Source organism: Panulirus ornatus, chromosome 11, assembly GCF_036320965.1.
Source record: "Panulirus ornatus isolate Po-2019 chromosome 11, ASM3632096v1, whole genome shotgun sequence".
NCBI classification, from domain to species: domain Eukaryota; kingdom Metazoa; phylum Arthropoda; class Malacostraca; order Decapoda; family Palinuridae; genus Panulirus; species Panulirus ornatus.
This window is the reverse complement of record NC_092234.1, coordinates 19,737,175-19,977,044: the sequence shown is the minus strand read 5'-3', so window position 1 is coordinate 19,977,044 and position 239,870 is coordinate 19,737,175. Positions and strand designations below refer to the sequence as shown.

At 41.3% G+C, this 239,870-nt stretch overlaps 2 protein-coding genes across 4 annotated transcripts; one reads left to right on the top strand and one right to left on the bottom strand.

Moving 5' to 3' along the window:
* Positions 1-17,495: 17,495 nt before the first annotated feature.
* Positions 17,496-133,402, bottom strand: Nelf-A (Negative elongation factor A). 2 transcript variants are annotated; one of them, XM_071666725.1, is made up of 10 exons: positions 133,187-133,402; positions 122,446-122,567; positions 116,585-116,729; positions 95,853-96,018; positions 85,294-85,457; positions 72,455-72,698; positions 71,788-72,089; positions 47,177-47,407; positions 43,914-44,013; positions 17,496-19,078 (listed from the first exon to the last, which is right to left on the bottom strand). In XM_071666725.1, exons 1-10 carry the CDS (start codon positions 133,394-133,396, stop codon positions 18,900-18,902), a joined length of 1,863 nt encoding a protein of 620 aa, XP_071522826.1. In that variant the 5' UTR covers positions 133,397-133,402; the 3' UTR covers positions 17,496-18,899. The 2 variants fall into 2 exon arrangements, with proteins under 2 accessions (XP_071522826.1, XP_071522827.1); XM_071666726.1 differs by lacking the exon at positions 133,187-133,402 and adding an exon at positions 133,026-133,159.
* Positions 133,403-138,709: 5,307 nt separating this feature from the next.
* wfs1 (wolframin ER transmembrane glycoprotein wfs1) lies at positions 138,710-219,975 on the top strand. 2 transcript variants are annotated; one of them, XM_071666723.1, is made up of 6 exons: positions 138,710-138,965; positions 157,881-157,982; positions 172,822-172,938; positions 180,631-180,727; positions 196,585-196,699; positions 216,012-219,975. In XM_071666723.1, exons 1-6 carry the CDS (start codon positions 138,866-138,868, stop codon positions 217,941-217,943), a joined length of 2,463 nt encoding a protein of 820 aa, XP_071522824.1. In that variant the 5' UTR covers positions 138,710-138,865; the 3' UTR covers positions 217,944-219,975. The 2 variants fall into 2 exon arrangements, with proteins under 2 accessions (XP_071522824.1, XP_071522825.1); XM_071666724.1 differs by lacking the exons at positions 138,710-138,965; positions 157,881-157,982; positions 172,822-172,938 and having other exon boundaries at positions 180,679-180,817.
* The last annotated feature ends 19,895 nt before the right edge of the window (positions 219,976-239,870 follow it).

Genomic DNA, 239,870 nt, shown 5'->3' with positions numbered 1-239,870 from the left:
GAGTTTCCCTTCTCCATTTGCTGTTGTCGCCCGTTACAGATGAGTCGACCATAAACAACGATAAACAAATGTTTATTGGCTTATAATGACTGTTATGTGGGGACTCCACGCTCAGCAGGCGAGCTTTAATCCCACTTCACATCAGATAACTTCTTTTTCCTGAAGTCAATTTCACGGTGTACACTAAAGAAAAGTTTGTCACAATAGATACACGGGTTGTGTGCGGTATTACATAAACCGTAGTGATGCATTACGAAATATCTATTTCCTGTAAACTGCAATAAACAAACCTCTTGTCAACCATTCATAGCCTCTCTTAAGGTGTGATCATATATTATTATGTGTGTAACGATTAAAGGAAATGACAAATCCATATTCTGAAACATACCTATACTAAACCTACAGAAGATACTTGAGGCATAAATCATAAGCACTCATGCATAGAATACATTTCTTGTTACAAAGCCAATATATATATATATATATATATATATATATATATATATATATATATATATATATATATATATATATAAATATATATATATATATATATATATATATATATATATATATATATATATATATATATATATATCTTTCTTTCTTTCAAACTATTCGCCATTTCCCTTTCCCGCATTAGCGAGGTAGCGTTAAGAACAGAGGACTGGGCCTTTGAGGGAATACCCTCACCTGGCGCAATTCTCTGTTCCCTCTTTTGGAAAATCAAAAAAAAAAAAACATATATATATATATATATATATATATATATATATATATATATATATATATATATATATATTTTTTTTTTTTTTTTTTTTATACTTTGTCGCTGTCTCCCGCGTTTGCGAGGTAGCGCAAGGAAACAGACGAAAGAAATGGCCCAACCCCCCCCATACACATGTACATACACACGTCCACACACACAAATATACATACCTACACAGCTTTCCATGGTTTACCCCGGACGCTTCACATGCCTTGATTCAATCCACTGACAGCACGTCAACCCCTGTATACCACATCGCTCCAATTCACTCTATTCCTTGCCCTCCTTTCACCCTCCTGCATGTTCAGGCCCCGATCACACAAAATCTTTTTCACTCCATCTTTCCACCTCCAATTTGGTCTCCCTCTTCTCCTCGTTCCCTCCACCTCCGACACATATATCCTCTTGGTCAATCTTTCCTCACTCATTCTCTCCATGTGCCCAAACCATTTTAAAACACCCTCTTCTGCTCTCTCAACCACGCTCTTTTTATTTCCACACATCTCTCTTACCCTTACGTTACTTACTCGATCAAACCACCTCACACCACACATTATCCTCAAACATCTCATTTCCAGCACATCCATCCTCCTGCGCACAACTCTATCCATAGCCCACGCCTCGCAACCATACAACATTGTTGGAACTACTATTCCTTCAAACATACCCATTTTTGCTTTCCGGGATAATGTTCTCGACTTCCACACATTTTTCAAGGCTCCCAAAATTTTCGCCCCCTCCCCCACCCTATGATCCACTTCCGCTTCCATGGTTCCATCCGCTGACAGATCCACTCCCAGATATCTAAAACACTTCACTTCCTCCAGTTTTTCACCATACAAACTCACCTCCCAATTGACTTGACCCTCAACCCTACTGTACCTAATAACCTTGCTCTTATTCACATTTACTCTTAACTTTCTTCTTCCACACACTTTACCAAACTCAGTCACCAGCTTCTGCAGTTTCTCACATGAATCCGCCACCAGCGCTGTATCATCAGCGAACAACAACTGACTCACTTCCCAAGATCTCTCATCCCCAACAGACTTCATACTTGCCCCTCTTTCCAAGACTCTTGCATTTACCTCCCTAACAACCCCATCCATAAACAAATTAAACAACCATGGAGACATCACACACCCCTGCCGCAAACCTACATTCACTGAGAACCAATCACTTTCCTCTCTTCCTACACGTACACATGCCTTACATCCTCGATAAAAACTTTTCACTGCTTCTAACAACTTGCCTCCCACACCATATATTCTTAATACCTTCCACAGAGCATCTCTATCAACTCTATCATATGCCTTCTCCAGATCCATAAATGCTACATACAAATCCATTTGCTTTTCTAAGTATTTCTCACATACATTCTTCAAAGCAAACACCTGATCCACACATCCTCTACCACTTCTGAAACCACACTGCTCTTCCCCAATCTGATGCTCTGTACATGCCTTCACCCTCTCAATCAATACCCTCCCATATAATTTACCAGGAATACTCAACAAACTTATACCTCTGTAATTTGAGCACTCACTCTTATCCCCTTTGCCTTTGTACAATATATATATATATATATATATATATATATATATATATATATATATATATATTTTTTTTTTCCCGCTGTCTCCGCGTTTGCGAGGTAGCGCAAGGAACCAGACGAAAGAAATGGCCCAACCCACCCCCATACACATGTATATACATACGTCCACACACGCAAATATACATACCTACACAGCTTTCCATGGTTTACCCAAGACGCTTCACATGCCCTGATTCAATCCACTGACAGCACGTCAACCTCGGTATACCACATCGATCCAATTCACTCTATTCCTTGCCCTCCTTTCACCCTCCTGCATGTTTAGGCCCCGATCACACAAAATCTTTTTCACTCCATCTTTCCACCTCCAATTTGGTCTCCCACTTCTCCTCGTTCCCTCCACCTCCGACACATATATCCTCTTGGTCAATCTTTCCTCACTCATTCTCTCCATGTGCCCAAACCATTTCAAAACACCCTCTTCTGCTCTCTCAACCACGCTCTTTTTATTTCCACACATCTCTCTTACCCTTCCGTTACTTACTCGATCAAACCACCTCAAACCACACATTGTCCTCAAACATCTCATTTCCAGCACATCCATCCTCCTGCGCACAACTCTATCCATAGCCCACGCCTCGCAACCATACAACATTGTTGGAACCACTATTCCTTCAAACATACCCATTTTTGCTTTCCGAGATAATGTTCTCGACTTCCACACATTCTTCAAGGCTCCCAGGATTTTTGCCCCCTCCCCTACCCTATGATCCACTTCCGCTTCCATGGTTCCATCCGCTGCCAGATCCACTCCCAGATATCTAAAACACTTCACTTCCTCCAGTATTTCTCCATTCAAACTTACCTCCCAATTGACTTGACCCTCAACCCTACTGTACCTAATAACCTTGCTCTTATTCACATTTACTCTTAACTTTCTTCTTTCACACACTTTACCAGACTCAGTCACCAGCTTCTGCAGTTTCTCACATGAATCAGCCACCAGCGCTGTATCATCAGCGAACAACAACTGACTCACTTCCCAAGATCTCTCATCCCCAACAGACTTCATACTTGCCCCTCTTTCCAAAACTCTTGCATTCACCTCCCTAACAATCCCATCCATAAACAAATTAAACAACCATGGAGACATCACACACCCCTGCCGCAAACCTACATTCACTGAGAACCAATCACTTTCCTCTCTTCCTACACGTACACATGCCTTACATCCTCGATAAAAACATTTCACTGCCTCTAACAACTTGCCTCCCACACCATATATTCTTAATACCTTCCACAGAGCATCTCTATCAACTCTATCATATGCCTTCTCCAGATCCATAAATGCTACACACAAATCCATTTGCTTTTGTAAGTATTTCTCACATACATTCTTCAAAGCAAACACCTGATCCACACATCCTTTACCACTTCTGAAACCACACTGCTCTTCCCCAATCTGATGCTCTGTACATGCCTTCACCCTCTCAATCAATCAATCAATATATATATATATATATATATATATATATATATATATATATATATATATATATATATATATATATATATATATATATATATATATATTTTTTTTTTTTTTTTTTTTTTTTTGCTTTGTCGCTGTCTCCCGCGTTTGCGAGGTAGCGCAAGGAAACAGACGAAAGAAATGGCCCAACCCACCCCCATACACATGTATATACATACGTCCACACACTCAAATATACATACCTACACAGCTTTCCATGGTTTACCCCACACGCTTCACATGCCCTGATTCAACCCACTGACAGCACGTCAACCCCGGTATACCACATCGATCCAATTCACTCTGTTCCTTGCCCTCCTTTCACCCTCCAGCATGTTCAGGCCCCGATCACACAAAATCTTTTTCACTCCATCTTTCCACCTCCAATTTGGTCTCCCACTTCTCCTCGTTCCCTCCACCTTCGACACATATATCCTCTTGGTCAATCTTTCCTCACTCATTCTCTCCATGTGCCCAAACCATTTCAAAACACCCTCTTCTGCTCTCTCAACCACGCTCTTTTTATTTCCACACATCTCTCTTACCCTTACGTTACTTACTCGATCAAACCACCTCACACCACACATTGTCCTCAAACACTTCATTTCCAGCACATCCATCCTCCTGCGCACAACTCTATCCGTAGCCCACGCCTCGCAACCATACAACATTGTTGGAACCACTATTCCTTCAAACATACCCATTTTTGCTTTCCGAGATAATGTTCTCGACTTCCACACATTCTTCAAGGCTCCCAGAATTTTCGCCCCCTCCCCCACCCTATGATCCACTTCCGCTTCCGTGGTACCATCCGCTGCCAGATCCACTCCCAGGTATCTAAAACACTTTATGTATGTATATATCAAGATGTGGCAAAAAAAAGTAATTCCCATAGCTTAGTGAGGCATTTACACCTTCCTCCCCACTATTTTTGTTTGTTTATTAAGTGTTAACTCTGTGTTTACAGTAAGGCAAGTGAGTGTTGCTGGACCACTGGTACATCTTATGACGGCTGGCTGGTTGGGCAGAATTGTGCCCCTGATTGATACAATATGAAAGGTGACCTCGGGAGAACTCAGCCCGCCCTAGTGCGTCCGGCTCTACTCTGGGATGCTTTTCGGTCTCATCAGCTGCCTCATTTTTTTTTTTTTTTATCTTTTACGAAAGTCGAGACCACTGAAAGATATTGCCAATTTTGCATAGGTTACGTTAAGATAGCTGTATGACCTTACATACCAAACCCTTTGCAATGTTTCAAATCCAAAAGTATGGCCATCTCGTTGTGGAAAGTGCGCCAGCGAGGACCACGATGCTGACTCTTTCACGACCAAGGTAGTACTTTGCATTAATTGTGGGGAAGGCAACCACCCAAGCTCGTACCGAGAATGTTCACGGTTCAAGTTTGAGAAGGAAGTCTGCACGGTTTAGGCAAAGGAGAACATTTCATGTGGTAAGGAAAGGAAGAGGGTGAAGGAGACTCACGACACTCCCAAACCCAATGTGTCCTATGCTATGGCAATGAAAAGTAAGCCTGTCATGGTCACAAGTGCCATGCAAACAACGCAAATTGCTGAACCACGACTCATGACGAATCCACGACCAATCAAACTGACGCTGACTCGTTGCACTCGTACTCCAGCGCCACCTGCTCTGTTTACTCCACAAAGGTGAAAGAGGACAAGATGATATGTACCAAAAGAAACTGTCACGCGTCATTCTTCCTGTGGCTCCAGGGAGGAAGGCCACCTCGACTAAGACTTCTCCAGTGGAATCTGTGGAATGAATGGACGATATGTATCCGTCGCCACAATCAGGAGCCGATCTCACAAGGATGATCTGCTAAATAAATCTTACACCAACGTATTCACTACCATTCTGTGGAATATTAGAAGTCTTAGGAATAAGAAAGCACATCCGGTATTTGCCTATAAGAGACCAATCTGATCAGCACGGTCGAAGATTGCGCTGTTTTAGATAACTATCACCCGTACAGAAGAGATGAAGATCATGGGGTAACCATCTATGTACACTAAAGCTTACCCCATACAGGAGTGACTTAAAGTTCTACTATAAAAGCCGTGGCATTTAGAATAAAATTTAGTAACACGTACCTGGCCATTTGTTTACTTTACTGTCCTGGTTTCAATTCACTTGATGATGATTTCACCTCACTTTTCAGTCATTTATCATATAGAAATTAATTCTTGGAAATTTCAACGCTCATCATCATCATCGGTGGGAAGTAAACGGGCAGACTCTCCTGGGAAACAAATGATAATTAAATAATCAATTCTAATCTCGTTCTTCTGAACGATGGTAGTGGAACACATGTAGATGATCGGACAGGAAACATCTCAGCCATCGACCTATCTTTGTCATCCACAGATATACTAGATTACATCTGACATACTTATGACGACTCCTTGGGAAGTGACCACGTCCCAGTCGACGACCCAGTTGACATAACCAACGTTATCGTCAGGAGATTCTCAGACTAAGTAGCTCGGCCATTTATGATCGTCGGTTTTACACCACAAACGTCAAGCCGAGCAAACAGTGATTGACTCTGATACAGAAGATAAAAATACACATTAACTTATTTAACTTTAAGAAATTACTTCTTGTCTTGAAATCTTGTAAAGGTTCCAAGTCCAGGACCCAGCAGGACAACCTACGAGATGATTCAGGCAGCTTAGTCAGGCTAAACTGACTAAGGTGTTAGCATTGTACAATATGATTAAGACGTCTAAAACGTTTCCAAACTCATGGCACTTTGTGCACACCATCCCCATCCCAATCTGGACGCTAAATATCAATTACAAAAAGATAGCTTCAACATATTGCATTGACGAGCTGCATTTGTAAGGCTATGTACAAACAATGGTTGATAAAAGGCTTATTTTCCATTAGAATTACAATATCACTAAATCATGAACAGTGGGCATTCTATACAAACAAATGCACAATGGATCATTTAACAGATTTTTTTTTTAATTTTCCAAAAGAAGGAGCAGAGAAGGGGGCTAGGTGAGGATATTCCCTCAAAGGTCCAGTCCTCTGTTCTCAACGCTACCCCGCTAACGCGGAAAATGGCGAATAGTATAAAAGAAAGAAAAGAAATATATATATATATATATATATATATATATATATATATATATATATATATATAAACAGAAAAGGTAGTAAAAGCTTTGCGGAAGATGAAAGCCGGCAAGGCAGCGGGTTTGGATGGCACTGCAGTGGAATTCATTAAAAAGGGGGTGACTGTATTTTTGACTGGTTGGTAAGATTATTTAATGTATGTATGACTCATGGTAAGGTGCCTGAGGATTGGCGGAATGCTTGCATACTGCCATTGTACAAAGGCAAAGGGGACAAAGGTGAGTGCTCAAATTACAGAGGTGTAAGTTTGTTGAGTATTCCTGGGAAATTATATGGGAGGGTACTGATTGAGAGGGTGAAGGCATGTACAGAGCATCAGATTGGGGAAGAGCAGTGTGGTTTCAGAAGTGATAGAGGATGTGTGGATCAGGTGTTTGCTTTGAAGAATGTATGTGAGAAATACTTAGAAAAACAAATGGATTTGTATCTAGCACTTATGGATCTGGAGAAGGCAATGATAGAGTTGATAGAGATGCTCTGTGGAAGGTATTAAGAATATATGGTGTGGGAGGCAAGTTGTTAGAAGCAGTGAAAAGTTTTTATCGAGGATGTAAGGCATGTGTACGTGTAGGAAGAGAGGAAAGTGATTGGTTCTCAGTGAATGTAGGTTTGCGGCAGGGGTGTGTGATGTCTCCATGGTTGTTTAATTTGTTTATGGATGGGGTTGTTAGGGAGGTGAATGCAAGAGTTTTGGAAAGAGGGGCAAGTATGCAGTCTGTTGTGGATGAGAGAGTTTGGGAAGTGAGTCAGTTGTTGTTCGCTGATGATACAGCGCTGGTGGCTGATTCATGTGAGAAACTGCAGAAGCTGGTGATTGAGTTTGGTAAAGTGTGTGAAATAGAAAGTTGAGAGTAAATGTGAATAAGAGCAAGGTTATTAGGTACAGTAGGGTTGAGGGTCAAGTCAACTGGGAGGTAAGTTTGAATGGAGAAAAACTGGAGGAAGTGAAGTGTTTTAGATATCTGGGAGTGGATTTGGCAGCAGATGGAACCATGGAAGTGGAAGTGAATCATAGGGTGAGGGGGGGGGGCGAAAATTCTGGGAGCCTTAAAGAATGTGTGGAAGTCGAGAACATTATCTCCGAAAGCAAAATGGGTACGTTTGAAGGAATAGTGGTTCCAACAATGTTGTATGGTTGCGAGGCGTGGGCTATGGATAGAGTTGGGCGCAGGAGGGTGGATGTGCTGGAAATGAGATGTTTGAGGACAATATGTGGTGTGAGGTGGTTTGATCGAGTAAGTAACGTAAGGGTAAGAGAGATGTGTGGTAATAAAAAGAGTGTAGTTGAGAGAGCAGAAGAGGGTATTTTGAAATGGTTTGGTCACATGGAGAGAATGAGTGAGGAAAGATTGACTAAGACGATATATGTGTCAGAGGTGGAGGGAACGAGGTGAAGTGGGAGACCTAATTGGAGGCGGAAAGATGGAGTGAAAAAGATTTTGAGTGATCGGGGCCTGAACATGCAGGAGGGTGAAAGGCATGCAAGGAATAGAGTGAATTGGAACGATGTGGTATACCGGGGTCGACGTGCTGTCAATGGATCGAACCAGGGCATGTGAAGCGTCTGGGGTAAACCATGGAAAGTTCTGTGGGGCCTGGATGTGGAAAGGGAGCTGTGGTTTCGGTGCATTATTACATGACAGATAGAGACTGAGTGTGAGCGAATGGGGCCTTTGTTGTCTTCCTAGTGCTACCTCGTGCACGGGAGGGGGGAGGGGGTTGTTATTCCATGTGTGGCGGGGTGGCGATGGGAATGAATAAAGGCAGACAGTATGAATTATGTACACAGCTTTCCATGGTTTACCCCAGACGCTTCACATGCCTTGATTCAATCCACTGACAGCACGTCAACCCCGGTATACCACATCGCTCCAATTCACTCTATTCCTTGCCCTCCTTTCACCCTCCTGCATGTTCAGGCCCCGATCACACAAAATCTTTTACACACCATCTTTCCACCTCCAATTTGGTCTCCCTCTTCTCCTCGTTCCCTCCACCTCCGACACATATATCCTCTTGGTCAATCTTTCCTCACTCATTCTCTCCATGTGCCCAAACCATTTCAAAACACCCTCTTCTGCTCTCTCAACCACGCTCTTTTTATTTCCACACATCTCTCTTACCCTTACGTTACTTACTCGATCAAACCACCTCACACCACACATTGTCCTCAAACATCTCATTTCCAGCACATCCATCCTCCTGCGCACAACTCTATCCATAGCCCACGCCTCGCAACCATACAACATTGTTGGAACCACTATTCCTTCAAACATACCCATTTTTGCTTTCCGAGATAATGTTCTCGACTTCCACACATTCTTCAAGGCTCCCAGAATTTTCGCCCCCTCCCCCACCCTATGATCCACTTCCGCTTCCATGGTTCCATCCGCTGCCAGATCCACTCCCAGATATCTAAAACACTTCACTTCCTCCAGTTTTTCTCCATTCAAACTCACCTCCCAATTGACTTGACCCTCATCCCTACTGTACCTAATAACTTTACTCTTATTCACATTTACTCTTAACTTTCTTCTTTCACACACTTTACCAAACTCAGTTACCAGCTTCTGCAGTTTCTCACATGAATCAGCCACCAGCGCTGTATCATCAGCGAACAGCAACTGACTCACTTCCCAAGCTCTCTCATCCCCAACAGAGTTCATACTTGCCCCTCTTTCCAAAACTCTTGCATTCACCTCCCTAACAACCCCATCCATAAACAAATTAAACAACCATGGAGACATCACACACCCCTGCCGCAAACCTACATTCACCGAGAACCAATCACTTTCCTCTCTTCCTACACGTACACATGCCTTACATCCTCGATAAAAACTTTTCACTGCTTCTAACAACTTGCCTCCCACACCATATATTCTTAATACCTTCCACAGAGCATCTCTGTCAACTCTATCATATGCCTTCTCCAGATCCATAAATGCTACATACAAATCCATTTGCTTTTCTAAGTATTTCTCACATACATTCTTCAAAGCAAACACCTGATCCACACATCCTCTACCACTTCTGAAACCACACTGCTCTTCCCCAATCTGATGCTCTGTACATGCCTTCACCCTCTCAATCAATACCCTCCCATATAATTTACCAGGAATACTCAACAAACTTATACCTCTGTAATTTGAGCACTCACTCTTATCCCCTTTGCCTTTGTACAATGGCACTATGCACGCATTCCGCCAATCCTCAGACACCTCACCATGAGTCATACATACATTAAATAACCTTACCAACCAGTCAACAATACAGTAACCCCCATTTTAATAAATTCCACTGCAATACCATCCAAACATGGGGTGTTCAGTGTTGTAAATGGAAATGGTGAAGAGCTTGTAGATTTATGTGCTGAAAAAAGACTGATGATTGGGAATACCTGGTTTAAAAATCGAGATATACATAAGTATACTTATGTAAGTAGGAGAGATGGCCAGAAAGCGTTATTGGATTACGTGTTAATTGACAGGCGCGCGAACGAGAGACTTTTGGATGTTAATGTGCTGAGAGGTGCAACTGGAGGGATGTCTGATCATTATCTTGTGGAGGCTAAGGTGAGGATTTGTATGGGTTTTCAGAAAAGAAGAGTGAATGTTGGGGTGAAGAGGGTGGTGAGAGTAAGTGAGCTTGGGAAGGAGACTTGTGTGAGGAAGTATCAGGAGAGACTGAGTACAGAATGGAAAAAGGTGAGAACAATGGAAGTAAGGGGAGTGGGGGAGGAATGGGATGTATTTAGGGAATCAGTGATGGATTGCGCAAAAGATGCTTGTGGCATGAGAAGAGTGGGAGGTGGGTTGATTAGAAAGGGTAGTGAGTGGTGGGATGAAGAAGTAAGAGTATTAGTGAAAGAGAAGAGAGGCATTTGGACGATTTTTGCAGGGAAAAAATGCAATTGAGTGGGAGACGTATAAAAGAAAGAGACAGGAGGTCAGAGAAAGGTGCAAGAGGTGAAAAAAAGGGCAAATGAGTGTTGGGGTGAGAGAGTATCATTAAATTTTAGGGAGAATAAAGAGATGTTCTGGAAGGAGGTAAATAAAGTGCGTAAGACAAGGGAGCAAATGGGAACTTCAGTGAAGGGCGCAAATGGGGAGGTGATAACAAGTAGCGGTGATGTGAGAAGGAGATGGAATGAGTATTTTGAAGGTTTGTTGAATGTGTTTGATGATAGAGTGGCAGATATAGGGTGCTTTGGTCGAGGTGGTGTGCAAAGTGAGAGGGTTAGGGAAAATGATTTGGTAAACAGAGAAGAGGTACTAAAAGCTTTGCGGAAGATATATATATATATATATATATATATATATATATATATATATATATATATATATATATATATATATATATATATAAAGACTTTGGAGTGTTCTTAGATATGGAAAAACCCTTTGACATGACATGGCGAATCGGGATCATAAGCGCACTTTATGGTGTTGGATTAAGAGGTTGTTTACCTATTTTCATTTATCTTTTTACATAACATAACATTGCTGTCAAGATGGCAGCATCTAACGTGATCTTGGACACATTTGTCGAAGAGAATGGGTGCCGCAAGACAATATTCTGAGCCCATCATTATATAATATCATGATTAATGATATTGTCTCCATCTTCTGTCCTTTGAAACCCTAACTGATTGTGCACTGCAATATGGCACAGTTTTCAGCTGAACAGGTTCACGTTGCACTTGTGACCATTCATCGTTGGGCATGACAGTGGGGGACATCAGTTTTCACCAGCTACAAGTGTCAGATATTTTTACCCGTATTTGCAGTTAAAAGCAGATAACAACCACATTCTCTTCTGCAGTAACGGTAGGTTTCTTGGATTAAACTTTAAAAAGATCAAACGAATAGCATAAAGATTATTTGAAAGGACACTGTACTAATAGGTTAAATATTCTTAAGTATCCCTCGGGTTCATTTCTGGGAGCCGACAGGAAATCTTGATTAAGTACAAGGCCATTAATAGAAGTACACTAGACTATGGCTCTCAGGTGTCTGGTTCTGCGAGCGACTGTACCTGCGTCGTGATGACTGAACGTTAAAGTGTGGTATTGTGATGACCAGGAGAAAGAAACACGACTGCCTGCAGCTTGGCACAACAATACGAGTAGTTCCTTACAGAGGCGTCAGGCCCCAGGCCCTCAGAATACACTTCCTGGGTGAGAATGCTGGTCTGGAAGTGCATGAAGTGGACATACTGGTTAGAAATAAAATACCTCCTGGGAAAGAATCCAAAATGAATATTAAGACCAACTGGCACCCTGTGAGGAAAAAGAGATTTCGTATTGTCATACGTCATTATAGATCGGTAATTCTTTGTCCATTTCTACACAGGTGAATGTGTGGGTGAAACTGTGGTCAAACGAATGTTCTCTTACGTACAAACTGCCCAACCACTGTTTTCTATGCGGAGTTATTTGTCTTTGATAAAGCCATAGATTCTCTAATTAATCAAATTTATATTAAACCAATAATTTTTTCCAATTCTTTATCAGCTCTTAAAGCTACTGACTTTGGTGGCACCGAGTCAAATGAAATTCAGGACATTGTTAAATTAAAGTAAACTCATGTAACAGAGATATCATTTTGATTTGGGTGGCTGTTCACTGCAGCATTTACGGCATTTTCTTTTTTCTTTTTTTTTTTTGAACAGGCAGACTGGTTGGCTGTCGACCTCAGAACAAGATGAAGTCGTCCTGATCCCTCGGGATCTTGGGTGCTGCCTTTCCGTGAGAAAGAAGACAGTATTTCTTGTGTGGTAGAGTCAGTGGACCAGCCTGACCATCACAAGAAAATAGAAGCCACAAGAAGCGAACTGGACAACCTCACCCAGGAAGAACAGAAGGAAGGAAGTCACGCTATTCCGTCTATGTCTCAGCTCCACATATGACACCTACCTACAGCCTTACATCAAAAGAATTTTCCACTAAGATACCAAGCATGTCAAAGAAGCCTAACAAAAGACCACCTCCTCTAATGTAATAGGTATAACAAAAAGTTTAGTGATTTATTTTAAGAAAAAGAGAATAAACTTCATATACAATCTCCTTGGTGATGACACAAATACATTTGACAAATTGATTATCTTTCTCAAAGAAACGGATATAATCAATTTGATATAAAGTGATTCGTCGGTTCAACTCTGTGCCAGAGCTGACTTCAGCGTGTGGCTGCTTCTGCTTTTGGTCTGGTTGTGTGGTGGGCAGGGATGGTTTTGTTTGGAGCTGGGTCCGTTATGGTGTCGAGCTAATGAATTGCTGATGTTAATATTTCATAACTTATATATGTACTGCATGCCAAGGTTAAGGCACATCTCTAAATCTGTCCTATCTTTTCGCAGTTCTGGTACTTGCTACAGTGGATGCTGTGCCAACTGGGTGGTGTTTGTTGCCACGTTAATATCCACATATCCACTTTTATTCCAATATCTGCTTTTGCCTTTTTTGTTGTCATTTATATTTACTTATCATTTTTCCCTGGTTTTGATAGTGCTTATAGGATCACTATGTATGTCCTTTATGCAGTCAAAGATCAAAAGGGTTGCAGGCCTAATGACCTTCCTCTTAGGTCAATAGCCGTTAAACCCAAAAGATGAATGAATGAATGCTACAAATCCAGACAATCTGAACTGTTTCTAAATTGCTCCGAGAAACATAGATCAGAACTCTTCCCAAAGGTTATGACACCAGGAAGGGTGTTTTTCATGGTGTCACTCCTTGGTTGATGCACCCTCAATACACTTGCTACCACATTTCACTCAAACATTTTCATTCCTTAGATGGTCATTCCACCACACACCACATACTATATTGTCCTCAAATATTTAATTTCCAATGCGTTCACGCTTTCCTTTAATTTTGCTTTCAAGACCATTTTCATGCGACACATTCATCACAACAATACTTTGGTACATACTCATCAGAAACTGACTTCCCCTTTCACATGCACCTTAATACATCCAAGGCCTCAGACCCCTCTCCCACCCAAGTGACTCATTTCAAATCCCGCAGATCCCCCTTGCTTCCAGGTAAAACAATGCACTCATTCTTCATCCTCTATGTTTCAACTTACATACATACCATCTTGACTCACTACCCTGCTGCACCTTATTATACTTGTTTAAACTCCATCCCTTCTTACCTGCACACTTGCCTTATTTTCCAAGGGAAAACTACACAAAGCTTTTAACATTTAATTTACACCATATCACTGACATCTCTATCATACACTTCAGATCCATAGGTGTCATATGCAATTCACTTTCCATTGATGATGGACTCTACCTGCTGCAAGTGAAGAATCACCTATGGCAAGGCTGTATAATTAGGTGTACAGTCTCATCAAAGGCCCTAGATAATACCAAACTCTCATAGAAACTGGTTCTGGGGTAATTATAAGTGAAAGGAAATAAGTTTACTTTCCTTTTGCCCTGTATTCTCGTGAGCTGCCTGCATGTCTTCACCCTAAAAGGTTTGGACCCATGATAAGTATAGAGGCTTCTGCTTCCAGAGGTTTTATGTGGAAATCAGCCTCTTGAGGATTCACTATGATACCTCCTCCTCCCTTCCCAAAGATACACTAAGGAATTCTCTTCCCTCTTCACATAAACTTTGAGTCAGGTCTACAAACACCTGCAGAGCCCTGGTCAGTTTTTACTTTTTGCCTTTAAAATTTTGTTTACCCAAGATTGCTTTGACTGGGGCATGTTTTACCCATGATATGTTGCTCTCTTACAAAACAAATCTTCAAATTCCTGGTCCATACACTCTCTACCTCTCAAGTACCTAAGTATACATGAGTGAGTGGGTTTAGGGGTCAACGGGAATTATTGGATTTGTAGATAATTGATAGGCAGGCAGAGTGGACTTAAATGTGAATATACTGGAATGGGCAGTTGGTGGGATGCATGGTCACTCTTGTTGGAGAAGAGTGCAGAGGTTTGTAAAAGCTTTACAAAAAAAGAGGAAAGAACATGGATGGGAAAAGGGAGGCAAAAATGAATGAGCTTTTTATCGAAGATGTTTGTGTGAGGAAACATGAAGCGAAACTGGGTGAAGAATGGCAAAAGGTGAGAGTAAATGAAACTTGGGAAAAGGAATGCAAGGTATTCAGGGAAGCAGAGCTTACACATGAGAGTGAAGTGTGCAAAGTAAGAATGTGAAGAAGGGTAGAGAGTGGTGGGATGGGGAAGTTAAGCTTCTTATGCAAGATGAGAGGTGTATGGGCAATATTTGCAAGGAGGGAGTGCATGTGCTTGAGACATGAACAAGGAAAAGTGGCAAGAGTTCAAGAGGAAGGTATGTGGGGCTGAAAAAGACATCAGAGATTGGGTGCAAGAGCACTGCAGGGAGAATAAGAAAAAGTTTTAGGAGGAGGACACAAGATCAAATGAGAGCAGTGAGAGGAATAGATGGGGTGGTGGTAAGCGGCAGCAAAAAAAAAAAAAAAAAAAAAAAAAAGTTTTGAAGACATCTTTAATGTGTTAGGGTATCAGATGTGGGGTATTTGGGAAATAGAGACTTGCTAAGTAAGAGTCATGGTGAATGGCTTGGAAAAAAGAATTAATGTAGATGCGAACTGCGAGATTGTTTAATCACACTAACCGTTCTCGTGTCCTCCCTCCAAAAATTTTCTTAATGCTCCCTGCAGTGCTCTCTCACCCCATCTCTGATATCTTTTTCAACCTCACATACCTTCCTTTTGAGCTCTTGCCACTTTCTCTTGTTCATGTCTCAATCACATGCACTCCCTTGTAGATATTACCCATACACTTCTCTTTTCTCTCTCATTAGCAACTTTAACTTCCCCATCCCACCACTCTCTACCCTTCTTCACATGCTCACTTTGCACACTTCACTCTCATGTGTAAGTTCTGCTCCCCAAGTTTCATTTACTCTTGCCTTTCCCCATTCTTCACCCAGTCTTTCTTGGTATTATTAGTTTAAATGGTGGACGAGTTTTGTATTCAAAAGTTAAATTCAACACAATTCTTATGCTATAAGGTATGAGTGCAGGATCAAGGTGTGCTAGTACAAGCAGTGTGACTGAAAAAGTTGTTTACGCTTTGTTGAAATGGTTTGGATAGATGAAGAGATGACCAAAGACAGACTGACTGAGTCAGTAGTAAACAAGAAGGGGAGATGGAAAATATTAAAGGATGGAATGAGTTTTGAGTTATCATGGCCTAAACATCCAAAAGTGAGAGGTATTTGAGAGACAAAGTAAATTGATGTAGTGTATAGGGAGCAATATGCTGTCACTGGACTGACCAACGACATGCAAGCCAGTCTGGGCAAACTATGGAATGGTATGTGGGGCTTGGCTGTGAATGGTGGGCTCTGGTTTCCAAGCATTATACAAGACAAAGTGGATTTGAGCAAGTGGGTCTGGTCGAGGAAGGCTAGGTGATAGTAGGAAAACTGAAGGTGAGAGTAGCTCTTGCAAAGGATAAAAAATGGAGGTAAAAAGAAAGATGGGGCGAGTTATAGATTTAAGTGTCATATGTGCAAGAAGCAGCTTGCATTAAACTCTTTCCCAACTCTGAAGTAAGGATATGAAATCCAGAAATAGACAATGATAAATGAAAATTAAAGAGCAGTAAATATGACCATTTGCATATTACGAATGAAATTAGTTGAATAGGTGAATGAAAATGCAAAAAGGATACCAGATATGACAAAGTCAATATAAATGCTCAAGAATGAATGTTTTTCAGAATAATATGGTTGTGTAGAAAATGTGGCAGAAATGTTGGTCAGGATGATGGTTTGAAGAGACTGCGAGGTAAACCACACATAAATGGTTGAATCCACTGCTTGAAACAAAGTAGAATTTCATCTCTGGTAAACAAATAGTCTAAACAAGTAGTTCTAGTCTAAACTTCACGAACACAAGGTAGTTCTGAACATTAATTTCACTGCCACACAAATGAGTTATCTTGCTTCAGCTTTGAGATCATTGGTATACAGTTACTTCCAACAAATGGGGTAACACACATGGTGACCTCCAGTGCCATTTTGTAGCTTTTAGTGGCTCACCCTTAACAGGCCACTGGCAAAAGGCAACTGTAGCACAATGCTTTTGGAGGCTCCTACTGACTACTACCTAATGTGTCTACCTTATTTTTTTTTTACATATTACATCTACCTAATAATCTCATCTAAATTCCTACCTACTACTTATATCTATTGCTTCTACCATTTTGCTAAAAGGCAGGGCTAGCCCGTAGTGCTCACTGCAGGAAAATCTGAAGTTACGATGAATGAGTTGTGCAATTCAAGAGCTTTTAAGTGTTATGTGTGACAAGGAGAGATTGTATGTTTATGGACAGAAAGCTAGCAGTTCACATGTGGGTGAGGCAGAAAGAAAAGACAGCTACCTGGGTCAGAAGAGTGCAACCTGCCAACCACTTAGGTGCTGGCGACCAACTAACTTTATTGGATTAAGGAATAAACTTAGTACATTCAAATATCTTTTACTTAGAGCCATACACCAAGAAATGCTTATTTACAAAAGAAAAATATATATATTTATATATATATTTTTTGCTATCACATTTGCTTCCAAGAAGCAATTAACTTAAACAAATCAATCTGACTTGAGTTCCACTAGGTAAAAGTTCCAGCAGTAAAAATAAATCTGTAATCTTGAAGAAACTAGCAAAAGAAAGAAAGAAAAAAAAAGACAAGTATACAGACATACATCACCAAATTTCCCTGTGAAAATTTCTGTAATCTCACAAAATAATATGAAACTCAGGCAATTCTGAAGTGTTTTATAATAAAACTGCTGGATTTAGCAGGGAATTGGTGGCAGGCAGAGGCTGGTCATGAGATCTCTCAAGGACAGTCACATGGCATGTGGCAGCTATGGCCACCTTGCATCCACTCCATACCTCACTGGACTAGAGGTTGACCTTTCAGCATTCCTTATCAAACTTGGCAAGAAGAATATATCTTATGTACAAGAAAGACAACAGAGAATCAGAAGAGGGTATATTAACATAAAACTAAACTAAGATATGCAGGTACAGCATTCTGAGGAAGACCACTATAAAGTGTCCCCCCCTCAGTGGCCTTGGCTGAAGGACTTTTCTTGTCTACCCAAGTAAACTTTCCCTCTGCTAAGAACTCAAACTGCTCATTCTAAATTCTATTAAAAAAATACATATAGCATGTGCTAAATAACATAAATACTCCAATATGAAGGAAAAATTACATTTTCTCTCATAATTATCTCAGAAATAATGGTCCAAGGAAACAATATGTGTGAGTGGTCACCTCCATTAAAGGAGATTTGCTTACTTAATCAACAGTAACAGCAAAAACTGACTATCACAGTAGCTCCAAATGTTGTTCACAGAAAATGGACTGTTTTCACACCATTCAGTATGCAATATATTTTTTTCAGCAACAAATCAGTTGATATATGCTTTACACATCATTCAAATCCTGGAGTTGGTCCAAGACATTAAACCAGTAGAAGCATTCATGATATGACTACAGTCTTGTTTTCTCATTTACAATGTGAGAAGTCACTGACACTGTTCTTCATCGTCCAAAGTACTGGAAATACACTCTGATACCTTTTCAATGTCACTTCCAGTGGCACCTGAGAACAGCACATGTACAGCATGTGCCAACAGTTTCAATCAACATATCACTATAGCTAGATAATGCACTTCATTCCATACTTGTCTAACTGGTGTCTCTCATGAGATACTACACTTGACCTAAAACCATACACTTGACCCTAACATCACCACATGAAGGCCAGATTCTTGGTGTGACATTACCGTGGTCCACGGCAGGACCACCGGACGGGTAGGTCTCCCAGGCTGACCTACAAGCACCTCTGCTGGATTTACTCTGTAGGTAGAGGTCTGTATTTCTTTATACGTTTCCATTCTCCTGTGTTGTAGTTCATCTGGAAGTGGGTCTCAGCCAGCATCGTGATAAAGGTCCCATCTGGCTGTGAAACAGTTTCCTCTCCTTCACTCAGTTTGATGGTGACAATATTACCCAGATGCGGACATGGATTTTCTGGAACAAAATATAGTTGACTTATTTTTGTCAATAAAGCCATTCCCTGTACAATATGTTATATACAATACCAATTCTTACAGCAAAACTGAAAATTTGGGAATACATTCACAATATATCCCCCAACACCTTGAAGTCAAAGATATGAAAATAATGTTTTTGATTTCAAATTTTTTAAGTACTTTTTTATTTAATAAATAACATATTTCTAGATGTTAAGTGTTTGAGGTAAGGAACCTGGATGTTTTGGCTCTGAGTGAAACGAAGCTCAAGGATAAAGGGGAAGAGTGGTTTGGGAATGTCTTGGGAGTTAAGTCAGGGGTTAGTGAGAGGACAAGAGCAAGGAAAGGAGTAGCACTACTCCTGAAACAGGAGTGGTGGGAGTATGTGATAGAGTGTAAGAAAGTAAATTCTAGATTGATATAGGTAAAACTGAAAGTTAATGGGGAGAGATGGGTGATTATTGGTGCATATGCACCTGGGCATGAGAAGAAAGATCATGAGAGGCAAGTGTTTTGGGAGCAGCTGAATGAGTGTGTTAGTGGTTTTGATGCACAAGACTGGGTTATAGTGATGGGTGATTTGAATGCAAAGGTGAGTAATGTGGCAGTTGAGGGAATAATTGGTATACATGGGGTGTTCAGTGTTGTAAATGGAAATGGTGAAGAGCTTGTAGATTTATGTGCTGAAAAAAGACTGGTGATTGGGAATACCTGGTTTAAAAAGAGAGGTATACATAAGTATACGTATGTAAGTAGGAGAGATGGCCAGAGAGCATTATTGGATTACGTGTTAATTGACAGGCGCACGAATGAGAGACTTTTGGATGTTAATGTGCTGAGAGGTGCAAATGGAGGGATGTCTGATCATTATCTTCTGGAGGCGAAGGTGAAGATTTGTAGGGGTTTTCAGAAAAGAAGAGAGGATGTTGGGGTGAAGAGAGTGGTGAGAGTACATGAGCTTGGGAAGGAGACGTGTGTGAGGAAGTACCAGGAGAGACTGAGTACAGAATGGAAAAAGGTGAGAACAAAGGAGGTAAGGGGAGTGCTTGTGGCATGAGAAGCATGGGAGGTGGGTTGATTAGAAAGGGTAGCGAGTGGTGGGATGAAGAAGTAAGATTATTAGTGAAAGAGAAGAGAGAGGCATTTGGACAATTTTAGCAGGGAAAAAATGCAAATGAGTGGGAGATGTATAAAAGAAAGAGGCAGGAGGTCGAGAGAAAGGTGCAAGAGGTGAAAAAGAGGGCAAATGAGAGTTGGGGTGAGAGAGTATCATTAAATCTTAGGGAGAATAAAAAGATGTTTTGGAAGGAGGTAAATAAAGTGCATAAGACAAGGGAGCAAATGGGAACTCCAGTGAAGGGGGCTAATGGGGAGGTGATAACAAGTAGTGGTGATGTGAGAAGGAGATGGAATAAGTATTTTGAAGGTTTGCTGAATGTGTTTGATGACAGAGTGGCAGATATGGGGCGTTTTGGTCGAGGTGGTGTGCAAAGTGAGAGGGTTAGGGAAAATGATTTGGTAAACAGAGAAGAGATAGTAAAAACTTTGCGGAAGATGAAAGCCGGCAAAGGCAGCAGGTTTGGATGGTATTGCAGTGGAATTTATCAAAAAAGGGGGTGACTGTATTGTTGACTGGTTGGCAAGGTTATTTAATGTATGCTCTGTGGAAGGTATTAAGAATATATGGTGTGGGTGGCAAATTGTTGGAAGCAGTGAAAAGTTTTAATCGAGGATGTAAGGCATGTGTACGTGTAGGAAGAGAGGAAAGTGATTGGTTCTCAGTGAATGTAGGTTTGCGGCAGGGGTGTGTGATGTCTCCATGGTTGTTTAATTTGTTTATGGATGGGGTTGTTAGGGAGGTGAATGCAAGAGTTTTGGAAAGAGGGGCAAGAATGAAGTCTGTTGTGGATGAGAGAGCTTGGGAAGTGAGTCAGTTGTTGTTCGCTGATGATACAGCGCTGGTGGCTGATTCATTTGAGAAACTGCAGAAGCTGGTGACTGAGTTTGGTTAAGTATGTGAAAGAAGAAGGTTAAGAGTAACTGTAAAAAGAGCAAGGTTATTAGGTACAGTAGGGTTGAGGGTCAAGTCAATTGGGAGGTAAGTTTGAATGGAGAAAAACTGGAGGAAGTAAAGTGTTTTAGATATCTGGGAGTTGATCTGGCAGCGGATGGAACCATGGAAGCGGAAGTGAATCATAGGGTGGGGGAGGGGGTGAAAATCCTGGGAGCCTTGATGAATGTGTGGAAGTTGAGAACATTATCTCGGAAAGCAAAAATGGGTATGTTTGAAGGAATAGTGGTTCCAACAATGTTGTATGGTTGCGAGGCGTGGGCTATGGATAGAGTTGGGCGCAGGAGGGTGGATGTGCTGGAAATGAGATGTCTGAGGACAATGTGTGGTGAGACGTGGTTTGATCGAGTAAGTAATGTAAGGGTAAGAGAGATGTGTGGAATTAAAAAGAGCGTGGTTGAGAGAGCAGAAGAGGGTGTTTTGAAATGGTTTGGGCACATGGAGAGAATGAGTGAGGAAAGATTGACCAAGAGGATATATGTGTCGGAGGTGGAGGGAAAGAGGAGAAGTGGGAGACCAAATTGGAGGTGGAAAGATGGAGTGAAAAAGATTTTGAGTGATCGGGGCCTGAACATGCAGGAGGGTGAAAGGAGGGCAAGGAATAGAGTGAATTGGATCGATGTAGTATACTGGGGTTGACGTGTTGTCAGTGGATTGAATCAGGGCATGTGAAGCGTCTGGGGTAAATCATGGAAAGCTGTGTAGGTATGTATATTTGCGTGTGTGGACGTGTATGTATATACATGTGTATGGGGGTGGGTTGGGCCATTTCTTTCATCTGTTTCCTTGCGCTACCTCGCACACGTGGGAGACAGCGAAAAAAAAAAAAAAAAAAAAGTATATTTCATGGTGAGGTGCCTGAGGATTGGCAAAATGCTTACATAGTGCCACTGTACAAAGGCAAAGGGGATAAGAGTGAGTGCTCAAACTACAGAGGTATAAGTTTGTTGAGTAATCCTGGTAAATTATATGGGAGAGTATTGATTAAGAGGGTGAAGGCATGTACAGAGCATCAGATTGGGGAAGAGCAGTGTGGTTTCAGAAGTGGTAGAGGATGTGTGGATCAGGTGTTTGCTTTGAAGAATATCTGTGAGAAATACTTAGAAAAGCAAATGGATTTGTATGTAGCATTTATGGATCTGGAGAAGGCATATGATAGAGTTGACAGAGATGCTCTGTGGAAGGTATTAAGAATATATGGTGTGGGAGGCAAGTTGTTAGAAGCAGTGAAAAGTTTTTATCGAGGATGTAAGGCATGTGTACGTATAGGAAGAGAGGAAAGTGATTGGTTCTCAGTGAATGTAGGTTTGCGGCAGGGGTGTGTGATGTCTCCATGGTTGTTTAATTTGTCTTTGTTGTTTAATTTGTCAAGTCAATTGGGAGGTAAGTTTGAATGGAGAAAAACTGGAGGAAGTAAAGTGTTTTAGATATCTGGGAGTGGATCTGGCAGCGGATGGAACCATGGAAGCAGAAGTGAGTCATAGGGGTGGGGGGGGGGGGGGGGGGGGGGGGGGGGGGGGGGGATTATTGGAGCCTTGAAGAATGTCTGGAAGTTGAGAACATTATCTCGAAAAGCAAAAATGGCTATGTTTGAAGGAACAGTGGTCCCAACAATGTTGTATGGTTGCAAGGCGTGGGCTATGGATAGAGTTGTGCGCAGGAGGGTGGATGTGCTGGAAATGAGATGTTTGAGGACAATATGTGGTGTGAGGTGGTTTGATCGAGTAAGTAATGTAAGGGTAAGAAAGACGTGTGGTAATAAGAAGAGTGTGGTTGAGAGAGCAGAAGAGGGTGTTTTGAAATGGTTTGGACACATAGAGAGAATGAGTGAGGAAAGATTGACAAAGAGGATATATGTGTCAGAGGTGGAGGGAATGAGAGAAGTGGGAGACCAAATTGGAGGTGGATAGATGGAGTGAAAAAGATTTTGAGTGATCGGGGCCTGAACATGCAGGAGGGTGAAAGGCATGCAAGGAACAGAGTGAATTGGAAACGATGTGGTATACCGGGGTCGACGTGCTGTCAATGGATTGAACCAGGGCATGTGAAGTGTCTGGGGTAAACCATGGAAAGTTCTGTGGGGCCTGGATGTGGAAAGGGAGCTGTGGTTTTGGTGCATTATTACATGACAGCTAGAGTGTGAACGAATGTGGCCTTTGTTGTCTTTTCCTAGCGCTACCTCGCACACATGAGGGGGGAGGGGGTTGTTATTCCATGTGTGGCGAGGTGGCGATGGGAATAAATAAAGGCAGACAGTATGAATTATGTACATGTGTATATATGTATATGTCTGTGTGTATATATATGTATACACTGAGATGTCTAGGTATGTATATTTGCGTGTGTGGACGTGTATGTATATACATGTGTATGTGGGTGGGTTGGGCCTTTCTTTCGTCTGTTTCCTTGCGGTACCTCGCTAACGCAGGAGACAGCGACAAAGCAAAATAAATAAATACATATTTCTAGATCTTTTCTACATTTTCTTTCACTCATCATCCACAATATTCTGCTATTCATATTCTACCTACTGGCAGTCAGCTTGTAAACACGATCAATGCTCTTACTCCCCGTGGTGTGTATGCCATTTCACCCATTTCTTCCTGCTTCCAAAGTCAGTAATAGCCTCATCAGTGTGTCTGCCAAGAATACTAAAAGTGCTCATGGGAGTACAGAGTGTAAGGGTACCACTTTCAATCTGAAATCAAAGGCACTCAGGGGGTTTGAGGAAGGCAAGAAACTTTTGGTATCGGCATAGCCTTGGGTCTCACTTGCTTAAATGTGGCCACTATTAAAGCGTCTGGGGTAAACCATGGAAAGTTCTGTGGGGCCTGGATGTGGAAAGGGAGCTGTGGTTTCAGTGCATTATTACATGACAGCTAGAGACTGAGTGTGAACGAATGGGGCCTTTGTTGTCTTTTCCTAGTGCTACCTCGCACACATGAGGGGGGAGAATGTTGTTATTCCATGTGTGGTGGGGTGGCGATGGGAATGAATAAAGGCAGACAGTATGGATTATGTACATGGGTATATTTTAATTATGTCTGTGTGTGTAATATATGTATAATTGGGGATGTAAGGTATGTTGGGGTGCGGGGGCCTTGGGACGTGTATGAAATATACATGTGTTTGGGTGATTTTTGGGCCCATTCTTTTCTTTTTCCCTTGTGCTACCTTGCTAACGTGGGAGACAGCAACAAAGCAAAATAAATAAATAAAAATTTTTTAAAAAAAAAACAAACCAATAAAAAAAAAAAATTAAAAATTCTTTCCCTAACCACTCCTTTAAATTTGGGGTTAGTTATATCTAGAAGGGGGCAAGGGTAAGGGAAAAAAGTTGGAAAACTCTTAAGTGTTTAAAGTGAAAAACAGAGTCAGAGGCACATAATAATTACAACACAAGAAACCCAATACCCCAAGTAAATTTTTACTGTATAATGTTTTCCCTAAGAAAAAACTAAGGGCAACTAAATGGGAAAAGGGCTTTTGGGGGAAAGTAATGGTGGGCCCAAAAGGGGTTTAAAAAGGAAATAAGGGTTTTCAAAAATAAAATTTTAACTTATCAAGCACCTAGTCCATCCCATCTAATTTGGGGAAAACATCCCTCTTTTCCACCCTGATGGGGGGGGGTCACCCCTTTGCCTTACAAAGGTATATTAAACCAGGTAATTCGGGGGGGCATTCACTTTTGTCCTCCTTGCCTTTATATAAACATAACAAAAATAAATTCTATCGGGTCCCCCCCATGAAAACCCAAACCCTTGGGGCCTAAAGAGTGAATAGCCTGTCTGAAAATTATCAAAAAAATACTGAAAATTATTTTCGAAATTTAAATTTCCCCCTACCCCCTGGGGATGGGGGGGAGAAAAATACTTTCACGGCATTCCCAGGGTGTGGGGTTGGAAGGGTGACTAAAGGGGGAGGGGGGGGGGGCGGGGGGCTAAAACCCTCCCCCCCCTTTGGAAATTTTAACTTTTAAAAAGGGGAAACAGAAGAAAGGAGTCAGCGGGGAAGGCTCACCCCCCCCGAAGGTGATTGGGGGGTCTAAATGTGTGTGGCTGAAACGTCCAAGATGAGAAAATAAGGAGAGAAAATGGTAGTTTTGGGAAGGTCGGGGGTAAACCAGGGAAAGCTGTGAGGTATGTATATTTGGGGTTAGGGGAAAGTAATTTTTAATACAGGGTGTGGGGGGGGGGGGGTTTGGGGCCATTTTTTTTCGCCCGTTTTCCCTTGGTCCCCTTTTCGCAAAGGGCGGGGGGGGGAACCCACAAAAAGTAAAATTAAAAAAAAAAATTTAGGTAGTTTTTTGTTTGGGAAAGGAAAACCTGGAGGGGTTTTGGCTCTCAGTGAAACGAAGCTTCAAGGGGTTAAAAAGGGGGAAGATTGGTTTGGGAATGTCTTGGGGAAAGGGTCGGGGGTTTGGGGAAAGGGAAAAGAGCAAGGAAGGGTAGCACTACCCTTTAAACGGGGAGTGGGGGGAGTAGGGGGATAGATTTGTAAGAAAGAAAACTCTAAAATTGATATGGGTAAAACTGAAATTTTATGGAGGGGATGGGGGTTTAAAATTGGTGCAAAACCCACCGGGGCATGGGGAAGAAAAAAAGTTAAAGGAGGCAAGTGTTTTTGGGAAAGGCCTTGAATGAAATTTTGGTTAAAGGGAATTTTTTGGGATAAAGAGAAAATTTTTTATAGTGAGGGTGGATTTGAAGGGCAAAGGGGGAGAAATGTGGCAGTTGAGGGAAAAATTGGTATACAGGGGGGGTTGTTCAGGGTTGAAAAGGAAATGGTAAAGGGAGCTTGTAATTTATGTGCTGAAAAAGGGGCGGGGTGAGGGGAAATACCGGGTTAAAAAGGAAGGGTTTAACCAATAAATATACGTATGAAAGGGTGGGGAGGGTCCCCGGAGAGCGTTTTTTGGGTTTTAGGTGTTAAGTAAAAAGGGCACGCGAGGGGGCTTTTGGATGTTAATGGGCTGAGGGGGTTGCAACGGGGAGGGTTGTTTGATCATTATCTTGTGGGGGCCCAAGGGGGGGAAGGGATTTTTTAGGGGTTTTTCAGAAAAAAAGGGGAGAATTTTGGGGGGAAGGGAAAGGGGGCGAAAAAAAAGGGGTGTTTGGGGGGAAGGGAGATTGGGTGGGGGAAAAGTACCTGGAGAGATGATTACGAAGAAAAAAGGTTTGGGGGAAAACAAAGGAGGGGTAAGGGGGGTGGGGGGTGGGAAAGGGGGGGATATTTTTAAAGGGAAGCAGTAAATTGGCTTCCCACAAAAGAGGGCTTTTTGGAAATGAAAAGTGGGGGGAAGGGGGGGCAGATTAGAAAGGGAAAGTGAAGGGTTGGGGGGAAAGGGAAGGGGAAAGGGAAAAGAGAGGTTTTTGGAGGGATTTTTGGGGGGGGGAAATTTAATGCAAATGAGTGGGGAGATGTATAAAAAAAAAGAGGCAGGAGGTCAAGGAAAGGAGGCAAGAGGGAAAAAAAAATTGGCAAAGGGGGGAGATTGGGGTGGAGGGGTATCATTAAATTTTGGGGGGGGGGTTTAAAAAAGATTTTTTGGGGAAGGAGGTAAAAAAAGGGGTGGGGGTTAAGAAAAAGGGAAAAAATTGGGAATTTCCCAGTGAAGGGGGCTAATGTGGGGGGTGATAACAAGTATTTGGGTGTGAGGGTGGGGGAGTTTTTGGGGAAGTGAATTAAGGGGGGTTTTTGGGAATTTCCCCGTTGGGGGGAATTTTTGTTTTTTAATTTTTAGATTTTTTTTTTCCCCCGGGGGATTTTTTAGGGTTGTTTTGGCGGGGTTTTTGGTTTTTTTTTGAAAACTGGGGGAGGGGTTCGGGGAAAAAATGATTTGGTAAACAGAAAAAGAGGTATTTAGAAAAAGCTTTGGGGAAGAGGGAAAGCCGGAAAGGGCCCGCGGGGTTGGAGGGGTTATTGAAAGGGGATATTTTCAAAAAAGGGGGGGATTTGTATTGTTGACGGGTTTGGGTAAGGTTTTATTTAATGATGTATAAATTTTTGGGTTTGATTTCCCTGGGACTGGCGAAGCTTGAAATATTGCCATTGTAAAAACGAAAAAGGGGGGCCAAAGGTGGTGCTAAAATTTACAGGGGGTATAATTTTGGGTTAAATTTTCCCTTTGGAAAATTTATATGGGAGGGAAAGGCATGTACGGCATCTTTTTGGGGAAGAGCAGTGGGGGTTTCGGGAAGTGGTAGAGGATGTGGGACGGGTGTTTGTTTTGGCGGAAGGGTTATGTGAAAAATTTACTTAAAAAAAGCAAATGGATTTTTTATGAAACCCTTTTTTTGGATCTGGAGAAAGGAAATTGAAAGAGTTGATGGGGATCGTCTGGGGGAAGGGGAATTAAGAATATATGGGGTGGGGGGCAAGGGGGGTTGGGGGCCCCCATTTGAAAAGTTTTTATCGGGGATTGGGGGAGGGTTACGTTTTAAAAAAGGAAAAGGGAAATATAAAATTGGTTCTCAGTAAAGAAAGGTTTCGGCAGGGGGGGGTGGGGGGGCTCCATGGTTGTTTATTTTTTTTTATGGGGGAGGGGGTTTTTTAGGGGGGGTTGAATGAAAGGGTTTTTGGAAAGGGGGGGCAAGAAATGCAGTTGTTTGGTGGGATGAGAGAGCCGGGGGGAGAGATATTGTTGTTCAGGATGATCAGCGGGGGTTTGGGCTTTTCGGGTGAAAAAAAAACTGAAAAAAGCTGGTAACGGAATTTTGGGTTTAAAGTGGGGGGAAAGGAAGAAAGTTTGAGAGAAATTGTGAAAAAGGAGCAAGGTTATTGGGTTACAGGGGGGTTTTGAGGGAAAAATTTAAATTTGGGGGGGGGGGTAAGTTTAAATAGAGAAAAACTGGAGGAAGGGGAAGTTTTTTTAGATATTGGGAGTGGATTTGGCAGGGGATGGAACCGGGAAAGAAGAAGTAAAATCTTAGGGTGGGGGGGGGGCCGAAAGTTTTGGGGGGTTTGAAAAATGTGTGGAATTCGAGAAGGTTATTTTGGGAAAGCAAAAATGGGGTTTTTAAAGGGGAAATAGGGGTTCCAAAAATGTTAGTGTTTTGCAAGGTAGGGGCCCTATAGACAGAGTTGGTAGAGGGGGGGTGGATGTGGGGGAAATGAGAAATTTTTTGTGGAGGAGGGGAGTTGGGGAAGTGATTTCAGTTTTTGTTCGCTGGAAAACGCGCTGGTGGGGGGATTCGGGTGAAACTGCAGAAGTGGGGGGACGGGGTTTTGGGAAAAAGGTGTGAAAAAAAGGGGGGGAGGGGGTAAAATGTGAATAAGAGCAAGGGTTATTAGGTACAGTAGGTTGAGGGTAAAGTCAATTTGGAGGTAAGTTTGAATCAAAAAAGAAAAAACTGAGGAAGTGAAATTTTTAGATTTTGGGGAAAGGGTTTTTTGGCGCGGAGGGGGCCAGGGAAAAGTGGAAGGAATCATAGGGGTGGGGGGGGGGGGCAAAAATTTTCTGGGAGCGTTGAAGATTGTGGGAAGTCGAGAACATTTCCCCGACAGTAAAAATGGGTTTTTGAAGGAAAAAGTGGTTCCAAAAATTTTTGGGTTGGGTTTGCGAGGGTGGGCTAGGGAAAAGGGATTTTTTGCGCGGGAAGGGTGGATTTTGCGGAAAGGGAAGATTTTGGGGACACAAATGGGGAAATGAGGTGGTTTTGATCGAGAAAGTAATAATAGGGTAAGAGAGATGGTGGTAAAAAAAATAGTGGGGTTTTGAGGAGGGGGAAAAAGGGGGGGGTTTTTTTTTAAAAATTTCCCTGGGGCACATGGGGGAATGAGTGAGGAAAGTTGACCAAGGGGTGTTATGTGTTAGAGGCAGAGGAAATGGGAAAAGTGGGAGCCAAATTGGAGAGGGAAAAGGGGGGGAGGGGAAAAAGATTTTGAGTGTTGGGGGCCCTGAACATCAGGGGGGGGTGAAGGCGTGAAAGGGAAAATAGAGTAAATTGGGAACGATGTGGTATACCGGGGGGGGACGTGTTTGTCAAGGGGAATTGAACCAGGGCATGTGAAGCTTTCGGGAAAACCATGATAAGTTCTGGGGGGCCCTTTATGGGGGAAGGGGGAGCTGGGGTTTTTCGGTGTATTATTAAAATGACAGTTTAGACGAGGGGGAACGAAGGGGGCCCTTTGATGTCTCTCTAGCACTACCTCGCCACATCAAGGGGGAGGGGGTTGTTTTACATTGTGGCGAGGGGGGCGATGAAATGAAAAAAGGGCAGACAGCATGAATTTTTTACATGTGTATACATGAAATTTATCTGTGTTGGTGTACATATATGTTTTTCGTTGAGATGCATAGGTATGCATTTTGCGTGGGGAAACGTGTATGTATAAACATGGGGTTATTTGGTTTGGCTTGGGCCAATTTCTTTTCGTCTTTTTCCTTGCACTACCTCAAAAACCCGGGGAGACAGCAAAAAAAGGCAAAAAAAAATAAAAAAATTAAATAAGAAAATTTTTTAAAAAAGGGGCTCAAGGGAAAAGGAATAGAAATTTTTTTGGGAAACGGTTGGGAGAAAAGGGTTAAAGGGGTAAATGAGAGGAAAACTGGTCAAGGAAGGATTTGGGGAAACCCCCTGATGCAGGAGTTTTTGTAGTAATAAAAGTTTTTTGGAAAGGGGAAATAAATTCCAATTGAGGCAATAAAACTAAAAGTGGAGGGTGGGGAAATGGTGATTTTTGGGGCTTTTGAAACCTGTTCATGAGAGAAAGATCATGAGAGGCAAGTGTTTTGGAGCCAGCTGAAATGAATGTGTTAGTAGTTTTGATCAACGAGACAAGATTAAAGTGAAGGGGATTTGAATGCAAAGGTGAGAATGTGCAGTTGAGGGAATATTGTTATACCTGGGGTGTTTCAGTGTTGTAAATGGAAATGGTGAAGAGGCTTGTAGATTTATGTGCTGAAAAAGGACTTGTGATGGGAATACCTGGTTTAAAAAGAGAGATATACATAAATATACTTAAGTAAAGATAAGGAGAGATAGCCAGAGATCGTTATTGGATTACGTGTTAAGTGACAGCACGCGAGAGAACTTTGGATGTAAAGTCTGAAGGTGCAACTGGAGGGATGTCCCTGATCATTATCTTGTGATGCGAAGGTGAAGAATGTAGAGGTTTTCAGAAAAGAAGGGAGAATGTTGGGGTGAAAGATAATGGCGCAGAAGTGAGCTTGGGAAGGAGACTTGTCGTGAGGAAGTACCTGGAGAGAGAGACTGAGACAGAATGAAAAAGGAGAGAACAAATGAGGTAAGGGGAGTGGGGAGGATGGGATATATGTAGGGAAGCAGTGATGGTTGCACAAAAGCTGCTTGTGGCATGACAATGTGGGAGGTGGGCAGATTAAAAGGGTAGTGAATGGTGGGGATGAAAGAAGTTAAAGAGAAGAGAGGGCCATTTGGATGATTTTTGCGGGGAAATAAATGCAAAAGAGTGGGAAGATGAATAAAAGAAAGAGCAGGAGGTCAAGAGAAAGGTGCAAGAGTGAAAAAGACTGGCAAATGATAGTTGGGTGCGAGTATCATGTAAATTTTAGGGGAAAAAAAAATGTTTAGGAAGGAGGTAAATAAAGTGGCGTAAGACAAGGGAACAAATGGGAACTTCAGTGAAGTGGGCTAATGTGGAGGTGATAACAGTAGTGGTGATGTGAGGAGATGGAGTGAGTATTTTGAAGGTTCGTTGAATGTTGTTTAAATTATAGAGTGGGCAGATTATAGGGTGTTTTTGGTCGGAGGTGTGTGAAAAACTGAGAGGGTTTGGGGAAAAATGATTGGTAAAACAGGAGAGCAGAGGTAGTTAGTAGTTGTAAACAGCTTTGCAGGAAGATGAAAAGCCGGTCAAGGCTGCGGGGGGGTTGGAGGGTATTGCGTCGGAATTTATCAAAAAAAGGGGGTGACTGTATTGTTGCTGGTTGGTAATGGTTATTTAATGTATGTATGACTTATGGTGAGTTTGCCTTGAGGACTTGGCGGAATGCTTGCATAGTGCCATCTGTACAAACGCAAATGGGGACAAAAGGTTACGTGCTGCTCAATTACAGAGGTATAAGTTTGTAGTATTCCTGGGAATTATTATGTGAGGGTAAAGGCATGTTACAGCAGCAATCAAAATTTGGGGGAAGGAGTGGGGGGTGGGGTGGGGCCAGGGGGAGTTTTGTTTGGGTGTTTCAGAAGGTGGTAGAGGATGTGTGGACTCAGGTGTTTGCTTTGCAGATTGCAGAATGTATGTGAGAAATACTTAGAAAAGCAAATGGATTTGTATGTACATTTATGGATCTGGAGAAGGCATAGGTTAGAGTTGATAGAGGGTATAGCTCTGTGGAAGGTATTAAGAATATTTGGTGTGGGAGGCAAGTGTTAGAAGCAGGTGAAAGTTTTTATCGGGATGTGAGGCATGTGTACGTGTAGGAAGAAAGGATTTAGATTGGTCTCATGTGAAAGTAGGTTTGCGGTAGGAGTGTGTGATTTCTCATTGGTTGTTTATTTGTTTATGGCTGGGGTGTTAGGGAGGTTGAATGCACGAAGTTTTGGAAAGAGGGGCAAGTATGCAGTCTGTTGTGATGAGAGAGCTTGGGAAGAGAGTCAGTTTGATGTTCATGATGATACAGCGCTGGTGGCTGATTAGGGTGAGAAACTTGCAAAAGTGGTGAACAGAGTTTGGTAAAGTGTGAGACAAGAAGAATAGCTGAGAGTAATTGTGGAAAAGAGCAAGTTATTAGGTACTGTAGGGTGAGGGATACAAAGTTAATTGGGGGGGGTAAGTTTGATAGAGAAAAACTGGAGGAAGTGAAGTTGTTTTAGATATCTGGGAGTGGATTTGGCAGCGGATGGAACCATGGAAGCAGAAGTGATCATTAGGGTGGGGGAGGTGGCGAAGTTCTGGGAGTGTGGAAAATGTGTGGAAGTCGAGTAATGTTATCTTGGAAAGCAAAAATGGGTATGTTTTGATGAATAGTGGTTCCAACAATGTTATGTGGGTTGCAGGTATGGGGGCGATAGACAAGAGTTGTGTAGAGGAGGGGGATTGTGCGGAAATGAGAAATTTGTTGTGGATGAGAGAGCTTGGAAGTGAAGGGCAGTTGTTTGTTCGCTGATGATACAGCGCTGGTGGCGATTCGGAGTGAGGAAACTGGCAGTAGCTGGTGGATGAGTTTTGGTAAAGTGTGTGAAAGAAGAAAGCTGAGAGTAATTGTGAATAAGAGCAGGTTAGTAGGTACAGTTGGTTGAGGGTCAAGTCAATTTGGAGGTAAGTTTGAATCGAGAAAAACTGTAGGAAGTGAAATGTATTTAGTTATCTGGGAGGTGGATTTGGCAGCGGATGGGACCATGAAGTGGAATGTGAATCATAGGGTGGGGGCTTTGGTTATGCGAATCGCCGGTGGAGGTTTGGGGCAAGGCAAAAATTCTGGGAGCGGTTGGAGCGTTGAAGAGTGTGTGTGAAGTCGACGAAACATTATCTCAGAACAGTAAAATATGGGTATGTTTGAAGGAATAGTGGTTCCAACAATGTTGTATGGTTTGCGAGGGTGGGCGTATGGATAGAGTTGTGCGCAGGAGGGTGGATGTGGCTGAAATTGAAGAGGATTTTGAGGGACACTTATTGAGGAGTGAGGTGGTTTGATTCGAGTAATTAATATATAGGGTAGAGAGAGTGTGGTAATAAAAATAGGAACTGTGGTTGAGAGAGCAGAGAGGGTGTTTTGAAATTCTCTGGGCACATGGAGAGAATATGGTGTGAGGAAAGATTGACAAGAGGTTTATATGAGTTAGAGGCAGAGGGAATGAGTGAGAAGTGGGAGACCAATTTGGAGTTGGAAAGAGGGATGTGAAAAGATTTTGAGTGATTGGGGCTCTTGAACATGCAGGAGGGTGAAAGGTGTGCAAGGACTGAGAGTGAATGGGATACGATGTGGTATACCTGGGGCGTACGTGCTGTCAATGATTGAACCAGGGCATTGTGAAGCGTCGGGGTAAACCTATGATAAGTTCTGTGGGGCCTGATGTGGAAAGGGAGCTGTGGTTTGGCTGTATTATTCATGACAGCTAGACAGAGTGTGAACGAATGGGGCCTTTGATGTCCTCTTTCATAGCACTACCTCGCACACATCAAGGGGGAGGGGGTTGGTATTTACATGTGTGGCGACTTGGTGGCGTGAGAATGAATAAAAGGCTGGACAGCATGAATTTATGTACATGAGTAGACATGTATATATCTGTGTGTGTGTGTACAATATGTATGGTGTGAGCATAGGTATGCATTATTTGCGTGTGTGGACGTGTATGTTAAACATGTGTATGTGGGTGGTTGGGCCATTCTTTCGTTGTTTCCTTGTCACATACCTCACAAACGCGGAGGACAGCAACAAAGCAAAATAAATAAATAAATTAAATAAGAAAATAGTTAATACAAAGCTCATGGTAAAGGAAATAGATATGTTTGGCAACGTCTGTTTGGAGTAAAGTCAGGGGTCTGTTGAGTGGATAACTGTATGGAAGGAGTAGCACTTAATCCTGGATGCAGGGAGTTGTCGTAGTATATAAAAGATTTCAAGGGAAATGAATTCCAGATTGATGCGAATAAAAATGAAAGTGGATGGTGAGTGATAGGTGATTATTGGTGCTTATGCACTGTTCATGGAGAAGAAAGATCGGAGAGGCAAATGCTTTGGGAGCAGCTAGTAAGTGTGTTCAGCAGTTTTGGTGCACAAGATGGGTAATATTGACGGATGATTTAATGTTACAGATGAGTAACATGGCAGTGGGGTATAATTGGTGCAATGGGGTATATCTATATTAGTGTTGTGAATGGAAATGTTGATAGAGTTGTGGATTTGTGAGACTGGAAAACGACTATGGTGATTTGGAATACCTGGGTTTAAGAAGACAGAATATACACAAGTATATGTTTGTGAGTGCACATGAGGTATTTAGTGTTTGGGTACGGAAATGTTGAAGAGCTTGTGGATTTGTGAGCTGATAAAATAACTGGTGATGAGATACCTGGTTTAAAAAGACAGATATTACACAAGTATATGTCTGTGAGTTTTATCCCTTGGGATAAGGGGAGAAATAATACTTCCGACGCATTCCTCACGTGTTGTAGAAGGCGACCCACAGTCACTCTAAAGGGTTCGTTCCAGGATGATGGGGCGAGAAGGATGGACAGCGGGGGGGCTAGAAACCCTCCCCTCCTTGTATTTTAACTTTCTAAATGGGGAAACAGAAGAAGGAGTTCACGCGGGGAAGTGCTCATCCTTCCTCGCTAGCTCAGACTGGGGAGTCTGTGTTGATGGAACAAGATGAGAAATAATGGAGAGGTAGGTAGTATGTTTGAGGGAGGATCCTAAGATGTTTTGGACTCTAAGTGGATACAAACCTCAAGGGTAAAGGGAAGAGTGGTTTGGGATTGTCTTGGAGAGTAAAGTAGGGGTTATTGATTGAGACAAAACAGCAAGGGAAGGAGTAGCACTACTCCTGAAAACAGAGTCGGTGGAGTATGTCGATAAAATGTAAGAAAGTATATCTAGATTGATATGGGTAAAACTGAAAGTTGATGGAGAGAGATGGGTGATTATTGGTGCATATGCACCTGGGCATGAGAAGAAAGATCATGAGAGGCAAGTGTTTTGGGAGCAGCTGAATGAATGTGTTAGTAGTTTTGATCAACGAGACAAGATTATAGTGAAGGGTGATTTGAATGCAAAGGTGAGTAATGTGGCAGTTGAGGGAATAATTGGTATACATGGGGTGTTCAGTGTTGTAAATGGAAATGGTGAAGAGCTTGTAGATTTATGTGCTGAAAAAGGACTGGTGATTGGGAATACCTGGTTTAAAAAGAGAGATATACATAAATATACGTATGTAAGTAGGAGAGATAGCCAGAGAGCGTTATTGGATTACGTGTTAAGTGACAGGCACGCGAGAGACTTTTGGATGTTAATGTGCTGAGAGGTGCAACTGGAGGGATGTCTGATCATTATCTTGTGGAGGCGAAGGTGAAGATTTGTAGAGGTTTTCAGAAAAGAAGGGAGAATGTTGGGGTGAAGAGAGTGGCGAGAGTAAGTGAGCTTGGGAAGGAGACTTGTGTGAGGAAGTACCTGGAGAGACTGAGTACAGAATGGAAAAAGGTGAGAACAAAGGAGGTAAGGGGAGTGGGGAGGAATGGGATATATTTAGGGAAGCAGTGATTGCTTGCACAAAAGATGCTTGTGGCATGAAAAGTGTGGGAGGTGGGCAGATTAGAAAGGGTAGTGAATGGTGGGATGAAGAAGTGAAAGAGAAGAGAGAGGCATTTGGATGATTTTTGCGGGGAAATAATGCAAATGAGTGGGAGATGTATAAAAGAAAGAGGCAGGAGGTCAAGAGAAAGGTGCAAGAGGTGAAAAAGATGGCAAATGAGAGTTGGGGTGAGAGTATCATTAAATTTTAGGGAGAATAAAAAGATGTTTTGGAAGGAGGTAAATAAAGTGCGTAAGACAAGGGAACAAATGGGAACTTCAGTGAAGGGGGCTAATGTGGAGGTGATAACAAGTAGTGGTGATGTGAGGAGATGGAGTGAGTATTTTGAAGGTTTGTTGAATGTGTTTAATTATAGAGTGGCAGATATAGGGTGTTTTGGTTGAGGTGGTGTGAAAACTGAGAGGGTTAGGGAAAATGATTTGGTAAACAGAGAAGAGGTAGTAGTAAAAGCTTTGCGGAAGATGAAAGCCGGCAAGGCTGCGGGGTTGGATGGTATTGCAGTGGAATTTATCAAAAAAGGGGGTGACTGTATTGTTGACTGGTTGGTAAGGTTATTTAATGTATGTATGACTTATGGTGAGTTGCCTGAGGACTGGCGGAATGCTTGCATAGTGCCATTGTACAAACGCAAAGGGGACAAAGGTGAGTGCTCAAATTACAGAGGTATAAGTTTGTTGAGTATTCCTGGGAAATTATATGGGAGGGTAAAGGCATGTACAGAGCATCAAATTTGGGAAGAGCAGTGTGGTTTCAGAAGTGGTAGAGGATGTGTGGATCAGGTGTTTGCTTTGCAGAATGTATGTGAGAAATACTTAGAAAAGCAAATGGATTTGTATGTAGCATTTATGGATCTGGAGAAGGCATATGATAGAGTTGATAGAGATGCTCTGTGGAAGGTATTAAGAATATATGGTGTGGGAGGCAAGTTGTTAGAAGCAGTGAAAAGTTTTTATCGGGGATGTGAGGCATGTGTACGTGTAGGAAGAAAGGATATAGATTGGTTCTCAGTGAAAGTAGGTTTGCGGCAGGAGTGTGTGATGTCTCCATGGTTGTTTATTTGTTTATGGATGGGGTTGTTAGGGAGGTGAATGCAAGAGTTTTGGAAAGAGGGGCAAGTATGCAGTCTGTTGTGGATGAGAGAGCTTGGGAAGAGAGTCAGTTGTTGTTCACTGATGATACAGCGCTGGTGGCTGATTCGGGTGAGAAACTGCAAAAGCTGGTGACAGAGTTTGGTAAAGTGTGAGAAAGAAGAAAGCTGAGAGTAATTGTGAATAAGAGCAAGGTTATTAGGTACAGTAGGGTTGAGGGACAAGTTAATTGGGGGGGGTAAGTTTGAATAGAGAAAAACTGGAGGAAGTGAAGTGTTTTAGATATCTGGGAGTGGATTTGGCAGCGGATGGAACCATGGAAGCAGAAGTGAATCATAGGGTGGGGGAGGGGGCGAAAGTTCTGGGAGTGTTGAAAAATGTGTGGAAGTCGAGAATGTTATCTTGGAAAGCAAAAATGGGTATGTTTGAAGGAATAGTGGTTCCAACAATGTTATGTGGTTGCAAGGTATGGGCTATAGACAGAGTTGTGTAGAGGAGGGTGGATGTGCTGGAAATGAGAAATTTGTTGTGGATGAGAGAGCTTGGGAAGTGAGTCAGTTGTTGTTCGCTGATGATACAGCGCTGGTGGCTGATTCGGGTGAGAAACTGCAGAAGCTGGTGACTGAGTTTGGTAAAGTGTGTGAAAGAAAGCTGAGAGTAAATGTGAATAAGAGCAAGGTTATTAGGTACAGTATGGTTGAGGGTCAAGTCAATTTGGAGGTAAGTTTGAATCGAGAAAAACTGTAGGAAGTGAAATGTTTTAGATATCTGGGAGTGGATTTGGCAGCGGATGGGACCATGGAAGTGGAAGTGAATCATAGGGTGGGGGAGGGGGGCAAAAATTCTGGGAGCGTTGAAGAGTGTGTGGAAGTCGAGAACATTATCTCAGACAGTAAAAATGGGTATGTTTGAAGGAATAGTGGTTCCAACAATGTTGTATGGTTGCGAGGAGTGGGCTATGGATAGAGTTGTGCGCAGGAGGGTGGATGTGCTGGAAATGAGATGTTTGAGGACACTATGAGGAGTGAGGTGGTTTGATCGAGTAAGTAATAATAGGGTAAGAGAGATGTGTGGTAATAAAAATAGTGTGGTTGAGAGAGCAGAAGAGGGTGTTTTGAAATTCTCTGGGCACATGGAGAGAATGAGTGAGGAAAGATTGACCAAGAGGATATATGTGTTAGAGGCAGAGGGAATGAGGAGAAGTGGGAGACCAAATTGGAGATGGAAAGATGGAGTGAAAAAGATTTTGAGTGATTGGGGCCTGAACATGCAGGAGGGTGAAAGGCGTGCAAGGAATAGAGTGAATAGGAACGATGTGGTATACCGGGGCCGACGTGCTGTCAATGGATTGAACCAGGGCATGTGAAGCGTCGGGGTAAACCATGATAAGTTCTGTGGGGCCTGGATGTGGAAAGGGAGCTGTGGTTTCGGTGTATTATTACATGACAGCTAGACAGAGTGTGAACGAATGGGGCCTTTGATGTCTCTCCTAGCACTACCTCGCACACATCAAGGGGGAGGGGGTTGTTATTACATGTGTGGCGAGGTGGCGATGAGAATGAATAAAGGCAGACAGCATGAATTATGTACATGTGTATACATGTATATATCTGTGTGTGTGTGTACATATATGTATACGTTGAGATGCATAGGTATGCATATTTGCGTGTGTGGACGTGTATGTATAAACATGTGTATGTGGGTGGCTTGGGCCATTCTTTCGTCTGTTTCCTTGCACTACCTCACAAACCCGGGAGACAGCAACAAAGCAAAATAAATAAATAAATTAAATAAGAAAATAGTTATACAAAGCTCAAGGGTAAAGGAAAAGATATGTTTGGAAACGTGTTAGGAGTAAAGTCAGGGGCTGATGAGAGGATAACTGTCAAGGAAGGAGTAGCACTACTCCTGATGCAGGAGTTGTCGTAGTATATAAAAGATTGCAAGGAAATGAATTCCAGATTGATGCGAATAAAACTGAAAGTGGATGGTGAGAGATAGGTGATTATTGGTGCTTATGCACCTGTTCATGAGAAGAAAGATCATGAGAGGCAAATGCTTTGGGAGCAGCTCAGTAAGTGTGTCAGCAGTTTTGGTGCACAAGACTGGGTAATATTGACGGATGATTTAAATGTACAGATGAGTAACATGGCAGTTGAGGGTATAATTGGTGCACATGGGGTATATAGTGTTGTGAATGGAAATGTTGAAGAGCTTGTGGATTTGTGAGCTGGAAAAAGACTGGTGATTGGGAATACCTGGTTTAAGAAGACAGATATACACAAGTATATGTTTGTGAGTGCACATGGGGTATATAGTGTTGGGAACGGAAATGTTGAAGAGCTTGTGGATTTGTGAGCTGATAAAATAACTGGTGATTGAGAATACCTGGTTTAAAAAGACAGATATACACAAGTATATGTCTGTGAGTTATCCCTGGGGATAAGGGAGAAATAATACTTCCGACGCATTCCTCACGTGTTGTAGAAGGCGACTAAAGGGGATGGGCAGCGGGGGGCTAGAAACCCTCCCCTCCTTGTATTTTAACTTTCTAAATGGGGAAACAGAAGAAGGAGTCACGCGGGGAGTGCTCATCCTCCTCGATAGCTCAGACTGGGGTGTCTGTGTGTGAATGGAACCAAGATGAGAAAAAAGGAGAGGTAGGTAGTATGTTTGAGGAAAGGAACCTAGATGTTTTGGCTCTAAGTGAAACAAACCTCAAGGGTAAAGGGGAAGAGTGGTTTGGGAATGTCTTGGGAGTAAAGTCAGGGGTTAGTGAGAGGACAAAAGCAAGGGAAGGAGTAGCACTACTCCTGAAACAGAAGTGGTGGGAGTATGTGATAAAATGTAAGAAAGTAAACTCTAGATTGATGTGGGTAAAACTGAAAGTGGATGGAGAGAGATGGGTGATTATTGGTGCATATGCACCTGGGCATGAGAAGAAAGATCATGAGAGGCAAGTGTTTTGGGAGCAGCTGAGCGAGTGAGTTAGTAGTTTTGATGCAAGAGACCGGGCTATAGTGATGGGTGATTTGAATGCAAAGGTGAGTAATGTGGCAGTTGAGGGAATAATTAGTGTACATGGGGAGTTCAGTGTTGTAAATGGTAATGGTGAAGAGCTTGTAGATTTATGTGCTGTAGATTTATGGTGATTTGGAATACCTGGTTTAAAAAGAGAGATATACATAAGTATACGTATGTAAGTAGGAGAGATGGCCAAAGAGCGTTATTGGATTACGTGTTAATTGATAGGCGCGCAAAAGGGAGACTTTTGAATGTTAATGTGCTAAGAGGTGCAACTGGAGGGATGTCTGATCATTATCTTGTGGAGATGAAGGTGAAGATTTGTAGAGGTTTTCAGAAAAGAATAGAGAATTTTGGGGTGAAGAGAGTGGTGAGAGTAAGTGAGCTTGGGAAGGAGACTTGTGTGAGGAAGTACCAGGAGAGACTGAGTACAGATTGGAAAAAGGTGAAAACAAAGGACGTAAGGGGAGGAATGGGATGTATTTAGGCAAGCAATGATGGCTTCTGCAAAAGATGCTTGTGGCATGAGAAGCGTGGGAGGTGGGCAGATTAGAAAGGGTAGCGAGTGGTGGGATGAAGAAGTAAGATTATTAGTGAAAGAGAAGAGAGAGGCATTTGGATGATTTTTGAAGGGAAATAATGCAAATGAATGTGAGATGCATAAAAGAAAGAGGCAGGAAGTCAAGAGAGAGGTGCAAGAGACAAAAAAGAGGGCAAATGAGAGTTGGGGTAAGAGAGTATCATTAAATTCTAGGGAGAATAAAAATATGTTTTGGAAGGAGGTAAATAAAGTGAGTAAAACAAGGAAACAAATGGGAACATCAGTGAAGGGGGCTAATGGGGAGGTGATAACAATAGTGGTGATGTGAGGAGATGGAGCGAGTATTTTGAAGGTTTATTGAATGTGTTTGATGATAGAGTGGCTGATATAGGGTGTTTTGGTTGAGGTGGTGTGCAAAGTGAGAGGGTTAGGGAAAATGATTTGGTAAACAGAGAAGAGGTAGTAGATGAAAGCCGGCAAGGCAGCGGGTTTGGATGGTATTGCAGTGGAATTTATTAAAAAAGGGGGTGACTGTATTGTTGACTGATTGGTAAGGTTATTTAATGTATGTATGACACATGGTGAGGTGCCTGAGGACTGGCGGAATGCTTGCATAGCGCCAGTGTACAAAGGGGATAAGAGTGAGTGCTCAAATTACAGAGGTATAAGTTTGTTGAGTATTCCTGGGAAATTATATGGGAAGGTATTGATTGAGAGGGTGAAGGCATGTACAGAGCATCAGATTGGGGAAGAGCAGTGTGGTTTCAGAAGTGGTAGAGGATGTGTGGATCAGGTGTTTGCTTTGAAAAATGTATGTGAGAAATACTAAGAAAAGCAAATGGACTTGTATGTAGCATTTATGGATCTGGAGAAGGCATATGATAGAGTTGATGGAGATGCTCTCTGGAAGGAATTAAGAATATATAGTGTAGGAGGCAAGTTGTTAGAAGCAGTGAAAAGTTTTTATCAAGGACGTACGGCATGTGTACGTGTAGGAAGAGAGGAAAGTGATTGGTTCTCAGTGAGTGTTGGCTTGCGGCAGGGGTGTGTGATGTCTCCATGGTTGTTTAAGATGTCTCCATGGTTGTTTAATCTGTTTATGGATGGGGTTGTTAGGGAGGTGAATGCAAGAGTTTTGGAAAGAGGGGCAAGTATGCAGTCTGTTGTGGATGAGAGAGCTTGGGAAGCGAGTCAGTTGTTGTTCATTGATGATACAGCGCTGGTGGCTGATTCCGGTGAGAAACTGCAGAAGCTGGTGACTGAGTTTGGTAAAGTGTGAGAAAGAAGAAAGCTGAGAGTAAATGTGAATAAGAGCAAGGTTATTAGGTACAGTAGGGTTGTGGGACAAGTCAATTGGGAGGTAAGTTTGAATGGAGAAAAACTGGAGGAAGTGAAGTGTTTTAGATATCTGGGAGTGGATTTAGCAGTGGATGGAACCATGGAAGTGAATCATAGGGTGGGGAGGGGGCATTGAAAAATGTGTGGAAGCCGAGAACGTTATCTTGGAAAGCAAAAATGGGTATGTTTGAAGGAATAGTGGTTCCAACAAGTTATATGGTTGCGAGGCATGAGCTATAGATAGAGTTGTGCGGAGGAGGGTGGATGTACTGGAAATGAGATGTTTGAGGACACTATGAGGTGTGACGTGCTTTGATCGAATAAGTAATAATAGGGTAAGAGAGATGTGTGGTAATAAAAATAGTGTGGTTGAGAGAACAGAAGAGGGTGTTTTGAAATGCTCTGGGCACATGGAGAGAATGAGTGAGGAAAGATTGACCAAGAGGATATATGTGTCAGAGGCGGAGGGAACGAGGAGAAGTGGGAGACCAAATTGGAGGTGGAAAGATGGAGTGAAAAAGATTTTGAGTGATCGGGGCCTGAACATGTAGGAGGGTGAAAGGCGTGCAAGGTATAGCGTGAAGTGGAATGATGGGGCATACCGGGGTCGACTTGCTGTCAATGGATTGAACCACAGCATGTGAAACGTCTGGGGTAAGCCATGGAAAGTTTTGTGGGGCCTGGATGTGGAAAGGGAGCTGTGGTTTTGGTGCATTATATATGACAGCTAGAGACTGAGTGTGAACGATTGTGGCCTTTGTTGTCCTTTCCTAAAGCTACCTCGCGCACATGTGAGGGGAGGGTGCTTTCATTTCATGTGTGGCTGGGCGGCAACAGGAATGAATAAGGGCAGACTATGAATTATGTACATGTGTATATATGTATATGTCTGTGTGTGTGTATATATGTTGAGATGTATAGGTATGTCTATTTGCATGTGTGGACGTGTATGTATATACATGTATATGTGGGCGGGTTGGGCCATTCTTTCATCTGTTTCCTTGTGCTACCTCGCTAACGCGGGAGAAAGCGACAAAGTATAATAAATATAAAATAAACGTTGAAATGTATAGGTATGTATATGTTTGTGTGTGGACGTGTATACCTGTGTATGTGGGTGGGTTGGGCCATTCCCCGCGCTACCTGAGGGGAGGGTGCTTTCATTTCATGTGTGGCTGGGCGGCGACAGGAATGAATAAGGGCAGACTATGAATTATGTACATGTGTATATATGTATATGTCTGTGTGTGTGTATATATGTTGAGATGTATAGGTATGTCTATTTGCATGTGTGGACGTGTATGTATATACATGTATATGTGGGCGGGTTGGGCCATTCTTTCATCTGTTTCCTTGTGCTACCTCACTAACGCGGGAGAAAGCGACAAAGTATAATAAATATAAAATAAACGTTGAAATGTATAGGTATGTATATGTTTGTGTGTGGACGTGTATGTATATACCTGTGTATGTGGGTGGGTTGGGCCATTCCCCGCGCTACCTGAGGGGAGGGTGCTTTCATTTCATGTGTGGCTGGGCGGCGACAGGAATGAATAAGGGCAGACTATGAATTATGTACATGTGTATATATGTATATGTCTGTGTGTGTGTATATATGTTGAGATGTATAGGTATGTCTATTTGCATGTGTGGACGTGTATGTATATACATGTATATGTGGGCGGGTTGGGCCATTCTTTCATCTGTTTCCTTGTGCTACCTCGCTAACGCGGGAGAAAGCGACAAAGTATAATACATATAAAATAAACGTTGAAATGTATAGGTATGTATATGTTTGTGTGTGGACGTGTATGTATATACATGTATATGTGGGCGGGTTGGGCCATTCTTTCATCTGTTTCCTTGTGCTACCTCGCTAACGCGGGAGAAAGCAACAAAGTATAATAAATATAAAATAAACGTTGAAATGTATAGGTATGTATATGTTTGTGTGTGGACGTGTATGTATACATACATACATATACATACATGTGTATGTGGGTGGGTTGGGCCATTCCCCGCGCTACCTCACTAACACAGGAGACAGCAACAAAGTATAATAATTAAGAAAATTAAGCCACAAAAATCTTGCGTATAAATACACAGGTCATCTCAACTACATAAGGTTATCTTTCACATCAACTATTAAGGTCATTAGCAGCTTAATACTGAAGAAATTTAGATGCTCTTGGGAGAATGCATATCTCATCAACGTAATCTCCTCCCTGTATACCTCACACATCATTAAAACTCTAGAGATTATATGGGGAAAAAACCCATAAATTATTCATATGTTATGAAATGATCTAAATAATTTATATCTTTATGATGCATCCATCACATACAGTTCCAAATGTTTGTGCGAGTGCAAGCACAAAGATGACTGCAAACATGCAACAAAACATTTTACATCCTCCAGTCAGTTTGAAGAACCTGGAGTGTACCAGTGTGTAAACTAAAGTAACAAAATGATTAAACTCAATCCCACAGAAAGAGGGCTGTGGAGAGGAACAAAAAGAAGGGTGGATACATACCTCTGGAACCAGCCATAAAACCAAGAATAAGGGCCTTCTCTGGTCTGGTAACTTTATTGCTAGTACGGAACATGTCCTGTGCCTCCAACATTTGCTCTTTCTGTAAATATTGAAACAAGTTATTATGTGAGTCTGTGGCATATGTTAATGTGTCCCATACGAATACATCTGGTTATATAAGATAAAAAGGAGGAAAAACACAAGGGAGATGGATCCCTGAGGAACAATTTTCATTTTCTATGTAGTAAAATCACTCGTAGGATGCAATTAGTTCCCTAATTTCTCTTTTTAGGTGCAACTTCTTATTACATCATCAAAAAAGCTGTTGCAAAGAGATTATCTCAAGCATACTTTGGCTATGTGGAGAATATTTCAGTTTTGTGTAATTCTGATTATCACAGACATACCTTTCTGCTAACTAAGAAGTTGTAGGGCATCTGAAGATGCTATAAGACAACTAACATGTGGACTACTGGCATTCTGTCCACAAACTTACAATCTCTCCTTGTCAACACTTAATACAGCTCATTCTTCATAAATCTAGATTTTTTTGCAGTGAGCACTCATCCATTCATTTTTCCTTTACATTCATTTATTTATTTATTATACTTTGTCGCTGTCTCCTGTGTTAGTGAGGTAGCGCAAGGAAACAGATGGAAGAATGGCCCAACCCACCCACATACACATGTATATACATACACGTCCAGACACGCACATATACATACCTATACATCTCAACGTATACATATATATATACACACATAGACATATACATATATAAACATGTACATAAGTCATACTGTCTGCCCTTTCTCATTCCCGTCGCCAACCCGCCACACTTGAAATGACAAACCCCTCCCTCCACATGTGCGCGAGGTAGTGCTAGAAAAAGACAACAAACGCCACATTCGTTCACACTCAGTCTCTAGTTGTGATGCATAATGCACCGAAACCACAGCTCCCTTTCCACATCCAGGCCACACAAAACTTTCCATGGTTTATCCCAGATGCTTCACATTCCTTGGTTCAATCCATTGACAGCCTGTCGACCCCGGTATACCACATCGTTCTAATTCACTCTATTCCTTGCACGCCTTTCACCCTCCTGCATGTTCAGGCCCCGATCACTCAAAATCTTTTTCACTCCATCTTTCCACCTCCAATTTGGTCTTCCACTTCTCGTTCCCTCCACCTCTGACACATATATCCTCTTGGTCAACCTTTCCTCACTTATTCCATGTGACCAAACCATTTCAAAACACCCTCTTCTGCTCTCTCAACCACACTCTTTTATTACCACACATCTCTCTTACCCTTTCATTTACTTACTCGATCAAACCACCTCACACCACATATTGTCCTCAAACATCTCATTGCCAACACATCCACCCTCCTCCGCCCAACTCTATCCATAGCCCATGCCTCACAACCATATAACATTGTTGGAACCACTATTCCTTCAAACATACCCATTTTTGCTTTCCAAGATAATTTTCTCGACTTCCACACATTTTTCAAGGCTCCCAGGACTTTTGCCCCCTCCCCCACCCAATGATTCACTTCCGCTTCCATGGTTCCATCCGCTGCTATACCTACTCCCAGATATATAAAACACTTCACTTCCTCCACTTTTTCTCCATTCAAACTTACCTCCCAATTGACTTGTCCTACAACCCTGCTGTACCTAATAACCTTGCTCTTATTCACATTTACTCTCAGCTTTCTTCTTTCACACACTTTACCAAACTCATTCACCAGCTTCTGCAGTTTCTCATCCAAATCAGCCACCAGCGCTGTATCATCAGCGAACAAAAACTGACTCGCTTCCCAAGCTCTCTCATCCACAACAGACTGCATACTTGCCCCTCTTTCCAAAACTCTTGCATTCTCCTCCCTAACAACCCCACCCATAAACAAATTAAACAACCATGGAGACATCACACACCACTGCCGCAAACCAACATTCACTGAAAACCAATCATTTTTCCTTTCTTCCTACACGTACACATGCCTTACATCCTCGATAAAAACTTTTCACTGCTTCTAACAACTTGCCTCCCACACCATATATTCTTAATACCTTCCACAGAGCATCTCTATCAACTCTATCATATGCCTTCTCCAGATCCATAAATGCTACATACAAATCCATTTGCTTTTCTAAATATTTCACACATACATTCTTCAAAGCAAACACTTGATCCATACATCCTCCACCACTTCTGAAACTACACTGCTCTTCCCCAATCTGATGCTCTGTACATGCCTTCACTCTCTCAATCAATACCCTCCCATACAACTTCCCAGGAATACTCAACAAACTTATATCTCTGTAATTTGAGCACTCACTTTTATCTCCTTTGCCTTTGTACAATGGCACTATGCAAGCATTCCCCCAATCCTCAGGCACCTCACCAAGAGTCATGCATACATTAAATAAATAACCTTACCAACCAGTCAACAATACAGTCACCCCCTTTTTTAATACATTCCACTGCAATACCATCCAAGTCTGCTGCCTTGCCTGTTTTCATCTTCCGCAAAGCTTTTACTACCTCTTCTCTGTTTATCAAATCATTCTCCCCAACCCTCTCACTTTGCACACCACCTCGACCAAAACACCCTACATCTGCCACTCTATCATCAAACACATTCAACAAACCTTCAAAATACTCACTCCATCTTCTCACATCACCACTACTTGTTATAGCCTCCCCATTAGCCCCCTTCACTGATGTTCCCATTTGTTCCCTTCTCTTACGCACTTTCTTTACCTCCTTCCAAAACATCTTTTTATTCTCCGATCACTCAAATTCTATTCCACTCCATCCTTCCTCCAATTTGGTCTCTCTGTTCTCCTTGTTTCCTCCATCTCTGACACTTACATCCTCTTTGTTAACATTTTCTTATTCATTCTCTCTATGTCTAAACCATTTCAGTACACCCTCTTTTGCTCTCTTAACCACTCCAACACATCTTCATCTAAATCCCATGCCTCACATCCATATAATAATGTTGGGATTAGCATTCCTTCAAACAGCCATATATTTACCCTAGCCAAAAACTGGTACCCAATTTATCAACCAGCTCCCTAGGGGAGGATGAACAATTGGGTTGACAGCAGACTGACTGCCATAACCAGGACTTGAACCTATGCAGGCTTGATCCTGGGTGGCCTATCTTAATAGAAATGCCACATAAGACTACAGTTCTGCTTAATCTATTACTACAGTTCTACAGTATATACAAAATTTAAAACTCACAGTAAGTGAGAGTCCTCGCTTTTGTTGGGACTGTTGTTGCTGCGTGGTAACAGTTGCCTGACTGATAGGAACTTGCTGTGTAGGTTGTGTCTCTGGCTGCGGTGCCACAGTGATGACCTGAGTTGTCTGTTGTGGCTGTGACTGTTGCTGTGGTGATGGTGTTGCCGCTGCTGCTGCCAGAGCTGCTGGGGTCAGGGCAGTGGTTGTATACACCAATTCAGGCTGGAGAGGCTAAAACAACAGAGAACTAAGTATCAATAACTGTACAGCACATATGGTTAAATCATATTCATTTATCATATATCATACTTGACCGCCGTCTCCCGCATTAGTGACTTACTGCAAGGAAATACACGAGCAATGATCCAACCCAACCACATACACATGTATATACATAAACGCCCACACATGCACATATACATACATATACATTTCAGTGTATACATACACAGACATATATATATATATATATATATATATATATATATATATATATATATATATATATATATATATATATATATAAGGCATGTGTACGTGTAGGAAGAGAGGAAAGTGATTGGTTCTCAGTGAATGTAGGTTTGCGGCAGGGGTGTGTGATGTCTCCATGGTTGTTTAATTTGTTTATGGATGGGGTTGTTAGGGAGGTGAATGCAAGACTTTTGGAAAGAGGGGCAAGTATGAAGTCTGTTGGGGATGAGAGAGCTTGGGAAGTGAGTCAGTTGTTGTTCGCTGATGATACAGCGCTGGTGGCTGATTCATGTGAGAAACTGCAGAAGCTGGTGACTGAGTTTGGTAAAGTGTGTGGAAGAAGAAAGTTAAGAGTAAATGTGAATAAGAGCAAGGTTATTAGGTACAGTAGGGTTGAGGGTCAAGTCAATTGGGAGGTGAGTTTGAATGGAGAAAAACTGGAGGAAGTGAAGTGTTTTAGATATCTGGGAGTGGATCTGGCAGCGGATGGAACCATGGAAGCGGAAGTGGATCATAGGGTGGGGGAGGGGGCGAAAATTTGGGAGCCTTGAAGAATGTGTGGAAGTCGAGAACATTATCTCGGAAAGCAAAAATGGGTATGTTTGAAGGAATAGTGGTTCCAACAATGTTGTATGGTTGCGAGGCGTGGGCTATGGATAGAGTTGTGCGCAGGAGGATGGATGTGCTGGAAATGAGATGTTTGAGGACAATGTGTGGTGTGAGGTGGTTTGATCGAGTAAGTAACGTAAGGGTAAGAGAGATGTGTGGAAATAAAAAGAGCGTGGTTGAGAGAGCAGAAGAGGGTGTTTTGAAATGGTTTGGTCACATGGAGAGAATGAGTGAGGAAAGATTGACCAAGAGGATATATGTGTCGGAGGTGGAGGGAACGAGGAGAAGAGGGAGACCAAATTGGAGGTGGAAAGATGGAGTGAAAAAGATTTTGTGTGATCGGGGCCTGAACATGCAGGAGGGTGAAAGGAGGGCAAAGAATAGAGTGAATTGGAGCGATGTGGTATACTGGGGTTGACGTGCTGTCAGTGGATTGAATCAAAGCATGTGTATGGGGATGGGTTGGGCCATTTCTTTCATCTGTTTCCTTGCGCTACCTCGCAAGCGCGGGAGACAGCGACAAAAAAAAAAAAAAAAAAAAAAAAAAAAAAAAAAAAAATATATATATATATATATATATATATATATATATATATATATATATATATATATATATATATATATATATATATATATATATTGTGGCATGAGAAGAGTGGGAGGTGGGTTGATTAGAAAGGGTAGTGAGTGGTGGGATGAAGAAGTAAGAGTATTAGTGAAAGAGAAGAAAGAGGCATTTGGACGATTTTTGCAGGGAAAAAATGAAATTGAGTGGGAGACGTATAAAAGAAAGAGACAGGAGGTCAAGAGAAAGGTGCAAGAGGTGAAAAAAAAGGCAAATGAGAGCTGGGGTGAGAGAGTATCATTAAATTTTAGGGAGAATAAAAAGATGTTCTGGAAGGAGGTAAATAAAGTGCGTAAGACAAGGGAGCAAATGGGAACTTCAGTGAAGGGCGCAAATGGGGAGGTGATAACAAGTAGCGGTGATGTGAGAAGGAGATGGAGTGAGTATTATGAAGGTTTGTTGAATGTGTTTGATGATAGAGTGGCAGATATAGGGTGTTTCGGTCGAGGTGGTGTGCAAAGTGCGAGGGTTAGGGAAAATGAGTTGGTAAACAGAGAAGAGGTAGTAAAAGCTTTGCGGAAGATGAAAGCCAGCAAGGCAGCAGGTTTGGATGGTACTGCAGTGGAATTTATCAAAAAAGGGAGTGACTGTATTGTTGACTGGTTGGTAAGGTTATTTAATGTATGTATGACTCATGGTGAGGTGCCTGAGGATTGGCGGAATGTGTGCATAGTGCCATTGTACAAAGGCAAATGGGATAAGAGTGAGTGCTCAAATTACAGAGGTATAAGTTTGTTGAGTATTCCTGGGAAATTATATGGGAGGGTATTGATTGAGAGGGTGAAGGCATGTACAGAGCATCAGATTGGGGAAGAGCAGTGTGGTTTCAGAAGTGGTAGAGGATGTGTGGATCAGGTGTTTGCTTTGAAGAATGTATGTGAGAAATACTTAGAAAAGCAAATGGATTTGTATGTAGCATTTATGGATCTGGAGAAGGCATATGATAGAGTTGACAGAGATGCTCTGTGGAAGGTATTAAGAATATATGGTGTGGGAGGCAAGTTGTTAGAAGCAGTGAAAAGTTTTTATCGAGGATGTAAGGCATGTGTACGTGTAGGAAGAGAGGAAAGTGATTGGTTCTCAGTGAATGTAGGTTTGCCGCAGGGGTGTGTGATGTCTCCATGGTTGTTTAATTAGTTTATGGATGGGGTTGTTAGGGAGGTGAATGCAAGAGTTTTGGAAAGATGGGCAAGTATGAAGTCTGTTGGGGATGAGAGAGCTTGGGAAGTGAGTCAGTTGTTCGCTGATGATACAGCGCTGGTGGCTGATTCATGTGAGAAACTGCAGAAGCTGGTGACTGAGTTTGGTAAAGTGTGTGAAAGAAGAAAGTTAAGAGTAAATGTGAATAAGAGCAAGGTTATTAGGTACAGTAGGGTTGAGGGTCAATTCAATTGGGAGGTGAGTTTGAATGGAGAAAAACTGGAGGAAGTGAAGTGTTTTAGATATCTGGGAGTGGATCTGGCAGCGGATGGAACCATGGAAGCAGAAGTGGATCATAGGGTGGGGGAGGGGGCGAAAATTCTGGGAGCCTTGAAGAATGTGTGGAAGTCGAGAACATTATCTCGGAAAGCAAAAATGGGTATGTTTGAAGGAATAGTGGTTCCAACAATGTTGTATGGTTGCGAGGCGTGGACTATGGATAGAGTTGTGCGCAGGAGGATGGATGTGCTGGAAATGAGATGTTTGAGGACAATGTGTGGTGTGAGGTGGTTTGATCGAGTAAGTAACGTAAGGGTAAGAGAGATGTGTGGAAATAAAAAGAGCGTGGTTGAGAGAGCAGAAGAGGGTGTTTTGAAATGGTTTGGTCACATGGAGAGAATGAGTGAGGAAAGATTGACCAAGAGGATATATGTGTCGGAGGTGGAGGGAACGAGGAGAAGAGGGAGACCAAATTGGAGGTGGAAAGATGGAGTGAAAAAGATTTTGTGTGATCGGGGCCTGAACATGCAGGAGGGTGAAAGGAGGGCAAAGAATAGAGTGAATTGGAGCGATGTGGTATACCGGGGTTGACGTGCTGTCAGTGGATTGAATCAAGGCATGTGTATGGGGGTGGGTTGGGCCATTTCTTTCATCTGTTTCCTTGCGCTACCTCGCAAACGCGGGAGACAGCGACAAAAAAAAAAAAAAGAAAAAAAAAAAAAATATATATATATATATATATATATGTATATATATATATATCACTCTTATCCCCTTTGCCTTTGTACAATGGCACTATGCACGCATTCCGCCAATCCTCAGGCACCTCACCATGAGTCATACATACATTAAATAACCTTACCAACCAGTCAACAATACAGTCACCCCCTTTTTTAATAAATTCCACTGCGATACCATCCAAACCTGCTGCCTTGCCGGCTTTCATCTTTCGCAAAGCTTTTACTACCTCTTCTCTGTTTACCAAATCATTTTCCCTAACCCTCTCACTTTGCACACCACCTCGACCAAAACACCCTATATCTGCCACTCTGTCATCAGACACATTCAACAAACCTTCAAAATACTCATTCCATCTCCTTCTCACATCACCACTACTTGTTTTCACCTCCCCATTTACGCCCTTCACTGAAGTTCCCATTTGCTCCCTTGTCTTACGCACCCTATTTACCTCCTTCCAGAACATCTTTTTATTCTCCCTAAAATTTACTGATAGTCTCTCACCCCAACTCTCATTTGCCCTTTTTTTCACCTCTTGCACCTTTCTCTTGACCTCCTGTCTCTTTCTTTTATACTTCTCCCACTCAATTGCATTTTTTCCCTGCAAAAATCGTCCAAATGCCTCTCTCTTCTCTTTCACTAATACTCTTACTTCTTCATCCCACCACTCACTACCCTTTCTAAACAGCCCACCTCCCGCTCTTCCTGGTAAATTATATGGGAGGGTATTGATTGAGAGGGTGAAGGCATGTACAGAGCATCAGATTGGGGAAGAGCAGTGCGGTTTCAGAAGTGGTAGAGGATGTGTGGATCAGGTGTTTGCTTTGAAGAATGTATGTGAGAAATACTTAGAAAAGCAAATGGATTTGTATGTAGCATTTATGGATCTGGAGAAGGCATATGATAGAGTTGATAGAGATGCTCTGTGGAAGGTATTAAGAATATATGGTGTGGGAGGCAAGTTGTTAGAAGCAGTGAAAAGTTTTTATCGAGGATGTAAGGCATGTGTACGTGTAGGAAGAGAGGAAAGTGATTGGTTCTCAGTGAATGTAGGTTTGCGGCAGGGGTGTGTGATGTCTCCATGGTTGTTTAATTTGTTTATGGATGGGGTTGTTAGGGAGGTAAATGCAAGAGTCCTGGAAAGAGGGGCAAGTATGAAGTCTGTTGGGGATGAGAGAGCTTGGGAAGTGAGTCAGTTGTTGTTCGCTGATGATACAGCGCTGGTGGCTGATTCATGTGAGAAACTGCAGAAGCTGGTGACTGAGTTTGGTAAAGTGTGTGGAAGAAGAAAGTTAAGAGTAAATGTGAATAAGAGCAAGGTTATTAGGTACAGTAGGGTTGAGGGTCAAGTCAATTGGGAGGTGAGTTTGAATGGAGAAAAACTGGAGGAAGTGAAGTGTTTTAGATATCTGGGAGTGGATCTGGCAGCGGATGGAACCATGGAAGCGGAAGTGGATCATAGGGTGGGGGAGGGGGCGAAAATTTTGGGAGCCTTGAAAAATGTGTGGAAGTCGAGAACATTATCTCGGAAAGCAAAAATGGGTATGTTTGAGGGAATGGTGGTTCCAACAATGTTGTATGGTTGCGAGGCGTGGGCTATGGATAGAGTTGTGCGCAGGAGGATGGATGTGCTGGAAATGAGATGTTTGAGGACAATGTGTGGTGTGAGGTGGTTTGATCGAGTAAGTAACGTAAGGGTAAGAGAGATGTGTGGAAATAAAAAAAGCGTGGTTGAGAGAGCAGAAGAGGGTGTTTTGAAATGGTTTGGGCACATGGAGAGAATGAGTGAGGAAAGATTGACCAAGAGGATATATGTGTCGGAGGTGGAGGGAACGAGGAGAAGAGGGAGACCAAATTGGAGGTGGAAAGATGGAGTGAAAAAGATTTTGTGTGATCGGGGCCTGAACATGCAGGAGGGTGAAAGGAGGGCAAGGAATAGAGTGAATTGGAGCGATGTGGTATACAGGGGTTGACGTGCTGTCAGTGGATTGAATCAAGGCATGTGAAGCGTCTGGGGTAAACCATGGAAAGCTGTGTAGGTATGTATATTTGCGTGTGTGGACGTGTGTATGTACATGTGTATGGGGGGGGTTGGGCCATTTCTTTCGTCTGTTTCCTTGCGCTACCTCGCAAACGCGGGAGACAGCGACAAAGTATAAAAAAAAAAAAAAAAAAAAAAATATATATATATATAGATATATATATATATATATATATATATATATATATATATATATATATATATATATATATATCACTTTCCTCTCTTCCTACACGTACACATGCCTTACATCCTCGATAAAAACTTTTCACTGCTTCTAACAACTTTCCTCCCACACCATATATTCTTAATACCTTCCACAGAGCATCTCTATCAACTCTATCATATGCCTTCTCCAGATCCATAAATGCTACATACAAATCCATTTGCTTTTCTATGTGAGAAATACTTAGAAAAGCAAATGGATTTTCTCTATTCCTTGCCCTACTTTCACCCTCCTGCATGTTCAGACCCCGATCACACAAAATCTTTTTCACTCCATCTTTCCACCTCCAATTTGGTCTCCCTCTTCTCCTTGCTCCCTCCACCTCCGACACATATATCCTCTTGGTCAATCTTTCCTCACTCATCCTCTCCATGTGCCCAAACCACTTCAAAACACCCTCTTCTGCTCTCTCAACCACGCTCTTTTTATTTCCACACATCTCTCTTACCCTTACATTACTCACTCGATCAAACCACCTCACACCACACATTGTCCTCAAACATCTCATTTCCAGCACATCCATCCTCCTGCGCACAACTCTATCCATAGCCCACGCCTCGCAACCATACAACATTGTTGGAACCACTATTCCTTCAAACATACCCATTTTTGCTTTCCGAGATAATGTTCTCGACTTCCACACATTCTTCAAGGCCCCCAGAATTATATATATATATATATATATATATATATATATATATATATATATATATACACATGTACATATCCATACTTGCTGCCTTCATCCATTCCCGTCGCTACCCCGCCACACACATAATAGCACACACACACACACCTTCCAGCGAGGCAGCACCAGGAAAAGACAAAAAGGCCACATTTGTTCACACTCAGTCTCTAGCTGTCGTATGTAATGCACTGAAACCATAGCTCCCTCTCCACACCCAGGCCCCACAGCTCATCCCATGGTGTACCCCAGACACATCACATGCCCTGATTCAATCCACTGACAGCACGTTGACCCCCGTGTACCACATCGTTCCAATTCACTCTATTCTTTCCACGCCTTTCACCCTCCAGTATGTTCAGGCCCTGATCACTCAAAATCTTTTTCCCTCCATCATTCCACCTCCAATTTGGTCTCCCACTTCTTCCCTCCACCTCTGACACATATATCCTCCTAGTCAATCTTTCCTCAATCATTCTCTCCATGTGTCCAAACCACTTCAACATACCCTCTTCTGCTCTCTCAACCACACTCTTTTTATTACCACACATCTCTCTTACCCTTCATTATTTACTCAATCAAACCACCTCACACCACATACTGTCCTTAAACATTTCATTTCCAACACATCCACCCTCCACACAACCCTATTTATAGCTCATGCCTTGCAACCATATACCACTGTTGGAACCACTATTCCTTCATACATACCCTTTTTCCTTTCTGAGATAACGATCTTGCCTTCCACACATTCTTCAACGCTCCACAACCTTTGCTCCCTCCCCCACCCTGTGATTCACTTCCACTTCCATGGTTTCATACACTGCTCAGTCCACTCCCAGATATCTAAAACACTTCACTTTCTCCAGTTTTTCTCCATTCAAACATATCTATATTTTTTATGCTTTGTCGCTGTCTCCCGCTTAGAGAGGTAGTGCAAGGAAAAAGACGGAAGAATGGCCAAACCCATCCACATACACATGTATATACATACACGTCTAATCACAGCACATATACATACCTATACATCTCAACGTATACATATATATACACAGACATATAAATATATACACATGTAGGCAAGTCATACTGTCTCTGCCCTTATTCATTCCCGTCGCCACCCCACCACACAAGAAATAAAAACCCCCTCCCCCAGCATGTGCATGAGGTAGCGCTAGGGAAAGACAACAAAGGCCACATTCATTCACACTCAGTCTCTAGCTGTCATGTGTAATGCACCGAAAACACAGCTCCCTTTCCATATCCAGGCCACACAAAACTTTCCATGGTTTACCCAGACGCTTTACATGCCCTGGTTCAATCCATTGACAGCACGTCGACCCCGGTATACCACATCGTTCCAATTCACTCTATTCCTTGCACGCCTTTCACCCTGCTGCATGTTCAGGCCCCGATCACTCAAAATCTTTTTCACTTCATCTTTCCACCTCCAATTTGGTCTCCCACCACTTCTCGTTACCTCCACCTCTGACACATATATCCTCTTTGCCAATCTTTCCTCACTCATTCTCTCCATGTGACCAAACCATTTCAAAACACCCTCTTCTGCTCTCTAACCACACATTTTATTACCACACATCTCTCTTACCAATTCATTACTTACTCGATCAAACCACCTTACACCACATATTGTCCTCAAACATCTCATTTCCAGCACATCCACCCTCCTCCGCACAACTCTATCTATACCCCAAACCTCGCAACCACATAACACTGTTGGAACCACTATTCCTTCAAACATACCCATTTTTGCTTTCTAAGATAACATTCTCAACTTCCACACATTTTTCAACACTTCCAGAACTTTTGCCCCCTCCCACACCCTATGATTCACTTCCACTTCCATGGTCCCCTCCGCTGCCAAATCCACTCCCAGATATCTAAAACACTTCACTTCCTCCACTTTTTCTCCACTCAAACTTACCTCCCAATTGATTTGTCCCTCAACCCTTCTGTACCTAATAACCTTGCTCTTATTCACATTTACTCTCAGCTTTCTTCTTTCACACACTTTACCAAACTCATTCACCAGCTTCTGCAGTTTCTCACCCGAATCAGCCACCAGCGCTGTATCATCAGCAAACAACAACTGACTCACTTCCCAAGCTCTCTCATCCACAACAGACTGCATACTTGCCCCTCTTTCCAATACTTTTGCATTCACCTCCCTAACAACCCCATCCATAAACAAATTAAACAACCATGGAGACATCACACACCCCTGCCGCAAACCAAAATTCACTGAAAACCAATCACTTTCCTCTCTTCCTAGACGTACACATACCTTCCATCCTCGATAAAAACTTTTCACTGCTTCTAACAACTTACCTCCCACACCATATATTCTTAATACCTTCCACAGAGCATCTCTATCAACTCTATCATATGTCTTCTCCAGATCCATAAATGCTACATACAAATCCATTTGCTTTTCTAAGTATTTCTCACATACATTCTTGAAAGCAAACACCTGATCCACACTTCTACCACTTCTGAAACACAGTGCTCTTCCCCAGTCTGAGGTTCGGTACATGCCTTCACCCTCTCAATCAATACCCTCCCATATAATTTACCAGGAATACTCAACAAACTTATACCTCTGTAATTTGAGCACTCACTTTTATCCCCTTTGCCTTTGTCCAATGGCACCATGCAAGCATTCCGCCACTCCTAAGGCAACTCACCATGAGTCATACATACATTAAATAACCTTACCAACCAGTCAACAATACAGTCACCCACCTTTTTAATAAATTCCACTGCAATACCATCCAAGTCCGCTGCCTTGCCGGCTTTCATCTTCCGCAAAGCTTTCACTACCTCTTCTCTGTTTACCAAATCATTCTCCCTAACCCTCTCAGTTTGCACACCACCTCGACCAAAACACCCTATATCTGCCACTCTATCATCAAACATATTCAACAAACCTTCAAAATACTCACTCCATCTCCTTCTCACATCACCACTACTTGTTATCACCTCCCCATTAGCCCCCTTCGCTGATGTTCCCATTTGTTCCCTGGTCTTACGCACTTTATCTATCTCCTTCCAAAACATCTTTTCATTCTCCCAAAAAGTGAATGATACTCTCTCACCCCAACTCTCATTTACCCTCTTTTTCACCTCTTGTGCCTTTCTCTTGACCTCCTGCCTCTTTCTTTTATACATCTCCTATTCATTTGCATTATTTCCCTGCAAAAATCGTCCAAATGCCTCTCTTTTCTCTTTCACTAATAATCTTACTTCTTCATCTCACCACTCACTACCCTTTCTAATCTGCCCAACTCCCACACTTCTCATGCCACAAGCATCTTTTACACAAGCTATCACTGCTTCCCTAAATACATCCCATTCCTCCCCCACTCCCCTTACGTCCTTTGTTCTCACCTTTTTCCATTCTGTACTCAGTCTCTCCTGGTACTTCCTCACACAAGTCTCCTTCCCAAGCTCACTTACTCTCACCACTCTCTTCACCCCAGCATTCTCTCTTGTACAAATCACCAATCAATTTGTCCCTCAACCCTTCTGAACCTAATGACCTCGCTCTTATTCACATTTACTCTTGACTTTCTTCTTTAACAAAATTTACCAAACTTAGTCACCAACTTATGCAGTTTCTCACCCGAATCAGCCACCAGCGCTGTATCATTGGCGAACAACAACTGACTCACTTCCCAAGCCCTCTCATCCACAACAGACTGCATACTCACCCCTCTCTCCAAAACATTTGCACTCCCCATCCTAACCACCCCATACATAAACAAATTAAAGAGCCATGGAGACATCACACACCCCTGTGACAAACTGACATTCACTGGGAACCAATCACTTTCCTCTCTTTCTACTCGTACACATGCCTTACATCCTTGGCAAAAATTTTCATCGCTTCTGGCAACTTGCCTCTCACACCATATACTCTTAAAACCTTTCATATAGCATCTCTATCCACCCTATCATATGCATTCTCCAGATCCATAAATGTTACATACAAATCCATCTGGTTTTCTAAGTATTTCTCACATACATTCTTTAAAGCAAATACCTGATCCGCACATCCTCTACCACTTCTGAAACCACAATGCTCTTCCCATATATGATGCTCTGTACATGCCTTTACCCTCTCAATCAATACCCTCCCATACAATTTCCCAGTAATACTCAACAAACTTATGCCTCTGTAATTCGAACACTCACCTTTATCCCCTTTGCCTTTGTACAATGGCACTATGCATGCATTCCACTAATCCTCAGGCACTTCACCAAGATCCATACATACAGTGAATATCCTTACCAACTAATCAACAACAAAGTCAACCCCTTTTTTTATGAATTCCACCGCAATACCATCCAAACCCACCGCCTTGCCGGCTTTCATCTTCTGCAAAACTTTCACTACCTCTTCTCTGTTCACCAAATCATTCTCCCTGACCCTCTCACTTCGCACACCACCCTGACCAAAACACCCTATATCTGCCACTCTAACATGAAACACATTCAACAAACCTTCAAAATATTAACTCCATCCCCTTCGCACTTCATCACTAGTTATAACCTTCCCATTTGCCCCCTTTACCAATGTTCCAATTTGTTCGCCTGTCTTATGCACATTAGTTACCTCCTTCCAAAGCATCTTTTTATCCTAACTATGATTTAATGATACTCTCACCACAACTCTCATTTGCCCTCTTTTTCACCTCTTGCACCTTTCTCTCGACCTCCTGCCACTTTCTTTTACACATCTCCCAGTCATCTGCACTACTTTCCTGAAAAAATCATCTAAATGCCTCTCTTCTTTTTTCCACTAACACTTACTTCATCCCACCATTCACTACCTTTTCTAATCTGCCCATCTCCCACCTTTCTCAAGCCACAAGCATCTTTTGTGCAAGCCATCAGTGCTTCTCTAAATACATGCCATTCCTTCCCCACTCCTCTTACATAATTTGCTCTCACCTTTTGCCATTCTGCACTCAATCTCTCCAAGTACTTCCTCACACAAGTCTCCTTTCCAAGCTCACTTACTCTCACCACTCTCTTCTCCCCAACATTCTCTCTTCTTTTCTGAAAACTTCCACAAATCTTCACCTTTGCCTCCACAAGACAGTGATCAGACATCCATCCAGCTGCCCCTCTCAGCACATAAACATCCAAAAGTCTCTCTTTTACACGCCTATCAATCAACACGTAATCCAGTAATGACTTCTGGCCATCTCTCCTACTCACATACATCTACGTATGTATATCTCTCTTTTTAAACCAGGTATTACCAATCACCAGTCCTTTTTCAACACACAAATCCACAAGCTCTTCACCATTTCCATTTACAACACTGAACACCCCATGTACACCAATTATTCCTTCAACTGCCACTTAACTCACATTTGCATTTAAATCATCAATCACTTTAACCTGGTCTCATGCATCAAAGCTGCTAACACACTCAGTCTGCTGCTCCCAAAACACTTGTCTCTCATGATCTTTCCTCTCATGACCAGTTGCATAGGCAACAATTATCACTCATCTCTCTCCATCCACTTTCAGTTTTACCCATAACAATCTAGAGTTTACTTTCTTACACTCTATCACATATTCACATGACCTATGCTTCAGGAGGAGTGCTTCTCCTTCCCTTGCTCTCGTCCTCTCACAAACCCAACTTTACTCCCAAGACATTCTCAAACCACTCTTCCCCTTTACGCTTGAGCTTTGTTTCACTCACAGCCAAATCATCCAGCTTCCTTTCCTCAAACATACAACCAGTCTCTCCTTTTTTCTCATCTTGGTTACATCCACACACATTTAGAAACCCAAATCTGAGCCTTCGAGGAGGATGAGCACTCCCCACATGACTCCTTCTTCTGTTTCCCCTTTTAGAAATTTAAATACAAGGATAAATCAAATGATATATTAATATCTTTTTTCTTATACTTGATCGCGATTTCCTGCATCAGTGAGGTAGCCCCAGGAAACAGATAAAAAATGGCCCATCCACTCATATACACATATATACCTAAATGACCATACACACACATATACATAACATATATGGTGGCTGATTCATGTGAGAAACTGGAGAAGCTGGTGACTGAGTTTGGTATAGTGTGTGAAAGAAGAAAGTTAAGAGTAAATGTGAATAAGAGCAAGGTTATTAGGTACAGTAGGGTTGAGGGTCAAGTCAATTGGGAGGTAAGTTTGAATGGAGAAAAACTGGAGGAAGTAAAGTGTTTTAGATATCTGGGAGTGGATGGAACCATGGAAGCGGAAGTGAATCATAGGGAGGGGGAGGGGGCGAAAATCCTGAAAGCATTGAAGAATGTGTGGAAGTCGAGAACATTATCTCGGAAAGCAAAAATGGGTATGTTTGAAGGAATAGTGGTTCCAACAATGTTGTATGGTTGTGAGGCGTGGGCTATGGATAGAGTTGTGCGCAGGAGGGTGGATGTGCTGGAAATGAGATGTTTGAGGACAATGTGTGGTGTGAGGTGGTTTGATCGAGTAAGTAATGTAAGGGTAAGAGAGATGTGTGGAAATAAAAAGAGCGTGGGTGAGAGAGCAGAAGAGGGTGTTTTGAAATGGTTTGGGCACATGGAGAGAATGAGTGAGGAAAGATTGACCAAGAGGATATAGGTGTCAGAGGTGGAGGGAACGAGGAGAAGTGGGAGACCAAATTGAAGGTGGAAAGATGGAGTGAAAAAGATTTTGAGTGATCGGGGCCTGAACATGCAAGAGGGTGAAAGGCGGGCAAGGAATAGAGTGAATTGGATCGATGTGGTATACCGGGGTTGATGTGCTGTCAGTGGATTGAATCAGGGCATGTGAAGCGTCTGGGGTAAACCACGGAAAGCTGTGTGGGGCCTGGATGTGGAAAGGGAGCTGTGGTTTCAGGCATTATTGCATGGCAGCTAGAGACTGAGTGTGAATGAATGAGGCCTTTGTTGTCTTTTCCTAGCGCTAACCCGCACACATGAGGGGGGAGGGGGATGGTATTCCATGTGTGGTGAGGTGGCGATGGGAATGAATAAAGGCAGACAGTGTGAATTGTGTGCATGGGTATATATGTATGTGTCTGTGTGTATATATACGTGTACATTGAGATGTATAGGTATGTATATTTGCGTGTGTGGACATGTGTGTATATACATGTGTATGAGGGTGGGTTGGGCCATTTCTTTCATCTGTTTCCTTGCGCTACCTCGCAAACGCAGGAGACAGCGACAAAGTAAAATAATGAAAAAAAATACACATATACAGATATACAAATTCTTATTGATTGAGTGGGTGATGAAAGGGTAAGAGAGATGCATGGAAATAAAAATAAGTGGTTGAGAGAGCAGAAGAGGGTGAGTTGAAATGGTTTGGACATATGGAGAGAATGAGTGAGGAAAGATTGACAAAGAGGATATGTGTATCAGAAGTAGAGAGAACAAGAAGTGAAAGACCAAATTGGAGCGGGAAGGATGGAGTGAAAAAGATTTTGAGTGATCGGGGCCTGAACATAAAGGGGGTGAAAGGCGTGCAAGGAATAGTGAGTTGGGATGATGTGGTATAATGGGGTCAACGTACTGTCAATGGATTGAACCAGGGCATGTAAAGCGTCTGGGGTAAACCATGGAAAGTTTTGTGGGGCCTGGATGTGGAAAGGAAGCTGTGGTTTTGGTGCATTACACATTACAGCAAGAGACTGAGTATGAACGAATGTGGCCTTTGTTGTCTTTTCCTAACCCTACCTTATGCGCGCGCAGTGGGAAGGGGTGCTGTTTCATGTGTGGCGGGGTGGCAATGGGAATGGATGAAGGCAGCAAGTATGAATATGTGCATGTGTATATATGTATATGTCTGTGTGTGTATATGTACGTATACGTTGAAATGTATAGGTATGTATATGTGCGTGTGTGGGCGTTTATGTATATGTATGTGTACGTGGGTGAGTTGGGCCATTCTTTCGTCTGTTTCCTTGCACCACCTCACTAACGCAGGAGACAGCGACTAAGTATATATATATAAAAAAAAAATAACATTCATACTAGCTTGCCTTTGTCCATACCTGATGCTACCCCATCCCAATGGAAACAGCACTGCTACTCCCTGCTTCAGTGAGGTGGCACCAGGAAAACAGACAAAAGAGGCCATAGTCATTCAAACTCAGGCTCCATCTGTAATGTGTAATGCATCGAAACTACAGCTCTCTATCCACATCTAGGCCCCACACCTTTCCATGGTTTACATCAGATGTTTTACATGCTCTGGTTCAGTCCACTGACAGCACGTCGACCCAGGTATACCACATTATTCCAATTCACTCTATTTCTTGCATGCATCTCAACCTCCTGTGTGTTCATGCCATGATCACTCAAAATCATTTTCACTCCATACTTCCACCTCCAATTTGGTCTCCCACTTCTCTTTGTTCCCTTCACCTCTTACACATATATCCTCTTTGTCAATCTTTCCTCACTCGTTCTCTACATATGTTTAAACCATTTCAAAACACCCTCTTCTGCTCTCTCAACCACACTTTTTATTTCTATGCATCTCTCTTTCCCTTTCATCATCCACTCAATCAAACTACCTCACACCACATAACGTCCCCAAACACCCCACATCCTACACATCCACCCTCCTCTGCACTACCCAATCACTGTATAGTATTGTATAATGTACCACATTGCATAGAATGATGTCTGCAGGTAGTTACATAACTGCTACAGCATAAAAACATTACTGAAAGGAAAAAAATAGCAATTCGAGGGTACATGAAGGGGTAAAATGAAAAAGCTTTCATCCTTTGGTCTTCAGAATATAGCTCACTTATTTTCACCACACTCTTCCCATCCACATCATTTCCTCTTTTCTGAAAGCCTCTAAAAACCTTCACTAGCTATCATGTATAATCTCACATCATGTATGATACACAGTCAAGCCCTACAGACCTCCAAAGTTTCCCTTTATCAATTCATAGGCCCTGATTCAGCCCTTTGGGCCCCCTACGAAACATTCCTCTAATTCACACTAACCCTTACAAGCCTCCTACCTTCCTGCAAATTCTGGCCCTGTACACTCAAAGCACTTTTCAATCAATCCTTCTGTCATCTTACTTTTCCCCGTTTCCTAGTTCCCTCCACTTCCAGTGTGTGTACCTTCTTAGCCATCCTTTCCAAATGTTCAAACCACTTTAGCCCACTCTCTTCAGCTCTCATACACGCCATATTCCTCTTATTACCTCACCTCTCTCTTACCATGTCATTCCTTAATCAACCTTATTACACCCCATGCTGTCCTCAAACTTTTAATTTCCAATACATTCACCTTCACTACGTTTTTATCAATAGGCCATGCCTTGCATTCATACAACATTGGAACTATTATTCCAATAAATATACAGTGAACTCATCTTTGTCAAGGCAGACAATCTTCCTTTCCCACACTCCTTAAAAATCTGGAGTTCAAAGCAAAATTTTAAGGCTTCAGAAGAAACCATAAATTTATCAAGCCTCACTGAACAATTGATGGCTGTAATCATCACTAATCACATATCTAACATACAGAAGTTAACTCTAAAATAGGGAAGGTTGCAGGTCTAGGATCATATGAAAAACAGGAAATAAAATGTGAATACAGCTCTCGAGGTAGTACTTAGTGAGCAGTAAGTAAGAAAGGAGCATTAGGTGCAAACAATAAGTAGAAGTTGTAGGTTGAAGCATTAACAAGGAGAATTAGGTAGAGGTAGTAGGTTGGAACATTGGGTAGATACATTAGGTAGGAGCCTCTGAAAACACTGCACCAAAGTTCCCCTCTACCAGTGGTCTGTTAAAGCTGTGGCACTGAAGGTTAAGAAGTGGCACTGAAGTTCAACAGTTACTGAAACACTTTTGTTGTGGCCACCCCCTTGAGGAAGTTCCCAAAGGGATAAGATGTCAGAGATAGATAGATATTGACAGATAGAAGAATAGATGAATCTTCATCAGCTGAAGTCAAAAATAAATAATACAGAACAAGACTGTGGAAGGTATTAAGAATATATGGTGTGGGAGGCAAGTTGTTAGAAGCAGTGAAAAGTTTTTATCGAGGATGTAAGGCATGTGTACGTGTAGGAAGAGGAAAGTGATTGGTTCTCAGTGAATGTAGGTTTGCGGCAGGGGTGTGTGATGTCTCCATGGTTGTTTAATTTGTTTATGGATGGGGTTGTTAGGGAGGTGAATGCAAGAGTTTTGGAAAGAGGGGCAAGTATGAAGTCTGTTGGGGATGAGAGAGCTTGGGAAGTGAGTCAGTTGTTGTTCGCTGATGATACAGCGCTAGTGGCTGATTCATGTGAGAAACTGCAGAAGCTGGTGACTGAGTTTGGTAAAGTGTGTGAAAGAAGAAAGTTAAGAGTAAATGTGAATAAGAGCAAGGTTATTAGGTACAGTAGGGTTGAGGGTCAAGTCAATTGGGATGCAAGTTTGAATGGAGAAAAACTAAAGGAAGTAAAGTGTTTTAGATATCTGGGAGTGGATCTGGCAGCGGATGGAACCATGGAAGCGGAAGTGGATAATAGGGTGGGGGAGGGGGCAAAAATTCTGGGAGCCTTGAAGAATGTGTGGAAGTCGAGAACATTATCTCCGAAAGCAAAAATGGGTATGTTTGAAGGAATAGTGGTTCCAACAATGTTGTACGGTTGCGAGGCGTGGGCTATGGATAGAGTTGTGCGCAGGAGGATGGATGTGCTGGAAATGAGATGTTTGAGGACAATGTGTGGTGTGAGGTGGTTTGATCGAGTAAGTAACGTAAGGGTAAGAGAGATGTGTGGAAATAAAAAGAGCGTGGTTGAGAGAGCAGAAGAGGGTGTTTTGAAATGGTTTGGGCACATGGAGAGAATGAGTGAGGAAAGATTGACCAAGAGGATATATGTGTCGGAGGTGGAGGGAACGAGGAGAAGTGGGAGACCAAATTGGAGGTGGAAAGATGGAGTGAAAAAGATTTTGTGTGATCAGGGCCTGAACATGCAGGAGGGTGAAAGGAGGGCAAGGAATAGAAAGAATTGGATCGATGTAGTATACCGGGGTTGATGTGCTGTCAGTGGATTGAATCAGGGCATGTGAAGCTTCTAGGGTAAACCATGGAAAGCTGTGTAGGTATGTATATTTGTGAGTGTGGACGTATGTATATACATGTGTATAGTGGTGGGTTGGGCCATTTCTTTCGTCTGTTTCCTTGCGCTACCTCGCAAACGCGGGAGACAGCGGCAAAAAAAAAAAAAAAAAGAACAAGACTAGCCCTATTTGCAGATAATATATCAACAAAGTGAAGTTCTTCCAAATGTATGGCGAGTCTTCATGTGAAATGTGCCAATCAACATGGCCCACCTGTAATGTCGCATACTGGGGCTGTCCAACAGTAGTAGTAACCTCTCCAGCTGTTGGAGTTACTGTAACTGCTGTGGCAGCCTGGACAACTTCTGCTGTGGTGAAAACTGGTGTATGTGTTACTGTTCTGTAAACGACTGTGGGGGATCCTGCAGCCTGCGTGCTTGGAGTGACAATGATGCGTTGCGGAGTTGCTGCACCAGATGGGGTTGTAGGGGTAGATGGAGTCACTCTTCCACCACTGTTTGTATTCTGCTGTAGTGTGGACCGTGCTGCTATAGTGCCAACTGCCACAGCATTTGCTGAAATAAAAAGGATGTTTAAATGCCCAATAGCATTTAAGAATTAATCCTACCCCTTATTTCTTGTACTTAATTCCCACTGGCCACTACTCACTAAATTCAGTAAGATAAAAGGTATGGAATTGACTGAGGTTTTATAAAAAAAAAAAAAATCTCCATGATGTTGTGAAAGACTTACTATTCTTTACTTCGGCTTCATTTGTAGTTTATATTTATGGTGTTCATAGTCATGCAAGCTATGGCTAAGAACATACTGGGGTAAGTAAACAGACAAGCACTGGAAAGAAGTGCAGGCTAATGATACTACATGAAAATAAAGCAGTGCTGGTCTATCTATATGCAGAAAGGTAGTAATATAACATACTGTGTAATGTGGATGCTCCCCCAGCAGAAGTAGAAAGCAGTGGAGCTGTGGGTGTTGGAGGCCCTGGTGTTGGAGGGTTGGAGGGAGTAAGGCCAGCAGCATAGTCTGGGGTTGCCTGCTGTTGCTGTGTTTGCTGCTGTTGTGCTGTCTGTTTCCCATCTGACTGCTGCTGCTCTCTTCGTTTCTCCTCTGCATCTGCAGCCTTGGCATCAGCTGTATCTTGTAGCTTTCTTCTTTTCTTGGCCTTAGAATGCAAGTAAATAAGTGAACATTAGGTAGGAGCCTCAGCAAACACGGCACAAGAGTTACCCTCTGCCAGTGGCCTGCTAAGGGTGAGGCACTAAATGATAAGAAGCAGCACTGGAGTTCACAAGTTATGGAGACTATTGCTGAGGCCATCCCTCTCAGGGAGTTCAAAGTGGAACAGGCATTAGACATATAGATAGATAAATAGTAAATAAATCAACCATTATCATTTCTATTATACTAGATTACTGTTTCCTGCATCAGCGATGTAGCACCTGCAAACAGACAAAGAAAGACCCAACCACTATTTAGCACACGGAAAGAGACAAGGAATGGCCCAACCCACCCACATACACATATATATACTTATACACACACACACACACACATATTCCCTGGGGATAGGGGAGAAAGAATACTTCCCACGTATTCCCTGCGTGTCGTAGAAGGCGACTAAAAGGGGAGGGAGCGGGGGGCTGGAAATCCTCCCCTCTCGTTTTTTTTTTAATTTTCCAAAAGAAGGAACAGAGAATTGGGCCAGGTGAGGGTATTCCCTCAAAGGCCCAGTCCTCTGTTCTTAACGCTACCTCGCTAATGCGGGAAATGGCGAATAGTTTGAAAGAAAAAAGATATATATATATATATAAATATATATATATTATCCCTGGGGATAGGGGATTAAGAATACTTTCCACGTATTCCCTGCGTGTAGTAGAAGGCGACTAAAAGGGGAGGGAGCAGGGGGCTGGAAATCCTCCCCTCTCGGTTTTTTTTTTTTTTTTCCAAAAGAAGGAACAGAGAATTGGGCCAGGTGAGGGTATTCCCTCAAAGGCCCAGTCCTCTGTTCTTAACGCTACCTCGCTAATGCGGGAAATGGCGAATAGTTTGAAAGAAAAGAAAAGATATATATATATATATATATATATATTTTTTTTTTTTTTTTTTTATACTTTGTCGCTGTCTCCCGCGTTTGCGAGGTAGCGCAAGGAAACAGACGAAAGAAATATATATATATATATATTTTTTTTCTTTCTTTTTTAATTTTCCAAAAGAAGGAACAGAGATGGGGGCCAGGTGAGGATATTCCCTCAAAGGCCCAGTCCTCTGTTCTTAACGCTACCTCGCTGTCGCAGGAAATGGCGAATAGTATGAAAAAAAAAAAATATATATATATATATATATATATCACTCAAAATCATTTTTACTCCATCTTTCCACCTCCAATTTGGTCTCCCACTTCTCCTCGTTCCATCCACCTCCGACACATATATCCTCTTGGTCAATCTTTCCTCACTCATTCTCTCCATGTGCCCAAACCATTTCAAACACCCTCTTCTGCTCTCTCAACCATGCTCTTTATATTTCCACACATCTCTCTTACCCTTACATTACTTACTCGATCAAACCACCTCACACCACACATTGTCCTCAAACATCTCATTTCCAGCACATCCACCCTCCTGCGCACAACTCTATCCATAGCCCACGCCTCGCAACCATACAACATATATATATATATATTTTCTTTTTTTTTTTTTTTTTTGCTTTGCCGCTGTCTCCCGCATTTGCGAGGTAGCGCAAGGAAACAGACAAAAGAAATGGCCCAACCCACCCCCATACACATGTACATACATACGTCCACACACGCAAATATACATACCTACACAGCTTTCCATGGTTTACCCCAGACGCTTCACATGCCTTGATTCACTCCACTGACAGCACGTCAACCCCGGTATACCACATCGCTCCAATTCACTCTATTCCTTGCCCTCCTTTCACCCTCCTGCATGCTCAGGCCCCGATCACACAAAATCTTTTTCACTCCATCTTTCCACCTCCAATTTGGTCTCCCTCTTCTCCTCGTTCCCTCCACCTCCGACACATATATTCTCTTGGTCAATCTTTCCTCACTCATTCTCTCCATGTGCTCGAACCATTTCAAAACACCCTCTTCTGCTCTCTCAACCACGCTCTTTTTATTTCCACACATCTCTCTTACCCTTACGTTACTTACTCGATCAAACCACCTCACACCACACATTGTCCTCAAACATCTCATTTCCAGCACATCCATCCTCCTGCGCACAACTCTATCCATAGCCCACACCTCGCAACCATACAACATTGTTGGAACCACTATTCCTTCAAACATACCCATTTTTGCTTTCGAGATAATGTTCTGACTTCCACACATTCTTCAAGGCTCCCAGAATTTTCGCCCCCTCCCCCACCCTATGATCCACTTCCGTTTCCAAGTTCCATCCGCTGCCAGATCCACTCCCAGATATCTAAAACACTTCACTTCCTCCAGTTTTTCTCCATTCAAACTCACCTCCCAATTGAATTGACCCTCAACCCTACTGTACCTAATAACCTTGCTCTTATTTACATTTACTCTTAACTTCCTTCTTTCACACACTTTACCAAACTCAGTCACCAGCTTCTGCAGTTTCTCACATGAATCAGCCACTAGCGCTGTATCATCAGCGAACAACAACTGACTCACTTCCCAAGCTCTCTCATCCCCAACAGACTTCATACTTGCCCCTCTTTCCAAAACTCTTGCATTCACCTCCCTAACAACCCCATCCATAAACAAATTAAACAACCATGGAGACATCACACACCCCTGCCGCAAACCTACATTCACTGAGAACCAATCACTTTCCTCTCTTCCTACACGTACACATGCCTTACATCCTCGATAAAAACTTTTCACTGCTTCTAACAACTTGCCTCCCACACCATATATTCTTAATATCTTCCACAGAGCATCTCTATCAACTCTATCATATGCTTTCTCCAGATCCATAAATGGTACATACAAATCCATTTGCTTTTCTAAGTATTTCTCACATACATTCTTCAAAGCAAACACCTGATCCACACATCCTCTACCACTTCTGAAACCACACTGTATATATATATACACATCCATAAATGCACATATGTGTGGATCAGGTGTTTGCTTTGAAGAATGTATGTGAGAAATACTCAGAAAAAAAAGATGGATTTGTATGTAGCATCTATGGATCTGGAGAAGGAATATGATGGGGTAGATAAAGATGATCTGTGGAAGGTTTTAAGAGTATATGGTGAGGGAGACAAGTTGCTGGAAGCAGTGAAAAGTTTTTACTAAGGATGTAAGGAATGTGTACGAGTAGAAAGGGAGGAAAGTGATTGGTTCCCAGTGAAAGTCAGTTTACAGCAGGGGTGCTTGATATCTCCATGGTTGTTTAATTTGTTTATGGATGGGGTTGTTAGGGAGAGGAATGCAAGAGTTTTGGAGAGAGAATGGGATGTATTCAAGGAAGCAGTGATGGCTTGCACAAAAGATGCTTGTGGCATGAGAAAGGTGGGTGTGCGAAGATTAGAAAGGGTAGTGAGTGGTGGGATGAAGAAGTAAGATTGTTTGTGAAAGGGAAGATACAAGCATTTGGACGATTTCTGCAAGGAAATAGTGCAAATGACTGGGAGATGTATAAAAGAAAGAGGCAAGAGGTTAAGAGAAAGGTGCAAGAGGTGAAAAAGAGGGCAAATGAGAGTTGGGGTGCGAGAGTATCATTAAATTCTAGGGAGAATAAAAAGATGTTTAGGAAGGAGGTAAATAAAGTGTGTAAGACAAGAGAACAAATGGAAACATTGGTGAAGGGGGGCTAATGAGGAGGTAATAACAAGTAGTGGTGAAGTGAGAGGGAGATGGAGTATTTTGAAGGTTTGTTGAATGAGTTTGATGACAGAGTGGCAGATATAGGGTATTTGGGTCGAGATGGTGTGTGAAGTGAGAGGGTCAAGTAGAATAATTTGGTAAACAGAGAAGAGGTAGTGAAAGCTTTGTGGAAGATGAAAGCTGGCAAGGCGGCGGGTTTGGATGATATTGCAGTGGAATTTATTAAAAAAGGGGGCACTGTGCTATTGATTGGTTGGTGAGGATATTCAATGTATGTATGGTTCATGGTGAAGTGCCTGAGGATGGCAAAAGGGATAAAGGTGAGTATTTAAATCACCGAGGTATAAGTTTGTTGAGTATTCCTGGGAAATTATATGGGAGGGTATTGATTGAGGGTCAAGGCATGTACAAAGCATCAGATTGGGGAAGAGCAGTGTGGTTTCAGAAGTGGTAGAGGATGTGTGGATCAGGTGTTTGCTTTGAAGAATGTACATGAGAAATACTTAGAAAAGCAGATGGATATGTATGTAGCATTTATGGATCTGGAGAAGGCATATGATAGTTGACAGAGATGCTCTGTGGAAGGTATTAAGAGTATATGGCATGGGAGGTAAGTTGCTAGTGAATGTCAGTTTGTGGCAGGGGTGCTGATGTCTCCATGGTTGTTTAATTTGTTTATGGATGGGGTTGTTAGGGAGGTGAATGAAAGAGTTTTTGGAAAGAGGGGCAAGTATGAAGTCTGTTGGGGATGAGAGAGCTTGGGAAGTGAGTCAGTTGTTGTTCGCTGATGATACAGCGCTAGTGGCTGATTCATGTGAGAAACTGCAGAAGCTGGTGACTGAGTTTGGTAAAGTGTGTGAAAGAAGAAAGTTAAGGGTAAATGTGAATAAGAGCAAGGTTATTAGGTACAGTAGGGTTGAGGGTCAAGTCAATTGGGATGCAAGTTTGAATGGAGAAAAACTAAAGGAAGTAAAGTGTTTTAGATATCTGGGAGTGGATCTGGCAGCGGATGGAACCATGGAAGCGGAAGTGGATCATAGGGTGGGGGAGGGGGCAAAAATTCTGGGAGCCTTGAAGAATGTGTGGAAGTCGAGAACATTATCTCCGAAAGCAAAAATGGGTATGTTTGAAGGAATAGTGGTTCCAACAATGTTGTACGGTTGCGAGGCGTGGGCTATGGATAGAGTTGTGCGCAGGAGGATGGATGTGCTGGAAATGAGATGTTTGAGGACAATGTGTGGTGTGAGGTGGTTTGATCGAGTAAGTAACGTAAGGGTAAGAGAGATGTGTGGAAATAAAAAGAGCGTGGTTGAGAGAGCAGAAGAGGGTGTTTTGAAATGGTTTGGGCACATGGAGAGAATGAGTGAGGAAAGATTGACCAAGAGGATATATGTGTCGGAGGTGGAGGGAACGAGGAGAAGTGGGAGACCAAATTGGAGGTGGAAAGATGGAGTGAAAAAGATTTTGTGTGATCAGGGCCTGAACATGCAGGAGGGTGAAAGGAGGGCAAGGAATAGAAAGAATTGGATCGATGTAGTATACCGGGGTTGATGTGCTGTCAGTGGATTGAATCAGGGCATGTGAAGCTTCTAGGGTAAACCATGGAAAGCTGTGTAGGTATGTATATTTGTGAGTGTGGACGTATGTATATACATGTGTATAGTGGTGGGTTGGGCCATTTCTTTCGTCTGTTTCCTTGCGCTACCTCGCAAACGCGGGAGACAGCGGCAAAAAAAAAAAAAAAAAAGAACAAGACTAGCCCTATTTGCAGATAATATATCAACAAAGTGAAGTTCTTCCAAATGTATGGCGAGTCTTCATGTGAAATGTGCCAATCAACATGGCCCACCTGTAATGTCGCATACTGGGGCTGTCCAACAGTAGTAGAAACCTCTCCAGTTGTTGGAGTTACTGTAACTGCTGTGGCAGCCTGGACAACTTCTGCTGTGGTGAAAACTGGTGTATGCGTTACTGTTCTGTAAACGACTGTGGGGGATCCTGCAGCCTGCGTGCTTGGAGTGACAATGATGCGTTGCGGAGTTGCTGCACCAGATGGGGTTGTAGGGGTAGATGGAGTCACTCTTCCACCACTGTTTGTATTCTGCTGTAGTGTGGACCGTGCTGCTATAGTGCCAACTGCCACAGCATTTGCTGAAATAAAAAGGATGTTTAAATGCCCAATAGCATTTAAGAATTAATCCTACCCCTTATTTCTTGTACTTTAATTCCCACTGGCCACTACTCACTAAATTCAGTAAGATAAAAGGTATGGAATTGACTGAGGTTTTATAAAAAAAAAAAAAATCTCCATGATGTTGTGAAAGACTTACTATTCTTTACTTTGGCTTCATTTGTAGTTTATATTTATGGTGTTCATAGTCATGCAAGCTATGGCTAAGAACATACTGGGGTAAGTAAACAGACAAGCACTGGAAAGAAGTGCAGGCTAATGATACTACATGAAAATAAAGCAGTGCTGGTCTATCTATATGCAGAAAGGTAGTAATATAACATACTGTGTAATGTGGATGCTCCCCCAGCAGAAGTAGAAAGCAGTGGAGCTGTGGGTGTTGGAGGCCCTGGTGTTGGAGGGTTGGAGGGAGTAAGGCCAGCAGCATAGTCTGGGGTTGCCTGCTGTTGCTGTGTTTGCTGCTGTTGTGCTGTCTGTTTCCCATCTGACTGCTGCTGCTCTCTTCGTTTCTCCTCTGCATCTGCAGCCTTGGCATCAGCTGTATCTTGTAGCTTTCTTCTTTTCTTGGCCTTAGAATGCAAGTAAATAAGTGAACATTAGGTAGGAGCCTCAGCAAACACGGCACAAGAGTTACCCTCTGCCAGTGGCCTGCTAAGGGTGAGGCACTAAATGATAAGAAGCAGCACTGGAGTTCACAAGTTATGGAGACTATTGCTGAGGCCATCCCTCTCAGGGAGTTCAAAGTGGAACAGGCATTAGACATATAGATAGATAAATAGTAAATAAATCAACCATTATCATTTCTATTATACTAGATTACTGTTTCCTGCATCAGCGATGTAGCACCTGCAAACAGACAAAGAAAGACCCAACCACTATTTAGCACACGGAAAGAGACAAGGAATGGCCCAACCCACCCACATACACATATATATACTTATACACACACACACACACACACATATTCCCTGGGGATAGGGGAGAAAGAATACTTCCCACGTATTCCCTGCGTGTCGTAGAAGGCGACTAAAAGGGGAGGGAGCGGGGGGCTGGAAATCCTCCCCTCTCGTTTTTTTTTTAATTTTCCAAAAGAAGGAACAGAGAATTGGGCCAGGTGAGGGTATTCCCTCAAAGGCCCAGTCCTCTGTTCTTAACGCTACCTCGCTAATGCGGGAAATGGCGAATAGTTTGAAAGAAAAAAGATATATATATATATATATATATATATATTATCCCTGGGGATAGGGGATTAAGAATACTTTCCACGTATTCCCTGCGTGTAGTAGAAGGCGACTAAAAGGGGAGGGAGCAGGGGGCTGGAAATCCTCCCCTCTCGGTTTTTTTTTTTTTTTTTCCAAAAGAAGGAACAGAGAATTGGGCCAGGTGAGGGTATTCCCTCAAAGGCCCAGTCCTCTGTTCTTAACGCTACCTCGCTAATGCGGGAAATGGCGAATAGTTTGAAAGAAAAGAAAAGATATATATATATATATATATATATATTTTTTTTTTTTTTTTTTATACTTTGTCGCTGTCTCCCGCGTTTGCGAGGTAGCGCAAGGAAACAGACGAAAGAAATATATATATATATATATTTTTTTTCTTTCTTTTTTAATTTTCCAAAAGAAGGAACAGAGATGGGGGCCAGGTGAGGATATTCCCTCAAAGGCCCAGTCCTCTGTTCTTAACGCTACCTCGCTGTCGCAGGAAATGGCGAATAGTATGAAAAAAAAAAAATATATATATATATATATATATATCACTCAAAATCATTTTTACTCCATCTTTCCACCTCCAATTTGGTCTCCCACTTCTCCTCGTTCCATCCACCTCCGACACATATATCCTCTTGGTCAATCTTTCCTCACTCATTCTCTCCATGTGCCCAAACCATTTCAAACACCCTCTTCTGCTCTCTCAACCATGCTCTTTATATTTCCACATATCTCTCTTACCCTTACATTACTTACTCGATCAAACCACCTCACACCACACATTGTCCTCAAACATCTCATTTCCAGCACATCCACCCTCCTGCGCACAACTCTATCCATAGCCCACGCCTCGCAACCATACAACATATATATATATATTTTCTTTTTTTTTTTTTTTCGCTTTGCCGCTGTCTCCCGCATTTGCGAGGTAGCGCAAGGAAACAGACAAAAGAAATGGCCCAACCCACCCCCATACACATGTACATACATACGTCCACACACGCAAATATACATACCTACACAGCTTTCCATGGTTTACCCCAGACGCTTCACATGCCTTGATTCACTCCACTGACAGCACGTCAACCCCGGTATACCACATCGCTCCAATTCACTCTATTCCTTGCCCTCCTTTCACCCTCCTGCATGCTCAGGCCCCGATCACACAAAATCTTTTTCACTCCATCTTTCCACCTCCAATTTGGTCTCCCTCTTCTCCTCGTTCCCTCCACCTCCGACACATATATTCTCTTGGTCAATCTTTCCTCACTCATTCTCTCCATGTGCTCGAACCATTTCAAAACACCCTCTTCTGCTCTCTCAACCACGCTCTTTTTATTTCCACACATCTCTCTTACCCTTACGTTACTTACTCGATCAAACCACCTCACACCACACATTGTCCTCAAACATCTCATTTCCAGCACATCCATCCTCCTGCGCACAACTCTATCCATAGCCCACACCTCGCAACCACATTGTTGGAACCACTATTCCTTCAAACATACCCATTTTTGCTTTCCGAGATAATGTTCTCGACTTCCACACATTCTTCAAGGCTCCCAGAATTTTCGCCCCCTCCCCCACCCTATGATCCACTTCCGTTTCCATGGTTCCATCCGCTGCCAGATCCACTCCCAGATATCTAAAACACTTCACTTCCTCCAGTTTTTCTCCATTCAAACTCACCTCCCAATTGAATTGACCCTCAACCCTACTGTACCTAATAACCTTGCTCTTATTTACATTTACTCTTAACTTCCTTCTTTCACACACTTTACCAAACTCAGTCACCAGCTTCTGCAGTTTCTCACATGAATCAGCCACTAGCGCTGTATCATCAGCGAACAACAACTGACTCACTTCCCAAGCTCTCTCATCCCCAACAGACTTCATACTTGCCCCTCTTTCCAAAACTCTTGCATTCACCTCCCTAACAACCCCATCCATAAACAAATTAAACAACCATGGAGACATCACACACCCCTGCCGCAAACCTACATTCACTGAGAACCAATCACTTTCCTCTCTTCCTACACGTACACATGCCTTACATCCTCGATAAAAACTTTTCACTGCTTCTAACAACTTGCCTCCCACACCATATATTCTTAGTACCTTCCACAGAGCATCTCTATCAACTCTATCATATGCTTTCTCCAGATCCATAAATGGTACATACAAATCCATTTGCTTTTCTAAGTATTTCTCACATACATTCTTCAAAGCAAACACCTGATCCACACATCCTCTACCACTTCTGAAACCACACTGTATATATATATATACACATCCATAAATGCACATATGTGTGGATCAGGTGTTTGCTTTGAAGAATGTATGTGAGAAATACTCAGAAAAAAAAGATGGATTTGTATGTAGCATCTATGGATCTGGAGAAGGAATATGATGGGGTAGATAAAGATGATCTGTGGAAGGTTTTAAGAGTATATGGTGAGGGAGACAAGTTGCTGGAAGCAGTGAAAAGTTTTTACTAAGGATGTAAGGAATGTGTACGAGTAGAAAGGGAGGAAAGTGATTGGTTCCCAGTGAAAGTCAGTTTACAGCAGGGGTGCTTGATATCTCCATGGTTGTTTAATTTGTTTATGGATGGGGTTGTTAGGGAGAGGAATGCAAGAGTTTTGGAGAGAGGAATGGGATGTATTCAAGGAAGCAGTGATGGCTTGCACAAAAGATGCTTGTGGCATGAGAAAGGTGGGCTGTGCGAAGATTAGAAAGGGTAGTGAGTGGTGGGATGAAGAAGTAAGATTGTTTGTGAAAGGGAAGATACAAGCATTTGGACGATTTCTGCAAGGAAATAGTGCAAATGACTGGGAGATGTATAAAAGAAAGAGGCAAGAGGTTAAGAGAAAGGTGCAAGAGGTGAAAAAGAGGGCAAATGAGAGTTGGGGTGCGAGAGTATCATTAAATTCTAGGGAGAATAAAAAGATGTTTAGGAAGGAGGTAAATAAAGTGTGTAAGACAAGAGAACAAATGGAAACATTGGTGAAGGGGGGCTAATGAGGAGGTAATAACAAGTAGTGGTGAAGTGAGAGGGAGATGGAGTATTTTGAAGGTTTGTTGAATGAGTTTGATGACAGAGTGGCAGATATAGGGTATTTGGGTCGAGATGGTGTGTGAAGTGAGAGGGTCAAGTAGAATAATTTGGTAAACAGAGAAGAGGTAGTGAAAGCTTTGTGGAAGATGAAAGCTGGCAAGGCGGCGGGTTTGGATGATATTGCAGTGGAATTTATTAAAAAAGGGGGCACTGTGCTATTGATTGGTTGGTGAGGATATTCAATGTATGTATGGTTCATGGTGAAGTGCCTGAGGATGGCAAAAGGGATAAAGGTGAGTATTTAAATCACCGAGGTATAAGTTTGTTGAGTATTCCTGGGAAATTATATGGGAGGGTATTGATTGAGGGTCAAGGCATGTACAAAGCATCAGATTGGGGAAGAGCAGTGTGGTTTCAGAAGTGGTAGAGGATGTGTGGATCAGGTGTTTGCTTTGAAGAATGTACATGAGAAATACTTAGAAAAGCAGATGGATATGTATGTAGCATTTATGGATCTGGAGAAGGCATATGATAGTTGACAGAGATGCTCTGTGGAAGGTATTAAGAGTATATGGCATGGGAGGTAAGTTGCTAGTGAATGTCAGTTTGTGGCAGGGGTGCGTGATGTCTCCATGGTTGTTTAATTTGTTTATGGATGGGGTTGTTAGGGAGGTGAATGTAGGAGTTTTGGAAAGAGGGGCAAGTATGCAGTCTGTTGTGGATGAGAGAGCTTGGGAAGTGAGTCAGTTGTTGTTCACTGATGATACAGGCCTGGTGGCTGATTCGGGTGAGAAACTGCAGAAGCTGGTGACTGTGTTTGGTAAAGTGTGTGAAAGAAGAAAGCTGAGAGTAAATGTGAATAAGAGCAAGGTTATTAGGTACAGTAGGGTTGAGGGACAAGTCAATTGGTAGGTAAGTTTGAATGGAGAAAAACTGGAGGAAGTGAAGTGTTTTAGATATCTGGGAGTGGATTTGGCAGCAGATGGAACTATGGAAGCGGAAGTGAATCATAGGGTGCAGGAGGGGGTGAAAGTTCTGGGAGCATTGAAAAATGTGTGAAAGTCGAGAACGTTATCTTGGAAAGCAAAAATGGGTATGTTTGAAGGAATAGTGGTTCCAACAATGTTACATGGTTGTGAGGCATGGGCTATAGACAAAGTTGTGCAGAGGAGGGTGAATGTGCTGGAAATGAGATGTGTGAGGTCAATATGTGGTGAGAGGTGGTTTGAGTAGGTAATGAAAGGGTAAGAGAGATGTGTGGTAATAAAAACAGTGTGGTTGAGAGAGCACAAGAGGGTGTTTTGAAATGGTTTGGTTACATGGAGAGAATGAGTGAGGAAAGATTGACAAAGAGGATATATGTGTCAGAGGTGGAGAGAAGAGGAAGTGGGAGACCAAATTGGAGGTGGAAAGATGGAGTGAAAAAGATTCTGAGTGATCAGGGCCTGAACATGCAGGAGGATGAAAGGCGTGTAAGGAATAAAGTGAATTGGAATGATGTGGTATACCGTGGTCGACGTGCTGTCAATGGATTGAACCAGGGTATGTGAAGTGTCTGGGGTAAACCATGGAAAGTTCTGTGGGGCCTGGATGTGGAAAGGGAGCTGTGGTTTCGGTGCATTATACATGACAGCTAGAGATTGAGTGTGAATGAATGTGGCCTTTGTTGCCTTTTCCTAGCACTACCTCGTGCACATGCGAGGGGAGGGGGGTTGTAATTTCATGTGTGGTGGGGTGGCAACGGGAATGAATAAGGGCAGAGAGTATGAATTATGTACATGTGTATATATGTATATGTCTGTGTGTCTATATATATGTATACGTTGAGATGTATAGGTATGTATATGTGTGTGTGTGGATGTGTATGTACATACATGTGTATGTGGGTGGGTTGGGACATTCTTTTATCTGTTTCCTTGCACCACCTCACTAATGCGGGAGACAGCGACAAAGTATAGTAAAAAAATATACTGTATTCATACTTGCTGCCTTCATCCATTCCCACTGCCACCCCACCACACATGAAACAGCATCCCCCTCACTGTGAGGAAGCACCAGGAAAAGACAAAAAAGGCCACATATGTTCCTATTCAGTCTCCAGCTGTTGTGTGCAATGCACCAAAACCACAGCTCCTTTTCCACATCCAGGCCCCTCAAAACTTTTCATGGTTTATCCCAGATGCTTCACATACCCTACTTCAATCCACTGACAGCACATCCACCCTGGTATACCACATCGTTCCAATTCACTCTATTCCTTGCATGCCTTTCAACCTCCTGTGTGTTCAGGCCCCAATCACTTAAAATCTTTTCCAGTCCATCCTTCCACCTCCAATTGGGTCTCCTGCTTCTCAACGTTCTCTCTACCTCCGACACATATATCCTCTTTGTCAATCTTTCCCCACCCATTCCCTCCATGTGACCAAACCATTTCACCACACCCTCTTCTGCTCTCTCAACATCACTCTTTTTATTACCACACATCTCTCTTACCCTTACATTACTTACTCGATCAAACCACCTCACACCACATATTGCCCTCAACCATTTCATTTCCAACAAATCCACCCTCCTCCACACAACCCTATCTATACCCTATGGCTTGCAACCATATATTGTTGGAACTACTATTCCTTCAAACATACCCATTTTTGCTCTCCGAGATAACATTTTCACCTTCCACACATTCTTCAATACTCCCAGAACCTTCACCCCCTCCCCCACTCTGAGACTCACGTCTGCTTCCAGTGTTCCATCCGCTGTTACATCCACTCCCAAATATCTAAAACATTTCACTTCCTCCAGTTTTTCTCCATTCAAACTTACCTCCCAATTAACTTGTCCCTCAACCCTACTGAACCTAATAACCTTGCTTTTATTCACATTTACTCTCAACTTTCTTCTTTCAAACATTATACCAAACTCAGTCACCAACTTCTGCACTTTCTCACAAGAACCAGCCACCAGCACAGTATCATCAGCGAACAACAACTGAATTACTTCCCAAGCCCTTTTATCCATAACGGACAGCATACTTGCCCCTCTCTCCAAAACTCTTGCTTTCATCTCCTTAACCACCCATCCATAAACAAATTAAACAAGAATGGAGACATCACGCACACCTGCCTCAAACCAACATTCACTGGGAACTAATCACTGTCTTCTCTTCCTTCTCTTACAAATGCCTTACATCCTTGGTAAAAACTTTTCAGTGTTTTTAGCAATTTATCTCCCACACCATATACTCTTAAAACCTTTGACAAAGCATCTCTATCAACCCTATCATATGCCTTCTCCAGATCCATAAATGCTACATACAAATGCATCTGTTTTTCTAAGTATTTCTCACAGACATTCTTCAAAGCAAACACCTGATCCACACATCCTCTACCACTTCTGAAACCACAATGCTTTTCCCTAGTCTGATGCTGTGTACATGCCCTCTCAATCAATACCCTCCTACATGATTTCCCAGGAATACTAATACTCAACAAACTTATACCTCTGGAATTTGAACACTCACCTTTATACCCTTTGCCTTTGTACAATGGCACTATGCATGCATTCCACCAAACCTCAGACACTTCAGCATGAAACATACATACATTGAATATCCTTACCAACCAATTAACAACACAGTCACCTTTTTTTCATAAATTCTAATGCATTGCCATCCAAACTAGCCGCCTTGCCGGCTTTCATCTTCCACAAAGCTTTCACTACCTCTTCTTTGTTTACCAAACCATTCTCCCTGACCCCTCTCACACCACCTCGATCAAAATACCCTATATCTGCCACTCTATCATCAAAGACATTCAAAAAACCTTCAAAATACTCACTCTATCTCCTTCTCACTTCACTACTCCTTGTTATTACCTCCCCATTAGCCCTTTGTTCTCTTGCCTTTTGCACTTTATTTACCTCCTTCTAAAACATCTTTTTATTCTCCCTAAAATTTAATGATACTCTCTCACCCCAACTCTCATTTGCCCTCTTTTTCACCTCTTGCACCTTTCTCTTGACTTCCTGCCGCTTTCTTTTATACATCCCCCAGTCATCTGCACTTCTTCCCGGTAAAAATCGTCCAAACACCTATCTCTTCCCTTTTATTAACAATCTTACTTCTTCATCCCACCACTCACTACCCTTTCTAATCTGCCCACCTCCCACATTTCTCATGCCACAAGCATCCTTTGCACAAGCCATCACTTATGTATATGTCTCTTTTTAAACCAGGTATTCCCAATCACCCATCTTTTCTTCAGCACACAAATCCACAAGCTCTTCACTGTTTCCATTCACAACACTGAATACCCCATGTACACCAATTATACCCTCAACTGCCACATTACTCACCTTCACATCTAAAGCACTCATCACTATTACCCGGTCTCGTGCACCAATACCGCTGACACACTCACTCAGCTGCTCCTAAAACACTTGTCTCTCATGATCTTTCTTCTCATGACTAGGTGGATAAGCACCAATAATCACCCATCTCTTACCATCCAATTACAGTTTTACCGACATCAATCTTGAATTTACTTTCTTATACTATCACACTTCCACAACGCCTGCTTCAGGAAAAGTGCTACTCCTTATTTAGCTCTTGTCCTCTCACCAACCCTGACTTTACTTCCAAGACTTTTCCAAACCATTCTTCCCCTTTACCCTTGAACTTCATTTCATGCAAGGACAGAACATCCAGGTTTCTTTCCTCAAACATACTACCTATCTCTCCTTTCTTCTCATCTTGGTTACATCCACACACATTCAGACACCCCAGTCCGAGCCTTCGAGGATGAGCACTTCCCTCTTGACTCCTTCTTCTGTTTCCCTTTTTAGAAATTGAAATACAAGGGAGGGAGGGTTCTCAGCCCCATGTTCCCACCCACTTTAGTTGCCTTCTACGACTCGCAGGAAATACCAGGGAAGTATTCTTCCTCCCCTATACACTGCACAGATACTAAACATAGATGTGGGAACAGTACTGACAGTTTATACTCCACATATATTTAAAATCTACAACCAAGGTATCTGTCAGAAGGAAAGCCAGCTCATCGAGCATACAACCGTATATCAATGTCTCAAAAATTTGATTCATCTCTCAAATCTGTTATCCCGAGGCAAACTACTGCACTGTAACAGCAATCAACTCTGCAGATTTTTGTAACATTCCAATTGAGTATAGCCATCCAAGTGAATCATTCTTCTTCAACAAAGCACGGTGGCCACACAAGCATTTTCTACATATTTTGACATAAGTCAACTTCTGAAAATACAATATAAATGGTAATTCTCACACCAGCAAGCTCCCTCAACCTTATCTGTCCATCCAACTTTTTTCTCATTATACTTAGTCGCTGTCTCCCACGTCAGCAAGGTAACGCAAGGAAACAGATGAAAGAATGGCACACAACCCACATACACATGTATGTACATAAATGCCCACACACACACATATACATACCTAAACATTTTAATGTATACATACATATACATACAGAGACATATACATATATACACGTACATATCCATACTTGCTGCCTTCATCCATTCCCATCACCACCACGCCACACATGAAATGGAATCCCCCATCCAAAAGCGCACGTGAAGTAGCGCTATGAAAAGGCAACAAAGGCCACATTTGTTGACACTCAGTCTCTAGCTGTCATGTGTAATGCACCGAAACCACAGCTCCCTTTCCACATCTAGGCCCCACAAAACTTTCCATGGTTTACCCTAGACGCTTCACATGCCCTGATTCAATCCATTGACAGCACGTCGACCCCGGGATACCACATCGTTCCAATTCACTCTATTCCTTGCATGCCTTTCACCCTCTTGTATGTTCAGGCCTCGATCACTCAAAATCTTTTTCACTCCATCCTTCCACCTCCAATTTGGTCTCCCACTTTTCATTCCCTCCACCTCTTGACACATATATATCAATTTGGTCTCCCACTTTTCATTCCCTCCACCTCTTGACACATATATCCTCTTTGTCAATCTCTCCTCACTCATTCTCTCCATGTGACCAAACCATTTCAATATACACTCTTCTGCTCTCACCACCACACTCTTTTTATTACCAAACATCTCTCTTACCCTTTCATTACTTACTCAGTCAAACTACCTCACACCACATATTGTCCTCAACCATTTAATTTCCAACACATCCACCCTCCTCCACACAATCCTATCTATAGCCCATGCTTCGCAACCATATAACATTATTGGAGCCACTAATCCTTCAAACATACCCATTTTCACTCTCCAAGATAATGTTCAGCCTTCCACACATTCTTCAACGCTCCTAAAAGTTTCGCCCCTCTCCCACCCTGTGACTCGCTTCTGCTTCCATGGTTCCATCCACTGCTAAATCCACTCCCAGATATCTAAACACTTCACTTCCTCCAGTTTTTCTCCATTCAAATTTACCTCCCAATTAACTTGTCCCTCAACCCTACTGAACCTAATAACCTTGCTCTTATTCACATTTACTCTCAGCTTTCTTCTTTCAAACACATTACCAAACTCTGTCACCAACTTCTGCAGTTTCTCAACTGAATCAACCACCAGCCCTGTATCATCTGCAAACACCTGACTCACTTACCAAGACCTCTCATAAACAACAGACTGCAAACTTGCCCCTCTCTCCCAAACTCTTGCATTCACCTCCTTAACTACCCCATCCATAAACAAATTAAACAACCATGGAGACATCACGCACCCCTGCCGCAAACCGACATTCACTAGGAACCAATCACTTTCCTCTCTTCCTACTCATACACATGCCTTACATCCTTGATAAAAACTTTTTACTGCTTCTAGGAACTTACTTCCCACACCATATACTTTTAATACCTTCAACAAAGCATCTCTATGAACTCTATCATATGCCTTCTCAAGATCCATAAATGCTACATAAAAATCCAACTGTTTTTCTAAGTATTTCTCACATACGTTCTTCAAAGCAAACAACTGATCCACACATCCTCTACCACCAATCACTTTCCTCTCTTCCTACTCATACACATGCCTTACATACTTGATAAAAACTTTTTAGTGCTTCTAGCAACTTACTTCCCACACCATATACTCTTAATACCTTCAACAAAGCATCTCTATGAACTCTATCATATGCCTTCTCAAGATCCATAAATGCTACATAAAAATCCAACTGTTTTTCTAAGTATTTCTCACATACATTCTTCAAAGCAAACAATTGATCCACACATCCTCTACCACTTCTGAAACCACACTGCTCTTCCCCAATCTGATGCTCTGTATATGCCTTTACCCTCTCAATCAATACCCTCCCGTATAAATTTCCCAGGAATACTCAACAAACTTACACCTCTGTAATTTGAACACTCACCTTTATCCTCTTTGCCTTTGTACAATGGCACTACTCATGCATTCCGCCAATCCTCAGGCACTTCACCATGAACGATACATACATTGAATATCCTTACCAACCAGTCAACAACACAGTCAACCCTTTTTCAATGAATTCCACTGCAATACCATCCAAACCCGCCACCTTGCCGGCTTTCATCTTCTGCAAAGCTTTCACTACCTCTTCTATGATTACCAAACTGTTCCCCCTGACCCTCTCACTATGCACACCACCTTGAACAAAACACCCTATATCTACCACTCTATCATCAAACACATTCAACAAACTTTCAAAATACTCAATCCATCTCCTCACTTCACCACTACTTATTAGCTCCCCCTTCACCGATGTTCCCAATTGTTCTCTTGTCTTACGCACTTTCTTTACCTCCTTCCAAAACACCAAAACATCTTTTTATTCTCGCTAAAATTTGAAGATACTCTCACCCAAACTCTTATTTGCCCTCTTTTTCACCTCCTGCACCTTTCTCTTGACCTCCTGTCTCCTTTTATACATCTCCCAGTCATTTGCAATACTTCCCTGTAAAAATCGTCCAAACACCTCTCTCTTCTCTTTCACTAATAATCTTACTTCTTCATTCCACCACTCACTACCCTTTCTAATCTGCCCGCCTCCCACCTTTCTCATACCACAGGCATCTTTTGCACAAGCCATGACTGCTTCCCTAAATGCATCCCATTCCTCCCCCACTCCACTTAAATCATTTGCTCTCACCTTTTTCCATTCTGCACTCAATCTCTCCTGGTAATTCCTAACACAAGTCTCCTTTCCAAGCTCACTTACTCTCACCACTCTCTTCACCCCAACATTTTCCCTTCTTTTCTGAAATCCTCTACAAATCTTCACCTTCACCTCCACAAGATAATGATCAGACATTCCTCCTGTTGCCCCTCTCAGTACATTAACATCTAGAAGTCTCTCTTTCATGCACCTATCAATTAACACATAATCTAATAACGCTCTCTGGCCATCTCTCCTACTTATAATACGTATACTTATGTATATCTCTCTTCTTAAATCAGGTATTCCCAATCACTAGTCCTTTTTCATCACACAAATCTACAAGCTCTTCACCATTTCCATTTACAACACTGAACACCCCTTGCACACCAATTATACCCTCAACTGCCACATTACTCACCTTTGCATTCAAATCACCCATCACTATAACCCGGTCTTGTGCATCAAAGCTGCTAACACATTCACTCATCATCCATCTTTTGTGTTCTGTAATATCTTTCCAGAAAATACATTCATTTATACAATCTTTTCTTTATAACAATATCATCAATAATTCATTTGCTCCTGAGCGTGGAAAACACTAAGAATAATTATGATGTTTTCTCTGAATTGCAAAATACAAGCCACCAGACAGAGTAAACCCAGGCCAATAATCAAAATACATTTATTAACAAAACCGTTACATACTACAGTGGTACTGAAAAATCATTAATTGCAACTCTACTATTTACCTGCTGAGCAGCTATAGGTGATTCTGTAATATCTAAAAGTTTGATTCCACCATCTTTACGTGCGACCAAAGAGCGAACTACTGGTCGACTGACAGGAGTGGAGCCCATGCCAGATCCTCTGAGACCAGAGCCTGGCAACCGACTGGGGATGCCCTTCAAGGGAGCTGTAACATAATAAAATCATTAAACTGAAACTCTGATCTGACCACCATAATGGTTCAAATATATGAGATACTTTCTATAAATGAAGGGTAAATACCTCTTTCACAAAAGCTAAAATATTTCCAACATTTACGGGGTCCTTGAAAACATACAACTCCTATGTAATGTAAGATGAATGCAAGCTGTAGGGAAAGAATTTCCATACTGAAACACTACAGTGAAACAGAATATAAATAAAAAATCAAACTATTCAGGATGGAAAATTAGACTTGAATGACTAAAATGCAATCACAAATATCAATAACAATTAACCTATGAACTTACATCTAAATACATGTATACTTGCATGCATTTATGCATGCACACACACACACACACGTGCTGAGGATGTGCGAAGATACACTAGATAATCCGCTTGAAAACTATTTATGATATTTGCTGGGGAAAGGCAAACAGCGAAGGGAGTGGGAAAGGAAAAACATCATAGCTATAAAGGAAGTAAAAAAAAAAAAGAGTGGGAGGTGCTGAACTACAGACCAGTCACTTGAAAATATGGTCAGTTAGGTTCTGTAAAAAATAATCAAAAAGCAAACAAATGATTTTCTACATTGGAAAAATTATCAAATTGAGAGACAGCATGGTTTTAGGAAATGGAGGTCATGCATAACAAACCTTTAAGATTTCTATGAGAACGAAGTCTGTCTTAAACAAAAAAGGGAAGCAGAGTGGATTATTCGTATCTGGGCTGCCAGAAAACTATGAAACTATAGCTTGGGAGGCTGATTAAGAAGCTTAATCACCATGAAGAAATATGAGAAATACTATTACAAAGGACAGATGATTATCTTAGTGGGAGAAAAAAAGAAGGCATGTTGGAGAAGCCTTCTCAAAATAAGTTGAGGTCACTAGCTGAGTGCCAGAAATGGGTTAAGATTACTAGCAGAGTGCCAGAGTCCTGTTCTAGAACAGTTTACTCTTCTTGACCAATGTAAATGACAAGCCAGAAGGTATGGACTCTTACCTGAAGATGTATGCGGATAATGCAAAAGCCATGAGGAAATTCCAAAGTGGATCAGACACATAACAGATAAAGTTCAGCCTAAGCAAATGTACAGTAATAAGAAAGGATCACAGCTACAGAAGGCCTTGATATGATTATCATCTATCAGAAAATAAGTTGCAGGAATCTGTATGTAAGAAATAATTGGGAGTCAACACTATCCCTAACCTTTTAACCAAGTCCCACCTTACAAGAATAGTTAGAACAAACTGTCTGCCAGCAAATATTAGTATTGCATTTAAGGTAATGGATTAGGTAAACTAGAATATGCACCTCAAGTTCTGTCATCACAAATAAAGACACATAAACAGCCAATAGAGAAGGTCCAAAGGAAAGCAACAAATGCAGTAATAATACTTATTTTTATTATACTTTGTCGCTGTCTCCTGTGTTAGCGAGGTAGCGCAAAGAAACAGACAAAAGAATGGCCCAACCCACCCATATACACAGGCATATACATACATGTCCACACATGCACATATACATACCTATACATCTCAATGTATAAATATATATACACACACAGACATATACATATATACACATGTACATAATTCATACTGTCTGCCCTTATTCATTCCCATCGCCACTCTGCCAAACATGAAATAACAACCCCCTTCCCCGCATGTGTGTGAGGTAGCGCTAGGAAAAGACAACAAAGGCCTCATTCAGTCTCTAGCTATCATGCATAATGCACCGAAACGACAGCTCCCTTTCCACATCCAAGCCCCACAGAACTTTCCCTGGTTTACCCTAGACGCTTCACATGCCCTGGTTCAATCCACTGACAGCACGTCGACCTCGGTATACATCGTTCCAATTCACTCTATTCCTTGCATGCCTTTCACCCTCCTGCATGTTCAGGCCCCAATCACTCAAAATCTTTTTAACTCCATCTATCCACCTCCAATTTGGTCTCCTACTTCTCCTTGTTCCCTCCACCTCTGACACATATATCCTCTTTGTCAATCTTTCCTCATTCATTCTCCCCATGTGACCAAACCATTTCAAAACACCCTCTTCTGCTCTCTCAACCACACTCTTTTTTATTACCACACATCTCTGTTACCTTTTCATTACTTGCTCGATCAAACTACCTCACACCACATATTGTCCTCAAACATCTCATTTCCAGCACATCCACCCTCCTCCGCACAACTCTATCCATACCCCACGCCTCGCAACCATATGACATTGTTAGAACCACAATTCCTTCAAACATACCCATTTTTGCTTTTCAAGGTAACGTTCTCAACTTCCACACATTCTTCAATGCTCCCAGAACTTTCGCCCCCCACCCTATGATTCACTTCCGCTTCCATGGTTCCATCCGCTGCCAAATCCACTCCCAGATATCTAAAACACTTCACTTCCTCCAGTTTTACCGCATTCAAACTTACCTCCCAACTGACTTGTCCCTCAACCCTACTGTACCTAATAACCTTGCTCTTATTCACATTTACTCTCAGCTTTCTTCTTTTGCACACTTTACCAAACTCAGTCACCAGCTTCTGCAGTTTCTCACCCTAATCAGCCACCAGTGCTATATAATCAGGGAACAACAACTGACTCATTTCCCAAGCTCTCTTATCCACAACAGACTGCATACTTGCCCCTCTTTCCAAAACTCTTGCATTCACTTCCCTAACAACTCAATCCATAAACAAATCAAACAACCATGGAGACATCACACACCCCTGCTGCAAACCTACATTCACAGAGAACCAATCACTTTCCTCTCTTCCTACATGTACACATGCCTTACATCCTAAATAAAAACTTTTCACTGCTTCTAACAACTTGCCTCCCACACCATATATTCTTAATGCCTTCCACAGAGCATTTCTATCAACTCTATCATATGCCTTCTGCAGATCCATAAATGCTACATACAAATCCATTTGTTTTTCAAAGTATTTCTCACATACATTCTTCAAAGCAAACACCTGATCCACACATCCTCTACCACTTCTGAAACCACACTGCTCTTCCCCAATCTGATGCTCTGTACATGCCTTCACCCTCTCAATCAATACACTCCCATATAATTTACCAGGAATACTCAACAAACTTATTACTCTGTAATTTGGGCACTCACTTTTATCCCCTTTGCCTTTGTACAATGGCACTATGCAAGCATTCCGCCAATCCTCAGGCACCTCACCATGAGTCATACATACATTAAATAATCTTACCAACCAGTCAACAATACAGTCATCCCCTTTTTAATAAATTCCACTGCAATACCATCCAAACCCGCTACCTTGCCGGCTTTCATCTTCCGCAAAACTTTTACTACCTCTTCTCTGTTTACCAAATCATTCTCCCCAACCCTCTCACTTTGCACACCACCTCATCCAAAACACCCTATATCTGCCACTCTATCATCAGACACATTCAACAAACCTTCAAAATGCTCATTCCATCTCCTCCCATCACTACTACTTGTTATCACCTCCCCATTAGCCCCCTTCACTGATGTTCCCATTCGTTCCCTTGTCTTACGCACTTTATTTATCTCCTTCCAAAACATCTTTTTATGCACCCTAAATTTTAATGATACTCTCTCACCCCATCTCTCATTTGCCCTCTTTTTCACCTCTTGCACCTTTCTCTTGACCTCCTGCCTCTTTCTTTTATACATCTCCCACTCATTTGCATTATTTCCCTGCAAAAATTGTCCAAATGCCTCTCTCTTCTCTTTCACTAATAATCTTACTTCTTCATCCCACCACTCACTACCCTTTCTAATCATCCCATCTCCCACAATTTTCATGTCACAAGCATCTTTTGCACAAGCCATCACTGCTTCCCTAAATACATCCCATTCCTCCCCCACTCCCCTTAAGTCCTTTGTTCCCACCTTTTTCCATTCTGTACTCAGTCTCTCCTGGTACTTCCCCACACAAGTCTCTTCCCAAGCTCACTTACTCTCACCACTCTCTTCACCCCAACATTCTCTCTTCTTTTCTGAAAACCTCTACAAATCTTCACTTTTGCCTCCAGAAGATAATGATCAGACACCTGTCAGCACATTAACATCCAAAAGTCTCTCTTTCACACGCCTATCAATTAACACGCAATCTAATAATGCTCTCTGGCCATCTCTCCTACTTACATACGTATACTTATGTATATCTTGCTTTTTAAACCAGGTATTCCCAATCACCAGTCCTTTTTCTGCATATAAATCTACAAGCTCTTCACCATTTCCATTTACAACACTGAACACCCTAAGTACACCAACTATTCCCTCAACTGCCACATTACTCAACTTTGCATTCAAATCACCCATCACAATAACCTGGTCTCACGCATCAAAACTACTAACACACTGACTCAGCTGCTCCCAAAACACTTGCCTCTCATGATCTTTCTTCTCATGCCCAGGTGCATATGCACCAATAATCATCCATCTCTCTCCATCCACTTTCAGTTTTACCCATAACAATCTAGAGTTTACTTTCTTACACTCTATCACATACTCCCACCACTCCTGTTTCAGGAGTAGTGCTACTCCTTCCCTTGCTCTTGTCCTCTCACTAACCCCTGACTTTACACCCAAAGACATTGCCAAACCACTCTTCCCCTTTACCCTTGAGCTTCGTTTCACCCAGAGCCAAAACATCCAGGTACCTTTTCTCAAACATACTACCTATCTCTCCTTTTTTCTCATCTTGGTTACATCCAAACACATTTAGACACCCCAATCTGAGCCTCCTTGGGGGATGAGCACTTCCCGTGTGACTCCTTCTTCTGTTTTCCCGGTAATGAAAGTAAGTATTCTGAGTTACAAGGAAAGGCTGAAGGTCTTAAATATGTCTATCTTGAGTGAACGGTGCCTGACCACAACCTTTAAGTTCTCAAAAATGATGTATAAATTATAGAGTTCTTCAAGACATGTAGGAATGGAAGAAAGGACATTACATGAAACTAAGCAAGAAACTTGTTACAGAAAAGAAGTATTGTATAAAAAGAGGTGGAAGAACAGAACAAACTGCATGAAAATGCAGCACAGCAAATACAGAGAGCATACAGAAATTAAAAAAGCTGTTTGATGCAAGAGAATCTTCAAGAGGGGCGGCTCCACTAGTGTAATACATCCTCCCTATTCAGTACAAATAAGTAATTACAAATAAGCAAATTACTCCCTCTCTATTCAATACAAATAGGTAATTACACATAAACAATTTCATTTTCATGTATAGTCACAGACCATGATTCATATATAAGCCTTCCTAGGTTCAAACCCTGGGTGCTGTGGTTAGTTAAAAGCCAACCAAGCTGCTTATCCTACCCTTGGGGATGATCAACGCAAGCATACTTGTTTATGGAAAATATAAGAACTACATTCAAGTTCAAGGATAAAGAAATAAACAGCAAGAGGACCTACATGCAAGATAGGGTGATGTGGTCATGTGGGTTTAACTGGGAGTGTATGGGGCTTCTGGTGTAAATAAGAACAAAGTACTGTGCAATATACTTTATCATATCGTATTTAAATAATGAAAGGAGACTCATCCATGGTAGGGTAGAGAAGCTGAGAAAATAAATGAAGGATAAAGCTAAACATCTGTATCATGCAGGATCACAAATTTTTGAGGCTACCAGTTTTACTAACAAGTCCATCAGTGGGACAATGACACTATCACTGAGTGGGGGCTGCTACCTAGCAAGAGGGGAGACATCAACCAAGCCACAAGACACTACTATTGAATGGGTAGTTAGCAAGGGGTCACAGGTATTATCCAAACCAGAAGGTATAACGTTACAAGTTTATAAATCCTTCGGGTCTTAGATTCTATCAAAGTGTGTGGGACAAACCAACCCAGGAAAGAAGGCAATCTTTGTAAATATTCTTTTATTTTCTCCTGCTGCATTATGCATATGTGATGTGAAAGAATAGTCAGGAGGTTCATCAACTGTTCAAGCTATGAGCAATATCATGAAATATGACAGCTTGTGCTGAGAAAAATTTCCGAGCCTTGCTTTAATTTCTTTATTTTCATTGTTATACTTAATCGTTGTCTCCCACATTAGCGAAGCAGCGCAAGGAAACAGACAAAAGAATGGCCCAACCCACCCACTACACGTGCATATACATAAACGCCCACACACGCACATATACATACTTATACATTTCAATGTACATATTTTTTTTTACTGTACTTTGTCGCTGTCTCCCTCATTAGCGAGGAAGGGCAAGGAAACAGACGAAAAAAGGGCCCATACCTATACATTTCAATCTTTCCTCACATTCTTTCCATGCGACCAAACCATTTCAATACACCCGCTTCTGCTCTCTTAACCACACTCTTTTATTACCACACATCTCTCTCACCCTTTCATTACTTACTCGATCAAAACCATCTCACACCACATATTGTCCTCAAACATCTTATTTCCAACACATCCACCCTCCTCCGCAAAACCCTATCTGTAGCCCACGCCTTGCAACTATATAACTTTGTTGGAATCACTATTCCTTCAAACATACCCATTTTTGCTTTCTGGAATAATGTTCATGCCTTCCACACATTCTTAAATGCTCCCAGAACCTTCACCCCCTTCCCCACCCTGTGACTCACTTCCACTTCCATGGTTCCATCCACTGTTAAGTCAACTCCCAGATATCTAAAACACTTCACTTCCTCCAGTTTTTCTCCATTCAAACTTAGCTCCCAACTGACTTGTCCCATCCCTACTGTACCTAATAACCTTGCTCTTATTCACATTTACTCTCAGCTTTCTTTTACACACACCAAACTTAGTCACCAGCTTCTGCAGTTTCTCACTCAAATCAGCCACCAGCGCTGTATCATCAGCGAACAACAACTGACTCACTTCCAAAGCCCTCTCATCCACAACAGACTGCACACTTGCCCCTCTCTCCAAAACTCTTGCATTCACCTCCCTAACAACCCCATCCATAAACAAGTTCAACAACCATTAGGACATCACGCACCCCTTCCGCAAACCAACATTCACTGGGAAACAATCACTTTCCTCTCTTCCTACTTGTGCACATGCCTTACATCCTCGATAAAAACTTTCCACTGCTTCTAGCAATGTGCCTCCCATACCATATACTCTTAATACCTTCCCTAAAGCATCTTTATTAACTCTATCATATGCCTTCTCAAGATCCATAAATGCTACATACAAATCCATTTGTTTTTCTAAGTATCTCTCACATTCTTCAAAGCAAACACCTGATCCACACATCCTCTACCACTTCTGAAACCACACTGCTCTTCCCCAATCTGATGCACTGTACACGCTTTCACCCTCTCTATCAATACCCTCCCATATCATTTCCCAGGAATACTCAACAAACTAAAATCTCTGTAATTCGAACACACCTTTGTCCCCTTTGCCTTTGTACAATGGCCCTATGCATGCATTCGGCCAATCCTCAGGCACTTCATCATGAGCCCATACATACATTGAATATCCTCACCAACCAGTCAACAACAACAGTCAGCCCCTTTTTTAATAAATTCAACTGCAATACCATCCAAACCCGCCTCCTTGCCAGATTTCATCTTCCACAAAGCTTTCACTATCTCTTCTCTGTTTACCAAACCATTCTCCCTGACCCTCTCACTTTGCACACCACCTTGACCAAAACACCCTATATCTGCCACTCAATCATCAAACACATTCAACAAACCTTCAAAATACTCACTCCATCTCCTTCTCACATTACTACTTGTTATTACCTCCCCAATAGTCCCCTTCACCGATGTTCCCATTTGTCCTCTTGTCTTATGCACTTTATTTACCTCCTTCCAAATCATCTTTTTACTCTCCCTAAAATTTCATGATACTCTCTCACCCCAACACTCATTTGACCTCTTTTTCACCTCTTGCCTCTTTCTTTTATACATCTCCCAATCATTTGCACTATTTCCCTGAAAAAATTGTCCAAATGGCTCTCTTCTCTTTCACTGATAATCTTACTTCTTCATCCCACCACTCACTACCCTTTCTAATCTGCCCACCTCCCATGCTTCTCATGCCACAAGCATCTTTTGCACAAGCCATCGCCAATTCCCTAAATACATCCCATTCCCCCCCACTCCCTTACATCCATCCTTTGCTCTCACCTTTTCCCATTATGTACTCAGTCTCTCCTGGTACTTCCTCACACAAGTCTCCTTTCCAAGCTCACTCACTCTCACCACTCTCTTCACCCCAATATTCTCTCTTCTATTCTGAAAACCTCTACAAATCTTCACCTTTGCCTTCACAAGATAATGTTCAGAAATCCCTCCAGTTGCACCACTCAGCACATTAACATCCAAAAGTCTCTCTTTCACATGCCTATCAATTAACACATAATCCAATAACAGTCTCTGGCCATCTCTCCTACTCACATAAGTATACTTATGTATATCTCTCTTTTTAAAACCAGGCATTCCCAATCACCAGTCCTTTTTCAGCACATAAATCTACAAGCTCTTTACCATTTCCATTTCCAACACTGAACATCCCATGTAAACCAATTATTCCCTCAACTGCCACATTACTCACCTTTGCATTAAAATCACCCATCACTATAACCCGGTTTCGTGCATCAAAACTACTAACACACTCACTCAGCTGCTCCCAATTCACTTGCCTCTCATGGTCTTTCTTCTCATGCTCAGGTGCATATGCACCAATAATCACCCATCTCTCTCCATCCACTTTCAGTTTTACCCATATCAATCTAGAGTTTACTTTCTTACATTCTATCACATACTCCCACCACTCCTGTTTCAGGAGTGGTGCTATTCCTTCCCTTGCTCTTGTCCTCTCACTAACCCCTGACTTTACTCCCAAGATATTTCCAAAGCACTCTTCCCCTTTACCCTTGAGCTTCATTTCACTCAGAGCCAAAACATCCAGGTTCCTTTCCTCAAACATACTACCTATCTCTCCTTTTTTCTCATCTTACATCCACACACATTTAGACACCCCAATCTGAGCCTTTGAGGAGAATGAGCACTCCCTGCGCGACTCCTCCTTCTGTTTCCCCGTTTAGAAAGTTAAAATACAAGAAGGGGAGGGTTTCTAGCCCCCTGCTCCCAACCCCTTTAGTCGCCTTCTACGACACGTGAGGAATGCGTGGGAAGTATTCTTTCTCCCCTATCCCCAGGGATAACTTACATACATATGCTTATGTATATCTCTTACATACGTATACTTATGTATATCTCTCTTTTTAAACCAGGTATTCCTAATCACCAGTCCTTTTTCAACACACAAATCTACAAGCTCTTCACCATTTCCATTTACAACACTGAACACCCAATGTACACCAATCATACCCTCAACTGCCACATTACTCACCTTTGCATTCAAATCACCCATCAACTATAACCTGGTCTTGTGCATCAAAGCTGTTAAAACACTCATTAAGGTGCTCCCAAAACACTTGCCTCTCATGATCTTTCTTCTCATGACCAGGTGCATAGGCACCAATAATCATCCATATCTCTCCATCCATTTTCAGTTTTACCCATATCAATCTAGAGTTTACTTTCTTCGCTCTATCACATACTCTCACAACTCTTGCTTCAATGAGTAGTGCTACTCCTTCCTTCGCTCTTGTCCTTTCACCAACCCCTGACTTTACTCCCAAGAGATTCCCAAACCACTCTTTCCCTTCACCCTTGAGCTTCGTTTCACTCAGAGCCAAAAACATCCAGGTTCCTTTCCTCTCCTTTCCTTTTTTTTCATCTTGGTTATATCCCCACACATTTAGACACCCCAATCTGAGCCTTCAAGGAGGATGAGCACTCCCAGCATGGATCCTTCTTCTGTTTTCCCCTTTTAGAAAGTTAAAATACAAGGAAGGGGGGTTTCTAACTTATGACTAGCTGCAGGCCTAGCAAGTCAAATATTTTCAATATTCACAAATTTAACTGTCAGTCAAAGCAGACAGCTGGAATGGCATACCCCATTGCTAAAGTTGTCCAGGAAGACGAATAACCACTTTTAACCTCCTAAGCCATTACATATAACAGCTAAAGAATGGATGTAAGCAGATGCAGGCTCTCTTTGTTTCTGGTGCTACCCTGCTAATGTTAAGAAAAATAAAACTATGGCAATAATTCTGATACTCCAATATCTTTGTTATGAATTTTCTGGTTGAATTACAACTACCATTCCATTTGTAACAGAACAGTTCATCCTTCATGTTTCCTGTTCCTTCAACCTCCATACAATGTAAAGAATACTGTAATAATTGTTGGTACTTCAGTGATAAAGGGAGTCTCATTCGGGACAATACATACAAAAACATCATGAACAATTAACAGTATACATGAAAATAAAACAAAAGACTGACTTGTATCATTCATCTTTCGTGGCATGCCTCTTGATCGTACAGGGACTGTAGGTAACTGATTCTTCTTAACGTTTGCCTGGGCATCAGATGAACGGTTAAGCAGCTCTGCCCGCAGAGCTGCAGCCTTTGGTTTCCGCTTAAGCGCAAAGTGTTTGGTGAGAGGTGCCTGAAAAGTGAAACTTCATCTTATACAAATGACTCGACTACAATTCTGTTAACTATCAAATAAGCCACTAAGCCAGTAATGCCATAAACACCACTCAAAGCCTGGAAATGAAAATGGTGAGTGTAATGAAATACTGAGAAAAGTTACTAAAATGACAGTAATTGTCCGATGACTTCAACTTTCATTTTCTTTAATCAGAAATGTAATCTTAGGCCCCCTTTTACAAGGCTCCTCGAGCATCAAAGCTGCATCACAATCAAAAACTGAGAAATGATGGACTCCTTTGGAGTGAGAAATTCCTTAACGTGATTGTACTACATTTCATCCAGTGACAATGATACCTCACTGAAAATGACTTTCCACTTACAATGTAACCACATGTAGGCAGTTTGGTTGAATGGGAAAAAGGGTAAATGATTATGGATGCAGGTATAAAAGAAAAAGAGTAAAAGTGCATCAGAAGATACAAGGGAATAACAGGAAAGATTATGAATATATGTAAAATATTCAACTTGTTTGAGTCATCCACAAACCTAGAGGAAAATATGTCACTGACCTTTATATGGATATATCACAATCATAACAGAAACCAAAGTAAATGAGCTTTTTAGACCCTAAAAATCATAGAAATAAATACAAACTAGATCAAATGGATGAAGACAAAGGGAAAATAGCTGTGTAGGGAAAGAGCACCCTGAGCAACTTAAATCTTGATTTTGATGAAACTGTAATGATGTACAGGTTCTGAGAGCATATAAATTTGTGAGGTCTTCAACACCAATTTTGTAAAAAAAGATAACAAAAAACACTGCTTCACAAAGAAGAAGCTATAAGATTAAAGGAGTTACACTAGATAGAAAAATACTAGTACAGCAAAAGATACTGCAATATATGGCACAGAGAACAAATACATATATATTAGAGAAAAAGAAACATACGCACAAAGCAGAGAAAAGGTAGAAGAGCTGTAAGACAAGACAATGATGACACTAATAAAATGATGCCACGCAGGAGAATACAAAGAAGTGAGAAGTAAAGTCCGAAAGTTCTACTCTCATATATGAAAAAAAAAAAAAAAGTTCACAGATTAGCCCATTTTTAAGTGGGGAAAAATATGAATGCAAAGCTAAGAAAATGAGCCAGATGCTAATCCACCAATATTAGCAAATGCACATACACACAAAAAAAAGTATTGATGAAACATCTAAAAATCAAAAGAACATACCATTAAGGACATTGAAATAGAAAAAAGTGACACTGTAACAAACAAATAACACATAAATAACAATCTTAAATAAATAGTGCAGAAGCCTGATGAAATCCCACCTATCTTTTTTCCAAAGAAAAAGATAACAATAGCCAAATCTTTGATGATGTTACTGGGATGAAGCATTAAACAATCCATTACAGCAGAGACACAACAAGAAAAAAAAGGCACATAACACAAGTACAAAAAAAAGAATCTAAGCTACTACCAAAGCCGTATACACCAATTAGCCTGAGATAAAATATGACTAAAGTGTAAGGGAGTGACAGGGAAATGCCTAAGGAGGAGGAGGAGGATGTGCTATTACGAGTATCGCTAGGAACAGTGTTAGCTTCATCACTATTTGTAACAATGATTTCATACTCTGATGGAGGAAAAAGAAAGTTTATTCTGATTTTCGCTGATTACACAAGAGTAAATAAGATAAAAGGATCAAATAACAACATAGAGTTGCACAATGACTTCAATATAATTACTTTTCTCAGGGGCTCTCTCTTGATTTGCAAACCATAGTCACCCTTAAGCTGATGATTCCACTTTACACACTTCAACTCTTTTTTTCCACCCCTCCTCACTTTAATACTTACGCTTTTTTGCAATATCTTCTCTTTTAATTTGAATATGTGCACCATCTCATGATTGAAATCAGAAATTGGATAAATTCAGTAGTGCTATAATGCAAATTCTTCCAGTTTTTCTTTCTATATGTCACTCATTCCACTCTGTCTAATTTCAAACACCACAATTCAGCCCTGCAACAACATGCTGGGCATAACCATATACTCCACTCTGCCATACAAACCCACATATTCAACATCATAAAGTTTGCTACCCAAAATCTAGGGCTCTCATATTAATGCCAAAATTATTTTCTAGATGAGTAGCTTTTTATATTTAAAGTGATTTTATCTGTCCAATAAGAGGTACAGCTCACACAACTTTGGAGGTCCTTCCTCCAACTCAATTTGCAAGAGTGGAATTACCTCTCTCCAACTATCTGTCTGTCTGCTCTGATACTGCTGGCCTCTCCCTTATCTAGAAATACTATTCTAACAACTGCTCTTCTGAGTTGTTTGCAAGTGTCCCTACCACCACAGCATGAACCATGGCATGTGTTAGGTGGTTGCTTCCAACAATCTGTGTAGAAACTCTTATAACACCACCTTCTCTAGTTGAATAGTGCTGCTGTGGAATTTTCTTCTTTTGCCTTTCCCTCTTCAAGTAACCTTTCTATCTTTATGGGCCAGGTCTACAAAAACATGAGGACCTCTGATTAACTTCATTCTTCTCACACTATTATCTTTTCACCTGAGGGAGGAGGGGGAAAGCAGAAAATCTGATGGCACTTACGAGAAATTTGAGTTAAGTCATGAGGCAATAATGCACACAACTTGCCCGCAATTTTTTCTTCAATTTTCATTTATATCCTCCAAAACCATGACAACCACCTCTATATTCCAATCCATTAACACCGAAGCACTCAATCAGCTCCTCCAAAAATACACTCCTTTCACCTTCGATTCTCTGAGTCATAGATGTATGAGCACAAAGTAAAACTCACTTCTTGTTCCTTCTTTCATTCTAACCTACAACAATCTTGAACTCAATTCCTTACCCTCTTTAACAGTTCCACAGTTTCATTATCTGAAGTGCCATCCTTTCTTTCACTCTTATCCTCTCACTAAGCCTAGACTTTAGCCTCACTACATTCATAAACCAATCTTCACCCTTCCCTTTCAACTTTGTTTCACAAAAAACCAGAGCATCCAGGTTTTTGTCATCAAACATAGCACCTAAGACTCCCTTCTCTTCATCCTTTGAGGAAACGTCCTTGTTTGGTCCCTTTTTCTGAAAAGTTCCAGTCTTTGGAAAGGCAATGCATGATGTAGAGAGGGGTTTCAGGAGATAACAGGGTAGTTTTCTTGCTCCCTATCAGTAGGGATAAGCAATTTGTGATTCAGAATAAAGAATCATGTGAATTATGTGTTGTGAAGTATCATGAGAGTGGCAGAGAAGAAATCTGTGTATGCGGATTGAGTTCCAGCAAATCACAGGCATGTTTAGGCAGAAATCATATCAACTAAATGGAAACTTGTTAATATCTGTGTTAAATCTTTAAGTTTTCTGAGGAATAATTCTTGCCATTCAAGGAAATTTCTAAGTCATTCAGGACTATTTGTGAATATTATAAAAGGAATACACTATGACACTACTAAGCTGCTTTGAGAGATAATGGAGGCAGCACAATCAAAGTAAAGCCAACTTACATACGAATCACTTTAGGTTGAAGAGGAATTGACATAAGCATACACTTAAGAATAAGTGATGAAGACATGTGCAAAAAAGACAACAGACTCTGGTAATGTAGAAGAATCATCTTTATCAGAGACTAATTTCAGACTGGCATCACTGGTTCCATTACATAAATGATCTTACCCTAAGAAATACTATGATCTATGGTAAAGGGTGTTCCCTAACTTTAATTCAAGCCTTTTTAACAAATATGATTCTGAGTATCCACAAAAGATGTTAAAAGTCTTTCTCATGCAGGGTGATCAAAGGAAGATGAAAGATGGGTTCTATGAGTAACATCATATTGTGAAAAAGAAGAGTCCATGTTCTCTATTAGACAGCCATGAAGCTATGTAAAACTTATGAGAGGATCATATTAAGAATAACAGATACAAATACAAAGAATACAAAGATACAAAGAAAAACTGATACAAATTAATTTTGTTGTCCTAAGAGAATTAAGGACAGCTTCTTAAATGCATTAAATGACTGGAAAATGCACAACTATATCCTGAATCCCTCATCCTCTTCTTCATTCAAGCCCAGTAGCATCATAGAATTCTGAGGCCGTGATCAAATACCATCAAGACCTATTAGAACTCCTAAAAGCTGTGATATAAAGGAAATACTTGGAAAAGCAAATGGATTTGTATGTAGCATTTGTGGATCTGGAGAGGGCGTATGATAGAGTTGATAGAGATGCTCTGTGGAAGGTATTAAGAATATATGGTGTGGGAGGCAAGTTGTTAGGAGCAGTGAAAAGTTTTTATCGAGGATGTAAGGCATGTGTACGTGTAGGAAGAGAGGAAAGTGATTGGTTCTCAGTGAATGTAGGTTTGCGGCAGGGGTGTGTGATGTCTCCATGGTTGTTTAATTTGTTTATGGATGGGGTGGTTAGGGAGGTGAATGCAAGAGTTTTGGAAAGAGGGGCAAGTATGAAGTCTGTTGGGGATGAGAGAGCTTGGGAAGTGAGTCAGTTGTTGTTCGCTGATGATACAGCGCTGGTGGCTGATTCATGTGAGAAACTGCAGAAGCTGGTGTCTGAGTTTGGTAAAGTGTGTGAAAGAAGAAAGTTAAGAGTAAATGTGAATAAGAGCAAGGTTATTAGGTACAGTAGGGTTGAGGGTCAATTCAATTGGGAGGTGAGTTTGAATGGAGAAAAACTGGAGGAAGTGAAGTGTTTTAGATATCTGGGAGTGGATCTGGCAGCGGATGGAACCATGGAAGCGGAAGTGGATCATAGGGTGGGGGAGGGGGCGAAAATTCTGGGAGCCTTGAAGAATGTGTGGAAGTCGAGAACATTATCTCGGAAAGCAAAAATGGGTATGTTTGAAGGAATAGTGGTTCCAACAATGTTGTATGGTTGCGAGGCGTGGGCTATGGATAGAGTTGTGCGCAGGAGGATAGATGTGCTGGAAATGAGATGTTTGAGGACAATGTGTGGTGTGAGGTGGTTTGATCGAGTAAGTAACGTAAGGGTAAGAGAGATGTGTGGAAATAAAAAGAGCGTGGTTGAGAGAGCAGAAGAGGGTGTTTTGAAATGGTTCGGGCACATGGAGAGAATGAGTGAGGAAAGATTGACCAAGAGAATATATGTGTCGGAGGTGGAGGGAACGAGGAGAAGAGGGAGACCAAATTGGAGGTGGAAAGATGGAGTGAAAAAGATTTTGTGTGATCGGGGCCTGCACATGCAGGAGGGTGAAAGGAGGGCAAGGAATAGAGTGAATTGGAGCGATGTGGTATACCGGGGTTGACGTGCTGTCACTGGATTGAATCAAGGCATGTGAAGCGTCTGGGGTAAACCATGGAAAGCTGTGTAGGTATGTGTATTTGCGTGTGTGGACGTATGTATATACATGTGTATGGGGGTGGGTTGGGCCATTTCTTTCGTCTGTTTCCTTGCACTACCTCGCAAACGCGGGAGACAGCGACAAAAAAAGAAAAAAAAAAAAAAAAAAAAAAGGAGAACAATGTCATATATCAAATCTAATATCAATTAGGCTACCACAAATAATGTAACACTGTTCAACAAAAATTTAATACAAAAAATTATTAAAGCCCGTATGAGGCAACATAAATCTTAACCTTGGTAGCTCAGGTATGGGACTGATAACAAAATGGAGCTGAGATCTTAAGTCAGGCCAATTTCTTGGTCTAAAATGGAACAAAACAAGCATCATCAAGCAGCCATTATAGATTTCCAATGTACATTTCTTGTGGCTAATGGAAACAAATATAAAAAAAAAATTGCCACATACCTCACTGTTCATAATCATCTGTAGTGGCAAGCATGTGCTTGGCTGGCAATCAGAGTTCATGTTGGTTAGGACTAAAGTATCATTAAGACATTGGTGCACTAACCATTGGCATAGTCTCCTTTGTCTTGAGACATGTAGACAACTATTAAAAGTCAGGTAAATTAAAAAATTCAATAAAGTGACATTTACTCTCTAGAATATCCTTGTAGCACAGGCCAATTTACAGAATCCCACATAAAAACTAGCCACCTACAGAGTATGTGTCTTTGCCATTGTGTGCTACTTGAACTTGCAAAACTTTTCTTCATTCTTTCACATATCACAAATAGGATGGCTCAAATAAGCCTTATGCCCAAGTCTAAAACCTGGCAAAAATTAAGAATATCCATCACTCATCATTAAGTGGGGGCTTCTTTGCATGTCCATCTGCTTTAGGTATGAGGTATCACAGCTTAATTTTCCTCTCCTACAAACTGGTTGATGTCAGTCAGGATAAACCTCAGTTATTAAGCCTGCTGCTGCAATAGGCCAAACCAAAATCTCTGAGAATATGAATGCAATGCAGTCTTTCCTCCAAATACAGTCAAGCTTGGCTCATTCACAGATGTAAGTTAATTTCCTTGTCAGATCCTTGTCCTGGACTTGCAGCTATCTAAACAGGTGACTGGATCAATATTGAAGCTTTGCTGTAGCCAGTCACTTCAGCTGAAGAATGCTTCGCATTCCTCTCAGATCTAGCATTGAAAAGTAAATATTCTCGACAGCATACTGAAGAGGATTGGTGAACAGGACAAAGCTTAAATGTCACCAGGCTACTTTCAATAGAAACAAGGATACCACAATATTCCTGCTGCTTTCTTTAATGCTTCAAGCAGACATCTACATCAATATGTGGCACAGGGCAAGATCCAACTAGGTGTAAACTAATCCAACATATAAAGTAACATGATTCCATGTGGGGTGACCTTGGGCACCAAAGCTGTTTTTTCTACATATTCTCAGTAAATGTAATGCTGTGGGAACCACCAACCTACTATTTCAGTAGGCTTACAATCAAATATACTCGAAGGTTCAAAAGAATATCTATCTCTACTACTCCATCACTATCAACAACATTCCCATTCATGCAGTTTGGATACAGAGCATATAACCATTCTTCCGTTAAGAGTCAGATCTACAAATAACTGCAGAACCTTGACTAATTTTTTCTTTCATTTTCTTTCTCCTGGGACTGCCTAAACTAGGGTACTTTTTGCCCTTGCCATGTAGGTAACTATAAAGAAATCAAATTCCTACGTAAAAGAATGTCTAAATAATACAGGCAAAAATAAATGCCCTTAGTTTTGCTGACGGCTTCACAATATGTTCACAAGAAGTGATATATCTTAATGTCAATCTTTTTCATTATACTTGACTGCCATTTCCCACATCAGTGAGGTAGCGCCAGGAAACAAAGAATGACCCATCCACTCATATACACACACACACATGTATTCATTTCATCTATCTATTATACTTTGTCGCTGTCTCCTGCATTAGCGAGGTAGCGCAAGGAAACAGACAAAAGAATGACCCAACCCACCCACATACACATGTATATACATACCTGTCCACACATGCACATATACATACCTATACATATATACACAAGTACATAATTCATACTGTCTGCCCTTATTCATTCCTGTCAGCATCCTGCCACACATGAAATGACAACCCCTTCCCCCGCATGTGCGCGAGGTAGCGCTAGGAAAAGACAACAAAGGCCATATTCATTCACACTCACTCTCTACCTGTCATGTATAAGACACCGAAACCACAGCTCCCTTTCCACATCCAGGCTCCACAGAACTTTCCATGGTTTACCCCAGACGCTTCACATGCCCTGGTTCAATCCATTGACAGCACGATGACTCCGGTATACCACATCATTCCAATTCACTCTATTCCTTGCACACCTTTTACCCTCCTGCATGTTCAGGCCCTGATCACTCAAAATCTTTTTCACTCCATCTTTCCACCTCCAATTTGGTCTCCCACTTCTCCTCGTTCCCTCCACCTCTGACACATATATCCTCTTTGTCAATCTTTCCTCACTCATTCTCTCCATGTGACCAAACCATTTCAAAACACCCTCTTCTGCTCTCTCAACCACACTATTTTTATTATCACATACCTCTCTTACCTTTTCATTACTCCTGCATGTTCAGGCCCCAATCGCTCAAAATCTTTTTAACTCCATCCTTCCATCTCTAATTGGTCTCCCACTTCTTGTTCCCTCCACTTCTGACATATATATCCTCTGTCAATCTTTCCTCACTCATTCTCTCCATGTAGCCAAACCATTTCATTACACCCTCTTCTCCTCTCTCAACCACACTCTTTTTATTACCACAAATCTTTCTTACCCTTTCATTACTTACTCGATCAAACCACTTCACACCACATATTGACTCAAAACATTTCATTTCCAACACATCCATCCTCCTCTCCACAACCTTATCTATAGCCCATGCCTCACAACCATATAACATTGTTGGAACTACTATTCCTTCAAACATACCCATTTTTGCTCTGCAAGATAACATTCTCACCTTCCACAAATTTTTTAATGCTCCCAGTACCTTCGCCCCCTACCCCACGCTGTGACTCACTTCCACTTCCATGATTCCATCCACTGCTAAATCCACTCCCAGATATCTTATACCCTTCACTTCCTCCAGTTTTTCTCCATTCACACTTAGCTCCCAATTAACTTGTCCCTCAACCCTACTGAACCTAATAACCTTGCTCTTATTCACATTTACTCTCAGCTTTCTTCTTTCACACACTTCACCAAGCTCAGTCACAAACTTCTGCAGTTTCTCACCAAATCAGCCACCAGCACTTTATCATCAGCAAAAAACAACCGACTCACTTTCCAAGCTCTCTCATCCACAACAGACTGTATACTTGCCTCTCTCTCCAAAATTCTTGCATTCACCTCCCTAACCATCCCATCCATACACAAATCAAACAGCCAAGGAGACAGCATGCACCATTGCCGCAAACCGACATTCACTGGGAGACATCACGCACCATTGCCACAAACTGACATGCACTGGGAGACATCACGCACCGTTGCCACAAACCGACATTCACTAGGAACCAATCACTCTTCTCTCTTCCTACTCGTACACATGCCTTACATCCTTGATAAAAACTCTTCACTGCTTCTAGCAACTTACCTCCCACACCATATACTCTTAAAACCTTCCACAAAGCATCTCTATCAACTCCATCATATGCCTTCTCCAGATCCATAAATGCTACATACAAATCCATCTGTTTTTCTAAGTATTTCTCACATACATTCTTCAAAGCAAACACTTGATCCAAACATCCTCTACCACTTCTGAAACCACACTGCTCTTCCCCAGTCTGATCAGCACCCCTTGGATATTAGTAGTGACCTGCTACATAATTTTCTGGATCCTTGATTTGTATGGACTCTACTTCAGCCCTCTTTTTTATTCTGCCTTCTGCCACACTACACTGAATAAGTATATATTCACTAAATAAATCAGTAAATATACATTCAATGTAGGGTGGCAGAAGGCAGAATGAAAAAGGGGGCTGAAGTTGAGTCCATACTAGTCCAGGATCCAGAAAATTTTGCAGCAGGTCAGTACCAATGGCCAAGGGGTGTTGATTTCATTGCAAGATGGAGATTATTGAGGAGTCAATGGGTACACATATGCCAAGCCAGTAGGCTAATAGCATCAAACAGGTGGTTAAAAAAGGATACAGGGCATTTACCTTACAAGAAGGCCAGGAGTTTACAGGTTCCTAACCTCCTGGGATACTACAGGTTACTCAGGACCTTCAAGACATATAAGCCAATGAAAGAAAATGAAAGTTGAAGTTCATGGACACATAGAAGGCATAAAACGAAGTGAAAAAGAAACAAAGAATCTTTCACTATAATGTTACAGGAATATTTCTGAGTGATTCTAAGAGCTCTACTTATGGAAGTACCACTTATGTGAGAGTAAGTAGTGGCATGAAAGAGATGTCTGAAATGAATGTGCGAGTGCTTCAATGATTAAATATATCCTGTGTTGAAAACACCTAAAGAGAGAAAGTAAGTATGGTCCTAAAGATAGTGGAATAACAGATTACACCACACAAACTACAAGTAAAGTTAAGGAAACTAAATGATAAGCAAAATGTACAAAAGCAAAACAATATGAATAATACTATTAAGAATAATACTATGGCTACAACTTCTAGTGATAAAATAATGTTAATAAAAATACTGGGGTAAACCATGAAAAGGTTTGTGGGGCCTGGATGTAGATAGGGAGCTGTGATTTCGGTGCATTACATATGACAGCTAGAGAATGGATGTTAGCGGATGTGGCCTTTCTTCATATGTTTCCTGGTGCTACCTCACTGATGCAGGGGTGGTGATGCTGTTTCCTGTGGGGCAAGGTGGCGCCGCGAATGTATAAGGCGAGCAAGTATGAATATGTAAATGCATATATATGTAATGTAATTGTATGTATAAGTATATAAACATATATTGCAATAGTTCACTGGGGATAGGGGAGAAAGAGTACTTCCCATTCATTCCCCGCATGTAGTAGAAGGTGAATAGCCGAGAGGTGCAACTGGAGGGATGTCTAATCATTATCTTGTGGAAGCGAAGGAGAAAATTTGAACATATTTTCAGAAAAGAAGAGAGAATGTTGAGGTGAAGAGAGTGGTGAGAGTAAGTGAGCTTGGGAAGGAGACTTGTGTGAGAAAATACCAGGAAAGACTGAGTGCACAATGGAAAAAGGAGAGAGCAAAGGACATAAGGGGAGTGGGGGAGGAATGGGATGTACTTAGGAAAGCAATAATGGCTTGCGCAAAAGATGCTTGTGGCATAAGAAGCATGGGAGGTGGGCAGATTAGAAAGGGTAGTGAGTAGTGGGATGAAGTAAGATTATTAGTGAAAGAGAACAGAGAGGCATTTGGATGATTTTTGCAGGGAAAGAGTGCAAATGACTGGGAGATGTATAAAAGAAAGAGGCAGGAGGTCAAGAGAAATGTGCAAGAGGTGAAAAAGAGGGCAAATGAGAGTTCGGTTGAGAGAGTATCATCAAATTTTAGGGAGAATAAAAAGATGTTTTGGAAGGAGGTAAATAAAGTGTGTAAGACAAGATAACAAATGGGAACATCAGCGAAAAGGGCTAATGGGGAGGTAATAAGAAGTAGTGGTGATGTGAGAAGGTATTCTGAAGGTTTGTTGAACGTGTTTGATGATAGAGTGACAGATATAGGGTGTTTAGGTCGAGGTGGTGTGCAAAGTAAGAGTGTTAGGGAGAATGGTTTGGTAAACAGAAAAGAGGTAGTAAAAGCTTTGCGGAAGATAAAATTTGGCAAGACGGAGGATTTGGATGGTATTGCACTGGAATGTATTAAAAAAGGGGGTGACTGTGTTGCTAACCGGTTGGTGAGGATATTCAATGTATGTATGGCTCATGGTGAAATGCCTGAGGACTAGCGGAATGCATGCATTGCGTCATCGTATAAAGGCAAAGGGGATAAAGGTGAGTGTTCAAATTACAGAGGTATAAGTTTGTTGAGTATTCCTGGGAAATTATATGGGAGGGTATTGATTGAGGGTGAAGGCATGTAAAAAGCATCAGATTGGGGAAGAGCAGTGTGGTTTCATTTGTGGTAGAGAATGTGTGGATCAGGTGATTGCTTTGAAGAATGTATGAGAAATACTTAGAAAAACAAATGAATTTGCATGTAGCATCAATGAATCTGGAGAAGGCATATGAGTGAGGAAAGATTGACAAAGAAGATATATGTGTCAGAGGTGGAGGGAACAAGGAGAATTGGGAGACCAAATTGGAGGTGGAAGGATGGAGTGAAAAAGATTTTGAGTGATCAAGGCCTGAACATGCAGGAGGTTGAAAGGCGTGCAAGGAATAGAGTGAATTGGAATGATGTTCTATAATGGGGTCGATGTACTGTCAATGGATTGAACCAGGGCGTGTGAAACGTCTGGGGTAAACCATGGAAAGTTATGTGGGGCCTGGATGTGGAAAGGGAGCTGTGGTTTCAGTGCATTATACATGACAGATAGAGACTGAATGTGAACGAATATGGCCTTTGTTGTGTTTTCCCAGCGCTACCTCGTGCACGTGCGTAGGGTATGGGGGTGTCATTTCATGTGTGGCAGGGTTGCGACGGGAATGAATAAAGGCAGCAAGTATGAATTATGTACATGTGTATATAATGCTATGTATATATATTTATATTTATTTCTTTTGCTTAGTCGCTGTCTCCCACATTAGCGAGGTAGCGCAAGGAAACACACAAAAGAATGGCCCAACCCACCCACATACACATGTATATACATACATCTCCACACACAGCACATATACATACCTATACATTTCAATGTATACATATATATACACACACAGACATATACATATATACACATGTACATAATTCATACTGTCTGCCTTTCTTCATTCCCATTGCCACCCCACCACACATGGAATAACAACACCCTCCCCCCTAATGTGTGTGAGTCAGCGCTAGGAAAAGACAACAAAGGCCACATTCGTTCACACTCACTCTCTAGCTGTCATGTAATAATGCACCGAAACCAAAGCTCCCTTTCCACATCCAGACCCCACACAACTTTCCATGGTTTACCCCAGACGCTTCACATGCCCTGGTTCAATCCACTGACAGCACGTCGACCCCGGTATACCACATTGTTCCAATTCACCCTATTCCTTGCACGCCTTTCACCCTCCTGCATGTTCAGGCCCCGATCACTCAATATCTTTTTCACTCCATTTCTCCACCTAAAATTTGGTCTCCCACTTCTCCTCATTCCCTCCACCTCCGACACATATATCCTCTTGGTCAATCTTTCCTCACTCATTCTCTCCATGTGAACAAACCATTTCAAAACACCCTCTTCTGCTCTCTCAACCACACTCTTTTTATTTCCACACATCTCTCTTACCCTTACATTACTTACTCGATCAAACCACCTCACACCACATATTGTACTTAAATATCTCATTTCCAGCACATCCACCCTCCTGCGCACAACTATATCCACAGCCCACGCCTAGTAACCATACAACATTGTTGGAACCACTATTCCTTCAAACATACCCATTTTGCTTTACGAGATAATGTTTTCGACTTCCACACATTCTTCAAGGCTCCCAGAATTTTCGCCCCCTCCACCACCCTATGATTCATTTCCACTTCCATGATTCCATCCGCTGCCAAATCCACTCCCAGGTATCTGAAACACTTCACTTCCTCAAGTTTTTCTCCATTCAAACTTACCTCCCAATTTACTTGACCCTCAACCCTACTGTGCCTAATAACCTTACTCTTACTCATATTTACTCTCAACAATATATATATATATATATATATATATATATATATATATATATATATATATATATATATATATATATATTTTTTTTTTTTTTGCTTTGTCGCTGTCTCCCGCGTTTGCGAGGTAGCGCAAGGAAACAGACGAAAGAAATGGCCCAACCCACCCCCATGCACATGTATATACATACGTCCACACATGCAAATATACATACCTACACAGCTTTCCATGGTTTACCCCAGACGCTTCACATGCCTTGATTCAATCCATTGACAGCACGTCAACCCAGGTATACCACATTGCTCCAATTCACTCTATTCCTTGCCCTCCTTTCACCCTCCTGCATGTCCAGGCCCCGATCACTCAAAATCTTTTTCACTCCATCTTTCCACCTCCAATTTGGTCTCCCTCTTCTCCTCGTTCCCTCCACCTCCGACACATATATCCTCTTGGTCAATCTTTCCTCACTCATTCTCTCCATGTGCCCGAACCATTTCAAAACACCCTCTTCTGCTCTCTCAACCACGCTCTTTTTATTTCCACACATCTCTCTTACCCTTACGTTACTTACTCGATCAAACCACCTCACACCACACATTGTCCTCAAACATCTCATTTCCAGCACATCCATCCTCCTGCGCACAACTCTATCCATAGCCCACGCCTCGCAACCATACAACATTGTTGGAACCGCTATTCCTTCAAACATACCCATTTTTGCTTTCCGAGATAATGTTCTCGACTTCCACACATTCTTCAAGGCTCCCAGAATTTTCGCCCCCTCCCCTACCCTATGATCCACTTCCGCTTCCATGGTTCCATCCGCTGCCAGATCCACTCCCAGATATCTAAAACACTTCACTTCCTCCAGTTTTTCTCCATTCAAACTCACCTCCCAATTGACTTGTCAATTGACCCTCCTGCATGTTCAGGCCCCGATCACACAAAATCTTTTTCACTCCAACTTTCCACCTCCAATTTGGTCTCCCTCTTCTCCTCGTTCCCTCCACCTCCGACACATATATTCTCTTGGTCAATCTTTTCTCACTCATTCTCTCCATGTGCCCGAACCATTTCAAAACACCCTCTTCTGCTCTCTCAACCACGCTCTTTTTATTTCCACACATCTCTCTTACCCTTACGTTACTTACTCGATCAAACCACCTCACACCACACATTGTCCTCAAACATCTCATTTCCAGCACATCCATCCTCCTGCGCACAACTCTATCCATAGCCCACACCTTGCAACCATACAACATTGTTGGAACCACTATTCCTTCAAACATACCCATTTTTGCTTTCCGAGATAATGTTCTCGACTTCCACACATTCTTCAAGGCTCCCAGAATTTTCGCCCCCTCCCCCACCCTATGATCCACCTCCGCTTCCATGGTTCCATCCGCTGCCAGATCCACAGAGCATCTCTATCAACTCTATCATATGCCTTCTCCAGATCCATAAATGCTACAAACAAATCCATTTGCTTTTCTAAGTATTTCTCACATACATTCTTCAAAGCAAACACCTGATCCACACATCCTCTACCACTTCTGAAACCACACTGCTCTTCCCCAATCTGATGCTCTGTACATGCCTTCACCCTCTCAATCAATACCCTCCCATATAATTTCCCAGGAATACTGAAAAAACTTATACCTCTGTAATTTGGGCACTCACCTTTGTCCTCTTTGCCTTTGTACAATGGCACTATGCAGGCATTCTGCCAATCCTCAGGCACCTCACCATGAGTCATACATACATTAAATAACCTTACCAACCAGTCAACAATACAGTCACCCCCTTTTTTAATAAATTCCACAGCAATACCATCCAACCCCGCTGCCTTGCCAGCTTTCATCTTCCACAAAGCTTTTACTACCTCTTCTCTGTTTACCAAATCATTTTCCCGAACTCTCTCACTTTGAACACCACCTCGACCAAAACACCCTATATCTGCCACTCTATCATCAAACACATTCAACAAACCTTCAAAATACTCACTCCATCTCCTTCTCACATCACCACTACTTGTTATCACCTCCCCATTAGCCCCCCTGCACAGATATATACTGATGTATACATATATACACATGTACATATGCATACTTGCTGCCTTCAATCATTCCCATCACCACCCTGCCACACATGAAACAGCACCCTTCTATGCACGCGCAAGAGGTAGCGATAGGAAAAGAAAACAAAGGCCACATTCATTCACACTTAGTGTCTAGTTGTCATGTATAATGCACCTAAACCACAGCTCACTTTCCACATCCAGGCCCCACAGAACTTTCCATGGTTTACCCCAGACATTTCACATGCCCTGGTTCAATCCATTGACAGCACATTGACCACGGTATAGAACATCATTCCAATTCACTCTATTCCTTGCACGCCTTTCAACCTCCTGCATGTTCAGGCCCCGATCACTCAAAATCCTTTTCACTCCATCCTTCCACCTCCAATTTGGTCTCCCACTTCTCCTCATTCCCTCCACCTCTGACACATATATCTTCTTTGTCAATCTTTCCTCACTCATTCTTTCCATATGATCAAACCATTTTAATACACCCTCTTCTGCTCTCTCAACCACACTCTTTTATAACCGCACATCTCTCTTACCCTTTCATTACTTATTTGATCAAACCACTTCATACCACATATTGTCCTCAAACATTTCATTTCTAACACATCCATCCTCCTCTACACAATCTTATCTATAGCACATGCCTTGCAACCATATAACATTGTTTGAACCATTATTCCTTCAAACATACCCATTTTCCCTCTATGAGATAACGCTCTCGGCTTCCAAACATTCTTCAACACTTCCAGAAACTTCGCCCCCTCCCCCACCCTGTGACTCACTTCCATGGTTCCATCCACTGCCAAATACACTCCCATATATCTAAAACACTTCACTTCCTCCAGTTTTTATCCATTCAAACTTACCTCCCAATTAACTTGTCCCTCAATTCTACTGAGCCTAATAACCTTGCTCTTATTCACATCACTCTCAGCTTTCTTCTTTCACACACTTTACAAAACTCAGTCACCAGCTTCTGCAGTTTCTCACCTGAATCAGCAACCAGCGCTGTATCATCCGGGAACAACTGACTCACTTCCCATGCCCTCTCATCCACAACAGAGTGTACACTTGCCCCTCCCTCCAAAACTCTTGCATTCACCTCCCAAAAAACCCCATCCATACACAAATTAAACAACCATGGAAACATCATGCACCCCTGCTGCAAACAGACATTCACTGGGAACCAATCACTTTCCTCTCTTCCTACTCGTACACATGCCTTACATCCTTGATAAAAACTTTTCACTACTACTAGCAACTTACCTTCCACAAAGCATCTCTATCAACTCTATCATATGCCTTCTCCAGATTCATAAATGCTACATACAAATCCATTTGTTTTTCTAAGTATTTCTCACATACATAACTATGTTACCATTTTTAGATTGCATGATCCATACGGATAGAAATATGTTAAAGTCTAACACATACAGAAAACCCACCAAAGACTGTTCTTATATTCATTATTACGCAGCTGGATGTGAAAAGAGTCAAACCATCATCATTCCAGCTGATGTTCCTTACAACATTACATATATGCAGTATGGAATTTATTGATGGTGATGAGTTTGAGAAGTAATATTCTATTGGATGCATGTCAAAGTATCCTAGATCTTTCATTAATAAATCTCTCAAGTTGGCAAAGAAATAATTTTTAAAAAGGGATCCTCAAACCTTCCCTTAGTACCAAGAATCTTTTAGTTCTCCCTTTAAGTGATAATTTTATGTTACTCCCCATGTTCCTTAAATCCTTTACTGTAATCGTAGCTTTCAGCAATAATAATGCTATAAAGAACATCTTACTCAAACACTCATAAGAAAATTTTGCATGCTTTGTTTACAGAATCCTTTCTAAAATATATGTAATAGGTTATATATTGGGCAGGCTGGGGAGGAACTTTATGACAGACTTAAGCAACATAAATACAGAAAGCAAAAGTAAGGAATTTTGAGTAAAAAAAAGAAAAAAGAAAAAGAAAAGCAAAATTAAACTTACAATCATGTGCAATACAGGAAACTGTAATGTTAAGTGCTCATGCTGTTAACTCCATTCGTTTATGTACACATAGTCCCAAATTATTCACTTTAAAACCAACACAGTATCTAGTCAGTAGCATTTCATTTTTGGTCCTTGAACCAAGTCAACAGAGGTTGTAGTGTTTATTTGTCCACGCATATCAATTTCTGGCTATAAAGCTTTTTGTTAAAAGCAGCAGTTGCCAGTTTGCACTTTTCCAGAAGCCTTCCACTGAAATTCACTGGATAACAGTTTTTTCAGCAAAGCTACGTTTCTCGATTGCACAATGCAGGGTCATCTCCTGGCGTATTTCAACCAAAAAGTTTTCTTCTTACTGCTTGATTTTGTACCCAAAATCAATGCCATGATGAAGTCACTTCACTATTCTCCAACTCACTATCACCTCGCTCGATGATGCATAGCACAACATGTGATCAAATAATGGCAAGCCAAAACAATAAAACATAGGGTCAAAGGTCTCCCATGTGGGAGATGGCTGTAACATTTTGACCTTTTTCAAACTCATCCATTATAAACTGGTCGTCAAAATTTTTTTTCATACATATTCCCCATTTCCTGCTTCAGCGAGGTAGCATTAAGAACAGAGGACTAAGCCTTAGAGGGAATATCCTCATTTGGCTCCCTTCTCTGTTCCTTCTTTCGGAAAATTAAAATGGGGAGGATTCCCAGCCCCCGCTCCCTCCCTTTGTAGTTGCCTTTTACGACACACAAGGAATATGTGGGAAGTATTGTCTAAATGATTTTCCTAATTACATCACTTTTTATATCTTTTACATAGACATGATATATCACTTGTAATGGCGATATGAACATCTTCATTGATTTGTTACAGATTAGTAGCACTAAATTCTGCCTCACCCTCCTGTATGTTCAGGACCCGACCGCTCAAAATCTTTTTCACTTCATCCTACCACCTCCAATTTGGTCTCCTGCTTCTCCTTGTTCCCTCCACCTCTGACGTATATATCCTCTTTGTCAACCTTTCCTCACTCACCCTCTCCATATGTCCAAACCATTTCAACACACACTCTTCTGCTCTCTCAACCACACTCTTCAAATTTCCACACATCTCTCTTATCCTTTTATTACTTAATCGCTTATTACCTCACACCACATACTGACCTCAAACATTTTATTTCCAACATATTCATCCTCCTCTGTACAACCCTATCTATAGCCCATGCCTCACAACCATACAATATTGTTGGAACTACTATTCTTTCAAACATACCCATTTTTGCTCTTCGAGATAACGTTCTCTCCTTCCACACATTCTTCATCACTCCCAGAACCTTTGCCCCTCCCCATCCTGTGATTCACTTCTGCTTTCATGGGTCCATTCATTGCCAAGTCTACTCCCAGATATCTAAAACACTTCCCTTCCTCCAATTTTTCTCCATTCAAATTTACATCCCAATTAACTTGTCCCTTAACCCTGCTAAACCTAATAATCTTGCTCTTATTCACATTTACTCTCAACTCTCTCCTTTCACACACTTTTCCACACCGAGTCATCAACTTCTGCAGTTCCTCACACAAATCAACCACCAGTACCGTATCATCGGCAAACAACGACTGACTCACTTCCCAGGCCCCCTCATCCCCAACACCCCTGCCACAGATGAACATTCACTAGAAACCAATCACTCTTATCTCTTCCTACTCATACACATGCCTTACATCCTTGGCAAACTTTTCACAACTTCCAGCAGATTACCTTCCACACTATATACACTTACTACCTTCCACAAAGCATCTCTATCAACCCTATCATATGCCTTCTCCAGATCCAGAAATGCTACGTACAAATCCATCTGTTTTTCTGAGTATTTCTCACGTACATCCTTTACCACTTCTAGAACCACATTACTCCTCCCCAATCTGATGCCCTGTACATGCCTTCTCCCTATCAATCAATACTCTCCCATACAGTTTCCCAGGAATACTCACCAAACTTAAGCCTAAGTAGTCTGAATACTTACCTTATCCCCTTTGCCTTTGTACAATGGCACTATACATGCATTTTGCCAATCCTCAGGAAATTCACCATGATCCATACATACAACGAATTATCATTAGCAACCAATCAACAGCACAGTCACCCCCTTTCTTAATAAACGTCTGGTAATAAAAAGTGTGTGGTTGTAAGAGCAGAAGAGAGTGTTGAAATGGCTTGGACATATGGAGAGAATGAATGAGGAAAAACTGACAATGAGGAAACAAGTGTCAGAGGCGGAGGGAACAAGGAAAAGCTGGAGACCAAACTGGAGGTGGAAGGAAGGAGTGAAAAAGATTACGGGTGATCAGGGAATGAACATGCTGGAGGGTAAGAAGTGTGCATAGAATAGAGTTGGTTCACTTTCCCTCTTCTATAGGTAATACTTTGGTTTTTGCTCACGAGAGCTGGCTGCATGTGTGACCCCACCACCAGCTAGACCACGCAATACTTGGCAAGCTGCTGCATCACATGATTATTGTGTGGCTACTGGCAACTCATGGGTGGCCCATTTTGATGCCTGCTTCTTTCCCTACACATCAAAGCTTTGGACCTCAATCTTCTCATGTCTTTCCCAATAACTATGACCTGGCACATTTCAAAAGGAAGGTCTTTCACATCCTCAAAAATTCATGAATGCTCTCCCTTGCCTTTTCTTTATCCATTTCATAATTCTCTATATTTTTAACCAAAAATATCTTTATGATCAATTGGCTGCTCTGAATTTTGGACACATCCATATGATAAATGTCACATTAACACCATGCAGTCAATTTACAGAGTGAAATATGATCTGTTGAACTTGCTGTCTCAAGAGACAACAGTTTTCTATCAAGGTGGTTTTAAAAGTTACTATTCCATAAAAAACGAAGTCTAACCAGTAACACAACATGCTCTCAAAAATATACCTGTCCATGTTGAAAAAATTCCAAAAATAGGTATAGGCATCAAAGAGAAGTTCTACAGTAAAAGTAGAGAAGAAAATTGGAAAGAACAAATATCAGAAAGTAGTTAAGAACTCAGTAGGATGTCACAAACAAATGCAAGACAATGAAATGAAGATTGATACAATCATGTATGGGAAATACCAAGCATTGTATCTGCACAAACAAACACTTATACACTGTTAAATTATGGTACGAGTCATGCCATTTAAAGCCTCAAGTTAAGTCTTTACCATGAGATGTACACACCCTAGCTGCACATACATACCTGACTGCCTGCAGCCGCCATAAATGCATTTCTGTTGAGGTAGTTGCATTCCATGGGTAGCAAGCCCAGCTCGCTGTGCTTCTTGACTAACTTGCGAAGCTCTGTTATCAAGTCATGTGTGATCCTCTGATTCTCTGGTGGCTCCCTGTTGAAGAATAACTGATAAAAGAGACTCATTTCTTCACTGCATAGGGTTGTAAGCTGTTAAAAGCCATGGCATTGTCCTTACACACTTGATGGAAACTTGCATATTTAAAAGCAATGCACTTAAAGAATAGAAGTTCCATACATCAGAATACACCAATCTGCCAACAGCTTGCAGCACTGCTGTGGCCCAAAAGTGTTAACCCCAGTGTCTGTCATATATCAACCTTAGATACTAAGAAAAAATAATTTGGAAAGGGGATTGGCTTCTAATAAAGGAGGCTAATGAATGTGTTCTAGACAGTCCTCTTCACTCTATGAAGCCATCAGATGGCAAGCAATAAAAATAAAAAAAGAAATAAAAAAGTCATTATTTCCCATGATAATATAAATACCAATTACTGTCAAACAAGTCAGTACAAGCCAGGTCCAATAGTTTACATCAGAAATGGTGGTGAAAAAAGGTGTAGGCACCTATCATGATTTTGTTTACAAATTTGCCTCATGTGTTCTACTTCAATGTTACTATCTGTGAAGACAAGGTCTGGTAACGATAGTGTGTCAGTCCCTCTGACACTATGGTTAGTCATATGGTGATACAGGAATTCTCCTGGATTCATTTTAAGAATTTGCATCTCCATGACCCTCTATATTGATGCAAATTCAAATCCTCCCAAAGTAATTCCTTGTGATGAAATCCCTTCTTACTAGGATTTCTCTTTGAGAAGTGTGTGGTTGTTCCTTTGCTGTTTTCACTAAGCTGTGTAATGTTTCTGAATCACTGGTATATCTTGGAGGGTTGTAAATCATTAGTACCTCTAAATTCATCTTTCCAACAGTTACTCTTCACATCATATAGAGCATTGCCTAAATGGGCTCTCAAAATATTTCCTGAAATTTGAAGTTTCCTCTCACCAATCATTCCCAGTCCCCATACCCATGTATCTTCCCAAACACTACTTGCTGTTGTGCATCCCCCAGGACAAACTGTTCTACTGTTGTGCATCCCCCAGGACAAACTGTTCTAGACATAGTGATCCCCAACCTTTTTCTATAAAAGTTGGCCTTATCAAATGGTCAAATCAGTGATGATGGCTGTTCCCTGAAACATGTGACAATAAAGATAAATGCGAGGAATACTGCCTTTAGATGTAGGAATATACAACAATACATCTCTAACTGAAATCATTCACATTCATTATGAATCATTAGGTTTAACACTGGCAAAAAAAATTAAGCAAACTATCCAGTTCAAAGGAAGGAGTAGCACTACTCCTGAAACAAGAGTGGTGGGAGTATGTGATAGAGTTTACGAAAGTAAACTCTAGATTGATATGGGTACAACTGAAAGTGGATGGAGAGAGATGGGTAATCACTGGTGCCTATGCACCTGGGCATGAGAAGGAACATCATGAGAGGCAAGTGTTTTGGGAGCAACTGAGTGAGTGTGTTAGCAGTTTTGATGCACGAGAGCGGGTTATAGTAATGGGTGATTTGAATGCAAAGGTGAGTAATGTGGCAGTTGAGGGAAAAATTGGTGTACATGAGGTGCTCAGTGTTGTAAATGGAAATGGTGAAGAGCTTATAGGTTTCTGTGCTGAAAAAGGACTAGTGATTGGGAATACCTGGTTTAAAAAGAGAGATATACATAAGTATACATATGTGAGTAGGAGAGATGGCCTGAGAGCGTTATTGGATTATGTTTTAATTGATAGGCACATGAAAGAGAGACTTTTGGATGTTAATGTGCTCAGAGGTGCAACTGAAGGGATGTCTGATCATTATCTTGTGGAGGCGAAGGTGAAGATTTGTAGAGATTTTCAGAAAAGAAGAGAGAATGTTGGAGTGAAGAGAGTGGTGAGAGTAAATGAGCTTGAGAAGGAAACTTGTGTGAGGAAGTACCAGGAGAGACTGAGTACAGAATGGAAAAAAGTGAGAGCAAATGACATAAGGGGAGTGGGAGAGGAATGGGATGTATTTAGGGAAGCAGTGATGGCGTGTGCAAAAGATGCTTGTAGCATGAGAAGCATGGGAGGTGGGCAGATTAGAAAGGGTAGTGAGTGGTGGGATGAAGAAGTAAGATTATTAGTGAAAGAGAAGAGATAGGCATTTGGATGATTTTTGCAGGGAAATAATGCAAATGGCTGGGAGATGTATAAAAGAAAGAGGCAGGAGGTCAAGAGAAAGGTGAAAGAGGTGAAAAAGAGGGCAAATGAGAGTTGGGATGAGAGAGTATCATTAAATTTTTGGGAGAATAAATATATGTTTTGGAAGGATGCAAATAAAGTGCATAAGATAAAAGAACAAATGGGAACATCGGTGTTGGGGGGTAATGGGGGAGTAATAACAAGTAGTGGTGATGTGAAGAGATGAAGTGAGTATTCTGAAGGTTTGTTGAATGTGTTAGATGATAGAGTGGCAGATATAGGGTGTTCTGGTCAAGGTGGTGTGCAAAGTGAAAGGGTTAGGGAGAATGGTTTGGTAAACAGACAAGAGGTAGTGAAAGCTTTGTGGAAGATGAAAGCCGGCAAGGCGGCAGGTTTGGATGGCATTGCAGTGGAATTTATCAAAAAAGGGGGTGACTGTTGATGACTGGTTGGTGAGGATATTCAATGCATGTATGGCTCATGGTGAAGTGCCTGAGGATTGGTGGAATGCATGCGCAGTGCCATTGTACAAAGGCAAAGAAGATAAAGGCAAGTGTTCAAATTACAGAGGTACAAGTTTGTTGAGTATTCCTGGGAAATTATAAGGGAGGGTATTTATTGAGAGGGTCAAGGCATATACAGGCCATCAGACTGGGGAAGAGCAGTGTTGTTTCAGAAGTGGTGGGGGATGTGTCGATCAGTGTTTGCCTTGAATAATGTATGTGAGAAATACTTAGAAAAACAAATGGATTTGTAAGTAGCATTTATGGATCTGGAGAAGGAATATGATTGAGTTGATAGAGATTCTCTGTGGAAGGTATTAAGAGTATATGGTGTGGGAGGCAAGTTGTTAGAAGCAGTGAAAAGTTTTTATCAAGGATGTAAGGCTTTTGTACAAGTAGGAAGAGAGGAAAGTGATTGGTTCTCACTGAATGCTGGTTTGCGGCAGGGGTGTGTCATGTCTCCATGGTTGTTTAATTTGTTTATGGATGGGGATGTTAGGGAGGTGAATGCAAGAGATTTGGACAGAGGGGCAAGTATGCAGTCTGTTGTGGAAGAGAGGGCTTGGGAAATAAGTCAGTTGTTGTTCGCTAATGGTACAGCGCTGGTGGCTGATTTGGGTGAGAAACTGCAGAAGCTGGTGACTAAGTTTGGTAAAGTGCGTGAAAGAAGAAAGTTGAGAGTGAATGTGAATAAGAGCAAGGTTATTAGGTACAGTAGGGTTGAGGGACATGTCAATTGGGAGGTAAGTTTGAATGGAGAAAAACTGGAGGAAGTGAAGTGTTTTAGATATCTGGGAGTGGATTTGGCAGCAGATGGAACCATAGAAGAGGAAGTGAGTCACAGGGTGGGGGAGGGGGTGAAGGTTCTGGGAGCACTGAAGAATGAGGGGAAGACAAGAACATTATCTTGGAAAGCAAAAATTGGTATGTTTGAAGGAATAGTGGTTCCAATAATGTTATATGGTTGCAAGGCATGGGCTATAGATAGGGTTGTGCAAAGGAGGGTGGATGTGTTGGAAATGAGATGTTTGAGAACAATATGTGGTGTGAGGTGGTTTGATCAAGTAAGTAATGAAAGGGTAAGAGATGTGTGGTAATAAAAAGAGTGTGGTTGAGAGAGCAGAAGAGGGTGCATTGAAATGGTTTGGTCATTTGGAAAGAATGAGTCAGTAAAGATCGACAAAGAGGATATGTGTCAGAGGTGGAGGGAATGAGGAGAAGTCGGAGACCAAATTGGAGGTGGCAGGATAGAGTGAAAAAGATTTTGAGCGACTGGGGCCTGAACATGTAGGAGGATGAAAAGTGTGCAAGGAATAGAGCGAATTGGAACAATGAGGTATAGCGAGGTTGACGTGCTGTCAATGGATCGAACTAGGGCATGTGAAGCATCTGGGGCAAACCATGGAAAGTTTTGTGAGGGGCTGGATGTGGAAAGGGAGCTGTGGTTTCGGTGCATTATACATGACAGCTAGAGACTGAGTGTGAATGAATGTGGCCTTTGTTGTCTTTTCCTAGAGCTACATTGCGCACGTGCGGGGGGAAGGGGGTGTCACTTCATGTGTGGCAGGGTGACACATGAATAAATTTAGGCAGCAAGTATGAATCATGTACATGTGTATATATGTATATGTCTGTGTATGAATATATATGTACACGTTGATGTGTATAGGTATATGTGCGTGTGTGGACGTGTCTGTATATACGTGTGAATGTACGTGTTGGGACATTCTTTCGTCTGTTTCCTTGCACTACCTCGCTAACACGGGAGACAGCGACAAAGTATAATAAAAAACAATTATAATCTAGTTCATGAACATAAACTTTTAACTTTAATTCTCTTATCATGAAGAAAGAATAGTTTAAAATTTCAAAACCAAATGTGATTAGACTTCAAGATACCCAAACAAAGACACAAAAATATAACAAAATGAAATAAAACTAAAATTTACTAGAAACAGTTGCACCGAATGAAACTAAAACAGCAGCCAAATTTTCCCACTTCAGTCTAAATATCTAGCCAACTTATATCAATGTAGCTCACAAGGGTCTCTTCCATTGATTAGTATGTGCATGAAAAAAATCTCCCTCATCACAACCTCCATAATTTGTGCACAGCCATCCACTTGAAGTTTGTGCATACATGGCAACCCCACAGAAAATACAGGGATTGTTGGATGACCTAATCTGTTGAGGGTAACACTTACCAAATGATTTTGTAGAATTTGTAAAGAGCTAGGACCTAACAGTTCTTCAACATTTTTAGCACAAAAAAGATGGCCAAAAGTTCAGCTGTTTATATAGAATTATATATTTTGTTGCTTAGATGGTGACAGACTTGAGTGAGAAACTCCAGGTGGTGGTAGTTGACTATGAGGTTCTGTATGAAAGGAGGAAGCTGGAAATCAAAGTGAATTAAGAGTAAGGTTTGAGGTTTAGTAGGGCCGATTTGAGTGCAAGTTTGAATGGAGAAAACCTGGAGAAATTAGAGTGTTCTTGATACTAGGGATAGGGAGTGTACATGGCAGCAGATGGAACCATGAAGGAAGAAGTTAGCCATACGGAGAGTAAGAGGACAAATTTTCTGGGTGCACTGGAGAATGTGTGAAAAGGAAGCAGAGATTTACATTTGATGGTACTGTAATCCCAATGGTTATGTATGAAAGCAAAATGTAGGTCCTTAACACAAAGAAAAGAAAAGGGAAGATATGTTGGAAATGAAAAGCTTGAGAACAAAATTGGTGAGAAGGGTTGATCGTGTATGGAATGATGGACTACAAGAGAGGTGTGGTAGCAAGCTAAGTATGACTGAGAAAGCTGAACATTGTATTCATATAATGTAGTCAGGGTAAATCGAACCTTGGTCCAAGAAGCTTGACCGCAGATGGTAAATGCAAATTTGCGGGAACTTTGCATGATAAATGGGTATGTGCAAATAAGAAAATATACCATATCAGAAATTCATTTTCTTTTATAAGTTTGAGACTGAGAAATAATTTCTGCCAAGTACAAATCATGACAAAGAAAAAGTAGGTTCTGTTAGCACAGGGCAACACACAAAAATCCTTACCTGATGTCCAGATTGAGGTTGCCCGAGGAGGGACAGGTGCGCATGATTTCTGCAAGCATGGCCACCCATGGTTCACTGTCAACTACTGCCACCTCAAGGATTTCCTCTAGCTCTGACCGCCACTGTTAGAACAACAAAAAAGCTAGTTTTTGGATAGGAACAGCTACATGTCCCCTACTTCTAAGTGATTATGAGAATCTAAATGCCTTTATTACAACAAACACCTAACAGATGCATGTTCCCTACTTCTAGGTGATTATGAGAATTTAAATGCCTTTAAAACATCAAACACTTATTTCTTTACCTTAAGGAAAGATTTCCAATTTTCATCATCACTGTCATCCAAAAACACCAATAATGAAGCAGTAAAATAAATTTCTTCCATTATGGTAACTGGGTGAATGTGACTACCAGTCATGACATGCCACACCAAATCTCAAAGTAGAGACAGCTTTAGAATGGACTGCACCAGTCACAAGAAACACTTATTCTCAAATATAAACAACTGTACCTATAATCATAAATTCACAAAACTTTATGGTTATGACTGCTAGTTCGAGAACCCCTACATATCAGTACAATACAAGAAAATGTCACTGCCACAAGATACAACATTTATTCTCAGGCAGAGCCAATTGTCTTCTAAACAAGCTCATAAAGTATGCCTCTGACTGCCAGCCACAGGACCAATGTTTTGTAGAGCCTACTAAAGGTTGAATATCACTTATCTGAAATGCCTGGGACCAGAAGTGTTTTGGATTTTTTGGGGGGCGGGGATTTTGGAATATTTGCATAGACATAATGAGATATCTTGGGGATGGGATCCCAAGCCTACACACAAAATCCATTTATGTTTCATATACACCTTATACACATAACCTGAAGGTAATTTATACAATATTTCTAAAATTTTTGCGCTTGAAACGAAGTTTATGTACCACTGAATCATCAGAAAGCTAAGGTGATACAAACTCACCTGCCCATCTGGACAATCTGTGGTTGTTTGGCATCACCTTCATTCCTGTCTCTGAATTCATATGCTATTGACAAGCAATCATTTACTTACACAAATTTAATTATAAGTACTTAACAGTAAAACAAATATGAAAAAACATTAATACAATGAAAAATCATATGTTTAGGGTAACTAAGTAGCCTCAGCAGAATACCTGTATCAGCTGTTAAACAATAACAAACAATGGCAGGTTTTCAGTTTCCACCTATGATGCTGTGTTTTGATTATATATTATAGCACATTGTATCTGCAAGAGTTTTGGAAAAAGGGGTAAGTATGCAGTCTGTTGTGGATGAGAGAGCTTGGGAAGTGAGTCAGTTGTTGTTCGCTGATGATACAGCGCTGGTGGCCGATTCATATGAGAAACTGCAGAAGCTGGTGACTGAGTTTGGTAAAGTGTGTGAAAGAAGAAAGTTAAGAGTAAATGTGAATAAGAGCAAGGTTATTAGGTACAGTATGGATGAGGGTCAAGTCAATTGGGAGATAAGTTTGAATGGAGAAAAACTGGAGGAAGTAAAGTGTTTTAGATATCTGGGAGTGGATCTGGCAGCGGATGGAACCATGGAAGCGGAAGTGAATCATAGGGTGGGGGAGGGGGCGAAAATCCTGGGAGCCTTGAAGAATGTTTGGAAGTCGAGAACATTATCTCGGAAAGCAAAAATGGCTATGTTTAAAGGAATAGTGGTTCCAACAATGTTGTATGGTTGTGAGGCGTGGGCTATGGATACAGTTGTGCGCAGGAGGGTGGATGTGCTGAAAATGAGATGTTTGAGGACAATATGTGGTGTGAGGTGGTTTGATCGAGTAAGTAATAACAGGGTAAGAGATGTGTGGAAATAAAGAGTGTGGTTGAGAGAGCAGAAGAGGGTGTTTTAAAATGGTTTGGGCACATGGAGAGAATGAGTGAGGAAAGATTGACCAAAAGGATATATGTGTCGGAGGTGGAGGGAACAAGAAGTGGGAGACCAAATTGGAGGTGGAAAGATGGAGTGAAAAAGATTTTGAGTGATCGGGGCCTGAACATGCAGGAGGGTGAAAGGCAGGCAAGGAATAGAGTGAACTGGATCTATGTGGAATACCCGGGTCAACGTGCTGTCAATGGATTGAATCAGGGCATGTGAAGCGTCTGGGGTAAACCATGGAAAGTTCTGTGGGGCCTGGATGTGGAAAGGGAGCTGTGGTTTTGGTGCATTATTACATGACAGCTAGAGACCGAGTGTGAATGAATGTGGCCTTTGTTGTCTTTTCCTAGCAAGCGCTACCTCGCACACATGAGGGGGAAGGGGGGTGTTATTCCATGTGTGGCAAGGTGGCGATGGGAATAAATAAAGGCAGACAGTATGAATTATGTACATGTGTATATATGTATATGTCTAAGTGTGTATATATATGTGTACATTGAGATGTATAGGTATGTATATTTTGCATGTGTGGACGTGTATGTATATACATGTGTATGGGGGAGGGTTGGGCCATTTCTTTCGTCTGTTTCCTTGCGCTACCTCGCAAACGCGGGAGACAGCAACAAAGCAAAATAATAATAATAAAACATTGTATCTTATCTTTTAGGTTTTATTTGAGAAATAAAAACAAGCATTTAGTTTTAAATGATTAGCTGTAAATGTAATGAAAGCTGAAAAAAATTTCAGTGCAATAATGTTGAGAGTCATGTTACACTCAAACATGGCATTTTAAACAGAGATGAAATTCAGACTTTGCATAAAAATCTTATGCACTTACCAAAAGACTTGATATCTGCTTACAAAAGAAGATAAATGCAGCAACAAATATTAGAACTACATATGGCCTGAGAAACTTGAAGGGGCCACTGCATCACTGTTGACATCATCATGAGAAGGAACATGATAAACGGAACATCAAAAGTCTGTTGGATGGCGTTTCTAAATGTTTCCTCCAGAGTCATCTGCCTCATTAACAATGTATCTTGTCTTAGAGGTCTCTCTTTGATTTTATAAACTGATATGATTTCTTGTTCTGCTGCTCTAGACCTTCAAAAAGTCTATCACACATTTTCACCATGTCATCGATAGGCACTTTTGCTGCAGTGTTAACAAAGTTATCTTCATCATCTCTATAATCACAATCACCTCGATTCTGAACCATTTCAGGTATTTCACTACTGGTCAGTGAATGAACAAATGAAGCCTCATTATTGGTTAAAAACTTCTTTGATATCCACTTCTGCGAGCTTACTGATCGACTCTAGTGGCTTTTTTGACATTTCTAATAATATCTTTATACCACATAGCAGAAAATAAGCAAAAAACATTTAGTAATGCACATTGGTCTGGTGGTGACAATGGTTTGTAACAAATTGGCACCAACAGTGTCAGAGCCCAGCATGGGCAAATGAAGTAATGTGCGGAATCTTCCACTTGTAATGTCCTGTCGCCACTCAAATAGTACCGGATTTTAGATTTTTGGATTAGGGTTGCTCAGCCTGCATTCCAACTTTCAGTAAAATGTAAGACAAGAGACACTTTAGCAAAGTTTTTAGATAACGCCAAATCTTCCTTACGTGAGAGTAAAATGCATAATTCTTAATGACAATGTCCAAGGAGATGGGACAAGTTCTCCGGAGTAGCTAGCAGTCTCTTATCTTACATCAAACTGTAAAGCTCTGGCCACCACTATCACAGCAATAGCATCACTTCTCAAAAGCATCCAGCTGTTCCTCTAAATAAATGCAAGAATTACTGCTCTGATCATAATGGCAAAAAACCTAACACTGTTTTCTTGGAACTGTCATCCTTTCATGAATTAATAAGCTTTAATAATGTATCAATTTGCTCAAATGGTAACTTACTTCTGTTAAGATTCTAAATCTATGCCATGTGCATACTGCTACCAGCAGCAACTCTGTATTCAAACCAGCTGCAACAATTATATTTGGGTACTGTTCAAAGCAATAGTGTAACTAGTTTTTCATGTTACAGTATGGATGAGAAGTGTAAATTCTGGAGAATGGAAAACCATTTCTTTAACATAGGCAGAGCCCTATGAAAATTTGAGAAAGAATTTGAAAGGCAATGTTTACCCCCACCAAAATGAGGTGCATCTAAGATTTACCGCTATAACCATTATCCTCACTTTTTTCAATAATCATCTGCCTTAGACCTGTTACAGTCCAAAATCAAGAAATTGCTTTTTGATAAGGAAAGAGAAGAGGGGAAGGGAAAATAATTGGGTGTTTACTGGGCTCTGCCTCTTGTTAAGAAACTTTTCTACCCTTCAAATACCTAAATTCCCACCTGCAGACCTAACTTTGTGAGGACCTCAGAGCACATCAACATGCTGAGATAGTATTTAAATATAATCAAATAGATATATGAAATTAGAAAAGTTTTGAAGACTTTGGAGACAGCAGAAATGAGAGCCATACTGCAATATAGTTAGAGGGGTTAAAGTGGTCTCCTTTCATAGGGCTGGGCAGCAGCAAGGGATGCTTCCATGAGGAGGGAAAAGTCTGCATCTTTAGACAAGGGTTAAATAAGCATGCAAGAATCTGAACCAGCTCAAAGGCTAACTCCTTTCATGACTCAAGGAGATATGCCATCTGGGCCATACATCTTGTTCACCTTAAGATAGGAGAATACTGAGAAGACCCTGCATACAAATACAAATGGCATTAAGTCAATGTGGAGAGATGACAGCAACGGATTAGAAACAAAATCATCCAAAATTTGATCAGAGGAAAATGTGACTCAAAAGAGCAGCTGTAACAGCTGAAGAGTTACCAATATATTACTCATGTTGAAAGAGATAAGTAGAGGTGATCAAGGACAAAACTGTTTTTAATAGTAGTTGTCAAATTAATACTTGCTGCCTTTATTCACTCCCACCTCCACCCCGACACACATGAAATGACAACCCCCTCCCCTCACACGCATTCGAGGTAGCGCTAGAAAAAGACAACAAAGGCCACATTCGCTCACACTCAGTCTCTAGCTGTCACGTATAATGCACCGAAACCACAGCTCCCTTTCCACATCCAGGCCCCACAGAACTTTCCATGGTTTACCCGACTCTTAACATGCCTTGGTTCAATCCATTAACAGCACATCGACCCCGATATACCGCATCGCTCCAATTAACTCTATTCCTTGCACGCCTTTCACCCTCCTGCATGTTCAGGCCCCGATCACTCAAAATCTTTTTCATTCCATCCTTCCACCTCCAATTTGGTCTCCCACTTTTCATTCCCTCCACCTCTGACACATATATCCTCTTGCTCAATCTTTCCTCACTTGTTCTCTCCATATGCCCAAATCATTTCAAAACACCCTCTTCTGCTCTCTCAACCACACTATTCTTATTACCACACATCTCTCTTACCCTTTCATTACTTACTCCATCAAACCAACTCACACCACATATTGTCCTCAAACATCTCATTTCCAACACATCCACCCTCCTCCGCACAACCCTATCTATAGCCAAAGCCTCGCATCCATATGACATTGTTGGAACCACTATTCCTTCAAACATACCCATTTTTGCTTTCCGAGATAATGTCCTCGCCTTCCACACATTCTTCAATGCTCCCAGAATTTTCGCTCCCTCCTCCACCCTGTGACTCACTTCCGCTTCCATGGTTCCATCCACTGCCAAATCCATCCCCAGATATCTAAAACACTTCACTTCCTCCAGTTTTTCTCCATTCAAACTTACCTCCCGAGTGACTTGTCCCTCAACCCTACTGTCCCTAATAACCTTGCTCTTATTCATATTTATTCTCAGCTTTCTTCTTTCACACACTTTACCAAACTCAGTCACCAACTTTTGCAGTTTCTCACCCGAATCAGCCACCAGTGCTGTATCATCAGAGAACAACAACTGACACTTCCCAAGCCCTTTCATCCACAACATACTGCGTACTTGCCCCTTTCTCCAAAACTCTTGCATTCACCTCCTTAACAACCCCATCCATAAACAAATTAAACAACTGTGGAGACATCATGCACACCTTCCACAAACTGACATTCACTGAGAGCCAATCACTTTCCTCTCTTCCTACTTGTAAACATGCCTTACATCCTCACTGCTTCTAGCAACCTGTCTCCCACACCATATACTCTTAATACCTTCCACAAACCATCTTAATCAACTCTATCATATGCCTTCTCCAGATACATAAATGCTACATACAAATCCATTAGCTTTTTGAAGTATTTTTCACATACATTCTTCAAAGCAAACACCTGATCCACACATCCTCTTCCACTTCTGAAACCACAAAGCTCTTCCCCAATCCCTTCACCCTCTCAATCAATACCCTCCCACATAATTTCCCAGGAATACTCAACAAATTTATACCTCTGTAATTTGAACACTCACCTTTATCCCCTTTACCTTTGTACAATGGCACTATGCATGCATTCTGCCAATCCTCATGCACTTCACCATGAGCCATACATACACTAAATATCCTCATCAACCAGTCAACAACACAGTCAACCCCATTTTAATAAATTCCACTGCAATACCATCCAAACCCACCGCCTTGCCGGCTTTCATCTTCCACAAAGCTTTCCCTACCTCTTCTCAGGTTACCAAATCATTCTCCCTGACCCTATCACTTTGCACACCACCTCGACTACAACACCCTATATCTGCCACTCTATCATTAAACACATTCAGCAAACCTTCAATATACTCACTCCATCTCCTTCTCACATCACCACTACTTGTTATCACCTCCCCATTAGCCCCCTTCACCGATGTTCCCATTTGTTCTCTTGTCTCATGCACTTTATTTACCTCCTTCCAAAACATCTTTTTATTCCCCCTAAAATCTAATGATACTCTCTCACCCCAACTCTCATTTGCCCTCTTTTTCACCTCTTGCACCTTTCTCTTGACCTCCTGCCTCTTTCTTTTATACATCTCCCACTCATCTGCAGTATTTCCCTGCAAAAATTGACCAAATGCCTCTCTCTTCTCTTTCACTTATAATCTTACTTCTTCATCCCACTACTCACTAACCTTTCTAATCTGCCCACTCCCATCTTTCTCATGCCACAAGCATCTTTTGCACAAGCCATCACTGCTTCCCTAAATACATCCCATTCCACCCCCACTACCTTGATGTCATTTACTCTCACCTTTTTCCATTCTGCACTCAGTCTCTTCTGGTACTTCCTCACACAAGTCTACTTCCCAAGCTCGCTCACTCTCACCACTCTCTTCACCCCAACAATCTCTCTTCTTTTCTGAAAACCTCTGCAAATCTCCACTTTTGCCTCCACAAGATAATGATCAGACACCTCAGCACATTAACATCCAAAAGTCTCTCTTTCATGCGCCTATCAATTTACACGCAATCTAATAACGCTCTCTGGCCATCTCTCCTACATACATACGTGTACTTATTCATATCTCTCTTTTTAAACCAGGTATTCCAAATCACCAGTCCTTTTTCAGCACATAAATCTACAAGGTCTCCACCATTTCCAACACTAAACACCACATGCACACGAATTATTCCCTCAACTGCCACATTACTCACCTCTGCATTCAAATCAACCATCACTATAACTCAGTCTCGAACATCAAAACCGCTAACACACTCACTCAGCTGCTCCCAAAACATTTGCCTCTCATGATCTTTCTTCTCATGCCCAGGTGCATATGCACCAACAATCACCCATTTCTCTCCATCCACTTTCAGTTTTACCCATATTAATCTAGAGTTTACTTTCTTACACCACTCTATCACATACTTCCACAACTCCTGTTTCAGGAGTAGTGCTACTCCTTCCTTTGCTCTTGTCTTCTCACCAACCCCTGACTTTACTCCCAACACATTCCCAAACCACTCTTCCCCTTTACCCTTGAGCTTCGTTACACGCAGAGCCAAAACATTCAAGTTCCTTTCCTCAAACATACTACCTGTCTCCCCTTTTTCCTCATCTTGGTTACATCTACACACATTTAGTCACCCCAATCTGAACCTTCGAGGAGAATGAGCACTCCCCACGTGACTCCTCCTTCTGTTTCCCCTTTTAGAAAGTTAAAATACAAGGAGGAGAGGGTTTCTAGCCCCTTGCTCCCGTCCCCTTTAGTTGCCTTTTTCGACACAGGAATGCGTGGGAAGTATTCTTTCTCCCCTATCCCCAGGTATAGTACTATAGATACGTTTAAGAATAGGCTAAAGAATGGATGTTAGCAGGAGTGGCCTTTCTACATCTGTTCTTGGCAATACCTTGCTAATGCAGAAAAGTGATCAAGTAAAAAAAAAAAAAAAAAAAAAAAAAAAAAAAAGACTCGATAAATATTTTGCAAGTTCAAGACTAACATCATTTGTCCTTTCTAAGTCACAGTGACATTTTGAAAGGTTTTCTCTCAGAATTACTTGTATGCCTTCCTACTTCTACGACTGTAATCTTTGAGTTTCTCATATTTTCTACTATCACACAGTCTCAAAGAAACCTACTGGTTAGCTGCTGTTTGAATTCTTTTGTAGTCCTCTGTAAGTGTTGTGTTATACATGGAGAGTGTGCGAGTTTATGGAGTGAATGCCATCAAACCATGTGTCAGGCAAAAAGAGCAAAAAAAAAGAGTGACTTTGATTAGGATGAGGTATGGTACAAAAGACACAGTGCTGGCTCAATGCACCACTATCACTAACCCTTTCATATTCATATGGTAGTACTTACTGGATGGTCGATGCCTGTTATCTATTGCTCAGTGTCAAGTACAACACAATGCCAACCTCATCCTATCCAATGAGAAATTTCTTAAGACAACCATGGTAGAAGCTACTATCCATACATGAAGGGCTCTAACAGACAGCCCCAGCTAAGATAAAATACTTAATCCCTTGGCAGTAAGATGAATTTCCAGATACATTTCCAAAAAGTGTAAATCCTCTAGCAAAACATAAAAAAATCAATGGTCCATTTTTCCTACTTTTTATCAATGCAAAACCATAGGTGTGTTTGTGTGTGTGTATCCTTGAAATTAAGGTGTGGTATATGTACAAGGTCAATAGATGGACAACAAATATAAAACTATCCCCATAGCACAAATAAACAGTAATGACAAGTTAAAACACTACAAAATGTATACAAAGCAGAACAACCAACTGTAAACAACAAAGGATACACAATACAGGACACTAAATATATACAGAACAATGTGAAGAAAAAACAACCCTACACAAGCAGTATATACCAGTAAACATATACTACTTAGTGTGCTATAAAATAGTGTCATGACATACACAAGCAAGTATTAAACAAAAGTATACACTATACAGTAAAGAAAAAACAACCCTACACAAGCAGTATATACCAGTAAACATATACTACTTAGTGTGCTATAAAATAGTGTCATGACATACACAAGCAAGTATTAAACAAAAGTATACACTATACAGTATACCAGTGTACAATACATGAATATACATACAATAGTAAACTACAAAAAGAAATAATCGCCCTGACCATACACACCTGGCACACATGACATGTATATAAACAACCAAGCACATCTGACACACAGCAAAATAAACAAATTCAGTACATATAACACAACCCTGTACATGCTACACAAACATACATCTTACACATCAGTAAATCAGAGACCTTAAAACACACACACACACACACACACACACACACCTGTACACACAACCCAGCTATACACCGAAGTACACTTCAAACTCCACATACAATCCAGCCCAACACCCAGATTCACTTCAGACCTAACATACACCCCTGCAAACATGACACAGCACTGTAACTTAATCATATAATACTTAACATACAACATATAAACACTAGTACATACATCCCCTCTATACACTATAGTATGTTAAAGGCCCAGCACAAACACATATACATCAGTACAAATAACCCTAAAATACATTCCAGTACACTATAGACCCAGTACAAAAACATTATCAATACAGTATAAACCCAACCATACAACCCAGTACACACACACACACAACCCTACCATACATCCTAGAACACTAAAGGCGAAGTGCAAATACATACAAACCAGCACACAGAGCCCAACCATACATCCCAATACACAAAAGACCCAGTACAAACACAACACAAAAGACCCAGTACAAACACACCACAACACAAAACCCCACTAAACACCTTACAGCTCATGACCCGGTACACCACTATACAAAACCCCACCATACACCTTCCATCTCAATACACTTAACATACACCGTAAGTACACACAACCCCAATGTGGCAACCTAACTATACTTTCAGTTACACCCACAGTACACCTTACATCCCAATATATTACAACGCACACCAGTACAAACAACTCAGCCATACATCGTACATCCCATTACACAAGACCCAAAATGTTACGACCCGACATATGTAAAACCTCAGATAATGTATATTTAAATAGACGCAGAGTGAATAAATAAATAAACATCCGAACAACCCATCTATATAAACACAAGTCCATTAGATATCCATCATGCACACCAATACATAAAACCCAGCTATACATCTTCCAACCCACTACACTATAAAGGACCAACATGCACAAACCAGTACAAACGCACCTCTACACCTTCCTCATATAACAACCACATTAACTCTTTCAATCTTCTTCCACCCTAAGGGATCAGAAGCCATGACGGCCCCACCTCCCTCACACAGTCACAGACGCACTCAGACACATGCACTCACACTCCCGTACCTCAGAACACTGGGCTAGACTCACCTCCTCTACTATGCGCTTAGGGGTGTGGAAGAAAGATAGCAAAAGTTTCAGTTTGACTTGTGTTTGAAGCTCAACGAAACACTCCTTTATGTTCCTGAGCACTTCAACGTTCAACTGTGCACAGATTGAACCTTCTGACCAGGTGTCGGCGGATGTTCCCAGTTTATTGTGGAGCCACAGCGAAATATCGCTGTCCCTAGCAGCCGCCATTGTGGGTGTCCCATCTATGACGTCATAACCAAACCAGTAGCCATATTGACAACGTCACAACCCGGTATTTTTGAACTTTAATTATATTCCTACCGTATGCACCCTCCTGAGCCCTTTTTCCAACTTAGATTTCATAAAAAGATAATAAAATGCTATGAAAGAACAACGAATCTATTTTGGAAACTACTAAGCAATTCGATGAATCGTATTAAACTACCCTGAGTCATAGACCAAATTGATTTCACACCTGCATATTTTGTGCTTTTACGTAATTTTTCTAAGTTTCTCGTATATAACTTTGTGCATTGAGAGAAATATAGAGGTTCTAATATATCTAAATGGCAACTTTAAATGTAGATAACAGGGTTCTCTTACCTAACCTAGGTTTGATTTGTTATCGAACAACCCGTGACAAAAGAATGTGTTACGAGAAATATCTTAACAACTGCAGAAGGTGGACAAGACTGTGCAACTGGTGGTTATCATTTGACGCTGATGTAATTAATGATCCTGGTAATCAACAGCCCTATAGCTCAAGTAACGAATTAACCAACGACATTACTGTTGTTGGAAAAGCTCTCTAATGTGCAAAATAGGCGACCCTATAGATCAAGCAAAAAAATCAAAGACCACTTTCAAATATCTAATTTAGGTAATGTTCAACAACTTATGGGCCTATGTGGTGTAGTCGGGAGCGTTACTACTTTTGAATAAGCACAACGGGTCGACGCGACAGTCGGCTTACAACTAACCCAGATTTTCATTTTTCCATCGGGAATGGTCGATAATTAGGTGCTTGGCGTGTGCTGGTGTGCGTGTATACGCGTGTAGAAAGACAAAATACATTCATCCAAGGTTGAGGTACGGGACAACAAGAGTGTAAATCATAACATACAAACAGTGATCCATCCTGGAAGAATTCTATAGGACTGCGTCATCCCACCTCTCCTGCCGTGCCTTCATTGGACCTTGGCATCCTCATACTTCCTGCAGCAGCACCAAAAGACCTCACCTTCCCTCCTTCATTAGCACCACAGGGTCTTGGTAACACCACCTTTATCTCGCAATAGCACCAGGAGACTAAGGTAATGCCTCCTTCCTCCTGCAGTAGCACCGCTGGGCGTTGGTAACGCCAGCTTCCTCATAAAGGAGCACCATGGAACCTACGCTACGTTCCCACACAACCGCAACAGAACCACGGGACCTCAGCTACATCTCCCTCCTGCAGCAGCATCACAAAGCCTCGTCTACGCCCCTTCCCTCTTATAGTAGCATCACGTGACCTCGACTAGGATTCCGTACTGCATTAGCAGGACGGGACCTCCTTTCCTTCTATCTCCTGTGGCAGCACCACGGGACCTCTGCTACGGCTTTTCCCCCGTGCATTAGCGCCACAGGAATTGGCTGCCTCCTTCCTCTAGCAACACCTCCATGAAATCTTGGCAACATTCCTTCTGCCTGTAGCAGCACAAAGGGATCTTAGCAACACCTACCCCCTCCTGCAGCATCATGAGGCCTTGGTCAACTTTTCCCTCTTGTAGCAGTACACAGGCCCAATAACGCCTTGCCTCTCCTGCACAGCACCATGAGACTCGAACAACGCTTCCTCCCTACTGCAGTAGTACTACAGGACCTGACACCGTCTGACTTCCCGCGCAGCAGCACCACAGGATTCTGCCTCACCACACTACCCAGTGATATCTACCGTACTGGTCGCTTGACATCACTCTATATGTCAGTATAGCAACTGCGTTACTGTGTTTCTGTACCCCTCCTTCACTTCTACAGATATTAGTCTTACATCCAGAGCGCAAACGTTACATTACTAGTTTCCATTTCGTTACAATCATGTTGCTATATCTTTGTTCATTCCGAGACAATATTCGTAGTTCATGAAGATGCACCCGCGAAGTTCAAGAAAAAGGCCACAGCATTACTAAACAATCTTTAATTAACCCAATTCAACTTACTTGAATATCATTAATTTCTGAGAGTACTTGAATCTGATATGCTCAAGTATTATTTTTCTTATCATTCAAACTACATTTGGTCCAAAATTAGCAAACAATTATAACACCCTCATTATAGGGTAGGTTTTGGCAAAATGGATTTCAATGAATTTCGGAATTATACTTATAAAAGACACTGCTTTTGATTTAGCTTTCAATTGTTTTCTTTTCTAAACATGAATAATGTACATAAGTAATGTGATTACAACCGAGGCTGGGGATAAATGCATTTGATGCTGATTGGTAAATCCGGCAATATTTGATAAGTTCCTGCCAAATACACTCTTACCTTTACAGATGATTTAACTTTGGTCTCCCAGTGTAATGGAAAAGGGGTTTTGGGTTGGGTCCGGCTCTCCTGCTAACCAAACAGTTGGTTTGTGTAACTCTCATTCAAACCAAATATTTGAATATGGTAAGGTCTAGCACTTATTCTCACAAAATAGTTGATTGCAGTTAGGCGTGACTCTTATTCTAACTAAAGATGTTTAAGTTCGGTTTGGCCCTCATTCTAACCTGCCTGCTTCAAACTTGACTGTTGGCAATTATCTGTCATGACCGCGAGTGGGTATAAAGTTGTGCAGGAATAGTAAGATTGTGATATTCGATAATTTTCCTGTACAGTAGCGCTCAGACAAGTTGAACTAATAGTGTATCTCAACTTTCTCAGTCTTAAATCAGGGGCATGATGAGAATCTGAAACAGGTTATCAAAATTATTTTCTAAGATTCCTTCAGAAAGCTGTTTCAACAGTAGTCATTAATCATGGGCTGCAGAATAATATGTGTGGGGAAAAACGTATAACTAAGGATCTCGATGACTTAATTATCACCTGGAGAAAGATTTCAGGACATTGTTTATGTTTGTTGTTTTCTGAACATATTTAACCCTGCTGTCTCCACCCACGTGAGATCGTTGCCATGGAAACAACGCGAAACAAATTTACCACGACTAAATCTAATCGGGACATTTTGTAAGTAGATTTATGAAATAAGTGAATTATTGTCACAATTCTTTGTAGTAGAGGGCTTCCCTTATGGAGGTGTGTATTTCCGAAGCTTGCGACAAGAGGCATGTGTATAATACTGAAAACAACTGATGATTTCAGTTTTCTGTTCCTCGTAGTAAGTTTTGCTACACTTGCTGCTTCAGTTTGACTCGTAGTAGTAGTAGTAGAAATCATTATGTTGATTCAAAGTTTTTTTTTTAGAGTCATATTCCCCCTAGGCGTATCTCAGTTTGTTTAGTAGCATATAGTTTAGTAGGGGCCACGTACAGGAAACGATGTTTTGGACATTACATAACCTTTTCCAACCTGTTCAAGTCATCCTGTACCACATTACACTCGAGAATTTGTGGGCATGTACACCGGAAACACATGTGTAAGTACTTTGGAAATCGCCTTTTCACACAGTAAGGCTTTTTGTACAATTATACAAGGAAAGATTGAAGAGCTCCAACGTGTCTGAAACTGAGCTTACTTATGGTATGTACCATCTTTTTTGCTTACTCCTGGACCCTTTCTATCAACTCTTTATGCTTCTTTAGTTCATAGATTTAGTCTAATTTTGGTTCACTTGCTGAATGTTTCCTCAACCTTAAACTTAAATGTAATGCCAGTATTGGCTAGGAGACATTTGGTCTCTCACGATTCTCCTCTGACGACGTTAGAGAGAATGGTGACTACTATATTGAGGCCTTTCGCTGTGACTTTACATTCACACAGGTTAGATTTCATCAACCATGCAGCAGACCAACTTTGGAGTCTGTCAAGGTCCCTTTTGTAAGTTGATGCACTCTTCCACGCTTTCCACTTCCTTCATGTGCTTTGCATCATCTGCAAACTTATTCAAATAATTTACATAGATCAAGAATAGCAATGGTCCCAGAACAGCAGAACAGTTTGGCACTACAGTAGTGACCTCAACTCATTTTAACACTAGAATATTCTTCTTTCCCCTGAAGGAGCCTCTCATTTCTACCCGTTAATCAGTTTTCTTTAAAAGCCTGCCATGTGGTACAGTGTCAAATGCTTCCTCACAGTACAGAAATAAACAATCCACACGACCTTGCCTTTTGTCCAAGACAGTTCATTCTCCCATGATAATCTATGAGGTGCGTCGCACATGACCTTCCCTACCACTGCTTTCTCTCATTCTGGTAACTTCTCCTCAGTAGAGACCCGTCTATTTACTTTGTTTACCATTTCTAGAATCTTACAGACTACACTCGTCAGTACGATCGACCTGTAATTCAGTCTTTTCTGATCTCATTTCTTATAGATAAGTTTGCATTTGCCTATTTGAAATCGCTTATTTGGACTAAACAGGGAGAGGTTTACATTTGTGGCGTCCCATCTCTTGAACATTCTCTATCATCCAACTTCTTAAGTTATTGTATGCTGTCAGCGCTTTGGTGTGCGTGTGTAACATCACACACTGCTCACCCACAGGATGACAGCCGTGGGTGTGTCAGCCACACTCTGCTGATTACTGAACCTTAGTGCAACGGCTGTGGGTGTGTCAGCCACACACTACTGACACACATTATGACCAGTGAGTGTTTCAGCCACACACTACCAGCGCATTATGAACAGCTGTAGTTATGTCAGTCACATTACCAACACACAATAAGTAACTTTGGCTGTGTCAGCCACACATAACAACTTTGATTGTTAGTGACATACTATTGTGACTCATCGGTCACGTGCCGTAACATAGACTGAGTTACTCCACGGCCACTGCTTGCAGTTTCGGCCCTGGAACAACCAATCTCAAAGACTTGGAGAATTTGCAAACCCTTTGGTGACAGAAAACAGACTTACCCGTTAGGACGCGCGTAAACTCTTCTTTTTTTTTTAGTTCTACTTTTTCTAAATGAGAAGTTTGTAGAAATTCTAGAAATCGTCTAGTTTTTATCTAAAGTCAATACCGATATGTTGAATTTTCTGCAACCCGTTCCCCTTTTCACTAATAACAGATTTCTACTCACCAATGCTATATGTCTTTTCTTTTAATAGTATTGAAGTCTTGTAAGCATAAAACACTATCACCCACTCATCAGACCATTTTTTATTGTCATCCTGGACCCACCCACGCGAAATTAATTGTCATAAGCCACTTTCCTGTACAACTTTGAAGCAGAAAATGTTTAGAGTTAACCATTACGAAATATCTTGGTTATCAGTCTTCTTTCAGCAAGTTTACCGTAATTATCATTACTGGTGAATTTGTCTTTATTTTGTTATAAAACATTACAAAATTTATACTAACTGGCACCTGAAAGCGGGTGCCCACTCGCCTTGTGTTTACCTTACCTGGAGTCCAGTGGGAGGCGATGATGTAGGAGGTCGTCCAAGTGTTTGCGGTGCTGCTGATGATTTTACATATTACAGGGATTCGGTGGTGTTGTAAGGGTAAGAAGAGTGACCGGAAACTTGTAGTGAGGTGCGTGGAGGGAGATGGCGGCCACGCTTCCCACGGACACCCAGCCTCAGGACACCCTCCTGCAGCAGCAGGACGCCACTAAGAAGACTGGTCGTAGGCAGTGGAGCATCCAAGGTGAGGCCACTGTATCACTTACCCGTGTCAATCATGGCCTTAAAACTCTTGCATGGTATCATGACCATGTAAATGCTGGTCTGGTAAATTCCTGTCTTCACAGTACACTTTAAAATGCATGTGCAATATGTGTTAATGCATACTTAGGAAGTAGTAGGTAAATTCAATAATGCTTTGAGTGGATTAAAGTTATATTTTGTAATGCTGTTGAGCCCCTCATGGTTAGGAGCATATATATATATTTTTTTTTATACATAGTGGTAGGTGTGTTGTGTAGAAAGACGTATAAGGGTCACACTTGGGGTGTATAAACCCCGCCTCTCCTTAGTTTCAGGATGTACAATCAAAGGGAAGGGCGAAGTTTGTAGATTGTTTTTCACTAAATGTATTCAAACTTCACAATCCATCTCGATGATACCCAATATATGACTAAACATCTGTGAATCTCTTCAGTTATTTGCTCTGTGTATTCTGCATTATATATGATGAAATGCTTTATATACTGGAAATTCCTTAAGATAATAGCAGCGGTTATAGTGTCTATATTAGTATAGTGGGTCAGATGGTATTATGCTGATAGTGTTTACTTTCTTCCTCTACCACTTTATTATTGTATTTGTCGACTTCATTTTATAGAAGAGGATTTGGATTGTCGAGATTGATACAAACATCTTTTGTGACATGCAAAAAGATTAATTTTATTTTCACTAAGTCATGCAGGAGTTTGTAGAGCTCTTGTCAATTGCAGTCATGAAGTTTTAGGGAAAATGGGTTAAAACAGTCAAACCAGTTGGTTTTACCCAAACCTCATCTAGGGGACTTTCAACCTTGTTCTTCGAACCCAAGTCTTACTTCTTAGCATAACCCAGAGTTGGACAAGTACCTAGAGAAAAATTGAAAGAGAATCCCGATAAATCCAGTAACATTGTCAGTATAATGGCATTACACCAACTTTTGCTCTCATATTGACTTAATGGCATTACACCAAGTTGTGAAATGATTAATGATGTGGATCTTTTCTCAGTAATTTTTTAAACTTCTAATGCTCGTTGCTTGTATTTATGGCATACTCACCCATTCGTTTAATAAACCAGCAATGTTGCTTATTTCCCAGACTTACAGGTGAATTGTCCTTGAAAGGGTAAATGGTAAAAATAACTGAAAGGGTAAGTGGTAAAAATAAAGTTTAAGGCTAACCCATAAACTCGTTTATGTAATATGAAAATGTACACTTACCAGTTCGGTTAAAACTAATTGAAATAATTTGTATTCCTTGTTTTGTAATATAAGATAATCATAGTGAATCAGGAGCTGAAAAATTCATTTAGCTTTCCCAAGTGTGACATTTGCATCTTTTTTGGTTTTATTTTAGAAATTGGTAATTTTTGTCATTTGCATTCATTCAGTTGGCACAGGCTTTTGCTATCTTGTTATAAAAGTAAGATGTGAACACTGTCAACTGTCAAACAAATTGATATCATAACAAAGACAGATTTCCAAAATAACATTGAAAATAGGATAAATGTTACCCCAAGTGAAGTGAGAATTTCTTAGAATGTATTGAGTTTTATAGATAATTTTCTTTATTTCTTGTTACAGTAGTATACTTTCAAATGCTTTTAAAGAATATTTATTGTCATAAGATAAAAGTGCTTTTAGTAATATGTACATACGTACTTTTCTCACTGTTGGTATACATTACAGGGAGATTGTGATTAAAATCATTTTATATAATGTTTTGCAGCTACATCATTGATATGAATTAAACCCAGTCTTTGATGAGCATTGACATTGTTTTGAAGGTACATTGTTTCTGACCAAGGTTTGGTGATGTGGTATTTACGATGGTTGTCAAAAGAAACATTAGTTAGAGCCTCTGAAATTTTTGGAAAACAGTAACCTTGATACTTAAATTGGAAATTGTTAAGTTTTCCGAAGCTAGCGAACATAGCAGCAGTAATGGTATAGAATACTGGTAACACTTAAACTGTAGTACTACTTCTTGAGTTTATCTGTTTGCAGAAAAATTTTGAAATTATTAGAAGAATCCTTCCGAAAATGGTAGTGGGGAAAATAATGGAAAATATACAGAAATATGTGGTTACTTTTTTGATAGATTCATCAATAGTATGTGTACACTTTTGGTAAACGTTAGAATTGCCTTGGTAGAGGATCTTAGCTTGGGAGTTTAGTTGTTGAAAGATATAAAATTTGTCGAATTAGGAGAGTAATAGGCAAAACAGGAAAAGTGTGGTAGTTTGGGGACAGACCTTGAGCCACATAACATCAAAGTTTGTGGACTCGAGGTCCTTGAGGCATGCAACAGGTGTGTTGATGTTGAAAAACGCACGAACACCACCTTTGAATCAGAATCATGAACAGAAATTCTGTTTGGTTTTGAAAAATGGACTAATGAGAAGTATTAGACAACACTGTCTCAGAGAGAAGTAAGATACTAGGAGAGGTACTAGACAGATGGTGTTCAACATTGGAGAGGTTATTATAGAGACCATGAATATTAGTTTAGTGAATAGAAAATGAGGAAGTTCTCGACAGAAAGTGAAAGGTTGTGATAGGGGCTGGCACTATTACTGTCTGAGCCCTCCCTCTAATTGGCAGTAACTCAGGTGGAAACCTGGAGAGTCTTAGCACCACATGACGCTGGGGACTGGGGGCCATAGATTTGATTTATTGGTCTGTGTCATCACAATTCTTAGAAATGTTTGAGTGGACAGGAGTTTGCAAGAGTACTTATGTGAAAAAAAAATTGGGTTTGAACGGGTGTGTATGGTGCTTGTGAGAAGATGGCAGGACTAGGCCAGAAGTCCAATTTTGATGAAACAGAAAGTAAGACCAGCATTCCTGACATGAAGAGTGTAATAGAAAATTAAGTATAGTTATGTAATTTTTTTCACAGATATGACATCAGCTGGGATGCCTTCTGTACAGGCCTTCTTCCTCATGTAGTCCAACTAAATTCCCTAAGTTCTTATGTGTTCACAGTTTTCATATTGATATTCTTCACTTTCCTCAATATTATTCATATTATATTCCTCTTTGCAACTTAGGTCAACCAACAATCTATGTATTTTATGTGGGGATGTTGTGTATGCACGGCTATATGTCTGTGGCATGCACTTATAAAGGTGGTCATAGGGGTACTGAAGATAGCAGGACCTTTTCTCATTCATTCCTAGCAGTGAAAAGACATCTGTAGGTTACATTTAAACATAGGCAGGAAAGGTTAAATCATGTGATGGTTGGAACAGTCCAGTAAGAATTGTTAGATAATAGAGGGAACAGATTAAGGGTTAAAGATTCCATTATGATCAGAGAATTTTCAAAAACTACTGTGGAACGTACTGGAATGATTATTTGAGTACAGTATTTGCCTAGAAGATCAGCATTGGCATTGGATGCCTGTCAGTAGTATTATGCTCTTAATTATGGAGAAAGTAACAAATTTATTTCATTATTTGAAGAAAGATTCAATAGACATTTCATCAGTGGAGCTTTTTATTGACACTTGTGTTTCTGCTATGATAAATTATTACCTTTCAATTATTTGTAAAAGTATTTGGTCTTGTCATCAAAATATGTTTATGAGTCCAAGAGTGACATCCTATTTATAACAATTTGTGTTTTGAAAAATCCATTTTGATTGAAATTGTTTAATTAAAGTAACATTATCTGGGAGCGCATTCTTAGTGTTAATCACGGATTACCAGTTTTCACATTTAATGCAGTTTGATGGGTACTTCAGGGTCGTGGAAAACTTTTTGATTGCTGTCAAGAAACTGTGATTCTCTCAGTTAACAGGTTCAGGTGTTTACATAGTTTGGATATTTTGGAGCAGGTAAAAAGATTAAGAGAGCTGAGTTACATTTGGATTAGAGACCATAAACTTGCACACCATGGAAGAGAAGAGGGTAAGGGATGACTTCATCACAACCTTCAAGTTTTTAAGCCTGTTTTTTGGTGTTCTTATTAATCAGTTTTTTAAAACATGCAAAGAAATGGCAAAAAACATGAGTAATGTATTTTTACAGTATTGTATTGGGGAAATTGATGAGTTTACTGGGAGTAAGCTAAGTAATGAAGATTTGAATGCTGACAGTAATAAGAATGTCTATGAAGTTCCATGACTGTAGAGAAAGTTAAGAAGATATGGTCATATAAGTGTAGAAATCCTTCCCCTTGCTGTATGAACAGATAATTACCAATAGGTAATTACAATTTATACACATCTGCATATATCATTATTTTATTTATTATACTTAATCACTGTTTCCCGCATCAGTGAGGTAGCGGAAGGAAACAGATAAGAGTGGCCCAACCCCTCATATATACATTTTTTTTTTTTTTCATACTTTGTCGCTGTCTCCCGCGTTTGCGAGGTAGCGCAAGGAAACAGACGAAAGAAATGGCCCCCCCCATACACATGTATATACATACGTCCACACACGCAAATATACATACCTACACAGCTTTCCATGGTTTACCCCAGACGCTTCACATGCCTTGATTCAATCCACTGACAGCACGTCAACCCCGGTATACCACATCGCTCCAATTCACTCTATTCCTTGCCCTCCTTTCACCCTCCTGCATGTTCAGGCCCCGATCACACAAAATCTTTTTCACTCCATCTTTCCACCTCCAATTTGGTCTCCCTCTTCTCCTTGCTCCCTCCACCTCCGACACATATATCCTCTTGGTCAATCTTTCCTCACTCATCCTCTCCATGTGCCCAAACCACTTCAAAACACCCTCTTCTGCTCTCTCAACCACGCTCTTTTTATTTCCACACATCTCTCTTACCCTTACGTTACTCACTCGATCAAACCACCTCACACCACACATTGTCCTCAAACATCTCATTTCCAGCACATCCATCCTCCTGCGCACAACTCTATCCATAGCCCACGCCTCGCAACCATACAACATCGTTGGAACCACTATTCCTTCAAACATACCCATTTTTGCTTTCCGAGATAATGTTCTCGACTTCCACACATTCTTCAAGGCCCCCAGAATTTTCGCCCCCTCCCCCACCCTATGATCCACTTCCGCTTCCATGGTTCCATCCGCTGCCAGATCCACTCCCAGATATCTAAAACACTTCACTTCCTCCAGTTTTTCTCCATTCAAACTCACCACCCAATTGACTTGACCCTCAACCCTACTGTACCTAATAACCTTGCTCTTATTCACATTTACTCTTAAATATACATGTATGTACATAAACACCCATACACACACACACACACACATATATATATATCATACAAACCTCCAACAGCCAGGATCGAACCTGGGACCCCTTGTGCAAGAGGCAGGCATGCTAACCGCTAGGTTAAGGGACTGTATAATAGGAAACAACTATTCGAAATACTAAGTACTCGAATACCCTTCATCTCACAATGGTGAGCAACGGGGTCTATCAGTTGTTTCCGAACAGAACACATAGCCAGCTGATAGCGTTTTACCGAACCTAACTGTACAACGCGGAGTTACATGAATACGAATAAAGTGTATACGAACGCGCACCTTCATAGAACATACAAACCTCCAACAGCCAGGATCGAACCTGGGACCCCTTGTGCAAGAGGCAGGCATGCTAACCGCTAGGCTAAGGGACTGTATAATAGGAAACAACTATTCGAAATACTAAGTACTTGAATACCCTTCGCCTCACAATGGTGAGCAACGGGGTCTGTCGGTTGTTTCCGAACAGAACACATAGCCAGCTGATAGCGTTTTACGGAACCTAACTGTAATAGTTGTTTCCTGGAGGAAGTAAAGTGTTTTAGATATCTGGGAGTGGATCTGGCAGTGGATGGAACCATGGAAGCAGAAGTGGATCATAGGGTGGGGGAGGGGGCGAAAATTTTGGGAGCCTTGAAGAATGTGTGGAAGTCGAGAACAATGTGTAGAAGTCGAGAACATTATCTCGGAAAGCAAAAATGGGTATGTTTGAAGGAATAGCGGTTCCAACAATGTTGTATGGTTGCGAGGCGTGGGCTATGGATAGAGTTGTGCGCAGGAGGATGGATGTGCTGGAAATGAGATGTTTGAGGACAATGTGTGGTGTGAGGTGGTTTGATCGAGTAAGTAACGTAAGGGTAAGAGAGATGTGTGGAAATAAAAAGAGGGTGGTTGAGAGAGCAGAAGAGGGTGTTTTGAAATGGTTTGGTCACATGGAGAGAATGAGTGAGGAAAGATTGACCAAGAGGATATACGTGTCGGAGGTGGAGGGAACGAGGAGAAGAGGGAGACCAAATTGGAGGTGGAAAGATGGAGTGAAAAAGATTCTGTGTGATCGTGGCCTGAACATGCAGGAGGGTGAAAGGAGGGCAAGGAATAGAGTGAATTGGAGCGATGTGGTATACCGGGGTTGACGTGCTGTCAGTGGATTGAATTAAGGCATGTGAAGCGTCTGGGGTAAACCATGGAAAGCTGTGTAGGTATGTATATTTGCGTGTGTGGACGTATGTATATACATGTGTATGGGGGTGGGTTGGGCCATTTCTTTCGTCTGTTTCCTTGCGCTACCTCGCAAACGCGTGAGACAGCGGCAAAAAAAAATATATATATATATATATATATATATATATTTTTTTTTTTATACTTTGTCGCTGTCTCCCGCGTTTGCGAGGTAGCGCAAGGAAACAGACGAAAGAAATGGCCCAACCCCCCCTCATACACATGTATATACATACGTCCACACACGCAAATATACATACCTACACAGCTTTCCATGGTTTACCCCAGACGCTTCACATGCCTTGATTCAATCCACTGACAGCACGTCAACCCCGGTATACCACATCGCTCCAATTTACTCTATTCCTTGCCCTCCTTTCACCCTCCTGCATGTTCAGGCCCCGATCACACAAAATCTTTTTCACTTCATCTTTCCACCTCCAATTTGGTCTCCCTCTTCTCCTTGCTCCCTCCACCTCCGACACATATATCCTCTTGGTCAATCTTTCCTCACTCATCCTCTCCATGTGCCCAAACCACTTCAAAACACCCTCTTCTGCTCTCTCAACCACGCTCTTTTTATTTCCACACATCTCTCTTACCCTTACGTTACTCACTCGATCAAACCACCTCACACCACACATTGTCCTCAAACATCTCATTTCCAGCACATCCATCCTCCTGCGCACAACTCTATCCATAGCCCACGCCTCGCAACCATACAACATTGTTGGAGCCACTATTCCTTCAAACATACCCATTTTTGCTTTCCGAGATAATGTTCTCGACTTCCACACATTCTTCAAGGCCCCCAGAATTTTCGCCCCCTCCCCCACCCTATGATCCACTTCCGCTTCCATGGTTCCATCCGCTGCCAGATCCACTCCCAGATATCTAAAACACTTCACTTCCTCCAGTTTTTCTCCATTCAAACTCACCTCCCAATTGACTTGACCCTCAACCCTACTGTACCTAATAACCTTGCTCTTATTCACATTTACTCTTAACTTTCTTCTTCCACACACTTTACCAAACTCAGTCACCAGCTTCTGCAGTTTCTCACATGAATCAGCCACCAGCGCTGTATCATCAGCGAACAACAACTGACTTACTTCCCAAGCTCTCTCATCCCCAACAGACTTCATACTTGCCCCTCTTTCCAAAACTCTTGCATTTACCTCCCTAACAACCCCATCCATAAACAAATTAAACAACCATGGAGACATCACACACCCCTGCCGCAAACCTACATTCACTGAGAACCAATCACTTTCCTCTCTTACTGTGTTTGATGATAGAGTGGCAGATATAGGGTGTTTTGGTCGAGGTGGTGTGCAAAGTGAGAGGGTTAGGGAAAATGATTTGGTAAACAGAGAAGAGGTAGTGAAAGCTTTGCGGAAGATGAAAGCCGGCAAGGCAGCAGGTTTGAATGGTATTGCAGTGGAATTTATTAGAAAAGGGGGTGACTGTATTGTTGACTGGTTGGTAAGGTTATTTAATGTATGTATGACTCATGGTGAGGTGTCTGAGGATTGGCGGAATGCGTGCATAGTGCCATTGTACAAAGGCAAAGGGGATAAGAGTGAGTGCTCAAATTACAGAGGTATAAGTTTTTTGAGTATTCCTGGTAAATTATATGGGAGGGTATTAATTGAGAGGGTGAAGGCATGTACAGAGCATCAGATTGGGGAAGAGCAGTGTGGTTTCAGAAGTGGTAGAGGATGTGTGGATCAGGTGTTTGCTTTGAAGAATGTATGTGAGAAATACTTAGAAAAGCAAATGGATTTGTATGTAGCATTTATGGATCTGGAGAAGGCATATGATAGAGATGCTCTGTGGAAGGTATTAAGAATATATGGTGTGGGAGGAAAGTTGTTAGAAGCAGTGAAATGTTTTTATCGAGGATGTTAGGCATGTGTACGTGTAGGAAGAGAGGAAAGTGATTGGTTCTCAGTGAATGTAGGTTTGCGGCAGGGGTGTGTGATGTCTCCATGGTTGTTTAATTTGTTTATGGATGGGGTTGTTAGGGAGGTAAATGCAAGAGTTTTGGAAAGAGGGGCAAGTATGAAGTCTGTTAGGGATGAGAGAGCTTGGGAAGTGAGTCAGTTGTTGTTCGCTGATGATACAGCGCTGGTGGCTGATTCATGTGAGAAACTGCAGAAGCTGGTGACTGAGTTTGGTAAAGTGTGTGAAAGAAGAAAGTTAAGAGTAAATGTGAATAAGAGCAAGGTAATTAGGTACAATAGGGTTGAGGGTCAAGTCAATTGGGAGGTAAGTTTGAATGGAGAAAAACTGGAGGAAGTAAAGTGTTTCAGATATCTGGGAGTGGATCTGGCAGCAGATAGAACCATGGAAGCGGAAGTGGATCATAGGATGAGGGAGGGGGCGAAAATCCTGGGAGCCTTGAAGAATGTGTGGAAATCGAGAACATTATCTCGGAAAGCAAAAATGGGTATGTTTGAAGGCATAGTGGTTCCAACAATGTTGTATGGTTGCGAGGCGTGGGCTATGGATAGAGTTGTGCGCAGGAGGATGGATGTGCTGGAAATGAGATGTTTGAGGACAATGTGTGGTGTGTGGTAGTTTGATCGAGTAAGTAACGTAAGGGTAAGAGAGATGTGTGGAAATTAAAAGAGCGTGGTTGAGAGAGCAGAAGAGGGTGTTTTGAAATGGTTTGGGTACATGGAGAGAATGAGTGAGGAAAGATTGACCAAGAGGATATATGTGTCGGAGGTGGAGGGAACGAGGAGAAGTGGGAGACCAAATTGGAGGTGGAAAGATGGAGTGAAAAAGATTTTGTGTGATCGGGGCCTGAACATGGAGGAGGGTGAAAGGAGGGCAAGGAATAGAGTGAATTGGATCGATGTGGTATACCGGGGTTGACGTGCTGTCAGTGGATTGAATCAGGGCATGTGAAGCGTCTGGGGTAAACCATGGAAAGCTGTGTAGGTATGTATATTTGCGTGTTTGGACGTATGTATATACATGGGTATGGGGGTGGGTTGGGCCATTTCTTTCGTCTGTTTCCTTGTGCTACCTTGCAAACGCGGGAGACAGCGACAAAGCAAAAAAAAAAAATATATATATATATATATATATATATATATATATATATATATATATATATATATATATATATATATATACATTTCAACGTATGCATACATATACATACACAGACATACACATGTACATATTCACACTTACTGCCTTCATCCATTCCCGTCTCCACCTCATCACACAGGAAACAGCATCCCCCTCCCCTGTCCAGCAAGGTAGTGCCAGGAAAAGACAAAAAGGCCACATTCATTCACACTCAGTCTCTAGTTGTCATGTATAATGCACCGAAACCACAGTTCCCTTTCACATCCAGGCCCCACAGACCTTTCCATGGTTTACCCCAGATGCTTATGACACATATACCCTCTTTGTCAATCTTTCCTCACTCATTCTCTCCATGTGTCCAAACCATTTCAACACACCCTCTTCTGCTCTCTCAACTACACTCTTCTTATTACCACACATCCCTCTTATTTTCTCATTACTTAATCAAACCACCTCACACCACATATTGTCCTCAAACATTTCATTTCCAACACATCCACTCTCCTCCACAAAACCCTATCTATAGCCCATGCCTCGCAACCATTTAACATTGCTGGAACCACTATTCCTTCAGACATACCCATTTTTGCTCTCTGAGATAATGTTCTCGCCTTTCACAAATTCTTCAATGCTCCCTGAACCTTTGTCCCCTCCCCAACCCTGTGACTCACTTCCGCTTCCATGATTTCATCCGATGCTAAATCCACTCCCAGTTATCTAAAACACTTCACTTCCTCCAGTTTTTCTCCATTCAAACTTACCTTCCAATTAACTTGTCCGTCGACCTTACTGAACCTTATAACCTTGCTCTTATTCACATTTACACTCAACTTTCTCATTTCACACACTTTACCAAACTCTGTCACCAACCTCTGCAGTGTCTCATCCAAATCAGCCACCAGCACTGTATCATCACTGAATGACTGACTCACTTCCCAAGCTCTCTCATCCACAACAGACTGCATACTTGTCCCCTTCTCCAAAACTCTTGCATTCACTTCTCTAACAACCCCATCCATAAACAAATTAAACAACCATGGAGACATCATGCACCCCTGCTGCAAACTGACATTCAATGGGAACCAATCACTTTCCTCTCTTCCTACTCGTACACATGCCATACATCCTTGGAAAAACTTTTCACTACTTCTAGCAGCTTACCTCCCACACCATATACCCTTAAAACCTTCCACAAAGCATCTCACATACATTCTTCAAAGCAAACACCTGACTCACACATCCTCTACCACTTCTGAAACCACACTGCTCTTCCCCAATCTGAGGCTTTGTACTTGCCTTCGCCCTCTCAATCAATTCCCTCCCATATAATTTCCCAGGAATACTCAACAAACTTATATCTCTGTAATTTGAACACTCACCTTTATCCCCTATGCCATTGTACAGTGGTGATATGCATGCATTCCACCACTCCTCAGGCACTTCACCATGATCCATACATACATTGAATATTCTTACCAACCAGTCAACAGCACAGTCACCCCCTTTTTCAGTAAATTCCACTGCAATACCATCCAAACCCACCACCTTGCTGGCTTTCATCTTCTGCAAAGCTTTCAGTTACCTCTTCTCTCTTTACCAAACCATTCTTTCTGAACCTCTCACTTCGCATACCTTCCCAACCAAAACACCCTACATCTGCCACTCTGTCACCAAACACATTCAACAAACCTTCAAAATACTCGCTTCATCTCCGCTTTTCATCACTACTTGTAATTGCCTTCCCATTTTCCCCCTCCACCAATGTTCCCATTGGTTCTCTTGTCTTATGCACTTTATTTACCTCCTTCCAAAACATAGTTTTACACCTATCTAAAATGTAATGATACTCTCTGACCCCAACTCTCATTTGCACTCTTTTTCACCTCTTGCACCTTTCTCTTGACCTCATGACACTTTCTTTTATACATCTCCCAGTCACTTGCACTACTTCCCTGCAAAAATTGTCCAAATGCCTCTCTCTTCTCTTTCACTAACAGTCTTACTTCTTCATCCCACCACTCACAACTCTTTCTAATCTGCCCACCTCCCATCTTTCTTATGCAACAGGCATCTTTTGCACAAGATATCCCTTCCTCCTCCACTTTCCTTATGTCATTTGCTCTCACCTTTTACCATTCTACACTCAGTCTCTCCTGGTACTTCTTCACACAAGTTTCCTTTGCAAGCTCATTTACTATCATGACTCTTCTTCCCAACGTTCTCTCTTCTGAAAACTTCTACAAATCTTCAACTTCACCTCCGCTAGATAGTGGTCAGACATCCCTCCATATATGGCAATGAAGGGGACAAAGATGACAGACTTTTGATAAGAGAAATGTTACCTTTCAACAACTACTTCATTTCTTTATTGAAGTGAGAATTATCAAAACACATAAACAGAATTTTCCAGCAAGACCTATAGTGAGTTCAGTAGGCTCCATCACATATAAATTGTCAAAATGGTTAGTGTCTTTATTAAGACCTTTAGTGGGTAAGGTATCAAATTCTAATATCATGAACAATGTAGATTTAGTCACCAAGCTAAACAATATCGATGTTAATTTTGATTTCAAACTAGTTAGCTTTAATGTTTCCTCACTTTTCACTAAAGTTCCAGTTGATGACCTTTTAGAATATTTATTTGATGTCTTGGATGATATTCATTTACCTGTTTTAAAGTCTAATTTCATCGAACTGATTATTTTTTATATTTATTATTATACTTTGTCGCTGTCTCCCGCGTTTGCGAGGTAGCGCAAGGAAACAGATGAAAGAAATGGCCCAACCCCCCCCCATACACATGTATATACATACGTCCACACACGCAAATATACATACCTACACAGCTTTCCATGGTTTACCCCAGACGCTTCACGTGCCTTGATTCAATCCACTGACAGCACGTCAACCCCGGTATACCACATCGCTCCAATTCACTCTATTCCTTGCCCTCCTTTCACCCTCCTGCATGTTCAGGCCCCGATCACACAAAATCTTTTTCACTCCATCTTTCCACCTCCAATTTGGTCTCCCTCTTCTCCTCGTTCCCTCCACCTCCGACACATATATCCTCTTGGTCAATCTTTCCTCACTCATTCTCTCCATGTGCCCAAACCACATCAAAACACCCTCTTCTGCTCTCTCAACCACGCTCTTTTTATTTCCACACATCTCTCTTACCCTTACGTTACTCACTCGATCAAACCACCTCACACCACACATTGTCCTCAAACATCTCATTTCCAGCACATCCATCCTCCTGCGCACAACTCTATCCATAGCCCACGCCTCGCAACCACACAACATTGTTGGAACCACTATTCCTTCAAACATACCCATTTTTGCTTTCCGAGATAATGTTCTCGACTTCCACACATTCTTCAAGGCCCCCAGAATTTTCGCCCCCTCCCCCACCCTATGATCCACCTCCGCTTCCATGGTTCCATCCGCTGCCAGATCCACTCCCAGATATCTAAAACACTTCACTTCCTCCAGTTTTTCTCCATTCAAACTCACCTCCCTCAACCCTACTGTACCTAATAACCTTGCTCTTATTCACATTTACTCTTAACTTTCTTCTTCCACACACTTTACCAAACTCAGTCACCAACTTCTGCAGTTTCTCACATGAATCAGCCACCAGCGCTGTATCATCAGCGAACAACAACTGACTCACTTCCCAAGCTCTCTCATCCCCAACAGACTTCATACTTGCCCCTCTTTCCAAAACTCTTGCATTTACCTCCCTAACAACCCCATCCATAAACAAATTAAACAACCATGGAGACATCACACACCCCTGCCGCAAACCTACATTCGCCGAGAACCAATCACTCTCCTCTCTTCCTACACATACACATACCTTACATCCTCGATAAAAACTTTTCACTGCTTCTAACAACTTTCCTCCCACACCATATATTCTTAATACCTTCCACAGAGCATCTGTATCAACTCTATCATATGCCTTCTGCAGATCCATAAATGCTACATACAAATCCATTTGCTTTTCTAAGTATTTCTCACATACATTCTTCAAAGCAAACACCTGATCCACACATCCTCTACCACTTCTGAAACCACTGATAAAATTGTGTATAAAAGACTGTGTATTTTAATTTAATGGAGATTATTATGCTCAAAAATTTGGTATGGCAATGGGTAACCCTCTTTCACCTGTACTAAGTAATCTTTATATGGAATTTTTTGAAACAAAATTACTAAAGGATAGCTTACCTTCTAAATGCAATTTAGTTTAGGTATGTAGATGATGTTCTTTGTGTTTGGCCAACAAATGAAAATTTACAAATATTTCTCCCCTTACTTAACAATTTAGTACCTTCCATCAAATTTACTGTAGAAAATGAAAATAATGGTATGTTACCATTTTTAGATTGCATGATCCATAGACAAGGAAACAAGTTTAAGTTTAGCATATACAGAAAACCCACCAATGTATGCTCATATATCCATTATTACTCATCTCAACATGACAGAGTTAAATTATCATCATTTCAATCTAAGTTCCTTAGGGCATTACGTATTTGCAGTACAGAGTTTATTGATGATGAGTTTGAGAAGATATATTCTATTGGATCTAAGTTAAAGTACCCTGAGAAGATATATTCTATTGGATCTAAGTTAAAGTACCCTAGATCTTTCATTGATAAATCCCTTAAGTTAGCAAAGAAATCATTTTATAGAGTTGAGCCCAAACCTCCCATTGACACCAAGAATCTTTTAGTTCTCCCTATTAATAATAATTTCACTTTGCTTCCCATGTTGCTTAAATCCTTTAATGTAAATGTTGCCTTTAGCAACAATAATACTATAAAGAATATCTTAATCAGGAATTCACCAGAAAATTCTCTTGGTTGCATCTATAAAGTTCCTTGTGGAAACTGATAAATTTTATGTTGGCCAGACTGGTAAGGATCTTTCTGTTAGACTTAAGCAACATAAATATTGTATAAGAACGGGACAAGAATCAAATGCCTTGTTAATCATGTTAAAAACTGTGATCGTTGTATTGACTGGAGTAACGCCATCTCAGTTATTAACTCTAACTCTATTACCAAGAGAAATATCATTGAATCTTCTATTATTAAATACACAAAGAATTATAATCTTAATATTAGTGATGGTCTATACAAATTAGATAACATTATTGTTGATAAGATTTGTAAAATGATAAGTTTATGAACGCTCGTTGTATGTTTTGGACAATCGCATGTTTACCAAATGGCGTCCTAGCTTCGTCTCTTCAATGTATATCAACTGACTGTTATATATCTGTCTTGTATCTCCCCTGATGATGTGATTATTACACGAAATTGTAATCCTTTCCAACATGTATACTTAAGTTTTAAACCAAGTATTCCCAATCACGAGTCCTTATTCAGCACACAGTTCCACAAGCTCTTCACCATTTCCATTTACAACACTGAACACCCCATGCACACCAATTATACCCTCAATTGCCACATGACTCACCTATGCATTCACATCACCCATCACTATAACCGGGTCTCGTGCACCAAAGCTGCCAACACACTCACTCAGCTCCTCCTAAAGCACTTGCCTCTCATGATCTTTCTTCTCATGACCAGGTGCATAGGCACCAATAATCACCTGTCTCTCTCTATCCACTTTCAGTTTTACCCACATCAATCTAGAATCTACTTTTTTGCACTCTATCACATACTCCCACAACTCCTGCTTCAGGAGTAGTGCTACTCCTTCCTTTGCTCTAGTCCTCTCACCAACCCCTGACTTTACTCCTAAGACATATACAAACCACTCTTCCCCTTTACCTTGAACTTCGTTTCACTCAGAGCCAAAACATCCAGTTTTCTTTCCTCATACATACTACCTATCTCTCCTTTCTTCTCATCTTGGTTACATTCAGACCCTCCAATCTGAGCCTTTGAGGAGGATGAGCACCCCCCAGCTTGACTCCTTCGTCTGTTTCCCCTTTTAAAAGTTTACATACAAGCACGGGGTTTTACACCTTCCCGGTTCCGCCCCCTTAAGTCTCCTCCTATGACACAAGGAATACTTGGGATGTATTCTTTCTCCCATCCCCATTATTGATCAGCATATATCATGCTGATTGATAATGTCTTTCCCTCCACTTTGTTTTCAGGTTTTTATAATTTCCAGCTCTTCTTTTATGGTGATGTGCGTTATTCTTTTAGGAAACACTGGGCATTTACAGTGTAATATAAGTTTAGATAGGGAGAAAATGGATATTTTTTTTAGGCAATTCAAACATTTGGGAGTGATGATCAGTATGAATGGCAATGGGAAAGTTTGAATAAAGAGTACAGGAATGCACCTAGCATGGCTCTGAGTAATGATAAGAACAACATCTAGGCAACTGTACCACTTTATCACAAACTGTTGACATAATGGTATTTATTTTTTCCTATCACCACGTTATTGCTAAGTTGCTTGGAGGATAGGAGGAAGTTAGATTTTTGTGTTCTTAATGTAAGATTCAATGATAGGAGTATTGTTTCAGCTTCATACATTGGTTTGAAAGCTAAGGTGGCCCATGAATGATGTCAGAAAAAAGAGAATAACTAGAATAATGAATAAAGAGGGAAATAAGACTAGTGGAAGGAAGTTGGTAGAATGGCACAAATGAAAGATTGTTAAGATGGCATGACCATTTGATAACATTTATTTGGTGAGATGATAATGAGGGATATCTGAGTGTATTGCAGAATTTGTAGTGGGGAAGAAGAAAACAAATACATTACAGACATGGACAGTGAGCTGATGGAGACTAGAGGTATTTAGGATGGAAATGCATGGGAAATCAAAGTTCATTTCATTCCTTAGAGTCATATAATGTGCAGTGTTAGAAGACTGAATGCAGATTAAAGCCTCTTCTGATGACTTTATTTGCTATACAGTTTGAAAGAATATAAATTACTGATTTGTTAAGTAATTCACCTTGTCACAAAACCATTTGGTGATAGGCATGAATGAGGTGTGAAGCTTTTATTTGGTTGGCATGTCTGTGTGCACAAAAAATTATTATTTTCTCTGGTTTTCCTTTTATAGTAAACTGTTTCCATAGTCAAAAACACATACATTTTGTAAAGATTAATGTAGTATTTTTTAAATGGGGTTGTGAGCTGTTCACACTGAGCTAAAAGAATATTTATGCTTCAGAATAAGACTAGAACCTGAATGAATATGCATTCAGAAAAGGAATAAAACAATGGCCCATACTCCATATTTCTTTGTTTCTTAGTCCTGTAGTAGTTATTTGTGGGAAAAAATTAATTCTCATGACTTTGTTTGCATCTGTAGGGCTAATATGGGCTGGTGATGAACAAAAACCTAGATGCTCAGATGTGTGGGTTCATTGGGAAGGTCCAGCAGAGAATTATTGCATTATGGATGGTATTGCTGTGGAATTTATAAAAAAGGGGGGTGACTGTGTTATTGATTGGTTGGGAAGGATAGTTAGTGTATGTGTGGATCATGTTGAAGTGCCTGAGGATTGGCGGAATGCATGCATAGTGCCACTGTACAAAGGCAAAGGGGATAAAGGTGAGTGTTCAAATTACAGAGGTGTAAGTTTGTTCAGTATTCCTGGGAAATTATATGGGAGGGTATTGATTGAGAGGGTGGAGGCATGTACAGAGCATGAGATTGGGAAAGAGCAGTGTGGTTTCAGAAGTGGGAGAGGATGTGTGGATCAGGTGTTTGCTCTGAAGAATGTATGTGAGAAATACTTAGAAAAACAAATGGATTTGTATGTAGCATTTATGGATCTGAAGAAGGCATATGATAGGGGTGGATAGAGATACTTTTTGGAAAGTTTTAAGAATATATGGTGTGGGAGGTAAGTTGCCAGAAGCAGTGGAAAGTTTTTACTAAGGATGTAAGCCATGTGTATGAGTAGGAAGAGAGGAAAGTGATAGGTTCCCAGTGAATGTCAGTTTGCGATAGGGGTGCATGATATCCCCATGGTTGTTTAATTTATTTGTGGATGGGGTTGTTAGGGAGGTGAATGCAAGAGTTTTGGAGAGAGGGGCAAGTATGCAGTGTGTTGTGGATGAGAGAGCTTGGGAAGTGAGTCAGTTGTTGTTCGCTGATGATACAGCGCTGGTGGCTGATTCATGTGAGAAACTGCAGAAGCTGGTGACTGAGATTGTTAAAGTGTGTGAAAGAAGAAAGCTGAGAGTAGATGTGAATAAGAGCAAGGTTATTAGGTTCAGTAGGGTTGAGGGACAAGTTAATTGGGAGGTAAGTTTGAATGGGGAAAAACCGGAGGAAGTGAAGTATCTTAGATATTGGGAGTGGACTTAGCAGTGGATGGAACCATGGAAGCGGAAGTGGATCATAGGGTGGGGGAGGGAGCGAAGGTTCAGGGAGCGTTGAAGAATGTGTGGAAGGCGAGAACATAATCTCGGAGAGTAAAAATGGGTATGTTTGAAGGAATAGTGGTTCCTTCAATGTTATATGGTTGTGAGGCATGGGCTATAGATAGGGTAGTGAGGAGTAGGGTGGATATATTGGAAATGAAATGTTTGAGGACAGTATATGGTCTGAGGTGGTTTGATCGAATAAGTAATGAAAGGGTAAGAGATATGTGTGGTAATAAAAAGAGTGTGGGTGAGAGAGCAGAAGAGGGTGTTTTGAAATTGTTTAGTTACATGTAGAGAATGAGTTAGGAAGGATTGACTAAGAGGATATATGTGTCAAAGGTGGAGGGAATGAGGAGAAGTGGGAGACCAAGTTGGATGTGGAAGGATGGAGTGAAAAAGATTTTGAGTGATTGGGACCTGAACATACAGGAGGGTGAAAGGGGTGCAAGGAGTTGAGTGAATTGGAATGATGCAGTTTACCAGAATCAATGTGCTGTCAATGAATTGAACCAGGGCATGTGAAGCATCTGGGATAAACCATTGAAAGTTCTGTGGGGCCTGGATGTGGAAAGGGAGCTGTGGTTTCAGTGCACTACACCTGACAGCTAGAGACTGTGTGTGAACAAATGTGGCCTTTTTTTTTGTCTGTTCATGGCGCTGCCTCACCAGGGGGATGCTATTTCATGTGTGGTGGGGTGGTGATGGGAATGGATGAAGGCAGCAAGTATAGACATGTACATATGTATATATGTATATGTATGTATACGTTGAAATGTTCATGTATGTATATGTGCATGTGTGGGTATTAATGTATATACATGTGTATGTGGGTGGGTTGGGCCATTCCTCCTCTGCTTTGTTGCGTTGCCTCGCTAACGTGGGAGTTGGCGGTTAACTATAATAATGAAATACATATAACTATACTGCATTTTTTTAGGTGGACCGAGGGGGCTTCTTAGACGGATGCGAAGTCAGCTAGCAGAAGATGGATGTCCAGAGTCACAGTTGATCATGGGCAAGACCCTCTTAGAACAACAGGGTGAGTATATGGTGCACCAGTTCTTTAGTCTCACAAGCCAGAGGCCACTGCTAAAACTAGTAGAACAACTAATAAACTATCATTGGGGAAAGTATTCCATTAGATCGTTGAACTATGGTCCTATAGTTTCACAGATGATAGAGACGTTATGCTTAGAAATTGCACCTGAACAAACCAGAAAGATATGTTTCATAGGTAGTCTTCAGTTATATGTTATTTCCTTCATAATTGCTCAGTCTCTTCATTTCATAAGTACAACCTACTACTAATTAGAAATTTTTCAACAAATGTATAAACTAATGTCTGAAATTTTTCCACATTCAAGAATAAGATTTGCAGGAAACTAGCAAATTATAAACAAATAAGCTACTCCGTTGGAGCTTTGAAACTCAGTATTGGTGAGTTAGTGGCTTTCGTTACGCACACTACTCAATGAAGTCACAGGATAATTGTTTAAGGCTCTCACTGAATAGTTCATGTAATGATTGTTTGTTATTCTTACTTTTTGTAGTAAGCAGAGCATGTTAGACACTCAGTAGGTAGTAGTTGTTTGGCAGCCAGTGACCAGGGAGGTATATTACCATTACTACCCACCTGAGTATTTGGGTGTTAAAGACAGCTGCATAGTGAACCGGCACTTCAGTGGTTATCAAGTTGCACTCCTCTGACCCATGTAGCTGTCTTTTCTTTTTGCTTCACACACATGATGGACTACTGGTATTCTGTCTGCAAACATACAATCTCTCCTTGTTATATATAATACTTGACAATGCTCGACTTACACTTCTCATTCCTCGTAACTCTAGATTTTCCTGCATTGAGCACTACGTGGTAGCCCTGCCTTCTAGCAAAATGGTAGGAGCAATAATTAATAGTAGTAGGTAGGAACATCAGATAGAAGTAGTAGGGAGGAAAATTAGGAAGGAGCATTAGGTAGTAGTAGTCAATAGGAACATGTGGTAGGAGCCTCTGCAAACACTGTACTGGAGTTGCCTTCTGTCAGTGGCTTGTTAAGGAATCACCAAATTGTTGGAGGCCATGGCCCATGGAACTGTGTAACCTCTACAGCCTGGGTGGTATTCTCTTCTTTTTCTTTCTGTATCTGGGTTAATGTTTTTAGTTACTTTTGAACACTTTTCATAATATAATTTCCCTTCGTATTCTTTGTTTGTTTTCCTGTATAGGATTCTCTGATTTCTGTTTTCTTTGTTCTCTTTTTTAATTCTCCTTTGGATGATTGTGACATTCCTTTACCCCTTGTGCACCTCTTGCTAATCATATGCCCTTTCCTGTAATCTGTTTCTGTACAGTTCAAAAAGCATTTTTCTTTTTGTTAATGCTTCATCCTCATGTTTTGAAGGAATATGCATATGACCTTAGAGTAGATCTTGCTTATGTGCTTTGCTTCTGCTTTAAAAACAAAAGTATTCCCTTCTTGTGTATATGCATTGGTACAATCTATTCCAGATTAGGATACTATTCTAACCTTTCCACTTATCATTGTGTTGCTCTTGCTTCTACTGTTTCCATTGTCATGAAATATCTCCAGCTCCCATTTTGTGAATCATCATGAATGTTATGGTCTTCTCTCTTTTCCTCAGTATGGCTTTAGCAGGGCAATATATGCTTGTAATATTCTTTGTTGTCATACTAATGATTGTTCATTGTCCCTGAGAGGCTTTCAGGAATTCTGTGCAGTAACTCTTTAGAAGTAAGAACCTGTTGGCAGGAAGACTTCAGTATCTTATCTCCAGGCTGCCCCCATTTAGTTTTACTATCTTGCTCTGTTTTCACATATGTGCGTTCAAAACAGGCTGGTCAGTTTCCTTATTTATTGATGAATCATACTCTTCTTATCTATTAACGGTGGTGCTTCAGGGTTCACAACTGTCTCTTATGCTCTTTCACTTTTTTTTTTTTTTGAGCCTTAAATCAAATGTACTCAAAATGATAACTCAACATCGCCTTCTTCCACTTTTTTCGAGTCTCTTTCATCTTCTCATGCTCAGTTGACATCTTATCTCATCACAACTGCCTTTATGAACTCTGTTTGTGCAAGGTTTTTTTGTGAGGTAGAGGCAGCTTAGGAAATTATAATGCCTCTGAAACCCAGTTTTTATGCATTTCGCATTTCTCTTTCAAAAACCCCTCTAAATTTTTCTATATGCTGTACTTTGATTGATCTGTAATTCTAAAACTATACACAATAAACTTAATTGATTAATTTTCATATTTATTATACTTTGTCGCTGTCTCCCGCATTAGCGAGGTAGCGGAAGGAAACAGACGAAAGAATGGCCCAACCCACCCACATACACATCCACACACGCACATGTACATTTTTTTATTTTATATTTATTTTGCTTTGTCGCTGTCTCCCGCGTTTGCGAGGTAGCGCAAGAAAACAGATGAAAGAAATGGCCCAACCCACCCCCATACACATGTATATACACACACGTCCACACACACAAATATACATACCTATACATCTCAATGTACACATATATATACACACACAGACACATACATATATATATACATGTACATAATTCATACTGTCTGCCTTTATTTATTCCCATCGCCACCTCGCCACACATGGAATAACAACCCCTCCACCTCAAGTGTGCGAGGTAGCGCTAGGAAAAGACAACAAAGGCCCCATTCGTTCACACTCAGTCTCTAGCTGTCATGTAATAATGCACTGAAACCACAGCTCCCTTTCCAAATCCAGGCCCCACAGAACTTTCCATGGTTTACCCCAGATGCTTCACATGCCCTGATTCAATCCATTGACAGCACGTCGATCGACCCCGGTATACCACATTGTTCCAATTCACTCTATTCCTTGCCCGCCTTTCACCCTCCTGCATGTTCAGGCCCCGATCACTCAAAATCTTTTTCACTCAATCTTTCCACCTCCAATTTGGTCTCCCACTTCTCATTCCCTCCACCTCCAACACATATATCCTCTTTGTCAATCTTTCCTCACTCATTCTCTCCATGTGCCCAAACCATTTCAAAACACCCTCTTCTGCTCTCTCAACCATGCTCTTTTTATTTCCTCACATCTCTCTTACCCTTACATTACTTACTTCATCAAACCACCTCACACCACATATTGTCCTCAAACATCTCATTTCCAGCACATCCACCCTCCTTCGCACAACTCTATCTATAGCCCATGCCTCGCAACCATATAATACTGTTGGAACCACTATTCCTTCAAACATACCCATTTTTGCTTTCTGAGATAACGTTCTCGCCTTCCACACATTTTTCAACGCTTCCCGAACTTTCGCCCCCTCCCCCACCCTATGACTCACTTCCACTTCCATGGTTCCATCCGCTGCCAAATCCACTCCCAGATATCTAAAACACTTCCCTTCCTCCAGTTTTTCTCCATTCAAACTTACCTCCCAGTTGACTTGTCCCTCAACCCTACTGTACCTAATAACCATGCTCTTATTCACATTTACTCTCAGCTTTCTTCTTTCACGCACTTTACCAAACTCAGTCACCAGCTTCTGCAGTTTCTTACACGAATCAGCCACCAGCGCTGTATAATCAGCAAACAACAACTGACTCACTTCCCAAGCTCTCTCATCCACAAGAGACTGCATACTTGCCCCTCTTTCCAAAACTCTTGCATTCACCTCCCTAACAACCCCATCCATAAACAAATTAAACAACCATGGAGACATCACGCACCACTGCCGCAAACCTACATTCACTGTGGACCAATCACTTTCTTCTCTTCCTACTCATACACATGTCTTACATCCTCAATACAAACTTTTCACTGCTTCTAACAACTTGCCTCCCACACCATATATTCTTAATACCTTCCACAGAACATCTCTATCAACTCTATCATAGGCCTTCTCCAGATCCATAAATGCTACATACTAATTCATTTGCTTTTCTAAGTATTTCCCACATACATTCTTCAAAGCAAACAGCTGATCCACACATCCTTTACCACTTCTGAAACCACACTGCTCTTCCCCAATCTGATGCTCTGTATATCCCTTCTCCCTCTCAATCAATACCCTCCCATATAATTTCCCAGGAATACTCAACAAACTTATGCCTCTGTAATTTGAGCACTCACCTTTATCCCCTTTGCCTTTGTACAATGGCACTATGCAAGCATTCTGCCAATCCTCAGGCACCTCACCTCACATTAAATAACTTTACCAACCAGTCAACAACACAGTCACCCCCTTTTTTAATAAATTCCACTGCAATACCATCCAAACCTGCTGCCTTGCCGGCTTCATCTTCCGTAAATCCTTTACTACCTCTTCTTCTTTACCAAATTATTCTCCCTAACCCTCTCACGCTGCATACCACCTCGACTAAAACACCCTATATCTGCCATTCTATCATCAAACACATTTAACAAACCTTCAAAATACTCACTCCATCTCCTTCTCACATCACCACTACTTGTTATCACCTCCCCATTAGCCCCCTTCATTGATGTTCCCATTTGTTCCTTTGCCTTACGCACTTTATTTACCTCCTTCCAAAACATCTTTTTATTCTCCCTAAAATTTAATGATACTCTCTCACCCCAACTCTCATTTGCCCTCTTTTTCACCTCTTGCACCTTTCTCTTGACCTCCTGCCTCTTTCTTTTATACATCTCCCAGTCATTTGCATTATTTCCCTTTAAGAATCGTCCAAATGCCTCTCTCTTCTCTTTCCCTAATAATCTTACTTCTTCATCCCACCACTCTCTGCCCTTTCTAATCCGCCCACCTCCAACGCTTCTCATGCCACAAGCATCTTTTGCGCAAGCCATCACTGCTTCCCTAAATACATCCCATTCCTCCCCCACTCCCCTTACATCCTTTGTTCTCACCTTTTTCCATTCTGTACTGAGTCTCTCCTGGTATTTCCTCACACAAGTCTCCTTCCCAAGTCTGTGTGTCGTAGAAGGCGACTAAAGGGGACGGGATTGGGGGTTGGAAACCCTCCCCTCCTTGTATTTTAAATTTCTAAAAGGGGAAACAGAAGAAGGAGTCATGCGGGGAGTGCTGATCCTCCTTGAAGGCTCAGATTGGGGTGTCTAGATGTGTGTGGATGTAACTAAGATGAGAAATAAGGAGAGATACGTAGGAAGTTTGAGGAAAGGAACCTGGATGTTTTGGCTCTGAGTGAAATGAAGCTCAAGGGTAAAGTGGAAGAGTGATTTGGGAATGTCGTGGGAGTAAAGTATGGGGTTAGTGAGAGGACAAGAGCAAGGGAAGGAGTAGCACTACTCCTGAAACAGGAGTGATGGGAGTATGTGATAGAGTGTAAGAAAGTAAACTCCAGATTGATATAGGTAAAACTGAAAGTTGATGGAGAGAGATGGATGATTATTGGTGCATATGCACTTGGGCATGAGAAGAAAGATCCTGAGAGGCAAGTGCTTTGGGAGCAGCTGAGTGAGTGTTAGTAGTTTTGATGAACGAGACTGGGTTATAGTGGTGGGTGATTTGATTGCAAAGGTGAGTAATGTGGCAGTTGAGGGAATAATTGGTGTACATGGGGTGTTCAGTGTTGTAAACGAAATGGTGAAGAGCATGTAGATTTGTGCTGAAAAAGAACTGGTGATTGGAAATACCTGGTTTAAAGAAAGAGATATTCATAAGTATACGTATGTAAGTAGGAGAGATGGCCAGAGAGTGTTATTGGATTATGTGTTGATTGATAGGTGCGCGAAAGAGAGACTTTTGGATGTTAATGTGCTGAGAGGTGCAAGTGGAGGGATGTCTGATCATTATCTTGTGGAGGCAACTGGAGGGATGTCTGATCATTATCTTGTGGAGGAAAAGGTGAAGATTTGTAGAGGTTTTCAGAAAAGAAGAATGTTGGGGTGAAGAAAGTGGTGAGAGTAAGTGAGTAAGTGCAAGGAATGGAGTGAATTGGAACGATGTGTTATACCGGGGTCGATGTGCTGTCAATGGATTGAACCAGGGCATGTGAAGCGTCCAGGGTAAACCATGGAAAGTTCTGTGGGGCCTGGATGTGGAAAGGGAGCTGTGGTTTTGATGCATTATTACATGACAGCTGGAGACTGAGTATGAGCGAATGTGGCCTTTGTTGTCTTTTCCTAGCGCTACCTTGCACGCATGAGGGGGGGAAGGGGTTTTTATTTCATGTGTGGCGGGGTGGCGATGGAAGTGAATAAGGGCAGACAGTATGAATTATGTACATGTGTATATATGTATATGTCTGTGTGTGTATTTTTTTTTTTTTTTTCTTTTTTTTTTTTGCTTTGTCGCTCTCCCGCATTTGCGAGGTAGCGCAAGGAAACAGACGAAAGAAATGGCCCAACCCACCCCCATACACATGTATATACATACGTCCACACACGCAAATATACATACCTACACAGCTTTCCATGGTTTAACGCAGATGCTTCACATGCCCTGATTCAATCCACTGACAGCACGTCAACCCCGGTATACCACATCGATCCAATTCACTCTATTCCTTGCCCTCCTTTCACCCTCCTGCATGTTCAGGCCCCGATCACACAAAATCTTTTTCACTCCATCTTTCCACCTCCAATTTGGTCTCCCACTTCTCCTCGTTCCCTCCACCTCCAACACATATATCCTCTTGGTCAATCTTTCCTCACTCATTCTCTCCATGTGCCCAAACCATTTCAAAACACCCTCTTCTGCTCTCTCAACCACGCTCTTTTTATTTCCACACATCTCTCTTACCCTTACGTTACTTACTCGATCAAACCACCTCACACCACACATTGTCCTCAAACATCTCATTTTCAGCACATCCATCCACCTGCACACAACTCTATCCATAGCCCACGCCTCGCAACCATACAACATTGTTGGAACCACTATTCCTTCAAACATACCCATTTTTGCTTTCCGAGATAATGTTCTCGAATTCCACACATTCTTCAAGGCTCCCAGGATTTTCGCCCCCTCCCCCACCCTATGATCCACTTCCGCTTCCATGGTTCCATCCACTGCCAGATCCACTCCCAGATATCTAAAACACTTTACTTCCTCCAGTTTTTCTCCATTCAAACTTACCTCCCAATTGACTTGACCCTCAACCCTACTGTACCTAATAACCTTGCTCTTATTCACATTTACTCTTAACTTTCTTCTTTCACACACTTTACCAAACTCAGTCACCAGCTTCTGCAGTTTCTCACATGAATCAGCCACCAGCGCTGTATCATCAGCGAACAACAACTGACTCACTTCCCAAGCTCTCTCATCCCCAACAGACTTCATACTTGCCCCTCTTTCCAAAACTCTTGCATTCACCTCCCTAACAGCCCCTTCCATAAACAAATTAAACAACCATGGAGACATCACACACCCCTGCCGCAAACCTACATTCACTGAGAACCAATCACTCTCCTCTCTTCCTACACGTACACATGCCTTACATCCTCGATAAAAACTTTTCACTGCTTCTAACATCTTGCCTCCCACACCATATATTCTTAATACCTTCCACAAAGCATCTCTATCAACTCTATCATATGCCTTCTCCAGATCCATAAATGCTACATACAAATCCATTTGCTTTTCTAAGTATTTCTCACATACATTCTTCAAAGCAAACACCTGATCCACACATCCTCTACCACTTCTGAAACCACACTGCTCTTCCCCAATCTGATGCTCTGTACATGCCTTCACCCTCTCAATCAATACCCTCCCATATAATTTACCAGGAATACTCAACAAACTTATACCTCTGTAATTTGAGCACTCACTCTTATCCCCTTTGCCTTTGTACAATGGCACTATGCACGCATTCCGCCAATCCTATATATATATATATAGGATAGGGGATAGGGGAGAAAGAATACTTCCCACGTATTCCCTGCGTGTCGTAGAAGGCGACTAAAAGGGGAGGGAGCGGGTGGCTGGAAATCCTCCCCTTTCTTGTTTTTTTTTTTTTTTTTTTTTTTTTTAATTTTCCAAAAGAAGGAACAGAGAAGGGGGTCAGGTGAGGATATTCCCTCTAAGGCCCAGTTCTCTGTTCTTAACGCTACCTCGCTAACGCGGGAAATGGCAAATAGTATGAAAAAAAAAAAAAAAAAAATATATATATATATATATATATATATATATATATATATATATATATATATATATATATATATATGTGTGTGTGTGTGTGTGTGTATATATATATATATTTTTTTTTTTTTTTTTTTTTTTACTTTGTGTGTGTGTGTGTGTGTATATATATATATATATATATATATATATATATATATATATATATATATATATATATATGTATATATATATATATATATATATACATGTATATGTTGAGATGTATAGGTATGCATATTTGTGTGTGTGGATGTGTATGTATATACATGTGTATGTGGGTGGGTTGGGCCATTCTTTCATCTGTTTCCTTGCACTACCTCACAAATGTGGGAGACAGCGACAAAGCAACATATATAGATAAAATAGAATTTATATATATATATATATATATATATATATATATATATATATATATATATATATATATATATATATGATAGAGTTGATAGAGATGCTCTGTGGAAGGTATTAAGAATATATGGTGTGGGAGGCAAGTTGTTAGAAGGCAGTGAAAAGTTTTTATCGAGGATGTAAGGCATGTGTACGTGTAGGAAGAGAGGAAAGTGATTGGTTCTCAGTGAATGTAGGTTTGCGGCAGGGGTGTGTGATGTCTCCATGGTTGTTTAATTTGTTTATGGATGGGGTTGTTAGGGAGGTAAATGCAAGAGTTTTGGAAAGAGGGGCAAGTATGAAGTCTGTTGGGGATGAGAGAGCTTGGGAAGTGAGTCAGTTGTTGTTCGCTGATGACACAGCGCTGGTGGCTGATTCATGTGAGAAACTGCAGAAGCTGGTGACTGAGTTTGGTAAAGTGTGTGGAAGAAGAAAGTTAAGAGTAAATGTGAATAAGAGCAAGGTTATTAGGTACAGTAGGGTTGAGGGTCAAGTCAATTGGGAGGTGAGTTTGAATGGAGAAAAACTGGAGGAAGTGAAGTGTTTTAGATATCTGGGAGTGGATCTGGCAGCGGATGGAACCATGGAAGCGGAAGTGGATCATAGGGTGGGGGAGGGGGCGAAAATTCTGGGAGCCTTGAAGAATGTGTGGAAGTCGAGAACATTATCTCGGAAAGCAAAAATGGGTATGTTTGAAGGAATAGTGGTTCCAACAATGTTGTATGGTTGCGAGGCGTGGGCTATGGATAGAGTTGTGCGCAGGAGGATGGATGTGCTGGAAATGAGATGTTTGAGGACAATGTGTGGTGTGAGGTGGTTTGATCGAGTGAGTAACGTAAGGGTAAGAGAGATGTGTGGAAATAGAAAGAGCATGGTTGAGAGAGCAGAAGAGGGTGTTTTGAAGTGGTTTGGGCACATGGAGAGGATGAGTGAGGAAAGATTGACCAAGAGGATATATGTGTCAGAGGTGGAGGGAGCAAGGAGAAGAGGGAGACCAAATTGGAGGTGGAAAGATGGAGTGAAAAAGATTTTGTGTGATCGGGGCCTGAACATGCAGGAGGGTGAAAGGAGGGCAAGGAATAGAGTGAATTGGATCGATGTGGTATACCGGGGTTGACGTGCTGTCAGTGGATTGAATCAAGGCATGTGAAGCGTCTGGGGTAAACCATGGAAAGCTGTGTAGGTATGTATATTTGCGTGTGTGGACGTATGTATATACATGTGTATGGGGGGGGGGTTGGTCCATTTCTTTCGTCTGTTTCCTTGCGCTACCTCGCAAACGCAGGAGACAGCGACAAAGTAAAAAAAAATATATATATATATATATATATATATATATATATATATATATTTGTGGATGTAACCAAGATGTGAAGACCCTTACTGGAAAAACAATCACTCTTGAAGTAGAACCTTCAGACACAATTGAAAATGTGAAGGAAAATAGTGAAATTGGAGAAAAAATGTAGCTTAGTCATTGAAGCTTGTTGATACAGTGGTTAAATTGATGAGAACTGCTATTGACGTTTGTGTAAATAAATTATACATTTCCTTTTTTCCATAGCCAGAGGTTGAACCATTATGTGACATTCTTTTTTTCATTCATTTCAAGCTAGAAGTTTGTTTTCTAAATTGTTTCTTACATTTCTCATATGTATATATATGTATGTGTGTGTGTGTGTATATGTGCATATGTATGTGTATGTGTGTGTATGTGTATATGTATATATATATGTATATTATCCCTGGGGATAGGGGTGAAAGAATATTTCCCACGTATTCCTCGCGTGTCGTAGAAAGCGACTAGAGGGGACGGGAGCGGGGGGCCAGAAATCCTCCGCTCCTTGTATTAACTTTCTAAAATGGGAAACAGAAGAAGGAGTCACGCGGGGAGTGCTCATCCTCCTCGAAGGCTCAGAGTGGGGTGCCTAAATGTGTGTGGATGTAACCAAGATGTGAAAAAAGGAGAGATAGGTAGTATGTTTGAGGAAAGGAACCTGGATGTTTTGGCTCTGAGTGAAACGAAGCTCAAGGGTAAAGGGGAAGAGTGGTTTGGGAGTGTCTGGGGAGTAAAGTCAGGGGTTAGTGAGAGGACAAGAGCAAGGGAAGGAGTAGCAATACTCCTGAAACAGGAGTTGTGGGAGTATGTGATAGAGTGTAAGAAAGTAAATTCTCGATTAATATGGGTAAAACTGAAAGTTGATGGAGAGAGGTGGGTGATTATTGGTGCATATGCACCTGGGCATGAGAAGAAGGATCAAGAGAGGCAAGTGTTTTGGGAGCAGCTGAATGAGTGTGTTAGTGGTTTTGATGCACGAGACCGGGTCATAGTGATGGGTGATTTGAATGCAAAGGTGAGTAATGTGGCAGTTGAGGGAATAATTGGTATACATGGGGTGTTCGGTGTTGTAAATGGAAATGGTGAAGAGCTTGTAGATTTATGTGCTGAAAAAGGACTGATGATTGGGAATACCTGGTTTAAAAAGCGAGATATACATAAGTATACTTATGTAAGTAGGAGAGATGGCCAGAGAGCGTTATTGGATTACGTGTTAATTGACAGGCGTGCGAAAGAGAGACTTTTGGATGTTAATGTGCTGAGAGGTGCAACTGGAGGGATGTCTGATCATTATCTTGTGGAGGCTAAGGTGAAGACTTGTATGGGTTTTCAGAAAAGAAGAGTGAATGTTGGGGTGAAGAGGGTGGTGAGAGTAAGTGAGCTTGAGAAGGAGACCTGTGTGAGGAAGTACCAGGAGAGACTGAGTACAGAATGGAAAAAGGTGAGAACAATGGAAGTAAGGGGAGTGGGGGAGGAATGGGATGTATTTAGGGAATCAGTGATGGATTGCGCAAAAGATGCTTGTGGCATGAGAAGAGTGGGAGGTGGGTTGATTAGAAAGGGTAGTGAGTGGTGGGATGAAGAAGTAAGAGTGTTAGTGAAAGAGAAGAGAGAGGCATTTGGACGATTTTTGCAGGGAAAAAATGCAATTGAGTGGGAGATGTATAAAAGAAAGAGACAGGAGGTCAAGAGAAAGGTGCAAGAGGTGAAAAAAAGGGCAAATGAGAGTTGGGGTGAGAGAGTATCATTAAATTTTAGGGAGAATAAAAAGATGTTCTGGAAGGAGGTAAATAAAGTGCGTAAGACAAGGGAGCAAATGGGAACTTCGGTGAAGGGCGCAAGTGGGGAGGTGATAACAAGTAGTGGTGATGTGAGAAGGAGATGGAGTGAGTATTTTGAAGGTTTGTTGAATGTGTTTGATGATAGAGTGGCAGATATAGGGTGTTTTGGTCGAGGTGGTGTGCAAAGTGAGAGGGTCAGGGAAAATGATTTGGTAAACAGAGAAGAGGTAGTGAAAGCTTTGCGGAAGATGAAAGCCGGCAAGGCAGCAGGTTTGGATGGTATTGCAGTGGAATTTATTAAAAAAGGGGGTGACTGTATTGTTGACTGGTTGGTAAGGTTATTTAATGTATGTATGACTCATGGTGAGGTGCCTGAGGATTGGCGGAATGCGTGCATAGTGCCATTGTACAAAGGCAAAGGGGATAAGAGTGAGTGCTCAAATTACAGAGGTATAAGTTTGTTGAGTATTCCTGGTAAATTATATGGGAGGGTATTGATTGAGAGGGTGAAGGCATGTACAGAGCATCAGATTGGGGAAGAGCAGTGTGGTTTCAGAAGTGGTAGAGGCTGTGTGGATCAGCTGTTTGCTTTGAAGAATGTATGTGAGAAATACTTAGAAAAGCAAATGGATTTGTATGTAGCATTTATGGATCTGGAGAAGGCATATGATAGAGTTGATAGAGATGCTCTGTGGAAGGTATTAAGAATATATGGTGTGGGAGGAAAGTTGTTAGAAGCAGTGAAAAGTTTATATGGAGGATGTAAGGCATGTGTACGTGTAGGAAGAGAGGAAAGTGATTGGTTCTCAGTGAATGTAGGTTTGCGGCAGGGGTGTGTGATGTCTCCATGGTTGTTTAATTTGTTTATGGATGGGGTTGTTAGGGAGGTAAATGCAAGAGTTTTGGAAAGAGGGGCAAGTATGAAGTCTGTTGGGGATGAGAGAGCTTGGGAAGTGAGTCAGTTGTTGTTCGCTGATGATACAGCGCTGGTGGCTGATTCATGTGAGAAACTGCAGAAGCTGGTGACTGAGTTTGGAAAAGTGTGTGGAAGAAGAAAGTTAAGAGTAAATGTGAATAAGAGCAAGGTTATTAGGTACAGTAGGGTTGAGGGTCAAGTCAATTGGGAGGTGAGTTTGAATGGAGAAAAACTGGAGGAAGTGAAGTGTTTTAGATATCTGGGAGTGGATCTGGCAGCGGATGGAACCATGGAAGCGGAAGTGGATCATAGGGTGGGGGAGGGGGCGAAAATCCTGGGGGCCTTGAAGAATGTGTGGAAGTCGAGAACATTATCTCGGAAAGCAAAAATGGGTATGTTTGAAGGAATAGTGGTTCCAACAATGTTGTATGGTTGCGAGGCGTGGGCTATGGATAGAGTTGTGCGCAGGAGGATGGATGTGCTGGAAATGAGATGTTTGAGGACAATGTGTGGTGTGAGGTGGTTTGATCAAGTGAGTAACGTAAGGGTAAGAGAGATGTGTGGAAATAAAAAGAGCGTGGTTGAGAGAGCAGAAGAGGGTGTTTTGAAGTGGTTTGGGCACATGGAGAGGATGAGTGAGGAAAGATTGACCAAGAGGATATATGTGTCGGAGGTGGAGGGAACAAGGAGAAGAGGGAGACCAAATTGGAGGTGGAAAGATGGAGTGAAAAAGATTTTGTGTGATCGGGGCCTGAACATGCAGGAGGGTGAAAGGAGGGCAAGGAATAGAGTGAATTGGATCGATGTGGTATACCGGGGTTGACGTGCTGTCAGTGGATTGAAGCAGGGCATGTGAAGCGTCTGGGGTAAACCATGGAAAGCTGTGTGGGTGTGTATATTTGCGTGTGTGGACGTATGTATATACATGTGTATGGGGGGGGGTTGGGCCATTTCTTTCGTCTGTTTCCTTGCGCTACCTCGCAAACGCGGGAGACAGCGACAAAGTATAATAGATATAAATAAATATATATATATATATATATATATATATATATATATATATATATGTGTGTGTGTGTGTGTCATCCCTGGTGATAGGGGAGAAAGAATACTTCCCATGTATTCCTTGCATGTCGTAGAAGGCGACTAAAAGGGAAGGGAGCTGGGGGCTGGAAATCCTGCCCCTCTCGTTTTTAGTTTTCCTAAAGAAGGAACGGAGGAGCGGGCCAAGTGAGGATATTCCCTCAAAGGCTCAGTCCTCTGTTCTTAATGCTACCTCGCTAATGTGGGAAATGGCAAATAGTATAAAAAAAATCATATATACACATGTGCATTATTCATACTTGCTGCCTCTATTCATTCCCGTTGCCACCCCGCCACACGTGAAATGTCAAACCCCACCCCCTGCATGATAATCTTGAACCTCTTGGCACACAAATAGTTTGTCTGTAAGACATCATGTTTGAAAATTTAATTCTTTTCTTCTAAATAGTTGTTACAGTTATACAGAAGATTGATATATGCAGAATTAATCATAGACACTCTCAAATTTGGAGAGGTTCTGTGTAAACACTTTGACAAGTTGAGCCCAGAGCAGTCTGACTTACCAGTCCTATTTTGACCTCAAACCTTGACCCATTTTCCATATAATGCAATGTTGGCTCTCTTAACTAATTTCCTTAATACCACTTTGGTTTTTGATCACAAGAACTTGTGTGTCTCCAGCATTAGCCAGACCATATGATATTTGGAAAACCTTTGCATCACATGATTACTGTTGCTGTTGTTTGCTCCAGAGTAGACACTTATGGTGTTAGTTTTTTCATTCACTTCTAAGGTTTGGAAATGTGCCTTCTTTTGTCTTCCCTAACAGTTATTATCTGTCTATTTGAAGGAAGAGATTTCCATTTCTTCAGAAACTCTTAGACTGTATATCCTTATCCCTTAATTCATTGTCTTTTTAACCCCTTAGTTATGTGTCATTATAAGGCCTATCCTTGGTAAGGACTTTTGTCCATGACTGGAACTTTGAACATGGAAAAAGAGATGATGTACTCTGAATTTGTTGTAGACATTAACTCCTCTACCTCAGGGAAGCCATATTACTCATTGGTGAATGGATTTAGTGATGCAGTTCTGTGATTGACAGGTGTTAGAATTTATTGAAATTATGTATCTGCAAGATTGTTTTCATGTATTCTTATCTTGATGTTAGGAATTTGACAGGTTTTATGACGGTAAGAAGGATCAAGTTATGCCTGAATATTTTGAGTCTTGTAGTATTTTAGATTTTTTTGTGTCATAGGGAGCGAGGAAGAAGAAGAGAGTGCACGCCTTGCGGTATTTTGGTTGACACGGGCATCCCTTCAAGGCAACTGTGAGGCAACAGCATTGTTGCAAGACTGTCTTGACAATAATATTGGTAAGTACGTCACACATCAGCTACATCCAGTTATTTTTTGATGTATGAATTATGACCCATAGGTGATTCAGAGCTTTAGGTATGACTTAGAGGATTGATACACTAGAAAAAACAATTATTTCACACAAGCATCATTTGAAAATGAGTATAAATGGGAACAAGTAACTGGTTGAATGAATTAGTGCAATTTCAGTCAGTGATGATGTCACTGCCTGAAGAGACAGACACTTATGTAGAAAATCAGCATCAGGTCCTTGAACAAGGAGAATTGAAGTAAGTTTTGGTTACTTTGTGCTATGCATAGTATGGGCCTTGAAAAATCTTAATGGTTGGCAGTGGACATTCCTCATCATTCAGGTGTTTGAAAATGACATGACCTTGGTGGCAGATTCAAGAAAGTTACAGAAGCTGTTGCCTTAGCTTTGAAAAGTGCATTAAAGGAGGAAGTTGAGATGTAATGTGGATAAAAGTATGTTCATGATATTGAGTATTTAGGCAAGACATGTTGTACTGTGTGAGTTTGAATGGGGAGAACCTGGAGCAGGTTGAGTGCTTTAGATACATGGAAAAAGGACATGGCAGCAACTATGGGAGCTGAAGTGAATCATGGGGTCGAAATGAGGCAAAGGTCCAAGATGCATTTAGGAGTGCATGTGGAAGGAGAGTTCATTGTCTGAGAGCAAAAACAAAATGTTTGAGGATTGTAGGGTGGGAAATGTGGCAAAGGTCCTGGTTGCATTTAGGAATGTGTGGAAGGAGAGGTCGTTAGTTTAAAGGCAAAAGTAAAATGTTTGAGGATTATAGGGTGGGGAATGGGGAAAAGGCCCTAGATGCATTTAGGAGTGTGTGAAATTAGAGGTCATTGTCTGTGAGGGCAAAAGTAAAATGTTTGAGGACCATTTGTGGTATGAGAAGGGTTGATCAAGTAGGAAATAGTAGGGTTAGAGAAAGGTGTCATAGAAAGAAGAGTATGGTTGAAAGTGTGCATGGGATAGAGCAAACTGGAGCATCATGGTATAGAGGGGGTGATGCACTGTCACGGGTGAATCAGGGCATATGAAGCATTCAGGGGAAATCATGGAAAGGTCTGTAGGTATTGGCTGTGGATAGGGGGCTCTGGTTTCTATGTATTATGCATGACAACTAGAGAATATACATGAAAATTATTGTTATTTATGTGTAACATTTAAAAAGCCATTATATTCTTAAATATTTTTCACATATTTTTTCATAGCAAACATCTAGACAACACATCCTCTACCCCTCATGAAGCCAAATTATTTCTCCCTAGTTTGATACTGCTTGCATGCTACCACCCTCTCCCTCCCACTGCTTTACTGGGTTGAGGTGAACAGGCAGTCAGTGTACATTGTTGTTTTGTTGTTGTTTTTGTGATGGCAGGGGTTTAAGAGGAAGATGTAAGGGCTGAAAAAGAGGGCAAATGAGAGTTAGGGTGAGCAGGCATCAGCAAACCTTAGGAAGAGTAAGAAAATGTGTCAGAAGGAGGTTAATAGTGTGGGAAAAACAAGAGAACAAATGGGAACATTGATGAATGGTTCAAATGGGAAAGTGCAACAAGCAGGGAGAAGTTGAGGAGGAGATAAAGTGAGTGTGTTTAGTGATTGAGTGGCAGAAGTAGGGTGTTTAAGTTGGAGAGTTATGCACAATGAGAGAGTCATGGCAAGCTGTCTGGTGAAAAGAGAAGAGATGGTGAAAGCTTTGCATAAGGTGAACATGTTCCAAGACTCTTCATGCCCAGAATGCTGCTTCCATACATAAGACACTGAGCTCTTCTCAAGAGCCATACAATCTCTGCAAATGGACACACACAAATACATAAAACTTCATGACTTGCAAGCATGACTGGTGGACATGGCCAGCTTTTTTGAGTGCTGGAGGGGAGTCATGGGGACACAAGGGTGGGAAGAACAGAAGTAAGCACTTATTGTACTATTAACAGCCTATAAAGTGTGTTTTATCACCAAGAAGGCACAGGAAATAATTTTACTGCCCTCATTACTCCTACAACCACCATTATAAGTTAATGGTTGTCCACTTGAAAATCATCCATACACAATAACCATGCAGAAAATACATATGTTGTTGGATGACCTTCTTACTGATGAAGAAAATGATAGAAATTAACATGAAAAATGAGAAATGTCACTTTTAGAGTGCTTTTAGTGGTGGATTAGAAAAAGTTCCAATTCACTCTATTCCTTGCACAACTTTCACCCTCCTGCATGTTCAGGCCCCAATCACTCAAAATCTTTTTCACTCCATCTTTCCATCTCCAATTTGGTCTCCCACTTCTCCTCGTTTCCTCCACCTCTGACACATATCCTCTCTTTCCTCTCTCATTCTTTCCATGTGACCAAACCATTTCAAAACACCCTCTTATGCTCTCTCAACCACACTCTTTTTACCACCACACATCTCTCTTACCCTTTCATTACTTACTCGATCAAACCACCTCACACCACATATTGTCCTCAAATGTCTCATTTCCAGCACATACACCCTCCTCTTCACAACTCTATCTATAGCCCACACCTCGCAACCATATGTCATTGTTGGAACCACAATTCCTTCAAACATACCCATTTTTGCTTTCCAAGATAACGTTCCTTACATTTTTCAACGCTCCTAGAACCTTCACCCTCTACCCCACTCTGTGACATCTCTTCTGCTTCCATGGTTCCATCCGCTACTAAATCCACTCCCAGATATCTAATACACTTCTAATTTTTCTCCATTCAAAATAACCTCCCAATTAACTTCTCCCTCAACCCTACTGAACCTAATAACCTTGCTCTTATTCACATTTACTCCCAGCTTTCTTCTTTCATACTTTTTACCAAACTCAGTCACCAACTTCTGCAGTTTCTCACCCAAATCAGCCACCAGAGCTGTATCATCAGAGAACAGCAACTGACTCTTTTCCCAAGCTCTCTCATCCACAATAGACTGCATACTTGCCCCTCTCTCTAAAACTCTTGCATTCACCTACCTAAAAAACCCATCCATAAACAAATTAAACACCTGCTGAAAACCAATATTCACTGAGAACCGATCACTTTCCTCTCTTTCCACTCGTACACATGCCTCACATCCTTGATAAAAACTTTTCACTGCTTCTAGCAACTTACCTCCAACACCATATACTCTTAATACCTTCCACAAAGCATCTGTATCAGCTCTATCACATGAGTTCTCCAGATCCATTAATGTTATATACAAATCCATCTGTTTTTCTATGTATTTCTCACATACATTCTTCAAAGCAAACACCTGATCCACACATCCTCTACCATTTCTGAAACCACCACACTGCTCTTCCCCAATCTGATGTTCTGTACATGCCTTGACCTTCTCAATCATTACCCTCCCATATAGTTTCCCAGGAATACTTAACAAAATTATACCTCAGCAATTTGAACACTTATCCCCTTTGCCTTTGTACAGTGGCATTATGCATGCATTCTGCCAATCCTCAGGCACTTCACCCTGAACCATACATTCATTGAATATGCTTAACAACCAGTCAGCTACACAATCACCCCATTTTTTATTAAATTCCACTGCAATACCATCCAAACCTGCTGCCTTGCCAACTTTCATCTTCTGCAAAGCTTTCACTACCTCTTCGGTGTTTACCAAACCATTCTCCCTGACCCTCTCACTTTGCACACCACCTCGACCAAAACACCCTATATTTGCCACCTCTATCATCAAACGCATTCAACAAACCTGCAAAACACTCACTCCATCTTCTCACTTCACCACTACTTCTTATTACCTCCCCATTAGCCCCCTTCACCGATGTTCCCATTTGTTCTCTTGTCTTACTCACTTTATTTACCTCCTTCTAAAACATCTTTTTAATCTCCCAAAAATTTAGTGATACTCTCTCACCCCAACTATCATTTGCCCTGTTTTTCACATCTTGCACCTTTCTCTTGACCTCCTGCCTCTTTCTATTATACATCTCCCAGTCATTTGCACTACTTCCCTGCAAAACTCGTTCAAATGTCTCTCTCCTCTCTTTCACTAACAATCTTACTTCTACATCCTGCCACTCACTACCTTTTCTAATCTGCCCACCTCCCACCTTTCTCTTGCCACTAGCATCTTTTTCGCAAGCCATCACTGCTTCCTTGGATATATCCCATTCCTCCCTCACTCCTCTTACATCATTTGCTCTCACCTTTATTCCATTCTGCACTCCATCTCTCTTGGTACTTCCTCACACAAGTCCATACACGCACACATACACATTTCAACGTATACATTATCCCTGAGGTTATGGGAGAAAGGATACCTCACATGCATTCCTGTTAGTCGTTGCAGGTGACTAAAGGGGACAGGAGCAGAGGGCTAGAAACCCTTCCCTCCTTGTATTTTAACTTTTTAAAGGGGAAACAGAAGAGCTGGGGTTGACATGCTGCCTATGGATTGAACCAGGGCATGTGAAGCACCTGGGGTAAGCCATGGAAAGTTTTATGGGGCCTGGATGTGGAAAGGGAGCTGTGGTTTCGGTGCATTGCACATGACAGCTAGAGATTGAGTGTGAACAAATGTGGCCTTTGTTGTCTTTTCCTGGTGCTACCTCACACATGCCCGGGGGGAGGGGGGTGCTATTACATGTGTGGCGGGATGGCGATAGGAATGGATGGGGGCAGTTAGTATGAGTGTGTATTTGTGTATATGTCTGTGTATGTAAATGTATGTATACGTTGAAATGTATAGGTATGTATATGTGCAGGTGTGGGCATTTATGTATATACATGTGTATGTGGGTGGGTTGGGCCATTCTTTCGTCTGTTTCCTTGTGCTACCTCGCAAACGTGGGAGAAAGCGATAAGTATAGTAAATAGATTATATGAATAAAACAAATTCATACATGTTTCCTTCATCCAATCCCGTTGCTACCCCACCACACTTCAAATAGCAACCCCCCCTCCCTATCCTCTAGCAAGGTAGCACCAGGAAAAGAAAAAAAAAGGCCACATTCATTCACACTGTCTCTATATGTCATGTGTAATGAGTCTGTCTGTCGTTTGTAATGCACCAAAACAAGAGCTCCCTTTCCACATCTAGGCCTTACAGACTTTTCCATGGTTTACACCAGACACTTCACATGCCCTGGTTCAATCCATTGACAGCATGTCGGTCCTGGGATACCACATCGTTTAAATTCACTCTATTTCTTGCACTCCTTACTCCCTCTTGTATGTTCAGGCCCGGATCTCTCAAAATCTTTTTCACTCCATCCTTCCACCTCCAGTTTGATCTCCTGCTTCTCCTTCTTCCCTCCACATCTGACACATATTATAACCTCTTTGTCAGTCTTTTCTTACTCATTCTCTACATATGACCAAACCATTTCAACACGCCCTCTTCTGCTCTCTCAACCACACTCTTTTTATTACCACACATTTCTCTTACCCTTTCATTACTTACTCGATCAAACCACCTTACACCACATATTGTCCTCAAACATTTCATTTCCTACACATCCACCCTCCTTATCACAACCTTATCTGTTGCCCATGCCTCGCAACCATATAACATTGTTGCAACCACTATTCCTTCAAACATACCCATTTTTGTTCTCCGAGATAACGCTCTCGCTTTCCACACATTCATCAATGCTCCCAAAACCTTTACTCCCTTCTCCACCCTGTGACTCACTTCCACTTTCATGGTTCCATTCGCTGCTGAGTCTACTCCCAGATACCTAAAACACTTCACTTCCTCCAGTTTTTCTCCATTCAGATTTACCTCCCAGTTAACTTGTCCCTCAACCCTACTGAACCTGATAACCTTGCTCTTATTCATGTTTACTCTCAACTTTCTTCTTTCACACACTTTAGCAAACTCAGTCACCAGCTTCTGCACTTTCTCACCTGAATCAGCCACCAGTGCTGTATCATCAGCGAACAACTAACCACCTCATTCATAAACAAATTAAACAACCATGGAGACATCATGCACCCCTGCCACAAACCGACATTCACAGAGAACCAATCACCTTTATCCCCTTTGCCATTGTACAATAGCACTATGCATGTATTCCACCAATCCTCAGGCACTTCACCATGATCCATACATACATTGAATATCATTACCAACCAGTCAACAATACAGTCACCCCTTTTTAATGGATTTCACTGCAATACCTTCCAAACCCGCCACCTTGCCGGCTTTCATGTACTGCAAAGCTTTCAGTACCTCTTTTGTGTTTATCAAACCATTCTCCCTGACCCTCTCACTTCACATGCCACCCCAACCAAAACACCCTATATCTGCCACTCTATCATCCTTTCATCAAACACATTCAACAAACCTTCAAAATGCTCACTCCATCTCCTCACTTTATCGCTACTTGTTATTAGCTTCCCATATGCCCCCTTCACCGATGTTCCCATTCGTTCTCTTGTTTTACGTACTTTATTTACCTCCTTCCAAAACATATTTTTATTCTCCCTAAAATTTAATGATACTCTCTCACCCCAACTCTCATTTACCCTCTTTTTCACCTCTTGCACCTTTCTCTTGACCTCCTGCCACTTTCTTTTATATATCTCCCAGTCATTTGCACTACTTCCCTGCAAAAGTTGTCCAAACACGTCTCTCTTCTCTTTCACTAGCAATCTTACTTCTTCTCTCCTTTCACTACCCTTTCTAATCTACCCATCTCCCACCTTTCTCGTGCTGCATGCATCTTTTGCACAAGCCATCATTGCTTCCCTACATACATCCTATTCCTCCCCCACTCCCCCAACGTCATTTGCTCTTGCATTTTGCCATTCTGCACTCAATCTCTACTGGTGCTTCCTCACACAAGTCTCCTTTCCAAGTTCACTTACTCTCACCACTCTCTTCTCCCCAACATTCTCTCTTCTTTTCTTAAAACCTCTACAAATCTTCACCTTCGCCTCCACAAGATAGTGATCAGACATCCCTCCAGCTGCCCCTCTCAGCACATTAACATCTAAGAGTCTTTCTTTTACATGCCTATCAGTTAACTCATGATTCAATAATGCCCTCTGGCCATCTGTCCTACTCACATACATTTACTTTTGTATATCTCTCTTTTTAAACCAAGTGTTCCCAATCACCAGTCCTTTTTCAGCACAAATCCACAAGCACTTCACCATTTCAATTTACAACACTGCAACACCCCATGTACACCAGTTATACCCTCACCTGCCACATTACTCACCTTTGCATTCAAATCCCACATCACTATAACCTGGTGTTGTGCATCAAAGCTGTTAACACACTCACTCAGCTGCTCCCAAATCACTTGCCTCATAATCTTTTTCATGACCAGGTGCATAGGCACCAATAATTATCCATCTCTTTCCATCCAATTTCAGTTTTATCCATATCAATCTAGAGTTTACTTTCTTACACTATCACATACTCCCACATATATAGACCTTTTTTCACACTCTGAGATGGAATTTGCAAACCCTGCCTGCTGTTTAAAGAGTTAATGGTTCGGTATACAGGAAGATCTAGTATATATGTATCAAGAGATTGTCAGCACGAAGGTGTGTGAAAGGATGTTTAATAGAATGTTATTTGAAAATCTTCTTTATAAATCACAAGAAAGTGAGAATAGGTGCATGATTTGTAAATGTGCAGATAGTTACTTATGAATCTTATTTCTTATTGTAACAGGCATATGTGAACACAACTACCATGAAGTGCGGGAGTGTCTGGCCATGGACCTGCAGGAAAAGCTGGCGAGGCGAGCAGCTCACATGCTCTTCTGCAGGTAACCAACGGGTGCAACTTGTGCTCTTGCCTTCTTGATTATAAGTGCGACTTCTGCTCTGCACTTACCCTCAGGGCGGCCTCAGGTCAGGTGGGTTCCTAAGGAAACAGCCAATCTTGGGCTCATGCTTGACATTTCGATTATTTTTAAAACCATGCCCTGGTCTGCATAGAATTGTTTTCCCCATTCTCTTTGTTTTGTCACTTCTATTTCTTTTGTTTTCTCGATCTTTTCTTGTTTCTGCACTCTTCTTTTCCTCCTTTGCACAAATGCCAACTTATCAAACTTTTTTAATGCATGTAATTTGACTTAGTTCAAACTTATGTCACCTTAACCCAAAAGTGATAACTAACAAAATTATTTTGCAAATGTATTTTAACTTTCTAAAAGGGGAAGCAGAAGAAGGAGTCACGCGGGGAGTGCTCATCCTCCTCAAAGGCTCAAATTGGGGTGTCTGAATGTGTGTGGATGTAACCAAGATGAGAAAAAGGAGAGATAGGTAGTATGTTTGAGGAAAGGAACCTGAATATTTTGGCTCTGAGTGAAACGAAGCTCAATGGTAAAGGGGAAGAGTGGTTTGGGAATGTCTTGGGAGTAAAGTCAGGGGTTAGTGAGAGAAACAAGAGCAAGGGAAGGAGTAGCACTACCCCTGAAACTGGAGTGGTGGGAGTATGTGATAGAGTGCAAGAAAGTAAACTCTAGATTGATATGGGTAAAACTGAAAGTTGATGGAGAGATGGATGATTATTGGTGCATATGCACCTGGGCATGAGAAGAAAGATCATGAGAGGCAAGTGTTTTGGGAGCAGCCGAGAGAGTGTTAGTAGTTTTGATGCACGAGACCAGGTTATAGTGATGGGTGATTTGAATGCAAAGGTGAGTAATGTGGCAGTTGAGGAAATAATTGGTGTACATGGAGTGTTCAGTGTTGTAAATGGAAATGGTGAAGAGCTTGTAGATTTATGTGCTGAAAAAGGACTGGTGATGGGAATACATAGTTTAAAAAGAGAGATATACATAAGTATACGTATGTAAGTAGGAGAGATGGCCAGAGAGCGTTATTGGATTACGTGTTAATTGTTAGGTGCGCGAAAGAGAGACTTTTGGATGTTAATGTACTGAGAGGTGCAACTGGAGGGATGTTTGATCATTGTCTTGTGGAGGTGAAGGTGAAGATTTGTAGAGGTTTTCAGAAAAGAAGAGAGAATGTTGGGGTGAAGAGAGTGGTGAGAGTAAGTGAGCTTGGGAAGGAGACTTGTGTGAGGAAGTACCAGGAGAGACTGATTACAGAATGGAAAAAGGTGAGAACAATGGAAGTAAGGGGAGTGGGGGAGGAATGGGATGTATTTAGAGAAGCAGTGATGGCTTGCGCAAAAGATGCTTGTGGCATGAGAAGAGTGGGAGGTGGGCAGATTAGAAAGGGTAATGAGTGGTGGGATGAAGAAGTAAGATTATTAGTGAAAGAGAAGAGAGAGGCATTTGGACGATTTTTGCAGGGAAATAATGCAAATGACTGGGAGATGTATAAAAGAAAGAGGTAGGAGGTCAAGAGAAAGGTGCAAGATGTGAAAAAGAGGACAAATGAGAGTTGGGGTGAGAGTGTATCATTAAATTTTAGGGAGAATAAAGAGATGTTTTGGAAGGAGATAAATAAAGTGCGTAAGACAGGGGAACAAATGGGGACAGTGAAGGGGGCAAATGGGGAGGTGATAACAAGTAGTGGTGATGTGAGAAGGAGATGGAGTGAGTATTTTGAAGGTTTGTTGAATGTGTTTGATGATAGAGTGGCAGATATAGGGCGTTTGGTCGAGGTGGTGAGAGGGTTAGAGAGAGTGATTTGGTAAACAGAGAAGAAATAGTAAAAGCTTTGCAGAAGATGAAAGCCAGCAAGGCAGTGGGTTTGGATGGTATTGCAGTGGAATTTATTAAAAAAGGGGATGAGTGTATTGTTGACTGGTAGGTTTTTTTATTATTATTTTGCTTTGTTGCTGTCTCCCACGTTTGCGAGGTAGCGCAAGGAAACAGTGCATGGGTATATATGTATGTGTCTGTGTGTGTATATATATGTGTACATTGGGATGTATAGGTATGTATATTTGCGTGTGTGGACATGTATGTATATACATGTGAATGGGGGTGGGTTGGGCCATTTCTTTCGTCGTGACTGGTAGGTAAAGTTATTTAATGTATGTATGACTCATGGTGAGGTGCCTGAGGATTGGCAGAATCCTTGCATAGTACCATTGTACAAAGGCAAAGGGGACAAAAGTGATTGCTCAAATTACAGAGGTATAAGTTTGTTGAGTATTCCTGGGAAATTATATGGGAGGGTATTGATTGAGGGGGTGAAGACATATACCGAGCATCAGATTGGGGAAGAGCAGTGTGGTTTCAGAAGTGGTAGAGGATGTGCAGATCAAATGTTTGCTTTGAAGAATGTATGTGAGAAATACTTAGAAAAGCAAATGGATTTGTATGTAGCATTTATGGATCTGGAGAAGGCATATGATAGAGTTGATAGAAATGCTCTGTGGAAGGTATTAAGAATATATGATGTGGGAGGCAAGTTGTTAGAAGTGAAAAGTTTATATGGAGGAAGTAAGGCATGTGTACGAGTAGGAAGAGAGGAAAGTGATTGGTTCTCAATGAATGTTGGTCTGTGGCAGGAGTGTGTGATGTCTCCATGGTTGTTTTATTCGTTTATGGATGGGGTTGTTAAGGAGGTGAACGCAAGAGTTTTGGAAAGAGGGGCAAGTATGAAGTCTGTTGTGGATGAGAGAGCTTGGGAAGTGAGTCAGTTGTTGTTCGCTGATGATACAGTGCTGGTGACTGATTTGGGTGAGAAACTGCAGAAGCTGGTGACTGAGTTTGGTAAAGTGTGTGAAAGAAGAAATCTTAAAGTAAATGTGAATAAGAGTGAGGTTATTAGGTACAGTAAGGTTGAGGGACAAGTCAATTGGGAGGTAAGTTTGAATGGAGAAAAACTGGAGGAAGTGAAGTGTTTTAGATATCTGGGAGTGGATTTGGCAGCGGATGGAACCATGGAAGCAGAAGTGAATCATAGGGTGGGGGAGGAGGCAAAGTTTCTGGGAGTGTTGAAAAATGTGTTGAAGTCGAGAACATTATCTTGGAAAGCAAAAATGGGCATGTTAGAAGGAATGGTGTTTCCAACAATGTTATATGGTTTCGAGGCATGGGCTATAGATAGACTTGTGTGAGGGTGGATGTGCTGGAAATGAGATGTTTGAGGACAATATTTGGTGTGAGGTGGTTTGATCAAGTAAGTAATAATAGGGTAAGAGAGATGTGTGGTAATAAAAAGAGTGTGGTTGAGAGAGCAGAAAAGGGTGTTTTGAAATGGTTTGGTCACATGGAGAGAATGAGTGAGGAAAGATTGACAAAGAGGATAAATGTGTCAGAGGTGGAGAGAACGAGGAGAAGTGGGAGACCAAATTGAAGGTGGAAAGATGGAGTGAAAAAGATTTTGAGTGATCGGGGCCTGAACATGCAGGAGGGTGAAAGGCGTGCAAGGAATAGAGTGAATTGGAACGGTGTGGTATCCTGGGTTTGACGTGTTGCCAATGGATTGAACCAGGGCATGTGAAGCATCTGGGGTAAACCATGGACAGCTTTGTGGGGCCTGGATGTAGAAATGGAGCTGTGGTTTCGGTGCATCACACATGACAGCTAGAGACTTAGTGTGAATGAATGTGGCCTTTGTTGTCTTTTCCTAGTGCTACCTCACGCATATGCAGGGGGAGGGGGTTGTCATTTCATGTGTGGTGGGGTGGCGACGGGAATGAATAAAGGTCAGCAAGTTTGAATTATGTATGAGATGTTATATATATTTATTTATTTTTTTTTTTTTTTTTGCTTTGTCGCTGTCTCCTGCGTTTGTGAGGTAGCGCAAGAAAACAGACGAAAGAAATGGCCCAACCCACCCCCATACACATGTATATACATACGTCCACACACGCAAATATACATACCTACACAGCTTTCCATGGTTTACCCCACACGCTTCACATGCCCTGATTCAATCCACTGACAGCACGTCAACCCCAGTATACCACATCGATCCAATTCACTCTATTCCTTGCCCTCCTTTCACCCTCCTGCATGTTCAGGCCCCGATCACACAAAATCTTTTTCACTTCATCTTTCCACCTCCAATTTGGTCTCCCACTTCTCCTCGTTCCCTCCACCTCCGACACATATATCCTCTTGGTCAATCTTTCCTCACTCATTCTCTCCATGTGCCCAAACCATTTCAGAACACCCTCTTCTGCTCTCTCAACCACGCTCTTTTTATTTCCACACATCTCTCTTACCCTTACGTTACTTACTCGATCAAACCACCTCACACCACACATTGTCCTCAAACATCTCATTTCCAGCACATCCATCCTCCTGCGCACAACTCTATCCATAGCCCACTCCTCGCAACCATACAACATTGTTGGAACCACTATTCCTTCAAACATACCCATTTTTGCTTTCCGAGATAATGTTCTCGACTTCCACACATTCTTCAAGGCTCCCAGAATTTTCGCCCCCTCTCCCACCCTATGATCCACTTCCGCTTCCATGGTTCCATCCGCTGCCAGATCCACTCCCAGATATCTAAAACACTTTACTTCCTCCAGTTTTTCTCCATTCAAACTTACCTCCCAATTGACTTGACCCTCAACCCTACTGTACCTAATAACCTTGCTCTTATTCACATTTACTCTTAACTTTCTTCTTTCATATATATATATATATATATATATATATATATATATATATATATATATATATATATATATATATATATATATTTTTTCGCTGTCTCCCGCGTTTGCGAGGTAGCGCAAGGAAACAGACGAAAGAAATGGCCCAACCCACCCCCATACACATGTATATACATACGTCCACACACGCAAATATACATACCTACACAGCTTTCCATGGTTTACCCCAGACACTTCACATGCCTTGATTCAATCCACTGACAGCACGTCAACCCCGGTATACCACATCGCTCCAATTCACTCTATTCCTTGCCCTCCTTTCACCCTCCTGCATGTTCAGGCCCCGATCACACAAAATCTTTTTCACTCCATCTTTCCACCTCCAATTTGGTCTCCCTCTTCTCCTCGTTCCCTCCACCTCCGACACATATATCCTCTTGGTCAATCTTTCCTCACTCATTCTCTTCATGTGACCAAACCATTTCAAAACACCCTCTTCTGCTCTCTCAACCACTCTCTTTTTATTTCCACACATCTCTCTTACCCTTACGTTACTTACTTGATCAAACCACCTCACACCACACATTGTCCTCAAACATCTCATTTCCAGCACATCCATCCTCCTGCGCACAACTCTATCCATAGTCCACGCCTCACAACCATACAACATTGTTGGAACCACTATTCCTTCAAACATACCCATTTTTGCTTTCCGAGATAATGTTCTCGACTTCCACACATTCTTCTAGGCTCCCAGAATTTTCGCCCCCTCCCCCACCCCATGATCCACTTCCGCTTCCATGTTTCCATCCGCTGCCAGATCCACTCCCAGATATCTAAAACACTTCACTTCCTCCAGTTTTTCTCCATTCAAACTCACCTCCCAATTGACTTGACCCTCAACCCTACTGTACCTAATAACCTTGCTCTTATTCACATTTATTCTTAACTTTCTTCTTTCACACACTTTACCAAACTCAGTCACCAGCTTCTGCAGTTTCTCACATGAATCAGCCACCAGCGCTGTATCATCAGCGAACAACAACTGACTCACTTCCCAAGCTCTCTCATCCCCAACAGACTTCATCCTTGCCCCTCTTTCCAAAACTCTTGCATTCACCTCCCTAACAACCCCATCCATAAACAAATTAAACAACCATGGAGACATCACACACCCCTGCGGCAAACCTACATTCACTGAGAACCAATCACTTTCCTCTCTTCCTACACGTACACATGCCTTACATCCTCGATAAAAACTTTTCACTGCTTCTAACAACTTGCCTCCCACACCATATATTCTTAATACCTTCCACAGAGCATCTCTATCAACTCTATCATATGCCTTCTCCAGATCCATAAATGCTACATACAAATCCATTTGCTTTTCTAAGTATTTCTCACATACATTCTTCAAAGCAAACACCTGATCCACACATCCTCTACCACTTCTGAAACCACACTGCTCTTCCCCAATCTGATGCTCTGTACATGCCTTCACCCTCTCAATCAATACCCTCCCATACAATTTGCCAGGAATACTCAACAAACTTATACCTCTGTAATTTGAGCACTCACTCTTATCCCCTTTGCCTTTGTACAATGGCACTATGCACGCATTCCGCCAATCCTCAGGCACCTCACCATGAGTCATACATACATTAAATAACCTTACCAACCAGTCAACAATACAGTCACCCCCTTTTTTAGTAAATTCCACTGCAATACCATCCAAACCTGCTGCCTGTGTGTATATATATGTATATGAGATGGATAGGTATGTATATGTGCGTGTGCGGACGTGTATATATATACATGTGCATGTGGGTGGGTTGGGCCATTCTTTTGTCTGTTTCCTTGCGCTTCCTTGCTAATGCGGGAGACAGTAGAATAAATATAAATAAATGTATTAAGATATGCTTTGGAGATGTTTATTATATGAGAGTGTGAGAAGTTGTCATGAAGCATTTTTATCAGATAACAGTCATTGTGTAACTGGTGAAATATGATAGTTTTGCTTTTGCTATTACTTGTAACAAGTACAGTGAATCAGGATTTACGTTCTTGAAAGTAATTCAGCTATCAAATTTAAAAGATTTTTGCTGGAAGGAATTTTCGGGAAAACCTTCAGATTTGAGTGTGCTTGGGTTTGGTTGCTTTTCTGTTTGAATGAGGAGATATAAGTAGACAGATATGTTTAGAAAGCAGTTTTGCATGTCCTACCTTGCTGTAGAGGTAGGAAGTGCCTTATATTAATATGTTCAATGCATTGCATTATTAGAAAAACTCAGTAGTCGATACTTGCACCATTCTGGACCCCACTAATTTTTTTGTTCAAGTTGAAATTGCCACCAAAACATTGATGCATGCTTTTGTATATATTTTAGCATTTGTAACAGTGATGGCATTTATACATCATTAAATGCCCAAAATTCATTGTCTCATCTTCTGTGAATGGTTTGAAATAATTGAATTGATTATGTATAATTGTTATGAATGGTTTGAAGTAATTGAATCAATATTATAACCTAGCACTGCTTTTCTAGTGCTTTTGCAGCTTGCAGCTTGAAGGGTGTATTTTAGACAGGAGCAGGGGATATTGTAAACTCCTCTGGAATGCTAATTTTTTTTATGAGACTACTCCTTATTGCCTACTGATGATAAATAACTCTGATGAAGCTGACTTTTCATTTGTACTGTAACCACAAACAAGCAGAGTCCAGTAACACCCGATTCCAACAAATTTATGCTGATTACATTCTTGCTACTTTAAGAAAACTTGAAGCCAGGATGAGGTTGGGGAGAAAGAATTCGTACCTCCGTATTCCCTGTGTGTCATAGAAGATGACTAAAGGGGGTGGGAGCTGAGGGGGCTGGAAACCCTCCCTTGTATTTCAGTTTCTAAGAGAGGAAGCAGAAGAAAGAGCCAAGCAAAGATTTTTCATCCTCCTTAGAGGCTCAGACTAGGGTGCCTGAATGTGTATTGATGTAACCATGATGAGAATAGAGGAGAGATAGTATGTTTCAGAAAAGAAACCTGTATGTTTTGGCTCTGAGTGAAACAAAGCTCAAGGGTAAAGGAGATGATTGGTTTGGAAATGTCTGTGAAGTGAAGTCAGGGTTTGGTGAGAGGACAAGAGCTAAGGAAGGAGCAGCACTACTCCTGAAGCAGGAGTTGTGGGAGTGTGATAGAGTGTAAAGAAGTAAATTCTTGAGTGATGAGGCTTAAACTGAAAGTGGATGGCAAGAGATAGGTGATTATTGGCCATGAAAAGAAAGATCATGAAAGGTAAGTGTGTTGGGAGCAGCTGAGTGAGTGTGTCCGCAGTTTTGATGTACGAGACCGGGTATTAGTGATGGGTGATTTAAATGCAAAGGTAAGTAATTTGACAGTTTAGGGTATAATTGGGGCACATTGAGTATTCAGTGTTATTAAAAGAACTAAGAGGGGTAGCTGGTGGAATGTTTGATCTCTGTCTCTAGGAGGCAAGGGTGAAGATCTGTAGAGCTTTTTGAAAATGGGGAAACAATGTCATGGTGAAGAGAGTGGTGAGAGTAAGTAAGCTTGGAAAGGAGACCTGTGTGAAAAAATACCAAGAGACATTGAGTGTAGAATGGCAGGTGAGAGAAAATTAACCAAAGGGAGTGGGTGAGGAATGAAAAGTATATAGAAAAGCAGTGCTGACATGTGCAAGAAATGGATGTGGCATTGGCAGGTGGGCAGATTATAAATGGTAGGGAGTGGTGGGATGAAAAAGTATAGTTGCAAGTGAAAAAAAAGAGGCATCTTGGCTGCACTTAATAGGAAGGAGTGCAAATGATTGGGGGATGAACAAGAGAAAGTGGTAGAGGTTAAGATGAAGTTATAGGGGTTGAAAAACAGGGCAAATGAGAGTTGGGGTGAGCAGGTATCAGTAAATTAGATGATATTTTGGAAGGTGGTGAATGAAGTGTGAAAGACAAGGGAGCAAATGGGAACATTAGTGAAGGGGCAAAGGGGGAAGTTATAACAGGTTGTGATGAAGTGAGGAGGAGATGGAGTGAATATTTTGAAGGACTTTTTGATGATAGAGTGGCATATGTAGGTATGTAGGATGTTTAGGTTGGGGTGTCATACGAAGTGAGAGAGTCATGGAGAGTGGTTTGGTGAAGAGGGAAGAGGTGGTGAAAGCCTTCCGTAAGATGAAATGTGGCAAAACAGCTGGAGTTAATGGTAAAGCAGGTGAATTTGTTATGAAAGGGGATGACTATGTTGTTGATTGGTTGGTAAGGATATTCACTGTATGTATGGATTATGGTGAGGTTTCTGAGGATTGGCAGAATGCATAAATATTTCCATTCTATAAAGACAAGCAGGGTAGAGGTGAGTGTTCAAACAACAGAGGTATAAGTTTGTTGAGCATACCTGGTAAGATGTGTGGGTGGGTGATGATTGAGAGAGTGAAAGCATTGACAGAGCATCAGACTGGGGATGAGTAGTGTGGTTTCAGAAGTGGTAGAGGATGTGTGGATCAGGCATTTGCTTTTAAAATGTGTGAGAAATACTTAGAAAACAGGTGGATTTGTATGTTGCATTATGATAGGATTGATAGAGATGCTTTGTGGAAGGTTAAGAATATATGGTATGGGAGGAAAGCAGCAAGAAGCAGAGAAGTTTTTATTGAGGGTGTAAGGCTTGTGTACAAATAGGAAGAGAGGAGAGTGAATTGTTTTAAATGAATGTTAGGCTGCAGCAAGGATGTGTGATATCAGTTTGTTTATAAATGGGGTGGTGAGGGTGGTGAATGTGAGATTCTTGGAGAGAGAGGCTAGTATGCAGTCTGTGGGGGATGAGAGGGCCTGGGAAGAGAGCCTGGTGTTGTTTGCTGATGATACAGCATTGGTGGCAGGTTTGAGTGAAAAACTGCAGAAATTTGTTATTAAAATGGAATGATGTATGAAAGGAGAAAGTTGAGAGTAGGTTTGGATAAAAGTAAGGTTATTAGTTTTAGCAGGATTGAGGGAGGGACTGGTTAGTTGAGGTGTGAGTTTGAATGGAGAAAAATTGGAGAAAGTGAAGCATTTTAGATACCTGGGTGTGGACATGGCACCAAATAGAACCATGGAAGGGGAAGTGAGCCATAGAGTTGGAGAGGGGGCAAAGGGTCTGGAAATGCTGAAGAATATGTGGGAGGCTAAAATGGGTATGTTTGAAGGAATAGTAATCCCAGCAACATTATATATATGTGAGCCATGGGCTGTAGATATGGTTGTGTGGAGGAGGGAGGATGTGTTGGAAATGAAATGTTTGAGGATAGGATGTGGTGTCAGATGATGTGATGAAGTAAGTAATGAAAGGGTAAGAGCATTGTGTGATAATAAAATGAGTGTGATTGAAAGAGTAGAAGAGATTGTCCTCAAATGTTTTGGACATATTGCGAGAATGAGAGAAGAAAGGTTGACAAAAAGTATTTGTGTATCAAGTGGAGGGAACAAGGAGAACAAGGAAACCAAATTGGATGTGGAGTGATGTTGGGAAAATTACTTTGAGCATTTGGGGCCTGAACTTGCAGGATGGTGAAAGGCATGCATGGGATAGAGTGAATTGGAACGATATGGTATACTGGACTTGACTTAATGTAAGTGGACAGAATCAGAGTACGGAAAGTGTCTTTGGTAAACCATGGAAAGGTCTGTGGGGTCTGATTGTGGAAATGCTGACATCTCCACACTGCATTCCTTCTACTTCTTCAAATCTGCTCCTTCATCTTTCACTTGATCTACATGTCATCTTGACACAACTCTGCTCCTTCTTCTTTCACTGGATCTACATGTCGTCTTGACAGAACTTCCTCAATAGACTTGGTTGGGATATTGAGTTTAATGCTTCCAAGACTTGATTTCTACCCATCTCTCTTTCCAAAACGTCTCTCGACTTTCCTCTCTCCTTGAGTGGATGTGTAATTATACCTGTTGACTCAATTAACACACTTATTATTACTGTATACCAGGATCGATGTGCTGTCAATAGATTGAACCAGGGCATGTGAAGCATGTGGGGTAAACCATGGAAAGTTTTGTGGGGCCTGAATGTGGGAAGGGTGCTGTGGTTTCAATGCATTATACATGACAGTTAGAGACTGAGTGTAAACGAATGTGGCCTTTGTTGTCTTTTCTTAGCGCTACCTCGCGCGCGTGCAGGGGGAGGGGGGTGTCATTTCATGTGTGGTGGGGTGGCGACGGGAATGAATAAAGACAGCAAGTATGAATTATGTGCATGTGTATATATGTATATGTCTGTGTATGTATATATATGTATACGTTGAAATGTATAGGTATGTGTATGTACGTACATGTGTATGTACGTACATGTGTATGTGGGTGGGTTGGGCCATTCTTTCATCTGTTTCCTTGCGCTCCCTCGCTAATGTGGGAGACAGTGACAGAATATAATAAAAGGAATATATATTATTGCTGTAATGTCTATACTGTCGTGGAAACCTCATATTATGGAAATAGCTAGGTCTTCCTCTATGAAACTGGGAGTCCTTTTTAAATGTTTCATTACATTGCAATTGACAGCTAGAGAATGGTTATGAGCAAATGCGGCCTTTCTTCATAAGTTCGTAGTTACCTTGCTAACTTGAGAAATGACAGACAAAAATTATTTTTTTATTCTTATTTTGAGAACTCCAGTCATATAACAGACAAAAGTCCACATCAAGGCTGGGCTGTAATTCAGATATAAAGAAGTTAATGAAAGGGAGAAAGAACAGATGAGCAGAAGTCTTTACAAATTTTGGAGGAAGTGAAAGAACCTGTCTTTTAAAATGTGCCAGGTCATAGTTACAGGGAAGTACATGAAAGGGTAGAGAGTTCCAAAGCTTTAAGGTGTAAGGAAAGAAACAGTTATCAAAATGCCTTATGCAATGCAGTAGCTTGCCCACTGTTGTGTGGTCTAGGTAGTGGTGGGGGCTCACAAGCAGCTAGTTCTCAAGCAAAAACGAAGTGATACCTATAGAAGAGGAAAGGTGATCCAGCATCACTATGTAGGACAAGTGGGACAAGTTTTGAGGTTAGCCTTGGAGAGTTGATACATCAGACTGCTTTCAACTTGACTCTATCAAGTGTCAAGTAATGATGCAGAGCTAGAATCACCCCAGATGAGTAAGCAGTAATTCATACAAGGACAGATTAGCCTTTTGTATAAATGGAACAAATGTTCGAAAGAAAAGAAATTTTTTCACTTTGTATTTGTAATTCCCTGTTTGTACTGAGTGAGAGGGATTTTTACACTCATGTGGCCCTATCGCTTAAATGTTCTCTCCTAACATGCACCTTATTAAATATGTGTATACTTTCTTTATCAACCCTTATTATTATTAGTATTATTATACTTAATTGCTGTTTCCCACATCAGCGAGGTAGCGCAAGGAAACAGATGGAGAGTGGCCCAACCTCTCATATATATACATAAACGTCCATATATGCACATATACATACATATACATTTCAACGTATACATACACAAACATATACATATGTGCATGCGTACATATTCATATTTGCTGCCTTCATCCATTTCCCACATCAGCGAGGTAGCGCAAGGAAACAGATGGAGAGTGGCCCAACCCCTCATATACTCATATATATACATAAATGCCCATATATGCACATATACATTTCAACGTATACATACACAGACATATACATATGTGCATGCGTACATGTTCATATTTGCTGCCTTCATCCATTTCCCACATCAGCGAGGTAGCTCAAGGAAACAGATGGAGAGTGGCCCAACCCCTCATTTACTCATATATATACATAAATGCCCATATATGCACATATACATTTCAACGTTAACATACACAGACATATACATATGTGCTTGCGTACATATTCATATTTGCTGCCTTCATCCATTCCCATCGCCACCCTGCCTCACAGGAAAGAGCATCCCCCCTTTCCCTCCAGCAAGGTAGCACCAGGAAAAGACAAAAATGGCCACATTTGTTCATGCTCAGTCTCTAGCTGTCATGTGTAATGCACTGAAACCACAGCTCCCTTTCCACATCCAGGACCCACAGACCTTTCCATGTTTTACCCGAGATGCTTCACATGCCCTGGTTCAATCCATTGATAGCACTTTGACCCCAGTATACCACATCGTTCCAATTCACTCTATTCCTTGTAAGTCTCTCATGCTCTGACACATATATTCTCTTTGTCAATCTTTCCTCACTCATTCTCTCTATGGGTCCAAACCATTTCAACACATCCTCTTCCACTCTCTCACCCACACTCTTTTTATTACCACACAGCTCTCTTACCCTTTCATTAATTACTCAATCAAACCACCTCCATGTAATGTCCTCAAACCTTTCATTTCCAACACATCTGCCCTTCTCCGCACAACTCTATCTAGCCCATGCCTCGCAACCATATAATATTGTTGGAACCAATATTCATTCAAACATACCCATTTTTGCTTTCTGAGATGATGTTCTCGCCTTTCACTTATTCTTCAACGCTCCAGAACCTTCGCCCCCTCTCCCACCCTGTGACTCACTTCCACTTCCATGGTTCCATTCTCTGCTAAGCCCTCTCCTATATATCTAAAACACTTCACATCCTCCTGTTTTTCTCCATTCAAACTTACCTCCCCATTAACTTGCCCCTCAACCCATCTGAACCTAATAACTGTGTTCTTATTCACATTTACTCTCAACTTTCTTCTTTCACACACTTCACCAAACTCAGTCACCAGCCTCTGCATTTTCTCATCCGAATCAGCCACCAGTGCTGTATCATCAGCGAACAACAACTGACTCGCCTCCCAAGCCCTCTCATCCACAATAGACTACATACTTGCCCGTTTCTGCAAAACTCTTACATTTACTTCCCAAACCACCCCATCCATAAACAAATTAAACAACCATGGAGACATCATGCACCCCTGCGAGAAATCGACATTCACTGGGAACCATTCACTTTCCTCCCTTCTTACTCGTACACATGCCTTACATCCTTGGTAAAACCTTTACACTGCCTCAAGCAAACCTACCTCCCACACCATATACTCATAAAACCTTCCACAAAGCATTTCTATCTACCCTAGCATATGCCTTCTCCAGATCCGTAAATGCTCTGTACACATCCATCTGTTTTTCTAAATATTTCTCACATACATTCTTCATAGCAAACACCTGATCCACACATCCTCTACCACTTCTGAAACCACACTGCTCTTCTCCAGTCTGATGCTCTGTAGATGCCTTTGCCCTCTCAATCAATGCCCTTTTCATATAATTTCCCAGGGATACTCAACAAACTTATGCCTCTGTAATTTGAACACTCACCTTTATCCTCTTTGCCTTTGTACACTGGTAGTATGCATGCATTCCGCCAATCCACAGGCACTTTACCATGATCCATACATACACTGAATATCCTTACTAACCAATTCTTGGGTTAGCTGTGTTACATTCATCCACCACACTTATACTATGAAAGTAATTCTTTACACCCTTTTTTTTTAGAAAATTTCTTGCTATGTCCTTTGGTTGCTTAAATCCTATGTTTCTTGAAGAACTGTTCTCTGTCCATGACTCCAGCATGTTTGAAATACTTAAAGGTTGAAATCAATTTTCCCCCTTACTCCTAGCACTTCCAAGGTTGGCAAATTTAAAGCCTCTGGCCTTTCCCGTAACTCAGGTTTATTAATTCAGGTACCATAGTTGAGAAGCATTTTATGATTGTGGGCTTATATAGGATATGAACAGCTTGCTAGATATTTCCACATCCATATTCTTTGAAGCTTTTCTAATATTTGCTGGCAGAAAGAGTATTTCCTTAAGTATTCTCCTAAAGTGGGACTAAGGCCACAGGTTAGGGATGATATCGACTCCCAAGTTCTTCTAACATGCAGAATCTTAAAACTTATTTCATGATAGATGATCCATCATATTGAGACCTTCTTTCTGTTTGTTCCTTCCTCATTGCTTTACAATTACTCAGGTTGGATTTCATCCACCATAAATCAGACGCTTATAAGTTGATAAGTCTTCCTCGCTTTTCATTGTCAAGACTCCCTCCTTGACAGCAGTGGTTAACAAGCTGGAAGGAATTATTGCTGTTGGAATGGAACAGGATGTAGCTGACCATCCTCAGAAACTGCACCAGTTGTACTCAAACCTAAGTTCTAATCGATATTACACCCTGATGATTACCAGCCTTAATAGATGTCATATAACCTGCATCCTCACTTCCATATTCATGCTTTTCCTTAACTGCTTGGCACCATTTTTCCAGATTTTATGGGTCATTTAGGCCCACAAAAGTAAGCAGTAACAGGAGAAATAAAAAATGAGCACAGTGCTGTTAACACAGACTTGACAAAAGCCTTTAAAACTGGAAGAGGAAAATGTTGATAGGCTGAGTGCTGACCAGCACATGCTGTTGTCATCGACTGAACACACATCTCAGTTAAAGGAGGAGATTGATGCATGTTGGGTGTTGTAGTACAGAATTTTTGAATTGCTAGATGGCTTTTAACTGTTTTGTTTTTGTTTTGTTGAAAAAAAATCTGACAGGAGAGAGAGTATTATGACAAAGCAGAGCTAAACATTACAGAGTTAATTGAGATGGTACATCTTTATTTATACATATGCATTATACATTGCTGTTGTTGCTGGAATTTGGCTGCATGTGAATACACCGCAAGTAAGAAATTACCTTGTGAGAGGATGTCTCTCTGTCATTAAATGGAGAGAAACAGTCTTATTGAGTACCTTCTTGCTATAAAGGAGTACATCTTTTCCATTCTTCTGTGTGAAGATGGATTTATATTAAGTCCTCATCATAATCAAATTGACAGAGAATATCATCATCGTACCTTTGTACTAAGCGAGTGAATAAATCTGTATGAGTCATCACAGCAACTAATGTCTATTCACTCAAGAGAAAACTGTATAAGTAGCAGGAGTATGTAATACTAAGGTGTGCACTTCATTTAGGAACTTGACCTATCTTGGTCCAACTTAATGTATTTTATGCTCTTTTCTTTCTGATTGCTAATTTGATAATTTTCCTCATTAGGTATGTTTCCTACCCCCAGTTAATAAGCATTTGATGTACTTGCAGCTTGAGTGATGGCAATGATGTCATCAGCAGTAGTGGCCTGACTAACAAGATTCATGAAATTTTGGCATGCGAAGAGATGGAAGCTAAAGAAACCGAGGCAGATGATTGCCAACAGGTAAATATGCTTGTTAGATAAGGCATCAGTAATTGCAGACATGAAAATGATAAAAGAAAATTTCAGTCCCTTGAAATTCTTATTCAGGAAAAAAGCTTAGATGTTCTGGCTCTGAATGAAACAAAGTTCATGGGTAAAAGGGAAGAATGGTTTGGAGTAATGTCTGGAGTTGGTGTAAATGCAAGAACTAAGGAAGGATTAGCTCTACTGCTGGTGTGAGAAAGAGTGTAAAGAAATAAATTCAGATTGACGGTTAAAAATGAAAGTGGATTGCGAGAGATGGGTAATTATTTGTGCTCATACACATGGCCATGAAAAGGATCATGAGAGACGAGTTTTGGGAGCAACTGAGTTAGTGTGTTAGTAGTTTTGATGCGAGTCCTGGAATTAGTGTTGGGTGATTTGAATGTAAAGGGGGATAATGTGGCAGTTAAGGATATCACAGGGGAGCAAGGGTAATTATTTGTGTTAATGCTCATGGCCATGAAAGGGATCATGAGAGACAAGAGTTTTGGGAGCAACTGAGTTAGTGTGTCAGTAATTTTGATGGGAGACCTAGTATTAGTGTTGGGTAATTTAAATGCAAAGGTGAATGATATGGCAGTTAAGGATATAACGGGGAGCAAGGGATATTCAGTATAATGACTGGAAATAGTGAACAGCTTGTTGAGTTATATGCTGAGAAAAAACAGGTGATTAGGAATACTTGGTTTGATACAAGGGGCATTCACAAGTATACATACATGGGTAGGTAAGATGGTTAGTGGACATTTTTAGATACTGTATTAATTGATAGGTGTGCTAAAGAGAGGCTTTTATATGTGAATGTATTGAAAGGGGCAGCTGTGAGATGTCTTATCATTACCTAGTTGAGATGAGGGTGAAGATTTTTAGAGGTTTACAGAAACGAGGAAATGGTATGGATGAAAGAATGGTAAAAGTAAATGAGCTTGAAAAAGAGACTTTTGTGAAGAAATTTTATTTGTTTATTTACTATATTCACCATTTCCCGCATCAGCGAAAGAGCGCAAGGAAACAGACAAGGAATGGCCCAACCCACCCACGTACACGGGTATACATAGACGCCCATACACGCATATATACATACATATACTGTGCTGAGAGGGGCAACTGGAGGAATGTCTGATCATTATCTTGTGGAGGCAAACATGAAGATATGCAGAGGTTTTCAGAAAAGAAGAATGTTGGATTGAAGAGAGTGGTGCGAGTAAGTCAGCTTGGTAATGAGACTTGTGTGAGGAAGCACCAGGAGAGATTAAGTGCAGGATGGAAAAAGGTGAGAGCAAATGACGTAAGGGGAGTGGTGGATGAATGCGATGTATTTAGGGAAGAAGTGATGGCTTGCGCAAAAGATGCTAATGGCATGAGAAAGGTGGGAGGTAGGCAGATTAGAAAGGGTATTGAGTGGTGGGATGAAGAAGTAAGATTGTTAGTGAAGAAGAGAGAGAGGCATTTGGATGATTTTTGCAGGGAAATAGTGCAGATGACTGGGAGATGTATAAAAGAGAGAGGTAAGAGGTCAAGAGAAAGGTCCACTAGGTGAAAAAGAGGGCTAATGAGAGTTGGGCTGAGAGAATATCATTAAATTTTAGGGAGAATAAGATGTTTTGGAAGGAGGTAAATAAGGTGTGTAAGACAAGAGAACAAATGGGAACATTGGTGAAGGGGCAAATGAGGAAGTAATAACAAGTAGTGATGAAGTGAAAGGGAGATGGAGTGAGTGTTTTGAAGGTTTGTTGAATGTGTTTGATAATAGAGTGGCAGATACAGGGTGTTTTGGTCGAGATGATGTGCGAAGTGAGAGGGTCATGGAGAATGGTTTGATAAACAGAGAAGAGGTAGTGAAAGCTTTGCAGAAGATGAAAGCCGGCAAGGTGGCGGGTTTGGAGGGTATTGCTCTGGAATTTATTAAAAAGGGGGTGACTGTGTTGTTCATTGGTTGGTAAGGATGTTCAATGTATGTATGGATCATGGTGAAGTGCTTGAGGATTGGCGGAATGCATGCATTGTACAAAAGCAAAGGGGGTAAAGGTGAGTGTTCAAATTACAGAGGTATAAGTTTGTTGAGTATTCCTGGGAAATTATATTATTTATTTTATTTTTATTTTGCTTTGTCGCTGTCTCCCGCGTTTGCGAGGTAGCGCAAGGAAACAGACGAAAGAAATGGCCCAACACACCCCCATACACATGTATATACATACATGTCCACACACGCAAATATACTTACCTATACATCTCAATGTACACATATATATACACACACAGACACATACATATATACCCATGCACACAGTTCACACTGTCTGCCTTTATTCATTCCCGTCGCCACCTCGCCACACATGGAATGCCATCCCCCTCCCCCCTCATGTGTGCGAGGTAGCGCTAGGAAAAGACAACAAAGGCCCCATTCGTTCACACTCAGTCTCTAGCTGTCATGCAATAATGCCCAAAACCACAGCTCCCTTTCCACATCCAGGCCCCACACAACTTTCCATGGTTTACCCCAGATGCTTCACATGCCCTGATTCAATCCACTGACAGCACGTCAACCCCGGTATACCACATTGATCCAATTCACTCTATTCCTTGCCCGCCTTTCACCCTCCTGCATGTTCAGGCCTCGATCACTCAAAATCTTTTTCACTCCATCTTTCCACCTCCAATTTGGTCTCCCACTTCTCGTTCCCTCCACCTCCGACACATATATCCTCTTGGTCAATCTTTCCTCACTCATTCTCTCCATGTGCCCAAACCATTTCAAAACACCCTCTTCTGCTCTCTCAACCACACTCTTTTTATTTCCACACATCTCTCTTACCCTTACATTACTTACTCAATCAAACCACCTCACACCACACATTTTCCTCAAACATCTCATTTCCAGCACATCCACCCTCCTGCGCACAACTCTATCCATAGCCCACGCCTCGCAACCATACAACATTGTTGGAACCACTATTCCTTCAAACATACCCATTTTTGCTTTCCGAAATAATGTACTCGACTTCCACACATTCTTCAAGGCTCCCAGGATTTTCGCCCCCTCCCCCACCCTATGATTCACTTCCACTTCCATGGTTCCATCCGCTGCCAGATCCACTCCCAGATATCTAAAACACTGTACTTCCTCCAGTTTTTCTTCATTCAAACTTACCTCCCAATTGACTTGACCCTCAACTCTAATGTACCTAATAACCTTGCTCTTATTCACATTTACTCTTAACTTTCTTCTTTCACACACTTTATCAAACTCAGTCACCAGCTTCTGCAGTTTCTCACATGAATCAGCCATGAAATTATATGGGAGGGTATTAATTGAGAGGGTCAAGGCACGTAAAGAGCATCAGATTGGGGAGGAGCAGTGTGGTTTCAGAAAAGGTAGAGGATGTGTGGATCAGTTGTTTGCTTGAAGAATGTTATTTTTTTTTTTTTTATACTTTGTCGCTGTCTCCCGCGTTTGCGAGGTAGCGCAAGGAAACAGACGAAAGAAATGGCCCAACCCCCCCCATACACATGTATATACATATGTCCACACACGCAAATATACATACCTACACAGCTTTCCATGGCTTACCCCAGACGCTTCACATGCCTTGATTCAATCCACTGACAGCACGTCAACCCCGGTATACCACATCGCTCCAATTCACTCTATTCCTTGCCCTCCTTTCACCCTCCTGCATGTTCAGGCCCCGATCACACAAAATCTTTTTCACTCCATCTTTCCACCTCCAATTTGGTCTCCCTCTTCTCCTTGTTCCCTACACCTCCGACACATATATTCTCTTGGTCAATCTTTCCTCACTCATCCTCTCCATGTGCCCAAACCACTTCAAAACACCCTCTTCTGCTCTCTCAACCACGCTCTTTTTATTTCCACACATCTCTCTTACCCTTACGTTACTCACTCGATCAAACTACCTCACACCACACATTGTCCTGAAACATCTCATTTCCAGCACATCCATCCTCCTGCGCACAACTCTATCCATAGCCCACGCCTCGCAACCATACAACATTGTTGGAACCACTATTCCTTCAAACATACCCATTTTTGCTTTCCGAGATAATGTTCTCGACTTCCACACATTCTTCAAGGCCCCCAGAATTTTCACCCCCTCCCCCACCCTATGATCCACTTCCGCTTCCATGGTTCCATCCGCTGCCAGATCCACTCCCAGATATCTAAAACACTTCACTTCCTCCAGTTTTTCTCCATTCAAACTCACCTCCCAATTGACTTGACCCTCAACCCTACTGTACCTAATAACCTTGCTCTTATTCACATTTACTCTTAACTTTCTTCTTCCACACACTTTACCAAACTCAGTCACCAGCTTCTGCAGTTTCTCACATGAATCAGCCACCAGCGCTGTATCATCAGCGAACAACAACTGACTCACTTCCCAAGCTCTCTCATCCCCAACAGACTTCATACTTGCCCCTCTTTCCAGAACTCTTGCATTTACCTCCCTAACAACCCCATCCATAAACAAATTAAACAACCATGGAGACATCACACACCCCTGCCGCAAACCTACATTCACTGAGAACCAATCACTTTCCTCTCTTCCTACACGTACACATGCCTTACATCCTTGATAAAAACTTTTCACTGCTTCTAACAACTTTCCTCCCACACCATATATTCTTAATACCTTCCACAGAGCATCTCTATCAACTCTATCATATGCCTTCTCCAGATCCATAAATGCTACATACAAATCCATTTGCTTTTCTAAGTATTTCTCACATACATTCTTCAAAGCAAACACCTGATCCACACATCCTCTACCACTTCTGAAACCACACTGCTCTTCCCCAATCTGATGCTCTGTACATGCCTTCACCCTCTCAATCAATACCCTCCCATATAATTTACCAGGAATACTCAACAAACTTATACCTCTGTAATTTGAGCACTCATTCTTATCCCCTTTGCCTTTGTACAATGGCACTATGCACGCATTCCGCCAATCCTCAGGCACCTCACCATGAGTCATACATACATTAAATAACCTTACCAACCAGTCAACAATACAGTCACCCCCTTTTTTAATAAATTCCACTGCAATACCATCCAAACCTGCTGCCTTGCCGGCTTTCATCTTCCGCAAAGCTTTCACTACCTCTTCTCTGTTTACCAAATCATTTTCCCTAACCCTCTCACTTTGCACACCACCTCGACCAAAACACCCTATATCTGCCACTCTATCATCAAACACATTCAACAAACCTTCAAAATACTCACTCCATCTCCTTCTCACATCACCACTACTTGTTATCACCTTCCCATTTGCGCCCTCACTGAAGTTCCCATTTGCTCCCTTGTCTTACGCACTTTATTTACCTCCTTCCAGAACATCTTTTTTTTTTTTTTTTTTTTTTTTTTTTTTATACTTTGTCGCTGTCTCCCGCGTTTGCGAGGTAGCGCAAGGAAACAGACGAAAGAAATGGCCCAACCCCCCCCCCCCATACACATGTACATACACACGTCCACACACGCAAATATACATACCTACACAGCTTTCCATGGTTTACCCCAGACGCTTCACATGCCTTGCTTCAATCCACTGACAGCACGTCAACCCCGGTATACCACATGACTCCAATTCACTCTATTCCTTGCCCGCCTTTCACCCTCCTGCATGTTCAGGCCTCGATCACTCAAAATCTTTTTCACTCCATCTTTCCACCTCCAATTTGGTCTCCCACTTCTCGTTCCCTCCACCTCCGACACATATATCCTCTTGGTCAATCTTTCCTCACTCATTCTCTCCATGTGCCCAAACCATTTCAAAACACCCTCTTCTGCTCTCTCAACCGCACTCTTTTTATTTCCACACATCTCTCTTACCCTTACATTACTTACTCGATCAAACCACCTCACACCACACATTGTCCTCAAACATCTCATTTCCAGCACATCCACCCTCCTGCGCACAACTCTATCCATAGCCCACGCCTCGCAACCATACAACATTGTTGGAACCACTATTCCTTCAAACATACCCATTTTTGCTTTCCGAAATAATGTACTCGACTTCCACACATTCTTCAAGGCTCCCAGGATTTTCGCCCGCTCCCCCACCCTATGATTCACTTCCACTTCCATGGTTCCATCCGCTGCCAGATCCACTCCCAGATATCTAAAACACTGTACTTCCTCCAGTTTTTCTTCATTCAAACTTACCTCCCAATTGACTTGACCCTCAACTCTAATGTACATAATAACCTTGCTCTTATTCACATTTACTCTTAACTTTCTTCTTTCACACACTTTATCAAACTCAGTCACCAGCTTCTGCAGTTTCTCACATGAATCAGCCATGAAATTATATGGGAGGGTATTAATTGAGAGGGTCAAGGCACGTAAAGAGCATCAGATTGGGGAGGAGCAGTGTGGTTTCAGAAAAGGTAGAGGATGTGTGGATCAGTTGTTTGCTTGAAGAATGTTATTTTTTTTTTTTATTATACTTTGTCGCTGTCTCCCGCGTTTGCGAGGTAGCGCAAGGAAACAGACGAAAGAAATGGCCCAACCCCCCCCATACACATGTATATACATATGTCCACACACGCAAATATACATACCTACACAGCTTTCCATGGCTTACCCCAGACGCTTCACATGCCTTGATTCAATCCACTGACAGCACGTCAACCCCAGTATACCACATCGCTCCAATTCACTCTATTCCTTGCCCTCCTTTCACCCTCCTGCATGTTCAGGCCCCGATCACACAAAATCTTTTTCACTCCATCTTTCCACCTCCAATTTGGTCTCCCTCTTCTCCTTGTTCCCTCCACCTCCGACACATATATCCTCTTGGTCAATCTTTCCTCACTCATCCTCTCCATGTGCCCAAACCACTTCAAAACACCCTCTTCTGCTCTCTCAACCACGCTCTTTTTATTTCCACACATCTCTCTTACCCTTACGTTACTCACTCGATCAAACTACCTCACACCACACATTGTCCTCAAACATCTCATTTCCAGCACATCCATCCTCCTGCGCACAACTCTATCCATAGCCCACGCCTCGCAACCATACAACATTGTTGGAACCACTATTCCTTCAAACATACCCATTTTTGCTTTCCGAGATAATGTTCTCGACTTCCACACATTCTTCAAGGCCCCCAGAATTTTCGCCCCCTCCCCCACCCTATGATCCACTTCCGCTTCCATGGTTCCATCCGCTGCCAGATCCACTCCCAGATATCTAAAACACTTCACTTCCTCCAGTTTTTCTCCATTCAAACTCACCTCCCAATTGACTTGACCCTCAACCCTACTGTACCTAATAACCTTGCTCTTATTCACATTTACTCTTAACTTTCTTCTTCCACACACTTTACCAAACTCAGTCACCAGCTTCTGCAGTTTCTCACATGAATCAGCCACCAGCGCTGTATCATCAGCGAACAACAACTGACTCACTTCCCAAGCTCTCTCATCCCCAACAGACTTCATACTTGCCCCTCTTTCCAAAACTCTTGCATTTACCTCCCTAACAACCCCATCCATAAACAAATTAAACAACCATGGAGACATCACACACCCCTGCCGCAAACCTACATTCACTGAGAACCAATCACTTTCCTCTCTTCCTACACGTACACATGCCTTACATCCTCGATAAAAACTTTTCACTGCTTCTAACAACTTTCCTCCCACACCATATATTCTTAATACCTTCCACAGAGCATCTCTATCAACTCTATCATATGCCTTCTCCAGATCCATAAATGCTACATACAAATCCATTTGCTTTTCTAAGTATTTCTCACATACATTCTTCAAAGCAAACACCTGATCCACACATCCTCTACCACTTCTGAAACCACACTGCTCTTCCCCAATCTGATGCTCTGTACATGCCTTCACCCTCTCAATCAATACCCTCCCATATAATTTACCAGGAATACTCAACAAACTTATACCTCTGTAATTTGAGCACTCATTCTTATCCCCTTTGCCTTTGTACAATGGCACTATGCACGCATTCCGCCAATCCTCAGGCACCTCACCATGAGTCATACATACATTAAATAACCTTACCAACCAGTCAACAATACAGTCACCCCCTTTTTTAATAAATTCCACTGCAATACCATCCAAACCTGCTGCCTTGCCGGCTTTCATCTTCCGCAAAGCTTTCACTACCTCTTCTCTGTTTACCAAATCATTTTCCCTAACCCTCTCACTTTGCACACCACCTCGACCAAAACACCCTATATCTGCCACTCTATCATCAAACACATTCAACAAACCTTCAAAATACTCACTCCATCTCCTTCTCACATCACCACTACTTGTTATCACCTTCCCATTTGCGCCCTTCACTGAAGTTCCCATTTGCTCCCTTGTCTTACGCACTTTATTTACCTCCTTCCAGAACATCTTTTTTTTTTTTTTTTTTTTTTTTTTTTTTTTATACTTTGTCGCTGTCTCCCGCGTTTGCGAGGTAGCGCAAGGAAACAGACGAAAGAAATGGCCCAACCCCCCCCCCCCATACACATGTACATACACACGTCCACACACGCAAATATACATACCTACACAGCTTTCCATGGTTTACCCCAGACGCTTCACATGCCTTGCTTCAATCCACTGACAGCACGTCAACCCCGGTATACCACATGACTCCAATTCACTCTATTTCTTGCCCTCCTTTCACCCTCCTGCATGTTCAGGCCCCGATCACACAAAATCTTTTTCACTCCATCTTTCCACCTCCAATTTGGTCTCCCTCTTCTCCTCGTTCCCTCCACCTCCGACACATATATCCTCTTGGTCAATCTCTCCTCACTCATTCTCTCCATGTGCCCAAACCATTTCAAAACACCCTCTTCTGCTCTCTCAACCACGCTCTTTTTATTTCCACACATCTCTCTTACCCTTACGTTACTTACTCGATCAAACCACCTCACACCACACATTGTCCTCAAACATCTCATTTCCAGCACATCCATCCTCCTGCGCACATCTCTATCCATAGCCCACGCCTCGCAACCATACAGCATTGTTGGAACCACTATTCCCTCAAACATACCCATTTTTGCTTTCCGAGATAATGTTCTCGACTTCCACACATTTTTCAAGGCTCCCAAAATTTTCGCCCCCTCCCCCACCCTATGATCCACTTCCGCTTCCATGGTTCCATCCGCTGACAGATCCACTCCCAGATATCTAAAGCACTTCACTTCCTCCAGTTTTTCTCCATTCAAACTCACCTCCCAATTGACTTGACCCTCACCCCTACTGTACCTAATAACCTTGCTCTTATTCACATTTACTCTCAACTTTCTTCTTCCACACACTTTACCAAACTCAGTCACCAGCTTCTGCAGTTTCTCACATGAATCAGCCACCAGCGCTGTATCATCAGCGAACAACAATTGACTCACTTCCCAAGCTCTCTCATCCCCAACAGACTTCATACTTGCCCCTCTTTTTATTCTCCCTAAAATTTAATGATACTCTCTCACCCCAACTCTCATTTGCCCTTTTTTTCACCTCTTGCACCTTTCTCTTGACCTCCTGTCTCTTTCTTTTATACATCTCCCACTCAATTGCATTTTTTCCCTGCAAAAATCGTCCAAATGCCTCTCTCTTCTCTTTCACTAATACTCTTACTTCTTCATCCCACCACTCACTACCCTTTCTAATCAACCCACCTCCCACTCTTCTCATGCCACAAGCATCTTTTGCGCAATCCGTCACTGATTCCCTAAATACATCCCATTCCTCCCCCACTCCCCTTACTTCCATTGTTCTCACCTTTTTCCATTCTGTACTCAGTCTCTCCTGGTACTTCCTCACACAGGTCTCCTTCTCAAGCTCACTTACTCTCACCACCCTCTTCACCCCAACATTCACTCTTCTTTTCTGAAAACCCATACAAATCTTCACCTTAGCCTCCACAAGATAATGATCAGACATCCCTCCAGTTGCACCTCTCAGCACATTAACATCCAAAAGTCTCTCTTTCGCACGCCTGTCAATTAACACGTAATCCAATAACGCTCTCTGGCCATCTCTCCTACTTACATAAGTATACTTATGTATATCTCGCTTTTTAAACCAGGTATTTCCAATCATCAGTCCTTTTTCAGCACATAAATCTACAAGCTCTTCACCATTTCCATTTACAACACTGAACACCCCATGTATACCAATTATTCCCTCAACTGCCTCATTACTCACCTTTGCATTCAAATCACCCATCACTATAACCCGGTCTCGTGCATCAAAACCACTAACACACTCATGCAGCTGCTCCCAAAACACTTGCCTCTCTTGATCTTTCTTCTCATGCCCAGGTGCATATGCACCAATAATCACCCACCTCTCTCCATCAACTTTCAGTTTTACCCATATTAATCGAGAATTTACTTTCTTTTTACTTGAAGAATGTATGTGAGAAATACTTAGAAAAACAGATGGATTTGTATGGAGCATTTATGGATCTTGAGAAGGCATATGATAAGAGTTGATAGAGATGCTTTGTGGAAGGTATTAAGAGTAAATGGTGTGGAGGTAAGTTGCTAGAAGTAGTGAAAAGTTTTTATAAAGGATGTAAGGCATGAGTACAAGTAGGAAGAGAGGAAAGTGATTGGTTCCCTGTGAATGTAGTTTTGTGGCAGGGGTGCGTAGTATCTTCATGGTTGTTTGTTTATGGTTGAGGTTGTTTGGGAGGTGAATTAAAGAGTTTTGGAGAGAGGAGCAATTATGCAGTCTGTTTTGGATGAGAGTGTTTGGGAAGTGAGTCAGTTGTTTGCTGATGATACAGCGCTGCTGGCTAATTTGGGTGAGAAACTGCCAAAGTTGGTAACTGAGTTTGGTAAAGTGTGTGAAAGAATAGAGCTGAGAGTAGATGTGAATAAGAGCAAGGTTATTAGATTCAGTAGGGTTGAGGGACAAGTTAATTGGGAGGTGAATGGAGAAAAACTGGAGGAAGTGAAGTGTTTTAGATATCTGGGAGTGGATTTGGCAGCGGATGGAACCATGGAAGCGGAAGTGAGTCACGGGGTGGGGGGAAGGTTCTGGGAGCATTGAAGAATGTGTGGAAGTCGAGAACGTTATCTCGGAAAGCAAAAATGGGTATATTTGAAGGAATAGTGGTTCCAACAACGTTATATGGTTGTGAGGCATGGGCTATAGCTAGGATTGTATAGAGGAGGGTGGATGTGTTGGAAATGAGATGTTTAAGGACAATATGTGGTGTGAGGTGGTTTGATCGAGTAAGTAATGAAAGGGTAAGAGAGATGTGTGGTAATAAAAAGAGTTAGGTTGAGAGAGCAGAAGATTGTGTATTGAAATGGTTTGGTCACATGGAGAGAATGAGTGAGGAAAGATTGACAAAGAGATATATTTGTCAGAGGTGGAGAGAACAAGGAGAAGTGGGAGACCAAATTGGAGGTGGGAGGATGGAATGAGAACGATTTTGAACAATCGGGGCCTGAACATACCAGAGGGTCAAAGGTGTGCAAGGAATAGAGTGAATTGGCATGATGTGATATACCACATCGTTCCAATTCACCCTTCTCCTTGCACGCCTTTCACCCTCCTGCATGTTCAGGCCCCGATTGCTCAAAATCTTTTTTCACTCCATCCTTCCACCTCCAATTTGGTCTTCAGCATCTACTTTTTCCCTCCACCTCTGATACATATATCATCTTTGTCAATCTTTCCTCTCTCATTCTCTCCATGTGACCAGACCATTTCAATACACCCTCTTCTGCTCTCTCAACCACACTCCTTTTATTACCACACGTCTCCCTTACCATTCCATTACTTACTCGATCAAACAACTTCACACCACATGTTGTCCTCAAAGATTTCATTTCCAACACATCCACCCTCCTCTGCACAACCCTATGTATAGCCCATGCCTCACAACCATATAACATTGTTGGAACCACTGTTCCTTCTAACATACCCATTTTTGCTCTGCAAGATAATGTTCTCGCCTTGCACTCATTCTTCAACGTTCCCAGAACCTTTGCCCTCTCCCCCACCTTGTGACTCACTTCCGCTTCCATGGTTCCATCTGCTGCTAAGACCACTACCAGATGTCTAAAACACTTCATTTCCTCCAGTTGTTCTCTGTTCAAACTTACCTCTCAATTCACTTGTTCCTCAACCCTACTGAACCTAATCAACTTGCTCTTATTCACCTTTACTCTCAACTTTCTTCTTTCACACACTTTACCAAACTCAGTCACCAACTTCTGCAGTTTCACACCCAAATCAGCCACCAGCACTGTATCATCAGTGAACAACAACTGACTTATCTCCCAAGCACTCTCATCCATAACAGACTGCATACTTGCTCCTCTCTCCAAAACTCATGCATTCACCTCCCTTACCACCCCAAACATAAACAAATTAAACAACCATGGAGACATCATGTACCCCTGCCCTAAACCGACATTCACTGGGAACCAATTACTTTCCTCTCTTTCTACTCGTACACATGCCTTACATCCTTGATAAAAACTTTTCACTGCTTGTAGCAACTTACCTCCCACAAAGCATCTCTATGAACTCTATCATATGCCTTCTCCTGATCCATAAATGCTACAAACAAACCCATTTGTTTTTCTCACATACATTCTTCAAAGTAAACACCTGAGCCACACATCCTCTACCATTTTTGAAACCAAACTGCTCTTCCCCAGTCTGATGCTCTTTATATGCCTTTACCCTCTCAGTCAATACCGTCCCATATAATTTCCCAGGAATACTCAACAAATTTATTCCTCTGTAATTTGAAAACTTACCTTTATCCCCTTTGCCTTTGTACAATAGCACTGTGCATGCATTCCACCAATCCTCAGGCAATTCACCATGATCCATACATACATTGAATATCCCTACCAACCAATCAACAACACAGTCACCCCCTCTTTTAGTGAATTCCACTGCAATACCATCCAAACCCGCCGCCTTGCCGGCTTTCATCTTCCGCAAAGCTTTCACTACCTCTTCTCTGTTTACCAAACCATTCTCCCTGACCATCTCACATTGCACACAACCCTGACTCTGTTATCAAACACATTCAACAAACCTTCAAAATACTCACTCCATCTCCTCACTACATCACTCCTTGTTTTTTCCTCCCCATATTCCCCTTCACCGATGTCCCCATTTATTCTGTCTTATGTACTTTATTTACCTCCTTCCAAAACATATTTTTATTCTCCCTAAAATTTATGATACTCTCTCACCCCAATTCTCATTTGCCCTCTTTTTCACCCCTTGCACCTTATTCTTAACCTCCTGCCACTCTCTTTTATACATCTCCCAGTCATTTGCACTACTTCCCTGGAAAAATCTTCCAAATGCCTCTCTCTTCTCTTTCACCAACAATCTTAGATTGTTCATTCCACCACTCACTACCCTTTTTAATCTGCCCACTCCACTTTTCTCATGCCACTTGCATCTTTTGCACAAGCCATCACTGCTTCCCTTAATATGTCCCATTCATCCCCTACTCCCCTTACATCATTTAACTTTCTGAAAGGGGGTGTGAAGAAATATCTGGAGATATTGGGTATAGAATGGCATAAGATAAGAATTGATAAAGCTAGAGGATTGAGTAAGGAGTGGGAGGAATTTACAGGAGCATTGCTGGCATGTGGGAGAGAAGCAAGCATCATGTGTAAGGTGGGAGCTGGTCAAGTTAGAAAGATAGTGGATGCTGCTAGGGAAAGAGAAGAGAGAGGCATATGGGCATTACTTACTGGGAAATAATGCAAATGATTGGAGGATGTATAAAGTGGCCCATAGACAGTCAAATATGTTTCTACATGGTGCTTGATCATACAATTTGAGCGTGTGTGGGTGTGATTGAAGGTATGACCAACGTGCTTGATTAAGATTAGACAGGTTTGATGATTTCTCATCATACATGAGGTTTGTCATAGGTGCTTGACCATTTGTGGCATTGCTTTTATCAAATATGCTCAGTTAAGTAGCTGCAGTCATGGCGAGCACATCTGAATCGCAAAAGTTGTGACAGGAGTTCATTAAATTATACAACCAGTTTCCTGCTGTTTGGATAATAAAAAGTGATGACTATAAGATTGGAAATCTCAAGCAATTGTGCTATGAAAAGTTAGTTGAAAAATGAAAGAAATCATCCTGTCAGCTACAAACATCACAGTAACAAGAGAAATTAATTCTTTCCGTACAAGCTACAGGCAAGAGTTAAAAAGGTACTTAGCAGTGAAAAGTCTGGAGCAGGCACAGAAGATTGGATGTTTTGTAAGTTTATTTAGCCTACTAGTCCTTAGCTTATACAAACAGATCTTTACACTTATGAACATTAATACTAAAATATTGAATGTTACTAATGGAAGTCATTCGTTGATTGCATGTTTCGAAATGGTTTTATAACCAAACATTTAATGGTTATCATATTGCCTATCTGATTACTATTTGATATAGGTCTAGGCCTTGGCAAGCATTAGTCAACTTTGAATCAACTACTAGGCTTATTTTCATCATGATCCTGTAGCCTATTTAGGCTTACGCCTATGCAAACATTACAGTATTCCAGTACACATTTCGTTATAATTTGATGAGATTAATTATACTTTTATAGCCATAATTGCCAGATCCTGGCCTATGTCATGCTAACCCCTCCCTTTTGGTCTATTTCAAAGGGGTTGTTTGCCAAAATTCACTTTGGTTTCAAACACATATGCCATTTTAGCTTATATTAGAGATTTTATCTGATATAAGCCAAAAATTGCCAGATATGTATTTGAAACCAAGGTGGATTTTGGCAAACAAACCCCTTTGAAGTAGGCTAAAGGGGGTGGGTTCGCAAAAAGTAAGTTAAAGTATGACAACTGCGTTAGTAGGTGGGTAACTTATGTTACTGAAAGTTTATTGCCAGGGCACTGTACCATCATTATTAAAATAATGGTAGTATTTATCTCTCACTTCCTTTGCTGAGTATGCTGCATTTCGTGCATTAGTTGGCTCTAATGAAATTGATTGTCTACTCTTAGACCTCCAATTTCCTTCTCTTATTACCTAAGTATTTCATCCTCTGTGTCAAATTTGCCTTCTGAATAGAGGGCACTATTTTACAAATGACAACATGCCAAATCAATAATTGATACTTTTTCTGGGCAGAGGTTTATGGCACTCAGAAGAATCTGTAACCTGCATACTAACATGCCAAAAACATTTTCCATAGTGTGGTGAGCTTGCGATAACTGGTAATCGCATATTTCGTCTTTTTAGATAGACTTCAATGTGCTTAGGGTTTCATTAACCCAGGGATGCATAATGGGGTCATATTGACCCCAGCAATGCCAAAACGTTCAATATTTTTCATTTAGTTGTTTGAAATAGATTTGCACCTTGTGACTTCATAATTTGTCATTTTCTTTCTGTGAATTCCTTTGTACTCTCAACACTTTTGATTTGGCGTGTTGTGGACCAATTCACCATCAGTGCGTGACTGGCGTCTAATTAACACCAAGTTATTTATTTGAAATATATGAGCATTGTCTTCTAGATATGAGCAGTACAAAATATATAATTTTTGCAATAATGCAGGACTATAGTATTTTATTAGAACTGCCCTACTAAACAAAACATTTATGTACTCAATAAATTAATCTGTTTTATTCCAGAACATTACACATATCGAATATCCAGAACAACATGCTTATTGAACACTTTCGATGAGCAAGTGCTTAGGTCTCGCTGCAAGGGTTGTATCAGTACTGTAACTTCTTGCAGTTTCACATCATGTTCTTGTACCTCTAGCATGTCCCATCCAAAAAATTTGAATGATGAACAAATTAGGGATCTATTAGCAACTAGTAACATAGACAAAGAATTGAATGATATAAGTAATGAATTTATTCCTCCTCCTGGCAACACTTCAGTTGACAGTTCTGATACAGATAACAGTTTTAGTGACGATGATTGTCAGACAGATGTTACTGCTACGATCTCACGTGCTGCCAGAAGAGATGACAAGTTTATGTATGCACTGTCAGGTGATAAGTGATGTTTGACAGCTCCATCCACCCACAAGGTCATTCGGCTTCATTGAATGTTGTGACAACACACAGTGGAATTACTTCATATGCTACTAGTAGAATAACTCAGAACTAATCTTCCGCTTTTGATCTTATCTTTGATAACAGTATGATGACTACTATTATGAATGAAACAAACAGGCAAGGAAAACAGATGAACAGCGACTGGAAACTATTGACACTTGATGAACTTCATGCTTATATAGGCTTGTTTATTGTAAGAGGAGTCTACAAAAGCAAAAATCAAGCAGTGAGTTAGTTGTGATATCCCCTGTTGGGCCCTCCTGTATTTTCCAAAACCATGGCAGTCAACAGATTTGAAGAGTTTGCAGCACATTAAGTTTTGATAATCCAGCTACATGAAACAGTACCCTCACTGCTGTTAGATGGATTTGTAGAAAATTCTCAACATTGCTACCAACATAGAGACTATTTTACCATTGATGACCAATTCTATCCATATAGGGAACATTGTAGGTACACTCAATACATGCCATCAAAACCTGCCAAATATGGTCTAAGATTCTGGGTTCTGGCAGATGCTGACACATATTATGCATCATATATTGAAATGCACACAGGTAGAGATGGAGAGAACTCATGAATTAGGAATGCATGTTGTACTAAAGCTCACAACTCTCTTGCATGGAATTGGAAGAAATGCCACGTTTGACGATTTTTTCACCAGCTTGAAATTAGCTAGACAGCTTGCATCACAAAAAATGTCATTAGTAGGAAGTATTTGCAGTAACAGAAGGGAAGTGCAAAAGAACTGTGGTAAGTAAAGCAGAAGAAATTGAGAGTGTTTTCTCCTGTAGTGAAGAAGGGATACAAATAGTGCCGTATAAGGCCAGAACAAAGGTAAGAAATTGAGTGATTGTAACAAAAAGGAAATGAAAGTGATACTGTTTTATAATTCAACTAAAGGTGTTGACTGTGTAGCTGAAAGAGTTGGTATTTCATGTCAAATATAGAGTAAGAGATGGCGTGTTCCCATTTGGTGTAACTTGGTTGATCTGGATGGATGTGTTGGAAGTGAAATGTTTGAGGATAGAATGTGGTGTGAATTTGTTTTTGTTTGGTCAAGTAAGTAATAAAAGGGTAAGAGAGGGGTGTGATGATAAAAAGTGTGGTTGAGAGAGCTGAAGAGAGTATGTTGAAATGGGTTGGACATATGGAAAGAATGAGTAAAGAGAGGTTGCCAAAGAGGATATATGTCAAATGTAAAAGGGACAAGGAGAAGGGAGAGAGCAAATTGGAGATGAAAGAATAGGGTAAAAAAAAATTTTTGAGTGATTGAGGCCTAAACAGGCAGAAGGGTGAAAGATGTGCATGAGCTTAGTAAAGTGAATTAGAACAATTTGGTATACAGGGTCATTGTGTTGTCAGTGGCATTTGAAGCTTCCAGGAGAAGCCATGGAAAGGTCTGTAGGGCCTGGATGTGGATAGGGGCTATTGGTTTTGTTGCATTGCATATGACCTACAGAATGGATATGAGCAAATGCAGCCTTTCTTCATCTGTTCTTGGCACTACCTTGCTAATGTAGGAAGCAGCAACTAAGTATGACTGGGAGATGTATAAAAGGAAGTAGCTGGAGGCCAGAGAGAAAGGTGCAAGGGTTGAAAAAGAGGGCAAATGAGAGTTGGGGTGAGAGAGTATCATTGAATTTTAGGGAGAATAAAAAGATGTTTTGGAAGGAAGAGGCATAAGTTTGTTGAGTATTCCTAGGAAATTATATGGGATGGTATTGATTGAGAGGGTGAAGGCATGTAAAGAGCATCAGATTTGGGAAGAGCAGTGTAGTTTCAGAAGTTGCAGAGGATGTATGGATCAGGTGTTTGCTTTGAAGAAAGTTGTGAGAAATACTTGGAAAAACAGATGGATTTGTATGTAGCATTTGTGGATCTGGAGAATGCTTATGATAGGGTTGATAGAGATGCTTTGTGGAAGGTCTTAAGATTATATGGTGTTGGAGGTAAGCTGCTAGAAGCAGTGAAAAGTTTTTACCAAGGATGTACGGCATGTGTTCGAGTTGGAAGAGAGGAGAGTGACTGGTACCCATTTAAGATTTGTCCGCAGTAGGGGTGTGTGATGTCCTCTTGGTTGTTTAATTTGTTTATGGATGGATTGGTTAGGAAGGTAGAAATAGAGTTATCATTTAAGAGAGTTTGCAAAGATTTTTTGGGAAATCACAGATCAGAAAACTACTGTGATGTTGTGAAAGATCTATTGACTTCATACAAACCTCTTGGGTGGAGTACGAGTCAGAAAATTCATTTTTTGGACTCACACTAATACTTTTTCCTGGGAAATCTTAGGGCAGTCAGTGATGAGCATGGTAAAAAATTTCTTTAGGACATTTTGGACATGGATAAGTAGTACCAAGGAAAATGGAACCCCTTATGTTAGTAGATTACTGTTGGACATTAAGAAGGGATGTTCCTGAGGCCAAATTAGGACAAAAATCATACACTTCTTCATTTTAGAGTAAAGATTTTTAAGAGTAATACCAACCTTATTTATGAATGAGTAATATACACTTGTAAAATTTTACTGCTTCATCACTTAAAAATGATGCCTGATAAAAAATTCTAAAAACAGATTCAAATTTGGTTAAAGAGTACTGTAAGGTCTACGTATTTTTGTTCGTGGGGCAAAAAAGATTTTAAGATACTGTTGACTAGTGTATTTGGCATCTTCACAAGTGGTTGTATTTACTTATTATTGTAATTTTGGCAAATGTGAAATGCAACATTTTCTAGTTTTTAAAACCATATATCCATGATTGTCTGGTAATGACAGCTGATAGTAATGAGTTTTGACATGGCAATGGAGTTTTTAGAAACATTTGGGACTGTAGGAGCTGTTGTAAATAAGGGAGTTGGTAATGGAGTTTTTAGAAACATTGTGAGGCTGTAGGAGCTGTTGTAAACAAGGGATTTGTAAATTAAAGTGTTCTGCTACAGCAGATTTATGGAAAGTGTTGCTGACTTTCAAGCTTCATTAGAATCACTGGGTTTTTTCTCAAGATTATACTGTAGTTTGTGTAATTGACAAGCTTAGATGATTAAAGTGCTCCCTACTTATTTATTTAGTAAACCTATTTCTCTGTATATATTTTTATGTAATGAATGCTGACGATTAGTCATAAAATATTTTATCACATACAGATAGTTGATTAAAGACAGTCTAAAGTGACTTATCATTTTTACAGAACCACAAGCACCCAGAGAGCCATACCAACCTGGAGGAACGCTATGGTGGGGAGAGATTTACCGAGGAACACATAGTTTCAGCATCAGTCCTTTACTGTCAGGGTCGTGTTCCTCCCCTCCATCATTTTCTGACTCTCATCTCACCCATGACACCTAGATCACGCCTCCTCCAGGCATTGCATTGGCCTCAAAGGCTACTAGAGGAGATTTGTGAGAATTGTGTGCATTTTCTTGGTATTACTCTAACCAATTATGTAGGTAGAATTTTAAGGATGTTAACTCCAGTTACTGTTGGAATTATTGTATGCTTATTAGCTGGTTTTTTGTCATTTTTTCAGGCAGAACATGTAGCAATTATTCTTCCAGTCATTATGTCTTTTGTATCTCTCATAGTGATGTTAGTGTCATCAGTCCACTTGATACTCAACAGAAAGCGTTTTAACTGTTTTCACACATGGACGGTTGTGTTTTCTCATTTCTGTCCAGAATTAGATGTAGTACAGGCAGAGGGTCGGTTTAAAGCCAGATCCTGGAAGCCATATGCTGCTATGTCATTAGCTGTATTTCTTTATCTCAGTACAGTTCCATTAACTTCACCCAGACTAATGTTAATATTTTTACCTGTCATGTGGATTTCTGCTATTTCAACATTTTTGTTGGTCCCAGAAAAACTGACAAAGTGGCAGTTTTTTTCTATATTACTCTACATATCAGCTATAACTCCAAGCATTTATGGAAACATTGGCCATTGGCTGGTCTCTGTTACTACAGGAACAGGTCTAGAACACATCCTTGCTGAAAACCACATTGATGTCTGGTGGAGGATAAGGCTGCACTTAGGAATAGGACCATTACTCCATTTGTTGTGGTTTGGTCTTCAGCTGAGTGTTTTGGTGTCCAGTGGGCCTTCTTATCTCCCATCACACTTGGTCAGTGTTGTATGGTATCATTTGGCTGTTGTTGCATCCCATAAGGTGGCTACACCAATTGACATACTGTATCCTATTGCTGGGTGGTCCTTAATGGTCTTGTTGCCCACTGTGAGTTCCTTTGTGCTGCTGGTAGGGCCAGCCTTCGTCTGTGCATGTCTTGGCTTACACATTGGAATGGATTATCAATCATTGGTGCTTATATTTTTCTGTAGCATGTGTCTAATGTGGATTATGAAGAATTGGTGGCCAAACCTTATTTTCGTCTGTAAGTTAATTGTAGTAATGGGGATGCTACTAACATTCTTTCAACCCAGCTCTTTTGTAAAGTCACCAGCATCACGACACTCTAGTCTCCAGTGGGATAATTTCAAGAATGTTTGTTTGCCATCAAAAGATTCAAGAGCTATTACTGTGCATGGTTGTTTGCCTCTTCAGGGAACAGTTGTGAAGTGGCAGGGGTCTGTTGTACAAGTGAATATTATCAGTGTTTACAACTTACCTCAGATGCTTATGTCTGTATTACCAGTAGCATTAGAAAGGCCCCTGAGGTGTTACTTAGGTCAGAAATTATCCCCATGTCCAAAAAGCAAGGTTGTGACAACCCAGAATGAGCGCTGTAAGCTGTTGCACAATGTATTGGGATCTGACATGTGTACACTGGAAACTTGGAATGAGTATACCTTTGATATTAAGATTGCAATGAGTTCTTCATATTGGAAATTTGGTAGTGAAGGCTCTCAAGTCATCCTAACAGCTGATAGTACATTTCAGGATTTTATGTTAGGAGTAGACATAGGTGATCAAGTTGAATTTGTTGGTGCTTTGTTTGAAGGCATTGGCTCACATGAACCAAAACTGCATATATCCTCAATCAAGTGCATTAATTGCAAATCAAAACTGAATCCAGTGCACAAAGGAGATTATCAGTTCAAAACAGATATTAAGGCTGTTCCGCCATATATATTTAATTTCTTCCTGGGACCAACTCTAACCATATGAATCCCTACTAGTGAAGAGTGGTTATAAAAGAATTTATAGATGTGCTTTGTCTGGTGGGCAGAGATTCATACTATTAGAATTATACAAGGAGGGTATTATAAGAAAATGGGCCTTGTTGGTATTTGCATTAATAAAAAAAAATTCCTTTATGCAAAAGAAGTGATAGGACAAAGAATGAATCTGAAGTATGAGTAAATTAGGTAGCTCAGGTCTTGTTAAGGTCCCATTTCAACCACTGTGAAGCAAGCCTTTGTTTTTGCTGGTAGAATTTAGATGATGGCTGTCAAAGTTCCACCACATTATCTCATCATTAGTACTTGTGTATGGTTGAAGTTTAGCTATTTAAATATGTCATCTGCATATTTAAGTCTGTAGTGCAGAGTTTCCTGTGGATATTGTATATAAACATCAAAGAGTACAGGAAGTGGCTTAGAGGAAATTTATGTAGGTAGGAGATCTTCGATCTTAACATGTGAACACTAAAAGTCCAAATATCCATGTATTTAAGACAACAAAAAAGTGTATGAGTGTCCACAGTTTGAACTTGAGGAATAGTACTCCTTACTATTCTGAGTTGTTTCTGTTATTTCATTGGTTTTTGTCCTTGTGCTCTTTTCATTCATGATATCCAATGTACATCCATCTCCCAAAGCATCATCAATGAAATTGTCAAACACTACCGTAGTCTTCATTTCACTTGTTAGAAACAGAGACAAGGAAAAATTATGGGTTGTCACAATAGATAAATGTTTGTAGATGTTTTATTTCTTACATATGTACATGCGGTGCATACAGGTAATGCTGTATTTAAAAACTGGAAAGATCAGAACTGTATCCATAACTTGAAAAGATCCTAAATCTGAATATTTCTCCATCCCAAGAAATGCGGACTGAAATTCTACCTGTAGTTAGGAGAAATTTTTTAAGATTCTGTTTTGAGCCATTAATGCATATTCATTGATTACAAGTAATCTGGTAATTAAGATTGTATGTTGCATGCAGTACCTTAGGATTGCTGGACTAGCTTCATAAATGATTTGCTTATGATTCTGAAGGTCATTTATAAAAAAAATTGTGTACAGTACCATGATGACTAGGGTTCATTCGAGAGTTCTTTTAAAGATTGTGTTTGTTTGTTTTTTTCACATCTTTTTGCAAATTTACATTTGTCAACATATATGTGATATGATAACGGTTCTATGGTTGTAAGTCCAATAAACAATACGTTTTCCAGAAATAACTATGAAATACATTGATGTGAGACTTTTGGGTATTTTATATTGATGTGGAAAGGTATGTGTATTCTACTCTACCATGTGCATATGATAATCATAATAACACTATTAAGAAACTAATTATGAAAAACAATTGTGGGAGGAGGTTTATATGTGCTTTCATTATCTTCATTTGTTAGAAACACTAAAATGAAATAGAATTACAACTCTTCTAGATAAATGCTTAATACTAAAAATGTTATTGTACCAAGGTATGCTGAGGTTATAGGATATTAACATCTTTGCTGTTGTACCATCTATGCAAATATTTTTGCATTAGGAGTTATTAACATCTTTGCTGTTGTACAATCTATGCAAGTATTTTTGCATTAGGAGTTACAAGATGAAGCTTTGAATGTTGTGTGTGATAATGGAATTATCATGGGGATCATTTTGGTAGTCTTTGGGGCTCAGGCTGACAATCCCCAGTTCTTCAAAATTAGTGTTTATAAAAGGTGCATATCTGCATTTGGTCTCCCCATATGAATGGAAACTGAGTAAAGATTGATAGATAGATAGATAGTCTTACAGATTGGTTAAGTTTAACAACTTTAGAATCCATAATATGCATTATATGAATTGATCGTGAATTTTACATTGAACCATAAATTTCTAAATGCCTTTTATTACAATTAAGTTTTTATGCTATCTGCTCTGTATATTTATTTATAGTGAATACATTTTTAGCTACATCACTGCAAATTCACATGTATTTTTCTAACACAAACTAGTCACGAAATAATAAAGTGTAAAGACTTTCATGGTTTTCATGATACCAAAATTATGATTTTGAGATACTTAGGAGAGTACCTGTAATAGGTAGTATGTTTGAGGAAAGGAACCTGGATGTTTTGGCTCTGTGTGAAACAAAGCTCAAGGGTAAAGGGGAAGAGTGGTTTGGGAATGTCTTGGAAGTAAAGTCAGGGGTTAGTGAGAGGACAAGAGCAAGGGAAGGAGTAGCATTACTCCTGAAACAGGAGTGGTGGGAGTATGTGATACAGAGTAAGAAAGTACACTCTAGATTGATATGGGTAAAACTGAAAGTGGATGGAGAGAGATGTGTGATTATTGGTGCATATGCACCTGGGCATGAGAAGAAAGATCATGAGAAGCAAGTGTTTTGGGTGCAGCTGAGTGAGCATGTTGGTAGTTTTGATGCACGAGACCGGGTTATAGTGATGGGTGATTTGAATGCAAAGGTGAGTAATGTGGCAGTTGAGGGAATAATTGGTGTACATGGGGTGTTCAGTGTTGTAAATGGAAATGGTGAAGAGCTTGTAGATTTATGTGCTGAAAAAGGACTGGTGATTGGAAATACCTGGTTTAAAAAGAGATATACATAAGTATATGTATGTAAGTAGGAGAGATGGCCAGAGAGCGTTATTGGATTACGTGTTAATTGATAGGTGCGCGGAAGAGAGACTTTTGGATGTTAATGTGCTGAGAGGTGCAACTGGAGGGATGTCTGATCATTATCTTGTGGAGGTGAAGGTGAAGATTTGTAGAGGTTTCCAGAAAAGAAGAGAGAATGTTGGGGTGAAGAGAGTGGTGAGAGTAGGTGAGCTTGGGAAGGAGACTTGTGTGAGGAAGTACCAGAAAAAGGTGAGAACAAAAGAATGGGGGAAGAATGGGATGTATTTAGGGAAGCAGTGTTGGCTTGCACAAAAGATGCTTGTGGGAGGTGGGCAGATTAGAAAGGGTAGTGAGTGGTGGATGAAGAAGCAAGATTATTAGTGAAAGAGAAGAGAGACGTATTTGGACGATTTTTGCAGGGAAATAATGCAAATGACTTGGAAATGTATAAAATAAAGAGGCAGGACGTCAACAGAAAGGTGCAAGAGGGGCAAATGAGAGTTGGGGTGAGAGACTATCATTGAATTTTAGGGAGAATAAAAAGATGTTTTGTAAGGAGGTAAATAAAGTGCATAAGACAAGGGAACAAATGGAAACTTCAGTGAAGGGAGCAAATGGGGAGGTGATAACAAGTAGTGGTGATGTGAGATGGAGATGGAGTGAGTATTTTGAAATTTTGTTGAATGTGTTTGATGATAGAGTGGCAGATATAGTATGTTTTGGTTAAGGTGGTGTGCAAAGTGAGAGGGTTAGGGAAAATGATTTGGTAAACAGAGAAGAGGTAGTAAAAGCTTTGCGGAAGATGAAAGCCGGCAAGGCAGTGGGTTTGGATGGTATTGCAGTGGAATTTATTAAAAAAGGGGGTGACAGTATTGTTGACTGGTTGGTAAGGTTATTTAATGTATGTATGACTCATGATGAGGTGCCTGAGGATTGGCAGAATGCTTGCATAATGCCATTGTTCAAAGGCAAAGTGGATAAAGGTGAGTGCTCAAATTACAGAGGTATAAGTTTGTTGAGTATTCCTGGGAAATTATATGGGAGGGAATTGATTGAGAGGGTGAAGGCATGTACAGAGCATCAGATTGGGGAAGAGCAGTGTGGTTTCAGAAGTGGTAGAGGATGTGTGGATCAGGTGTTTGCTTTGAAGAATGTATGTGAGAAATACTTAGAAAAGCAAATGGATTTGTATGTAGCATTTATGGATCTGGAGAAGGCATATGATAGAGTTGATAGAGTTACTCTGTGGAAGGTATTAAAAATATATGGTGTGGGAGGCAAGTTGTTAGAAGCAGTGAAAAGTTTTTATTAAGGATGTAAGGCATGTGTAAGTGTAGGAAGAGAGGAAAGTGATTGGTTCTCAGTGAATGTAGGTTTGTGGCAGGGGTGTGTGATGTCTCCATGGTTAATTTGTTTATGGATGGGGTTAGGGAGGTGAATGCAAGAGTTTTGGAAAGAGGGGCAAGTATGCAGTCTGTTGTGGATGAGAGAGCTTGGGAAGTGAGTCAGTTGTTGTTCGCTGATGATACAGCACTGGTGGCTGATTCATGTGAGAAACTGCAGAAGCTGGTGACTGAGTTTGGTAAAGTGTGTGAAAGAAGAAAGCTGGGAGTAAATGTGAATAAGAGCAAGGTTATTAGGTACAGTAGGGTTGAGGGCCAAGTCAATTGGGAGGTAAGTTTTAATGGAGAAAAACTGGAGGAAGTGAAGTGTTTTAGATATCTGGGAGTGGATGGAACCATGGAAGTGGAAGTGAATCATAGGGTGGGGGAGGGGGCAAAAGGTCTGGGAGCGTTGAAGAGTGTGTGGAAGTTGAGAACATTATCTCGGAAAGCAAAAATGGGTATGTTTGAGGGAATAGTGGTTCCAACAATATTATATGGTTTCGAGGCATGGGCTATAGATGGAGTTGTGTGAAGGAGGGTGGAAGTGCTGGAAATGAGATGCTTGAGGACAATATGTGGTGTGAGGTGCTTTGATCGAGTAAGCAATGAAAGGGTAAGAGCGATGTGTGGTGGTAAAAAGAGTGTGGTTGAGGTAGCAGAAGAGGGTGTTTTGAAATGGTTTGGGCACATGGAGAGAATGAGTGAGGAAAGATTGACTATAAGCATATATGTGTCAGAGGTGGAGGGAACGAGAAGGGGGAGACCAAATTGGTGGTGGAAAGATGGGAGTGAAAAAGATTTTGAGTGATCGAAGCCTGAACATGCAGGAGGGTGAAAGGCGTGCAAGGAATAGAGTGAACTGGAACAATGTGGTATACCGGGGTCGATGTGCTGTCAATGGATTGAACCAGGGCATGTGAAGCGTCTGGGGTAAACCTTGGAAAGTTCTGTGGGGTCTGGATTTGGAAAGGGAGCTTTGGTTTCGGTGCATTATACATGACAGCTAGAGACTGAGTGTGAACAAATGTGGCCTTTTTTGTCTTTTCCTAGCGCTATCTTGTGCACATGCGGGCGGAGGGGGCTGTTATTTCATGTGTGGCGGAGTGGCGATGGGAATGAATAAAGGCAGACATTATGAATTATGTTATTTCATGTGTGGCAGGATGGCGAGGGGAATGAATAAAGGCAGACAGTATGAATTATGTACATGTGTATATATGTATATGTCTGTGTGTGTATATATATGTATACGTTGAAATGTATAGGTATGTATATTTTGCATGTGTGGACGTGTATGTATATACATGTGTATGTGGGTGGGTTGGGCCATTCTTTCGTCTGTTTCCTTGCGCTACCTCGCTAACGCGGGAGACAGCGACAAAGCAAAATAAATAAATATAGTATGACTTATGTACATTTGTATATATGTATATGTCTGTGTGTATATATATATATGTATATGTTGAGATGTATAGGTTTGTATATTTGTGTGTGTGGACATGTATGTATATACATGTGTATGTGGGTGGGTTGGGCCATTCCTTTCTTCTGTTTCCTTGCACTACCTCGCTAACGACAAAGTAAAATAATAATAATAAAAAACCTGTAATTTTTATAAAAAAATGGTGTTGGCTTCACCTTCAGAGCACTTGGCTCTATTGCTATTTCCCAAGGTGCAGTTCTTTCACCAACCCTCTTCAATCGTTTCCCAAATGACCCCCATTACCTTTAGCAAAGCACAAGAGGAAGGTCTTTTCATATGCAGATGACCTTACAATCACAAAACCCCAACACCTTGGCAGGAAAAAATAAACTTTATTACATTACTTAGTTGGAAAGTCATCTAAATCAGAACAGAATGTCTGCATCTCCATAAATGTCTTCAAATCACCGTTTGAACTCCAGATAGACTAACATCTAGCTTACACCCTCCAGTTACCTTAAATGGACAGTTACTCTCACTGTACAAAACCACAACCATTTGAGGCATCACATATAAAACACAGCAATCATTTCCCTCACCAATAATATCTACACAATGGGAATACACAAACATTTAACCCTGGGAATGAAATCTAAAACTAGATTTGGACAAGAAAAAGAATCCACCATCCTACACAGACATTTCATTCACTTCCCTAAACTATGCCTCACAATCACTTTCTGCCTAGCAGGTGCAAACTCAACCATACAATGAAACAAGATCCTCTCAATATGGTTCCACCTTAACATGCTCAAATTCTATCCAACAGCTCTAGATCCCTCCCTCCCAAACACTCCATAACTAACCACCAACCCCAATTAGGACTACCCTGCCTCACATCTCAGTAACCTCAACTTGCAGATGCCCCCTCCTCAGCAAATTTAACAATGACAAAATACATACAAAGAAATGATTGTCAAGCATTGAACAACCACCCTTCCAGCTTGGTCTGCAACTTAACCCCACCAGACACACCTATTAGAGTCACACTTTCCCATTTATGCTCTGGACATCACTCATCCCTGCAACACTACAAACATTATTTCAACATATCCCATGATTTCATGACCATGATCCAGCTACCAAAATGAAGACACCAAACACTTACTACTCAATTGCCCTGCACGCTGCACATGGCATAACATATCTACACTTTATGGTCTTGACCATTGGATGTGGCAGGCTTCCTGAGAGCTGCATGATTCTCACAATGATGGATGAGATTTCTTGGACAGGAAGCAGAGATACCATACATATAGACATAACTTCAATAGTACCAACTACAACATAATTATCATTACACACACAGACCTGTGTTGAGTTTTGTTTAGCACTACACACAAGGACCAACTGATTATGTTGCATGAATTATCCTCTGACAACATGCCCATCCTGATAACTCTATCTATCCCACCCAATCAACACATTCATTGAAAAATATTTCACAAAGTACCCAAAAGCAGACTGGCTAGCCATCACTCATTATATGGAAACAAAATTTCACTGGACCTCCTTCATTTCCTAGATCATGCACTCACTTTTTCGTCAGTAACCATGGCATGAGCAAATATCATGCCCTAATCAAGGCCATCTTGGATGTAAGAGAGTAAGAATATTGATCAGGGTTTTGTAAGTGTTTGTAGGAAGAAACATCATATGAAGAAAGAAATACAAAAGAAGGAAGAGAATTCCCCTCCACAGCTAAACAATTTGAGGGAAGAAGGAGGCATCATTACAGATAATCCTTGAGTGACTAGTCTCCATACAGTTGTGGGAAGCAGCAGCCAAATGCATGCCAAGGGTATGATTCTGACTCACACAGCATGCCTTCAAACCTAAACCCTTTACCATCATACTACACAATGAGCTCGTTTATCATGTCCTAAGTGGATTCAACCAACTACAACCCCCAACCACACAGTCCTGATTGCAATAGGCATTAAAAGAGCATTTGACACTCCCAACACATCCTTGCACAAAAAGTATTTGACCACCCTCCGCAACAGTGACAAAAAACAGTTGGTCAACTTCATGGCTGGCTGCGACAAAGTATACAATGGAGCTCTCCATGGGGTAGTGTTTTCTCCAACTCTTCAATCTCTCCCTCAGGTAAACATCAACATGAAGGTCCATTTGCATGCAGTCAACCTCACAGTTACATCACAACACTCGATACCACAGTAGTGACATCGATCATGCAACACTACATTAAGATAAGGTAGATAAAATGTCTTTATTGTCAAATTGGATGTATGATATCAATTATTTATGTTACTTTGTCGCTGTCATCCTCGTTAGCAAGGTAGCGCAAGGAAACAGACAAAAGAATGGCCTAACCCATCCACATACACATGTATATACATAAACGCCCACACATGCACACATACATGCTTATACATTTCAACGTATACATACATATACATACACATATACACTCATGTACTTATTCATACTTGCTGCCTTCATCCATTCTTGTTGACACCCCGCCACACATGAAGTGGCACCCCACTCCCCCCCGTACGTGTGCAAGGATATTTATTTATTTATTTCGCTTTGTCGCTGTCTCCCACGTTAGCGAGGTAGCGCAACAAAACAGACGAAAGAATGGCCCAACCCACCTGCATACACATGTATATACATACACATCCACACACGCAAATATACATACTTATACATCTCAACATATACATATATATACACACACAGACATATACATATATACACATGTATATAATTCATACTGTCTGCCTTTATTTATTCCCATCGCAACCCCGTCACACATGAAATAACAACCCCCTGCCCCTGCATGTGCACGAGGTAGCGCTAGGAAAAGACAACAAAGGCCACATTCGTTCACACTCAGTCTCTAGCTGTCATGTAATAATGCACCGAAACCACAGCTCCCTTTCCACATCCAGGCCCCACAGAACTTTCCATGGTTTACCCCAGATGCTTCACATGCCCTGGTTCAATCCATTGACAGCATGTCGACCACAGTATACCACATCGTTCCAATTCACTCTATTCCTTGCACGCCTTTCACCCTCCTGCATGTTCAGGCTCCAATCACGCAAAATCTTTTTCACTCCATCTTTCCATCTCCAATTTGGTGTTTCACTTCTCCTCGTTTCCTCCACCTCTGACACATATATCCTCTTTGTCAATCTTTCCTCACTCATTCCCTCCATGTGACCAAACCATTTCAAAACACCCTCTTCTGCTCTCTCAACCACACTCTTTTTATTATCACACATCTCTCTTACCCTATTATTACTTACTTGATCAAACCACCTCACACCACATATTGTCCTCAAACACCTAATTTCCAGCACATCCACCCTCCTCCACACAACTCTATCTGTAGCCCACGCCTCGCAACGGTATAACATTGTTGGAACCACTATTCCTTCAAACATACCGATTTTTGCTTTCCGAGATAACATTTTCGACTTCCACACATTCTTCAACGCTCTCAGAACTTTTGCCCCCTCCCCCATCCTATGATTCACTTCCACTTCCATGGTTCCATCCATTGCCAAATCCACTCCCAGATATCTAAAACACTTCACTTCCTCCAGTTTTTCTCCATTCAAACTTAACTCCCAATTGACTTGTCCCTCAACTCTACTGTACCTAATAACCTTGCTCTTATTCACATTTACTCTCAGCTTTCTTCTTTCACACACTTTACCAAACTCATTCACCAGCTTCTGCAGTTTCTTACACGAATCAGCCACCAGCGCTGTATCATCAGCTGACAAGTGACTCACCTCCCAAGCTCTCTCATGTATATCTCTCTTTTTAAACCAGGTATTCCCAATCACCAGTCCTTTTTCAGCACATAAATCTACAAGCTCTTCACCATTTCTATTTACAACACTTAACGCCCCATGTACACCAATTATTCCCTCAACTGCCACATTACTCACCTTTGCATTCAAATCACCCTACACTATAACCCGGTCTCGTGCATGAAAACTACTAACACTCACTCAGCTGCTCCCAAAACACTTGCCTCTCATGATCTTTCTTATGCCCAGGTGCATATGCACCAATAATCATCCACCTCTCTCCATCCACTTTCAGTTTTACCCATATCAATCTAGAGTGTACTTTCTTACACTCTATCACATACTCCTACCACTCCTGTTTCAGGAGTAGTGCTACTTCTTCCCTTGCTCTTGTCCTCTCACTAACCCCTGACTTTACTCCCAAGACATTCCCAAACCACTCTTCCCCTTTACCCTTGAGCTTCGTTTCACTCAAAGCCAAAACATCCAGGTTCCTTTCCTCAAACATACTACCTATCTCTCCTTTTTTCTCATCTTGGTTACATCCACACACATTTAGACACCCCAATCTGAGCCTTCGAGGAGGATGAGCACTCCCGCGTGACTCCTGTTTCCCCTTTTAGAAAGTTAAAATACAAGGAGGGGAGGGTTTCCAGCCCCCCGCTCCTGTCCCCTTTAGTCGCCTTCTACGACACGTGAGGAATGCGTGGGAAGTATTCTTTCTCCCCTCTCCCCAGGGATAGGGGAGGTATCACTAAGAAAAGACAACAAAGGCCACATTCGTTCACACTCAGTCTCTAGCTGTCATGTATAATGCACCGAAACCACAGCTTCCTTTCCACATCCAAGCCCCACAAAACTTTCCATGGTTTACCCAGCGCTTCACATGCCCTGGTTCAACCCATTGACAGCACGTCGATTCCGGTATACCACATCGTTCCAATTCACTCTATTCCTTGCACGCCTTTCACCCTCCTGTAGGCTCAGGCCTGATTGCTCAAAATCTTTTCACTCCATCCTTCCACTTCCAATTTGGTCTCCCACTTCTCCATAAATGCTACATACAAATCCATCTGTTTTTCTAAGTATTTCTCACATACATTCTTCAAAGCAAGTACCTGATCCACACATCCTCTACCACTTCTGAAACCACACTGCTCTTCCCCATTCTGATGCTCTGTACATGCCTTCTCCCTCTCAGTCAATACCCTCCCATATAATTTCCCAGGAATACTCAACAAACTTATACCTTTGAAATTTGAACACTCATCTTTTTTGCCCTTTGCCTTTATACAATAGCACTATACATGCATTCCACCAATTTGAATATGATACAAACTGAAATTATGGCGAGAAGCTCAATTCAAGGTTAAAAGTATCAGAATTATGAAATATAAAATATCACAATGGCTCCCCCAGGACAGACTGCATCTTTACAAGAGTCTTCAATCACGCTTTTTAATCCCAGAAAGACAAATCCAGCTCACACTTTTCAGTCACCTCGAATGGACAGCCTTTACCACTAAGACAAACACTAACCATACTAGGCATCACGCATCACATACCACACAAACATATGCATATGTCATTCACTACCCACACTAATTACATGAACACAAAATGCTTTCAGAACACTAACTGGCACCATGTTTGGACAAGAAAGAGAATCCCTCAACATCCTATACTAACAATTTATCCTCTCCACTTTAGAACTATGCCTCACCTGCCTGGTCTTTCACCAGCTATAATACAACTATAACAAAGCTGCAAACCAAACAAAATAGCACAATCAGGACAAGTACTAGCTGTCTAGCAAACACAGTCAAAACCTTCACAATGAAATGTAGATCCTCCCAATACAGTCCCACCTCGACATGCTCGGCACCCAATTTTGTATAACAGCATTTAGATCCCACCTAAACCATTCTATAACTAACCCCCAATCTCTGTATAGAAATAGAAAGCTTACTCGTGCCCCCTGCTTCACACTTTGGTAACCTCTGCTCACAGATCCCCCAACCCCAAACAAATATAACACTGACAAAAGACATACACAATGAAATAGCCCGACAAGCACTAAACAACCGACCTCCCACATCAGATTTAAACTCCACCTCACCAGATATAAAACAATCAGAAACCCCGTTCCCCAGACAAACACAATTCACACTCTCCTACTTGCCCTCTGGACCTTACCCATCACTACAAACACCATTTTATCATGTCCCAAACCCTTCATGCCCACGTTGCAACAACCATAAAGCAGACACTAAAACATCTACTCAATTTCCCTTCACATCCTGCACAGTCGCAGACTCAAAATCACACTTTATGACCTATGGTCTCACCCTGAGTTCTGCAGGTGTCTCATAAGGACAGAAGTATATCCTGGGATAGGAAGGTCAGGTGTATAAAAGAAAGCAGCAGGAGATCAAGAGAAAGGTGCAAGAGGTGAAAGAGAGGGCAGATGAGAGTTGGAGTGAGAGAGTATCATTAAATTTAGAGAGAATAAGAGGAAGCTTTGGAAGGAGGTAAATAAAGTGCGTAAGACAAGAAAACTAATGGGAACATCAGCGAAGGGGGCTAATGGGGAAGTAATTACAAGTATTGGTGAAGTGAGAAAGCGATGGAGTGAGTATTTTGAGGGTTTGTTGAATGTTTGATGATAGAGTGGCAGAAATAGGGTGTTTTGGTCGAGGTGTTGTACAAAGAGAGAGTGTCAGGGAGAATGGCTTGGTGAACAGAGAAGAGGTAGTGAAAGCTTTGCAGAAGATGACAGCCGGCAAGGCGGCAGGTTCGGATGATATTGCAGTGGAATTTATCAAAAAGGGGTAACTGTGTTGTTGATTGGTTGGTGAGGATGTTCATTGCATGTATGGTTCATGTTGAAGTGCCTGAGGATTGGCGGAATGCTTGCATAGTGCCATTGTAAAAGGCAAAGGGGATAAAGGTGAGTGTTCAGATTACAGAGGCATAAGTTTGTTGAGTATTCCTGGGAAATTATATGGGAGGGTATTGATTGAGAAGGTAAAGGCATGTACAGAGCATCAGACTAGAGAAGAGCAGTGTGGTTTCAGAGGCGGTAGAGGATGTGTGGATCAAGTGTTTGCTTTGAAGAATTTATGTGAGAAATACTTAGAAAAACAGATGGATTTGTATGTAGCATTTATGGATCTGGAGAAGGCATATGATAAGGTTGATAGATGCTTTGTGGAAGGTATTAAGAGTATATGGTGTGGAAGGTAAGTTGCTAGAAGCAGTGAAATGTTTTTACCAAGGATGTAAGGCATGTGTACGAGTAGGAAGAGAGGAGAGTGATTTGTTCCAAGTAAATATCAGTTTGCGGAAGGGGTGCTTGATGTCTCCATGGTTGTTTAATTTGTTTATGGATGGGGTTGTTAGGGAGGTGAATGCAAGAGTTTTGGAGAGAGGGGCAAGTATGCAGTCTGTTGTTGTTCACTGATGATACAACGCTAATGACTGATTCAGGTAAGAAACTGCAGAAGTTGGTGACGACTTTGGTAGAGTATGTGAAAGAAGAAAGTTGAGAGTGAATGTAAATAAGAGCAAGGTTATTAGGTTCAGTAGGGTTGAGGAACAAGTTAATTGGGAGGTAAGTTTGAATGGAGAAAAACTGGACGAAGTGAAGTGTTTTGGATATCTAGGAGTGGATTTAGCAGCAGATGGAACCATGGAAGCGGAGGTGAGTCACACGGTGGGGGAGGGGGCGAAGGTTCTGAGAGCGTTGAAGAATGTGCTTTCAGTGGATTGAACCAGGGCATGTGAAGCGTTTGGGATAAACCATGAAAAGTCTTGAGGGGCCTAGATGTGGTAAGGGAGCTGTGGTTCTGGTGCATTACAGATAACAGCTAGAGACTGAGTGTGAACGAATGTGGCCTTTGTTGTCTTTTCCTAGCGCTACCTCACGCGCGAGCTGTGGGTAGGTGGTGCTATTTCATGTGTGGCGGGATGGCGACAGGGATGGGTGACGGCAGCAAGTATGAATATGTACATGTGTATATATGTATATGTCTGTGTATGTATATGTATGTATGTATACGTTGAAATGTATAGGTATGTATATGAGCATGTGTGGGCGTGTATGTATATTCATGTGTATATGGGTGGGTTTGGGCCATTCTTCCGTCTGTTTCCTTGCGCTACCTCGCTAACATGGGAGACGGCGATTAAGTATAATAAAAGAAAATATATGTTTATTTATTTACTCATTATACAAATTCGCTCCCTCCAGCTTTTGTGAGGTAGTCCAAGGAGACAGATAAAAGAATGGCCCAACCCACCCAGGTACACATGTATATACAAAAACTCCCACACACGCACATATACATACCTATACATTTCAACGTATACACACATATACATATATAGACATATACATATATACACATGTACATATTCATACTTGCTGCCTTCACCCATTCCCTTTGCCACCCCGCCACACATGAAATAGCATCCCCCTTCCTCCGCGAGAGCGAGGTATCGCTTGGAAAAGACAACGAAGGCCACATTCGTTCACACTTAGTCTCTAGCTGTTATGTGTAATGCATCGAAACCACAGCTCCCTTTCCACATCCAGGCCCCACAAAACTTCCCATAATTTACCCCAGTCGTTTCACATGCCCTGGTTCAATCCATTGAAAGCACGTCGACCCCGGTATACCATATCGTTCCAATCCACTCTATTCCTTGCACGCCTTTCATCCTCCTTAATTTTCAGGCTCCGATCACTCAAAATCTTTTTCACTCCATCCTTCCACCTCCAATTTGGTCTCCCACTTCTCGTTCCCTCTCTCTGACACATATATCTTCTTTGTCAATCTTTCCTCACTCATTCTCTCCATGTGACCAAACCATTTCAACACAACCTCTTTTGCTCTCTCAACCACACTCTTATTATTACCACACATCTCTCTTACCCTATTATTACTTACTCGATCAAACCACCTCACACCACATATTGTCCTCAAACATTTCACTTCCAACACATCCACCCTCCTCCGCACAATACTATCTATATCCCACGCCTTGCAACCATATAACATTGTTGGAACCACTATTCCTTCAAACATACCCATTTTTGCTTTCCGAGATAACGTTCTCGACTTACATTCTTCAACGCTCCCAGAACTTTCGCCCCCTCCCCCACCCTATGATTCACTTCCGCTTCCATGGTTCCATCCGCTGCCAAATCCACTCCCAGATATCTAAAACACTTCACTTCCTCCAGTTTTTCTCTATTCAAACTTACCTCCCAACTGACTTGTCCCTCAACCCTACTGATCCTAGTAGCCTTGCTCTTATTCACATTTACTCTCAAATTTCTTCTTTCACACACTTTACTAAACTCAGTTACCAACTTCTGAAGTTTCTTACCTGAATCAGCCACCAGCGCTGTATCATCAGTGAACAACAAATGACTCACTTCCCAAGCCCTATCATCCACAACAGACTGCATACTTGCCCGTCTCAAAAACTCTTGCATTCACCTCCCTAACCACCTCATCCATAAACAAATTAAACAACCATGGAGACATCATGCCGCAAACTGACATTTACTGGGAGCCAATCACTTTCCTCTTTTCCTACTCGTACACATGCCTTATATCCATGGTAAAAACTCTTCACTGCTTCTAGCAAATTACCTCCCACACCATATATTCTTAATACTTTCCACAAAGCATCTGTATTCACCTCATCATATGCCTTCTCCAGATCCATAAATGCTACATATAAATCCATCTGTTTTTCTATTTCTCACATACATTCTTCAAAGCAAACACCTGATCTTCACATCCTCAACCACTTCTGAAACCACACTGCTCTTCCCCAATCTGATGCTCTGTACATGCCTTCACCCTCTCAATCAATACCCTCCCATATAATTTCCAGGAATACTCAATAGACTTATACCTCTGTAATTTGAACACTCACCTTTATCCCCTTTGCCTTTTTACTATGGCACTATGCATGCATTCTGCTAATTCTCAGGCACCTCACCATGAACCGTACATACAATGAATATCCTTACCAACCAGCCAACATCACAGTCACCCCGTTTTAATATACATACATATATTCCTATAAGTCCACGGGGAAAATGAAACACGAAAAGTTCCCAAGTGCACTTTCGTGTAATAATCACAACACCAGGGGCGACACAAGAGAGAAATATAACAGTCAGTTGATATACATCGAAGAGACGAAGCTAGGACGCCAATTGGTAAACATATGTTTACCAAAATCACGTTTACCAAATGGCGTCCTAGCATCGTCTCTTCGATGTATATCAACTGACTGTTATATTTCTCTCTTGTGTCTCCCCTGATGATGTGATTATTACACGAAAGTGCACTTGGGAACTTTTCGTGTTTCATTTTCCCCGTGGATTCATAGGAATATCTTGATCACGCGCAAAAATTGTGATCCTTTCCAACACACACACACACACACACACACATATATATATATATATATATATATATATATATATATATATATATATATATTTATTTCATTTCATTTGTATTCTATTATACATTGTCGCTGTCTACCGCGTTAGCGAGGTAGCGCAAGGAAACAAACGAAAGAATGGCCTAACCCACCCACATACACATGTATATACATACACGTCCACACACGCACATATACATACCTATACATCTCAACGTATACATAAATATTCACACACAGACATATACATATATGCACATGTATATAATTCATACTGTCTGCCCTTATTCATTTCCGTCGCCACCCCGCCACACATGAAATAACAACCCCCTCCCCCCCGCATGTGCGCGAGGTAGCGCTAGGGAAAGACAACAAAGGCCACATTCGTTCACACTCAGTCTCCAGTTGTCATGTATAATGCACCGAAACCACAGCTCTCTTTCCACATCCAGGACCCACAAAACTTTCCATGGTTTACCCCAGACGCTTCACATGTCCTGGTTCAATCCATTGACAGCACGTCGACCCCGGTATACCACATCCTTCCAACTCACTCTATTCCTTGCACGCCTTTCACCCACCTGCATGTTAAGGCCCCGATCACTCAAAATCTTTTTCATTCCATCTTTCCACCTCCAATTTGGTCTCCCACCTCTCCTCGTTCCCTCCACCTCTGGCACATATATCCTCTTGGTCAATCTTTCTTCACTCACTCTCTCCATGTAACCAAACCATTTCAAAACGCCCCCTTCTGCTCTCTAAACCACACTCGTTTTACGACCACACATCTCGCTTACCCTTTCATTACTTATTCGATCAAACCACCTCACTACATATTATCCTCAAACATCTCATTTCTAGCACATCCACCAGTAATGTAAGGGTAAGAGAGATGTGTGGAAATAAAAAGAGCGTGGTTGAGAGAGCAGAAGAGGGTGTTTTGAAATGGTTTGGGCACATGTAGAGAATGAGTGAGGAAAGATTGACCAAGAGGATGTATGTGTCGGAGGTGGAGGGAACGAGGAAAAGTGGGAGACCAAATTGGAGGTGGAAAGATGGAGTGAAAAAAGATTTTGAGTGATCGGGGCCTGAACATGCAGGAGGGTGAAAGGCGGGCAAGGAATAGAGTGAATTGGATCGATGTGGTATACCGGGGTCGACGTGCTGTCAATGGATTGAATCAGGGCATGTGAAGCGTCTGGGGTAAACCATGGAAAGTTGTGTGGAGCCTGGATGTGGAAAGGGAGCTGTGGTTTCGGGCATTATTGCATGACAGCTAGAGACTGAGTGTGAACGAATGGGGCCTTTGTTGTCTTTTCCTAGCGCTACCTCGCACACATGAGGGGGGAGGGGGATGTTATTCTATGTGTGGCGAGGTGGCGATGGGAATGAATAAAGGCAGACAGTGTGAATTGTGTGCATGTGTATATATGTATGTGTCTGTGTGTATATATATGTGTACATTGAGATATATGGGTATGTATATTTGCGTGTGTTGACGTGTATGTATATACATGTGTAGGGAGGTGGGTTGGGCCATTTCTTTCGTCTGTTTCCTTGCGGTACCTCGCAAACGCGGGAGACAGCGACAAAGCAAAAATGATATATATGTATATATATATATATATATATATATATATATATATATATATATATATATATATATACACATAAACTATTTACAGTTAAAGAAACAAATAATACAATAAGTAATGAATTATTTTACAGGGCACAAAAAGTTACGATATCACAATCCAGGTAAGTTTTCAAACCAGGAATATCTCTCTCTCTCTCTCTCTCTCTCTCTCTCTCTCTCTCTCTCTCTCTCTCTCTCTCTCACACACACACACACACACACACAGGGATTATATCAATCTAGCTAACCTTTGATTTTTATCTCGAACCTTACCGATATATTTCAGAGGATGGTGGTCAGTATACACGATGATGGCATTGCCTGAAGGGCACAAATATACATAAAAGTGTTGTAACGTAAGTATTAATGTTGAAAGTTCCCTTTCCATAGAGAATATTCTTTTCTTGGTTTGAATACATTTCTTACTAAAATAGCTTACTTGGATGGTCGATCTTTTCTTCGTCTTCCTGGAAGAGGACAGCACCTGCTCCTGAATTGCCGGCATCTACAGCTAATTCAAACGGTTTGTTAGAATCACAGGACCCTAAAAGATCGGTCCATCACAAAAAAAAAAAAAAAAATGGCTTTTAAGTGATGGAGAGCTGTCTCACCATCCTCATCCCAAACACACCTTATATTTTTCTTCAAGAAATCTGTTAGGGGAGCTGCCATAGTAGCCAAGTCAACAATGAACTTACGATAATGCCCAACTATAACCATAAAAGTCTTAGTTCTTGTCTAGTTCGAGGGGCACATATCTGGGCCCAAGCCTAGACCCTTACTGTTGGTGGAATTAACTCACCTTGGCCGATCACACAGCCCAAATACTGCCTGCACCTCACCTTTTACAAATTCGCCCGTGTTCAAGTTGACGACAAGGTTAGCTTAACCCAAGACAGTCGACAGGTTGTCAAGTCTTTGTAAATATTCGTCCAAACTCTGATTATATCCAATATCATTGTAATGATCTATACAACCAGGCAAATAATCTGATGAAAATGTCCACAAGTCGCTGAAATATGGCAGGGGGATTTTTCATGCCAAAAGGCACCACTTTCCACTTATATGTGCGTCCCAACACTATGAAAGAAGTGACGTCCTGTGCTCTCTCATTTAGTTAATTTGTCAATACCCCTTTGTAAGGTCGAGTTTTGTCAGCTAACGACCATTGCCAACTCGGTCTATGTAATCTTCCACACATGGAAGGGAGTAACTGTCAGTCTTCGCTGCCTCGTTGGTAGTCGATACAGTGGATACAAGAGTCACGGACGAGCTTCACTCCGACTGACATGGTTCAACCAAACCATGCGCACGCATGTATGTAGTTTAGCTCTTTCTGAAGAATGGTTGATCTTTGTGGACTCACCCAGTAAGGTGCTCGTTTAATAGGCCGGACAAGTCCCACGTCTACATCATGGCTTGTCAGTGAGGTCTGGTCCAGGTGTACTTCAGACAACCTCTTGGTGTTTTGACAGCAAGGCAGAGATTTGCACGCGTTGATCCTCCGTCAGGTGCGAGAGTTTCGCCTCCCACTCCCTTTCCGTGCCTCCGTCAGGTCCCCAGAACTTCAAGGCACCCGTAGCTGGATCGTCCTTCTCGGCAAAATCAATGTCTGTCTGCCAGAGATACGATTCACCTCCTCCTATACCCTTATAAAAAAAAAAAAAAAATCTTCGCCCTCCACTCATCATCTCTGCCCTAGCTATCCTCTTAACCCGATGCAAGCTGGGTTGAGCCCTGGCTCTTTTCCTCCTATCAAAATTCACTTCGCTCTTTCCCCTTCTCCAACCCTCCTTCCTTGGAAGGAACTTTTCTATCATCATTCATTCATTCATACGACACACAGCTCCTGCTGGGGGATCAACCACACACACCGGAACACTCTGCTTGGCAGAGGGAGAATCGTGATTAAACATGGCTTTGACTAAACATGTGTTCTCTTTTCTTCCAGACTTAGCTTGATATGTTCAAGTCTGTTCCTTCTGTGCCTGAAACCCAGCTTGTTCACCTTGTGCGTTAAGTCTAGCAAGTTCTAGTTGGAACTGTTGGAACTGCAGGTATTCAGGATTTACATGAAAACCTGTCGGGAGCTGGACGGGGGATAAAACTCAGCCGACCTCGACGGTGGAAGCGTATCGTCAACACTTTCCAACATCAGTTTCAATTCCCGCTTCAATCTCCGGCACAGTACCACCTAACACCTCACCAACTAACTTATTTACTACCAAAGTCTTCAACTCTACGAGCAATTCAGTCATACTCCAGTTTTAACCTACATGTAACAAGCTTCAGCTCATAACTGGTAAAGATTTAATGACACTATAGCTGTCTCCTGTAAACATAGCAACTCTGGTTCCCGTTTTTCCTCCACCTCCACCTTCGATGACACATCCTTCACCCCCTGATGCTCGCTCTTACTAATGCTATACCTCTTCCCATAATCTCTTTTCGGACTGTCCGAAAAAGAGCATCTTTCTCTGGACACAAGCAAGGCTTATGGTCTTAATGGCATCTACCACCGTGTACTGAGAGTATGTCTCTGAACGTGCCCCTGTGCTTGCTCGTCTGTTCCATTTGTTTAAAAAACCAAACATTTCCTTCTCCTTGGAAATATGTCTTGATACATACCAAAGAAGGGCAACCGTTCTGACCCCTCTAACTATCGTCCCTTTGCTTTGACATCTACCATTTTCAAAGTCTTTGAAGTCCTCCTTCAGTCTGATCATTAATATGGCTTCCGTAAGGCGAGATCCGCTGGTGATATTCTCTCCTATCTTACTAATGTCTGGTCATCATTCCTGAAAGATTTTGGGGAGTCGAGTGTAGTTGCCCTTTACGTGTCTAAGGCTTTTGACAGGGTGTAGTATTGGGGTCTTATCTTTAAGCTCCCCACTTTTGGCTTTCCTCCCTCACTTTGCTCCTTCATATCTGGCTTCCTCTCCGGCCGATCTGTCTCTGTGGTTGTTGATGGATCAGCCTCCCCCGTTTCTCCATCAACAGTGGTGTCCCTCAAGGTTCTGTCCTGTTCCCTACACTTTTTCTCCTTTTTATCAACGATTTCCTCTCCTCCACAAATAATCCAATGCACTCATACGCTGACGAACCACCACTGCTTTCATTCACATCCTTCAATTCTGCTCCCTTTTGTCTCACTCGATCTGCATCTCGTCTCAACACAGCTTCGTTAGTAAACACAGACTTGGACAGGATATCTCAGTGGGGTACACAAAATCTTGTCAAGTTTAATGCCTCCACGACCCAGTTTCTACCTATCTCTCTATCGAAAACTCCTCACAACTCTCGTCTCTCCTTTGATGGTTCTTGAACATACTTGGCATTACTGTAACATCCACTCTTTCTTGGTAACCCCACATTACAGGAATAGCTTAATATGCTTCTAAAACAGTGGGTGTCCTGTTTAGATGAAACTTCTCTTCTGAACAGTTGCTACGTTTATACAAGGGATTGATTCGTCCTTGTGCGGTACTAGCTCTGCATCCGTAATTGACATCGTCGAATGTAATCCGTCTTATAAACTGTCCCAAGTTAACTTCCAATATTGACCCCCTTGCCCTACGCCATAATGTTGGTTCACTTTCCTTCTTCTACAGGTATTACGTTGGTTTTTGCTTCCGAGAGCTGGCTGCTTGTGTGTCCACACCATTAGCTAGACCACACAATACTCGGCAAACTACTGTGTCATATGATTTTTGTGTGGCCATCGGCAAAGCAAGGGTGGGTCGTTTTGATACCTGCTTCTTTCCCTACACGTGGAAGCAGTGGAACTCTCTCCCTTCTCATGTCTCCCAGTAGCTATGACCTGGCACAGTTCAATAGACAGGTTTTTCACTTCCTCAAATATTCGTGAATATTTTCCCTTGCATTTTCTTTCTCCGTTTCATAATTCTCTCTGTATTTCAGTTAAGGCCTGGCCTTGATGTGGACTTTTGACCGTGATTGGAGACTTCAACATAAAGAAGAAATGTTTTGAATGAACAAGGGAGATACCATCCCCCTTATTAAGATTCATGGGTGTTGGTTATCTGTACTTTAAGCCTATGAACTGTCAGGATCATTAATTAAGGCCACCACTATCGGGCTACATCCACTCTCGAAAAATGTTTAAAATCTTCAGATGTCAAAGACGGATGTCCCGTGTGGAGGGCCGGGGTACAATAGTCGAGTAACAGCTGTTTTTCCTGGCCGAATTTCATTGTGATTTCTATGAATAATGTCTATATTATGAAATATACCTCCAATGCATCTATAGATTGCTTACTTCTATATATGCAGTCATATATGGTTCGTATGCCCAAACGATATTCTGGCTACGCCCATACTCCAGCAAGTTTTGTAAGACAATTTGAGTTTGTTGGGTTTAGAGTGGCGAAATGAATACAAACTTTTGATATGAATATTTCACTGAGGACACCAAATCAAGTATTCTAAAGACAAATATTTCCAATCTGGTCCTTATTACATATTCCAATGACTGGTGGCACGAAGAGAGCACAGACACGTATTACGGTTGAGC

Bases quoted from the DNA above. Each gene is read 5' to 3' on its own strand.
- wfs1 (XM_071666723.1), top strand. From the start codon at position 138,866: ATGGCGGCCACGCTTCCCACGGACACCCAGCCTCAGGACACCCTCCTG. The intron at 138,966-157,880 runs GTGAGGCCACTG...GCATTTTTTTAG, and splicing joins TAGGCAGTGGAGCATCCAAG to GTGGACCGAGGGGGCTTCTT. The intron at 180,728-196,584 runs GTAACCAACGGG...ATGTACTTGCAG, and splicing joins GCTCACATGCTCTTCTGCAG to CTTGAGTGATGGCAATGATG.
- Nelf-A (XM_071666725.1), bottom strand. From the start codon at position 133,396: ATGGCGGCTGCTAGGGACAGCGATATTTCGCTGTGGCTCCACAATAAA. The intron at 122,568-133,186 runs GTGAGTCTAGCC...TTGTTCTAACAG, and splicing joins CTAAGCGCATAGTAGAGGAG to TGGCGGTCAGAGCTAGAGGA. The intron at 72,090-72,454 runs GTATGTTATATT...TTTTTATTTCAG, and splicing joins GGGAGCATCCACATTACACA to CAAATGCTGTGGCAGTTGGC.